This window comes from Erythrolamprus reginae, chromosome 1 (genome assembly GCF_031021105.1).
Source record: "Erythrolamprus reginae isolate rEryReg1 chromosome 1, rEryReg1.hap1, whole genome shotgun sequence".
Classification (NCBI taxonomy): domain Eukaryota; kingdom Metazoa; phylum Chordata; class Lepidosauria; order Squamata; family Dipsadidae; genus Erythrolamprus; species Erythrolamprus reginae.
This window is the reverse complement of record NC_091950.1, coordinates 335387747-335676104: the sequence shown is the minus strand read 5'-3', so window position 1 is coordinate 335676104 and position 288358 is coordinate 335387747. Positions and strand designations below refer to the sequence as shown.

General features: G+C 39.8%; 2 protein-coding genes across 4 annotated transcripts; one reads left to right on the top strand and one right to left on the bottom strand.

The window, feature by feature from the left end:
- Positions 1-25788: 25788 nt before the first annotated feature.
- On the bottom strand, positions 25789-31136 carry MAP10 (microtubule associated protein 10). The gene has a single exon (XM_070733967.1). It carries the CDS (start codon positions 31031-31033, stop codon positions 28535-28537), a length of 2499 nt encoding a protein of 832 aa, XP_070590068.1. The 5' UTR covers positions 31034-31136; the 3' UTR covers positions 25789-28534.
- A 90783-nt stretch (positions 31137-121919) lies between these two features.
- Positions 121920-255335, top strand: SIPA1L2 (signal induced proliferation associated 1 like 2). Of its 3 annotated transcripts, XM_070733964.1 has the most exons (22): positions 121920-122281; positions 157566-159220; positions 164734-164867; positions 169948-170136; positions 171882-172056; positions 173138-173241; positions 184924-185081; positions 187628-188204; positions 198880-199154; positions 208915-209172; positions 210543-210626; positions 212587-212684; positions 213794-213897; positions 215611-215996; positions 217683-217907; positions 227310-227427; positions 229934-230153; positions 233283-233414; positions 237457-237510; positions 238386-238503; positions 248492-248573; positions 254116-255335. In XM_070733964.1, exons 2-22 carry the CDS (start codon positions 157765-157767, stop codon positions 254260-254262), a joined length of 5094 nt encoding a protein of 1697 aa, XP_070590065.1. In that variant the 5' UTR covers positions 121920-122281; positions 157566-157764; the 3' UTR covers positions 254263-255335. The 3 variants fall into 3 exon arrangements, 2 of the variants coding, with proteins under 2 accessions (XP_070590065.1, XP_070590066.1); XM_070733965.1 differs by lacking the exon at positions 237457-237510; XR_011557460.1 differs by lacking the exons at positions 237457-237510; positions 254116-255335 and having other exon boundaries at positions 227314-227427.
- Positions 255336-288358: the final 33023 nt, after the last annotated feature.

Here is a 288358-nt window from a genome sequence, read left to right as displayed (position 1 = left end):
CTACGGAGGATTCACAGCAAGACACAATTTTCATAATATTGGTAATAAAATGTTTTATCTAGTGGCCATAAGGAGGAAGATGAGGATGTTTAAAACTGATTTCCAATTCCAGAGTTTTCTAAACTCTGAAAAAACTGAGCTCTGAGCTTCATAGAGAGCTGTACAGACAAAAAGTGGAAGGATGAAAACTGAAGGTTAAGAAGCTGATAGGCACTTACAATGACTAAAGAGGGTTTTACTCATAATGGCCCCTTAATTTATACTGCAATCACTTCATCGGGGTGGGATGAGTGGCAACGATCTGACGAGGGCAAGATAATATTGTGGTCTGTGTCTTAGGTTAGTGGCCACTGGTATTATTCACGAATGAAAATTGTCATGGGTAGATCATTGTGTGAGGTAATGCCATCTATCTCTCCAAGGCCTTAAAATTCAGAGGTTGGTTTTTAGAGCTTCCTTTCAGGATTTGTAAGAGAAGGCATGTTTTTTGCACAAAGAAAGGAAGAAAAAGAGAGGAGCAATGATAAGTAAATGAGGTTTGAGGTTGAAGATTTGTTCTCTGAGTCTTGGGTTGGCTTCCACACTAGGTAACATCTTCATTGGAGTTTAAGGGATGTCAATATCAGTGTTATGTTCCTGAGGGCTTCAGGTGTGGGTGTGTCAAGTGAGGGTCTTGTGATAAGGAGATTACATCAGGTCAGGGTCATTGGGAGGTGACCTGCTGGTAGGGGAGGGGTGTTGCTTGGGTTAGTTGAGGGCTGGTGCTGCTTCTAGTTGGCTGTGTGGTTGATTTGGCTTCTGAGGGGTTTACAGGCTGGTTGTAGGTCAATGTGCTTGTGGAGTGCCTGGCTTCAATGAACTCACGGAGCATGGCGGATGGAGACATGGCTGCTTTTGTGTTATTCAGATTTGAACTGGTGCTGTTTAGTGTCCGTGTGAGTAGAGATTAAGGATTTGGGATCATGGTGTTTGACTGCCAGTGTTCGTGGATCCTGGTTTTTAATTAGTGTGATGCTTGTCCCCAGTAGAATTGGCTGCAATGGTTACAGTTGATCTTGTACATCACATTGTTTCTTTCATCTGTCTATATTTTGTCTTTGGTTCTGGATGCTAATTCCTGGCAGAGCGTGGCTGTCGGTTTGTGGGCTATTTTTATTCCTAGGGGTTGGAGAATTCTGGCTGTCATTTCTGACATCTCTTTTGTTTAGTGAGATTTTTTTGTGTGCTGTTGTGTGAGATTTGTGGATGCTGAAGAGTACTAGGCCTAAAACAGAGCCTTGAGGTGCTCCATTGCATACATCCCTCTACACCAGCGTTTCCACGGCCAGGTGTGCCGCGAAGCTCCTAGGGAAGCTCCAGCTGGGCGGGGTGCTGCTGGTGCCGACCTGGAGCTCCCGCTCACAGCTGTCCCCCGGCTCCTGCTCGATGCCGCGGTTTTCGGCGCTCTCCTGCTGGGCCCCAAAGAAGGAAGGCAGGAAGAAGGAGAGCTTCATTCTTCGCGCCTTTTTCTTGCCTTCCTTCTTTGGGGCCCAGCAGGAGAGCGCCAGAAACCGCGGCATCAGGCAGGAGCCGAGGGACAGCTGCAAGTGGGAGCCCCAGATCGGAGGCACCGGCAGCGCCCCGCCCAGCTGGAGCTTCTCTGGCGTCGGCGGCAAGTGTCCTTTGGGGCCGGCGGGAGGGCACTGGCGGTGGGAGGGCGTGTGTGTGTGTGGTGGCTGCAGCGGCCGCAGGCAGTCGTAGGGAGATGGCGGCGGCGAGAGGGAGCTCCAGGCGGCGGCAAGAGGGAGCTCCAGGCGGCAGCGAGAGGGAGCTCTCTCTCTCTCTCTCTCTCAGCTGACTGCAAGCGGGAGCCCTGACGGTGGTGGTTGGATGTGCTGCTGGATGCCGTACATGGTGGCGCTGTGGGCCTGGCATATACGGCGTCCAGCAGCACGTCCAGCTGCCGCCGTCAGGGCTCCCGCTTGCAGTCAGCTGAGAGAGAGAGAAAGAAAGAGAGACATATAAGAGAGGCAGAGAGAGAGAGAGAAAGAGAGACATAGCAAGAGAGGCAGAGCGAGAAAGAGAGACAGCAAGAGAGGCAGAGAAAGAGAGACAGAGCGAGAAAGAGAGACAGCAAGAGAGGCAGAGAAAGAGAGATAGAGAAAGAGAGAGAGAAAGAGAGACATAGCAAGAGAGGCAGAGAGAGAGAAAAAGAAAGAGAGACATAGCAAGAGAAAAAGAGAGACAGCAAGAGAGGCAGAGAGAGAAAGAGAAAGAAAGAGAGACATAGCAAGAGAGACAGAGAGAGAGAAAGAGAGAGAAAGAAAGAGAGATAGCAAGAGAGGCAAAGAGAAAGAAAGAGACATATATCAAGAGACAGTGAAAGAGAGAGAGAGAGAGCAAGAAAGAGAGAAAAAAGCAAGAAAGAGATAGCAAGAGAGACACAGAGAGAGAGGGAGAGAGAAAGACATAGAGGAAGGGAAGGAGGGAGGGAGAAAGAGAGCAAAAAAGAGAGGAAGAAAGAAAAGAGGGATGGAGAGAGAGAAAGAAGGGAAGGAAGGAAAAGAGAGAAAGAGGGAGAAATAGAGCGAAATGGAGGAAGAGAGAGGGTTTTTTGTCCAAACTTTTCTTTAGCCTGCCCCCCCGCCCCCCCTTTCAATGTTCCCCAGGATTTTGAAAATATGAATAATGTGCCGCGGCTCAAAAAAGGTTGGGAAAGACTGCTCTACAGTACACATTGAGTGCGGCTGGTTAGCCAGTTTTGAATCCATCTGGTGGTGTTGCTGTCCATCCCACATGTTTCTACTTTAGTTAATAGTAGGTTATGGTCCACTTTGTCAAAAGCCTTACTGAAATCCAAGTAAACCACATCAACAGCATTCCAGAAGTCCAAGTAAACCACATCGACCGCATGCAAGTGTAAGGGCATTTCCTAATTAGAAGAAAAAGTGGAAGGTGTTAAGGAAAGAGTTAAGGAAAGATTAACAGTCAGCCGGTAGGGAAAGCAAGTAGGATGCTTGGCTGCATAGCTAGAGGTATAACAAGCAGGAAGAGGGAGATTATGATCCCGCTATATAGAGTGCTGGTGAGACCATATTTGGAATACTGTGTTCAGTTCTGGAGACCTCACCTACAAAAAGATATTGACAAAATTGAATGGGTCCAAAGACGGGCTACAAGAATGGTGGAAGGTCTTAAGCATAAAACGTATCAGGAAAGACTTAATGAACTCAATCTGTATAGTCTGGAGGACAGAAGAAAAAGGGGGGACATGATCGAAACATTTAAATATATTAAAGGGTTAAATAAGGTCCAGGAGGGAAGTGTTTTTAATAGGAAAGTGAACACAAGAACAAGGGGACAAATTTGAAGTTAGTTGGGGGAAAGATCAAAAGCAACATGAGAAAATATTATTTTACTGAAAGAGTAGTAGATCCTTGGAACAAACTTCCAGCAGACGTGGTAGATAAATCCACAGTAACTGAATTTATACATGCCTGGGATAAACATATATCCATCCTAAGATAAAATACAGAAAATAGAATAAGGGCAGACTAGATGAGGTCTTTTTCTGCCGCCAGACTTCTGTTTCTCTGTTTCTAGGAAAGATTAAAAGTTCCTAAAAAGAGTGAAGGATACTGCCCAGAAGGGGCGGGGGAGGAAAAGAATGATACTCAGCAAGTGGAGGCGGAAGAATGGAGGCATGTCATCATTAGTGACAGGAGGATCAGGAGGCAGTCAAGGACTTAGCAACCATCACCACGTTCTGACTCATGAAGCCATTTCACCTCTACCTGAACTACAGTCTCCAAGTAAAACCTCAAAGAATATTCTCGTGACTGTTCAGATCCCCACCATCCAGCAAAATCAGAAGTCATCTTGAAGAAGAAAAGACAAATGATGGTGTTGGGTGATTCACTGCTCAGAGGTACTATAACTGCTGCTCGCAGAGCTGACAAGTCGTGTGAAGTCTGCTGTCTTCCGGGTGACCAAATTCAGGATGTAACTGACAGGCTAACAAGACTCTTCAGTCCAACTGATGATTATCCGTTCCTGATGATATATGTGGGGACCAGAGACACTGCAAGAAGAGACCTTGGCTATGAAAGAAAAAGTCGGGAAGGCAATGTGTAGGCTTCGATGGACTCAAAAGGAAACTCAGAATCTTGCAGTGGCTTTATAGCCTAAAGGAGAAAAATGTCCAAGAAGGCAAAACAAGATACAGTGTTCCCTCGCTTTTTGCGGGGGATGCGTTCCGAGACCGCCCGCGAAAGTCAAATTTCCGCGAAGTAGAGATGCAGAAGTAAATACACTATTTTTGGCTATGAACAGTATCACAAGCCTTCCCTTAACACTTTAAATCCCTAAATTGCAATTTTCCATTCCCTTAGCAACCATTCAGATTATTACTCACCATGTTTATTTATTAAAGTTTATTAAAAAAAAATATTTATTAAAGGCAGACGAAAGTTTGGCGATGACATATGACGTCATCGGGTGGGAAAACCCGTGGTATAGGGAAAAAACCCGCAAAGTATTTTTTAATTAATATTTTTGAAAAACCGTGGTATAGACTTTCCGCGAAGTTTGAACCCACGAAAATCGAGGGAACACTGTATTACAAGTTCAAAACCTAAAAATTCCAGAAGACAGATGAATGGGAAAAAACTAACAAGTCCAAATGACATATACACAGAACTTAATAATCTTTTTTAATGAATTATACAAGAAATGGAAAGAGAGGAATATATCCAAAGAAGAATACAAAGCCTGAAGCTCTAACAAAAAAAAAAGCTAAAATCCAGTACAAGGTTAAAGCAGCAGGGTATGCTAAAACCATAAAAATGTGATTTTCAGGTATATCAGAAGCAAAAAAACCAACAATGGAAGCCAATGAGATAGTAGGTCTTCTGCAGAGAAAGAATGTCAAAAAGGCTAAGGAGCGGAAGGTCACTCAACGCCTATTTTGTGCATCTATTTTCACTCAAGAGGTGAATGACTGCTGACAAGGTGTCACTGGTTGGGTGCGGCTGGGAAGTGAATTGAAGCTGAGGAGAATCAAAGAGAAAGTTAAGAAATTTCTAGGTAATATAAAAGAATTACAGTATGCAGAGTCAGATTTATTATACCCAAAGGAACCAAAGGAACTAGCAGTGGTAATTGTGGAAGAACTGTAATCATTGAGAAGTTCTAGAGGACAGGTGAGGTCCCAGAAGATTAGAGTAGAGCAAATATTGGTCCTATTTTGAGAAAGGGAACAAGTAGGACTTTAGAAATTACAGGCTGCTAAGCCTGACATGAGTATGGAGCAAGATCATTATGTAGAATATCAAAACAGCATGGCTGTGAGCACTTAGATAGGAATTCATTAATTATCAAGAGCCAACATAGATTTGTGCTGGAACACTTGTCAGACCAAATTCATATCTCTTCTTATGACAGCTGGTAACCTGGCTGATTGGAGAGAGTATACTTTAACTGTGGCAGGCTTTTGACAAATTCTCTCATAGCATCCTTATTAACAAAATGGTCAAACATGAGTTTGTCAATTCAACTATTACATGGATCTACAGTTAGCCCAAGGATTGTGTTCAAATGATTGCCCTAACTGCATTAAATCTACTTTGAGGGACATCTCAAGTGAAGTGCCACAAGGATCTATCTTGGGCTAGCTGCCATTCAGTGTTTTTATAAACGATATGGATGAGGGAGTTGAGGAAATGCTTACCAAATATACAGTATAAATAATGTAAAGCTAGAGGGGTAACTAACTCTTGGGAGGACAGGGGGAAAAGTCAAAGACTTAGACTAGAACAGTAGTAGGTAACAAATTTGATAGAAATGAAATTTGTTAGAAGGAAATGTAACATCATGCACCCAGAAAAGAAATGTGAAATAGACAATTACAAGATGGGAGAAATTTGCTCCGAAAAGAGCACATATAACAATTGGGATGTACTAGAGAAGCATAAATTTTGCATGTACAAATAGTGCAATGCAGGTGCAATAAAGACCAACAACATCTTGAGGACCATAAAGAGAGTATAGAGTTGTGAAAAGTGATTACTGTGCTCTAGTCTTCCTTGATTTGGAGTACAGTGTTCCCTCAATTTTCGCGGGGGATGTGTTCTGAGACCGCCCACGAAAGTCGAATTTCCGCGAAGTAGAGATACGGAAGTAAATACACTAGTTTTGGCTATAAACAGTATCACAAGCCTTCCCTTAACACTTTAAACCCCTAAATTGCAATTTCCCATTCCCTTAGCAACTATTTAGATTATTACTCACCATGTTTATTAAAGTTTATTAAAAATATATTTATTAAAGGCGGACGAAGGTTTGGCGATGACATATGATATCATCGGGCGGGAAAAACCATGGTACAGGGAAAAAACCGCGAAGTATTTTTTAATCAATATTTTTGAAAAACCGTGGTATAGACTTTTCGCAAAGTTCGAACCCGCGAAAATCGAGGGAACACTGTATTGTGTTCAGTGCAACATTGTGTACATTCCAGTTTAAAAAACTAAAATAAATCAGAACAAGTCCAAGGAAGATGTACCAATCCGTTAAATGACTGAAAGCCAAGAAACCAACAAAGAACAATGAAAAGGTATGTTTACCTTGCAGAAGAGAAGGTTGAGGGGGGACATGATATCTGCCTTCAAAAGTGATGGGCTCCTAGGGGTATGGTCAGGTATGCAGAACCAGTAGAAAAATTTTGGTTTTTTTTAAAAAAAATTCCCTTCTGAGCTCTAGGTATGTTTTTCCTATCGTAGTAAATGAGGTTGAATGTGTATAATTTTAGAAGAGCTGTGCATGTGTGTTTGTACAAACACATACAGTTTATATAGTAGACAATGTTTTGTGTGCCCATGTGTAATATATATGTACACATATGGCATATATACATAGAATTAAATAGTATATTTTGGATGTTCAGTAATAGTAAATAGATAGGGAAATTGTATCTCTTTGAGGCAAGGAGAAGCCAGGCACCCTAACTCTAACCCAAAGCCTTGATGTGAGTAACATCAAGTTGACGTCAAGCAAGTCACATGACTTTTAAGACAACCCGGTCACATGATCATCAAGCAACTCCCACCTGGTCACATGGCTGGCAAGCCACACCCACAAAATAAGCCACACCCATAGTGTCGTAGAAATTTTTTTTGCAGCCCTTGCCTTCAACTATTTGAAGGACTGTCACATTGTAGATAGAGGGTTTGGATTTATTCTCACTTGATTTGCGACTAATGGAATGAAAGTTAAAGGATTTACTGTAGACACAGAAAGATATTAGGAAGAATGTCTTGATAGCAAGAGCTGTCAATTAATAGACCAGGTTAGCGTGTGGAATGGTTTCTTCCCCTTTACTGGAAGCTTTCCAACAGAGTCATCTATGGATGGTCATCTATGGAGGATGGAAGTGAATCCTGCAGTATGAAAGATTGGACGAGCAACCCTTAGGTCTCTTCCTAAGAGGACCCTCTCTTAGCTCTACAAGTGGGCCAGAGAATCTGGTGACAAAATTGCTGTCAATTAGTGATTAATATTCCAGTTATTTATTCCACCCTCCTTTTAAAATCAAAGATTGTGATTCTGCTGTATTGAGCGCTGGTGAGACCACATTTGGAATACTGTGTTCCGTTCTGGAGACCTCACCTACAAAAAGAAATTGATAAAATTGAACGGGTCCAAAGACGGGCTACAAAAATGGTGGAAGGTCTTAAGCATAAAACTTAACAAGAAAGACTTAATGAACTCAATCTGTAGAGTCTAGAGGACAGAAGAGAAAGGGGGGACATGATCGAAACATTTAAATATGTTAAAGGGTTAAATAAGGTTCAGGAGAGAAGTGTTTTTAATAGGAAAGTGAACACAAGAACAAGGGGACACAACCTGAGATTAGTTGAAGGAAAGATCAGAAGCAACGTAAGAAAATATTATTTGACTGAAAGAGTAGTAGATCCTTGGAACAAACTTCCAGCAGACATGGTTGGTAAATCCACAGTAACTGAATTTAAACATGCCTGGGATAAACATATATCCATCCTAAGATAAAATACAGGAAATAGTATAAGGGCAGACTAGATGGACCATGTGATATTTTTCTGCCATCAGTCTTCTATGTTTCTAAATGTTTTTTTTCTTTTGCATGAAAGACATTGTACTTCGTCAACCAGGCTCTTCTCCAGATGAACTAATACTACAACTGCTATCACCCCCCCCCAAGCAAATGGAAGTGTTACTTGTCATAGGGTAGTGGGACTTATGCAGTTGCATACTAACTCTCAGGAGAGGAAACCTTTTGGATGGAATAGGGTGGGGGGGAAGGCTGCTTGAATAATCCTCCCAGCTGTGCAAAATGCATGCAGTGCAAAAGAGATCTTACTTTTCTTCCTGTCAGTTGGAAACACATTTTCTGTAACTCTGGTCTCATGTTTATGTATGCCATGCTGGAAACGTGAGTTCTCTTTCCAATTACTCCCCTCCACCCCCATCACTCCTTTCCCTTCGTTTTGAAAAAGTGAAGCAGACTTTGACATTTCCCAGACTGGCTGGCACTGCTTGTACGTACAGGCCAAGGGCTCCCTCCTCACCTCCTTCCTTTGCAAAGCCTTGATTAATTCAATGTCACTCCTTGGTTTTGATTGCCTTCTTTCTCATCTGGAGTTTGCCAACAGGTTGCAGTAAATGACTCTGTCCACCCTCCATCTCTAGTAATGGGCTGCTGCTACCACAGGGAGTGGGGGACACAGTGGGGGTAGTAGGTTTATGCACTATTTAGTGAATACTTAATAGTTCTTTTATTGTCCTTCCTTCCTTCCTTCCTTCCTTCCTTCCTTCCTTCCTTCCTTCCTTCCTTCCTTCCTTCCTTCCTTCCCTAGTACCTTAGTATGATCCTTAATTACTTTTAAAGTAGGAAATAATTAAGTAGTATGTTTTTACCCATAAATGCTTTAATCATTTTAATCATTATCCAGAACTGAACTTTTATAGCATTTAAAGAAAATTGAGCTACTTGCCTAATCTGTTATTATACTGAACCTTGTGGGTTCATTACAAAACCTTAAAATGTTACTGTGCTCCTCAACAAATAATGCTGTCTATCATTTGCACTTTTTGTGGCTATTCAAATAAAGTGATTTAATCAATTGAAAAAGAGCCCAAGCACCTATTTGAAAACTTATAGCAATAGCACTTAGATTTATAAACCGCTTCACAGTGCTTTACAGCCCTCTCTAAGTGGTTTACAGAGTCAGCATATCGCCCCCAACAATCTGGATCCTTATTTTACCCATCTTGGAAGGATGGAAAGCTGAGTCAACCTTGAGCCTGGTGAGATTTGAACTGGGGAACTAAAGCCAGCAGTCAGCAGAAGCAGCTTGCAGTACTGCACTCTAACCAGTGAGCCACTACGGCTCATATTGGTCGGTAAGCCACTCCCACCCAGTCGCCTAACCCTTAAGCCACCCTCGGTCACATGATTGCCGGCCACTCCCACGTGGTCATATGGCCGGGAAGTCATTCCTACCCAGTCACATGACCATCAAGCCACACCCACAAAATAACCCACGCCTATAGTGTGGCAATAAAAATTCTGGCAGCCAATCACTGTCTATCTCCTACCACTCCTTGGCATTTGATTGCTTCTTCTGCGGCATTCAAGGGCGAGAAAGACGGAGGGGACAAAAGCAGAGCCAGAGCAGCACCAGCAGCCCAGATGTTCTATTCAAGGAGCAGCATGCAGGCTTGCAAGGATTTTCCTTCCTCTCCTGACAGAGGTTATCTACAGGTTGGGGAGGTGAATCAGTGAATCATAAGGAGTCAGCAATGGAGTTGCCTTCTTTAACCTTTCCTGCTTTTCAGGTTTGCCCTTCTTTTCAAAGTGAAACCTCTTTGACAAGACCTCTTGGAAATGTAAAAAAGCAGCTTCTCTTTATTTATTTTTATTTTATTTATTTATTTATTTTGTCCAATACACAATGAGAGTTTTAGTGGGTACATACTGTATATATATATACACATACGCATAGTAAAATACACGATGAAGGTTATAGAGGAGATACTCATAGTAAAATATATCTAAGAAATAATAGAAAAGAAGATTTATTTATTTATTTATTTATTTATTTGTTGGACTTGTATGCCGCCCCTCTCCGAAGACTCGGGGCGGCTCACAACATGTAAAAACAGTCACAACAATCCAATTAATTAAAATTTAACGATCTAAGAAAAGAAACCCCATATGATAACAGACACACACACAAGCATACCATACATAAATTGACGTGCCCAGGGGAGATGTTTAGTTTCCCCATGCCTGACGACAAAGGTGGGTTTTGAGGAGTTTTCGGAAGGCAGGAAGAGTAGGGGCAGTTCTAATCTCTGGGGGGAGCTGGTTCCAGAGAGCCGGTGCCGCCACAGAGAAGGCTCTTCCCCTGGGACCCGCCAACCGGCATTGTTTGGTTGACGGGACCCGGAGAAGGCCCACTCTGTGGGACCTAATCGGTCGCTGGGATTCGTGCGGCAGGAGGCGGTCTCGGAGATATTCTGGTCCGATGCCATGAAGGGCTTTAAAGGTCATAACCAACACTTTGAATTGTGACCGGAAATTGATCGGCAGCCAATGCAGACTGCGGAGTGTTGGTGAAACATGGGCGTACCTAGGTAAGCCCATGACTGCTCTCGCAGCTGCATTCTGCACGATATAGTAATAGAACATTTATTGATTGATTGATTGATTGATTGATTGATTGATTGTTAGAGTTGAAAGGGACCATGAAGGCCATCGAGTTCAACCCCCTGCCCAAGCAGGAACCCTATAGTACACCAGTCAAGTGCCAGTTCAATCTTCTCTTAAAAATGTCCAGAGTGTTGGAGTTCACAACATCCGCTGGTAGGTTGTTCCATTGGTTGATCGCTCTGACCATCAGGAAGTTCCTCCTTATCTCCATGTTGAATCTCTCCTTGGTCAGCTTCCAGCCGTTGTTCCTCGGCCGGCCGTCTGGTGCCCTGAAGAATAAAGTGATCCCCTCCTCTCTGTGACATCCCCTCGTATACTTGTAGACTGCTATCATGTCCGCTCTGGCCCTCCTTTTCTCTAGGCTATCCATGTCCAGTTCCCTCAGTCTCTCTTCGTAAGTCTTGGTTACGAATCCCTTAATCATCTTGGTTAGATTAGATTAGATTTATTGGATTTATATGCCGCCCCTCTCCGCAAACTTGGGGCGGCTCACAACAATAATAAAAACAGTACATAGTACCAAATCCAATGCCCACCAATCTAATTACAATTTTAAGTTAAAAAATTCATAATTGCTCTTTTTTGCACCTTCTCCAGAGTTTCAATATCTCTTTTGAAGTGTGGTGACCAGAACTGAATACAGTACTCCAGGTGTGGTCGGACCAGGGCATAGTAGAGTGGTATTAAGATTTCCCTGGTCTTGGAGTGTATTCCCCTGTTGATGCAGCTTAGGATTGTGTTGGCTTTTTTAGCTGCTGCTGCACATTGTTGGCTCATGTTTATCACATATCAATGAAAGAATAGAAGAATACAGTAGTCCCTCACCTATCGCTGGTGTTACGTTCCAGACCCGGCCGCGATAGGTGAAATCCGCGATGGGGAATTTATCGACTGATAGTACTTATTTAAGTATTTATATTGTAATTGTTTGGTAAGTTTTCATTGTTTTAAGTGTTTATAAACCCTTCCCACACAGTACTTATTTTAGATACAGTATTTAAATACAGTATTTACAATTTTAGATATATTTTTTTTGAAAAACCTGCCGATCGACTTCCTCAGAAACCCGCGAACCAGGGAAGATCCGCGAGTGATTTTTCTCATTAATATTTCTTGAAAACCCGCGATGAAGTGAAGCCGCAGTAGGTGAAGCGCGGTATAGCGAGGGACTACTGTAGATATAGGAATAGAAGAAAGGTATAGGAGATATAGGAGAGCAATAGGACAGGGGACGGGAGGCACTCTAGTGCACTTGTACTTGCCCCTTACTGACCTCTTAGGAATCTGGATAGGTCTATATAGCTGACTGAATTGCAGTTTGCCGGGCATGTTTTTTGAACTTCCACTGTTGCTGTCTCACCTGAAAGTTCCTTTGGAGACCCATTTTGTCAAGGGGCATAAAACCTGATTTGCCAAAGAAACATTTCAGGTCTTACTAAATTATCTCACATGAAGTGTCAACTTGCTGGAAGCCATCAACCATCAGAGATCATTTTCTAAATAATGCCTCCAGCAGATACCATTTTATTTATTTATTTTTTCAAGCATATACAAGGTAGTAGGTATTGGTATAAATATAAGCATTAGCAAGGTGGATACAGGTAAATTTGAACAGTAGGACAGGGACGGTAGGCACAATGATGCGCTTATGCACGCCCCCTACAGAAGTTTTTTGTCCTTAGAACTGACAGTAGCCTTTTGCAATTATAACATAGTATGGTTTATTTTATTTTATTTATTTAATTAATTTATATGCCGCCCAACTCCCGAAGGACTCTGGGCGGCTTACAATTGGAAAACATCTAACAAAACAATTAAAAAACAATTTAAAACCTCTTAATTAGGATAGGTTGCCCTGTGTGCTCCATGAAGATCCCTCTGTGGCCCTCAGAATATAGAGAGGCAAATTGGCTTTGTGGACATTTTCATGAGTGGTAGTGAATTCCTTAAGCCATATAGAAGTTTAAAGCACTCTTTCCCCTTGCCTTTGCAATGTATCTTGCCACTTGCTTTTGAAGCACATCCTTTGATCATATCTAGGGCAATTTTCAAGCCAAAAGAAATTGCACAGAACAATATAAGTTGGAAGGGATCTTGGAGGTCTTCTAGTCTACCCGCCCCCTCCCCCCAGCTCAAGCAGGAAACCATATACTATTTCAGACAAATGGTTGTCCAATATTTTCTTGAAAACTCCCAGTGTTGGAGCACCCACAACATCTGGAGTTTGTTCCACCGATTAATTGTTCTGTCAGGAAATTTATCCTTTAGTTTTAGGTTGATTCTTCTAGGCTGGTGCATCTTCCAGGCTTGTCTAGTCTACCTTGCATGGGCAACTATTTTGAAAGGCTTTTTCTTAAAAACTGGTAATGCCAAAGACAGAATAATTATACTGTATAGAGAAAACTTCTTCTTTCTTCCTGTACTTACAATAAAATGCTTCTGCCACCAGGTTTATTTTGAGATGCAGACATTGTGGAATGTGATTATGTTTTCCCAATATGAATGGCCTTTTTGATTGCCTTTTAAATGTTTCATTGCAGGATGTGTAATAGTATAGCTATTATAGATTTTCAGAAGACAATGCATGCTTCTTCTTTAATAACATAGTCCCAAATCAATAGCTCTGGATTTATCAAAATTGTTAAAAGATGATTGAAAAATAAAGAATATAACCACATTTTGCAGAGTGAAATGCACCCGGTTACCCCTTTTAAGAAAATGAAAAGTACTTCATTTGTTTTAACAATGGGGGCAATTAATTATTGTTTCTCGTTAAAGTAATCTCTTTTCTATTCAGCCATAGAAAAAAGAACAAGAGCATATTAAATAAAAGGGAACTGCTGATTGGCTAAATATCTCCAGATTTGTTCTTTATAATGATAAAGATTAAAAAGCCATCATAAAGGCATTATCATATTAAATTACCTTACTGAAGGCAATTAATTTGAATTCATGCATTACAACGGCTTCAGGTCAAAAACGATTTGATTACTTAATCGTTTGTTTAAAAATGCCATTTTAAATATTACCATTTTTATTCATAATTCATTTTGGATGCTGGCTGGATAAATTTATGGAATCTGTATATGTTAAGGCCTGTCTTTCCTCGTCCTGCCCAACTAACCAAGACAGCCTGGAGCAATTGCAACAGTTGCTGGTTTGAGCTGTTACTCACTGCCACCAATTTCCTTCCCTCCCTTCAGTCACAAGCAAAGCTAAAAGAATAATATCATCTCCTTTCTCATCATCATTTTGAAAAAGATCCACATTGAGACAATGGTGATAATTGATAGATTTTTTCCAACTGCCTTCATCAAAATATGTTCTACATTAAATGCGACAGATAAGGATTGTAAAGCAGTTAGTTAGCTTCCATGTTTCTGGCTTAAGAAACTATTGAATGTGATTTGCTAAAATATTAAGGATCAATATAAGTGTTCTCATTTATCTGTGGCCCTCACTAGTCAACTGCTGAATTCCCTCATGGAAGCAGTTCTGAAAGATAAGATAATCCTTCAAAAAAGCTGCCACCCTGAATGAACAAGTTATGATTTGCTGTAATTGCAGCATTAAAAGTCATACCTGATAAATGTAGAAGGAGAATCTAACAGTGTTCTTTGAATTAACTTTCAAACGTGAGTGGCCAGGGATTAATTTAAGAGCTACCTGACAACAAGTATATTATTTACATGATTATAAATAGTCCTTTGTACAGCTCACAGCTTCTCAATGTCTTTAAGTACAGATTTGACTAGAATACAGCATGGTTTATTTCCAAGGGACCAGCAAACATATGTGCCTACATGGTCTGCATTCAGTGGAAAGAATAGCCATTCACTGTCTTCCAACAGTTTTATTGCAAACCACCCTGGCCTGGATGCCTACTCATTCTTCTCCATTCCTGGAGCCTGCTTATTATTATTATTTTTAAAGGGTGTAGCTGCTGAGTTCAGGGGTCTTGCAGTCTTTACACAAGATCTAGGCAATAAATCACTGCTCCCTAGACAATTAAATCCTTATTCAGCACTTAGCCAAAGACTTTTTCTGATGCTAACTCAGCTACAAATTCACACACATCTTCGCTGCAGACAAAAATTAAGCCTTAAACCCACCAGTTGATTTTCCAAAAATTAAACTAGCTTTTTCCTCTTGCCTAGGGGTGTTTTTAAAATATATATATTTTTATTGGTTTTGCACATAAGTTACATAAAACAAACGTAAAACAGTGCACAGTGCATGTGCCCATCACCCGACTGACAATCCCACCACCACCAATTGCGGGGGGGTCAAATATTTACTAGTTTATGGTTTTTTTTAATTTCCTTAGTTCTACTTTGCATTTGTTATTATTAAAAGAGTGATTGGAGTTTATTTTTTACATTTTCATCACAGATTCTACTCAGCATATAACCTTTCACCTTATTCCATCGTGCCATCAGCTTCTCCAATTTATTTTCATCAAAGTTGTTTAATCTTATTTCCGTGATTTCAAAATGAATGTGATCCACCATGTACCAGTACCAGTTCTGTAATGTCCATTCTATAGACTCTTTCCAACCCAATACCACTACCGCTTGAGCGCTTTCCAGTGCTGCAGTTTTTATTTCTTTAAAATCTCTTAGTTCTCTTTGTTTAATTAATATCGCTATTTCTTTTGTAATTATCCAGTTAATATTTAGCATTTTATTTATTTTGTTCTGCACTTCCTTCCAAAATTTCTGAACTTCAACACACTCCCAGAACATATGCATGAAAATTCCTTTCTTTTGGCAACCATGCCAACAGTTGCCTTTCCCTTTCCCCTTTGCCTAGGGGTGTTGAAGTTGTTGTCACGTGATGTATCACAGCTTTGCAAAACACGGGCTAGGTGTGGCCAGCATGTGATGTATCTGGCCCATGGACCATGAGCTTGGCACCCTTGCTATTGTCCTTCTGAGTTGATGAAACACATTTTTAAATCACCCTGAAAACTACCGGAGACATGGTTACGTAACTCTTCTCTCAAACTGCTGGTTTTCACCTCATTATTTTCAAATGCAATAGATCTCATCTAGCTCATCTGGCTCATCTGTAAATCTTTGTACATCTCTATGAATCTAGATATAATATATACTGCAAACAACTGTAAATCTCATTTGTGAGAGACCAGTGCAGATCATTAATTCTGGGAAAGCAATGAAATCGTTTTAAACCAGATTGTCCTTCTAAACAATAAAGCAGAAGCAGGTCCCAGTTATTGCTCTTGATAATCACCAGGAAGCATGCTATTTAGGAACCCTACCATTGTACTGTAGTAGTGGTACTTGTTTCTTTGCTTCTTTTTCATAACACCAACACCTTTCTGAAGCTTTTCTAACCTAATTAAGTTCCTGCCTTCCCCCACAGTAGACACTTGCCTGAAATAACATTGCAGCATTGCAATAAGACACATGAAGGGCAAGACATTTATTAGGAGTTGCTGTTTTCAACCTTGCCAAAATAAATAAAGCAGCTCAGTCATCACTTTTAAGAAGACAGCAGAATTTGTGCATCAACTTATGCAGGATGGAAGACAACCAAAGAAAGAAAGATAGACAATAATCTATTATGCATTTTAACGGGCACTTTCACATTTCTCCATCTGCAGCTAGAGAGGGAGAGTGTGAGTGAACACATGCCTCCAAGAACAATTGAAAAAAAGGCAATAAAATATTTGGGAAATTATGAATGCACTGTGGGAGAAGCCAGTGTAGGAATAAAGTGGAAGACTCGAGTTAAGTAAGATTAAGAAAAAGTTACGATGCCACGTTTTCTTATGCCACATAAGAAAATAATACATTAAAATTAAATCTGCCAGCAAATAATTTTAACCATTTATACTAAACTATGAACCCAAAGCAACATGAATTCACAAGGAAATGCCTTACTTTGCTAGGAAAACAGGAATCCCTGGGCTCCACTCAAACCAAATTAAAGAGAAAACAGATGACTAACAGCTTGTGTTAAAATGTAAACGCAATAAGGAAAGTCATCCCTGCTGGAGTTCTAGCTGACCCAATGGGGGCACAACACAAATGACCTTTCTTGTATTTTTAAGAAGATAAGCTTCTAGAAATAGGACACACAAGAGTTCAATTGAAAATACTCAGTTTACAAGGCACTTGTTTCAAAGGTCATTTTACTATGAACAATTAAGCAGGCTGGATATCCTCTGATGGCTAAAGGCTGAGAAGGCGCCTGCTAGTCTTTCTTTCAATTTTACAACAAAATACAAAATCATTGTATTGCACTGATTATAATACTAACTTACAGAATGGGACTGTTGTATATTTTTTTCCTGGGCTTTGCAGTTAGATAGATGCTGATGCAAAGAAAATAATGGCTCGGGTCATAAATTGTGCAGGGCTGAAGAGGACATCAATCTTTTTACCTTCCTAGATATCCTCATCCAGAGAGTCAGCCAGGACAAATTAGTAATACCGGTCTATTGAAATACCACATATATCAGTGCTTCTCAAATAGTGGGGTGGCCCCCCTGAGGGGGACATGGAGCAATGCCGGGAGGGGGTGTGTGACCCCTGAGAATATATTCTCTTTTTTTTTACTGCAGGGAGCAGAGGTTTTATTGCACCCAACAATAGCACACAGCACAGAGCAGGAGGTCTGAAGTGCAGATAACAAATCCTTAAGACAGAAAAATATTTGACAGGGATGAAAAGAAAGGAGGAGAGAGATTGTTAGATAGACGAGTCTTTGCACTGACAGAACTTAGCAGAAGCTTGACTTTTTAAACAGGGAACTTTTATTCTGGCATTTTCAGTACCATCCCAGCTCAGCTTAAATAGAACAACAAACAGACTTCTGAAAGCTCCTTTTATAGTGTGGCTGCCAGACAGCCAATCAATCACATTGCTTTAACTTCCCACTATAAAGGCCTCTTGTGCTTAGCCAATCAGGCTACAGCATCAGACTTCCGGGTCGGTTGTAAATTGGACTTTGCGTTTCTGGTGGGATTGTAAGTCAATGACTTAACAGAGATGGAGATAATGAGACAAATGTAAGTATCCCGAAAGCTAAGGCAAAAAAATATGACAAAGTGTATGTAGCGCTTCTCTTCACTGTGACTACAGTGGGAGACAAGGAAAGACCAGTATGTTTACAATGCCTAAAAATGTTGGCAGCGGACAGCATGAAGCCAAATAAATTAAGGTGTCACTTAAACACATTACACCCCAATCACACTGATAAGCCACATTTTGTCAGCGAAAATGTGCCGAATATTGCAAACAATCATCCTGGTGGAGAATTGGGGGAAGCGAAATGTTTACTTCTTACGGGTGGGTGGGTGGGAAAAATTAGAAAGCACTGACCTACACCAACCAAGTAGTCTACTATTAAAGCAAGAGTCCTATCTCGCACAAGAAAATCTGTTCTATTTAGACAAGCACAAACCCATCCGAACATCAGAAAAAGGAAATAGATCATCTATATCAGGGATGTCAAATTCATGATGGCACGTGACATATCACAACTCCCCCCCCCTTTTGCTAAACAGGGCTTGGGCAGTGTGTGAATCATCCAGCCCACACCCCTGATCTATATAATCTATATAATATCTGTTGTGGCATAGTGGTTAGAATGCAGCGTTGCAGGTTAACTCACTGTTCACTGCCAGGAATTCAATTCTGACTAGCTTAATAATAATAATAATAATAATAATAATAATAATAATAATAATAATAATTTATTAGATTTGTATGCCGCCCCTCTCCGAAGACTCGAGCATTGTGAAGTAGTATAGAAGTCTAAATATAAAAATGAATGAATGAATGAATGAATAAACAAACAAACAAACAAACAAACAATAAATAAATAAATAAATAAATAAATGCTATTGCTATTGTTTTCTTCCAACAAACTGGATTTCCATACAATTTCATCAAAAAATGACTGCCCATTCAACCCAATGTAACAAAACCAACAGCAGCTGCAAAAAAGATAACATTGCAGTGCATAAAAAACATCTCAGAAACCATCAGCATTTATCTAACTGCAAAACCCAGAAAAAATATATACAGCAATCCTATACAACCACTTGGCATTAGCATAGCACACAAACCAACTCAAGCCCTCCAAAACATTTTAAGTAAAGCAAAAGACCCAGTAGTCCCAGAATTAAAAACAGGAATTATTTACAACATAAAGTGTAAGAACTGCAACAGTCACTATGTAGGATGGGCAGGAAACTAGCAGAGCATATCCATGAACATCAAAGAGCAGTCAGAAGACATGAAAACTCCCTAATTTTGCAACACAGAGACTTAACCATAGTTTCAACTTGAAAACTGTGACCATTTTAGACCAAGTTAAGTCTGAAAAACATTAGAGAATTCCTGGAAACTTAGCACTCTGATAAATCAGCCATCAATAGGCATATAGTCATAAACAGCACCTACAAACCATTCAACAGAAACAACGAACAAGCCAAAAAAAGGGAACAAATACCAACCCCTTCCCCCACACACACTAGCAATCAACACCTAGATGAGTAAATATTAACATCAAGTTTAACATCAGACTAACAATCAAGGACCTGCCAAATAAGCTAACATAAGCAGGTCAATGAAAGAACCATTAAGATTAGTCTCACTAAAACTGACAGAGCAGGCCACATGAATAAAATGACAACAAACACCATTTCTTACCAGTACTGTTGGTGTTACCTAGTTTCGACAATGAAACCATTTTCAGAAAATAACCAATTTCGGAGCATCAAGGACCTCATTTCAACCCTGAACTACAAATATTCTCCTCTATTGATGCTGAGTAGCATTTGCAAGGCTTAAGGCACTTATTTTGGCCCCGAGAGCCTTTCCCGACGTCCAAAAATATCACTCCACATTTAAAATCATTCCCACTCATGGTTAACAAGGGTGTTGGTGGCTAAACAGCATACCCAAGATATTGCTCACCTATGTCATATGCTAATGTATTTAACTATTGAATAAAGCAATTAGCTGTCTTACATGACATACTAAGTGGTACAGAAATGATTTACAGGATCCTTAAACCACAGGGGTTAGGATCATATGCCATATTGAATCAAGATCAAACAAACCACATTATTATACACTGCTCAAAAAAATAAAATAAAGGGAACACTTAAAAAACAGAATAAAACTCCAAGTAAATCAAACTTCTGTGAAATCAAACTGTCCACTTAGAAAGCAACATTGATTGACAATCAATTTCACATGCTGTCGTGCAAATGGAATAGTTGTGCAAATGAAATATTCGATGAGAATATTTCATTCATTCAGATCTAGGATGTGTTATTTGAGTGTTCCCTTCATTTTTTTGAGCAGTATATATTAGAATGATATGTGACCCTAGTCACACGTGTTTATCTGTTCTGGAAAACTGAGTGATTTGTTATAAATCGTTAAAACCAAGGAAGCTCTTTGAACTGGAAGACAACTATCCAAATATGTTTTATAGAGCCATGAGAATGCTACTATCATTAATAAACATTTACCGCTTTAAGAGAATTGCTTGTGGGTTCCACCTTCCCTTGTCACATTACTTGGTTAATTAAGTTATTAAAGTATTGTTTTCAGCATTTAAGTGCTCTAGTTTCATTTTTCAAAATATCTGCTCCGAATGCCTCCCCTTCAGGTTGTTGGTTATAGTATGGGATTTCAAACCAATTTGCGAACGTAACAGTAACAAACCATCTGTTATTCCAGCAGTTGTTTATATTGGAATGAAATTTCAATTAAGTTTTATTAGCATATCTGCAAACGACGAATCCCTTATGAAACTTTGTTGTCTGCAAACTCCTGTCGATTACAGTTTCTTTCTTTGTGCTTCTTCTATGCCATCAGAAATACTTTAGACAGCTCTTGTGTTTCCTCAGTAAGTCCCATATGGCAGGAAAAATGGAAAAGTTGTACCATGAATGCATATTGCAGTAATACAGCTGGTGTGTAAATAATCTCTTTGGTTTGTCAAGGGAGCACAGAGATTGCTTTTGCAACCTCCCAATTGATTCATTACATTCAGGGACAATATATTTCTGGCTGTTTGCCTGGCTACTTCTGTTTGTTGGTTGTGTTTTATTTTTACCAATAAAGAGAGCATCAACGCAGCTTCGTTTAGATGCTGGAGCTCGGTGTGGAAGGTCAGCACATCAGGGGGGTATCAGGTGAGGAAGAGTAGCACAAATGATTGGAATCGCACATAGAGAGGCAACTCTTAACCTCTTGGCTAAGAAAGATGTATTTCTTTTCTCCAAACGTGAAAAATGTTCTAGTTGTTTAATCTGAAATGTTTCTTGCACTCATTTAAAAGTAAAAATCCTCCAAGGCAGCTGAAGCAATATAGCCACTTATAATTAAAAAAAAATCTAATAATAAAACATTAATTTATTAAACCAGATGTTAAAATATCCAGGCCAGGATTGGTTCATGAGTGTTTGTTATGTAATGTGTATACACATTGCATCCTTTAGCAAGAGAAAGAGGGCATTTCTCTGTATTTTGTGGATACTGAAAGAACCATTACTCAAAATCACAGGACTAGAATCTTCAACATTTGATAGAATATTTGGGGAGTTATGGTTCTAGCATGCTAAGCTTACTGGATGCTTAATCTGCCTGTTTTAGTGTTTATTTTTAAAAGTAGCAATACCCCAACAACAACATCCAACCACAGTACTGAAATGTACTTTGATCAGTGTGATTGCTAAAGGCTGAAGCTAAGGCTGTGAGGTCAAAGGTTGCCATCATGAGGCAAAGGGGAGGGGGCAAATGATGAAGTGCTCATGACAGCATCATCACATGCTTGCAATGGATCTCAGCGGTACAAATACATCATGGTGGCATTTGTGTGATGAAGCTGCCTATGTGCATCACCATCTTGGCATCATCATATTCTGCTGCAGATTGTGCTGCTGACTACCCGATTTATATATATGTCTCTCTGTGTGTGTGTCACATGTTTTTGCTGAATTGAAAATTAAGAAAGACTAGGATAGATCTATTTCGGCATTGTTCTGGCCTCATCAGCTAGCCAAACCCTCACTGGGATTTGAACTTGCAGCCTTTGCCTTGTAAGGCAGAGAATTAACCTCTAGGCTACAGTATCTAATCCCTTCAGCTTTATATCAGGGAAGGGTTATATGTTTTTTCTGTCAAATCACCCTGGCATATTAAAGGAGCATCACAGCTTCCTTTTTGCCTCTCGGCCCAACCAAGGGCCATTTCCAAGGCAGTTAATTTATTCATAGCCAACGAACTATATTTTGTATGTGTCACACACACATATATATATGATTACCTGTAAGAGCAGGTTACAGTTACATAAGCTCATAAACAATAAAGAGTATCAATCTTAAATCTTGAGGTGGTTATAATTATTACAAACTACCATTTTCTCTGAGAAAAATCCAATTTTATAAATGTCAAACAATATAATGCTGCCAATTTGTAAATCAAATATAATATGACCTTCAACAACAAATAAGCATATTCTGAAATTACTTTGGCACATGGAAGTTAAAATAATTATGCCGTATTGCTTACGGCTTGCTATATTATTGTTGCATATTTCATTTCTTGTAAAACTTTGCTTTAATCTTATCTCTGCTTCTTTTATCTTCCAGAGCTGAATGCAGTTTTAAATACAATTTCTATAATTGAATATATTTTTTAAAATTCTGAATTGTGGCCAAAAGCAACTGTAATTGCAGATGATAGCAAGAAGCTTTCTCTACCAGGCTTCATGATACATTAAAAAGAAAGGGGCAATTAGTTGCCAGTACAGTATTTTTTCTCACAAATCCAACCATGGGCTGTACAGATTTCAAGAGCAAACTTTCAGGCACCTGACTGAAGCAACTGAACAACAACAGATATTTTTCAACTAATTCTGATGCCAAACCACAATGGCCAATTGTGCAACAGCAACTTACCTCTAAGCAAGTTGTATCAATAAATACTGTGCCTCTATAATGGTATATAACACCAAACAAAAATAGAAGTTTGATGCCACCTTATTTAGACTACTTTAAAATACAGGAAGGGCACTTCTGCCTCATAATAATTTTTGATTATTTAACCTTCGTCTCTGAGGGGCGGCATACAAAGCTAATAAATTATTATATTATTATTATTATTATTATTATTATTGTTGTTGTTGTTGTTGTTGTTGTTGTTGTTGTTAACCTCTTCCTCATTCACCACTGAGATATAGTGGCATGTGTTGCCATCATTTTTTAGAGGGGCCACACTGTTGAATTTTGGTGGCAAATCATTTGAAGTGACATGAAAGGGAGAAAGTTGACAAATGAAAAACATTCAAAATGCTGCACATTTGCAATAAATTAAACTCCAGAAATATTGGATGGTAGTAAAAAAACCAGAAGGATAAACGGAGGACTGCTTTCATGCCTTTTCCTCAAGATGTCATGAAAATCGTAGCTGGCCACTGACAAAACTGGACCTGGCTTAGAAATTTAATAAATGAATGAATGAATGAATGAATGAATGAATGAATGAATGAATGAATGAATGTGAAATGTTTTCCCTGAGTGTGGATACGTGTGAATTTATTCATCTATTTTCCTGGTCCTATAGCTCTTAATAGTTTGTAAAAGGTTCAGCATGATCATGGGCCCATTCATGATTATGCATTAATTCTTTAAAAAAGGGGAAATCATGAAGTCCTTCCTTCTGAATTAAAAATAGTAAGTTGGTAGCTATATCCTGTTTCCAACATCATAAAGGCACTTTATAATCCTCCTCCTCCTCTAATAAATATGTTTTTAATATTGCATGATTATGAATGTGGTACCATTTCTACTAATATTTTTATTTTTTATTGGATATTATTAGCAAAACATATGTAATTGTGGGTAGGCCATATGAAAATAAGGTTCAGCTACTTGTACATGTAGTCTTTAACGTAGAATCATTTGTTTAGTGACTGATCAAAGTTTAAACGGCACTGAAAAACTAACGTATGTATGTATGTATGTATGTATGTATGTATGTATGTATTTATTTATTAGATTTGTATGCCGCCCCTCTCCATAGACTCGGGGCGGCTTACAACATGTCTCCATACTTACAACCATGGCAGCATCCCCAGCCACATGATCTAAATTCAGGTGGTGGGCATGCATTTATGACGCAACTGTGATGATTCACTTAATTGTGGCAAAAAAAAAAGATCAACATCAGGTGCAACTCACTGAACTACCTTGTTTAGAAATGGAAATTCTGTTCCCAACTTTGGTTGTAAGTTGAGGACTACCTCTAATACATTTGTGGTTGTGTAGCAACAAAATAAATTAGGAATTAAATGTGGAGCGAATGGGGAGCCTTCCAATCTCCTGACTCAAATTGGCCTGCATGCTTCATACACAGTTCAAATACCCTTATATAAGAAATTGCTGTTTGAAATTATTGGAATGCAATTCCGAAAATCAATTGTGTTTAATTCTTTAAAAATGGACCTAGTGGCAAATTATATGTGAAAGGTGGGAAGATCTGTCCATTCGGTTTCTTTGATGTTGCTTGGAGCCAGTCAAGAAGACTATTGGAAAAACTCATCTGGTGGGGGATTGTCTCACTTCCGACTCACTTTTTAGTGCTTGAGTCAGGCTTGGGGTCTGGGAGAAGTAGAGCCCATTGGATGAGTTGTTCCTCAGCATTGAGAACGGTTTATCAATTTTATATTTGGTGTCTTTTTTATTAGGCGGTTTAACTGGATTTATTACAGTACTGGATTTATTACAGCGGCTGTCGTGAGCCGCTCCGAGTCCTTGGAGAGGGGCGGCATACAAATCTAATAAATTATTGTTGTTATTATTATTATTATATTATTATTATTATTATTATCATCATCATCATTGTTGTTCTTTCGTGATGGATGGTGCTCTTTCTGAATGGCTGGAGCAGCAATTTGGATATTGGAGAGGAGTTTTTGTTTTGTTTTGAAATTTACAATAAACCTAGAATACTTCAAAGCTTAGACTACATTTTAAAAGACTAGTTCTTACTCTGAAATGGCAGAAAAATATCTCCCCATTTTCAAAAGTCACTCTGGAGCCACTGAAGAGAGTTCAAAGTCTGCAAACAATTTTGGAGTTTCAGGTTACCTCAGAACTAAAATACTGTATAGTGAAATGTTTTATGTATGCAAAACTTCAAAGTTTCTGAAAAGCAAAACAATTTTTTCCCTCAAAACTATCTGCATCACCAGGATAGAATAGAATAGAATTCTTTATTGCCGAAGTGTGATTGGACACACAAGGAATTTGTCTTGGTGCATATGCTCTCAAGTGTGCATAAAAGAAAATATAGATTTGTCAAGAATCATGAGCTATAACACTTAATGACTGTCAGAGGGGTCAAATAAGCAATGAAGAAACAATCAATATTAATAAAAATATTAGGATACAAGCACAACAATCACCAAAACACCACCACACCTTTTTTGAGACAGCCAGAGCAAAGCAATAGTGATTAATCCAAGGCCAGAGATTTTCATAGCATGATGGATATTTATCCACTCCTTGTGCAACATCTTAAATACTACATCAGACTAGAGGCAGGATCTATCTTCAACTGTGGTTTAGACTATCTTTAAAATGCCATATTTGGGGAATCAAAGCAGTTAATCAGTTTTCTCTGGATTATGCTTCCTCCATTCCCTAACATAGAAACCGGCAATTATAGAAACTCTATAGAATGCCAAAATAACCAAGGGGCACAGCTAAACACATGATGAAAAGCATTTATCTTGCATGGCTGTAATGTAATCTGAAATGCTTTTATATTTGGAATTTTGGATCCTAACTCGAGTCCTGTTTTTGAAAGAGGGATTTCCTGCCTAACCTTTTACAACAATCCTTTAAACTCTCTCAGAATTCTTTATACTAGCATGAGATTTCATAAAGTGGGTTGCAGCATAATTAATAATGATTTTCAGCACACAGTAACAAAATATTTGAATGCTCGATGTTACTTGGTTCATAGCACAATGTATATGCGCAAGGGAGCAGAAACACCAGGAAGTCATTTTAATCTTTTAATAGATTAAAGCAAACCTAGCAACATATAAACATTACTGTTTTGCCTTAGTTTATAAAACCCCTAAGAAATATGAACTTTCTTAAACTTAAAATGTATTCATCATGGAAATTGACTGGAAGAATAAATTATGTAATACCACAAGGTAAAACAAAACTGCTCTATGACCAATTTTATGCAAAAGGCCAAATATAAATAAGAGGCATAATTTAGATTCCTTCTATAGTGAAAATTGATTTTGTATGAATGCTCAAGTCCTTATTTCTATTTAATAAGGTCTGTACAAAATCTTAAATAATAAGCAAAAATGCCATTTCAAAACATTTTAATACAAGGAAGCAACTAGCGGTCCTCTGGCTTGGTTTTTATCATAATCTGGAATTTGGCAGCTAAAGCCAACATTAGTTATTCCAATGCAAGTGAATTCTGACATGTAATTTTTCCCTTGGCACACCATAAATCACTACAGAACAAATGCCAATTCTGCCATCCTGCGATAGACTCCACACGGAAATGTTGGCGGTCAAAATGGGAAGCCAATGTCATATTCCATACTGACTACATCTTAGTAACTTAGATATAAAGTGTAGCATATTCATATTATTTATCCTTTTAATTTAAATAACAAAAGCAATAATTGGGAAAGTATGAGAGATAACAAGGTGTGTTACCGTACAATTCTCGCTCTTACTAGTCAGGCAAATATTTATTAGTCAAAGACCAGTACAATTAAAAATTCTCAGTATCTAATTTAAAATTCTGGAATAAAATAATAAAATCTATATTGAAATCATAATTTGTCAGCCTATCAGCTACATACAAACAAGGGCATAATAATGTAACATTAGTCCTTAAATTGTGAAGTCCTATAGTTATTAGGTACTAAACAGGGTAATATTAAAAGTGGTGTATTAATTGAATAAAAGGGTTATAATGGATTCATCAGGTTCCAGCCAATTTTAGTGCCGCTGTGTAGAATCTAGCTACTTGCGCTGTAACTACAGTCTGTTGGTCTTTAAACAACCACTGAAGATAAATGGTGTCAGAAGAGTTAGGTTATCTGAAAAATAAATTTTGTTCAAATATCTGTATAAAAAGAGCAGCAAAGAGCTTTTCAGATAGTGGTATCCCTTTATATTTGCTGTCCAAGATAGCAAAGGGAAGTCTCTTACCAAAGGTTTGATCAAATCTTTTGTTACCATTTTTAGGACCAGTTTGCCTAGCAGGTTCTTCTAACAGGAAAACAATTTTTTGCATGAATCGTAAACAATACATTCCTTTTATTACCATCTTACTACCTAAGTTGTGAACTAGATACTCTTTCTAAATTGTTTTTTAAATATTGATCCTGAAAATATGCAATATATGTAATATAATATGTAATATAAAAGTTTCTCTCTTTTTTGTGTCAAAATTGTCTCTGGCTAAAAAGCTAGTTCTTTATAAGAACACCAGCTTTTTTTACAGTACTGGCACTGAATAGATCTCCTTTACTTACCAATATAGCTAGTAAACACTTCATTTAGTCCCTTTATACTTGGATATGCGCTTATCTGAATACAGGGCATACCAAATTAATGTATCGAGAGCATTAATATATTAATCCCATGTTTTCTGGTGGTTGACTCAATTAAGTTGGAAACTTTAACCTGCATCTTTAATCACTAGGAGACACAAATGCACATCTACCATTGGTTATCCATTATACTATGTCATTTTTACACCTGCTATAAAAATAGAAAAATCACTGAATATAAGTTACTGAATATATATGATACAGGATTTTTTCACTACTTTTAAAAATATTTTTAAATATTAAATATTACAATTTAACAGGCCTGTGTTCATACATTTTTTAAAAAAATATCTGCAACAACCTATTCCATAGATAGGATTCAATCTCTCCCACCCAACATATTACACAGATTAACAGTAGGCAGAATTACCTCAAAATAGTGCAAACTAAAGACACAACAATTGTGACAAAGTGCTAAGAAAAACAAGAAGCACTAGGTTTGGATTTAAATTTAAAAATTATGAAGCTTAAAATTGTTATGACCACAGATTAGAATAACATTATAGGAAAAATAACTTTGTTAAGATTAACTTATAACTGGGCATTGCAATTGAAGTAACAGTATTTTTCAAATCATATTCTGAAAATGTGCTGCTTGTTTTTGTGGAAACCTTATTTTTAAAGTATGTATTTTACTGAACATTTTTTTCTTCACTGATACCTATAACTCTCTTAAATTCCAAAGTGCAAACAAAAATTGGTTTGCTTAAGTATTATTGTCTTAAGTAGTCTATAAACAATTATAGTTTACTTATTTTCTAGAGACCTTTACTTATTTTTTGTTTTATTATTAGTTTAAAAGAAAAAATAAAAATTAGAAATTGGAGAATTACTTTAGGCACACTACCTTATTTCCTATACTCAATGAGAACAGATTTTTATATGAACAGGAAACATTTCATTATATGAAAACTGCCCTTGAATTTCAGAGGCAGGTAATCACAAAACGTGGCAGATTTGGAGACAGCTAAAATTAAGAAAGAAAACAACAACCAACCAGCTGCATAGTGCAAAGTCTGAGTTGTGCATTAATCTGAAAAATATCTGTGCATCCTAAACAAGCCTACACTTGTAAAAAAAAAAAAATTCCTTTAAAATGTTTTCTTATTAAACATTAAAACATTTCCACTTCGATTTTACTATTACTATTGATTGCTACATTGTGTATCCTGGAAGCTTGTTTATTACTAATTCACTGATATGTTTACACTGATTTGTATTATTCATCTTTCTGAAGCTATCCTCTTTTTCGTTGCCTTGACCCCTAAATTCAATGTCAGACATATTAGAGGGCAAGTAAGAACTAACTTGAGATGTCCTTGCAGAATGGCTGTTTTCTAGAGTTGATTGGTTTTTTACTACATTACACTTTTTATCAGGCTGTATTTGTTTGTCCTCAAAAGTCTGTGTAACTTTTTCCTTTTCATGAATTGCAAGTAGGTCTCTTAAAGTTCTTGCAAGGCAATCATCATCAAATTCGTTCAATCCAATGCCCAATTTGTTTTTGTTAGATTTTAAGTCATGTGTCTTTTTAAGAGTCTGAACAGGAGACATAGCTAAAACCTTCGGAAGAAGAGGTGAAATACATTTAGCAGGAAGACTTCTGGAATTTTTGGAGTTGGAGTCAATGCCTGACTGACTGAGATCTGAGTTTATAGATAAAGGTTCAGGACTATGCTCTGGAGCTTCAAAGCTTGCATCACAACTGTCAACACTGGTAAAATCTTCTGAATAGGCTACATTTTCAGTATTAACTATTACACTATCTGAATTCTGATGCGCATGACTCTTTTCCAAGTTGTTGATGTGCCTATCTTTATATATATGTGGAATGTTACAATCACGTTGCAGACATTTTTCTCTCTCAGCATCTACTGGGTGGTCAAAGGCTTCAGTGTCCTGTAAAAAGACTCTGGGCAGATGGACTTCCAAGCTCTTTTCTTTATGATTAGAGTCAACACTTCCATACAAGTACTTCCCTTTGGCATTGTCTTTATTCTTCACATAATTGGCTCCAATTTTTTTGGTAATACGGGAGCTTATTTTCTTTTTGGTCCCAGAGCTATTTCGGCCAACACTGCTTTGTATTAAAGTCTCCACATTTTCATTAATTTGAGCATTTTGATCAGAGATGCTTTTTTCATCGTATTGCTCAGAAGACTTTGGACGATAGTCAAGGGAGCCCTTGAATATTTTTTCTTTAGTCAAAGAGCTTTTACCTTTTTTTTCAAATGACATGTCGCCAGGTTTTTTCCTACGATGTTCTCTCTTTTCATGACCCTTCAACATACCCGGACTAGATCGCTGAACACGAAGCTTTAATGTATTTGTCAGCCCAGAAGAGGATTTCCTTCTAGTGGGAGAATGTTCTTTAGGATTAACTTTTTCAAGGCTCAACGGTCTTTCAGTGTGTGCTGATTTTGTACAATTTCTGCCAGGACAGATAGGAGACATGCATTTTAAATGATCTGGGCGATTCCTTTTAAACTTAGGGCTACGTGATCTTCCTCTTTCTTTGCGATGTAGGGCGTTCTTCTTATCATCCCAGCAGGCACACAGATTCTTATTACAAGGCAAGATTTTTGTACCTTCCGCATTTTGATATAGCCATGCCAACTGAGGATGCACGGTAGAGGGTCCTGGTGGTAGGGGCTGGCTATTTAGCAAGGAGAGTTCTACCAGTAAAGCGTTCAGTAGAGGCAACTGAGTTAAAGTCTGCCTGAGTTGTTGTTCGGAAGTACTTGGGGTTGGTACATTGGTGAGTAAGGGTGACAGATCCTTCTCGGCACTAACTAAAGGCTCCTCCTTAACAAAAGGTAAAGAAGTTCCTTCTTTGGGAAGTGAATCTTGGGCGGCCATGATTATCACTCTTGTTCCTGCTTTAGAGTAACTTTCCGTTGGATGGCTGTAATACATTGGTGGGGGATAAAAGGCATTGTTGTCCAGCTCTCCTGCAATTTCTTCTTCGCTGGAGCTGTCAGACAAGGGCTCCAGCTCTGTATCAGGGCTGCTCAAGGACCCCTGGCTGCCACCGCCTGGGGCAGGGTCCCGGCCCTCCTCTAATTTTGAGATGAAGCCCAGGCGGAGCTTCCGTCCCGCCGCTCTCCTCGGCCGACAGTCCCCAGCGAGGGCTTCATCGTCCACCGCCTCCCCTTGCTCCAAGTGGTCGAGGCCCGAGGAGCCCAGGCTGTGGAGGCGGTAGCTCAGCGCCAGCTCCCCCACTGGCTCTCCCAGCAGGTCGCGCACCGGGAAGTGGCCCCTTCCAGTCGCCGGGCCGGAGCCGGGCAACAGCTCCTCGGCGGCGGCCGCCAACGATATACTAGACGAGCCGATGAGGCGGGCGGGGCCCTGGTTGGGAGGCAGCGCCAGGAGCAGAGCGTGGAGCGGAGAGCGCCTCAGGATGCCCTTCAGAGCGTCCGCCCGCAGCCTGAAGAGACAGGACTTGCCCCGCCCGAAGGGCACCACCGGCCAGGACGCGGCCCGCGGCGCATGAACCAGGAGGGTCGGGAAATCCAGCAACCGGAGAGCCACGGACGGCAGGCAAGGCCCGCTGTCCGGGAGCAGCGACGGTAGCAGCCTTGGTTGCACGCGCGCCGACTCCACCAGTAGCTCTAACGAGAAGAGGTGCTCCCTGCAGCCGTCGCCCCCCTCCATGCCAGCCCCGGCGGGAAGGCGCCCCAGATGGCCTCTCGAAGGCAGGAAGGCCGCGGCTCTCGCGAGACTTTTGAGGCAACCCGCGCGACAGCCGGCGACGCGGCCTCCCCCGTGTATAATGATCGCTATGGAAGCCGTTGGCTAGCGACGACGGTTTGCCGTCGCTGCGCTTGGGCGCGTGGACGGGAGGAGAGGGGGGTTGGAGGCCGCAAAGGCTTCTGGGAATGCGGGCCTCTCGTGGGGGAGTGGGACCACAGGATTCCGAGATGCTTAGAGCAGTGTTTCCCAACCTTGGCCACTTGAAGATATCTGGACTTCAACTCCCAGAATTCCCCAGCCATTTGCTGGCTGGGGAATTCTGGGAGTTGAAGTCCAAATATCTTCAAGTGGCCAAGGTTGGGAAACACTGGCTTAGAGAACGCTTCGGAAGCATAGCTGCACCAGAGTATCCCCTGTCCCCTGTCCTAAAGTTTCTATTTTACTAATATCATGTAAATAAATATTATTGTATCTTTGTGTTCCACCATTAGGTACTTGACAAAACAAACAAATAAAAATAAATAAAAATAAATAAAGCAAAGGTGCTTTTTCAAGAGGTAGCTGCACTTCTGGGGTTTCTTTGAAGGCATTTCGCTTCTCATCATTGGTCATCACTACGCAAAAAGGGTGTTGAGTGCAGAGAAGAGTGACAAAGATGATTAGGGGACTGGAGGCTAAAACATGAACGGTTGGGTGAACTGGGTATGTCTAGTTTAAACGAAAAGAAGGCTTGGGGAGACATGATAGCAGTGTTCCCATATCTCAGAGGTTGCTACAAAGGGAGTCAACCTATTCTCCAAAACACCTGAGGGTAGAACAAGAAGCAATGGGTGGAAACTAAACAAGGAGAGAAGCAACTTAGAACTAAGGAGAAATTTCCTGATACTGAGAACAATTAATCAGTGGAACAACTTCCCTCCAGCACTGGGAAGTTTTTAAGAAGATGTTAGGTAACCATTTGTCTGAAGTGGTCTAGGGTCTCCTGCCCAAGCAGGGGGTTGGACTAGAAGACCTCCAAGGTCCCTTCCAATTCTGTTGTTATATTATTATTAGCATCCATGAAACGTCATCAGCTCTTCCTGGATGAGAAGGGAACCGTTCTTCAAGAAAAATCCAGAAAGTCCAATTGCGTCTTGATAACTTTTAGACCACCATGACCAAGATGACTGATTTCAGGCTGAAGATTTAGATCGCGCAGTTCTCCAAGGAGACACAAACTATGAGTTGAATACATTGACCCACAGCTAATACTGTTGCTTCCCTGTCTGATGATGGTTTCTGGAGTACTAATTATTCATTAAACATGAATGTGCTGATAAGTTCTAGAGCCCAAGAATACTTTAAAAACTTTTTCTCACTTTGTATTTTAAAAAGTTTCCCCCACTCTTCTTTCCTTTTTTGAAAAAGTTTTTTTATTTTTGTTAACTCCATATTCACACATATATTACTGCATATAACCATACAAACATTTCCATAACATATATTATGTCTTTCTAGTCAATCTACTTACTTCAACATCTTGATCATATTGATGAAATTATCAGTCTATATTCATATTTCTCTTTTTCACTCCCCTCCTACTCTCTCCATCTCTTCCATCTACCTTCTATACCCTCCTTCCTTCCTTCCTTCCTTCCTTCCTTCCTTCCTTCCTTCCTTCCTTCCTTCCTTCCTCTCTCCACCCTGCCTCTACCTCCCTCTACATACTTCCTCTATCTCCCTCTAATCCTTCCCTTGGGTGATTTTTAATCTATTAAACTTTTATGCTAACCAGACTGATAATATATTACTAACTTGTTATATTCTTATAGTACTCCATCTCTTATAATATGTTCCCCCCCTTTTAAAGTATTTGTTACTATTATCTTTTAATTTTGGTATACACTTTTACCCTACTATCACCCTTCTCTTACATTCTAATTTTAAATGTAAGAAAAACATTTTTATTAAATTATAGAATAAAATACAAAAATATGGAAACAAATAATGGGACACAGTGGGGAAGAAAAGGTGGAGGGAGGGGGAGAAAAGAGAGAAATCTTGACTTCCAACTCTCTGTTGCAGTAGAATAAAGCATTAACATCGAACCTCAGCTTTTTACTTTTCCCAAAAAATATAAACTAGCCATTTCTATAACAATAAATCAATCTAATCAGTAAAGCCCAAACCCAAATTTTCATTTCCCCCCACCTCCAGTACAAGTCCAGAAGTGGTCTTCATACAACAACAAAATACTTATAGTCTTTTCTTTAATCAAACATGTCAATTTAGCCATCTCTGCCAGTCCCATCAACTTTTGTATTCATTTGTCCATGGTGGGAATCAAAGTGGTGTGATTCAGCCTGAGGCTCCTCAGGGAACGGCTGGAACTCTGCCGGATCCATGCTCAGAGAGGGAGGACGATGAACAGGAGGGGGAGGACCAGGCAGAAGAGGAAGAGGAGGAGGGAGAGCAGCCTGAGACTCCCGGGGGGGGGGGCTCTCCCCAGTGAGTAGCCTGGATTCATTAGATGAAGACGCCCAGGCTATCATAGATATGAGGCAGAGACGGGCAGCCCAAAGAAGGGGCCAATTAGCAAGGTATTTCCATCCCTGAATTGGTAACAGCTGGGTTTGGGTGTGGTTCTCCTCAGCAGGGTTGAACAGGCAGGCCCGCCCTTACTGTATTGTGGAGAGTTATCTATTGGGAGTCCTGTGACCTTGCTTCGATTCTCTGATCCTGGCTTGTGGCTTCGAAGGCTGAAGACTTGGGGGAGGCGTGGGTTTTATTACCTCCAGTGTTGGTTTTGCCAGCAAGAATCCTGTTTTATTGCCTGGCCGTCGTGAAACCTCTGTGAAGCTTCATAACGTTCCTGTCTGTAAGAACAGTTTTTGTTACCTGTGTTTGCTTTCAAATATATAAACTGCCTTTGCTTTTTACCAGTGTGTCTGGATACTCTTTTTAGTTGGTGTTGGCGTCTGGGGGGACCCAGACAGAACACAAAATGCCCTTCCATTTTTGTGCATACAGTAGTTTTGCTGCCCAGAGTCTAAGAATACTGAACTAGCCACAGTAATAAGAGTAGGGTTAAAAGAAGGGTTTCAAAAAGAAGTATTGGGTTAACACACCAGTTTTAATATTGAAGTGTTTGGGATCAGTTGACATGGAGACCTCTCACATGGGAAAGTGAGGTTTGGTGTATTAAGGAACCTCTCCATTTTGGCTGCCGAATAGAATCTAATGGTTCATGTTCAGTTTGTAATATTTTGTATATTAAAAGGGTTCTCGTGTTTTTATGCTTCAAAACTTACTCCTTTGCAGTGTGCAGAACACTTCACAGTGAGAAGAAATAGAAATCTAGCTAAAAATTAATGTAACCCCGTAAAATAGATTAGGTAGCAAGATACTGATTAGCTTAAAGTCACCCACTTGATTAATGGGTTTTGGTTATTCATTATGGTGCTGTAATCATAATATTCTTCTAAATGATGTCTTCTAAAATGATGCATGTTTAAATTCTTTAATTTGGAGAATTAAAAATTGAACATGTGATTATTACTTTCTGGTTAAGTTACATAGTACAGTGGTACCTCGAGATACGAGTTTAATTCGTTCCGGACCTGGGCTCTTAAGTCGAGCAGCTCTTATCTCGAACGACTTTTCCCCATAGGAGTTAATGTAAATAATTTTAATTGGTTCCAGCCCTCAAAAAACTCACAAAGTTAGTCTAAATTATGCAGAAAGACATGTTTTTAATGAAGAAATGTACATGTACATATAAATGAATAATGAAGTTTCTTTCACTTAACTTGTAAACTTTCTTAAACTTTTAAATTTACATATGTTCAACTTCTCTGCCACCCAATCCTGTAGGACAGAGGTCCCCAACCCTTTTTGCACCAGGAACCGGCTTTAAGCGATCAAGAGAGGAATGGGTGAATGAATGGATGGAGGGTGGGAAGGAAGGAAGGAAAGAGGGAAGGGACAGGAACAGAGGAAGGAAGCAAGGAAACTTATGAAAGGGGAGAGTAAGAGAGGAATGAGTGAAGGGAGGGAGGGAGGGAAGAAGGTGGGAAGGAGAAAGAAAAGAAGAAATAGAGGAAGGGAAGGTAAAAGAGAGAAAGAAAAAGAGCAAGAAAGAAAGAAAGAAAGAAAGAAAGAAAGGGGGAAGGGACAGGAACAGAGGAAGGAAGCAAGGAAACTTATGAAAGGGGAGAGTAAGAGAGGAATGAGTGAAGGGAGGGAGGGAGGGAAGAAGGTGGGAAGAAGAAAGAAAAGAAGAAATAGAGGAAGGGAAGGTAAAAGAGAGAAAGAAAAAGAGCAAGAAAGAAAGCTGCAAGCACCCCCCCCGAGCCCCCCAGGCCGGCTGCAACCTTTTAAAACACGCGCGCCGCTTCGCAGCTGTCTCCTGAAGCCGAACGCGGAAGTTAGCGTTTGGCTTCAGGACACACCTCCTTGGCGCTTGTATCTCGAATTTGGGCTTGTAAGTAGAACAAAAATATCTCTCCCCTCCCAGCTCTTATCTCGAGTTGCTCTTAAGTAGAGCAGCTCTTATGTCGGGGTTCCACTGTATAACGAATATTTAACTTTCCTTAATTGTACTCCTATTTGTGTTTTTTCTAAGTAGGTTTATTTGAATCAATGACTGTTAATTGATAATTACATGTTTTCATTGGTATACCTATACATCAGCGGTGAAATCTACTTACCTTTCCCATTGGATTTGAAGTGCACGCACATGTGCTCAGGTGCGCACTTTTTCACACTCTGTGAATGCACAGAATGTTTTGTGCATGCACAGAAGGTTAAAAAAAGTGGTGGCATGTGGCTATGGTTTGCATCGAGAAAACATTACTGAAGTGAGATATGAAAGCACTTTTCAAATACCTGGAAAGATGTCACATATATTATCAGGATGTAACAAATTCTTATTTCAGAATTTGTTACAAGAAAACATATTTGAATCAAATGTTACAATCATTTTTAAAAACCCCAATGGTAAGATCAGCAGACAGTGGAATCAATCACACAGAGAGCTGATAAGCCATCTTCAAGCAAAGGCTGGGAAGCTATAACTGTATCTCTGATTATTTAATTTAGATTCTTGTTTTGAGTAGGGATTGATCTTAATAACCTACATATCCTCTTAAATTCTAAGATTCTAAATTTTGTATCTTTACTATCTTGCACAGGTATTAAATTTTTGTCATGATGTTTGGTAATAATTACAAATCTATCAATTACTATACAAATTCTAAATATAACATCTTTATGTTTTACTAATTTCATTGTAATATAATTGCTGTGATTTGTCCAGAATAATTGATAGTTGAGTGGCAACTTTAATAATGTATTATTGCAAATGCTATACTTGAAACTACTAAACAAATGATTGCAGAATTTCCTTCTTTTCATAATTTTTTATTTTTTGATGAGCAAAAGTTAAAAGATTGGCAAAATACAAGGCAGTTATAGATAGAAAATGGCAAGGTATGGATTCTCAGTGAGATAAGGCAATTGCAAAATTTTATTCTAAAAGTACTATTAAATTATATCTCTTCTACTGTGAAAGTAACTGATATTCTGAAAACATAGCTTTTCACATTGCAAAGTCAATGTAATTAATCATTGAGGTAGATAAATGCTAGAATGTATCAAATAATAGGAACATAAATTACCATTATTCCAGAGCATATTTTTCCTTCAAACTCACTGAGTTATCCCTAATCTGATTACTTCTGGGATTTCATGCAGGACTTTTTTTTAAAAAGCATTTGGGGTTAGAATGATTTGAAGTGAATAATTCACTTATGTTAAGACAGAGAGATTGCTTTTCTCAGCACCTTAAATTAGTGCACTAGTTACAATATGGCTTATTTTTGTTTAATGGGATTAACTGAACCCATCAAAGTTAGCTGGAATTCAGCAGCAGTAACAATTTTTTAGAACTGCAAAGCTTTGAAGAAATAATTGTATTACTATGTTTTGCTTAATGCAGGGGTTCCCAAACTTTTCTATACCTTGCAGCCCTAGAATAGTTCTTATATATTCTCACACCTCTTAAAAATAAATAATTATATGCATATAATTATACATATACACTATCATTTTGAAACTTCTAAACCCAAAGTTTTGGCATCCCTTGGAATATCATTTCACATGCCCAGTTGGGAATTCCTGGCTTAATGTATGAATAAACCCCTTTTAGTAGCAACTTTATTTATTGATTTATTTATTGATTGATTTTGTCCATTACACAATGAGGGTTATATTGGGCATACATATACTAAATATATAATGAAGGTTATAGAGGATATACAGTACTCATAGAAAAATATATCTAAGAAAGAATAGAAGAAATAGGAATAAAATATATCAATGAAAGAATAGAAGAAGAGATATAGGAATAGAAGAAAGGTATAGGAGATCTAGGAGAGCAATAGGACAGGGGACGGAAGGCACTCTAGTGCACTCATGCATGCCCCTTACTGACCTCTTAGGAATCTGGAAAAGTCAATCGTGGATAATCTAAGGGTAAAGTGTTGGGGGTTTGGGGATGACACAATGGAGTCTGGTAATGAGTTTCACGCTTCAACAACTCGGTTACTGAAATCGTATTTTTTGCAGTCAAGTTTGGAGTGGTTAATATTAAGTTTAAATCTGTTGTGAGCTCTTGTGTTGTTGTGGTTGAAGCTGAAGTGGTCGCCAACGGGCAGGACGTTGCAGCATATAATCTTGTGGGTTGCCATGCAGTGACACACACACACATACATACACACACACACATCAGAAAAACTATTGTGATTTTTTTCATGTTTGTTGTGATATAGGTCTAGAAGCCAAAAGAGAATCCTGTGTGTGGGCTGTAGATGCAGAGATGTCTGTTCCAACTCCTTCAACCGGATACTAGATAAGTTTCCATCAAAGTAAATTGCATTACCTCATCTCAGTGAGACAGTGTTATCACTTCTCATATAACTTAATAGTTACATAGAAGCAGGACTTTAGTTGGGAAAAATGCAAAGCACCTGTTTCACAGTTGAGATGAAGTCCATCTACACCTTAAGAAATGTTAGATACCCCATGGAAATAAGCATATATATTTCCCCTCAATAGAAATTTCCATTTTCTAGGAATGAGGTACTGTAGCCATATTAATATTTATATGTATAATATTTACAATGTGAAAAAATTGAGATAGGTTGCCCTGTAGAATATGAACTATGATGTACTCTTGAGTAGTATGATTTCAGGAATGGCTAGTTAAGGGCAGAGACATTTCATCTTAAATTAATCTTCAAACATGTTTCATGATTTTTTTGAAATTTTAACAAAATGTTTCTACAGTTGTATTACATTATTGAAAATCAGAATTGAAATAACTGAACTATTGAACTATACATTATTGAAAATAAGAATGGAAAAAACTGAACTATTGAAATATGTCATCTATATAGTTTGTCTTTTCAGAAATACTGTATTTTAAAAATAGTTTCAATTAACCAAAGAGCAATATTTTTAAAAAGTCTTGAAAAGGGTTATTTTGCAAAAAGTCCCCATGATTTAGAATATAAGCATCTTTCTAATTGGACTATGAGCTAATTACCAATTCTGTCCCGTGTTAATACCTCTCCTCCAGAATTCTGTTCAAACATTTGCATTGGAGTTGCTTATTTCTAAACATGTATGTCCTTATCTGCGAGACCGCCTTCTGCCGCACAAATCCCAGTGACTGGTTCGGTCCCACAGAGTTGGCCTTCTCCGGGTCCCATCGACTAAACAATGTTGTCTGGCGGGACCCAGGGGAAGAGCCTTCTCTGTGGTGGCTCCGACCCTCTGGAACCAGCTCCCCCCAGAGATTAGGATTGCCCCCACCCTCCCTGCCTTTCGTAAACTCCTTAAAACCCATCTCTGCTGTCAGGCATGGGGGAATTGAAACATCTCCCCCTTGCCCATGTAGTTTTTGTGTATGATTTGATGGTGTGTTGTTTTTTATATATTGGGGTTTCTTTTTTGGACTTTTTAATCTAAAACTGTAATTTAGATTTTTAAATATTAGATTTGTTACTATGTACTGTTTTTTACCATTGTTGTGAGCCACCCCGAGTCTGCGGAGTGGGGCGGCATATAAATCCAATAAATCTAATCTAATCTTAACTATTTCTCCCTAAAATTTGCAGAATGAATAGTTGGGTAGAACACATTTGTTAGTAAAGAAAGTATGGTATATATTTACCTATATCCCAAATTCACATATTTGCTTTCTTCAAACTATGATCTAACATATAGAGAAGGAAGTTCCAACTCTCCAAGTCAGCTTTATTGGAATAGAATATACAGTAAGTAGCAGGGGTGGGTTATATATATTGAAACAATATCAATATGCCTTTCCAGATTTGGTCACTGCCAGGAAGGGATACTAAGTGATAATGTTCTATGCTACCGGTATACCTCTTCTATACCTGCTTCTGTTTCCCCATTCAATCCTGTTTGTTATCCAATCTTTCCTACTTCGTGTCTCTTCCTTTCCTCCCAGTTGAGATTTTTGACACTAACTTTGTATACATGTGTATGTTTTTCCTTTCACATTCCTCTTTGCTGCGAGTTCACTTCTTGTCTGAGTTCTTTTCTTAATTTCTGTCCCTCTACACCAAAGGCGGAAAGTGAAAGTAAAAGGTTTAAAACATCTCCAACAACCGTGTAGGTCAAATGCTGGTTCACAAATGCTTTGGCAAACTGTATCCTGGGAGACTATTACACATGGAGAAAATACAAATACGGAGAGGGGCAGCATACAAATGTAATAAATAAATAAATAAATAAATAAATAAATAAATAAATAAATAAATAAATAAATAAATAAATAAATAAATAAATAAATAAATAAATAAATAAATAAATAAATAAATAAATAAATAAATAAATAAATAAATAAATAAATAAATAAATAAATAAATAAATAAATAAATAAATAAATAAATAAATAAATAAATAAATAAATGTTGACTGTTTTAAAATTTTGATTTTTGAAAATAATATTTGTTTTACAACTTATTAAATGTATTTAATTTAAAAATATATATATTTTCTTTTGTGAAATGCTGTCCTAAAGTGGGTAAGGAGAAATCCCATCCCAGGAAGTTCAGAGACAAAAGAGTTATAAAGAAAAATGTAAATATAACTTGTCAAACCAACCTGAACCTGTCAGTCAAGATAGCTGACAGACCATCAGAGTGCAAGGGGAGGAAAAAAAATCAAACTTCAAAGAAACAATCAAAAAAAGAAACATTTCTTCTAAAGTGATACAGATTTTGTATCTTATCCTATATCACATAGCTTATGCTGTATACTGTATGCATCCCTGCCAGGAAGGGCAGACAGCTGAAAAAAAACCTATAGAAATAGGTTCAGGTCTCCTTTTCATTATCTTTTATCTCCTTATCTTTTGCTCCCATTTATTTAGTAACATAATTTATTATCTGCATGATAAAGCATATGCATTTTCTGTTGACTCTCAAGACTAGGCTTGTTCCTGGCTTTACCACCAAATAATTAGCCTAATCTTGAAATGCTAAATAATTTCTGAACCTCCGCGAGGTATGTTAAGTGAAATAATTAAGGACTTCAAAACACGTTCAGTATGATGGGCTTCAGATTATGCTCAGAATGTTATGCCATTACCCATGGCCTAGACACCATCGCCATGCAACCTTGCAGTTTTCCCCCTTATTTTACATATGGGAAGTTGTGGCCTGCACACCTGAATGAGAGAGCCTGCTGCTTGAACTGTCATGAATGCGTAGATACAGATTTGCACCTTGGCTCCAATTTACATTTACAGTGGTACCTCTACTTATGAACTTAATTCATTCTGTAACCAAGTTCTTAAGTAGAAAAGTTTGCAAGAAGAAGCCATTTTTCCCATAGGAATCTATGTAAAAGCAAATATGCGTGCGATTAGGGAAACCACAAGAACGGTGGAGGCCCTGTTTCCTCCCAGGAGATTCCTAGAGAGGCCCCATGGAGGCTTCTCCCCACCTTGCCAGCCCTGTTTCCTCCCAGGAGATTCCTAGAGAAGCCCCACAGAGGCTTCTCCCCACCTTTTCCGGTCTGTTTCATCCCAGGAGATTCCTAGAGAGGCCTCACGGAGGCTTCTCCCCACCTTGCCAGCCCTGTTTCCTCCCAGGAGATTCCTAGAGAGATCCCACAGAGGCTTCTATCTGCCTTTTACGGTTACAGTTTCGGAGGCTCGGGTTTGTAAGTGGAAAATGGGAAGAGGCAAATTGAGAAGAGGCAAAAACATGTTGAACACCCGGTTCTTATCTAGAAAAGTTTGTAAGTAGAGGATGTCTTAGGAAGAGGTACCATTGTATACTCCAATACCCGGGCAGAAAATTAATTCCATGGAGAGATACCTTCGTTCAGATGCAAAACTTCTTCTACATGAATTTTTTTTAAAAACCAGGCACAGACTTCTCTTATTATCTCACAAATCCTAGGACAGAACACTGCAATAGAGAAAAAAGCATGAAGAGGACGGGTCAGCAGCAAGATGGATAGACCAAATTAACCATGGGGAGTGACTGTTGAAAGATCAAATTAGATACAGACTGTCATGCCGAAAATCTATGTAGCCCTTGAGAGCTGACACTGAATTGATGGCACAATCAGTTGTCCAATAATCCTGCAATGTGTTTGATCTCACATCCACTGTAGAAAAATACATTTCTTTGTGTTTCTAAAGAAATTAGTGGAAGTACTGTTTGTCCCCGAGTATAAGACGCACCTTAGGGGGTTTTTTAGGGGGGGGGGAAAGAAAATAGGAGGGGAAAATCTACCTATCAGGTATTCCTCTGGCTAGTGTCTTTAGTCTGATCAGCTTCAGCACATTATTTTATCCCCTGGTTAGGGCTGAAAAAAATCTTTGGAGGGAGTAGCAATGAAAACAAGCCTGCAAAGACTTAGGGCTAGAAAAAAACCTTCTTCAGAATAGCAATGAAAAAATCCTGCAAGCTGGGAAGATCATTAGCACCTCATTAGGGCTGAAAAAACCTTTTTCAGAGGGAGTAGCAATGAAAACAAGCCTGCAAGCCAGGAAGAGCAAGGAAGATCTTTAGCACCTCATTAGGGCTGGGGGGAAAAGCTTGGAAAAAGCTACATTCAGAATATAAGGTGCACCCAAATTTTCAGCCTCTTTTAGGGAGGAAAAACATGTGTCTTATACTCTGAAAAATACAGTACTGTATACAGTATACTGTTTTCTTGGTCTGTGCAAAGCCTCAAACAGGATGCCTCACTTCAATAATCTGCAAAATGAAGTGAAGCTTGATATTTGCCAAAGGTTTGTAAATACCATATTGACCCAATTTAGTGTTCCTTCCCAGCTTAGAAAAGCAGTGCTTGGCTTTCCTAGTCTGGGAAGTCTAAGAGAATCATTGTTCCTATCCACAAGTGGCTCTCCTGTTAGGCCAATAGTATCATATGTTTAACTTTCCCTTCCTGGTTTAAATACAATATCCACCGTCAGGAGTTTTAGGAAGTTGATAGCTTGTAGCTAATTGTAATTTTCTTCTTTCAAAAGGAAAATATAAATCAAGCTCATCTTAAATTAGGCCAATGCAACAGAAGATTCATAATTGTCCTGGAGCAAAGGGGTGGTGGGGAGAATACAGCTAATTATGTATGAGACAGGACAATAAATTAAGAAACTCATCTACTGCACCTATTCTGCAAATGGAAAAGTACTGCAGACGGCAAATCTAAAAGATTTCATTTCCTTCTAAAGCATTGCCTGATGACTTTGAAGTTCTGTGAATGGTATGTAAATTAGATTAAGTGAACTTAATAGCTGTCTAGATTATGGATGTTTTTTGTTATGGGGAAGATCAAGAGGAGCAGACAGTTGCCAGGTCATGTCAGTAGGAATGTTGTAAAATCTTTTAACTATGAGTAGCGTAATATCTTAATACGAAATATTGTATTTTGTCTCCGTCCAATATGTAACTATAGTAAGCAATAAAAAAGTCAGCATTCTGCCTCATGAATTATGTAAGAATCTGCTTTAATGGTTAATGACATTAGAATTTTGTTTTAATCAATGAATTCTACATTAACAAATATGTAGTGCCTAGTACAACATAATCGGCAAAGTTGTAATTTTTGGAATAGTTTCCACTGAATGTACCTCATTTGTAACTGATCTTAAATAAAATGTGCATGCGTGCATATTCTTCCTTGGTAATCATTGAAATAATTTTACCCCAGTATACAATATGTTAATACCAGAAAAATATGTAGATTATCAGGCTTACCCTGGAATAAATCCAAATGGTACCAATTTTTTCAACGTATTTTGTCCTGAAATGAGCTTTATTCCTGGACTCAGTCTTTTAACCCAGTGTTTCCCAACCTTGGCAACTTGAAGATATTTGGACTTCAACTCCCAGACATCCCCAGCCAGGGAATGCTGGCTGGGGAATTCTGGGAGTTGAAGTCCAGATATCTTCAAGTTGCCAAGGTTGGGAAACACTGTTTTAACCAACAAAAGAATAATTACTGCCTCTAGACAGGGCTGAATTTAAGCCAAGGTGTTCCAGAGCATCCCAGTTTTCTAGCAATCCTTGCACCTCAGAGATTTCATTGTCAAAATTCAGCTACAAACCACCATATTTCCAACTACTTTTTTAAAAGGCGAGGATCAATGTATGAATGCCACATTTTTGTAGTATAAGACTCACCTTACTTTTGGATTAGGAAAATAGGGGGGAAATCTATCTACCAGGTATTCATCTGGCTAGCATCCATATAGTCTGTTCAGCTTCAATACATTATTTTATATCCTGGTTAGGGCTGAAAAATCTTTTTTCAGAGGGAGCAGTAATGAAAACCAGCCTGCAAAGACTTAGGGTAGTAGGAATAAAATAAATGCTGCAAGCCAGGAAGATCATTAGCACCTAGTTTGGGCTGGAAAAAAAACCTTTGGAAAAGACACACCCAAATTTTCAGCCTCTTTTGTGTGTGTGTGTGGGGGGAGGTACATGTTATACAATGAAAAATACAGTAAATGAGTAAGTAAAGAAGCAAGCATAGTCTTGGATAGAATTAATATGTGTAAGAAAGTTTCTAAAAAAGATCTTCCTGCTTTCTCAATACATTTAAGACTGGTCCCCAGCCATCAGAAAATTGCCTACTCCTGATGAGAAGCAATTATAAAGAAAGAAAAATCCATTATCTTTGCTATTAGAAGATAACACTCAGGGAGATATTACTTGGGGAGTGTAAATGGCATGCTCTAGTTTTTAGGAAGATCCCACCTATGACATTTCTTTTTAAACAGGACCTACAATTCCAAGACCACAGATAATAAATGATAAATGCCTTTTTAAGATTGCCATCCACTTTTATTTCCCTAAAACAGGCTACTGAAGCATCTCCTCCACATACAGTTTCTTAAGACAGAAAAACTTCTATGTTGCGTAATTTTTTAAGCAATCCAGTCACTTGTTGGGATATTGTTTCTGAGTATAAAAAACCAAATCAAACTCTTTTTCTTTTTAAAACCAAAGAAGAAATTAAGGCTGTGCACAGCATTCAAAAGAACTCTGTCATAAACTTTAGCTTTAGTCACAAACAAATCTAATAAATAAATAAATAAATAAATAAATAAATAAATAAATAAATAAATAAATAAATAAATAAATAAATAAATAAATAAATAAATAAATAAATAAATCTTTAATTTTAGAAATTTAGTGTCATGTCAACATTGGGGGTAGGATAGCATTCTTCACCACATCTTAAGACTGCAAGTTATTTGAAGAAGAGGCAAGTTGCATGACATGATGACATATAAAGAATAATAAAAATAAGTGATATTACAACATTAAAAGATAGTTGTGAAGCAACCTTAAGACAATAGTAGCTTTAAAAACCTTCAAGCAGAAATCAAACCAATTTACAATTCTGCAATGCCATAACAAGAGCCACAGCTTCATGGCTTTTTGAAATAAGACTACTATTTGGGTGTGTGTGGTGGTGATGGGGTCTATAATTTCTGACACATCAATTCTTGGGTTGTGTATCTTTAAGTATTGACTCCTGGCAACTGCCTGGAGAAGTCCCTGAAATTTTCTTGGCAAGATTTCGGAATGCTGCCATTTGCTGTTTGGATTTTTGCAGCCTTGATCGGGTTGTTCTGTCCTAAAATGAACATTAAAAACAAACAAAACAAAAACAGGACCAGAAGCATTCATAAGAAATCTCCAAAAAAACAAAATCAGGGCAGAATCAATAAAACACATTCTCTGTAGATCAGAGAAGTCTACAGGTGAGCGAAGACTGCATAAAACTAAACTTGACCTTTAAAAGGGAAGCATTTCAACTCAGTTTTTTCATTCCAATTTGGTATGTGGATAAGCTTGCCCTTTACTGATAAAATATTGATTTAGCCCTACTAGACCAACATATTTTTGGTAAAAACACATTTAAATTAATGTATTTTTCTTTATTTGGTAACTAAAATGTTACCAAATAAGCTGCTTTTTAGCAATAATTGAAGGAATATTGGTCAAAATTAGCTCCCTATATGCCCATATTCATTCAAGGCCAGATTCCCAAATACAATCTGTCTGGTCACATAAGCTTTACAATGTATGTTTTGATAGATTCTCAAATGCAATTTAAAAAAAGTAAGGATTGTGATTTTTGTGGGGGGAAACGATAAGAAAAGCTCATAGGAACTGCATGCAATAACAAATAATGAATACAGAGAACAGCACTATTCTGATATTAGGAAGATAGTGAGATAAAACCCCAAAGCTTGGATTCCCATGATGAGGGTCTTAAATTAAAGGTAATTGCAATTCAATATAGCGGATAACCTTATTATTTATATTCCTAATAGTATCACTTTAAATGACAATTTTTATAAAGACCTTGGATTGCTGAGGCTTTTGGGGACAGATGTGCATTAAGGGCCTCATTTAATTTGCTCCTGCTTTAATATGTCAAATATAAAAAATATTTTTTTCCAGGAAACTTCACTTACGTATAGTTGGGAGAAAATGGAGGAAAGCTACAGAAGGGTTGTTGGTATTTATCTTTCATCTTAGTTATGAGCAAATTGGAGAGAGTAAATCCATTAATTAATTTGGAAAAATCAGTAGGATAAATGGGAAAATGATTGGAAAATGGCCTTTCAGTACCTTGGACAGAGCCCAGGGAAATGGACAACCTTGACAAGAACTATCTTTTTTTTTTTTTGGCTCTTTGCTCTCAACTTTGGAGTCATCTCAGGTCCTTGCAGGTGAACAAATGAACTCATGTGGATCTGGGTTTGAGTGTTTGACATATCTTTTGTTTTGGAGGGTTTTTAAAAATTCATTTACAGTGTTTGTTCTCAAAGTGTGGTCTGGGGATCCTTAATCTACAAAGTCAACTATTTTAAAATTTCTCAGTTTTCATTTCTAATGCAGCAAATATCAATAATTATAACCTACATAAAACAAAGGGTTTGGGAATCTTCAATCATATTTAAGAATATAAACCGGTCCTGAGTCCAAAATGTTTGAGAATTGCTCCCTTGGCACATCTTCTGTTCTCGTAAACTCTCTCAGTCCCACTAGGTAAACCAGACCAGAAAATGGCTAAACGTATTCTTATGGAGACAGATCATAGTAGAATCTTGCAAGTCTGATTGTGTGCTTTCTCCTTCTTATATCCCAATTAAAAACAGTGGCACCTGCCTGAGTTGCTTCTGAATGTTACCTTGTTATTCTGGACTTTTAAAAAGTGTCTTGGTCTCTTTTGCATAGGTAATGATTGAGTTTTAGTTCTTCTTGAGATATAAAAGCTAGCTGAGTGACTTTGGGACAGTCAGTCTTTGTCAGTTCAACCCACCGCACAAATGTTTATATATTATTTAAATAAATAAAAATCATTCCTGCATATTTCCATCAAGGTCATATTCCTTGGTGAATTAAGCTCCTTATAAGGCTGCAGGGATAAAACACATTGTGCTCCATTAGTCTAGTCATTTGAAGGGAAAATATTCAGTCTTTATGCCTACATTTTACTCAGTGCTGTCTTTAGCCTTAGTATTCTCAGAAAGTGTGGTTTCCTTTGAAACCAAAAATATGGTCTTCATAAAGACATTTAGAAAAAATGGAACCTTTTCTAGAAAAATAATAATGCATGTATACTCTGTATGAGAGGGATCAGAAAGATACAGTATCTGTAGAAATTGCCGCCATGCTTCAGAGCTGAAGTGAATATTCAAAGTTTGTCACTTATTCACTCATATTTAAAATCATTTTCTGGGTACTAAACTAGAATTCATTCATTCATTCATTCAATTTGTATGTCGCCCAACTTTCTAGGGCAGTGATGGCGAACCTATGGCATGGGAGCCACAGGTGGCATGCAGAGCCATATCTGTTGGCACATGAGCTGTTGCCCTAGGTTAGCTCCAACATACATGTGTGTGCCAGCCAGCTGATTTTTGGTTCACACGGAGGCTCTGGGAGGTCGTTTTTGGCTTCCAGAGAGCTTCTGGGAGGATGGGGGAGGGTGTTTTTACCCTCCCCCAATTCCAGGGAAGCCTTTGGAGCCTGGGGAGGGAGAAACATGAGCGTACTGCGCCCACCAGAAGTTGGGAAACAGACTGTTTCTGGCCTCCAGAGGGCCTCTAGGAGGCAGGGGAAGCTGTTTTTGCCCTCCCCAGGCATTGATTTATGGGTTTGGGCACTCACGCATGTGCAATAGCATGCATGCATGCTCTTTTGGCACCCAAGGAAAAAAAGGTTCGCCATCACTGCCCTGGGTGGCTCACAACCAAAAAATAAAACATACAGTGTAACAAACCTGTAACAAAACAATTTAAAAACAATAGTTATAAACCATGTGTGCCATTTATGGTCATATCCCTATGGTACACCACTATATCAATGGCCCCAGGCCTGCCGGAAAATCCAGGTCTTTATAGCTTTCCAGAAGGTCAGTAGGATGGGGGTAGTCTGGATCTCAGGAGGCAGATGGTTCCAGAGAGCTGGAGCAGCCACAGAGAAGGCCTTTTTCCATGGACCCGCCAGCTGACACTGTTTAGCTGACAGGACCTAGAGAAGACCAACTCTGTGGGCCCTTATCGGCCGCTGGGAGCTATTTGGTAGAATGCGGTCTTGAAGATAATAATAATAATAATAATAATAATAATAATAATAATAATAATTTATTAGATTTGTATGCCGCCCCTTTCCGAAGACTTGAAGTCTGTCCCTAAACCATCTAGGGATTTAAATGTAATGACCAACACCTTGAATTGAACCCGGAGACCAGTCGGGAGCCAGTGCAGTCCACAGAGAATTTGTTTAATGTGTGGGTGTACCTAGGTGCACTCACAAAAGCTCGCGCGGCTGCATTCTGGACCAGATGTAGTCTCTATAAGCTCTTCAGGGGTAGCCCCCCCTTTACATTTGTGTTTTAAGGTAATGGTGGAAGCTGTTTACATACAGTATGAATTCAGTAAATATTGAGCAAGGATGCTGAGGGGCTCATTATAGGCCCTGTTACTATCTATTCACTTATTGCTTTGTTGCTGAGTCCCAAAAAGCCAAAATATTTGATTTTTTCAGTGAAGGAGAATTTGCTGACAAAGAATCTTTAAAAAAAAAAAAATCTTTATTAGTTATTTACATTTAAAACTGAAAAAAGAGCATACACAAACATACAAACAAGAAATATTACATAATAAAGCATAATGCTTTATACAATCATTTACATTGGCATCAGAACTTAACATAAATGCCAACTGTTTGGTCGGACCTTGTTCTTTACAGCTTATTTATTTACACCCATTTCATTCCCTAATTTCATTATAAATTAATCTTCTTAAATGACATTGTTTCTATCTCTCTATACTTCTTTCCTAGGGTTATATTTAACTATGAATTAGTGGTTCAATAAAAGTCGATGGTTACGTTTGGTAACAGTTTCTTTGTTTCTCCATTTCCCCCATTTTCTTTTGAATACTTGTGCAGTGTCAAAGTTTTAAATATATTTTTTGGTTTATCCAGACATACCACCTGTCCCAAGTACTATGGAATTCTCTATTGTCTTTGTCCTGTAACTCCTGTGTTAGTTTGCTCATCTCTACCACCTCGTGAACTTTAGTTATCAGGTTTGACATCTGAATAAAAATAGCTGCCCAATTTTTTAATGCTATAAAAAAGACCCCATTTAAGCTGTTCCGAATTCTAGAATCTCACATTGAATAGGCTGTAATATTTCAAACCTCTCCTAATCGCTTCCATATCAATTTTCATATATAATCAATACCCTTTACAAATAATTAACGCCTATTAATAAAATACCCTTAATTTTTTTTGAATTTTTTTTACAGTAGCGTAGTCAAAGGGGAAAAAATAAATCCAATAATATCACCAAATATTGCCTAATTAATCCAATTACCAACCTAATTACTAATTGCTTTATATTAAAAAATTGGGCAGCTATTTTTATTCAGATGTCAAAAGTGAAGGTGGTAGCATTGTATTCTATAACTTCCTAAAATTGATTTATTGTAAAACAATTTGATGTTGTTGTTATAATTTTTATTGTACTGTGATTGGAGATACTGTGATTTATAAAACCTGATAAAGTTGCCGAACTTTAGTTATCAGGTTTAATGTTGTAGGGGGCATCTCCTGACATAGAATCTTTATCTACACCTTAGATATGCGGTCCCCAAACTATGGCCCATGGGCCACATGCGGCCCGCTGAGGCCATTTATCTGGCCCGCGGGTCTTTTCCAAGGCCGCACTGGAGAAGCAGTGAGAACGTCCCCCTCAATCTCATCTCACCCAAGGTAAAGTAAGGCTTGCCGAAAGCCGAGCTGGGCACAACACACACACACATACACGCACACACCCGCCTCCTCCTCTGAGTTGCTAGCTCCCATTTTCTGAATGGGGATTGAATGGAAGTCTGGGGTCGGAAGGTGGAGGCTTGTTGGGTGAGTCCTCTGCGGGGAGAGAAGAGGGAGGGGGAAAGGGGGAAGAGGGAGAGAGAGAAGTGGAAAAAGAAAGAAAAGGGAAAGAGAAGGGAAAAAGAGTGAGGGAAAGAGAAATGGAGAGGAAGGAAGGAGGGAGGGAAGGGAGGGAAGGAAGGAAGGGGGAGAAAGGGAGAGAGAAAGGGAGGGAGGGAGGGAGGAAGAGAGATAGCAAGAGAGAGAGTGAGAAAGAGACAGAGAGCAAGAGAGAGAGAGAAAGCAAGAGAGAGAGAGCAAGAGAGAGAGAGAAAGCAAGCAAGAGAGAGAGACAGAAAGAAAGCAAGAGAGAGAGAGACAAAGAAAGAGAGTGAGTGAAAGAGAAAGAAACAAGGTATGTGCAGTGTGCATAGGAATCTGTTCATAGGTTTTTTTATAGTCCGGCCCTCCAACAGTCCGAGGGACAGTGAACTGGCCCCCTGTGTAAAAAGTTTGGGGACCCCTGCCTTAGATCATTTAAGTTGTGCAGGATCTCCTGTCATAGAATCTTTATCTACACTTTAGATCATTTAAATTGTGTAGGATTCCCACTTTGGATTAAAATCCAAAGTGGGAATCTGAGAAATAAAAAGGACACATCAGCTCTAGCGAGTCACAGAAAGAAGGAAGGGCACAGCTCCAATGATCCAATGAATTACCATGACACAATGTTCAGTGGGAGAGAAAATAATCAAATGGAGGGAGGAACAAGTGACTGGAATGTCCTGCTTAAAAGGAAGAGCTGGTTTGAAGTGTAAACAAGAGCGTTCCTGCTGGGAGATAAAATTACATTTCAATATTTGTTCACATTGTTAACTGACATACAGGTGCTGCTGTTACTTTAGCTCATGCTTTTTGCATTTGCACTGATGCATCCTTTTCAATTCAGCGTTGTCAGTTTCTCATTTCAGCTGCGGCAGAAAGAATTTCTGTCAAAAACAGTTATTGTTTGGGAAGACACTGAATTAATTACAGCGTGAATTATTTGCTCTGTGGGTGCTATGAGGAAGTCAATGAGGACACTTCCAAATAAGTCTTTAATGAGTTCAGTCATTCAGGATCCTGATTTCCATCTCATAAATAATAAACTGTCCTCAATATGCTAATCAAGGATTGCTTTTAAACTGCTTATTTTAATTTTGCTCACAAAAGGGGAAGTTTTTTTTTTTTTAAAAAAAAAGCTCCAACAGTGATTGGACTTGAAAAAAAGTTTCAGCACCTTTGTGAATGCAAAATAAACCACTTATTCCCCCACCCTTTATTTTTTTAAAATTTTGCTTCACAACTTTAGATTATTTCAAGAATAGACAAAATCCTCGTCAAGTGAAATTGTATCTACTGTGTTGATACCCTGATTATAGTATTCTGTTTTCTTTCCTAAAACCCTTGTTTCCTTTTGATGCATTTTGGGAGGAAAAGGCATGATGATTATAGCTACTTCACTGACCCAGTGTTTCTAAACCTTAGTGTACAGTGATCCCTCTATTATCGCGAGGGTTCCGTTCCAAGACCCCTCGCGATAATTGATTTTTCGCGATGTAGGGTTGTGGAAGTAAAAACACCATCTGCGCATGCGCGCCCTTTTTTTCTATGGCCGTGCATGCGTAGATGGTGGAGTTTGCGTTCCCCGCCACCCACGCAAAGGGGAAACCCGATTCGGCTCCTCGCTGCTGCTGCGCTACCGAGCAGATCAGCTGCTGGGCGGCCGAAGGAACCTTCCCTGGGTCTTCCCCCTCTTGCTGGCGGGCGGGCGAGCGGCGGGCATCAGCGAGGAGCCGGGGTTTCCCCTTTGCGTGGGCGGCCGGGAAGACCCAGGTAAGGTTCCTTCGGCCGCCCAGCAGCTGATGTGCTCGGCGCAGCAGCAGCGAGCAGACGAAGATCGGGGGTTCCCAGCCGCCCACGCAAAGGGGAAACCCCGGCTCCTTGCTGATGCCCCCACTCGCCCGCCCGCCGCCCGCCGCCCGCCAGCAAGAGGGGGAGAGATAGAGAAAGAGAGAGAAGGAAAGAAAGAGATGAGAGAGGGAGGAAGAGAGTGTGAGAGAGGAAGAAGCAAGATAGAGAAAGAGAGAAAGAAAGATGAGAAAGGAAGGAAGAGAGTGACATCATCGGGTGGAAAAATCACGATATAGCGTTTCGCGAAGATCGAGATTGCGAAACTCGAGGGATCACTGTAGTTGTCTAGGGAGTTCTGGGAGTCGAAATCCACACATCTTCAAGCTCTCAAGGTGGAGAAACATTGCACTAGCCTATCATTTCTCATTTAACAAATGACTTGTCTCTGGCCATTACAGCTTTTCTCAATGAAATGGCTCCCCATTTTAATCTCTAATCTTGTTCCATACCGACATTTTGTATTTTAAGTATTTTAAGATGACAATCTCCAGAATTGTCCCTTCTACAATTACTACCTTGGGAAAAGGCTGAATTGCCTTCATTATAATTGGATGACTTGACTGGAGCAGGAGTTCAAACAAGACCGGGGATTTTAGTTTGTTTGTTTGTTTGTTTGTTTTACTTCTATGCCGCCCAATCCCCAAGGACTCAGGGTGGCTTACAACAACAATAAAAAATACAATATAAATAGATACAAAGGGATAAAAAAAGAAGTCGAACATTATCTAAAACTAAAACATTACCTAAAACTAAAACCCCATTAAAAAGTTATTTTAAAAAAAGGCAGTAATACATATTATATTCCATGGCATATACATGTATTTGGACTCTAATATATGGAAAAAAAGTGCAATAATTTGCAAATAGATTTAATAGTTTAAAGAGGGCCTGTTCCGCGAAGGTTGTGAACTAATGTATTAATGTACGAATAAGGATTCAAATAGAGGAGATAATTTTATCTATCTATCTATCTATCTATCTATCTATCTATCTATCTATCTATCTATCTATCTATCTATCTATCTATCTATCTATCTTTCTTTCTTTCTTTCTATCTATCTATCTATCTATCTATCTATCTATCTATCTATCTATCTATCTATCTATCTGATTGATTTATAGTCCACCCTTCTCCGAGCAGACTCAGGGTGGCTCACAAGAAGAAAAATAAATACAATGATAATAAATACTATTAAAACATTAAATATACTAAAAACCCATAATAAAACAGATAACCATACCTCTTTCATACAAGTGGCTGGAGCAAAGCTGTCACTCATGGTCCAGGCCTGCCAGTATAAATGGGTTTTTAATGCCTTTCGGAAGGCAAGGAGAGTGGGGGCAGTGTGGATCTCCGGGGGGGAGTTGGTTCCAGAGGTCCAGGGCCACCACAAAGAAGGCTCTCCCCCGTGGACCTGCCAGTCGGCATTATTTGGCCCAAAGGGCCCTGAGGAGGCCGATGCTGTGCAACCTAATTGGTTGCTAGGATACGTGAGGCAGAAGATGGTCCTGTAAATAATCTGGTCCAATGTCATGTAGGCATTAATAAGTGTATGTGTGGTATTTTTTGATGCACATCTTTAATATATTGATTGGGTTTTGTTTTTTGTCCTTTTTCTTTTTTTGTCTTTTTTTGGATTTCTCTCTCACTCTCTCTTTTCTATTTTGTATTTCAACTTTGTCTTGATATAGATATGTAAGAGGTTCCATAAGAGCACTGTAGAATAACAGCCAAAGTCAGTTCTCTGACGACATGGCAAGAACAAACGTTTCTGTTTAGAAGATAATTTACGTTGATTTATCATGTCTATTTCTTTACTTTCAAAAGAAGGAAGAGAATAGAGGTTTAACTTCACAGGAATCTTGTGCTAACCTGAGAGCTTTGCTTCATATAACCATCTGCTGTAAGGCCCTAATCAACAGAGGGATAACATCAAGATCATGAGCAGTGATAGTACCATTTTATACTTAGGTAGCCATATTAGGAATACCACATCCAGTTTTGGTCACCAGATAGAAACATGATGATGAGACCCTAGAAAGTGTGCAGTGAAAAGCAACAAAGATGGTGAGGAGTTTGGAGGCTAAACTGTATGATGAATGGTTAAGACCTCACCTACAAAAGATATTGACAAAATTGGACGGGTCCAAAGATGGGCTGCAAAAATAGTGGAAGCTCTTAAGCATAAAACTTATCAGGAAAGACTTCATGAACTCAATCTGTATAGTCTGGATGACAGAAGGGAAAGGGGCCCCATGATCAAAACATTTAAATATGTTAAAGGGTTAAATAAGGTTCAGGAGGGAAGTGTTTTTAATTGGAAAGTGAACACAAGGACAAGGGGGCACAATCTGAGGTTAGCTGGGGGAAAGTTCAGAAGGAACGTGAGAAAATATTATTTTACTGAAAGAGTAGTAGATGCTTGGAACAAACTTCCATCAGACGTGGTTGGTAAATCCACTGTAACTGAATTTAAACATGCCTGGGATAAACATATATCCATCCTAAGATAAAATATAGGAAATAGTATAAAGTCAGACTAGATGGACCATGAGGTCTTTTTCTGCTGTCAATCTATGTTTCTATGTTTCTATGTTTCTATGTTTCTATGTTTCTATGTTTCTATGTTTCTATGTTTCTATGTTTCTATGTTTATGTTTCTATGTTTCTATGTTTCTATGTTTCTATGTTTCTATGTTTCTATGTTTCTATGTTTCTATGTTTCTATGTTTCTATGTTTCTATGTTTCTATGTTTCTATGTTTCTATGTTTCTATGTTTCGATGTTTCGATGTTTCTATGTTTCTATGTTTCGATGTTTCGATGTTTCGATGTTTCGATGTTTCGATGTTTCGATGTTTCGATGTTTCGATGTTTCGATGTTTCGATGTTTCGATATTTCATTGTGAAGGGAACTAGGTATATCTAACTTATTGAAGAGCAGGATTAGAAGTGACTTGATAGTTGTCTTCCAGTACTTTTGAGCAGTGGTGAAATCCAATTTTTTTTATTACGGGTTCTGTGGGCTTGGCTTGGTGGGCGTGGTCTGGCCTGGTGGGGATGGCAGGGGAAGGATATTGCAAAATATCCATTCCCACCTGACTCTGGGGCCAGCCAGAGGTGGTATTGGCTGTTTCTCCGAACTACTTAAAATTTCCACTACAGGTTCTCTGAACTATGAACCTGTCAGAACCTGCTGGATTTCACTCCTGCTTGCGGAGCTGCCACAGAGAAGAGGAAGCATGTGACTTATTCTCCAAAGCACCTGAGAGCAGAACAAGAAGTAATAGGTGAAAGCTTGTTAAAGAGAGATCCTGTCTAGAACTAGGAAGAAATTTCCTTGACAGTGAGAACAATTAATCAGTGGAAGAGCTTGCCTCCCGGAATTATGGATCTCCATCGCTGGAGGTTTTCAAGAAAAGCCCCTCTCTGAGAGAGATGGGCAGTTAAGAAGTACAAATATAAATAAATGAAATAAAAAGATTGGACAACCATTTTACAGGATGGTATAACTTGGTCAACTTGACCAAGGTAATCCAATTGATGCGATCTATATCGACTTTTGCAAAGCCTTTGACTCAGTTGTCCACAACAAACTTCTTCTGAAACTCAAATCCTATGGCATCTCTGGACTACTACACAATTGGTTAACAGCATTCTTCTCTAACAGACAACAAGTGGTCAAAATAGGAAGTGCCACTTCTCTTCCTGCTCCTGTTTACAGTGGTGTCCCTCAAGGTAGTGTTTTAGGACCAACACTATTCATACTATACATAAACGATCTTTGCGATTGCATCACTAGCAATTGCGTTCTCTTTGCAGATGATGCCAAACTATTTAATACCACCGACAATACTGCTAACCTTCAAAAAGACCTTGACCACGTAGCAGAATGGTCTAAAACCTGGCCACTTCAAATCTCCACCATTAAATGCTCTGTCTTACATATTGGTAAAAAGAATCAGAATACTAAATATAAACTTGGAGGAATTGAACTTATTGATAACCCTCAATCTGTCAAAGACCTTGGAGTACTCATATCCAATGACCTAAGTCCTAGAGCCCACAGCAACAACATTGCCAAAAAGGCTTTAAGAGTTGCTAACCTAATCCTTCGCAGCTTCTTCTCTAATTTTGAACTGCTAACAAGAGCTTACAAAACATTTGTCAGACCAATCCTAGAATACAGCTCACCTGTATGGAACCCACATTGCATATCTGACATCAACACAATTGAGAGAGTCCAGAAATATTTCACAAGAAGAGTCCTTCACTCCTCTTCTCATAACAAAATACCTTACTCTGCCAGACTTGAAATTCTTGGTTTAGACAACTTACAACTCCGTCGTCTCCGTTCCGACTAAATTATAGTTCATAAATCATATACCAAAATGTCCTACCTGTTAATGACTACTTCACCTTCAACCGCAACAACACACGAAATCAATTTAAACTAAATGTCAACCGCTCCAAACTTGACTGCAAAAAATACGACTTCAGCAACAGAGTAATCAATGCCTGGAATGCACTACTTGATTCTGTGTTTTCTACTCCTAATCCCAAAACCTTTAACCTTAGATTATCTACAATTGACCTCTCCCCCTTTCTAAGAGGTCTGTAAGAGACGTGCATAAGCGCACCACTGTGCCTACCGTCCCTGTCCTATTGTCTTCTTTTGTTATTTTTTATCATTACTTATCTAATGTTTTATTTGTACAAATTACCACCCTATCATTGTTTGACAAAATAAATAAATAAATAAAAATAAAGTATAAGTCTCCTTCCTTGAGCTTCCATGAGCCTTGAGGTTCGGCTAGAAGAATTACAAGGTGCCTTCAAACACTATGATTCTATGAGTTGAAGTTAAGCTATTGTAATGTGCTTTTAATTTAAGGAGAAGGGTAGGAGGCCTTGAAAGATAGTACAGAACGTGCAATGATTTTGAAATGTACTTGTTAGAGAATTAAGTGGGATTGGCTGCAGCAATCACTATGCTGGTGTTTTACATTTTATTTTTCATCAATTGAATATTTTATTTTAATTCTTCAGTTTCCAAGATTTACTACTTTTTTCCTAAGCATGATGAGCTACTGCATATATGGTAAATAGATTTGATGTGCCCAGTTTTGCATAATTATCTGCTTAACATGCATATTAACCTAATGACTATTATGAATTGCTAGGCCACAGTTCATGTCTTATTTGCTTAATATAATTCTATTGTCTGTATCTGTAATCTTTGTTCTTTTTTAAGGGCCTCCATAAGAACAAATTTATAGGTATTCTGTTGTTGAATCTTTCATAGAAAATGATCTTGTCAGCAGCAAAGCACAGAAAACACAAATGAAATTTTCTCTGTCCTCTAGAAAGGCTTTTCTAGAAAGATTTATAATTATTTCAGTAAAAATTCTGTGCAGCTTTCAAGAGGTTTGCACTGCTTGTTATTTTAAAAAGGTGTTTTAGATGGAGAATTTTGACATAAATAAATGGACTAGATTTAGTTATAGTACTTGATTCTAGCTTCTCCTATTGCATTGGCATCCTTCAGTCTCGAAAGACCATGGTATCATGCTCTGGATTCCCCAATACTATATTTCCTATATTTGCCCTATAAACTATTTCCCCCCAATATTTGAGTGACACTGTTGTGTGCCAAATTAATACTTCTCTCTAATTGTCTTTTGCATTTGGCTCCTACCTCAGTTGAATGCCTTACTATTTTTTAGGTCCCTTGATGTCTCCTCCTCCTCCTCTAATCTTGTGTTACTGGTGATTCTAAACTTTTTAATCTCTAGAAAAGTTGTCAAGAACTGGCTTTCCCCCAAGGCTTTAGGTTGGGATGTACTGAGGTCCATTGGATGATGCTATTATTGTTTAGATCACCAGGTTATTATTTCATTTAATTATTATTTCTAGGCTTATGCATTATGCATTTTACCCAAGGCATATTATTAAAACTTCACAAAAAGTCTGTCCTTGGATTATTATTCATTGCAATGTTGGAGGTTTGCTTGAAAATCGCATGTCCTATCTCAGCCAAATAACGAAAAGCTGTGCAATTATTTGGAGTGGAAAAAGGAGCAGATGGTTTTTCAGTCAAAGTGCTGAAATGGAAGAGGCAGATTGCTGGAAAACCAACATCTTATTGGCTTGTGCGCACTTGTAAAATTGCAGCACATGATGGATGATGCTGGGACCCTGTTTGCAAAAGCTGGCACTATACAACCTTGAGTTGCCGGAAAAGAAGGCAGCACTTATGAAAAAGGAAAATTAGAAAGGAAGATAGCTAAAAGATATGAGTAGTAGACAAATTCCTTGTGTGTCCAATCACACTTGGCCAATAAAAAAATTCTATTCTTTTCTAAAAAGATGTTATAACAAATCTGATATAAAACAGCGATATGGTAAATAGCATTTTTCTCAATCTTAGTAAAGCATTGGAGAAGGTATCCGGAAAATATTTTATTTATTTATTTTATTTATTTAATTAGATTTCTATGCCACCCTTCCCTATAATTAGCTAGTTCAATGTGAATTGCACGTTGTGATAATTTAGAAGAATCATGGCTATCTCAAAAGTAATATTCAAAAAATATTCAACCACGATTACTCACATAACTGAAAAGTAATATTAAGTGCCACAAAAGCAGTTCAAAAGTGGAACCAAGAAAAGTTTTGGGCTTCTTTATACTTAATGTGCTCAGGCAGAGTGTTCCATATTTTAGAGTACTGTATTTTCCTATTCTTAGCAGAAGGTGAATACTTTCTTATAATTCTTTTATAATATTTGACATAATGTGGAAAACACATTAGCTGATTGTACCTATTGCACATTCTTAGTCGCCCCGACTCTGCGGAGAGGGGCGGCATACAAATCTAATAAATAATAACAATAACAATAACAACAACAACAACAACAACAACAATAATAATAATTCTAAAAAGGGAAAGTACTGGTAGTTCTGCAATGATCCTACTGAACTTTCCAAAACCCTCGAACTCCCAGGCCTCTGGAAGAGGATCTGAGATTGAGGAAGACATATACCACCCAAAGAGGTGAGAAGGGATTTTATTTTTATTTATCTTGGGCCGGCATCAGGGGTGGGCAGAAGGCAGGACGGGGTGGAATGCAGTTCCATTGGCAGAAATGAAGATGCATGCTCAGCTCCAGCTGATCAGCGGCTGTCACTTCCTGGATTACTGGTCTCGTCTCAGCTCTCCTTTTTTTTGCTGCTGTTGTGTCTGCGCTCCTTGCTTTTTTCCTCTTTCCTCCTTCCTGGCCTCGGACGATCTTCCCTCTCTCCTGCCTAGCTCCTCTCCAGCCTCATGTGGCCACCTCCTGCCTGAGGTGCAAGCAGAAGGCGTGGGTGGAAGCGGTGCTGGCAGCATTTATGCTTCTGGCAGCACTCATTTGCCTAGCTACCCAGCCTGAGGTGGGAGGGGCGACCCAGGAATGAGAGTGCAGGAAATGCAAAACAAATTGTTGCCCCAGCGAGCAACACTGGTAAGGTTGTAAGTCGAGGACTTAACAGTTCACTTGAACGATGATGATTGTTCAAGCCACTCCCACCTGATCACATGGCCAGCAAGCCACTCCTACCCAGTCACATGACCTTTAAGCCACACCTACAAAATAAGCCACACCCACAGTGTGGCATTAAAAATTTTGGCTGCCCATTACTGGCTGGCGTGTGTGTGTGTGTGAAAATTACGGATGCAAGTATGGATCAAATCCTCGCTTTTGTACATGCAAATAACACACATACAAATACAAAGCATCAGGGCTTCAGTCCTTGGTTACATCCATTGTTTTAACCCCCAGAGTCCCACTTCATTGTGGCTGACTTGTTCTCCCTGGAACTTGACTGCCTTACGTTCTTCCTACAATCTCTGTTTACTCAGCTGAAGACAGTCATGTGTTTACTCACAACGGGCAATCGGCAGCTCTCAAAACATACCCCTTGCAATTAGCAACTACTTTTTCACCACACTTGTAGCTGCCCACACAATTGGTTGAAGCACACGGTTTCCTGATCCTTCTCCTTTTCTTTTGTTGTCGCTTCCTCCTCCCTTCTGTTGCACTCCACGGGCAAATGGCTGTTTGCTCTCCCTGTCTGTTCACTCATCTGCAGATATATACAAACTGATACAAGGAACAGAGGCAAACAGAATAGGGGAGACTGGAAATGTCACATTTCATTGTTCCACTTCAAGAAACTCCCTACAGTAAATTCCTTCCCCGTCTAGCGATCAGAAAGGGAAAAGAAAAATTAACAGGGTGGGTGGCTGTGATTTGGAACAGACTATCAAATCAGGCGGTGGACCAGTCCAGTTCGGACCGAGGGGCAGCTAGGCAAGAAGGCGGAGTGAATTAATTTATGGCGTATCATCAGAAGAAGGTTTGAGGTTGTAATGAACAACAGTTGTCCTTTTCAAAATTCAGAGGCTCTTCTGGGCTTGCATCCAAGCTGGAAAAAGCAGTTTATGGATCTTAAGTTGTGCGCTTCTGTTCTAAAAGACTCCTCTCTGCAGTCTATGTGATCAGCGTTGAAAATAATAATTTGCTCTAAAGGAAATATTTTCTGCCCTAAATTGCCTGTTGTCTTCTGTCACCACTTTCTGCAATGTTCTTAACAGCTTCATATTGAACAGGTTTCTTCTCCCCTTGCCTGGTAGCTTTTAAAAATAACTAGCCCACCCAAGTCTGCGGAGAGGGCGGCATACAAATCTAATAAATAATAATAATAATAACTTACTGTTCATGTTCAAGCATTGTTTCCTTGAATATCTCTTTGTTTCTGTGGAGGGTTACCTGATGGCACTGCAGATTCAGGCTAATGCCTGATTATTTCAAATGATATACAGTGGTACCTCTACCTAAGAACGCCTCTACTTATGAACTTTTCTAGATAAGAACTCTAGGAATCTCCTGGGAGGAAACAGGGCTGGAAAAGGGGGGAAGAAGCCTCCGTGGGGCCCCTCTAGGAATCTCCTGGGAGGAAACAGGGCTGGAAAATGGGGGAAGAAGCCTCCGTGGGGCCTCTCTAGGAATCTCCTGGGAGGAAACAGGGCCTCCACCCTCCCTGTGGTTTCCCTAATCACACACATTACTTGCTTTTACATTGATTCCTATGGGAAAAATTGCTTCTTCTTACAAACTTTTCTACTTAAGAGCCTGGTCATGGAACAAATTAAGTTCGTATGTAGAGGTACCACTGTATATGAATTGTGGGCTGACCTGCAACAAGTAGGACTACTGTGGCAATCCTTGAATCTTAAAATCTGGGCAGAGGGCACCCAATTTGATGATGACAACAAGTAATTAAATAGAATAGAATAGAATTTGATTGGCCAAGTGTGATTTGACACACAAGAAATTTGTCTTGGTGCAGATGCTCTCAGCGTACATAAAAGAAAAAGATACATTTGTCAAGAATCATGTGGTACAATACTTAATGATTGTCATAGGGGTCAAATAAGCAATGAAGAAACAATCAATATTAATAAAAATCTTAGGATACAAACAACAAGTTACAGTCATACGGTCCTAAGTGAGAGGAAAAGGATGATGAGAAAAACTAGTAGAATAGAAGTGCAGATTTAGTAAAAAGTCTGACAGTGTTGAGGGAATTATTTGTTTAGTAGAGTGATGGCGTTCAGGAAAAAAAAACTGTTCTTGTGTCTAGTTGCCTTGGTGTGTTAACTTTGTTAACTTTGATGGCTAAAATAGAGAAGGGTGCCATGTGGGAGGAATAGTTTTCCATATAAACAGAGGTACTATAGTTCTTAGCATGATATTCACATCAAGAATGTTTGGGCCTTTGGGAAAAGAACATACAGTCTGAGATTAATAGTGATCTGCTAGAGTAACTAGTTTTTTTTTGTTTTTTTTTAATTAATTCAGTCTTTTACCATGTTTGTTGTCTGCTAGCCATCTTTTTTCCCCCTAAATCTTTTTGGTGAATGAAGTAGTGGATTCTCTAAATAGACCAGAAGGAGAAAAAATTACAAGTTATTCAGTGAAATTCTTGAAACAGTAGAAGTCAAGAAGCTTCCTTCGCTCATTTCAGCAATTTAGGCTTTTGTAGCAAAGTCTTTTGAATGGGCATTTGGTTGGCATCCTTCATTGTATCCCTGTCTTTTGGGGAGCAAATTAATAGGAGATGCAGCTTCTGTTTTGCAAGCTCTTTGAACTGGAGTTGCAAAGGCACAAAACCAGGATCCCATTCTTGCCTTTATTAGGTTATAAATCTATCTGCAAAGAACATGTAACATCCACAAGCTGTTAACCTCAGTCACAACAACAGTGTTAGTGCTGTTGGGCTAATGGAATTAGATTTCATGTGTAGTTAATGAATGCAGTGCCACTGAATTTTTATAGCTCTGCTGAAAAGTCTCTTTGGGTGAGGCAGAGAGTATGGTAGTCTAATTGTGCAGAACTGTATTTCATGCTCCTGTAAGCCATTTCGCCAATGTGAAATATAGTGTCCCTGGGGCCAAGAAACTAGACAAATGTCAACAAGATAAATAAACTGCCTGATTTAGAGCCAGCCATGAAGCAAACAATATAATCTATGTACTTGCTAATTTGCAAGAGTTTAATTGGTTTTCTGTCTTCTTGCAGCAGGTGAACAAGACTCAATAAAGCCGTTCAACAATGGCAGCTACACAAAACAGAATTGCAGGGGTTGTCGTGTAACAAGTGGCAACAGTGGTTCAATCTGTACTGACAGCTGCTTTCCAGAAATTCCTGGAGATGTTGAGTATTGAGTTTGGCATCTTACGTGTGAAAAGCAGGCACTTTGCTCTTGAGCTTCAGTGCTTACCATGGCTCACTTCTTTCTTCCCAAGTGGAACATCACTAACTACCATTTCAGTAGTTTAAGAGGTGGGTTACCCCATATGTTGGTTATGTTAGTTATGACCTATAAACCAGTGTTGGTTATGACCTATAAAGCCCTATGTGGCATTGGACCAGATTACTTGTGGGACCATCTTCTACCTCACATATCCCAGAAGACAGTCAGGTCCCACAGAGTTGGCTTTCTCCAGGCAATGCCTCCTGGCAGGGCCTAGGGGAAGAGCCTTCTCTGTGGTGGCCCCGGCCCTCTGGAATCAACTCCCCCCGGAGATTCATACTGCCCCCACCCTCCCAACCTTTCATAAAGCCTTAAAAATGCACCTCTGCCGACAGGCCTGGGGTCACTGAATTTTAATATCTACCCTGGCCTATGATTGAATTGCTAGTATGGAATGTGAATGATTGGTTTTTAAATGAATTGGGCTTTTAGAATTTGACACGTTAGGTTTTTTAAATTTGTTTTTAGATTTAATGTTTTTTAGTATTTTAAATGTTAAATTTTTTGCATATCTTGCACACAATTCAAAGTATTGGTTTTAACCTTTAAAGCCCTACATGGCTTAGGATCTGATTGCCTTCGGGACCATCTCTTGCCTCACAAATCCCCAGTGACTGGTTAGGGCCCACAGAGTTGACCTTCTCCAGGTCCCGTCAGCCAAACAATGCTGGTTGGCAGGCCCTGGGGGAAGGACCTTCTCTGTGGTTGCCCCCGCCCTCTGGAATCAACTCCCTCCCTGGAGATCCATATGGTTCCTTCTCTCCTGGCCTTTCGGAAGAACATGAAAACACATTTGTGCCAATAGGCCTGGGGCTGTTGAACTGGTCATCTTATTCCAGCCCCTGGAATAATTAATTTAGATTAATTACTACTACTACTACTACTACTACTACTACTACTACTACTACTACTAATAATAATAATTCATTGGATTTGTATGCCGCCCCTCTCTGTAGACTCGGGGCGGCTAACAACAATAATAAAAACAACATGTACAATCCAATAATAAAAACAACTAAAAAACCCTATTATAAAACCAAACATACACACAAACATACCATGCCTAACTTGTAATGGCCTAGGGGGCCACATTTATACCCCCATGCCTGGTGGTATAAATGAGTCTTGAGTTGTTTACGAAAGACAGGGAGGGTGGGGGCAGTTCTGATCTCTGGGGGGAGTTGGCTCCAGAGGGCTGGGGCCGCCACAGAGAAGGCTCTTCCCCTGGGGCCCGCCAAACGACATTGTTTAGTCGACGGGACCCGGAGAAGGCCAACTCTGTGGGACCTTATCGGTCACTGGGATTCGTGCGGTAGCAAGATTAATTCTGATTTATGTGTTAAATATGTAATTTATGCTGTAAGCCACCCTGAGACTCAGAAGAAGGGTGGTATAGAAATCTAATTAATAAATAAAATAATAAATAAATATGTTGGTGCATAATGTCCCATGCATACCGTGTAAATTATGGTTATGTATGCTACTATACGTGGTTGCCTAATGTGTATGTTGATGTCCCAAGATCAGGTATGAAACTCTCATTACTGTTGGCTGGTAGTTTACAGATTCATGGAGGCTGAATAGAGACCAACTTTCTTCTTGCTGCAGAGTTACAAATGAAAACACCTCCAGGAAATCCCTCTGTAACTTTTTCTTGAACCCATTCACTGAAAGAGAGACTACTATCTCTCGAGGCAATTAGTTCCATTGTCAAACTGTTTTTAGGGTTCCTAACTTTCGTTTGTTTTTCAATAACTGCAATCCACCTTTTACTGCCCCTGCATTGTGGGATAACAGAGAATAAATCCTGACTTTCTTCCCGGTGTATCCTTTCAGCTTTTAGAAGAGTGCTACCATAACCCCCCTCTGTCTTCTATTTTCCTTGTTAAATATGCCTAATGTCTCCAGCCTCTCATCCTAAGGTGTTGTTTCCAGGCTCCTTGGTCACCCCTTTGTTCATCCCTGAAATTGTTCCACCTTGTTTGAATTTTCATTAATCTGCCTTGCCCAGAACTGCTCACCGAATTCAAGGTGGGAAGAATTAAGCAGAACATTTATTTCCTGTAATTCCGAAATGATTGTGTTTTGCAGCCTGTAGCATATTGTAGATCCACATTTAATTTATATTTAACTTCTGTTGTAAGATCTTTTTTCACAGGCACAATTTCCCACTTTTATGTCAAGATAAACATTAGAAAACAAATATGGAATTGCTTAAATGTTAAAATAATGCTGTTTTAAAATAACAGAGTAAAAAGAAGCGGATAAGCTGCTAATTTATTTCTTCTTTATTCCCAGTACAATCGATGAAATAGACTAGCAGAAATATTAGGAGAAGCAATTCATTTTGTCAACAAGTTCGCTGTAAAGCAAACGTGGTTTGAAAGGCATATTTGAACTAATGACGTCTTCCATTGTTTCAGCAGGACACTGAAAACAAGGCAGAATTGTTTTAATAAACAAGCAGGCCTGACAAAGATAGTCCCTCTCATTTGCTAAAACAACATAAAGTGCCGAACTGCTATAAACACTTGTCCCTAAGAGAGTTAGACACAAGGGGATAAATTATTTGCATGGAAAAGACTAGCGAAAACAAGAGTTACGGGAATGCAAACATGCCACTTCGGCTCCGAAGGACTGTTTGATTTACTTTCATCTCATTAAAGCTGTAAGAAATACACCCCTCAAATATTCATCATCCTTGTGAAGCTGTTTCTCTTTCCGTCTTCCTTGGCTTTCTTGGAGCAAAACTAAACAGCGCATTTCAAGGAGTTCAAATAGATTATGGAAATAGAACAGAGGCGGGTTTCAGCAGGGTCTGACTGGTTCTGGAGAAATTTTGAGTAGTTCAGAGAACTGGTAAATACCACCTCTGACTACGTCGCCTAAAACACGATGTAAGTATTGCCCACAAGACCATATGCTGAAACGTTCTACCTGTCAATGACTACTTCAGCTTCAACCGCAACAACACAAGAGCACGCAACAGATTCAAACTTAATACGAACCGCTCCAAACTTGACTGTAAAAAATATGACTTCAGCAACCGAGTTGTTGAAGCGTGGAACTCATTACCTGACTCAGTAGTGGCAACCCCTAACCCCCAACATTTTCCCCTTAGACTATCCACGATTGACCTCTCCAGGTTCCTTAGAGGTCAGTAAGGGGCGTGCATAAGTGCACCAGTGTGCCTTCCGTCCCCTGTCCAATTGTCTCTCCTTATCTCATTTATCTTTTCTTCCTTTCAAATATGTTCACCTATACTTTTATATCTTTTCTTCTATTCTTTTATTTATTTATATTATTACATATCTATTCTCTTCAATGTGTATTATGCATTGGACAAAATAAATAAATAAATAAATAAATAAATAAATAAATAAATATTCAACCAACCAACCAATCAACCAACCAACCAACCAACCAACCAACCAATCAATCAATCAATCAATCAATCAATCAATCAATCAATCAATCAATCAATCATCTGCCACCCAAGTCCCAGCTGATCAGGAGGAAATGGGGATTTTCCAGTAACCTCCTCCTGGAGTGGGGATGGGAATGGAGATTTTACAGTAACCTTACCCTGCCATGCCCACCAATCCATACCACACCCACCCAGCCACGCCCACAGAACTGGTAGTAAAAAAAATGTGAATCCCACCACTGAAATAGAAGGTGTTTGTAGGAGGAGATTGGCTGAAAGGGGAAGGACTGCAAAGCCATAATTGCCCTATTTCAATTTTAGACCCCTTCCTAGGAAAGCTGTACTTAAACTATGGTTAAGTGACGCTTTCTGGCTACTAATTTTTTCCCCTGCGGTAAACTAGCATAGCAATAGGCGCTGTGTATTATAGAGTGGAAGAGATTACATTGGATCATATCATATCCATACCCAGCACAATTGGTTGCATCCACAGCACGATTTAAAAGAAAGAGCTAGTTTAGTATAGTGGTTAAAGGGCTGGACTGGAAATCTGGAATTCATCCTTAGGCAGGAAAAGCCAATTCAGTGACTTTGGGACAGCCACTTTTTGTCAGAGCCACACCCACTTCGTAAACTTATTGTTGTGGGGAAAATACATATTACGAAGTACAGTGGTACCTCTACTCACGAATTTAATTTGTCCCATGACCAGGTTCTTAAGTAGAAAAGTTTGCTTCTTCTTACAAACTTTTCTACTTAAGAACCTGGGCTTCCCCAATCGTACACATTATTTGCTTTTACATTGATTCCTATGGGAAAAATTGCTTCTTCTTCTTCTTATAATTTTTCCCATAGGAATCAATGTAAAAGCAAATAATGTGTACGATTGGGGAAACCACAGGGAGCGGGGAGGTCTTGTTTCCTCCCAGAAGATTCCTAGAGAGGCCCCACGGAGGCTTCTCCCTGCCTTTTCCAGCCCTGTTTCCTCCCAGGAGATTCCTAGAGAGGACCCACGGAGGCTTCCCCCTGCCTTTTCTGGCCCTGTTTCCTCCCAGGAGATTCCTAGAAAGGCCCCACGGAAGCTTCTCCCTGCCTTTTCCAGCCCTGTTTCCTCCCAGGAGATTCCTAGAGAGGCCCCACGGAGGCTTCTCCCTGCCTTTTCCGGTTACAGTTTCAGAGGCTCAGGTTCTTAAGTGGAAAATGGTTCTTGAGAAGAGGCAAAAAAATCTTGAACACCTGGTTCTTATGTAGAAAAGTTCGTAAGTAGAGGCGTTCTTAGGTAGAGGTACCACTGAATCTCCAAACCCTCCCAATTTCCCCCCGGGGCATCCACCCAATCCCCTGTGTCCATAGGTATCAGGTGGGTGCCTCGTCTGTTGGATGTCACACATCTGGAATGCAACAGCTGTTGACCTTGAATTGTTGATAAGCAGGTCCACTCTGCATAGCTGTACCAGGCAGGGGATGGCGATGCAAAACCTCCCCACCTTTTGATTGTAGCAAACTTTCAAACAGGCTCCTCCAGTGCACTTCCCCCCCCCCAAATTCCCCCCATCCTCCCATTTCTTATGGAAGCCAATGCAAACAGGACCTGAAGAAGAAATGCAGAGGCTGACAATAAGAGTCTAAATGACAATGTGAGAAGAGAATATAGGGATGGAGCCAAATTCTTTACAGAAAAGGCAGGTTTTGAAGAGCAACTGGAATAAATCAGGAGAGGTGAGATATTCAGATGTTTTAAGATGAAAAGCCACAAAGACAAAAGTACAAAGCAATTTGCAGGAGGAAGAATCATAAAGCAAAAAGAAAAAGAAGAGAGGAAGGATAATGGAGCAGCTCTGAAACAGCAGAGAAAGCCAACAAATGTCTGGATGTGTCCAGATGTGCAACTTAACTTGGAACTTATTTTAGAAGACGGCAGAAAAAGACCTCATGGTCCATCTAGTCTGCCCTTATACTATTTCCTGCATTTTATTTTAGCATGGATATATGTTTATCCCAAGCATATTTAAATTCAGTTATTGTGGATTTACCAACCACGCCCGCTGGAAGTTTGTTCCAAGCATCTACTACTCTTTCAGTAAAATAATATTTTCTCACGCTGCTTCTGATCTTTCCCCTAACTAACCTCAGATTGTGCCCCCTTGTCCTTGTTTTCGCTTTCCTATTAAAAACACTTCCCTCCTGAACCTTAACCCTTTAACATATCTAAATGTTTCTATCATGTCCCCCCTTTTCCTTCTGTCCTCCAGACTATACAGATTGAGTTCATTAAGTCTTTCCTGATAAGTTTTATGCTTAAGACCTTCCACCATTTTTGTAGCCAGTCTTTGGACCTGTTCAATTTGATCAATATCTTTTTGTAGGTGAGGTCTCCAGAACTGAACACAGTACTCCAAATGTGGTCTCACCAGCGCTCTATATAACGGGATCACAATCTCCCTCTTCCTGCTTGTTATACCTCTAGCTATGCAGCCGAAGCATCCAACTCTCAAAGTCACAGCTATAGATAAACATCAGCCTGGCTTCTAAATTATTTTTAAAACACCAAGCAATGTTTACCTTAATGATTCAGAAGAGACTAGGAAAGCCAATCATTACAGTACCCTGGATTTTCATAAGGAATGTAAAGATTGAGTTCAGGTGGTTAATTGGATTTCCATGTCAAAGGGCCCTTCACACCTTCTCTCTAATCTGCCCCCTCTTTCCACCTTTCAAGGGTTTCTTTGTTGTGGCTCTCCTCCATCACATTTCAAGAGACTTCCCTTTCCCAGATGGTCTGTCACAAAAATAACACCAGCGTTTGTGACGAGCTTCATATTAAACAAGAAATATTTTTCAAACAAGCTGTTAACTAAGGGCTGCAGACTTCCTTGTAAACGGTGCTGTAAATATCTCTGTGGATTTCTTATGCTGTGTGGTTCTATTAGAGCCATTGCTTTATCAATTTAAAACCAACTCCTCCCGCCTCACCCAATCCTTTTTTTCCAATAGGCCTCATGTGATGTTGTAAGATGAAGGTAATAATTGCAGGGGCTATTATTTTACTCTTGGCGTCAGAAGATTTCTCTAATAAAAAGCCAAGGTGAGTTGAAAGTGGTTTAATCTATGCTAAGCAAGTGTAGTTTTGACTTCTGAGATCTCCATGTTTCTGTGTTACGCTGTGAAGATAATACAGATAAAGTCTTTGCTCTTCTTCAACTTTGAACTGAGTGTGATCTCCTATCTTCCTAAATGAGCCCAAACATCACAGAGGAGCTTAATGATATCTTTATATGCATAATTCAACATATCTTGCATCTGAGCATTGGTGGTGGATATTCAGATTCATAGGATCATAGCAAGCAGAAGACCCTACACAACTAGAATTACAATCTTAGGTTTAGAAAGCTTAGAACTGCGTCGCCTTAAACACGACCTAAGCATAGCCCATAAAACCATCTGCTACAACATCCTTCCTGTCAACAACTATTTCAGCTTCAAGCACAACAACACACAGGCACACAACAGATACAAATCTAAAGTAAACCGCTCTAAACTCAACTGCAGAAAATACGACTTTAGCAACCGAGTAGTTAATGCATGGAACTCATTACCTGACTCTGTAGTATCATCACCTAGCCCCAAAAACTTTGCCCTTAGACCAGGAGTGGGCTACTGCCTAGGTAGTGTGTGGCAACACTGGAGCTCCAAGAGGGTTTCAGTCAGGGTTGACAATACACTCATTTCAGTTGCTTCAGGTAACATCAGCCAAATAACCACCTTTCATTGGCTCTCCAGCACTGCAAAATTTCGTGGACTGAGATTGGTGAAAATGGAACCACGCTTGTAAATTATTAGCAGGAGTAGCATTTCATATGGAATAATGCAGATGTCAAATGAATGAATAGATGAGACTGGTTTTGGGGGCCATTTCAGACTGGTCTTCTTTCAATGCATCTTTGATAACTTTGTACCCAATTGTTTTCTCCATTATGAAGGTAAATAAGCAAACTGATCTAATATCAACAGCTGCTAATATACTATTTCTATTATTGATATTATTCTTTACTCAAGACCACTTAAAACTGCCAAATGACTAGAAATAATAATACTTTTATAATAACAAAAAAGCCTTATTCCATGATAGTGTTTTCAACTCAATTAATACTACTATATATTAATAATTAACTTAATTAATAATATATTTTCTTTCTTTCATATATCCTCTCCTCTAAGTTCACTTTACCCTTATATATATTACTACATGTCTATTTTTCTTCCTATGTATTTGTGTATTGGACAAATGAATAAATAAAATAAATAAATAAATAAATAAATAAATAATAGGATAAGAAAACACTGCTTAAAAATGGATTATTCGAGGGCTACAGATTTTGTTGCCCTAAGGAAAGCACCATGCTATCATTTCTCTCTTCCTCTCTCTCTTCCTCTCCCCCATTCTTTTCTACCTTCCAAAACTATTTTAGCCATGCAGAGAGGGGCGGCATACAAATCTAAATAATAAATAAATAAATAAATAAATAAATAAATCTATCAGATGTGTTTGGTTGTATTGCTGTTCTGTTCGGGTCGTATGCGACCCGAAGCCAAGTTTGAGTCCCTGTAAAAAATTTTCCCTGCATATCTGAAACTTGAAATTTCATGACTTTTCATCATTTCAGGGGTTCTCTCTATGAGAATTTTTTTTGGGGGGTGGGGGGCTTAGTTTTTGCTGGGCAAAAAAAGTTACAAATCTTCTGTTCGGGTCACATACGACCCGGACCGAAAACTCTTCATTTGAAGTGCTTATGTTTGGTCAATTTGAAAACTTTTTTCACTTGGAAAGTAGTCTGAACATTTCTGCACACAATGATATGAAAATTGAAATGAAAAAAGTAAATCTTATTGGTTTATTTTGCGGATATAATGCACGCCCCCCCGTTTTTGTGATTTTTTTTTCAATTTATGGATAGTTTTGCTTGCAAAATGCATTCTATTTTACTAAAGTTGGTGTGGGATTGGTAGCTTGAACATTTCTGAATATAAGAAAAATATAAAGGAACTGAAAAAAATGATTCTTATTGGTTTTTTAATATCAGAAATAAGGCCTCCCTCCCCCCTCGGCTGCTTGCAACCATTTTCACTTTTTATTTTTTTATCCTCCAAATCCGAAATATTCTTTAAAATCTTAGGCATTCATTTACTCAATTTAACAATGCTGATCATCAAAAAATATTTTTGGGGTGGTGGCTAATTGTTTTCTGGGCAAAAAAAAATCATAACTTCGAGTCTGTTTCTGTTCGTATATGACCGGACCAAAAATAATTTTTTTAGGTACTTGAATTTGATCTTTTTGAAAACTTTTTCAACTGGAAAACTAGTTTGAACATTTATGAACATAATGATATGAAAATTGAACTGGAAAAATTGAGACTTATATTTTTATTTTGATCAAAAAGCCCCTCCCCCCCCATCCTTTTTTAATTTCGTGTCAATTTCTATTTTTTTAAGGCTACAAATCCCTAAGGAATTTCCCCCCAAAAGGTTTGATATACTAAATTGAACATTTCTGAATATAAGAAAAATATAAATGAACTGAAAAAAATGGTTCTTATTGGTTTATTTTTGCCACAAAAAGGCCACCCCCCACCCCCGGCCTTGCTATGTGCCATTATTGTCACTGTTTATACATATTTGTCTAGAAATATTTGGAATATCCTTTTGAAAATCAACCACATTGTAGCCAGAGGACTAATTTTATGAAACAAATCCATTTTACTAAAAAAAAGTATGTAAGTTTGAAATTAACAGCATAATTTTTATATAAATTGAAATAATTGAACACGGGGGGAGGCATACATTTATGTGCAAAATAAACCAATATGCATCAATTTTTCCAGTTCAATTTTCATATCATTATGTTCAGAAATGTTCAAGCTACCAATCCCACACAAACTTTAGTAAAATAGAATGTATTTTGCTAGCAAAACTATCCATAAAGTGAAGACTATTTTAAAAAAACGGGGGGGCATGCATTTCATCAACAAAATAAACCAATATGCATCAATTTTTCAAGTTCAATTTTCATATCATTATGTTCAGAAATGTTCAAGCTACCAATCCCATACCAACTTTAGTAAAATAGAATGCATTTTGCAAGCAAAACTATCCATAAATTGAAAAAAATTTCACAAAAATGGGGGGGGCGTGCATTATATCCGCAAAATAAACCAATAAGATTTACTTTTTTCATTTCAATTTTCATATCATTGTGTGCAGAAATGTTCAGACTACTTTCCAAGTGAAAAAAGCTTTCAAAAAGACCAAACATAAGCACTGCAAATGAAGAGTTTTCGGTCCGGGTCAGGGTGACCCGGGAACAGAAGATTTGTTACTTTTCTTAAACAGAACAGCAGGGTTAAACTTATCATTACAGGATGTAAGCTGTTCCGAATAAAGCACCATGCTATCATTTGCAATTGATTGGTGTTTATTTTGTCAATGCTGATGGTATTTAAGTAATGCTCCAGATATTTTCACATTGTACCCAAGGCACCTATCACTGTTGATACTGTCTTTGCTTCATTTTGCCACAATTGTTCTATTTGCAGGTGTTTGTAATTTATGATTTTCTCCAGTTCTTTTTCTTCGCTTCTTCTGTTTCTTCTTTTTCTCTTCTATTGTCTCCAGATATTGCCACATTTACTATCCAGACATTTTTGTGTGTGTGTCTTTCTTATCTACAAGTGTTAAGTCTGGAGATTTATGTGGCAGGTGGTTGAGTGTTTGGAGAAACTCTGAGGAGCTGAAGAATAATTTAGAGTCAGCATGGTCTGGGTATTGAATTAATAAATAAGAGATCTTGTTAGGATTGTCAATTTAAAAAAAGAAACCATTTGAACTTTATGAGTTCTGGCTATTTTCATCCAAAGATTCATTTCTTCTTATGACCTGTTCCAAGAATATATGTAATTGCTAACTTCGTTTTTGTTTCTGGTCAATGTAATTCTGTTTTCTGTATAAATCAAGAAGAAATATTAGAGATTTTATTGGAAGAGAAGAGAAAGGGGTGTTTATTATTTGATTATATTGCTAATACCAGATGACTGAATTATTGAGTATGGTGGGAGAAATAAAGGCTAGTTAAGTTTAATAACCTTAGATTGTTAAAAACAGTCTTTCATATGCTGTCTTCCCCAAGAGAAGAGAATAATTTGAAGTTTTACAACATCTCAGCCTAATTGCCAGGAATATGCAACTTCTTTCATGGCAAGAATTATATTCAATAAATGACCAGGGATTACTTCTCATATGTTAAGAACTTCCCCCTTCTATCAAATTCAAATTTTTAATTTGATATTGACATTAAAAATTCAGGACAACCAACTGAGCTCTGGGATGTTAGGTTATATATAGTGAAGGGCTACAAAAAATTTTACTACCATACTGTGGGTGTAGCTTATTTTGTGGGTGTGGCTTGCTGGCCATGTGACCAGGTGGGAGTGGATTGATGATCATGTGACCAGGGGGTGGTTTAAAGGTCATGTGACTGGCTTAAAGGTGGCCAACTTGATGTCACTCATGTAAAGGGTTTAGGTTAGGGTGCTAGCTTCTCCTTGCCTCAAAGAGATACAATTTCCCTATCTATTTACAGTGGTCCCTCATTTTTCACGGGGGATGCGTTCCAAGACCACCCATGAAAAACAAATTTCTGTGAAGTAGAGGAAAGATATTTATGTATTTAATGAGTATTTGGACTTTTAAAACCCACCCTTTGCATTAAACAGTCAATCTATAGTGTTTCTCAGATGGAACTACATGTGATAGCCTACCAGTTTCTTTAATAGAGTACAATAGTACTGTAGAAGAATTTTATGAATTTTTAATGGATTTAAATTTTTTAATGGATATAAGCCCCCTTTGAAAACCTGTGAAATAGTAAATCCGTGAAAGATGAACCGTGAAGTAGCGAAAGATTACTGTACAGTGTTCCCTCGATTTTCGCAGGTTTGAACTTCGCGGAAAGTCTATACCACGGTTTTTCAAAAATATTAATTAAAAAATACTTTGCGGGTTTTTTTTCTATACCACGGTTTTTCCCGCCCGATGATGTCATATGTCATCGCCAAACTTTCGTCTGCCTTTAATAAATATTTTTTTAAATAAAGTATAATAAATAAACATGGTGAGTAATAATCTGAATGGTTGCTAAGGGAATGGAAAATTGCAATTTAGGGGTTTAAAGTGTTAAGGGAAGGCTTGTGATACTGTTCATAGCCAAAAATATTGTATTTACTTCCGCATCTCTACTTCACGGAAATTCGACTTTCATGGGCGGTCTCAGAACGCATCCCCCGCAAAAAGCGAGGGAACACTGTACTATTATTGAACATCCAAAATATACTGTTTAATTTTATGTATATATGCCATATGTGTACATACATATTACACACAGGCACATAAAAATATACATTATCTACTATATAAACTGTATACCTGACCGTACCTGTAGGAACCCATCAATGGTTACATACCCTTGATACAGATTTATTTCTTAAAATGTGTTAAAGGTAAAAGAAAAGGTTTCCCTCACACCTATGTACTAATTGTGCTGATTGGATCTCTTCTATGGATGAAAAACGTGCCTTGCCACAACGCGCTACGAGTCTGCAAGTTCCTGGCCAAACACCAGTTGCCAATGCTGCCCCGCCCCCTCTATAGTCCTGATGTCACCCCAGCAGACTTCTTTTTGTTCCCTTGGATTAAGGCAGCCCTGAAAGGAACCCGTTTTTCGTCCTGGACACTTTGAGGAAAGTTAGTAACTGGGGAATGGTTGTGAACAGAGGTAAAAGGAACAAGATATGGATAAAGATCAGTAATGGGGATTGCAAATTGCGTTGCCTTGCATGGTATCCTGCTAATTCTACCCTAGGTAGATAACACTTAAATTCAACAATGTGGAAAGACTTCAAGTTGATTCACACTTGTAAACATTTGTACGAAAGCAACTATTAATTTGTTTAGGACACTCTGAGACAGTAATCTGTTTGCTGTGATAGAAATAGCATTTAAATAGCATTGCTCATGCAAGTTCAAGGCAGCCTAAAGGAATTTGTGAAGGCTTGACCTTTGCTCCCACTCCTTGGTTTGCATCCAAACATTCCCACTCACCTAATGGAAAAAAAAACCATTTTCATCATCTCCCAGGGCTTTCATTTTGTTCCATTTATCAGTTTTGGTCCCTTCGGCAAACTTCTGGGCCTTTTGAAATCTGATTCCAAAGCTATGAAACAGTTTTCTGGAAGGGGGGAAAAAGTGTTACCATCGAGGTGGGACATAGCAACATTTTTTCACTGACAAGTTATGAAAATCCACTTTTCTTCAATGAATGATGTCCACGGAGGCTACTAATTATAATACCCCCTCAGAGAATTATCTGCCACTATGAGGGACTGCAAAAATTACTGTTATTGCAAAACCTGTACAGTTTGAGTCCATCAAGTAGCGTGCAAACAGAACGAAAAATAAAAGTTAGCGTTGGCTGTTAGGTGAACTCCTGGATTTATGTCTGGTAACTGAAATGCATTTGTTGATTGACTGTCAGTTAATAAGAAATTATACTGATGTACAGTTAATAACAAATTATATGCTACTATCATCTCAACATAGAATATATATATATGTCACGTGTTTTTGCTGAATTTTTAAAATTAAGGGAGACTAGGATAGCACTATTTCGGCCTTGTTCTGGCCTCATCAGCTAGCCATACCCTTACTGGGATTTGATCCTGGGGCTAACCTCTAGGCCACAGGATCGGATCCCTTCAGCTTTGTACCAGGGAGGGGTGATCCAACAGAAAGTTTTGGCTGCTTCCACTAACACTAATGTGATTATTATTGTAATAATAACTTCCACTAATATGACTATTATTGTAATAAGGCCTCCGCATCTGTGATTTCATCATAGTTGAGAGGGCCAACCTGGCACGTATTACTGAGATTTGGCTGGGCCTGCAAGGGAGGGTGGCTCTTTTTTCAATCTGCCCAGCAGAGCTTTGGGTGTGGCATAAGCTCTAGGGCAGGGGTGGAGGGGTGGTGATGTCATCCGGGAATCTTTTAAAGCTTTCAGGTGTCTTGCTCCTCAGCTTGCTGGATGGGGGACCCTGTTCATTAAGTTGAGCTCTCAGGATGAGTTGGAATTGTTGCTGCTGCACCAGCCTCCCTGCTACATAGCAACTTCTTTGCCTAAGTTTCTTCAGTTCATTTATTTGTTATTAGATTTGTATTATTTATTAGATTTGTATGCCGCCCCTCTCCGTAGACTCGGGGCGGCTCACAACAGTGATAAAAACAATACATGGCAACAAATCTAATAATTAAAATCTAAAATAACAGTTTTACATTACAAAGTCTAACCCCCCCCCCCAACCAATAGATAAAATACATACACACGCACACAGTCATATCATGCACATTTGTGGGTTTGGGGTAGAGTTCCCCAGACTTATGGTTCTGCAAGTTTTTAATCTTCCCTCCCCAAGGAATGGGGTCCGAGGTGGTTCGGGAGTACATAGCGATACCCACCATAACAATCATACCCTTGGGTACCACTTGTTGGGGATCAGGGGAAAGGGAGGATCTTGCCTTCTCTTTCTGCTCAAGATCCCCAAGGACAATTGGTGGGCCACTGTGTGACACAGGATGCTGGACTTCTTATGTTCTTATGTTCTTATCATGGAGTTATACCAAGTCATCCAGAACCCAGTACAGCAGTGAAGGTCTGCCAAAAAATTAACTACCACACTGTGGGTGTGGTTTATATTTGTGGGTGTGGTTTGCCAGTCATGTGCCCAGGTAGGAGTGGCTTGATTATCATCTGACCGGGGGGGTGGCTTAAAGGTCATGTGACTGGCTTAAAGGTGGCCAACTTGACATCACTCACATCAAGGGTTTGGGATAGGGTTAGGGTGCCTGGTCTCTCCTTGCCTCAAAGAGATACAATTTCCCTTACTATTACTGAACATCCAAAATATACTATTTAATTCTATATATATATGCCATATGTGTACATACATATTACACACAGGCACACAAAATATACATTATTTAATATATAAACTGAATGCGCATGTACACACACCCACCCCCGCACGCATAGCTTTTCTAAAATTATACACATTCAACCTCATTTACTGCGATAGGAAAAACATACTCAGAGCCCAGAAAGGAAAAAATGAAAAAAAAAATCATTTTTTTCTACTGGTTCTACATAACAACAACAACAACAACAACAACAACAACAACATTAATAATAATGGTGGTGCAGTGGTGAGAGTGCAGTACTGCAAGCTACTTCTGCTGATCACCGGCTGCCAGCAGTTTGGCAGATCGAATCTCAGTAGGCTCAAGCTTGACTCAACCTTCCATCCTTCCAAGGTTGGTAAAATGAGGACCTAGATTGTTGGGGGCAATATTCTTGTTCTCTGTAAAATAGGGCTGTAAAGCACCGGGCGAAGCAGTATGTAAGTCTAAATGTTATTGCTATTGCTATCTCCTGACCTTCTGGAAGGCCTTTAAAATCTTGATATGTAAAAGAGATCTGAGGTCAGAAGGGAATGGTAATTTGATTAGGGGGCTTCTTTGATTATTGAGATGCTCTTTCCCCCTAGGCCTTTACAATTTTATGCATGGTATGTCTGTCTGTATGTTTGGTTTTTTATATTAATGGGTTTTTAATCATTTTTAGTATTGGATTATTACTGTACACTGTCTTATTATTGCTGTTAGCCGCCCCGAGTCTCCGGAGAGGGGCGGCATACAAATCCAATAAATAATAATAATAATAATAATAATAATAATAATAATAATAATAATAATAATAATAATTAATAATAATAATAATAATAATAATAATAATAATAATAATAATAATAATATAAATTTCTCAGATTCTTTTTTAAATAATATTTTAAAATACTTTTTGAATGTTTTAAATTTGTTTTTTCCAATGGTTGTTTGTGCCTCATCCACACTCATGCCACATGAGATTGGGTGGGTGGGTGGAGCTATAACTGTGATCGATCAATAGATAATAATAAAAATTAAACCTTAATTCTTCAGATGCTTCCTTCTGCGAAGCAGAATCAAAGGTAGCTCTCGAGTGAAAAGTGCACAAAACTGTCTTAATATTTCCCAGATCAGCAGAATGTGATACCCTTTTGGTATTTTGAATGTTCCTTTGATCTTTGTGGCAAGCGGTTGGGTAAACAGGTATTGTGTATTCCTTTGAGCCGACAGTTTCAGTGACATACCTTAGGGAGGTTTTATAGCTTTCCCCTCCTTCATTAGTCCCTGTTGCATTGATCACAAAGTGCTTTTTTAATGTCTGGAACAAGCAACGTTTATCCAGTCACCCAACAAAACAGACATTTAAATGGCTTTTAACAGGCACTTTATTTAGTCATATAAGTGCTTCTTCTGTAGCGCTAAGGCAGTGCTGTATCACTACTGGCTGATATTTCATAAATAAATATACACCAATGATTTTATACTGTATGCAAAGCTATGCTTGAAGAGAAATAAAAGGCTCTAGTCTTTTTCAAAGAATAAAATAATTCCTGGAGCAAGATATTTATTCAAATACTTACATCTCTTCAATAGAACAAAAGTTCTTCAGATTTGGCCAGTTCACACACCATTTACTTCGGGTTTATTTTATATAAACTCACCCACTACAAAAGGACCACTGAAACCTATATTGCTAAATCTTTTTTTTTATTTTTCATTTTTACACACTGCCTAGAGCAGGGAAGGTGAACCTTTTTCCCCTCAGGTGCCCATTTTTTTTCTTCCATTTTTTTATTCCAGTACTTATTTGACTTTCTCTTTGTAACTGTTGTCCAGGATTTTTTCCTCAGAAACTAGTGGAACGTCTCTGGAAGCTGAGTCATAAGAGCTGGACTTCTTTTTTCTTTTTTTGAGGCCTCAGACTCATGAAATTATTTGGATAAGCAGCAAAATGTTTCAAGCCAAAAAAAGAAAGGAAGGAAAGAAGTCCAGTTGCCATGACTCAACTTCCAGAAAACATCTATCTGATTGACTGAGAATCTTCATCAACATAGTGGACCTTATGTTATCACACATTATTACTTTTTAATATTTTATTGATCAATACTGTGTCTATTTTATCCTTGTAAGCTACCCTGAGTCCGTGAGGAGAAGGGTGGCCTACAAATCCAATAAAATAAATCTACTGAAATAAATAAATTCCACTCAATCTTGTTGTCAGGGTTCCAAATAGCATCCAAACTTAAATCAGAGTCCAAGGCAAATCATTCTTCAAAGTCCCAATTTATTAGCAGAGTCACGTTGGTACATCTGTGAGAAACCCAAATCTAAGGCTACCAGGATTTCTCCATCCTGTTTAAAATTTATTCCCTTGATCCCACACCCTCAGGTTCATCACATTGACCAGTCTCCTTTGTGCAAACATGTCCGTTACTCCCATCAACATCCGGTCATGTGTCCGGTCATCAAAGATGACCTTGAGAATCTGGAAGGAATTTGTTATGACTACATTTCTACTTCCCTCAAGCAGTAACCCCTCCCAAATTCCCAAAGTACAAGTACAGTCTAATGCATAATATGTGGCAGGCCAAAGTCTCCAAATCAAACAATGGCTTTGGCCTGACACTTGTATACTTGTAGAGAATTGCCCCCTTTAAATATTGCATAGGCCTGTAAACATCCAGACAAGTACTGTTAGAGGGTTTTAGTGTCTCTCTGCAACTTCCTGGCAGTCATTAAGGCTTGAAAGTGTAGACTGTTTACTCCAAGGTCCACTCTCAGGAGTGGGAAAACTGAGACTGCTGATTTGTTGAACCAGCCACCAATTCTCTATTTAAAGAGAGAACTTCCCGGCTGGTTCCTTTGCTGGATCTGTGTGCTATTCATTAAAGAGCTGTTAAGTCACCACTGTCTCCAAGTTTCTTCAGTACCAGTACAGTGATACCTCTACCTAAGAACGCCTCTACTTATGAACTTGTCTAGATTAGAACCGGGTGTTCAAGATTTTTTTACCTCTTCTCAAGAACCGTTTTCCACTTACAAACCTGAGCCTCCAAAACTGTAACCGAAAAAGGCAGGGAGAAGCCTCCGTGGAGCCTCTCTAGGAATCTCCTGGGAGGAAACAGGGCCGGAAAAGGTGGGGAGAAGCCTCCGTGGGGCCTCTCTAGGAATCTCCTGGGAGGAAACAGGGCCGGAAAAGGTGAGGAGAAGCCTCTGTGGGGCCTCTCTAGGAATCTCCTGGGAGGAAACAGGGCCTCCACCCTCCCTGTGGTTTCCCCAATCGCACACATTATTTGCTTTTACATTGATTCCTAGAGGAAAAATTGCTTCTTCTTACAAACTTTTCTACTTAAGAACCTGGTCATGGAACGAATTAAGTTCATAAGTAGAGGTATCATTGTACTTGGATACCAGTACCAGTATCCAACAGTCTGGATTTTTTCAGCCCAAACTGGTAGTCCTGAGTTACCAGTGCTGTCATTTCCAGCTACTCTGGGTAGCTTGAATTTGGGGAGAGGGAGTCAGCCGGTATCTTTGATCTTAGTTATAGTCCTTGATGAAGAGATAGTACAGTATGGGAACATCGAAGCATCTTAGGCGGAGCATGGCCTTAGCCACAATGCACCCACTTGACCATATAAATCAAGACACGATTGCGTATAATCACATCCCTCCAATTTCAGTGGAATGTGCTTTTAAGTAACTCGGTTGAGACTAGAGATTCATTTTTCTCTCCTAGTTTCCCATCTGTGAAAACAAAAATAAAACTTAACCCCGCAACCTCTTTATGGGAACAAATGTTGTTATTTATTTGTAGAGAAATACATTTACACAACAAATATATGAATACAAACATAAGTGCCTGCTTATGCTGTTTCCTGTAAATAACCCATCCTGTTAATGCGGGAATGGACAAAGTTGCATCCAGCTCGCTTGGCTGTAATCCGACACACATTTACTGTGCTGAAATCCAGCAGAGTCAATAGGGCTTGAATGCCCAAACTATGTGTAAGCCTGCTGCCATAATCAATAAATTCCAAAAGAGTTAGTGAGAGGCAGAAAGCCTCCCACTGGCATTGCATCTTATTTATTGTCAAAAGGACTTTTATACTTCCACCAGCCCTTCTAATTGACAATACCCAGGCTCTTATAACCTAAACTCTTTGTTTACTTATCTGAAATATTTCTTTGGGGGGCCCAAATGGAGCACAAACCCTGGCTGTTTGTGTGCCAATTTTGAAAGCCAAAGAGTAACTGGGAATAATTCAACATATGTGAGGGAATGTCAGAAGCATTTTGTCCTGAGCCTTCAAGCTGTCCAAGCTGAGTTTTCAATTTAGTTTGCAGCTTATCTCGCTCCTGTTTTTGGCACGGAAAGATGCTAAGCTTATGATCCAACTTGGGGGATGTTGGAAGCAAGCCAAAGTATATATGTGAATGATTTAGTTATGTACATTTCATTGATTTTTTTTGTAAAAATTTTTTTTTAAAAAAAGCTTGCAAAACTTAAAATATTCTGGAACACTGGTACGGAAATAAATGCACAACTAATTTCTTCTTCCCTTGGCATAGAAATGATTATAAACCTAACTGCACCAGAAATACCTTTCAAAAGTAAAGACATTTGCATTGCATAGTTAAAGACAATATTAAATGACAACAGAAAATCAATCAATCAATATACTGTATATATATTCTGGAAGGTAGCCAAGTTCTGTTCCAGATCCTAAGGCCCTTTTCTGCCTAACAGGAGCCATCTGGGCATGCCACATGACTGAAGGATTTATTGCCTCTGCCTATGACCTTCTTATACTACCTCTGCAGCTCCTTTAGGTGATTCTGTCTAGAATGGACAATCCTTGATGAAACCAAAGGATTTTCTGATTTTCTCTCTTCGTGGCCAAGCTGATGATTCAGTTTGTTGTTTCCCAATTCAGAAATGAATCCCCTTTCCCACATAGTCAAAAGAAACTTTTCAAAAGAACCTGTTTTCTCCCTACTGAGTCTACCTTTTTATATGATTCTTTGGTCCCACAAAAAAGTAAGCAGTAAATGTTTATCCATTCACGTCTCAAGAAGTCTATTTAGAAATGGATTTTGGATGGCTAGAGTATTTTGTGCTTCATTCTGCGCCTGTGCCTTTGAACCATGCTGTCACATTTTTCTTGCAAAGAATATTACCTGGCAATATTATATGTAAACATCAGCCCTGCAATGGAAACAGATGGTTAATTTGAAAAGGGATAGATAATCTATACATGGATCATTTACCCAGAAAAGCCCACTGTAAAAGAATAATATTAGATACATTCTGTAGAATTGAATTATCCCACTACCTCTGACACTCTAGGCCAATGATGGCCAACCTATGGCACAGGTGGCACACAGAGCTATATCTACTGGCATGCGAGCTGTTGCCCTAGCTCAGCTCCAACGTGCATGTGTATGCCAGCCAGCTGATTTTTGGCTCGCACAGAGGCTCTGGGAGGGTGTTTTTGGCTTCCAGAGAGCCTCCAGGTGGAACAGGGGAGGGCATTTTTACCCTCCCCGGCTGCAGGGAAGCCTTTGGAGCCTGGGGAGGGTGAAACATGAGCCCACTGGCCCCACCAGAAGGTGGAAAACAGGACGTTTCTGGCCTCAGGCACCTGAGGGAAAAAAGGTTTGCCTTCACTGCTCTAGGCAGTGTGTAAAATACTGGAACAGCAGGTAGCACCCCAACCCACCTCGATGAATCAATGGGACTGCTGAGGTGACATTTCTGCTCATTTCAGTCATCAGAGGAGGTGCACTCACACACAGAGAGCCTAGGATTACTAGAGGTTGAGTTAGAAATAAAAATTCTAAAGGACAATCTTAAATCAAAGCATGCCTTAGTATATTACCGGAAAATCTCTTCTGCTTTTGTGGGGTTGCATCTCTCAAAGAGGTAGCGTTGGCAAAGCATGTTTAAAGAATTGAACTAACTGAAATATCCATGAAGTAGCAGGCAGGTACATTAAACAAGGTATCCTCTAACATGGAAATCAATTCTACAGAGAGATTACCCAAATACTGTATCTAAAACGATAGAAATAATAACTTCCTGGATGCTTCAGAACTATAATTTTTTTTCTCCCTCCCCCCTCCTTCCCTTCCTCTCCCTCCCCCCTGTCTCTCTCTCAAAGGAATTTTTCTGCATCAAGTAGACAATCATAAAAGTTTGTATTAGCCAGATGAAGCCTCAGTTACAATATGTTATTATTTTAACAAAGTCCTTAGTTCTGCTTTATTTTGTATATCCATGTGCTAATTACTTCTTATTTTGTAATGGTAGGTAGGAATGACACGTTTAAGTTCTTGCGGTGTGCTGCACAGGGGATGTTCTTAAAGAAAGGCTGGAAATTAAAACAGATCCAGAATGCAACAATCAGAATTCTGCTGTGTTTATTTTATTTATTTGTTTGTCAAACATGTACAAGGTGGCAGGTATACGTATAAATATAAACATATATAAAGTACGTACAGATAAATGAAGACAGTAAGACAAGGACGGTAGGCACAATGGTGCACTTATGCACACTCCTTGCAGACCTCTTAGGAATAGGGGGAGGTCAACAATCTAAGATTAAAGTTTTGGGGGCTTGGGGATGAAACCAGAGTCAGGTAGTGCATTCCAGGCATTGGTCACTCTACCTATAAAGCCCTTCATGGCATTGGACCAGAATATCTCCGGAACTGCCTTCTGCCGCACGAATCCCAGCGACCTGTTAGGTCCCACAGAGTTGGCCATCTCGGGGTCCCGTCGACTAAACAATGTCATTTGGCGGGACCCAGGAGAAGAGCCTTCTCTGTGGCGGCCCCGACCCTCTGGAACCAGCTCCCCCCAGATATCAGAGTTGCCCCCACCCTCCTTGCCTTTCGCTAACTCCTTAAAACCCACCTTTGTCGTCAGGCATGGGGGAATTGAAATTTTTCCCTTCCCCCTAGGCTTATAGAATTTATACATAGTATGCTTGTTTGTATGATTGGTCTCTTTAATTGGGGTTTTTTAGATTATTTTTAATATTAGATTTATTACATTGTCTTCTTTATTGTTGTTAGCCGCCCCGAGTCTTCAGAGAGGGGCAGCATACAAATCTAATAAATAAATAAATAAATAAATTGCTGAAGTGGTATTGTCTGCAATCGAGTTTGGAGTGGCTTACATTAAGTTTGTATCTATTGTGTGTTCCCAGAAGACCATTTGACACCTGTTCTGACTTACCTATATTGGCTTCCAAGTTACCTGTTATTACACATAAAGTGGCCTCCCCTATGTGGAGAAATGACTTCACCTGCATGATATTTCCCAGGAACCATTATCTTTGTCAAAGGGTTTGCTACACAATACCACCCTAGAAGAAGGTATGCGTGGAATCTATCGTGACTACGGTATTCTCAGTGGCGCATCCAGCACCTTGGAATTTCCTTTCCATATCAATTCAACCTGCCTCTTCTTCGTCATGTTTCAAGACCATCTTGAAAACTTCCTTTTACCATAGCCTTTTAGCCCCTAGCCCCAGAAACTGGTAGGTTTTTGTAGTCTGTGTCTTAGCTTTCATAATATTGCTGTTTGTTGTTTCATAATTGGGTTCAATGATTAGTATTGTTATTGATTATTGTTGTTGATATGGACTTTTCATAAACACCCCCTATATCTCTGCCTGGCCAAAGTGTTTTTGGAAAGGATAAAAAAACCCTCCCACTCTCCCCCATCCATTTTATCTATGCCATGAATTGTTTTAAAAACTTCAGGCCTGGCATTTGCAGTTGACTGTTTTCCAAACTAAAGATTGTATTATAAACTTCTTTCAAATGTGGCAATCAGAAGTGTACACGACATTGTGCAATGCCCTGTTTCTTAATAGGAATTGTATAGGGTTATGAAAGTCCTGCAAACTTAACAATTGGGAATGCAGTGTGATTTCCTGGGATATGTTTGAACATGAATCTAAGGCAAAAATAACAATAGCACATTATAATTGAGCATTATATGTGAACCCTAATTATCTGCTGCCACTCATTCTGCAGCCAAGGAAGTGATTTGTTTCCTCTCCTTGCATCCTGATATTGTTCTTGTTTAATACTGTTGCACAAGGGCAGATAAATCTTGGTGGCCTCTTGAACCATAGAAGACAAAACCACCTTCTATCCTCTACTTCAAGATTCCTCCTTGGGTTCTTGTCTAGGAAGAGCTGGAGAATATCAGAGTTGGGTTTCAGCAGGTTCTGGCCAGTTCTGGAGAACCGGTAGTGAAAATTTTGAGTACGGTAGTTTGGAGAACTGGTAAATACTGCCTCTGACTGGCCCTGCCCCCGTTTATTCAGTCCCAGCTGACCGGGAGGAAATGAGAATTTTGCAGGAACCTTTCCCTGGAGTGAGGTGGGAATGGAGATTTTGCAGTATCCTTCCCCTGCCATGCCCACCAATATATATATATATATATATATATATATATATACATTGCTCAAAAAAAAAAAGAGAGAAAGGGAACACAATATAACTCAAAGTAAATCAAACGTCTGTGCAATCAAACTGTCCACTTAGGAAGCAACACTGACAATCAATTTCACATGCTGTTGTGCACATTCAACTTTGTACAGAACAAAGTATTCAATGAGAATATTTCATTCATTCAGATCTAGGATGTGTTATGTGTGTGTTCCCTTTATTTTTTTGAGCAGTATTGAAACCCACCATTGGAGCATATCTGTTTTGAGTATTTCTGCATCCCTATCTTCTGGATTCATCTATGTTGGTTCCTAATCTGACAATATGCATTGAGAACAAATATCAACCGTTGCTCAGTTTTAATTCCAAAAAGTATGAAACAAAGTGTTTCATACTGTTAAAAAGTGAGAAGGGTGGGGAAAGGAAACCCTAGAATTAAACTACAATGAGTATTCAAAGGGACTGCACCTTAGAGGGCACTCAACAATCTTAAGTGGTTTCTTCCCAATATGCATTAAAGATTCTTATCTAGGCAATTGGTGTCTGTTAGAGTCTCTGCAGTTGAATTCAGACCTAAGAGGCTCAGCCTAAGTATGCTGAGTTAAGTGTCTGGGAATTACCACTATAGATAGTAAGCCTGACTGTTTACTCTTCAGGGCTCCAGTCTGCTCTCTAAGCTTTCTAAACCTAGGATTGTAAGTCTTGTTGCGTAGGGTATTCTGTTGTGGGTGGAGGAGTGGAGAGCTCTTCTAGTAAAGTATCTCTGGACAGTGTTTATGTCTGAAATGCGGTGTGGGTACCAGAAAGATGAGCTGTATTCAAGGATTGGTCTGTTGAAAGTTTTGTATGCTCTGGTTAAACTAAACTAAACTAAACTAAACTAAACTAAAACTATGAGTTTTAGTCCCACCTTAGTTCAACCTTACATTATCTACAATAGACCTCTCCCCCTTTCTAAGAGGTCTGTAAGGAGCCTGCATTAGTGCACCTTCGTGCCTATTGTCTCCATCCTAATGTCTTTTTATATTTTCTGTCTCTACTTTATACTTATATTATGTTAAACATACTACAATACTATATTTGTATGACAAACAAACAAACAAACAAATAAATACATACATACATACATACATACATACATTACTATATTTGTATCACAAACAAATAAATAAATAAATAAATACATACATACATACATACATACATACATACATACATGCATACATACACTACATACATAAATGAAAGCCAGCCAGGAGGCCTTGCCCAGCCACTGTGTTAGTGCAACCCACCTCACAATTACTATTGTGGAGAAAATAGGAGGATGAATGTGTGCTGGATATTTGTTTGTTTGTTTGATTGATTGATTGATTGATTTTTATACTGCCCTTCTCCTTAGACTCAGGGCAGCTTACAGCATGTTAGCAATAGCACTTTTTTAACAGAGCCAGCCTATTGCCCCCACAATCCGGGTTCTCATTTTATCCCCCTTGGAAGGATGGAAGGCTGAGTCAACCTTGAGCTGGTGATGAGATTTGAACCGCTGACCTACAGATCTACAGTCAGCTTCAGTAGCCTGCAGTACAGCATTCTACCTGCTGCGCCACCCCTGCTCATGTTCACTGCCTTGACTTATTTGTAAAGCATAATAAAAGCAGAAGTTTCTGTCAGAGGTCTTGTTAAAAAAACCTCCTGACAACAATGTTCCCTCTATTTTTTTAGGTGTGGGCAGAAAAGTAGAATGTCTGAGCGGCATATTTTGATGCCTGGGCGTGGATCGTTTAGAAACCCGGTCGTTAAGTGAATGTGGCTTCTCTGGCCGCCTCCCCTATTGTCTTTGCTTGTGAGATGGTCGCAAAAGTCACATGACCTCAAGACACAGCAACGGTCATAACGGCAATAGTCAGAAGCAATTAAATGACTGTATAGGAACAATGCAAATAGTTGTCAGAACATGCAACACATACCCACACACCTACCCACATCCAGATTCCCATATCACATTGTCACTGTTCTGCCGGCGTGTTTCAACCACCCGTAATTACAGGGTAATTAGTCCAGGAAGACACTCACCACACGATAAAAGGAAAACCCAAAAGTTTTTATAAACAGAAAAACAGAAACAGCTCCCTTTTTAAATGTCAAAGAGATTTTCTGGTACACACAAGGCACAGGTTAAATGCAATCCAATTGCTCACCCAATAACTGGGAAATTGAGTCCAATTCTAAAGTCCAGAGAGTCCACACACAAAATCTTGAACAGCACAAAAACCACGATCTTGACAAAACAATGAATCAGATAAACTGCCATGAGGCTAAAACACCAGGCTGCACTTTTATCTGTAGCACTAATTACAGCAGCCCCACCCAACCACAGGTGGCCTCATTTTCTCCTGTAATAATCCTTCAGTTGTTGTCTCCTATGCATCATTCTACACATGCGTGGATGTGTCATTAATTCTTGTTCAGAATCCAGGGATGATACAGATGATTGATCTCCTACTAGGCTATCTGCCAAACTCCCCTCTTCCCTGTCACTCACGCTTCCTTGGTCAGAGGAGGCTTCGTCGGCAGATTCCATCGGGAGCAAAACAGGCCTGCAGCATGCGGATGTCTCCCCCACATCCACCTGCACATTCCTTGGGGCAGGAGCTGGGCCAGGGCTAACCACAACAGTCACTATGCGTGATGGGCAGCTAAACAGTACAAATCTGATTCAAGAAAAAAAAATAAAATGCTTCCCATTTTAAGGATATTGATATTCATTCTGCTCTAAGCCAGAATATAAAAGCCGTTCTTGTAAGCAGCAGGGTCAGACCTTTTTAACAACTTTTGCACAATTTCCTTATTTTCACTACATTCCAAAACCCGTCTATGAAATTAGGAACCACTATTATTTTGTATAACTGTGCAGCAAGAAAAAAGGAACAAAAATCTCATCCACTTCAATATGAAGTGTTCAGAAGCATAATGATAGTGATTAGCCCTATAGAAAAATCCCTGAATTAATACACTGATTACTCGCAAATATCATTTAGGTTTTCGGGGATGCAAATTTCATTCAATTGTTGTTCTTTTTATCCCGATCTTAACAAGCTGAGTATCTTTTCTTTTTTATCTCCCGCTTTATGTGAAAGATTTGGCTACATAGTATTTAAAGCAGAATGAGAGTTAATTCAAAGTAAACTTGCAATTTAAATCCTTTGCAATTAGCTAATCATACTATTACAAAGCAAACGATATACTATTTCCTTCTTTTGCAGAGGCATTTACCTAGCTTTCTTTGCTATTCACTACTTTCTTTTTTGCAACTATAGATTCTAATATGGGAATGATAAATAACAGCTTTGTTGGGTTTTTTAAAAAAATGTGCTTTTTGTCTCTATTCAAATGTTGCAAATAGCAAGCAATGAAGAAGCGATGTTGCAGTTATCAGTGGACAACAAGCTGATGACACTGCAGTTCAAATGCATTCATCTTATTTATGAGTGGTCCCTGATTTTCATAACTATGTTTTATTAAACATAATTAATTCTTATTCAAACTCATTCGAACCTTTCTAGAATATTTCAGCAGCTTCACAGGCTATTGGTTACAGTATCTTTTGTGTGATGGCTTAAGGCAAAATTCCACAACCGGTAGTTTAAAAAGTGATAGCTACCTAGGTGTGCCATTCCAGTTTTTAAAACTGTGTTCACTTATTTCAGGCTTTTCCCTATTATTTTTGAAATTGATTGAAAAATTCCTTTCATTGGAAACATGTTGCTAGAGTTTAACTTGGCTTTGGTAGCAGAAAAGAAGACAGTGTTTCAGTTCACATACTTTAATAACACTATTTTGCTTAACTATAATTTCTTGATTAAACCTCAGTGTAAACAGAGTTGTGTGAATTGTCTTTTGAAGGCATAAAAGCTGTTTTAGTGGCAATGTCTTCTGGTCATGTCCAAAAGATCCTGGAAAAGGATTTGAAGAAACAGTGTTTGTGGATGGAGTGGCTTTGTATCAAGTGTAGAGGAGAACAAAGTCTCTTTTCAACCAATTTGCACAGACCTGAGTCAATGATTAGCAAATTGGAGTTAGCTCATGACTTGAATTGGGACATCAAGTAAGGGTTTTTTTAAAGAGAGAAATAAATGTATCATCATAGAAATTCCCTTCCAAGTCAGTAATTCTGAAATAACTTATTAGCTTTGCTGATTATGCCTAGTTTCCCGAAGCACAATGAATCAAACACCATGGGTTATTTGAGATGCATGTGGTTGGAGTTTTCAAAGTCAGAGAAAAGAAAACCTGTAAGCAGGGATGGGCTCCAGCCGGAACGCCCGGAATGGTGTTTCCGCTGTGGAAAGCGGAGCACATAGGCCCGTTCCAGTTCCAGCTGCTCGTGCACGCACATGCGTCAGCAGCTGGAGCAATTCTGGTAAAAAATTACCGGTTTTTTTGCTTCCATGCATGCATGGAAGTAAAGAAGCCGGCAATTTTTACTGCCGGAAAGACCCCCGCGTGCCATTCCAGCTGCTGCCCATCTCCGGCCACACCATGCCCGTGGTGCCCCTGCAGGCAAGGTAAGGACCGGGTGGGCCGTTTGCAGCACGGCACGGCAGGTGGGAGTGGGTGGTGGTGGTGAGCTGCTGCCGCGAGAGGTGCCGGGGGCAGGTAGGGCAAAAGGCAGCAGGGAGCTATCATGGAAGGTGCACAGGTGAGGGGGTGAATGGTGGCGAGCAGGGCGAATGGCAGAGGCAGGTGGCCACTTACCCATTTTAAGCTATTTGTGGGGGGGGTTTCACTTCTGTGCATGCGCAGAAGCAAAAAACCCAGAAATCTCATTCTCGCATGAGATTAGGCTTCTGCGCATGTGCAGAAGCCAAATCCTGAGCAGGGGGCATACACACACTTGGCATGGGGGTGTTTGGGGGGGGGCGTGCACTCTCAGCCGTTCCACTAGGGCTGGGAATGGAAGACCACCCCTGCCTATAAGTTATAAGTGGGTGGCTCCCGGTTTGGTCTGGTTCTATAGAATTGGTAGCAGGAATTTCCCTCCACTCACAGTGATTGTGGGCTGGCCATGCCCCTGAACCCGTAGTGGGTTCCTACAGGTATGGATAATTGCACGCAGATCCATGGCTCTGGCGTGGGAGCACCTGTTCCAGCAAAATTTGCAAAATCTCACGAGGGGACACATGTGCGCACAAGATTTCGGTGAGGTTTTTTGCTTCTGCATGTGCATCCACGGAAGGAAAAATTCTTGCCGAAATCTCACCCGCACGTGCGTCCCCTCACAAGATTTTACACAGGTGCAGGAAGCAAAATTTCGCTTGAACGCGCCCTTGCACATCAGAGTCATGGAACTGTGCGCAATTATCCATACCGGTAGGAACCCACTACTGCCCTGAACCAGCTCTAATGGCAGCATGGTAGGTGCCATCATCTTGTTTTTGGTTTCTGCGCATGCTATGTGCAGCTATGCGGTATGGGAGGAAGCGAACCGGTGGTGAGGTAAGTTAGAACTCTTTCTAGGTGAGCATGCAAACAACTGAAAAGTATCTTTTCCTTCAAGTAGGCCAAATATTTTGACAAGAAGCTGCTTTTAACATTTTTGGAGAAACCAGGGCTACAGCAGAATGGAAAATAAAACCGATTGGAAAGAACCAGGTCACATTATTGTCAAGGGCAGCATTTTTTAAATTCTTCCTTGCATTTTTTAAAAATATAACTTTATTGATTTTCAAAAATATAAGATTAAAAGAAAAAAAGAGGTGAAAAAGAAAAAAATATTAAGAAAAAGAGACAATGGAGATGCAAACAGAAAAGTTAAGAAAAATAAAATAATAATGACTTCAGAATTTCTTTGGTGCAGATGTGAATTTAAAAAATACAGTATTTTTGGGAGTATAAGACACACCTTAATTTTTGGGGAGGAAAATAGGGAAAATATTTGCTTACCAGGTATTCATCTGGCTAGTGTCCTTAGTCTGGTAAGCATTAGCATATTATTTTAGCCCCTAGTTAAGGGATTCAAAAAAAACTTTATTCAGAGAGAGTAACAATGTAAGAGCTTGCAAGCTGGTAAGAGCTGGGAACATCATTAGCACCTGGTTAGGGCTGGAAAGAAACTTACTCAGAGCAAGTTAGAGAAATGAGAAAAACCCTGCAAAGACTTAGGGCTTGGAAAACATTCTTCACAGAGAGAAACAATGAAAGAGCCTGCAAGGTAAGAACTGGGAAGATCGTTAGCAGCTAGTTAGGGATGGAAAAAAAGCTACATTCAGAGTACAGTCATACCTCGTCTTACGAACCTAATTGGTTCCAGGGGGAGGTTCGTAAGACGAAAGGTTCGTAAGACGAAACATTGTTTCCCATAGGAAACAATGTAAACTCAATTAATCCGTGCAACCAAAAAAACAACAACCGCAAAAAAATGCTGCCGCCTGGCTGTCACCTTTTAAAACAGCCTGGGGGCTTCTCAGCGACCTCATGAACACCGAACGCCAAACCCGAACTTCTGGGTTCGGCGTTCGGGAGGCCGCCGAGAAGCCCCCAGGCTGTTTTAAAAGGTGACAGCCGAGCGGCGGGGCTTCCCAGCAGCCTCCGAACGCCGAACGCAGAAGTTTGGGTTTGGCGTTCGGCTTCGGGAGGCTGCTGGAAAGCCGCCCGGCTGTTTAAAAAGGTGACCGCCAGGCTGGGGGGCTTCCCAGCACCCCCCGAACCCTGAACCCCGAAGTTCGGCAAAAGTTCGGGGTTCGGGAGGTTGCTGGGAAGCCCCCTAGCCCAGCTGTCACCTTTTAAAACAGCCGGGCAGCTTTCCAGGAGCCTCCCGAAGTCGAACGCCAAACCCGAACTTCCGCGTTCGGCGTTCAGAGGCTCCTGGGAAGCCACCCGGTTGTTTTGAAAGGTGACAGCCGGGCTGGGGGGCTTCCCAGCAACCTCCCGAACCCCGAACCCGGAAGTTCGGCAAAAGTTCGGGGTTCGGGGGGGTGCTGGGAAGCCCCCCAGCTCGGCGGTTACCTTTTAAAACAGCCGGGTGGCTTCCCAGGAGCCTCCGAATGCCGAACCCGGAAGTTCGGGTTTGGCGTTCGTAACTCGAAAAAAGTTCGTAAGAAGAGGCAAATTTTTTTCTGAACCCCGGGTTCGTATCACGAGTTGTTCGTAAGACGAGGGGTTCGCATCTTGAGGTACCACTGTATAAGGCACACCCAAATTATCAGCCTCTTTTAGGGAGGAAAAGAGTGCGTGTTATACTCTGAAAAATAGGGTACTTCAAACTCTAACTCTATAATTAAGATTAGCCTACATTATTTCTGTAATCCCACATAATTCTAATAATGAAACCCCAAATCAATATTTATTTCAGTCTCTCACAAAACAAGTCTCAAAACAAGCAATTTTAATTTTAATTTTAATTTAAAGCTGTCAGTTTTGTCATCCCTCCTAATTCCATCAGCTTCACTATCCTTCCATTGTAAATATTTGTGATTCTCCCCTTAATTTAAGATGGAATATGGCTGGCTAATTTTAAATGAATGTAAGAACTTTGTCTCCAGAACAGAAGTCAATGGGAAGGTAAGGTTTATTAATTCAAAGCACTAAGTAACTGCCCTTGGTACACTACTCAATTCGAGCATGAACAAACATAGAGATGTTCATATTTGCACTTCCTTTTCTCTAAGGTATGCAGGGAGGTATATTTTATCTACTAATAATGTATTCTATCATCCTCCCATTCTAGGGAGGCCGCAATATGAGGTTAGTGTAAATTAGCATAGGAGAGAATAAATCCTGCTAAGAATATTAAATTGAACAATGTTATTATATTGCCACCAACCTTCATCCATTCATACTCTTCCCTTCCACATAGTGTTCTTACACGCATGATACTTGGGGAAATATAATTTACCAATGGACAGATGGGCCACAAGACCGATTCTGGAGTCATTTGTATTGTAGTACCTGATAAGTCCTGTGAGGGCTTACAGATTGAGGCAGACACCAAAGTCTAACAGGTTTATTCAGCTCATAACAACACTAACAGTAAAAGCAGCAGTTTGACACCTAGCGGGGTTCGCTCTGCAAACTTGAGTGGCAAAAGTCAGCACTTCTGACAGACTTTTATATAGTCACTCCTGAAATGTTGCAACCAATCTGGGCTCAACTGCGTCTACATCAGCTGGAGGGAAAGCCTGGGCACACTACACTACAAATGCATCATCACTGTAGTCTTGCAGGTGGGCAGGTCTTCTCCTGGTTCTTTTGAACTGTCTAGATGTTTTGATAAAAGCTGGACTAGGTGCAATCACCGAAGAAGTCTCTGTTGCTGTCTCTGATGGCTTTTCTGCTTTGTTGACCACTTCCATCACTGGAACATACTCAGTGCAGGGTCAGTCATCCTTGCTTTGGTTATCACCGGTCACCACATCTCCTTGAATAGGCCCATCTGCATTTTCTGTTATGTGTGATTTTCTCCTAGGGCTTCAGCAACCCTTTAATTGGTCAATGTGGCATTGCCATATTCGTCCAGCATCCAGAACCATTGCCATATTCGTCCATCATCCAGAACCATATTCGTCCATCATCCAGAACCTGGGGCTGCTTGAGCAGTAAAAAGTTATTTGCTGTATTTCTGGAGCATATCTGTTGGAAAGCTCATCTGCTCTGGTTTCCTCTAATGCTAATGGTAGGGGAAGTACTGTTTTTGTAAGTATTTTATTTATTTATTTATTTTTATTTATTTATTTATTTTGTCCAATACACAATGAGGGTTTAGTGAATATATATCAATATTCACATAGTAAAATACATGATAGTAAAATATATCTAAGAAATAATAGAAAAGAAGATATAGGAATAGAATATATCAATGAAAGAATAGAAGAAGAGATATATAATCAGACATACATACAAACATACTATATATAAATTGTATAGGCCCGGGGAAGATATCTCAATTCCCCCATGCCTGGCGGCAAAGGTGGGTTTTAAGGAGTTTACGGAAGTCAAGGAGGGTGGGGGCAGTTTTAATCTCCGGGAGGAGCTTGTTCCAGAGAGTTGGGGCCGCCACAGAGAAGGCTCTTCCCCTTGGACCCCCCAAACGACATTGTTTAGTCGACGGGACCCGGAGAAGGCCAATTCTGTGGGACCTAATCGGTCGCTGGGATTCCTGCGGCAGAAGGTGATCCCAGAGATATTCTGGTCCGATGCCATGAAGGGCTTTATAGGTCATAACCAACACTTTGAATTGTGACCAGAAATTGATGGGCAACCAATGCAGACTGCGGAGTATTGGTATGACATGGGCATACCTGGGGAAGCCCATGATTGCTCTCGCAGCTGCATTCTGCACGATCTGAAGTTTCCGAACACTCTTCAAAGGTAGCCCCATGTAGAGAGTGTTACAGTAGTCGAACCTCAAGGTGATGAGGACATGAGTGACTGTGAGCAGTGAGTCCCTGTCCAGATTGGGCTGCAACTGGTGCACCAAGCAAACTTGGGCAAACGCCCCCCTCGCCACAGCTGAAAGATGGTTCTCTAATGTGAGCTGTGGATCGAGGAGGAAATGCTGCAACCAATCAGGGCTCAGCTGGGCCTATGTCAGCTGTAGACTGGAGGGAACCCAGCAGTACTAGTAAAATAAATTATATAAATACGGTAGGCTTGAGGAGGTTGTGAGTTCAATCCTAGGAAGCGGCAGATATTTCTCTCTCTGGGCACAATGAATAATTGTCTGCTGTGAGCATCCAAAAGGGCATCTGGAAGGGTATCTGGCAAGTAAACACTAGAGCTCTGATTACAGGCTCTTTAGGGGGGGGGAAACAGTAGAAGAAATATGTAGCTCAGGGTTGAAAGGTGGAATTTCTGCGCCCTCTGAACTTAGCTGTTTGCTTGCAAGCCCTTCATTACCCAACTAGGTAATACCACCAACATTGATTATGTTGCCTCACTGGGTAATGAAATATATACCTCATGCATATTTCACGTACCACAGCAAGGTTCAACTGTGCTTTATTTGACAATTATTTACTTCTAGGTTAGATACATAAAAATCAAATTTACAAGCCTAATTTTCTTGCTTAATTGTTCCTACACAGACATGACCAAAATAGCAGCCTGAGAAGGAATTGCCCATTGATCTAAGGATAAGCAAAGAAGGTGACCAGCTGCATTCCTCTCCACCAACAGAGGGGGAAACTGATGAGAAAATAATAGGGTTGGTGAGAAAACTGAATGAGAAGAAATAAAGAGCCGTATTTATTAGCCCCTTGCCCCTCTTTTTATACGCTATGCACAACTTTTATGTTTGCATCTGACCAGATATTTTCAATGTGTTCAAATCTGGATATTATTGTAGTTTTTGCATTTTCTTAGAAAAGAGACATTGTGTCTTCTGCTGTCAGAAACATTACTTTCAGAGCTACATTATCTTCACTGATCATAATAGGCAGATTGGCTGTTTGCTAAGTCTCATATCTCATGTCTTCCAAGCTGCTCTGTGCTCAGCTTTGCTACAATCATGCTGGAATAGAATAGAATAGAGTAGAGTAGAATAGAGTAGAATAGAGTAGAGTAGAATAGAATAGAGTAGAGTAGAGTAGAGTAGAGTAGAGTAGAGTAGAATAGAATAGAGTAGAGTAGAGTAGAATAGAGTAGAATAGAGTATAATAGAGTAGAATAGAATAGAATAGAATAGAATAGAGTAGAGTAGAGTAGAATAGAATAGAGTAGAGTAGAATAGAGTAGAATAGAGTAGAATAGAGTAGAATAGAATAGAGTAGAGTAGAATAGAAGAGTAGAGTAGAATAGAATAGAGTAGAATAGAGTAGAATAGAATAGAGTAGAATAGAGTAGAATAGAGTAGAGTAGAATAGAATAGAGTAGAGAAGAGAAGAGTAGAGTAGAATAGAATAGAGTAGAATAGAATAGAGTAGAATAGACTAGAGTAGAATAGAATAGAGTAGAATAGAAGAGTAGAATAGAATAGAGTAGAGTAGAATAGAGTAGAGTAGAATAGAGTAGAATAGAATAGAGTAGAGTAGAATAGAAGAGTAGAATAGAATAGAGTAGAATAGAGTAGAATAGAATAGAGTAGAATAGAGTAGAGTAGAATAGAATAGAGTAGAGTAGAGTAGAGAAGAGAAGAGTAGAATAGAATAGAATAGAGTAGAATAGAATAGAGTAGAGTAGAATAGAAGAGTAGAATAGAATAGAATAGAGTAGAATAGAATAGAGTAGAATAGAATAACAGAGTTGGAAGGGACCTTGGAGGTCTTCTAGTCCAAGCCCCTGCTTAGGCAGGATACCCTATACCACTTCGGACAAATGGTTATCCAATCTATTCTTTAATATCTCAAGTGTTGGAGCATTTACTACTTCTGGAGGCAAGTTACTCCTAATTGCTCTAACTGTCAGGAAATTTCTCATTAGTTCTAAGTTGCTTCTCTCCTTGATTATTTTCCACCCATTGCTTATTGTTCTACCCTCAGGTGCTTTGGAGAATAGTTTGACTCACTCTTCTCCATGGCAGCCCCTGAGATATTGGAACATTGCTATCATGTCTGTCCCAGTCCTTCTTTTCATCAGATTAGACATACCTAGTTCCAGCAACCATGTACCATAATCATGTTTGTTGCTCTTCTCTGTACTCTTTCTAGAGTCTCAACAACTTTACATTGGGGCAACCAAAACTGAATGCAGTATTCCAAGTGTGGCCTTACCAAGGCCTTATAAAGTGGTATCAGCACTTCACATGATCTTGATTCTACAGTAATACCTCATGATATGAACTTAATTGGTGCAAGGAGGAGGTTCGTAAGACGAAAGGTTCGTAAGACGAAACATTGTTTCCCATAGGAAACAATGTAAAGTCAATTAATCCGTGCAACCAAAAACCCCCCCGCAAAAAAACGGCTTTCGGCGACTGCTGGGAAGCCGTGCAGCTGTTTTAAAAGGTGACAGCCGGCCTGGGGGGCTTCCCAGCACCCCCCCGAACCCGGGTTCGGGGCTCGGGGGGGTGCTCGGAAGCCCCCCAGGCCAGCTGCGACCTTTTAAAACAGCCGCGCCGCTTCCCAGCTGTCTCCTGAAGCCGAACGCCAAAGCCGAACTTCCGCGTTCGGCTTCGGGAGACAGCTGGGAAGCGGCGCGGTTGTTTTAAAAGGTGACAGCCGGGCTGGGGGGCTTCCCAGCAACCTCCCGAACTGAACCCGGGGTTCAGAAAAAATTTGCCTCTTCTTACGAACTTTGTTCGAGTTACGAACCAGCGTTCGGGAGGCTTCTGGGAAGCCCCGCCGCCCGGCTGTCCCCTTTTAAAACAGCCGCGCGGCTTCCCAGCAGTCTCCGAATGCTGGTTCGTAACTCGAAAAAAGTTCATAAGAAGAGGCAAAATTTTTCTGAACCCCGGGTTCGTATCACGAGTTGTTCGTAAGACGAGGGGTTCGTATCTTGAGGTACCACTGTATTCCTCTGTTTGTGCAGCCTGGAACTGTGTTGGCTTTTTTGGCAGCTGCAGCACATTGCTGGCTCATATTTAAATGATTGTCCATTAGGACTCCAAGATCCCTCTCACAGTTACTACTATTGAGTACAAAGTTACATATACTGTACCTTTGCATTTTGGGTTTCTTGCCTAAATGTAGACATTTACTTTTTTCATCATTTTCACCAGACAATAGAACTGTGATGGCTAGCCTATGCCACAAGCTTAAGTCTAGTATTAATTGGATTTGTATGTCGCCCCTCTCCGAGGACTCGGAGTGGCTCACAGCACATAATAAAACAGTAGAAAAACAATCCAATTAATAACATAAACAATCATTAAAAAATTCTAATTTTAAAACTTCAATTAACAATTCATACAACAGTCATACTAGGAAACATTCATTGGCCAGGGGGAAGCTCTAATAACCCCAGGCCTGGTGACAAAGATGAGTTTTTAAACTCTTTTGGAAGGCAAGGAGGGTGCGGGCAGTGTGAATCTCCGGGGGGGGAGTTGATTCCAGAGGGTCGGGCCCCCCACAGTGAAGGCTCTTCCCCTAGGCTGATATTGTTGGGTCAACAGGACCCTAAGGAGACCAACTCTGTGGGACCGGCCGCTGGGATTTGTGCAGCAGAAGGCAGTCTTGGAGATAGTCTGGTCCTATGCCATGAAGGACATTATAGGTCACAACCAACACTTTGAATTGTGCCCGGAAACAGATCGGTAGCCAATGCAGTCTGCGGAGTGATGACAAGATATGGGCATGTCTTGGAAGGCCCAAAAGTGACATGTGGAGCTATATCTGAGGGCACATGAGGTATTGCCCTATGCCAGCTGATTTTTGGCCTTCCGGAGTGCGGGGGAAGGTAGTTTTTGCCTTCCCCCTGGCTTCAGGAAAGCCTCTGGAGCTTGTAGATGGTGAAAAATGGACCCAATGGGCCTACCGGAAGTTTGGAAATGGGTTTGTCCATGCATGCAAGTGGGGGAGGTCCTTGCATTGTGGGTGTGGGCACGCACATGCTATTGTGAGCGCACTTGTGCTTTTGGGACCCGAGCAAAAAATGGTTTGCCATCACTGCAATAGAAAGTCTCCCTGTTCATTCTGGCACGACTTCTTTCCTTAGTCATGTTTACAAATCATTCTAGCATCAGTTTTTCCCCATTAAGCTAATCATTAGTCATATTAGTCATGCACTGAATATGTTCACGCACGTTACTCTTTGCTCAGACATGGATTCTGTTAGGTTAGGTCAAGCGCTGCATGTCCAGTTATCTTTGTCTCATTTGTATACTTCAGGTATTCTGGTTGAGTTTGAGGGTTTCCCAGCTTACAATCTGGCCACCCAGAAGAACAAACTTTGCCACCCAGGAAGCAAGAGACGCGATCTTTATACTCCCTTGATCAGGGCAAACTTTCATCTAGAATAGCTCAAAACCTGTGCTGAACAATTGCTCATCAACAGTTCCTTATCAAACTGGAAATAAATTTCCCTATAATAGTGATGGGGAAACTATGGCATAGATGCCACAGGTGGCCATATCTGCTAGCACGCAAGCCCTTGCCTAGCTCAGCTCCAATGTGCATGTGTGTGCCAGCCAGCTGATTTTTGGCTCACACAGAGGCTCTAGGAAGGCATTTTTTTTACTTCCAGAGAGCCTCTGGGAGGATGGGGGAGAGCACTTTTATCCCCCCCAGCTTCAGGGAAGCCTTTGGAGCCTGGGGAGCGCAAAACACGAGCCTATTGGGCCCACCAGAAGTTGGGAAACAGGCCATTTCTGGCCTCCAGAGGGTGGGGGAAGCTGTTTTCACCTTCCCCAGGCATTGAATTATTGTTATTGTTATTGTTGTTGTTGTTATTGTTATTGTTGTTGTTGTTGTTCTTGTTCTTGTTTAGATTTGTATGCCACCTCTCTCCCTAGACTCGGGGTGGCTTATGGGTGTGGGGACTCACTCAATGCCAACAGTGCATGGCCATGTTCTTTTGGCACCTGAGGAAAAAAGGCTTTGCCATCACTGCCCTATAAGGTGCCAATTTCAGTCCTAAGCAGAAGTATTTGGAGGAGGGAGTGTCATGTGAGAATGACCTTTGAAGACAGGAGGAAGAGCTGCGGCCAGGGCAATGGTTGGATAAGCCATTCGGGCATGGCAAACATCTCAAAGAGGACCTCCCTAGTTTCTTGGGTTGTAAAGGTGGATGGAGAAGAAAAGTCCTTTCACACTTGCCAAATTCTGTAATGCATTGTTACAATAAATTTAGAGCTAGTACGTTTGGGGTATATTTCTTGGCTCTACTAACTTGCAAGGCTGAAATCAATCAATGAGCCAGGGTGGCGCAGCAGGTAGAGTGCTGTACTGCAGGCCACTGAAGCTGATTGTAGATCTGTAGGTCAGCGGTTCAAATCTCATCACTGGCTCGAGGTTGACTCAGCCTTCCATCCTTCCGAGGTGGGTAAAATGAGGACCCGGATTGTGGGGGCAATATGCTGGCTCTGTTAAAAAGTGCTATTGCTAACATGTTGTAAGCCACCGTGAGTCTAAGGAGAAAAAAAAACCCGAATAAATAAATAAAATAAATAATCTTGCAAGACTGAATGTATATTTCTTCCCCATCACCATTACAGCCCAAGAAACTAGGGAGAGTCCCTTATGAGACATTTACCATGCCCCCATTTCTTCTGCAGGTTAAGCTGCCACTTATCCAACCATTGCCATGGCTACGGATCTTCCCCCTGTGTCCCAAGGTCATTCCTACAAAGCATTGCATCACCAGACCATACAGGCCTTTTCTCTTTTTATGCCCGCCATTTTGATACTATTTGGAATTTATGATTTCAGGCATCAAACTTTAAGAAAGACCCACTTTAACGAGTTTAGAGAATGGAAATGAGGATAAACAGGGAATTAGAAGCCAACTATTAAAAAGAGGCACTGGAGAGATTAGGAATGTTGAATTTAAGAAGACTATGGAGGAATGTGAGAACTTTTCTTTTTTTTTTAAAATAGAGTTTATTGAATATATATACAAAACTATATACAAAGACAATACAAACAGTATGGACAGGACAGGGTGTTCTTATCATATGTGTCTAATTGTTATTCTCATTAAGGTCGAACAAACCATATTTAACACTAACAAAAAAAACAAAAAAAAACAAACGTAGGACGCCCCTTCCCCCCCCCCCCTCTGCCAACCTGCAGTTATATTTATATTTCATTTTTCCGGTTATATTTTCAGTGGTATCCTATTTCTTAAAATTTGCTTGATCTATTAGTCTAGTATTTCCTTTTCTAGGTGTTGCGTTTCAAATTCTAATTGTTATGTTTCTGGTATATTCCTTCATATTGAATAAATAAATAAAAGAGTAGAATATCGGCGAGCAATCAAATAAGTTGTTTTGTCTTTTTCTTCTCCTCCTTTCTCTTCATTCCTGGTCTCTTTGTAATTTGTTCTAGTTTCTTCTCGTTTCTGTCTCTCTCTCTCTCTCCTCAATCCAGTTATAGAATTTATCCCATGTGGTTATATTTTCTGTTTCTTTATTATCTTTCAGTTTTTGTGTTAGGGAATCATATTCGGCGCAGTCAAATATTTTTTTAATTATTTCTCTGTCTGATGGTACCTCCTCCCTTTTCCAGTTTTGAGCTATTGATATTCTGCTTGCTGTTATAATATGTTGAATTATATGATAATCTGTTTTCCTTATTTTTATGCCTATTATTCCCAATAGGAAGATCTCTGGCTTGAGAGGTAGGTTTGTGCCCGTAATCTCGAATATCCAATGTTTTATTTTAGACCATAATTTTTTTATCTTTGGACAGCTCCACCAAATATGGAAAAAGGTTCCCGACGGATTTGAACACCTCCAGCAATTTGGTCTGGTTTTGGGAAAGATCTGTGCTAGTCTTGATGGCGACATATGCCACCTATAGAACATTTTTATGTTGTTTTCTTTGAATGATACTGACTTCGTAATTTTATAATTTTTATTCCAGATTGTCTCCCATTGATCTATATGGATGTTATAGCCAAAGTTCTTTGCCCAGCTGGTCATTGGGTCTTTAGATATTTCCGTTTCCATTTCATACATTATTAAATAACTATATATTCTTGTAATAAAATGTTTATCACTTCCTAATATAAGTTTATCCAGGGGAGTGTTGTGTGTTTCTATTCCTTTTTCTTTAGAGTCTTTTTGCCATTTTGAAAATATTAGCCTATATGGCCACCAGTTCAAGATTATATTCTGCTCTGCTAACTCTTCTTTCGTTTTTATATTTCCTTCTGTATTTAATAAGTGGTTATAAGTTATCATATTTTTTAATTCAATAGTGTTCGGGTGAGTAAGAGCTTCCAGACTGGAATACCATCTAGGTATTTTTGTATAATGGTCCTTTTTTAATTTAAGCCATGTTGTTATTAAAACATCTCTGATCATGTGGTTTTTAAAGTAAGTTGGAATCTTTTGGTGCTGATTCCATAGCATATTGTGCCAACCAGAGAGTAAGTCATGGCCTTCTAGAGCTAATGTTCTCTCTGCTTTAAGCTCTATCCAGTCTTTTATCCATAGCAAATTACAAGATAAGTGGTAGATCTTAAAGTCCGGTAATCCTAGACCCCCTTGTTTAGTTCTATCTTGTAGCCATTTTAATCTGATCCTGGGCCTTTTGTTGTTCCATATGAATTTAGAAGTGATTTTATTCAATCTGTTGAAGAAGTCGTTGTTTAGTTTTGTTGGGATTGTTTGAAATAGGTAGAAGAATTTCGGCAGTACTGACATTTTGATTGTCGCTATTCTACCTAGTAATGAAATTTGCAACTTGTCCCAGTCTTTTAATTGTTTCTCAGTTGTCTTTAATAATTTTTCGTAGTTATCTTCTTTAATGGTACTACATTTTTTTGTAAGTAAAATCCCCAAGTATTTAACTGTTTTGACTATTTTAATTTTCAAAATTTCTTCCAGATCATTTTCCTGCTCCTTTGTCATATTTTTGGTTATAATTTTGGTTTTTTGCATATTTATTTTTAAACCTGCTACCTCGCCGAAATCCTCCACCTCTTTCATAGTAAATTTCCCCGATTCCAGTGGGTTTTCTAGTATCAGGGCCAGATCATCCGCGTATGCCTGTAATTTAAACTCTTGTCTTTTAGTTTTTAATCCTCTTATTTTAGAGTTGGCTCTAATTTGTCTTAGCATAGTTTCTGTAGTGAGAATATATAGTAATGGGGAAAGTGGGCAGCCTTGCCGAACTCCTTTTTCAATCTGAATTCTATCGGTTAAATCTCCATTTATTGCTATTCTGGAATGTGAGAACTTTTCAGTTACTGGTAGAGGTTTTTGTTCTGTCTGGGTGCCCCCAGACTTCAACACCAACTGAAAAAAGCAGCCAGACACGCTGGTAAAAGCAAAGGCACTTTATAGTTGGAAAAACAAACATAGAGAAAAACCTGTTCTTCCCAACAGACAGGCTATGAGGCTTCACAGCAGAGTCATGACGGCCAGACAATACAGCAGACTTCTTGCTGGCACACACACCACTGTAGAGAATAAGACCCACGTCTTTCCCCCCCAAGGTTTCAGCCTTCAGGGCCACAAGCCAGAGTCAGAAACGCCAAAGATCACAGCCAGGTCCCAGGACTCCCAAAGATAATACTCCACAATACAGGAAGGGTGGGTCTGCCTTTTCAGCCTTTCTGGGGAGAACCACACCCAAACCCAGCTGTTGCCTATTTAGGGCTGGAAATACCTGGCTACTTGTCCCCTTCGTTGTGCTGCTCTTCTCTGCCTGAGATCGATGATGGCTTGTGCATTTTCATCTAAGGACTCCAGGCTGCTTGCTGGGGAGAGCTCCACCCCGGGGGACTCAGGCTGTTCTCCCTCTCCCTCGGCCTGATATTCCTCCTCCCCGTCTGCCTGGGCCTCCTCCTCCTCCTCCTCCTGTTCCTCATCCTCCCCCTCTGAGCATGGAGCCGGCAGAGGTTCAGCTGTTCCCTGAGGAGCCTCAGACGGAATCACAACAGGTTTTATACAGAACAAGACTTGTTCTGTGAAAAACCAGAATGTGGAATTTGGAATACTGGATATAGGTTTTAGGAAGGGAGACTGCTGGAAGAAGTATCCTAACAACAAGAATTGATGGAAAATAGAACCAATTATCCAGAGCGATGCGAGAGCTTCTTTCCTGGATATGTCCAAGAGAAGGCTAGAAAACTGTCCATCAGATATGTATATCAGATATGTCCGTCTTTCAGACTGCTGCACTTAGAAGAATGTTGTAACCAGCGATCTAAATGGCTTCTTCCAACTCTATGATACTATCAAGGAGAGAGAGAGCTGGGGTGGCGCAGCAGGTAGAGTGCTGTACTGCAGGCCACTGAAGCTGACTGTAGATCTGTAGGTCAGCGGTTCAAATCTCATCACCGGCTCAATGTTGACTCAGCCTTCCATCCTTCCGAGGTGGGTAAAATGAGGACCCGGATTGTGGGGGCAATATCCTGGCTTTGTTAAAAAGTGCTGTTGCTAACATGTTGCAAGCTGCTCTGAATCTAAGGAGAAGGGTGGCATAAAAATTGAATGAATGAATGAATAAATAAATAAATAAATAAATAAGGTGCAGTGCAGAAATAGCAGGCTGCCCGCAAGCAGTTGATGACATTTTTTTCAATCCTTATATGAAGAGACTCCAAAATGAAAACAATATATTCTTAAATAAGAGAATCTGCTCTTTCTAATGGTGCTAAATTGAAGAGGATTGAAGCTATCCCACAGGATCAAACAGGACATCAAATATAGGCAAAATTTGGCAAAACCCCATTAAATACCAACTTTGAACTCTTATACTTTTTTCAACAACTTGAAGGAAAGTGCTGCAGATTGGAAGTCCTCATTACAGCTGTGTACTGAGTACACCTGCCAAAAATCAACCTGAAAGGCCAAGCAGTTTTGAAATTGCAGCAGCCTGAAGATTGCTGTAAATTCATTTTTGAGGGTTTTTTTTTGCAAAGTTTGAACCTGAACCATGTACAAAGTAAGAGGACTAGGTCCATGGGGTTTTGCCAGTTTATAAAGCCTTACAAAGTGTGCAGGTTCTCCAAATATCTCCAACATACTACTGAAACTGCCATGTTTACAGCTTCTGGAAGGTGGCACAAAATGTCATTTTTGCTGACTCAGCATTTTGCAGCCTTTACTTGAGGTCTCCTAGAACTCCCAATTTTTAGTCTTTTGAACTAATTTTTTGCACAGCATAGTTTTATATCATAAAGAAACGATGTGCCAAATTTCATCAAAATCTGAGATGATAAGGTGGGGATGATCTTTAAAATTGACCCTATTATCTAGTCCAGTGTTTCCCAACCTTGGCAACTTGAAGATATCTGGACTTCAACTCCCAGAATTCCCCAGGCAGCATTCGCTGGCTGGGGAATTCTGGGAATTGAAGTACAAATGTCTTCAAGTTGCCAAGGTTGGGAAACAGTGATCTAGTCATCCAGGAAATAGAGATTCTTTGTTCATTCCCAGCTCAGATGAAGGGCGTGTTTTGAAAGCATGCACACAACTTTGCATGCAAGTAGGGAACAATTACTGCTTTTGCCTTTCCTACTTCTATCATGGCTGCAGGTCACATAGTCTGGCTTGAAGGTTTGTGTGTGATACCTGTTTTATAAGTTGATGAAACTGCAGAAATAAGTGGAAGGAAAATGAGAATAAAGCCATGATTAATGAGATTAGTGCTGTAGTTGGCATTGCATAGAAGGGATCCAGATCTGCCTCTGAGAAAAATTGGCACTGATACACAATTAAAGAAACAGCAATGATTGTCAAATTACTCCAGTCTCTAAAATAAGAAAAATATTGGCTTTTTAAAGATCTAAAGAGAAGTTTCACTCCAATCTCAGCCTGAGGCAAAGAATATTAAGAATAACACATGAGTGGGCCTGTCCACTCTCAAAACTGTTGGGTGAAGTCTTCTCTAAAGAAGAAACAGGATCTGTGACTTCAGAGATCAGTTCAAAGTGTTTCTGTGCTATTACAAAATAGAGGCTATTTTCAATGTGTTTTGGGGTCTGCTGTTTCTGAAACAGAGTGTTGAACTAATTCACCTTACTCCTCACCACACTTCTTTGCCTGAAGGTGAAAAATTATATCAATTAGGTGTCACTGTACTTGTTAGAACAGTAGGTAAACAATGTGAGCTGAAAACGGGATAGCCCACTCTCCCATTAGCTGTCTCATGTGATGGATGAGTCAGGAATGCTGGACAGCATGACATGCAAAAAGGCAAAACAGAGACTGGGGTAGGTGGTGAGCTGGTGATGAAATGACATCCAGAAATGAAATTGATGGATGAGGGAAAGGAAGGAAGGCAAGATAGCACTATGCCTCCGAGCAAAACAAGCAGGGAAAGGTTGGGGTTTGGGGATTTTTTCTTTTAAAAAAAATACTACAGAGGTATCTAAGTGACCTCACGTTTTAGCAGTAAACTTGTGAGACTCTTAGAAAAATATATGTCGATGGCTGGTTTTGGCACAGCTTTGAGAAAAAGTTTTCAGTGATTTGAACTGTGTGGAGAAAATTAATTGAAGAGTTTGCTGCACTTCACAATTTTAATTTTTTAATTTGCTTGTCAGAAGGAAATTTTGTTTTCTAATGCAAGACTGATAAGTGGTAGGATTCTTGGGGAGTGCTTGAAAATGGGATCATTTGGAGTACCAAAACTGGCAAAAAGCAATTGAGAATATCTAATCTAAAACCACGAAGTGTGTAGGAAGATAAATAAAATCATTCTCAATGGCTACTATTTTTTTTATAATAAAATATATTCATGTATATAAAATACATAAAATATTTATAGTAAAAACTATATTTTTATAAATAAATGGTAATTTTTGGCCTAATTTCAAGAGCTGCTCCCTAAATTGTTCATTACAACAGTCTAGTCTGGAGATTGAATGTTGGAGGTCAGGTCTTTATCGCCAGGTGAGATGAAAAAGCAAAGGTTCATACTTGTAGGAATTGTAGAGATTATAATCCCAAAGTAAAGCATGGACACTAAATTGAGGAAAGATGAGCTGCACTATTAATGTTAAGCGCAAAAATCTATAAGTGATTTTGTTAAGGATTGGTCCATGCAGTAAGTTCACTCCAGGAGTCTAGCTTTCTAAAATAAACTCCAGTGCAATGAATTTTACTTCCCATTGCATTCAGGGCTAGTTTCGAATGTATTGAGCAATACAAAGGAGAAACCAAGATCAATAGCATAACCTTCTTCTCTAGAGTTTGCAAACCTGTGCCTGAAGGTAAATGTTTTGATCTGGGAAGCAAAACACACACAAGTACATACTTGGCACATTTTTTCTTCTTGAGTAGCTTGCTTATATAGATTGTCTTCTTGTATAAAAAAACATTAGAGTGTTGGAGAGGAGCTCTGACATTTGCTGAAAACAAAAAGTGAGATGGGATGTTGGAATTGTCACAGCATTTGTTTTATTGTACTGAGTGTTCAGTGAGTAAAAATAAGTGATTGTTTGAATCTTCATGTCAAATTCTGGCAGTGCCGGAATAGAGCATCTTATTGGATTGGTTGAATGAAATAATATTTATTTAGCTTTTCCTGGTCAGATGCCCTCACAACCACTTTAGTGCTTTCTCCTCTCGTGGTCACAAGGGTGGGGTGAATATTGGCTTTGCACACTTTCCCTGAAGATGACTAAATTTTTATACAATAATACATTTCCTAGATTTGAAGAGGCCACGGGACTTTTGGTTCTTTGATTCTCATCCCTCAGGGAAGTTGTGGGCTTTCTCCAAGCATCTTGTGAGTCTTTTCTTCCTTTTCCCACTTTGGGTTTGTTGAGCTCATAGTATAGAAAGAAAAAAGAGAAAACAAGGGAAACTGTATTCTGGATTGGGGATGGCTGGAGAATACTTGGCAGTCTCCCACTGGACTAATGAAGGACGAGAGAGATTATGTCATTCTCACAGCTATTTGTTTGTAGGTTTTGGGCTAAAAGGAGAGCATTGTCATGACTTCATTGGCTGATTTTATGCAAGCAAAGACAGTCCTGCTATATATTTCTGAGAGGTTTTGAGATTATTTATTGTTGTGGTTCAGTCTGAGGCTGCTCAGGGACCGGCTGTGTCTCTGCTGGCTCCATGCCCGGAGGAGGATGACAGCAAAGAGGAGGGGGCTGAACAGTCGGACGGGGGAAAGGAAAGTCAGGAATGGGACGAAGGAGAACAGCATGAGAGCCCTGGGGGAGGGGCTCTCCCCAGCCAGTAGCTTGGAGTCATTAGGTGATGAAGCACAAGCCGTCATTGACATGCAACAGAGATGTTCAGATCAAAGAAAGGAGAAATTAAAGAAGTATTATCAACACTGAATTAGGAAAAACTGGGCTTGGGTGTGGTCCTCCTTAGCAGGGTTTAAAAGGCAGGCAAGCTCTTGAAGCCTTGTGGAGTGTTATCAGTTGGAGTTACGGTGTCCTGCTTTGTTCTCGACGTATCTGTTCCTGGCTTGTGGCCCAGCAGTTTGGAAGACCCGTGGGAGGTGTAGGTCTGCTATCTACAGCCTCGTCTTGGCAGCAAGAATCCTGTATTGCTGCATGGACTTTTGCCTTCGTGGATATATTTGAAGATACAGCGTTTTCCTGTTTGTAAAGACATTTTCTGTTACCTGTGTTTTTCTTGCATTTTATAAACTGCCTTTGCCTTTTACCGGTGTGTCTGGCTTCTCTTTTTGGGTTGGTCTTGGCTTCCGGAGTGACCCAGAGAGAACATTTTTAAAAATTTTTTATTTTTATTTTTTATTTTTTAAAAATATACTTTATTTATAAATACAAAGAAAGAGAAAAAAGGGGAATAGGGAGGGAAAGGAAAGGATGAACAGAAGAAAAAAAAGGAGAGGTGGGGGCACGGGATACAAAATCAAGAAATTTGGAAAAGTAGTAACATTATATATCCTACATTATACATCATAGCACATATATTTCTTAATATCGTTATAATGTTTCTTAAACAATGTAAATAAACAATATCCTTACTATTACCAACTATACCTTAAATTATAATAGTGAATCTTACATCTCGTTTGCAGTAATTTATCAATTTCTAGTACATGTATATATTTATATATGTTAGGTAATAATAAGTAATTGAAAGTATTTTATAAATGAGGAGAGTAAAGGCAAAGGGATAGAAAGATATTAAAATTTATTGGAAACAGAGAGATTTGGGGTTGGGAAAGGAAAGAAAAAAAGTTTAGAAAGAAAAGAAAGAAAATGTGAAAAACAAGAAATCTGTGGATGGTGCAGACGTTTTTAGGTAATACGACATTGTATAAGGAGGTAAGAAGAGGTGTATATGTATAGTGTAATGAGTATATTTTTGTGTATGAAGAGAAGAGGTATAAGAATTGACATAAATGTTAGTATTAGTATTAATATGCTATATGGTGTATGATCAGTTAGTTTAAAAAACGAATAAAAGAGATATGATATAGAAGGTTTTTTTCGGATTTGATTAGAATTTAGTTGGTTTTGAAATTGAATTTGTAAATGGATTTGCGTTTATTTTGAACGTTCAAAGATAAGATAAATTTAATATGAGATTATTTATATTGCTCTAGTGATTATGCATTTCTTGCTACTGCTGAGGACAGGTTGAAAATGGTGATTGTCCATGATAGAAATTGGTATCGTTCATATATCGTGTATAGTACACACACAAAGACAAAAAAATCCCCTTGAATTTTTCAACTCTTCCTCTGGTTTATTTGACAGCTATTTGTTTCGCGGTTGTCATCCAATCATAAGGAGAAATCACGTAAGGTCTTGAAGTTACTTCCCTGTTCACATAAATGGGACTTTTGGCTTCCACTTCTGCAATTCTTTCACTGAGCAACATTTCAGAGTGTAGAAAATGATTCTCAGAAATTCCTCCTTTGCTTCAGATTTGTGCACATGAAGCTTACCAGCATGACCTTTGAAGCTTGTATCTTTTTCCCTTCTCTATTTTTCACTCTATTTCCAGGCAAGGAGCCAAAGCAAACATACCTGAGCACATACTTGTTTTATATACAAATATTAGAGTTCTTCCTGGAATAATACAAGTTATTTGCAAGTTTGTTCGATTCTATTGTTTTTTAGAAGGGCATATCCAGGTTCATAGATGTAACACAGATATAGCCCAAAGAATGTAAAGACAAAATTAAACCTTCTTAGTATTAAACTTCCTTTCCAGCAAAGTAATCAATGGGATTGATTTGAACTGGAAAGCTTCATACAGTATGCAAGATCAGGCTAAAATAAATGTTTTGTAGTTTGGAGTGTGACTTTTGTAGGACATTCCACTATTTTATTGGCATATCACTTTGTTTAACTCATAATGGCTGCCGATCAGTTTCCGGTCACAATTCAAAGTGTTGGTTATGACCTACAAAGCCCTACATGGCATCGGACCAGAATACCTTTGGGACCGCCTTCTGCTGCACGAATCCCAGTAACCGATCAGGTCCCACAGAGTTGGCTTTCTCCGGGTCCCGTCGACAAAACAATGTCGTCTGGCAGGCCCCAGGAGAAGAGCCTTCTCTGTGGTGGCCCCAGCCCTCTGGAATCAACTCTTCCCGGAGATCAGGACTGCCCCCACCCTCCTTGCCTTTTGCAAATTACTGAAAACCCACCTATGCCGCAAGGCTTGGGGTACATAACTGACCTTTAGCTATTTCATTTTGTGTATGATTTAATTGGATGATATGACTGTTTTATAATGGGTTTGTATTTTGTTGTGAGCCGCTCCGAGTCTTTGGAGAAGGGCAGCATACAAGTCTAATAAATTATTATTTGGAAAAGCATGTCATGTAAACGCAGCAATTTTGTTTTGCTAACTTGGATTTGGCTGTGTTTTGATGAATTCAACTAATGAGCTTTAATGCACACAAATGGGATTGTTCTACAAATCTAATTATTTCATATAATATGCAACAATATATTGGACTACATAAATGGCTACTACTGATAGAATCACAGAATAATAAAGTTGAGTTGACCTTGGAAGTCTTCTAGTCCAATCTTCTGTTCAAGCGGAAGACCCAATACAATTACATCTTTTCTTGAAAACTTCCAGTGATGGAGCATCTATCACTAGTCAACAGATGTTAGCTGAAGAAAGAATATGAAATTTTCTCCAATACTAAGAGCTAAAGCAGGAGAATGATAGTTCTAAATTGATTATTTAACCATTAATGAATGAACCATGTGACTGGATTTACAGAATATTTTATTCATTTATTCATTTATTCATTCATTTCATTTCATTTATTCATCATTTCATTTATTCGATTTTTATGCCGCTCTTCTCCTTAGACTCAGGGCGGCTTACAACATGTTAGCAATAGCACTTTTTAACAGAGACAGCATATTTCCCCCACAATCCGGGTCCTCATTTTACCCACCTCGGAAGGATGGAAGGCTGAGTCAACCTTGAGCCGGTGATGAGATCTGAACCGCTGACCTACAGATCGACAGTCAGCTTCAGTGGCCTGCAGTACAGCACTCTACCTGCTGCACCACCCCGGCTCTCTCTCTCCTTGATAGTATCATAGAGTTGGAAGAAGCCATTTAGATTGCTGGTTACAATATTCCTCTAAGTGCAGCAGTCTGAGTCTAAGTGCACCACCCCGGCTCATTTCATTTATGCAGCCCATATTTTTCTTCTTCAGTCCTGCAAAACTATCCAAAAAGCACTACAGTGATGACAGGACATCATTGTCCATCCTCCTTATCATCCTTGAAGACCATCAGGAAAAAAAAAGAATAGTCCCCAAATGTGAGAATCTTTTCCCCAGCCATAAACCATGGCTTGTAAATTAACAGTTCTTTTCATACAACTTCATTAATCAAAAGTCAACTAACCAACCACATTATGTCAAAATGTGACATAAATTTAAGAATTATTGCTAATATGACTCCAAGCACAACTTGCTCAATTGATGGGATTTTCTCCATGAACCAGACTGCTGGCTTCTTGTTCTAATGACTATAATGATATATGTTGACCATTTTCAATGGCTCAGTTGCCTTGCCATGCTTATAGTAGGGCCAGCCCTGTTACAGTTTAAGATACAAGCTGCTTGCTTACTTAGAGCCCTTGTCTACTCTGCACTTCCATTAGTTAAAATAAATAGTTTTGAGTTGAACCTGAACCCTTGTAAAAGAATTTAACTCTAACCTTGAGAAGGAAAATGGACAAGCAAAATACTTGTTCACTCCTGGGAAAGGAGAAAGTCCAAGAAACTCAGAACAGTTCTACCTTGATCAGTTTGTCCTTAAAAGGGAGAAAGTGAAGGCTTTGGATAAATCTTCAAGACTTTGTTAATATTCCCTGCATCAATTTTTTTTTTTGCAATCCTTGCATTCTCTGTTTCTTGACCTGACCTTGTAACTTTACATTGCTTTCCCCACTACCACCACCACAATACAGAAGTTATTTTCTATTTCAATCTTCTGGAATAGTTTTTTAACTTCATAGTCAGTTTTCCACCTGGGATTTGCTGGTAGTCTCCCTTCAAAGCATAACCTGACTTCTTAAATATTTCTGAAATCAACCAAGGCCAGGTCAATGTTGCTGCTTACCAGGGCTCATCACTCTTGACAAGAAAATTGGGTTTATCCAACATATCAGCTGAAATATGTATTTGGAGGAGGAATGCATTATTTGTAGAGTAACCTTTGAAGATTGTGTGTCGGTTGCTGGTAGGTCACAGGAGAGGAGGAATTGATTAGCACATGGGGAAGAACGAGATCAAGTCTTCTTCTTTTAAGACTTCTTTTCATCCTTCCTTCTTTCCAGGATGCAATTTGGAGCCTCGGTAGATTTGATTGGGAGGGAAAATGTGTGTTTATGGCTTCTCATATTCCAAGCTAGAAAAGTGTGGTTCATGGCACAATTAGTTAAGAAACAAAAACAATGGATACAGTTTAGTTATATGTGGATTTATTTCTACAATTTCTATTCGACCCCAATTTACTTAACAATAAAATATAAAAAAGAAATCTGTAGCAGAGTTTAGACTACTAAGACCAAGCATACATAGCTAGAAATGGTGGTCCAGTCACCATCAGCTCAGATCAAATGCCTACTTAAAAAGGGACTTTCTAGAACGGGGGTCTCCACCCTTGCAACTTTAAGCTTGGTAGACTTCAACTCCCAGAATTCCCCAGCAAACATGGCCAGCTATGGAATTCTGGGAGTTGAAGTCCACAAAGTTGCTGGACTGAACACCCCTGCTCTAGACCATTCTGCTGAGTCTCATCTAGTTGCTTTTCAGCTGGCTGTTCTAGAAGACTAGTTAAATATTGCAACCATTTATCAACTGGGAGTTGAAGTCTGCCAGGCTTAAAGTTACTAAGGTTGGAGACCCTTGTTCTAGAATGCTAAGAGCAAAGGATGCCCCTATATCTTTGGGGGTAATTGGAGCAACTACAGAGAAGGCCTGCCTTCTGGTATAGTCTTTTCGCTGGTTATAATAATAAAACTAACTAAACCATCTCTTGATGTTCTTACATAGTGAGCAGAATAATCGTAGTTTGGATAAGGCAGTCCCTGTAAGTAATAATAATAACAACAACAATAATTTCCCCAAATGATAGGAGGTATCTCCCAATGGCTTATAGCTGTTTAAAAGCATAAGAGAGAAGACCAACCCTTGTACCCTCCTGTTGTGGTTCAGCCTGGGACCCCTCCGGGAATGGCTGATTTGCTGTCGGTGTCCGGCTCAGAGGCTGAGGACCAGGAGGGGCAGACTGATGAAGAAGCTGAATCCCAGGCTGAAGATGAAGGACAGCCAGAGTTCCACCAGGGGGAGCTCTCCCCAGCAAGCAGCCTGGATTCCCTGGGGGAAGATGCTAGTGACTTCATAGATATGCGACAGAGGAGAGCTAATGAGAGAAGAACGCAATTGGCCAGATATTTCCAGCATTAGGGGTCACAGCTGGGTTTGGGTGTGGTGCTTGGGAAAGGATAAAAGGCGGCCCCACCCTTCCTGGCTTGTGGAGTTTTATCTTGGAGATTCGTGAGACCTGTTTGTGAACTTTGGTGGCTACAATCCTGGTTTGTGCCTTGGACTCTTGAAACCTTGGGGGGGTGTGCCAGCAAGAAGCTTTTGGAATTGACTGGACATCAGGACCCTGTTGTAAAGTATTGTAACCTGTCTGCTGTGAAGACAGGTTTTCCTTTGTGCTTATTTTTTCCTGCTATAAATTACTTTTGGATTTTACCAGAGTGTCTGGCTGTTTTTCAGTGGGTGTGGAGGTCTGGGAAAACCCAGACAGAACACCTCCTTGCATACTGGACCAACCATGGGCTTGATTTCTGTTTCCCTATGAATACAAATGCAAATCATCATCTTAGAATATAACCCTTGTAAAACAGTTCTACCAAACCAGGGTGACATTCAGCAGGTTCTGACAGGTTCTGGAAAACCTGTAGCAGAAATTTTGAGTACTGTAGTTTGAAAAAGTGGATGACCTCTTGATGGCCCCAGAGAAAGGTGGGAATGGAGATTTTGCAGTATCCTTCCCCTGCCACTCCCACCAAGCCACGTCTACAGAACTGGTAGGGAAAAAATTTGCATTTCATCCCTGTACCAAAGCCTGAACCTTGCTACAAGTCTAACAAGAAACTGTGGCTCGTGATATTAAATGATATACAAAGAATATTGATTGTTTCTTCATTGCTTATTTGACCCCTATGACAATTTTTTTCTTTTATGTACGCTGAGAGCATAGGCACCAAACACAAATTCTTTGCGTGTCCAATCACACTTGGCCAATAAAAAATTCTATTCTATTCCACTCCACTCCACTCCACTCTACTCTATTCTATGAATGAGTAAAGCGGCTTCTAAATGTATATCACACACTTCCTGATTTGACATTTGTTTGTTTTTTTGGATTTTCTTTGGCATTACACATTTATTTTTGCTTGATTGATATAAATGTATGCCTAACCCCTCCAACAGATATGCTAAATAATCATTCATAGTATTTTTTTGATAACTTTATTTCGGAAAGAATAATAAAAATGTGAAGACTTTGTCTCAGAAGGACCCAAGGCAGGAAAAGGAGAGGCAAATCTGAAAGAGATGGCGGTCAGTGGATGTTCTCAGAAGTAAGCATAAGTGATGGTTATTAAGAACGAGTCAATATGTATTTTAAAATGATATTTGCAACTGAACCCTACTCTGCCAATAAAATTGACTTCTTTATTTAGCAAGTACAGATCTGGTAGTTGAAAGGCTTTGATTTCAAGTGGAGAAAGCAAAGAGAATGACATTGAAAGATCACTGGCCACAGGCCTTTTAAAATCCTGCTTGTTCTCATACTGTATTGTTGCTCCCCTGATAATGATAAGTATTTGGAACTTGTCAAGCTGTAGCAAATGTGCAACTTGTGAACATTGTTTTGGCACAGCGAATGCTTGATTAAATTAGTTAATACATCACAGTCCCAACACTAGTTGTGACTATTTGGATAGTCAGATACCTTTTTCATCACTTCCACTGAACTCTCCACCCCTCTACACGCTCAGAGTAAACATGTTTAAAATCAACAATTTGTTAAAAATCCAAGTCAAAGACTGGTTTCTTGTTTTAGAAAGGGGTAAAAATAAGTATGGAAAAATAGTAAACAGAGAGATGGAGTCAAGATGGGGAAAAATCTAGTGGAATGCTTCATCTGAAAGCATTTTGACAGTTTGCAGTAATTATGTGGCCCGAGAAAACTATCTGACTTTATAACATTCATTTTGAGTTGTGCAATAAAATAAATGTCTATTCTGTCAGATTCTTAGAGACTGCCGAACTGATTTATGTGTTAGCCTGACAGTAAAGGGTACAGATGCTTTAAAACTATACAAAGAAATATATGAATGCAGCTCTGAGATTGCCATTCATCTTACGAAGAAGTTTTTAAACTCAAAGTATCTGAAGTATCACATGCATGCATAAAGTATTGCCTAAAACCATGAGAAAAAAAATGAACAGATTAGTCTGGGGCCAAGTACAGTAATGTTTGTAGTAGCCACAAAGTTTTAAAATTAATGGAGTAAGCTATCTGGAGTCACTGTGCATGAGTTGGGTGGCTATATAAACGTGTTTAATAAATAAACAAATAAGATTGCATTTAGCAGTTCAGTGAAGGCATCCCATTCAAATGAATTCACATTGTAATAGCTAATATTTCAGTTGTAATTGAAATGTGATAGGCAGATGTTCCTACTTTTGTAAGGACTGCAGATTTCTTTTTTCTTTTTGTAATTAAAATTTATTTAGTTTCACATTTAAAAAAGACACAAAAGGGGGGGAATATGGTTCTAAAGAGATATAAGTAAGTATATATATAAGTAATTACATCGTAATTACATACAAGTAAGTAATTACATACAAGTAAGTAATTACATACAAGTAAGATATATATAAGTAATTACATCGTTGTACAGATGATTCTGTGATTTAGAAAAAAAATTGTGAGTGGTACAATTATATTTACCAATTGACATATATTCATATATACATCAATTATATACCTTGTATATTAATTAACAGTTAGCTAGTAATGTATATTGCAGCATTGTATTAGACCCGAAAATTTCTAATATGCAAAATTAATTTTGTAGAACACTGCAGAAAAAATAATAATAATAGAGGACACCTAGTGGTAAAGAGTTGTACATTTTTTCCCCTTAAGACAATGTGTATTGTGCACATGGTACAATGAAACTGTATTATACTTTGCAAAACTCTGTCAAGATTAGGCTTCGTTATTCAAGTAAATTTGCTACTAGACATGTATGAAATGGATTTTGTTGTCCTGCAGTGCAGACTAGGAATAGTGCTGAAGTTATTTTGTGTGTATTGTATTGCGACAATACATCTGTTAATTATTCCTAGGGAAGAGTGGCAGATTATAAAAAAGAAAAGCCTCTAAACATAGCCAGAATATTTAATTAGCACTTGTGGGATTATAAATACTGAGTGCGAAAGCAAGATAGCTGTTGTAATTTTATATGGTATTTTTTTAAAGGGTAAAGAGAGATAATGTAGATATTAATACATATTAATTAGTACACATAGATTTTTTAAAGAAAATTTATCTGTGAGGTCACTAGGAGTCAAAAACAACTTGATGGCGTAAAAATCAAATCAATAAGTATATTTACATTACTTTCATACAAAATTGATATTTTTATAACTGGTTACATAGATTTTCAGACTGGACTTGGCATTTCATCAAGTCCTTCCCAAGAGTCTTCGGAGAGGGGCGGCATACAAATCTAAATAATAAATAAATTAAATAAATAAAACCTGAAATAGGAAGATATTATGGTTTGATTGTATTAAAAATATCATTGCAGGATGTAAGATTGTAAATTGTTCCAAATGAAGCTGCCTTTGGAAATTGACTGATGGTGATTTTACTAATGTGATGATGTTCAATTATTGCTCCAGATTTCTTGGGGCTGCACCCAAGGAACTTATTACTAATGGCTCTATCATTGCTTTCTTTTGCCATAGTTGTTCTATTTGCAAGTGTTTATTTTTTGTGATTTTTCTTTCTTTTCTATTCTGCTATCCCTAGATACTATAACATCCATTATCCAGATTTTTTTCATCTTTCTTATCAACAATTGTTAAGTCTGTACTGTTAAGCCTTAACAGTTGTTAAGTGTGTGATATTATGTGGCAAGTTCTTGAATTCTAAAGTCCCAGAGCATTTTACTTTCTTCATTTTCTATTACTTTATCTACTTTGTGTCTCACCAGTCCTTGCTGGTAAGCTTTTATGGACTTGACTGTCTTCTTCACTGTCCTCGCATACTCTTCCAATGCACTATTTTCTTCCTCAACTGTCTATGGACTTGCTACATTCCACACCCATCTATTTTCTTTAATAAGTTGAGTCTGTCAGCATTGCTGCATGGAGGAAGGGCAGGATTCTTTGTCATTGCTTTTCTGTCTCCCTGTTCAAGGCTTTTAGTTCTGTTTGAGTCCAGGCCACTTTTCAAATTGTGTATATGATGAGGATGACGATTTGTTGCTCTTCAACTAGTAATATTCATTCAACTACAATAAAGGATGATCTCTGAAATGCTTCAGCATACAACATAAGTTGATCACTTTTGATGAAATACCAGCTTGATGATCATATCACTGGAATTATGCATTATGTGTGTTTATGGAATGCATGAATGGCTCTGTTTGGCAAAAATCTCCCCTCTGAACATAGAGAGATACATTTTCATGGATGAATATATAACCACATTCAGAATTAACATGAAAAAATACATTTTACATCAAAGGTCTTCAAACTTGGCAACTTTAAGACTTGTGGACTTCAACTCTATGCTGGTTGAAGAATTCTGGAAGTTGAAGTTTTAGATGATACTGATTTAGATGATACTGATGTGAACTTGGCTACTCACAGTTGGCCATTCAATAGGATTTTCATTTGTTTTGTTTTTTTTCAAAAAAACAATGAGAAAGCCTTCACAGAATTGTTTGCCCCAATAGTTGGATTAATATTGTGTAAAATTTAAAGCCAGGCTTCTGGGGAAAATGTCATAGCATAATAAAGCAGGTCAGAGAGAAGTCTGGTTGCGTGGGAAAACTCGAGGTGATAATGAAAACTTGGTTGGTTGCATATTTTAGAACAATCCTGAGTATGTGTCAGTGTCACTGCAGTGTCTGCTCTATTTCAAGATTAGTCATAACAATGAGATTTAGATGACAGTTGGATTCTTGTGCATGTCATTGTGCTACTTGTTTCAAAATACAGTGAAAGCCATTCAGCAATGACTAATCCCTATGTCAGTCTGGCAAAGAACCGAAATTGTGACAGGCAAATCATGTGCAAAAACATGTAATAAATATATAGTTTACTATACAAAAACAATCTTGAGAGAAACTGTCTCTTTTCGCTAAGGATCTATGCAATTTTCCTGTATTTAGATAAATAGGAAATTCCAGGTCTTCAAAAATGGTAAGAAAGTATTTGGGGGATGAATGATATCGAATTGAGAATTCACTTGACAGAGAAATGAATTTTATGATTTACTCAGAACTTCAGGATTATGGCATGAAGATTTATATCTTTCTGGCTTGGAAACTAGCTTTGCTGTAAACCTATTTCTGTGGAATTGTCTTGCCAGCTCTATATTGTTAGATTCAATAAATTCAGATTTCCTTCATTACAAGAACTTCATTTGAAGAACTAATGCTTTAATAAATGTCACTTTATCATATCCTTCTAGTATTGTTTACATCCCATCCTCCATTTTGAACTATTATCAATTAAGTTCAAAGCCTTGAAATTCAAATAAGTGCACATTTTAAAGAAAAAAAATCTAACCAATAGAGAAGCAGGTTTGATTACAGAATAGTGGGAAGACCTTTAACATATTTTTATGCCCAAGGCATGACATACAATGTCTAGTACATCGTGTGTAAATTTTCTTCTTTGGGAGCAATGTGGGCTGTAAAATAAAATCTGGTTGGAAGTTATGCTGATACTGTGAATAAATGAACACAATATGTTTGTTGGGAATGTGATATATAAGGAAATCAGATAGGTGAGAGAATGTTGTTACTATTTACTCAGAGTGATAATCCCAAATGTTTCTCTTACTTTAAATCATTTTGGGCTGGTTTGCTCAGTTTTATAGTGGAATATCTGTTCTAGCAGAGCTTTCTAAATCATAAGATATTACAATCAACCCAACCAACAACCTCCAGATATATTGAATTCTATTTTCAACTGGTTTATGTTGGCTGAGGGATAGAAACATAGAAACATAGAAGACTGAGGGCAGAAAAAGACCTCATGGTCCATGTAGTCTGCCCTTATACTATTTCCTGTATTTTATCTTACAATGGATATATGTTTATCCCAGGCATGTTTAAATTCAGTTACTGTGGATTTACCAACCACGTCTGCTGGAAGTTTATTCCAAGGATCTACTACTATTTCAGTAAAATAATATTTTCTCATGTTGCTTTTGATCTTTTCCCCAACTAACTTCAGATTGTGTCCCCTTGTTCTTGTGTTCACTTTCCTATTAAAAACACTTCCCTCCTGAACCTTATTTAACCCTTTAACATGGAGGAGAGTTGTAGTTCAGTAACATGAAGGACCGTGTTCTCGAAGTCTGATCTAAGCATCTTATTGTGAGCAGTAGCCCTTGTCTTGAAATCGAACAGCTGTGATCAGTAACTTAGTTTTGGAAACGCTTAGCCTCTCTACAAAAATATGTGCACATTATGTCTGGAGGGCTACAAAGCCTTCTCCGCAATCTCGGAGTCAGCCAGTCTTCCCAGGTTTCTGTTGAAGGCTCAAATGGACAGAAAGTTGGTAGCTGAGCCATCCTGAAAAGGATGAATGTAGCTAGTGATCAGCTCTGAAATGCTTCAGCTCCAAAGACTCAGCTGTGGGACTTGCTGAAGGAGAGACGGAGGTGGTATAACAGAATTCTGAGAGGAATCCCATCCTCGTCTCCAGCGTTAGATAGGTGAGTCTTTGCACTGACAGAACTTAGCAGAGGCTTGGCTTTTGAAACAGGGAATTCTTATTCTGGCATTTTCAGCACCATTCCAGCTCAGCTTAAATAGAACAGTGAACAGACTTCTGAAAGCTCCTTTTATAATGTTTGAACAAAATTATTCTTTTCATTTAAATTAGTTTGCTGATTTAATGAATTAATAGTGTATTCTTTTTCTGTATAAAAATAGACTTCTAAGATGAGAGGGGTAACTGTAACCCCAACTATATGTAAAATGTTTGTATGTATGTCTGTCAATTTTATGAAAATTAATAAAGTTTATTAAAAATATATATATAATGTGGCTGTCAGACAGCCATCCAATCACAAGGCTTTAACTTCCCGCTCAAAAGTCCTCTCCTGTTTAGCCCAGGGATAGGCAAAGTTGGCTCTTCTGTGACATGTGGACTTCAACTCCCAGAATTCCTGAGCTACCATAATTGGCTCAGGAATTCTGGGAGCTGAGGTCCATAAGTCATAGAAGAACCAACTTCACCTACTCCTGGCTTAGCCAATCAGGCTTCAGCATCAGCCTTCCTCACCGGTCGTAAGTGGAGGACTTTACGTTTCTGGTGGGGTTGTAAGTCGAGGACTTATCAACCTCCCTCCGTTCTTTAGTTTAGCACCTCCTCCTCCTCCATCAAAGTAAAAAGAACGAAGAATTTGCCACGCAACGCCAAGGCTCTGTTGGAGGCTTTCTCTTAGCAAAAAGGAGCCCCTTCCGACGAGCTCTGACGCGCATCGCCAACCAGTTAACCCCGAGCGATCACTTTGCTCCACTCAGGGCTTTCCCACAGATAAACTTTCCCCAGTGAGGATATCCCCACTCCCCTCAAAAAGCAGAACTGTCAGGAGACGAACCCCGCCCTCGCTGCCTGGGAAAGAAAGACAAAAACAGAAGACGGCGGCGGCTTCCCACGGCCGGGAAAGAAAAAAAAAAACCCATTGTAAAAAGAAGAAGGGAAAAAAAACCGAGGAGAGAAAGGAAGGAAAAGGAGCGGCGAGAGGCGGGGCGGGGCCTACGGGGGAAAGGGGGCGTTTCTCCGCGAAAGGGCGCGACCCAATGGCGTGCGCCGAGGAGCGACGGGAGCCAATGAGGCGCCGGGAAGGCGCGGCTGGGAAAGAAGGAGCGAAGCTGCCTCTGCTTTCTTCCCCCGCCCCTCCCATCCGGCGGCTGAGGGGGACTGAGCCGCAGCTCGCCTGGTCCGGCTGGGCGGCTCGATCAGGTGGCGCGCGGCGGGAGAACCAGCCGCTGGTCGGTCGGTCGGTCGCCCGCTGGTCCGCCCCCCCTCTCTCCTGGAGAACCCCCCCCTCGCCCTCCCGCCTGCCCGAAGCGCGCTGCCCGGCGCTCGTTCAAACGTGCGTGTGACTCTTTAGAGGAGTCGGAGATCTAAGGCGACGGGGCTCGATGGAGCTCCTGGCCGGGAAGGAGCCCGCTCGGGCGACCTGCTTGTGAAAAAGGAAGGTAAGAAGAGAGTTAAGGGTCGCCGTCTCCGCCCGCCCTGCGTTTGTTTCCCCGCGCGGGTCTTTGCAAGGAGAGCGCGGGGAGTCCGGGATGGACGCTGCTTCCCTATCGCCCAGAATGTCTATTATTACTATTACCATTACTACTATTACTTTATTATTATTATTATTATTATTATTATTATTATTATTATTATTATTATTATTATTATTATCATCATCATCATCATCATTATTATTATCATTATCATCATTATTAATATCATCACTACTACTATTATTACTATTATTATTACAGTATTCATTAAAATTGTAATACACAGCAAACGAGGTTTATATGCTGGATTTCTGGTGAAATATACATTTCAGATTTATATGCTGGTGGTGATGATGATGATGTTTGTTGTTATTATTTGGGAATGATGAAGCGAGAAGACTTTGGAGTGGGGGAGTCTTTTGTAGTTTGGGGACGCGGGTATTTATTGATTGATTTGGACTTAGATGCCACCCCGCTCCCTAAAGGTCTCTGGGCGGCTTACAACCAAATATAATGTAAAAAATAAAATGTCACAGCATCAGTGGGGGTGGATTCCCGCGTGTTTGGGGAAGGGAGAAAAAAGAAAGGGCGCCCCTCTTTCAAGGGGAGGGGAAGTGGGAGGAAATCTGGCGAAGGGGAGCGTGAGAAATTTTATGAGCTTGGAAAGGTTGACCTCCCCCCCGCCCTCCACCCGAGACCTCTCGTGTCCCCTTTGGGCATCGGGAGCTGGGCCGTGAAATTTCTCCCCACTGGAAGCATCCCGGAGGGGGAGACTGGGTGGGCGGTCGGAAGAGGGGAGGGAGGTGTGACTCTGAAGCCGGGATAATAAGTGAGGACGGCAGGAGTTTTTGTGGTTTCGCCTGCATGGGGGGGGGAGTCGGGCCCCTCCCGTGGGACAAAAAGAGCCAGGTTTGTGCATGGGGCAATCTCGCCCTGCAATAATTAATAATAATAATAATAATAACAATAATAATAATAATAATAATAATAATTAATAATTAATAATTAATAATTTATTAGATTTGTATGCCGCCCCTCTCCGAAGATGTTATAGCTATGATACATACTTTGACACACATATATTATATGCACATTAATTTCATCCACATTTTGCTTGCACTGGCATGGCAGCGGTGTCGACTCCTACCCAGCTGAGTTTTTTTAAAGGAATGCTGTCCTGTGAGGATTTCTTTATTTAATTCAATTTGTATGCCGGCCAACTCCCTAGGGAGGCTCACAACCAACCTCCCCCCCTTTAAAAAAAACATACATTATAATATCAAGACATCTAAAAAAAGCAATTTAAAAACAGTTGAAAACCCACATGGGATTTATGTACTTGTATCTCAGAGGGGTTTTCTCTCTGAGGAGAAATAGCTTTTATGGTGGATGGACTCTTCTTAGATGAAGAAGGAAAAACCTGCCATCTGCTGCAAATTCAAGTCGCTGTAATGTTTTATGTATGAAAAAAAAATCACAAAGAAATGCCCCCCCCCCCCCCCGTTCTTGGATCCTGCCCACCCTCGGAATATCTGCGCACATATTCCCTTTGTTTAATTTTTCTGGATTTCTGTAAGTGGATTGTGCCCCGGTGTGATGCAAAAAAGGATACCCCCGTTTTATGAATTTTTGTTCAACTTTCATTTAGAAGGGCTTTGCGTTGCTGTTGGGAATTTAGTTCACAAAGCTCACAGCACTGCTTTGACCATTACCATAAATCTCTACTCAACATATAAGTAAAGTTATAAAGTGTTGTTTTATCAAAACATATTTGAAGTGTTGTTTCTGAATACAGGTGGTTGTTTCCAAAATATTGCTTGAAACATCTATATTGTGACAGAGACTCTTTAAAGTAAATACTTTATCCAGTCTTTTTTTGGGGGGGTGGGGAGTAACTTTTCATTTTAAATGTTAACACTAGATGGCTTTCTTGCATCATTTACAAAGTACAGCACTCTTGAACCATCTTCTGATTTCTTATGCTCCATTATTAGAATATGGTATCACTTTGTAGTAAATGATTTAAACCAAATTTAAATTCTTCCTGACTTGACCGTTTATGTTAAGACTTTGTTTATTGCGTTTGGACTTTTGTTTGGGATTTCTCTAATTTTGTGATAAACAAATAGCTGGGAAGAAAAATCCACATTTGCCTTCAGGTTTTTCACATTATTTTCCATTATCATCATTTCCTCAGCACAAAGAAATTAGCAGTCTTATTTAGCTTTACTAGAAGCTGCTGAATTTTTGTTTAACACAGGTAAAATGATTGCTTGTTAAAATTAAAAAGGAGCATTGAGCAGCTGCTTAAGGATTTTTGTGGCATGAGGGAAAATAGAGTTTGAAGAAAGTATTGTGTCTGGTTGTGGTTAGTAATGATATGAAACTGGGATAAAAACCTCCTTTTATATGAACACTTGCTCAGGAAGTACCATGTTTCCCTGAAAATAAGACCCTGTCTTATATTTTTTTGAACCTTGAAATAAGTGCTTGGTCTTATTTCTATGCACTCAAAAGCCCAATTGGTTTTATTATCAGGGGTTGTCTTATTTTGGAGAAAACAGGGTATTGTGTTTATGATTTTGTTTCTCCTTTGCTTAAGGTCTGCTAAAGAAAAACCTTTTCTCTCTAAACATAAATAATTCCAAGATTCTGCTTCAATGACTAGAATTAAAATATGGAAGTCCTGCATGGGATTTGAGTAGGCTTGTAAACTGAATAGATCTTAACAATGTGCAAGAACTTTCTGTACTATCTATTTTCTAAATTATTATTGTACTTAGAAAAACTGAGTTGTTTCCAGATTATATACTTTGATGAAATCACTGATTGTGGAGCATTGCAGTATTAAAAAAAGCTCAGGTAACAATTTGTATAAATGCAAAATCTTTTGCTACTTTACAAAGTACACTACTTTTTAATTAAATGAAAAATAAATCATGTATAGTATTATGTATGTTGCTGCGTACATTGCCTTTTCATTAAGTCTGGCATTTTAGTAATATAACTTTAATTGAGTAATGTAGCTAACATGTTTGATAAACTTTGAGCAGCATGGAACAGGTTTTCTTGTTTGTAATGCAATTATTTATAAGAATCCCTAGTTAGTTTTTATAGCAACAAAGTTAGACAGCTTTGTAAACAAATTGTTGCTCTGGAAATACAGGCATACCTATTCGGACCCCAGCTGCTTTATAGCACCATTGTTTTTAATATTCCTTTGACACTTCAATGACTCTTTCACAATTTAAATACCCACATGGAAAAACACACATAAAATGAAAAATTAAAGGATACATTTGTGGAATAAAGAGCAAAATGCACTGAACAACATGGAATCCCCAGACACCTATTATTATGTTAACGTTCAAGGGGATATAAATCAGTCAGCATATGTCATGAAAACTATCTGGAAGTTGAAGATGAAATACCTTTGGTAGTATTTCAGACTAAGCAAAAATATTATAATTCTCATACTCCAAAATCTCAAGCTATTTCAGATCCTGGGTTTAGACAAGAGAATGGAGTGCAGCAGTTGGACATGGCTGCTTGAAAGTGTCATAAGCCCTGTTATGCTGGCATCCAGAACATAACATTCACCATTTTTTCTGGATAAAGTATAAGATGCGTATATGTGCCAGTATGGTGGGCAATCCAAAGCTGTAGAAATACCTTCTTATATCACCTTTTTTATTTTGATATCTAATTCAAGGTGACAAACACACCTAATATTCTGGAAGTTTATCAGAGGGAGAGCTAACCTGGAACTAAAGAGAAGTTTCCCGACAGTGAGAACAATTAGTGAATGAAAAACTCTGCCCTTGGAGTTATAAGTGTTCCATTTTCTTGAGTTTTTAAAGAAAAAATTGAACAACCATTTGTCTGGGATGGAATAAGAACACTTTAGTGGGCAGGAGGTTGGACTACAAGACCTCCAACGTCCCTTCCAACTCTATGATTCCTTCCTCCTATTTTCCCCACAGCAACTACCCTATGGGGTGAATTGGGCTGGGAGAGTCATTAGCCAGTCACCTATCCGGCTTTTATATTTATCTTGGCTTTCCCCTCAGCTTTGGACCTGTAATAGTCATCCAAATCAGATCTTCACATAACAGTGTGGATAATCCCTATCACTTTGTACAACTTTATCCATGAAAGGAAGATTAATGTCTTGTAAAGTTTCTCAGAGTGAACTTATTGAGATACTAATGGTGGCCCTACTATAATTAGAAAGGTCAGATAGAGGTAGCAGATGGAACATTTTAAAAATCCCTTCTATAGAATTCAGAAGTTGATGTATGAAATGAAAATTAGAAAGCTATATCTCCGAGACCGCCTTCTGCCACACGAATCCCAGCGACTGATTAGGTCCCACAGAGTGGGCCTTCTCCGGGTCCCGTCAACTAAACAATGTCGGTTGGCGGGCCCCAGGGGAAGAGCCTTCTCTGTGGCGGCCCCGGCCCTCTGGAACCAACTCCCCCCAGAGATTAGAACTGCCCCTACTCTCCTGGCCTTTCGTAAGCTCCTTAAAACCCACCTTTGTCGTCAGGCATGGGGGAACTGAGACATCTCCCCCGGGCATATACAATTTATGCATGGTATGTTTGTATGTATGTTTGTTTAGTAAATGGGTTTTTAAAAATATTTTAAACTATAATTTAGATTTGTCATGAATTGTTTTGTTCTGTTGTGAGCCGCCCCGAGTCTGCGGAGAGGGGCGGCATACAAATCTAAATAATAAGTAAATAAATAAATAAATATAAAAATTCTAAATTATATTTGATTTAAGCTTCTTACCTGAAAGCTGATTTTTATCAGTGTAGCACTGGTAGCTTACGTTAGATTACTTAACATTTTTCATTAGTGAAATAACTGTGCTTCTTTGAAAATTCTATTTTTTTTATAATTTGACATGCATGACACACTTTTCTACTATGGCAAATCCCAAAAGCAGCAAATGTGTTTTCTTTCTCTCTCCCCATTAAAATTTAAAATGGAGACCCAGATTGGTATCATGTTAAAGTCATCAGGCCAAGAAAACTGAGGAGAGTTATCTAGTCCAGACAGTTACCAGAAACTGACATGAGGACACCCACTCACACACCTTATAAATAAAATTGTATTGTTAAAATATTACACTGGAAGAGGTAATACTCTAGATAGCAGGCTGTAAGCTATTTCAATGGAGAACACAACTTCATGCAGTTATTGGGGAGTTCATTCATTAACAGAGAGCAGCACAAGGTAAAGCTTAAACCTGATGCATTTTTTCAGCAGGTACTTTTTGTAGAGATTAATGGTGGGACAAGTTCATAATAGGACAGGTGGCTCTTGAATTACAATGTATGCTGATCAATATCAGCAACTTAAATTGTATTTGAATATTTTACGGGCATCATATGAGCCCTGCTCTTTATACTAATCAGCATCCTAATTGAGTTTTGTATCAAATTCAGTTTCTGAACACTTTTCAAATGTAACCTCATCTACAGTATGGTGCATTAGCCATGATGAGTTACTCCAGTACTATAAAAAATGAGTATGTGTACATATAATTCTACTTTTCTTACTCATTTGATAGTGTATCAGTGTATGTTTATTTTGGCTGCTTTATTATAGTAAATAGTGTGTAAGTTAATGTACTTGGTTTTACAGATTGCTGTCCTAGATAATTTAGATTTAATGAGGAAAACATTTAAAATAATTGTTTATGCTACATTTCAAGAGTAGGTTCTGGATGATATGTCTATGACAGGATCCATCTTTCTTGATATTGCAGAACATATCACTTGATACAGTATATTGATTGATTATGTCTGATGAAGTTAGTATTGAGTTTTTGCAATCATATACAGTGATACCTAGTCTTACAAATGCCTCGTCATACAAATTTTTGAGATACAAACCCGGGGTTTAAGATTTTCTTGCCTCTTCTTACAAACTATTTTCACCTTACAAACCCACCGCCACCGCTGGGATGCCCCGCCTCCAGACTTCCGTTGCCAGCAAAGCACCCATTTTTGCACTGCTGGGATTCCCCTGAGGCTCCCCTCCCGACTTCCGTGTTTTTGTGATGCTGAAGGGGAATCCCAGCAGGGCAAAAACGGGCGCTTCGCTGGCAACGGAAGGCCGGAGGAGGGGTTTCCCAGCGAGGGGAGCCTCAGTGAAATTGCAAAAACACAGAGGTCCGGAGGTGGGGTTTCGAGGACTTCGGTGTTTTTGCGATGCTGCGATTTCACTGATGCTCCCTTCGCTGGGAAACCCCACCTCCGGACTTCCATTGGCAGCGAAGCACTTGTTTTTGCAATGCGGGGATTTCCCTGCTGAGATTCCCCTGCAGCATCCCAAAAACACAAAAGTCCGGAGGTGGGGTTTCCCATGGAGGGGAGCCTCAGGGGAATCCCAGCAGCACAAAAAAGGGGCACTTCGGCTGGCAAAGGGGTGAATTTTGGGCTTGCACGCATTAATCGCTTTTCCATTGATTCCTATGGGAAACATTGTTTTGCCTTACAAACCTTTCACCTTAAGAACCTCGTCCCGAAACCAATTAAGTTTGTAAGACAATGTATCACTGTATATAGTTTCCCCCCCCCTCCATGGTAATCTGTCCATAACTTGGTCCTTCAGGCCTTGTAATAGTGCATTCATCATTAATATTAACTGAGTCAATCCATGTGCAGGTTGATTGTCCTCTTCTCTTTAATTCTATCCTACTTAGCATTAAAATCTTCTCACAGTGTGTTACGGATCTGAAATTGGATAATTTGAGCCTGGTTATTTGTGTCTTGGGTGAGAACTGAGAACTCCAGATTGGTTTGTCTGATGATAGATTTGTTTCTTTTTGCAGCTAAATGTTGAAAATTTAGGATTCTTAAACATGCTTTACTTGTATTAATGACAAAACTTTTTTTTCATTCTAAAACTGAAATTAAAAGCAAATTATTAAAAAACTGGATTTGATTATATTAAAAAGAAAAGCTTTTATTTACACTCTTGTTCTAATATTTGAAAATAATGTAATAAAATTTAACTGTTTGAAACAGGCGTGTAAACTCAAGAAAAGTGGCAAAAGTATGTTATAAAGAGAAGTGGTTGATATCGCTATAGTATTCTAATAGTACTCTGTCATTTTGGTATCAATTTTTTAAGTATGGATGGGAGATAACAATGCTAAACTTGCTTTCTATATTTAAGGGGTGCTATTTAAAAGAACTATGTAGACCACAAGTCCCCAAACTTAGCAACTTTAAGACTTGTAAACAAGTCAAGAAATCTTAAAGTTGCCAGATATAGGCTTTATCTAACTAGTTATCTTAAATAGTTACCAATATGCTGTTAGGTATGATATAACATATATAATCATTCTTAAATATTTGGACGAATACATAAGAACTGCCTTTTTTTAGACTATAAGATGCACTGGTATATAAAATGCACCAAGAGTTCAAAGAGGCAAGTAAGGAAAAAAAAAAGTTTTTTGACCTCCCTGGCCTTTAGGAGAATTTTGCAGGTTTCCCAAACCCTTTTCGTTTTTTGCAATAATGGGTCAGTTTTTCACCCATTTTTGCAAAGGGGGTTTGGAGGCCTGCAGAGTGCTTCTGGATGAAGGCAAAACCGATCCCATTTTTGTGAAAAACTGCCTTGTTTTCACCTGTTTTTTACAAAAACAGATTTTCCCCAGACGTCCCCCAGGAGCACTCTGCAGGCCTCCCAAACCCTCTGTGTACCCCATTTGTTTCCAAAAAATGGCCCATTTTTTTCAAAAATGTGATACAGGGGCAATGGGAGCCCCAAAATAGGTGTATTCAGTGTATAAGACGCACCACTCTTTTAGGGAGGAAAAAGGTACATCTTATACTCTGAAAAATATGGTAATTAAACTGTGCCAGGAATTGAACTTTTAATTGCATAGTATAATGCACAATGTCTTACATAAATAAAAGAAAAAAAATATTACATAAAAAATATTACATAAAAAAAAGAAAAAAATATATATATTCAAATATGTGAATTGAGAGAATTTAAAATAGAACATGTAGAAATGGGCAGTGTTGTATATTTGAAAATAATTAAAAGGATTTTTAAAAATTCTGAGGTATTGTATAATTGTGACAATAAATACACTGGGTAGCTAGATTATATGCTCAATTAAGCTTGAGTACTGAAAATAAATCTTTGGAATTACATTTTTTTTCTGAATCTTTTTTTATCCCATTATGGTTGGTAGACCTTGGTACAATAATAAAAACTAATTCAATGGAGCTGAAATACATTTTTTATTATTTTAAATGTACTAAATCACATTATTTAGAAAATTAATAAGAAAAGACAATTCTCTACCTAAATTAAAGAGGGGAAATGACATAATTTTCTGATAATAGAAATTTTAAATGTGGGGAATGCTTTGTAGAATCATAGACCATGGAGTCCAGCCTCCTGCCCAATCAGGAGTGCATTATTATGGGATCCCTGACAGATGGTCCCGCGACTCCTGTTTAAACACTCCCAGTAAAGTAGAATCTTCAGTATCTCAGTGATGGCGAACCTATGGCACGAGTGGCACACAGAGCCATATCTGAGAGCTCTGTGTCCGCTCCAGCGTGCATGGACGAGCTGTCCAGCTGAGTTTTGGTCTTCTTTTCAGGTGTTTTTGCTCTCTCCAGACTTCTCCTGGGGTCTAGAGCCAGTGAAAAAGCCTCCTGAAGTCTGGAGCCAGTGAAAAATGGCCCAACCGGAAGTTTGGAAACAAACTTCCGGTTGGCCCATTTTCGCCATCCGCAGGCTTTAGAAAGCTTTTCTGAACCCTGGGGATGACAAAAAATTGGCCAACGGGCCAACTGGAAGTCTGGAAGCTTCAGTGAGGCCTGTGCTCATGTATGGGAGGGCAGTGTGTGTGTGGGAGGTTGTGTGCATGCGTGGCAAGCAGCACGGGGAGGGTTGCTCAGAAGGGAGGGCATTGCATTATGGGTGAGGGCATGTGCACCCGTTTGGCATCCAAGCCCAAAAAGCTTTGCCATCACTGGTCTATCTCTTGAGTAGTGTGATCTACTTCAGTGTTTACCAACCTTGACAACTTGAAGATATTTGGACTTCAACTCCCAGAATTCCCCAGCCAGCGAATTCTGGGAGTTGAAGTCCAGATATCTTCAAGTTGCCAAGGTTGGGAAACGCTGATCTACTGTTTGTACTAGTAGAATCTGTGTGCTAACATCCTATGTTCGCTCCAAGTACTGTATACATTTATGTGCATGCATGCACACAATTTGCACAGACAGTAAAAGGCAGACTCTGTACAAAATTCAGATTAATTAATAAATGTAACTACATAAAATGTCAGGCTCACAGTTTGCGAAGAGTCCTGGGCAAGCCTGCTGCTTTGGATTAACTGCAGTAGCAAAGGTCATTTGGTAGCACCGCAGGGTGAATTGAGCTGGAGCTCATGGCAGAAGTTCATTGCAGCAGAATACATCTAGGGAAGAAGAAAAGAAGAGGGGAAATGAACAAAAGAAGGGTCTATCTAAATCTTTTTTAATGTCTGCCCCCCCCCCCCCCCGAGTAATGGGCAGCCAAAAATTTTACTGCCACACGGTGGGTGCGGCTTATTTTGTGGGTGTGGCTTAATGGTCATGTGACTGTTAAGTCCTCGACTTACAACCTCGCCAGTGTCGCTTGCTGGGTGACAATTTGCTTCGCTTTTCCTGGGCTCTCCTTCCTGGGTCGCCCCCCACATCTAAGCCTAGGTAGCTAGGCAAATGGGTGCTGCCAAAAGCATAAATGCTGCCAGCGCCGCTTCCACCCACGCCTTCTGCTTGCACCTCAGGCGGGAGGTGGCCGCGTGAGGCTGGAGGGGAGCCGGGCAGGAGAGACGGAAGCTCGTCCGAGGCCAGGAAGTTGGAAAGAGGAAAAAAGCAAGGAGCGCAGCAGCAGCAGCAGGGAAAAAAAGAAGAGCCGAGCCGAGACTTGTAATCCAGGAAGTGACAGCCGCCGACCAGCTGGAGCTGTGCATGCATCTTCATTTTGACCGGTGGAACTGCGTTCCACCCCATCCTGCCTGCTGCCCACCCCTGCTTCCCCCCTTTCCTTTTCTAATTTTTTTAATTGCATGCCAAATTTCAAAGGGAGGGGGAAAATTCTAAATGCTTTTTAAACATTATTGCAATTATTAGTGATCAATGACTAGTGAGGTAAAATTATAATCTTCTTAGCATGTATGCATTGAACCAGTTTGCTGCAGAAGTTAAGGCACTAGGCTAGGAATTGGAGATTGCAAGTCCAAATTTAGGCACAAAGCCAACTCTAGGGGTGGGTGGGGGTTGGTCCAGCCATTCATTCTCAGCCTTAGGAGGAAGACAGTGGCAAACCATCTCTGAAAAATTTGGGGATGTTTGCCAGAAGTCTAAATGACTTGCAGGCACAACTTTTTAAGTGTGTACAATTATTATACTTTCTGGTTTCTATCCTTGAAGAGATAAGTAAATATGCTAACATGTAATTATTGTGTATATTTCCAATTTACTTGTATACTCATATTGTGGTGCACAAATGTATAGTTGGTTTGGGAAAAACAGAACAAAGCTTTCCCCCTCCTGCGCATGGCATGTTGGAAATTAAAGGGAACGTTGCTGACATCCAACTGAAATCTACTTCTCTGTAATTCAAAATCACTGTTTGTTGTCTTGGAAGAATTCTGACCATTGTAGAGAACTCTCATGTCTCCCTGCAAATCTTCCTTCTTCCGGGCTAAATGGGGCCAAGATAGTTTGTTATCCACCAAAATATCTAGATTCTTTCTTCATATACTCTTGCCCAGTATGATCACTCACATCCAAAAAACATGCTTTTGATTTTTCTGCCCCAAGTGAAAGTTGTTATTGTTAAAATTGATTTTGTCGATTTCAGCCTTTTGTCAAAATTTTCCTTTATGTCGATATTGTCTTTTAAGATTATTGTCCATTCCCTTCATCACTTCTGCATTGTCTAAAGTGTAATCATATATTCTACCTCTTCATTCAAGTTATTAATAAATATGTAGAATAGGAATAGAACAGAACAGAATAGAAGAATAACAGAGTTGGAAGGGTCCTTGAGATCTAGTCCAACCCCTGCTTAGGCAGGGAAACCTATACCATTTCAGACAAATGGTTATCCAATGTCTTCTTGAAAACTTCCTGTGTTGGAGCATTTGCAACTTCTGGAGGCAAGTTCTTCCACTGATTAATTGTTCTGTCAGGCAAGTTCTTCTTAGTTCTAGGTTGCTTCCCTCCTTGATTAGTTTCCATCCATTGCTTCTTATCCTGAGAATCTTATCCTGAGAATAGAAACATAGGTAGAAGACTGATGGCAGAAAAAGACCTCATGGTCCATCTAGTCTGTCCTTATACTATTTCCTGTATTTTATCTTACAATGGATATATGTTTATCCCAGGCATGTTTAAATTCAGTTACTGTGGATTTACCAACCACGTCTGCTGGAAGTTTGTTCCAAGGATCTACTACTCTTTCAGTGAAATAATATTTTCTCACGTTGCTTTTGATCTTCCCCCCCAACTAACTTCAGATTGTGTCACTTGTTCTTGTGTTCACTTTCCTATTAAAAACACTTCCCTCCTGAACCTTATTTAACCCTTTAACATATTTAAATGTTTCGATCATGTCCCCCTTTTTCCTTCTGTCCTCCAGACTATACAGATTGAGTTCATTAAGTCTTTCCTGATACGTTTTATGCTTAAGACCTTTATACAGTATTAAGAAGAACCCACTGATACACTGTTCAATTTTTTCAGCTTGATGTAGAATGGATATAGTTGGGCAACCAGCCTGATCATTCAATGTAGTATGGTCTGGTTTACATCTTCTCCACTAGGCTCTGTTTGAAATCTTATCATGTTTACAGTGGGGGGGGGGGGGGGTATTCTATTGTCACACTAGGGAAATTCATAAATAGCTGGTGCTAGATTAAGAGACCTGTAGCAGCACTAGCATCCAGTGATGCACTGAAGAGGCTATTCCATCAAAAACTTGAAAGAGTGCATTGGAGCGCAAAAGTCAACATGAGCAAAAGCAAGGCAACCCTATCCATGGTCAGCCCATCAAGCTTCTCCAAAGAAGATGAAGGTTATTTGCTGTGACAGTTCCTAGTGGAGCTTCATGGCTGGGCTGACCCAGTGAAATTTGCTGTAGCCAATTTAGGAAGGGAAGGAGTTAATGCAAGAATATTGCACATTTAATCTCCGGGAAGAAGAGAGAAGCTGTACACTTGTGGGGCAAATAAACTCTGGAATCTAACTCTGCAAACCCTACAAATTCAGGGTCTTACTATTTGTGATTTTCTTACCTGGGATGATATTTCCATAATGAGGATCAATTGCATAATCATGGTATTAATGGTATTAAATGTTACGCTTCTAAGAATAAAAACTATATAGATATTAATTGTGTAGGTACTTAAAAATGTAGTATTAGATCTATTAGATCTTGGTTTGTAAGTTGAGTACTTGTGAATGCAGCTTCTTGGATTGTAAACAAAAGGAGGAATTTGCTTAGGTGAATTTTCTGTGGGTGGCAGAGGCACATGTTCTTTTTGTAAATGGCTCTGAACTGTTTTGAGCTCCAATTCTGGATGGGGTTAGGTTTTCAGCTTTCTTAGTGGTTTGAAGGGGAAATTAGATCCCTAAAATGTCATAGAGCTGGGGGTGGGTGAGTGGGATTTAACCGTTACTTCTCTTACACTTCAGGTTCATATACCAGGCTTTCTTCTTGATTAAGATTGTTAGATTGAGAATAATCCGTCAAGTCACTGGCTTGAAGAACATGATGAATAGTGGCATCCTTGGAAAGGTGGAGTAAATAGGAACAAATGAAAAGTACCATATGCACAAATCAAAGTAAGGGGTTTCCATAAGTTTGGTTAGTCTAATGTGAAAATGTGTTGTACCAATCTTGAAATGTTGCTGATGATACTGAATGTATCAGCAGCTCTATAATATAAGTAGTATAGGCATTCATGGGATTTCTCCAGTGGTTACAGCTGCCTTTAAAAATAACATTAACTGTTGGGTGTGTGCATTTTTTGCATTCATTTGATTTGTTGTGAAGGTGGGAACAGCTGAGCAGCTGCAAATTATATATGTTTATCATAAGCTGTAACAGTTGGTAGAATGTTATTCTACCTCTTTACATCTAACAAAAGCAGTTTGATGATTGTTAAAACCGAAGTAATTTACACTTTTAAGTACACATTGTGGACATTTTTGTCTGCAATCCATATTTATGTAAGAGCTGAAAGAAAAGGTATATATAAAAAGAAAAGACCTACACATGCACAAACTTATTTGTATACATACACCCATACATCCACATACATACACACACACACATATTTTCGTTTTATTATTATTAGAACTACTTGGTAAAGATTGATAACCTCCTTAGGCATTATTGAACTATCAGAAATAGAAATACATTATTAATGTTGAATGTTTGTAATATAGAATTATGCCTATGCAAAGTGACACTTTGCGGGCTGTGGATTTATTTTACAATTTTTATAATGCTTGGCACCCAGCATAGATTATTTGTGGTGATTACCATATCCACTTGATCATAATGAATGAAATGTCATAAAATAATTGAAAATATCCTAAAGCAATAAATCATCCCATAATTTAGTAAAACACACACACACACACCCCAATATGAAAATCAAAGGGCAAACCACATAGGGTTAATATAAGTGAGCTTCACTGGTGGCTGATCTGCTTCTGAATCCAATGCAAGGCATTGATTGTCTCCATTTTAAATCCTTTTATGAAATGGGATTAGGCAAGTTTAGGAACTGTCTCATTCCAATGGGTTGGACTGCCCCACTGGCTGTAGCAGAAAGAATATGGAGCAATCAAAGAATTTCAACTAGTGAGATCCATGATCTGCCTCAGCTACGGACCAAAGAAAATGTAGTACACGGTTGGTTGGTTGGTTGGTTAGTTAGTTAGTTAGTTAGTTAGTTAGTTAGTTAGTTAGTTAGTTAGTTTATTCATTCATTCATTCATTCATTCATTCATTCATTCATTCATTCATTCATTCATTTATTTCAATTTTTATGCCGCCCTTCTCCTTAGACTCAAGGCGGCTTACAACATGTTAGCAATAGCACATGTTTGTTTGTTCAAACCTATATTTAATTGATTAACCACTATTAAGAAATTGGCTTAAACAAATCTTAAATTAGTCTTTTCTTGAAAAAAACAGCTGTTGATAAGAAGGCATTAACAGCTTGGCATGTCCATAAAGTCATAAAACAAAGATAAGTAATTAGTCCTGGATATTACAGGAAACTTCGGATGTTGGCCAGATGCCAGGAATCAGCCCACAAAATGGAAGGCAAAACAGATAAGCAGAGCAGAGGTTTTCCAAACAAGATGCACATGAATGAACAAACTAATCAAATGCATTCTTTCCTTCAGAGTTTTTGCTGTCTTCCTCATTCCTTAAGTAGAGGAGACCTCTTCCTGCCTTTTGGCAGCTCTGCGCGCTCTTGTATTAAGGAGAGGCCTCTCCTCTTCTTCCTTATCACTGCTGTGAGGTACTGGAGGTTCCAAAGGCTCTTGCCGAATCTCTGCCTCTGGCACCGGATCTTCTCCAGCCTCCTAACTGTCTGACTCAGGTGCCAGCTGCACATGCCACTTATGCATCACCTTTCGGCCTTTTCTCTGGCGGGTTCTACTACCAGCTGCATGGGCTACTGGAGGGTCACAACAGACCAGGAGAAAAATATTTTCTGCCATGGCTCCTGCTCTCTGAAGCATCTTGCTGCTGGTGGTAGGATGCACTCCTATTATCTTGGCCTTCTGGAAGGGCTTTAAAACCGGCCTCTTGTCAATTGATTTGGGATTCGGATGGAGGGTTCTATGCTGGAGGTGGCTAATACACTTAAGAAAAAAGATCCTACCTATATATTTCCCAGAGCAAGGGTGTCAAACTCGATTGTGTCATGTGACATATCGTGACTTTCTTTGCCTTTGTAGAGCAGGGGTGGATGTGGCACATCTGTCCCGCGGGCCACCAGTTTGAGAAGCCTGTTCCAGAGCCACTATAATAGATAATTTAGAACAGCCATTTTTCCATTTTTGCCTGCTTTTCATATATTTATTCACAAAAACTGGTGCTACTTTGCCTTTCCCCAACTCCCAGGAGCACTTTGCAGGCCTCTCAAACCTTTGCATCTCAAAAAGGGGGCATTTTTCACAAAAATGGGATGTGAGAGCAGGACTTCAGGAGGCCAAAAATTGCTGTATTTGGCGTATAAGACGCACCAACAAAAGGTGTGTCCTGTACTCCGAAAAATACGGTAAATTATTTTATTTTATTTTTAAATAAAGCTTACCAGAGAGGTGTAAAAGGCCCAAGATAATAGATACTCCATGGTCTTCTTTCAAGGAAGGACATATGGAGAAAACCTTTATTCAAAAAAAAAAAAATGCAACTCTTGGCCTAATGTGTATGGGAGAAGCTATACCTCCAATTAAAGTAGGCAGGCAAGGCCCAATCCAGAAACACATTTTTATATAATAACAAACTTGATTTGACTATAAAAATTATTTGGGAACCCATACGGGTATAATATTGTCTGGCTGAAAGACATCTGATAACATCTCGCCTTGACTTGCTTTGCCAAAGCTCAGAAATCATACTATTTGAAATAATAGATTGACTTGAATATCTTATCTGGAAAGAATTTGTTATGGCTAGTACTGTACTCCATCATGCAACTGCCCCCCTAAATTCCCACAGTCCTATTACATTCTGTTATGTGGCAGGCCAAAGTCTCCAACTCAAACGATGGCTTCGGCCTGACACTTTGAGTCAGTGCTATTAGCCTCTTCTCTTAGCTCTGGCCAAAATGTTTCTAAGTTGGATACAGTGAGTGGCTTGAGGATGTTTCTAGCCCTCACCAAAGTTGTCTATCTATAAAGACTTTGAACGTGTTTGACCTTGCTGCTTAAGAATGCTTTATATTAGGTTAGAGAGACTTAATAATCTTATTCTGTTTGCTGATTAAAAAAAAGTTTTAAAATGCTACATGAGTCAAACTATCTAGCTAAGGATCTTCTCCATATTTGCCTCAGCGTTATCTATTTTATCTCCAGGTGCCACTGCTAAAATTAGGGAAGTAGCTACTGTTGTGGTTCAGTCTGGGACCCCTCCGGGAATGGCTGACCTTCTGTCGGTTTCCAGCTCAGAGGGAGAGGCTGAGGAACAGGAGGTGCAGACTGACGAGGAAGAGGAATCCCAGGCTGGAGAAGAAGGACAGCCAGAGTCCCACCAGGGGGAGCTCTCCCCAGCAAGCAGCCTGGATTCCTTAGGGGAAAATGCTCAAGACATCATAGATATGCGACAAAGGAGAGCTAATCAGAGACGGACTCAATTGGCTAGGTATTTCCAGCATTAGGGGTCACAGCTGGGTTTGGGTGTGGTGCTCTTGGGAAAGGATAAAAGGCGGACCCACCCTTCCTGGCTTGTGGAGTTTTATCTTGGAGATTCGTGAGACCTGTCTGTGAACTTTGGTGGCTTACAATCCTGGTTTGTGCCTTGGACTATTGAAACCTTGGGGGGGGGGGGGGGTGCCAGCAAGAAGCTTATGGTATTGACTGGACATCAGGACCCTGCTGTAACGTATTATAGCCTGTCTGTTGTGAAGACAGGTTTTCCTTTGTGCTTATTTTTTCCAGCTATAAAATACTTTTGGCTTTTACCAGAGTGTCTGGCTGTTTTTTCAGTTGGTGTTGAGGTCTGGGAAAACCCAGACAGAACAGCTACTAGCAAAACAACCTCTCCATGGTAGCACCTGGTTATTGAATTACCTCTGTGGAGAAAAATAAATTTGTCAGTTCTCTTTGTTATCACGTAAACTATTTTACCAGACTTCGACCAAGGTTTTTTTTAAATGTTAAGTTTCAAAATGCACTGGTGTCTTTTAGGACTTTGTACTCAAACTGTTTTTCCTTGGTTTTATTCGATGGCGCTGTGTCTGAATGTTATCATTTTTTTTTGTTTAAATTGTAAATTGTTCTGACAGCTTTGGCCTAAAGCTCACTTATAGCACCTTTAAGAATAGAACTAATTCTCAAGAGTGCAGTCACTCTTTTTAGAGCAGTATAAATGGCTCAGTTAATACTTAGATGGGAAAATAGCCAACATACAGAACTGCAATTCTATATACATTTGCTGAGAAACAAACCAGATTTAATTTAGTAGCTAATTTTATATCAGAACTTCCTTGTCAGTTAAAAAAACAATGTAGATGTGTCTTGGTTTATGCTTTTATTGTGACAACTTATGTCACCTTACCTTAGGCAGCTGTGTTTAAACTTTGCCATCCCAAATCAATTCTCCGTACTGAAGGAGCGGGTCCAGCAGTCACATGGGTTGCTCATGTCCAATCCGGTGGAACTGAGCCTAGTATTAAAAAAGCTTGCCGGATCCGCCCCTTCCCCAGAATTCGCTCAGTTCGCATATCCTGCGGTTGTATTGTGAATGCTCGTTCAACATTCTAACACCTTCCCTTCGACCTTTCCTTCAAAAAAGTAGTAAGATTTATTGTCTTTATTCAATTACTTGCACTAATTGCGCCAGCCGTTTAAAAGAAAAAAAAAAAAGAAATAAAGCGGCTCGGCTTTTTTCCTTGGGAGAAGTTGCGGTTTCGTTTTCCCCCGGCGGTTTTGCCGGTTACGATTCCTGCGGCCGCTTGTGGATTCTTCTAATCCCTTGGCCTGGAGGTTCTGGTGCAAGTATTTATCATTGAATTATTGTTTTATTATTGTATACAAATATTTAAGGGCTTATAAAATACCTCCTGCGGAGTGAGACGCCTTCTAGTCTCCTGGACTTAGTCGATCGCTTTTCCCTTAAGAAATTCTACGGAGCGATTTTTTCGGCGCGAAGGCCTTCGCGCCCTTTTTTAAAAAATCTAGGCCTCTCGTGTTGGCCTTCTGCCAGCCACGTAGGCCTCAGTCCACCGCGTGGATCCGGGAGCGGGCCTTGGGGGTCCCAGGCTAAATTCTCCACCGGCTAAGCCTCCAACCAGAGTGCCTTGGTTATACTTAATTGCAAAGTTTAGGGAGGCTGGCCCCGCTGGATTTGGGGGCACGAACTCTGGGTTTGCCCAGATTGTCCTCACGTCTCAGCAGCTTCGAGGCCTCGAAGCAGGATCCATTCCTCTTGGGAAGTCTTTGAAATCTTCTCCTTATAATTTAGTTATTGGCTCAGCCTTGTCTTCTGTTAATTGTCAGACTATGGCTACTTTTCCCAAGAGAGGCACAACTAAAGGTCCCAGAGAGGCCAGGCCTACAGGCGATGAGATTACTAGTATCCCCCAGGCCTCTTCCTCCTCTTCTCCAGGGGCCCGTCCCTCGACCAAGGTCACCAGGGCTGAGAAGAGAAGGGACCTAGCCCTACAAAAAATTCATGACAAATCAGCAAAACGTTTGAAAGTGCAGGCCCAAGTAATCAGTAGTCAAGACCCACCAGAGGCCTCTAGTCTGCCTCCTTCTGGGGTCCCTGTGTTATCTCTGGATGAGCCAAACCTAGACAGACCCCAACCTAACCTATGGGGCATAGGTCCAGAGGAACCAGATATTATTGAAGATTCCCCCCAGCCAGGATCCTCCCAGGCCTTTAGGAATTCTTCTGCCATTTCTGCTGATATTTCCACTTTACCTCCTGAGTTCCAATCTATTTTTGCTGTGTTGTCCAAAGCCATTGATGCCAAACTCTCCTCCATCAATGAGCTTCCTTTACCTCTTCCTCCTTCTCGTTCCTCCCGCCCCTTGGGTTCTTCCCCAGCGGTCAGAGCTCCTATTCAGGATGATTCAGAATCCTCCCAGGATGAATATGAGGATGTAGAGGAGGATGAAGACCCTTTCCAGGGCTTATCAGAGGATGAGGAATCCCAAATAAAGGTCCCTCCTCCAATTACTATTTTCCCTTCTCAACTATTCAAATCTCTCCTCCTCAAAGCTAGAATTTCTACGGGATTAGCAGCCCAGGAGAAACAAGCCTCCACTTCCACTGATCCCCCGGAGGAGAATTTACCTTACTTCACAGAGGAACAGGAGGATAACGAGGTAATTCCTATGCCTAAATTGTTTAAAGATGCCTTACTCAAACAGTGGGATTTTCCAGCCTCTGGCCTTAATCCCTCTACCAAGGACAGAAAGTTGTATAAACTCTCCTCTTCCTATGAAGAGCTTCTATCTTTTCCCAAACCAGATGAACCTGTCAAAATTCTTCACTCGGCAGCGGCTGTGCCAGGCGAGGCGGAGGAAGTCCTCCGTCCAGAGGACAAGCGCATCGAGCAAATGCTCAAAAGAGGATTCTCCGCTGATTCCTGGGCCATTAAAAGTTCTGCAGCAGCCTCCTTCTTCTCCAGAGCCATGCTGCTGTGGCTTCGCCAACTTCAACAGCACATTCCTCCAGATGACTTGAGAGGTCAACAAGACTTCAACAAAGTCTTTGCAGCTGCCCAGTACGTGGCTGATGCCACCTTGCAATCTACTAGATTTTCTGCTAAGTCTATTGCAGCTTCTACAACGGCAAGAAGACTCCTATGGATTCGCCCTTGGCAAGCGGGAGTTCGCCAAAAGTGGCAGTTATCCCAGGGCCCCTTAAAGCGCGACCTTCTCTTCGGTGATCTTCTGGATCCACTCCTCACGGAGACCACGGACAAGAAGAAGGTTTTGGGTCCAACCACGAAAAAGGTTACCAAAACGCAGTCCTTTCGTCGCCCAGGGCGCCAGCAAGACCAAGCGGCTTCCTATCAGAGATCTCCAGGTCAGTATTCCCCCCGCTTTCGTTCCCAAGGTAGGAACTCCAGGGGTAGAGGTTTTCGCTTCCAAAGGGGAGCTTCCTCTAACAGGGCTTCAAAAAAACCTAGATGGTAATCTTTCCTCCATTCCCATAGGGGGTCGCCTAGCTCATTTCGCTTCAAATTGGCGTCTCACCTCCAAGGACCCTTGGGTCATTGACACTGTTCAAACAGGCCTTCTTTTAGAATTTATTTCTCCTCCCCCTAAACGTTTTATTTCCTGCCCTTCTCCCAGGTCATCCTCAGATTGTAACCGTATGGAGGAGGCCATTTCTCATCTATTGTCCATTAGAGCCATTCAACCGGTCCCTTCCGGTCAGAAGGGCCAAGGGTTTTACTCCATCCTATTTATGGTTCCAAAGTCCTCCGGAGGTTGGAGAGCCATTTTGGATTTAAAGAAACTAAACCTATTCATCAAATATAGAAAGTTTAAGATGCACTCCTTGTCTTCTATTTTGGCCGCCATTCACTCGGGAGATTTCATGGTCTCCTTAGACCTCACTGAGGCCTACCTTCACATTCCTATAGCCAAATGCCACAGAAAATTTTTACGTTTTTCCTTTCAAGGCAGGCATTTCCAGTATAGGGCGATGCCATTTGGCCTTTCCTCGGCCCCTCGGGTCTTTACAAAGCTCTTGGGGTCCCTGGCGGCCTATATCCGGGCGTCTCCCATCCACATTTTATGTTATCTTGATGATATTTTAATTCATGGGAACTCCCTAGAGAGAGTGAAATCAGACCTTTCTGTTACCATGTCAGTCCTTCAGGACCATGGGTTTTCCATCAACTTTGCCAAAAGTCACCTCCAACCTTCCACTTCCATTCCTCACCTGGGATCCATTATTGATTCAAAATCTTCCCAGGTTTTTCTCTCTCCCGAGAGAAAACTCAGTATAGTGGAGTTAATTTCTAACGTTTTATCTAATCCTTCAGTATCCATAGTTACTCTATCTTCCCTTTTGGGGAAGATGGTGTCATGCATAGGCATCATTCCTTGGGCTCGCCTTCATGCTAGGGAACTCCAGTGGCTTCTGTTGCCCTTTCAGAGATCGGGGCACAGCAACTCAAATCGACGCATCGTCATCCCACTGAGTGTTCGCAGATCCTTCAAGTGGTGGAAGTCTCCGGCCATGGACAGAGGATCCCCGTTCAGGTGCCCGGATCAATTTGTTATCACCACAGATGCCAGTCTATCGGGATGGGGCGCCCACGCCCAGGGGATGATAGCCCAGGGCACGTGGTCCCCGGAGGAAGCTTCCAGGCCAATCAATTGGCTAGAGTTAAGAGCCGTTTCCCTGGCTCTGAAGCATTTCTCTCCTCGCATTCCCAACCGGCACGTTCTCATTCTCACCGACAACATTGCCACAAAAAGCCATATCTGCAGACAGGGGGGCACGAGATCCAAGGCTCTCATGAGGGAGGCCCTCAAGTTGGGTCTTTGGGCGGAAAAACATCTCCAGTCGCTCCTAGCCGATCACATCTCGGGGAGTCTCAACGTCCAGGCGGATTGGCTATCCCGAGCAACGATAGACCCAGGAGAGTGGAACCTCCATCAAGACCTGTTCCATCAAATCACCCTCAGATTCGGCCTACCAGTTCTGGATCTCTTCGCGACCAATGCGAACGCCCAACTCCCTCGCTTCTATTCCAGATTTCCATCCCCGGGAGCGGAAGCAATCAATGCCCTCCGGAGTCCATGGCCTCCAGGCCTACTCTACGCATTTCCTCCGATTCCAATCCTCCCGGACGTGATTCACAAGGTCCTCACAGAGAGGGCCCGAGTAATCCTTATCGCCCCTCATTGGCCCCGCCGGCCCTGGTTCGCGGATCTCCAACAGCTGTCCGTCCAGGACCCTTGGCGACTCCCCGCTTCGGGGGATATGCTGCGGCAGGGGGCCTCTTTCCATCCAGACCCGGAGTGGTTCCACCTCACCGCTTGGCTGTTATCAGGAGAGATTTAGAACTGCGTGGGCATGACCCCGATTCAGTGGAGGTCATTTTAAAGGCCAGAAGGGGCTCGACCAATCGAATCTACGACCACACGTGGTCCAAGTTTCACCAGTGGTGTCTACAGGAAGGTCTCTCCCCTCTGTGCATCCCCATACACAGAATTATTTCCTTCCTTATGCAAGGCTTCCATAAAGGACTTTCCACCAGCACCCTCCGGCGTCATCTGGCAGCCATTTCATCTGTCCTAGGGGGTCCCCGCAGACAGCCTCTCCGATCCCTCCCTGAGGTTCAGGAATTCCTCAAGGGCATAGCCAACCTCAGACCTTCCAAGGTCCACAGGTATCCATCCTGGGATTTGCCACGGGTTCTCCATTCCCTCACGCAGGCACCATACGAACCCCTAAAATTGGCGTCCCTCAGGTACCTATCCTTTAAGGTAGCCTTCCTGGTGGCTATTACCTCTGCCCGACGCATTTCGGAGCTGGCTGCCCTCTCAATCAGGCAGGACCTTTGTCAATTCCATCAGGACAAGGTAGTCTTGCGACTGGACCCCACCTTCTTACCCAAGGTCAGTTCCATGTTCCACAGATCTCAGGATATTGTCCTACCTTCCTTCTGCCTCCAACGAGACCATCCCTTGGCAATTAGATGGCACACCCTGGATCTCACCAGAGCGCTGAGAATATATATCCAACGCACAGGACCCTTTCGGAGGTCAGAAGCACTTTTTGTAGCCTATCATCCCAGAGTCATGGGGGCCAAAGTGTCTTCAACAGTAATAGGCCGGTGGATCAGAGGGACTATATCTAAGGCCTATGAGTCGGCCTCCCTCTCAGTTCCAAGGAACATCACTGCGCATTCCACCAGGAGCGCAGCCACCTCGGCCGCTTGGGCGACTCAAGCCCCGTTGGAGGAGGTCTGCAAAGCAGCCACTTGGGCCTCGCCAAATTCCTTCATCAGGCACTACAAAATTGATTCTTATGCTTCAGCGGACGCTGCCTTCGGCAGAAGGGTACTCCAATCCGTTATCTCTCACGATAGCAAGCTAATCCCACCCTAGGGACTATCTATTGGGTATGTCCCATGTGACTGCTGGACCCGCTCCTTCAGTACGGAGAATAGGCGTTGATTGCTTACCTGAACGCCTCTTCTCGTACGGTGAGCGGGTACAGCAGTCACTTCCCGCCCTTGTATGTGTCTTCTTTACCTTTCTATACCTTTCTTCCTCTAACAATGAGAGTTGAACACTACAGAGCTTCACAACTGAGCCTAGTCTATGGATTCGCGAATTCTGGGGAAGGGGCGGATCCGGCAAGCTTTTTTAATACTAGGCTCAGTTCCACCGGATTGGACATGAGCAACCCATGTGACTGCTGTACCCGCTCACCGTACGAGAAGAGGCGTTCAGGTAAGCAATCAACGCCTATTCTAAAATGCGGCCACCTATGGAATCTAGAGAATTTTGCCAGTAAATGCCATCATATTTCTAATGTTACTGACCTCCTTTTGAGTGGAAGCCCTCCAGCAACTAAATGGAACTCAGGCTTCAGATACCAGGAAACAATACTATATTTTGTGCTTTCCAATGAGCCCTGAAATATATCTTTCAGGTTCAATTGGATTTAGAGCACTGGCTAATTTTGATGACCTTGTTTAGAATTTGCCTAGTCCAGGAGTAGGCAAAGTTGGCTCTTCTATGACATGTTGACTCAGCCTTCCATCCTTCCGAGGTGGGTAAAATGAGGACCCGGATTGTGGGGGCAATATGCTGGCTCTGTTAAAAAGTGCTATTGCTAACATGTTGTAAGCCGCCCTGAGTCTAAGGAGAAGGATGGCACAAAAAATTGAATGAATAAATAAAATAAAAATAAATGTGGACTTCAACTCCCAGAATTCTTGAGCCAATCCCAGGAATTCTGGGAGTTGAAGTCCACATGTCAAAGAAGAGCCAACTTTGCCTACCCGTGGCCTAGTCCATCAGACCACTTTGACCATCTACTTTGGCCAGAGTATTTCTGAGACTGCCTTCTACCACATACCTCCCAGTGACCGGTAAGAGGCCACAGGGTTGGCCTTCTTCGGGTCCTGTCTGGTAAACAATGTCCGCAGGGGAGAGCCTCTCTGTGGTGGCCCCAACTCTCTGGAATCAGCTACCTCCTGAGATCTGTACTTCCCCCACTTTATTGGCTTTCTGGAAAGCTGGAAAGACCTGGCTTTTGACCTCGGGGAGGGGGATGATTAGCGAGTTGAATGTATGCATGAATGTAGGGATGACTGTAACTATTTTAAATTTAAACATTTTTTATATTGATCTATGCCTATTTTTGTTGTGAGTCGCCCTGAGTCCCCAGGGAGTTGGATGGCATAGAAATTTAAATGAACAAATGAATCTATCTATCTATCTATCTATCTATCTATCTATCTATCTATCTATCTATCTATCTATCTATCTATCTATCTATCTATCTCTATCTATCATCTATCTATCTATCTATCTATCTACTGTATTTTTGGGTGTATAAGATGGACCTTTTTACCTCAAAAATGTGCATTAAAAACTGGGTGCATCTTATACACCGAAGTCACCACTTGTGAGCAACTCCGGCAGCATCCTGGCAAAGCAGAGCAACTCGCCCGTTCATGTCCAGCAGCCTCAGCCGACGCCAGGTGCTGCCCCACCCCTGGCTGCTGCTCCCACATCTCAGGAAATCACCTGGCCCATTTGCCAGGTGATGGCTTGATAGAGGTGATCGAGCCTTGATGGAGGCTTGAGGAGGTGATCGGTAAATTGGCACAGAAGGGTGGGTTGGATGGAGGAATGAAAGAGGGATGACTGACTCAGTGGAGAGGTGGGGGGAGAGAGGAGCAAATTCTCCATCAGCCGGCTTTTACCTGCGTTTTTTCCTGTTACCGTTACTAGCGAGCCTTTCCCTCAGAGCAGTAAAACACATGCACATGGTAAATATTTAGATTACTGAGAAGCTGCTGTCTCTGTAGCTGTGCTAACGAGCCATCCCTTTGGCAGCGGTAAAATATATGCACATTTAAATATTTAGATTACTGAGAAGCGGACGTCTCTGACCATTTGGCTCAGAATATTTTTTTTCTTGTTTTCCTCCTCCAAAATCTAGGTGCATCTTATATTCTGGTGTGTCTTATACATTGAAAAATACAATATCTATCTATCTATCTATCTATCTATCTATCTATCTATCTATCTATCTATCATCATATCTCTCTCTCTCTCCCCCTTCCTCCCCCCCTCCCCCCCATCTATCTATCCATCCATCCATCCATCCATCCATCCATCCATCCATCCATCCATCCATCCATCCATCTATCTATCTATCTATCTATCTATCTATCTATCTATGGCAGGGTTCTTCAAACCTCTGAATTCTGGGAATTGAAGTCCCTCAGGTTTAAAGTTACCCAGGTTGGAGATCCCTGATCTAGGGATCTTGCAGTTGTATTTAACTTCTTCCTTGCATGTCCATTTTTTTTTCTTGGCAATTGATTGGCTACAGATACCTGTTACTGAGATTTGATGGAATTTGTCTTTTTCAACAAAGAGCTGTCACAATTGCTAATTACAGCTAATCACATTTCCTGTGCTGAGAGTTATTTCTGATAGATGGGTGGCCATATATATATATATATATATATATATATATATATATATATATATATATATATGTCACATGTTTAAGCTGAATTTGAAAATTAAGGGAGACTAGGATAGATCTATTATAGATCTATATATATATATATATATATGTTCAATAAACAGATTTTATAAATCAATAAACTTTCCCATCGTCACAACATGCCAAGCCAATCCTGTACGATCAGAAAAGTACTCTGAACTTGCTGACAATTTTGGAAAAAAGGCAAAATATGTGGCAAAGCAGCTGTGTAAATGTGGCTTTAGCAAGCTATTTTTTTCATTCCTCCTCATGGGAACAGCTTTTAGAGGTTGTAGAAATATTTTTTTTAAAAAAAAAACTAAGTTCTATTGGAAAAGTCAAACATATTTTCCCCTGCATTAGTGGGTTCTAAAACCCTTTACCATCGGTCCACGCACTCGCATGTGCGTGACACTTCTGCGCATGCGCAGAAGCATTCCGGGTGGGTGGGCGGAACCTCCTGTCGCCGGCACTACCGGTTCTAAGAACTGATCCAAACCAGGAGCACCCCACTGTTGATATGAGGGAGGATGGATTTTAAATCTAAATGACTTGGATCTTCTGCCTTGTTTTGCTTCCTTTAAGCTTAACTCTTTTCATTTGTATATCGAATGGAAATATAAGCATGGAAAATGAAACCTCTGAGAAAGAATCCTGATTATCTCTATAAATAGGTTTTAGCTGTAACATACCCATATTGAATACTAGCTTGTTTCTCAAAACATCTTCGTAAACAAGGATCTAATTTGAGATGCTTACCGGGACAAGAGGTTTAGGCTTCCAAACTTTCATAGTTGGCTGGAGTCCATCTTCAGGGAACTTCTCTCATTCTGCCTAGAATGTGAGAATGAGACAGATGGAAGTTCCCCAAGAATGGACTCTCAAAAATTTGGAAGACTGAATCTCTTGTCCCCCGTGACTGATTCAAATTTGATCCTGCAACATGATCCTGGGACACATATATTTGCCTTCCTCATAAGCTAGGTTTACTCTTTAGAAAGAAACAAGACGTAGCATTTTTCTTTGTATTGTCAATTAGCAGAATTCTTACTAATCTAGATATCAAGCACTCTCATTGTCTCCTCTTAGCGTGATAGGAAACAAAGCCTTTTTCTGTTTTCATTGCTACACAGCGTGTTTGCAGTTGAATTTCCAGCTTGGAAACAAAAAAATCCCTGTAGTATATGAAATTGTATTTGCAGGATGCTTGCTGTATGAACAGAAGGAAAGGTTCCTTTACAAAGATCATCTCATTATGCTGAATATGTTACTGGCTAAATCCGTTTTAGCCTAGTTTGGAGAAACTAGCTGAAAAACAAATACAGTGGTACTTCTGCCTAAGAACGCCTCTATGTACGAACTTTTCTAGATAAGAACCGGGTGTTGAAGATTTTTTTGCCTCTTCTCAAGAACCATTTTCCACTTACAAACCTGAGCCTCCGAAACTGTAACCGGAAAAGGCAGGAAGAAGCCTCTGTGGGGCCTCTCTAGGAATCTCCTGGGAGGAAACAGGGCTTCTGCCCTCCTTGTGGTTTCACCAATTGCACACATTACAGTATTTGCTTTTACATTGATTCCTATGGAAAAACTTTTTTACTTAAGAACTTGGTCATGGAATGAATTAAGTTCATAAGTAGAGGTACCACTGTATATTGCTTTGAAGAGAAAGCTTGTAAATGTTCAAATATTTCTTAAAAATTCATTCATTGATTTTACGCACACACGCACACACACAATTTATTTGTTTGTTTATTTGTTTTTTTTATTTATTTATTTGGCCTTTGGCAGCATGGTGATTGAAGTCTGGAGATGGCTAAAAGTTCCTTTTAATATGGAAAATTTCTTTCTCTGTGTTTACCTCTACTTTCTGATGTATAGCTTGGTATAACATTCATGTGTGTAGTATAGAGCAGTGATGGAGAAACTATGGCACGGGTGCCACAGGTGTCATGCATAGCCATATCTGCTGGCTTGCAAGCCGTTGCCCTAGCTCAACTCCAATGTACATGTGCACACCAGCCAGCTGATTTTCAAGTTGCTTGGAGGCTCTGGGAGGGCACTTTCGGCTTCCGGAGAGTCGCCAGGGGGATGGGGGAGGGCAAAAAACAGACCTACCAGGCCCACCAGAGGTTGGGAAATGGACTGTTTCAGGCCTCCAGGGGGCTTCCGGGAAGGCCATTTTCGCCATCCCCAGGCATTGAATTATGAGTGTGTGACTTTAAAGTGTGCAATAGGGTTGATATTCCTGGAGGAGTCTGTAATATGGTAAATGATTTAGCTTTACTAAATAAATGGTCAAAGCAATGGAAACTGCAGTTTAATGTTTCCAAATGTAAAATAATGCACTTGGGGAGAAGGAATCCTCAATCTGAGTATTGTATTGGCAGTTCTGTGTTAGCAAAAACTTCAGAAGAGAAGGATTTAGGGGTAGTGATTTCTGAAAGTCTCAAAATGGGTGAACAGTGCAGTCAGGTGATAGGGAAAGCAAGTAGGATGAGGAAGAGGGAAGATTATGATCCCGCTATATAGAGCGCTGGTGAGACCACATTTGGAATACTGTGTTCAGTTCTGGAGACCTCACCTACAAAAAGATATTGACAAAATTGAACGGGTCCAAAGGCGGGCTACAAGAATGGTGGAAGGTCTTAAGCATAAAATGTATCAGGAAAGACTTAATGAACTCAATCTGTATAGTCTGGAGGACAGAAGGAAAAGGGGGGACATGATCGAAACATTTAAATATGTTAAAGGGTTAAATAAGGTTCAGGAGGAAAGTGTTTTTAATAGGAACACAAGAACAAGGGGACACAATCTGAAGTTAGTTGGGGGAAAGATCAAAAGCAACATGAGAAAATATTATTTTACTGAAAGAGTAGTAGATCCTTGGAACAAACTTCTAGCAGACGTGGTTGATAAATCCACAGTAACCGAATTTAAACATGCCTGGGTAAACACATATCCATCCTAAGATAAATTACAGAAAATAGTATAAGGGCAGACTAGATGGGCCATGAGGTCTTTTTCTGCCGTCAGTCTTCTATGTTTCTATGTTACACGATAGCTCCCGCACACGTACTTTCGGCACCCGAGGAAAAAAAGATTTGCCATCACTGGTACAGAGTCATGCTACACAAAGTTCATCTTCATTTTTTCCCTACTAGGCTGTGGATTTATTGGCAGATATACCTCTTTCAAAATCAGCTTTCTATTTGCTTTTTATTAAAGTGGTTTTTCAACCAACTAATTGGGTTCTGTTTTATAATGGATGTCTTTACGTCCATTAGTTTTTAGCTTCAGAAAAAAAATGTGACAAAGATTTACTTTTAGATCTGACTTGGCATCTTTTAGTGATATCCTCATTTGCCCTCTCCACTCTTCACTTTATTTGTACTTTCTTGAGCCATCTGGACTTTCTTTGAAACACAATACTGCAATGTTATGGGACACCAGCTCTGTTCTGATAACTTTCATTATAAACATACTAGGGATGGGAATAATTTAGGTTCTTTTAATCAATCTCTGTTCTATAAAAAGGCAAACTCTTCTCATTAAATATTAATTTGAGCAACCAGTAATACAATAAGGCTCCTTGTTTTTGCACCAAAGCTCCATTTTATTTAGCTGAGTGCTACAGCATTTCAAAAGTAGCAGTCAACATCCCAAATAATTGCAGAAAAGGTTCTCAGATTGAAGTAACAGCAGCTTCTGTTTTTTCTTTTCCAAAACCCACTGTATCCTAGCTATAACCAGAGCTCTCTGAATATGAAAAGCATCTTTAAAACTGAAGATTTAAAGTTGAACATGGGTTGAATGAAATACTTAGAGGAAATGACACCCTTTTAGAACTTGAAAAGAAAGGATGGCAATCTTCAGAAGTAACGCAAGATAAAGTCTAGATTATAGATTCTAGCTTGGGTTAGAATAATAGGATGTATTATTTGGAGAAAATATGTGCTTTGGTTGTGCATGGGCCGTAGGTACAAATAAGAATGACAATTTGCTCTACCTTATTATATGAGTATTATATGAAAGTCTTGATCAACTTCTGCTACTCAATATGACTTGAGACAATGTTTAGGGACCTATCCAGTAGTAATTACTGTATATGAAATATTATAACTTGTAACACAGGAGGAGAGGGGCAGCATACAAATCCAATAAATTATTATTATTATTATAAAGGGTATAGGTTAGCACAGTGTTTCCCAACCTTGGCAACTTGAAGATATCTGAACTTCAACTCCCAGAATTCCCCAGCCAGCATTTGCTGGCTGGGGAATTCTGGGAGTTGAAGTCCAAATACCTTCAAGTTGCCAAGGCTGGGAAACACTGGGTTAGCATATGAAATGGAAGAGAAAAACAAGAGAAAAGTGAAGGATGTAATAAGTCTGAATAAAAGTGGTCAGAAATTGTGAAATGGAGCTGGTATATGAAGATATGGGCTTTATTATGAATGAAAGTTGGCTTATGTTAGAAAATATGGATTGGTCTAAACCAGGTTGCTGCAAGGATTAGATTCTCAGCTAGAAACAGAGATACAGAAACTAATCTGGTCCATTGCATAGACATGTATACGTAATGTAGTAGGAAGCTTTCAGATGTAATACAAAAGAGATGTAGAAATTAAATTTTGATTATCCTATGTATAGCTTGTCTCTTATGCTCTGCATATGTCGGATTTATTCTTGAGCAACTTTTCTAATTATTTCATTTAAACAGTTTATCAAAGCCTGTGAGGATTCTATACTCCAATATTTCACAGAGAGAATCCTAACGGCTGTTCTAGATATAGATTAAAGCAGTGGTTCTCAACCTTGGGATCGGGACCCCTTTGGGGGTCGAACGGCCATTTCACAGGGGTCGCCTAAGACCATGGGAAAAGACAAATGGTGTTAGCAACTAAAGCTTCTATTCTGCCATCTCGGAACATATTTTTACAATCCAACCAATCAGGTGTTTACAGGGGGGTGTTCCTCTGACCTCTTGCCAATCAGCTTAAAGATCTGTTGAAAGAATTGGCGCTAAACTTATAGTCGGGGGTCACCACAAGATGAGGAACTGTATTAAGGGGTCGTGGCATTAGAAAGGTTGAGAACCACTGGATTAAAGTATACATTTGTAATATCAGGCTGAAGCTGGAAGAAGGAATGTATAGAATCTAATGCCAAACCAAGCCATTATGCAAATGCTTTGCAGATATTTCTCAACATTCGTAGTTAAGAAACGGGTGGCAAAAGGCCAGGTAAGGAAAAAGAATGGGGTTGGATTCATAGACATTCTGAATGCCAGTAGCTGATTTTCATTCTAACAGAAATGTTTGCATCTGCAATAAAAAGTATTTATATTTCAAAATTTGGACTCTTTAACTCATGAGAATATGTTTGTATTCCTAGAGAGACCTTTATTGCTATGCCCAGTTAGTGATGGTTGCATGTTATGCTCTAGTGAGTGATGATAATGGAAAAAACAGATATGTGTTTTGGGAACTTTCTGAATAAATATGAAGGAGAAAAATATTCAGCCAAGGGCATAAATGAATGGGTGGGAATGCAATGAAAAAATAATGAAATGACTGGGCCATATGAAAGGTCTAGACAGAACATTTCTGTAGGTTTTGAATAAGTCTATTATGTAGATACATGTAGCGAAATAATGAATATAAATCTAGACGCATGATTGATTTATGCATGAAAGATTGAGAACATGGGTGAGGGATATAACCGTGATGAGTGTTTAATGTAGAACAGACTATTTTATACTAGTGTCAAGGGGATTTTGGAGGAAAAGGACATGGAAAGAAAGTGGGGGAAAACATGGAAATTGTATAGGTAGGAAGGAACAAGTTCCCTATGAGGCTGGTAAAAGATACATTCTTCTAACTGAGTAACTGGAAAACAGACTTAAAGAAAATGTGGAAGCTGTTTGAAAGTTATAAAAATAATGTAATTTACAGAATCATGAAGAGTTAATATTAACGGGGGAAATATGCTTAGTATATTGCATCTCAGCATCTCTTCCCACTATCTAGGGCAGGAGTGGGCAATTAATTTTGCCATAGGGCCGCATGAGAAATTGGGATGGTTTTAATGGGCCGGACTAATATAATTAACTCAGTTCTACCCAATACTGTATATTATTGGGTAGAACTAAGTTAATTACAGGTATATTGTAATTATAAATTATAATTATATATTATATATTATATAATATTATATTAATTATATTAGTTATTATATTATATTATATATTACATGTTATATATTATATATATAATTATATATTATATATTAAATCTTGAACACCCAGTTCTTATCTAGAAAACTTGGACTGACCTCCGCGGGCCGGTCACAGACGGGGTCGGGCCGCATCTGGCCCTTGGGCTGCATTTTGCCCAGGTCTGATCTAGGGGATAGTGGGAGACATCTAGCCTCCAGGATGTCACAGATCTGGTATCTCAGAGGCAATTCCATCCCATTAAAAAGACAACACCGGAAATGCCAGATAATCCTCATGAACAAATAGCGACCTTGCCTTTCTTCTATTCAATTTCAGCCTATTTTATCCTATCCAAACCTGACAACTTCCAGACACTGGGCCAAGATTTTCACTCCCCTCCTAGTGTAGCTCATAGTAACCATGTACAGTTGGTGTCACCAATGTATTAATAGTGCCATGCCCCAAGCTGAGGGAAGACCTTTCCTTCCAGTTAACAATAAGCAGGGAGAAAAGTCCAAAGCATGAGCTGTCCAAAAAAAGAGCAATTGTTTAGCTGATCTTTCTCCCTCCCGTGCCTGAAATGGCTCACTGGAAGAGGAACAGAACCATCCACTATGCAGTGTTTCAATTCTCTGGTCTGAACGGTCCAAGAGATTAGAATGGTCAAATATATTTAAAATTAGTGAGAGGTCGAAAAGAATCAGGAGGGATCACTATTTCCATCCAGGTCTCAACACGGATCTTCCACAACAGGTAATGAGAGTCATTTCCAAGTTTGAATCCAATCTGAAAGAGTTTAGTCTATGTATGGTAGCTGAATACTAATCAGATCTTATCTTCAAGAAGATAAGGTTATAGACAGAGTAATAACTGGTAAAAACAGTTGGATCAAAGACAACTTCTTGAAGAGGGAGCACCCATAGTCTCTTTCAAGACTGCTGTCATTCTACCTATTAAAGAAAGGTGGTTACCAACTCCAAGGTCCAATCCACCATGTTTTCTATCAATCTCTTCATGAGCAGATAAAATGATGGATCAAGTCCATAAGTGGCCAGAAACAGTTGGGACAGCTCTCTATCTACTTCCTCAGTCCATGGACTTCTAAAACAGCATGTGCTATGGGAGGAAGCAGAGTTCAAATGATTGTCTTGTTTATGATCTGATTAAATCATAGTATGTCAGACACTAATGACTGGACCCAGATCAAAACACTCATTAGATTGTATCAGTTCTGCAAAATAAAGTCATATGTTTAACACTGCTCATTCATGTTTAAAGAGGTGTCCAGATCAGTTTTGTATATTTAATGTGCTGTTAACATTTCCTATTGTGAGTGTGGGTATTAGTAAAAATCCTCTCTGCTTTACTAAATATTAGTAAAGCATTATTTTGACCCATGAATTTTATATCCTTTAAAAGAAAATATGGACCATTTCTTAACTATTTGTTTGCAAATGTCAGAACTTTTTTTATGTATTAGGACCTAGGGAAAGCTTCAGTTTGGACAGTCTGTTATTTGGTAATTTAATCAAATCTATCAATGGAGTTTCTTTTTGCGTAAAATTAGCAAGTTTATTCCAATTCTCAGATCGGATTCCTTTGATAATTTATATGGTTTCCATAAATGTGCAGAAAATATTTTAACATTGATTCATAAGTGATTCTTCAATTCAGATGTTCAAATTAAATTAGATCTCACACTGGATTATAAACAGATTTGGCTGGTTTGTACATTTCTACTTTCTCTCCTTAAATTGCATTGGCATTGGCATCCTTCAGTCTCGAAAGACCATGGTATCATGTTCTGGGGTTCCCAGAGCATGAAGCCTGGTAGGTTAGTATGGAGGATAGACTATTACCCAAGCAGCATATCCCCCCTCTCCACGTCTCTGAAATCTATCTATCTATCTATCTATCTATCTATCTATCTATCTATCTATCTATCTATCTATCTATCTATCTTGTCCAATACACAATAATACACAATGAAGGTTATAGAGGATATAGTAGAGAAGAAATACAAGATATAGGAGAGACTGTAGGACAGGGGATGGAAGGCACTCTAGTGCGCTTAGGTACGCCCCTTGCTGACCTCTTAGGAATCTGGAGAGGTCAACCGTGGATAGTCTAAGGGTAAAATGTAGGGGGTTAGGGGATGATACTATAGAGTCCGGTAAGGAGTTCTATGCTTCGACAACCCGATTACTAAAGTCATAGTAATAATCCAAAGGCTAATACGATTGGTTCCAGCTACAGTGCAGGAGTTATCAGAACATGGCTGTACATAGTCACGAACTGCTTCCGGGATTCCGGCTCTGTATTTTGCCTCAAGGTTTACTCCTGAATTCTTTTCCAGTGATGGAAATAGTTACAAGGCAGTGGAGGTTTGCAGTCAGAGTTTCCCTTCTCCTAGTGGTTGACCAGGGCGTCTTTCGTGGTTTGCCATGCTCTTAGCGTACCACATTGCTTGCAGAGACCGCTTTCATAACCGTTGATCTATTCTAGTAGGTTTCATCTGCTCAGTCTGTCGGAATCTGTTTTCACATGCTCGGGATAGACGAGTCCCTATCTCGCCAAAGGTCAATGACCCATCGGTTACTCTCAGCCTGGTTTGGCCAGCGTGTCGAAGCTATTGCCCCGTTTGTGGCTGCTGCACATACTGCAGCTACTAGGAGCCACAGGTGAGAGCTGAGTGACAGGTGCGGACCAAAGGTGAATCAGCTGCCCTAAAAGCTGCCCTATATGACCTGCCGTAAAAGGACACGACATGTCCCTACACCAGACGTGCTACCCCTCCCTGAGCACCCCATACACTCCCTCCTTAAATTATGTAACATAAAAATCTTTTTAAAATGCAACTAAATCTGCTATTATTCAATAACGCATAATTTGATTTAAGTTGGCAATATAATATTGTCTAGTCTGAGATATTTTTAGAAATGTAAGCAAGTAAGTAATCTGTATTCAGGTTTCAGTAACAGATCTTTTAAAAGGTGGAGGTTCTTGTGATCAAAAAATCTAGTGCTAGCTAATAATTTAACATTGCAGTGAAGATTGGTAGGAACAGACTGCCAACATTCGTTCCCTGGGGGGGGGGGTTCTGTGGCAGAATTATTTTATTTTCCTTGTTCTAACTTTAATTCTAGGTATTTGCAATCAAGATAAAGTACAATAATTATATAACATATTATAAACATTGTGAATATACCAAACTGTAAATATTAATCATTCATTTTTAAGTTATTAAATCTAACGGCTCTAGAATCTATCTCGGTGTAGAAGCATGCATTACAACTTTACAATAGGAGAGGAACCTCAACAGAGATCAGGGAATATTTGGATATTCAAAACTGCCTCTCTAGTTTTATGAAGCTGCCTATTTATACCTAGCAATAATTGAACAGGCTGAATTTAATTTAATTATTTACAGTTGTTTACATTTATTTATTTACAATTTTAGGTGGTGGGAATTTTTTTTAACATTCATTTCAAAATATATGTTAATTTATTTTCTTTCTTTTTTTAATGTCGACAGGTACGTGGCGTGAGTCAACTCCAGATTCATTCTTGATCAAAATATATGAAGAATGAGAAATGAATTATACAAGACTATCGTCTGAAACAGTGACAGGATCAAATTTTAGATATATAATTATTTTATTTATAATGAAAATGTTACAGCAACAACAACACCGGTCTTGAAGATAAAACATAATATTCTATTTTCTTTGGATATGAGTGATAAGAAATCTTCCCAAGAAGAAAAGCACAAACCTAGCAGAGGTTCCTCAAAATACAGGGAATCGGTCAGAATAATGCAATCAGATGATTACTTTGCCAGAAAATTTAAGGCTTTGAATGGTAATATGGGTCCTCCCATATCCCTGAATACCAGCAACAAAAGTGAAAATAGTAACTCGGCCAATGGTACACCTGCTGTGCCTAAAATGGGAGTACGAGCCAGAGTTTCTGAATGGCCACCCAAGAAAGACTGTGTCAAGGAACTACCCAATGCTACCTGGGAAGACAGGCCTCAAAGTGAGAGTGGTGGATTTGTAAATGGGGATCAGAGTGAAGGACAGCAAAAGGAACAGCTTGATTTGGAGTTTGCAGGAGCCAAGTATGGACTAGGAGACATTTTTATCCATTCTCCGCACAGGGGGCTTCATCCTATAAGGCAAAGGAGTAATAGCGATGTTACAATCAGTGACATTGACACCGAGGATGCTCTGGACCAGAATGCTGTGAACCCAAATACAGGAGCGTCTCTTCATCGGGAGTATGGAAGTACTTCATCAATTGACAGGCAAGGCTTGTGTGGAGAGAACTTTTTCGCAATGCTGCGCGGCTATACCGTAGAGAACGTTGAGCACAAAATACACGCGCCGTTTGGACTTCCTGAATTTTTCCACTGCGACTCCGCCATTTCTCCAAGTCTCCATGCAGCAACCCAGATTTCAAGAGGAGAGTTTGTCAGGATTTCTGGAATGGATTATATGGATAGCACCTTGCTTATTGGGAGGGATCAGGAAAAATCTTTCAAGTGGAGATTGAAATCGGAGTCGGTAGAAACATCTCTTTTCAAAAAGCTGAGGACTGCTAAAAGTGAACACGATGCACTAAAATTCGCAGCTGAATTGGAGGAGAGTAGACTTGAGAAGAACGCTCACCCTTGGAATTGTCAGAAGTGCTTTGCACACTACGATGTTCAAAGTATTCTGTTCAACATAAATGAAGCAATGGCTACTAAAATTAACGTGGGCAAAAGAAAGAATATAACCACCGGGGCGTCGGCTGCGTCACAAACTTCAATGACAGCAAGCCAGATTGGGAGCTGTGAATCTCCTTTGGGAAGTAAAGAGGATCTAAATTCAAAGGAAAATTTGGATGCCGATGAAGGCGACGGGAAGAGTAATGATTTAGTATTGAATTGTCCTTATTTCAGGAATGAAACTGGTGGGGAAGGAGATAGGAGGATTGCACTCTCTAGAGCAAATTCAGCATCTTTTGCTTCAGGAGATAATTGCTCTTTTGAATCATCCCTAAGTTCCCATTGCACCAATGCAGGTGTTTCTGTCCTAGAAGTCCCAAGGGAAAACCAACCAATCCACAGAGAGAAAGTTAAGCGTTATGTCATAGAACACATTGATCTTGGTGCCTATTATTACAGGAAGTTCTTCTATGGAAAAGGTGAGTAATTTTCTTTAGCATCTTTGACTTTCAAGGTGTTACGGCTTGGATTTTATGTTCTTTTTAAATAAGTTACTGAAAATGCATATTCCTTTGTTGGAGTTGTAGATAGATTCTACAACTGTAAATTCTGTGATATCTCCACTTAGTCTTTTAAGGGCAAAGCATGCTTAATTCCTTCTTAATTGCATCAGACCCCTTGGCAAAATAATTGAAATAGTTTAACCAATTTAGAAAAAAAAAACCCCAAGCTTAAATTATTATGTCTTTTTCTGATCATTTATGTTGGTGTATAATATTTAATTTCTGATCCCAGAAATTAAAAATCTAAAAATCCCAGAACCTCTTCATATTTACTATTGCCAAATTAGTTAGTTCTGTTGATGAGCATTGCTGGAACGTACCTTGTTTTCCCCCAAATAATATATCCTCTGATAATAAGCACAATTGGGCTTTTGCGTGCATGACAATAAGGCCAAGCACTTATTTCAGGGTTTAAAAAAAATAAGACAAGGTCTTATTTTGGGGGAAATGTGGTAGTTTTCAAACCAGTTTTGAAACATCTAATTAATTTTACTTAATTTGCTAATCTAATGGCTACAGTCTTACTTTGCAACATGCAAATAGAGAAATATATACAGTGGTACTTAGGAACTTAATTTGTTCCGTGACCAGGTTCTTAAGTAGAAAAGTTTGTAAGTAGAAGCAATTTTTCTCATAGGAATCAATGTAAAAGCAAATAATGTGTGCAAACTCATTAGGAAATAAATAAAAGCTCAGAATTTGGGTGGGAGAAGGAGGAAGTAGAGGAGGAGGAGAGTCACTGCGGAAGGAAGAAGGTGAGGTGAGGGGAATAAAAAAAATCCAAAACTTTAAGGCTTAAAAAAAAAAAAGGAGGAACTCTGAGTTGGCGAGGATGCGCCTCCCATACACCCGGCACAAGGCTGCCCCCATACACTGCACCAGAGAGAGAAACCCAGGGGGAATGGCAGGAAACTGGCTGGGTCTTCATGCCATTCTCAAATTTCCTAGGGAATTTTTCCGGGCTCGGGTTCTTAAGTAGAAAATGGTTCTTAAGAAGAGGCAAAAAAATCTTGAACTCCTGGTTCTTATCTAGAAAAATCCTTAATTAGAAGTGTTCTTATAGAGGTACCACTGTATATTGTGTCTACTGCATTGGCATAGTCTACTAACAAAGTTTATCAGTTTAAAAATGAGATAAAGGTAATTAAAATTTGTTCTTTATCCATTTGTGGTGATTCTCAGCAGTTACTGCATTGTTTCCAAATAATTTAACAATTTTGTCTAGAATTTTTCCAGATTTCGAGTGCTAGGTTTTAGCCTTTTGATTCTCCCTTCTCCCTTGATAAAAGATAGAGGTTGCTCTTTGACCTCCTTCATGCATCTGGTATTTCAGCTGTTCTCCATGAAGCAAAATGCCTGGTTGAAATAAAGTAGCCTGTCTTGATGCTTTTATTAGTGGCAGTAAAGTAGAATGCTTTCCATTTCGCTGCCTTGAATTGAATTGCTTCTATGATTAGGCTTGAAGTAACTCTGTGAAATGAAGTAGGGCCACTTTGCAAAAGCCAATTTACCATCTTTGATCATTCTCAAGCTGCAATGGTACCCCTTCAACCTGCTGTTCACAATTACTAGCAGAACACAAGGCTCTTGTTGGAGAAGATGAAGCCAAGTAGTTTTACTTTTTCCTTGTTAGGATTTCTGGTACACTGTTTTCCCCAAATTAAGACATCCCCTGATAATAAGCCCAATCAGGGTTTTGAGTGCATGGCAATAAGGCCAAGCACTTATTTCAGGGTTCAAAATAATATAAGACAGGGTCTTATTTTCAGGGAAACAGGGTAGTATTTTACAATATTGGTGAGAACCTATTGTATTACTCATTTTCTTTTTTATTTGAACATATTTAAATGTCCATTTTGTTTATATTAACAGCTTTCTGAGCTTTAGCTTTCAATCTTAATTTTTCCATCCATCCATCCATCCATCCATCCCATCCATCTTCTTTACTACTCATCATAACAAATTAACAGAGTTAAAAGGGACCTTGCAGGTCATCTAGTCCAACCCTTTGCCCAAGCAGGAGACACATCTGCCTCTACCTAGGCTTACCTAAGTGACTGTCACTCCTTCCATAATAGTATGCATAGTTCCTTCTAAGCTGAGCAGTGAGCAATCGCTCACTTAAAAATCATCATCAACTCAGAGTTTTCCAAACCTGCCCAGAAGCCGAGAGGGAAAGAGTGAGAGGGAAGGAGAGAGAGAGGAAGAGAGAGAAACAGATAGAAAAAAGAGAGGAAGGAAAAGAGAAAGAAAAAGAATGGGAGTAAGGAAGAGAGAAAGAAAATCAAAATCTAGTTTGAAACTAGCTCAACAATTTAAGTGGCATTTTGATATTGATAGAGTTGCCCTATTATGAGCTCACTGTTATAGACACACAGTACTGTATTTTATTTTGAAATTCTCTGAGGCAAAACAGGGTGGGTTTTTTGTTTGTTTGTTTGTTTATTTATTTATTTATTTATTATTTATGTGCCGCCCAGTCCCGAAGGGACTGCCGCTCAGACACTATACTTTTCCGCCCACCCTCCAAAAAAATTAGAGGGAACACTGATAGTATGTGTCTTGTTTTATTATAAATCTCAGATCATTGCAAGCTTTTTTTGAACAGTGAAAGCAAATTCTTCTTTTTCTTAACACCGTACTTGTTTGGGGCCATACTTTTGGTATCTCTTTAATTTATATTTATACTACATACCCAGAAATATATAAAACATATGTACCCTACTTTTAAAGTATATTAATTTCCTAAAATATTTTGCCTTATATCATTTATTGAACGTATGATTAGAAACATTATGAAATCAGCATAGGTTTGCCCTCAGACAGAAAGAAAACTTCTCTGACTGCAGAAGTGGTAGATTCTTAAATTTATTTTTTGAAAAATAGTTTTTGTGTTCCAAGCATGTCAAGATTCTTAATACTCTTCTAACTGAAGCATTATTAAATAAATCAGGCATGTGTCACTGCAAAGCTTTCAAGTTGCCATAAGCAGGAGGGGGGAAGAAGAACTGACGGAGCTGCTTGGAAACTGAAACTACATTCGACAAATGCCTTTCTTCAGATTGTGTCCTAGGATACCGGAGTCAGCAGGAAGGGTGTGGGTTTCATCTTAACCAACGTGGTTCATTGGAGAATGTGTTTTATGACATGTCCAGGGAGGAGATGGGAGACAGGGTCATAGAGGCCCATAAGTTACGTGAGGTCAGTTTTGACTCCAAAAATTGGAATGTTGCTCCTAATAAATGGCTGTATTTCTTTTGAAGCTTGGCTTGTGGCTCATGGAATTAATTAGGGCATCTTTTGGAAACTTTGCAGCATGTTAGTTCTTAATATTGCAAATATGCTCCAGTTTCATACTTTTTAGTATTGAAAGTTAGACATTTATTTACACAGCAAAATAGACACTGTGATTATGACAGTGTGCCAAATGGGTAAAATCTGCCATTTTTGTAAAAAATGAATATTGTAACTTCCAAGAGGCCTTTTCAATAGAAAACTCTTAAAATTACTTCCTGGATTAAAGAATATAGACAAATTAATATGAATGAAGAAGGGATCAATGAAGATATTTTTTAAGGATGATTGAACATGCTTGGATTTGAGAGAGTGAAAGAATTGAGAGAAATTGATTCTGTTTCTTTCCTACATATCTGTGTTAAGGAGTTGAATGAGTAACTGAGGGAGAGAGGGAGAGTTCCTAGAGAGAACAATCATGTTTTAGTGCACTCATATCAAACTTTGAATAAGTGAGCTCCCATTTTATATAGTCTAGGAATTTGGAAGTCAAAGCCCTGATGAATCATAATACTGAATGGATTTTTATAAGTTGGCATATTTTTCCTTAGCCTTATATAATGAGAAGAATTATTCTTAGGATAAATTGCATAACAATTAGGTTTGCCAAGCTTTCAAAAGAGGTGCTGTATTTATTTATGTTAGCCACTAAACAGATTTTTATGGTCGCCTATCTTAACTAATATAAATCACCTAATGTAATTTAATGTGATGAGTAAAAGGACAAAAGCAAACAAAGAAAAATCAATAAAAATAATTGAATTCCCTTTAAACATTTTTCTAGCTGAATAAGATTGGTACATATAATGCTGGCTTTTCTAATACCCTATCCACACTGGTCTGTGATGGAAAAACATATCTTCAAGCTATTTGAAAGATCAGCAGTTTGATATCAGGGTCCCAAAACAATAACAAATGGGCTAAAATGTTGATTCTCCCAAGTAAATTTCTTTATTGTTCCATACCTGTAGACAGAATTTTGCCAAACTGAAACATTCTACTATCTACATTAACATCTACTGCATTCTGAAAATAATTATTGAAGGATTGTGTTCATCCTTTTTCTCTCACACAAACTATCCATATTGAGCTGTTTTTTCTATGGAATGTACCTGCTTCCTCCTGGGAATCCAAACTATTACATTCTATCATACATGCCCCAAAGTTACTAAATTTAGAAGTGAGAAGCTACAGGTTCAATGACAAAACTAGCAAACTCCCAATTCTCATTTTATTCATTCATTTCATTTTATTGGATTTGTATGCCGCCCCTCTCCGTAGACTCGGGGCGGCTAACAACAGTGGTAAAAACAACATGCGACAATCCAATACTAAAGTAGCTAAAAACCCTTATTTTAAAACCAATCATACATACAAACGTACCATACATAAATTGTAGAAGCCTAGGGGGAAAGACTATCTTAATTCCCCCATGCCTGACGACAGAGGTGGGTTTTAAGAAGCTTACGAAAGGCAGGAAGGGTGGGGGCTATTCTAATCTCTGGGGGGAGTTAGTTCCAGAGGGTTGGGGCCGCCACAGAGAAGGCTCTTCCTCTGGGTCCCGCCAAACGACATTGTTTAGTTGACGGGACCCGGAGAAGGCCCACTCTGTGTGACCTAATTGGTCGCTGGGATTCCTGCGGCAGAAGGCGGTCCCGGAGATAACCTGGCCCGGTGCCATGAAGGGCTTTATAGGTCATAACCAACACTTCTAAACATTTAGTGCCATGGTTCTTTTTGTTCCCCAGCATGGTTCCCCAATTGTTCCCCAACATGGTAACTTTTAGATTTTTTGAGGTATAGCTTCTATCATGCTCATCCATCTAGCCATTGATTAAATCACGTTAGAAATTTACATTGGGATACTACTAGGTGAGGTTGTGTATCCTACTGTCAGTAATTACCTTGTTTTGCATGATGTTGATAAGCAAATTGTTAATCATGAAGCATATTTGATAAATTAATACAGTGTATTAATGAAGAATAGAGGTAAAAAAAAAATCAATTTTATATATTGTAGATACAATCCCAAAAAGCACATTCTAATAGTATTGGCTTCTTGTGGACAATTAATTCCTATGCTGTTGAAATTAATGGTATTTTCGTTATTATTTTGCCCTATTTATACATTACAGAGCATCAAAACTACTTTGGAATAGATGAACATTTGGGACCTGTAGCAGTCAGCATCCGAAGGGAGAAGTTTGAAGAAGGAAAAGAAAAAGAAGGTTTACAATTCAACCATCGTATAGTGTTCAGAACAAGTGAGGTAGGCTTTCCACCGTTCTTCAGAATCAAGATGTAAAAGAGAAACAGGTTTTTACAGAACTTTTATTATGTATTTACAGTAATACCTTGTCTTAAGAACCTAATTGGTTCCGGAAGGTTTGTAAGGCGAAAAGTTCGTAACACGAAACAATGTTTCCCATTGGAAACAATGTAAAAGCGATTAATGCGTGCAAGGGGGGGGAAAATCCCAAAATGGCGCTCCGCTAGGCACCGCCGCCAGGCTGTCACCTTTTAAAACAGCCGGGGGTCTTCGTGACGTCAAAGCTCCGCCCATGGAATTCCCTATTGGGATTCCCCACCTCCTTTCTGGCCTCCAGATCGGCCGAAAACGCCGCCGCCGATCGCAAAAACGGCGCTCTGCCGAGCGCCGCCACCCAGCTGTAACCTTCTGAAACAGCTGGGTGCTTCTTGGTGGCCTCCCGAACCCGAACTTCCGGGTTCGGGTTCGGGAGAACGCCAAGAAGCCCCCTGGCTGTTTAAGAAGGTGACAGCCAGGCGGCGGTGCTTCTCGGCGGCCTCCCGAACCCGAAAAGTTTGGGTTCGGGTTTGGGAGAACGGCGAGAAGCCCCCCCAGCTGTTTTAAAAGGTGACAGCCGGGTGGCGGCGCCCAGCGGAGCGCCATTTTGCAATCTGCGGTGGGTTTGTAAGGTGAAAAAAGTTAGTAAGAAGAGGCAAAAAATTTTTGAACCCCGAGTTCGTATCTTGAAGTGTTTGTATCACGAGGGGTTCGTATCACGAGGTACCACTGTATTTTATATTCTTTCATGTGGACTGTATGGTCCCACATGTATATAACTGGATGAATTAAATATGTTCTATGAATGATCTATGATAGCTACTTGTCTTTATTTTGCCTTTCTGCACATTAGTTCCTAAGGATAGCTGGAAATACTAATTTGTGTATACACATAATATTCTATTAACATGCCTTCATGCTTATTTCATAGATTAATTGGAATGAAACCCTCATTTGGAAAAGATGCCAGTTCAGGGTTATTAATTAAATAATACGTTTAACTGTCATAATTTCTGAGGATTCTTGCTTGGTATTTTGGTGTAAATGCTATCTATAGCATTCTGAGTAATTTTTTTCTGCTCAGGCTTCTGATCATAAATGTTGACAATGGACTCTTATCTGTCCACACTTTGGAGATACCTGTGATATGGTATCAGGATATGGAGAACTGCTGTCAGTTCTCATAAACAACTCAGTGAAAACAATTTGAGCAAGTGAACTCTAATCAATTATCTTTCAAACAAACTTATCTGATGCACATTTGAATATTTTAGAATGCAGAGACAAATGTACATATATGTATTTCCATGTGTGGGCGCTCTCAACAATATATGTCATGCTTTCATCCATTTTATTTAGCATCACATCAGTTTTCATTGCACAATTTAGTATGCAAGACAACAATGGCCTTGTTCATTCTTATCTTTGTCCTGCATTTGCTCCTTTTAATACTGATCTTCTGTTCTCAGCTTTTAGCGTTATCTTTTATCTTCTCAGTTCAAATAAAATCGAGTGAACAAGTAATAGTTTATATAGCATTGTGTGTGAGATATTTGTATCAATTTCAGGTTTTCATACTTCAGTGGAATGATTGATAGTTACACTTTATAATGCAATCTTATATCTCTTCATGTATATTTATTGATTCTAGTAGCATTTATTTGGATTTCCCCACAGTAGTATGTTTAAATATTTTGGGAATAAATTCATAAATGGAGTGTAGTGGTACCAAAACATATTAGAACCTAGCAGTTCTTAATTCATTTCTTTCTCAGTTTTAGCAACTAAGGGAAAGAGCTATAGGGAATAGTTAACATTTTCCAAAGACAAACAGATGGAGAAAATAGAACCAGCAAATATGCAGAAGCTAAGTATAACTGTAAAGAGGATTATAGAACTATAAACAGACTTGGGAAGAGTGTTTGGAAGAAGAATTGGCTTGGAAAAAAATTAAGAGAGGGAAGTACGTGAAGGATGCCAATTTCTATTTTTAAATACAATGTTGTTGAATATCAATTTATTTGTGAAGTTTAAAAATAGAAGTAGACATGTTATTAAAGTTAAAAGGAAGGATATTTGAAGTACCAGTTTTCTTAAACTGTATGCATTTCTTAAAATAAAAAAATTAGATTTACTTTTGAAATGTGGCTGTTAAATTAATTTTTGTAAAATTAAAAAAAAAGTTTTGTTCACAGACCTAGAAAATTTCAGATTTATCATAGGCCTTCTAGGAAAACATCAGAAAAGTGAAATGAAATGCAAGTGTTTCAGACTAACTGACTTTAAAATGTTTATAAAATCAAGGTTGACAACATTAGACTCTAGGGAATTACAGTATTTTTCATTCTGGAGATGACTCAGCTTAATAGCAGTATCGGTGAACTGGCGAATTTCTAAGAGGAGTGTAGTTGTTTATTCTGTCTTTTCCAGTTGTTCCTTTTTTAGTTATCAGAATGGAGCTTTCTTGTGCCAGCCCAACTTATCTATCATTATTGTAACTACTGTCCCAACAGATCATTCTTAGAAGTCAGACATAATTCTCCCAAAGCTAAATGGTATTCTTTGAATGATCCCTTGGTTGTTAATCCAAAAGTGTCACACCATAACTATAAGCAATTGTAGTGCAATGTAAACAAAAGTTCTAGAATCTCTTTATTAATAGAGTCTCTTTTGTCCTATCTTACTTTGGTAGTTAGATAAATATCAAGTTCCGTTCATATCAGAGAGATGAACTTTCAAGCAGTTTGCTGATAAAATGTATGCAGTTTATTTAAAATGGGAGTGGAAAGTTTCTGGTCCTCCAGATTTGAACTGCAACAAATGAACTTGGTGTCAAGCCGGTGCAGAAGTTGGTGATAAATTAACAGCTTGCCACACTATCAATAAAAGGCCTGATGTTTATGGGAACTTTCGAGGGGTGGTTTTCATGAGGGAAAAGATGCAGCCACAAAGCATCCTTTTGAGTGGTTCAAGGCCTTCCCATGCTCACCTACCTGGGCGGAAGTGGAAGGAGGACTTGCCACACTGGCACAATCTAAGTGGGCAACGTGACTTGTTTGTGGGTGGGGGATAAGGGGTGAGAACTTTCAACTGGGTGTAAGTGCCAGGATGGTTTCGACAATAAATTGGAACTTTGAGGAGTACCTTGACTTGGACTCTGATTTAGTTTAGATGCTACCTGGGACCTTGACACTTGGGGGATGCAAGGAGTGTCCCTGGGAAGGATAGGAGTAGTGATGAGGGGGAGGGAGCCGCGGAAAATGTCTTCAAAGTAATATCTGACGGTTCGGCATTACCCTTCACTCCCTGTCAGTGACTACTTCACCTTTTAACAACAACAACACAAGAGCACGTAAAAGATACAAACTGAATGTAAATCGCTCCAAACTTGAAATTTACTTGATGTAAATCTAATTTGATCCTGACGATTTCAGCAATAGAGTGGTCACTGTTGGGTATTTTGATTATTATTAATATTATTTGTATTAGCAGAGTTCAGCTGGCTTAATTTGCAGCGGATTTAGCATGGCAAGAAATAACACGTGGTTCAGAATCCCATTTGTTAGCAATGAATTATCACTCCTTTATAATGATGAAAAAATACAGTGTTTACTTACAATTATGTTGATTCATGCAATTACAGATTGCAGGCCGATAAGTTTATATTCCAGTCCATATTAATAACTTCCGGATGGTCCCATGTGTGAGGATGGCTTTGGATTTCATTTCACACATGTGCCATCAGCTGAGGACAATGGAGCACACAGGAGGTGGACAAGGAAGGGTCATCAAGGCGAAAAGAGGATCAGAAGGGGAGGAGCATCTACTCTGCAGAAGTTTATATAGTCTGCAGAGTACCTGCCCCTTTTTGTCATCAAAAGGTGACACACTGGTCAGTTAATTGCGACCTGACCATAGAGATGTGTTTACAAGACAGTGCAAGCATGTAGTAGAGTGGTTAAACCCAACAGTCACCGCCTGGAACTCATTACCTGACTCTGTTGTTGCTTCCCCCAACCCCAAAATCTTCAACCTTACATTATCTACAATTGACCTCTCCCCTTTTCTAAGAGGTCTGTAAGGGGCGTGCATAAGTGCACTTATGTGCCTAATGTCCCTGTCGTACTGTCTTATTATCCTTTCTATTATTATGTTCTACTTATGTATGTTATGTTAATATGCACTATAATACTATACTTGTTTGACAAACAAACAAACAAATAAATAAATAAAGGAAAGCCCAAGCAATAACAATAGGGAAGCCACACCTCTATCGGTCAGTCTGACTAAGGCAAAAACAACAAAGCTAATTGGGGTGTGGGGAGGCAAGGGAAGGCAAGGTTGACTACATTGATGAGCAACATATAAAAAGCAAGCATCTCTTCAATGGTGATTTTAACACTCTGACGCTGTTATCAGGGACTAATGAAAGCTTAGTAAATAATTTTTTAAAAGTTCCAGAGATCGTGATGTCTGTTGTTTCATATATCATATCATCTATCTGTCTGTCTGTCTATTGTCTATCCATCTAGAGGGGGGAGAAGGACATATTGTTTGAATCAATGGCTTTCCACCAAGGTGACATGGTGGCATAGTAATTAGAATGTAGTATTGCAGGCAAACTTTGCCCACAGCCAGAAGTTTGATCCTGACTGGTTCAAAGTTGACTCAGTCTTCCATTCTTCTCAGGACCCAGATTGTTGGGGCCAAGATGCCGACTCTGTAAATTGCTAAGACAGGATTGTAAGACCTACAGTGAAGCAATATATAAGTCCTAAGTGCTATTGCTGTTCTTAAAAGGGAATGGATGGAGGACAAAATAGTCAATTGTAACTCTGTGGTCAAAGACTTTGAATGTGGACTGAATTTGTATACATGCACAAAGGACTGGTATTGTTACCATTTCCTTGTCTTGGTCCCCTGCAAATGCCACTGATTTGAACTTCTTTCATATCATGAATTAAGCATCAGTGTGTCTACATTTTTGGTTGCTGAAGACTGCATTCATATTAAACATATTGCAATCCATTTTCTGTTGCTACAGCTTACAACACTGCGAGGAGCCATTTCAGAAGATGCAATTCCGTCTACTGCTAGACACGGCACAGCACGAGGTTTACCTCTTAAGGAAGTATTGGGATATGTAATTCCAGAACTGAATATTCAGTGCCTGAGACAAGCTTCCAACTCACCCAAAGTGTATGAACAGCTGCTTAAGCTGGATGAGCAAGGGGTAGATATTGATTTTTTAAAAACATTACTATGTGTTATCTCCTTTTCATAAATAGAAACTTGAGATTCTGATCTTACCTGTTTGAGGAACCGAAGATTTTCACTGCAGTGACTTCTGTTAGATAAATAACATAGTAGAAAGAGGACTTTTGCATTAATAGTCAAGCAAGCATATTCAAAAAGCATTGTGCTAAGAGCATCAAATTGCATGAAAGGAGAAAATTATTGTCTTGCTAGTCTTTCACCTCTTCCAATTTCCCTTTTCTAATTATAATTAACACATTTTATTCGCAATACTAATCTTCCTACTGAACTGAAATTCTTAATTGGGACTATCTAACAAGTTAACACTGCATGAGCAATGAAATGAATATATACTTTAAATTCAGAGTGAATAAAGGTGAGATTGTCTGGTCTAATGCAGAAGATCTGACTTTCTGCAAGGCTAAAAAGTATATTTATTTATTTGAATAAACTGGGTATATGTGTATATATCATGTACATATTATATTTTTATATATGTGTTTGTTTGTGTATTGGTATGTGTATATACATATATACATATACATGGAAAAAATGAAATCACTGTTTAATTACCTTTGTTCATTGATAGAACATTTATTTAGCCATCTAAATCGTATCACTTTTGTAAAGATGCTAGTGTATAAAACAATTACTATTTTTTCTACTAATGGTAGTTTATACATGCTTGGTAAGATCTGATGACTATCAGAAACTAAGCACAATGAATTTGACAATACAGAAAATTATTTTTCCCTTAAGTGAGAACAAAGTCCCCCATGCCCCCCAAATATTCTTCGAATGGCTAGGGAAATAGAAAATAATTATTACAACAAGGAATGTATCAAATAGTAGGAGTTTAAGTAGTGAATAAATGAAAAAAGTATTCTTAATTGTCATAAATCTTTGGAGACATTAATTCTTTGAAGTTTTCAGTAATACTATCTTTTATATAAAGTGTATTCTGTTTGAATATTACTTTATTTACAAATGGCTACATACAATAAGCACATTGTATGTTCATTTAACCGGATGATTGTAGTTTCTGTGATAATTGCTTATGTTTGCCTTATCTTATATCACATTAATAGATTGCATTCTGGTAAAAGTAAGTTATTTGCTTGGCAGATCTATTCCATTACCACATTTCATTTCCACACCAATTAATTGTCCTAGCCATCTAGAGCTTGCCTTTACTTGATGAACCAATTAGTTGTGTAGAAATTAGTTTTTGGCTAAGACATATTTCCTGGCAAAATTTTCCCCATATACTTTTCTTATGGAATGTGGATCTTTGTTTATAAAATAATCCACAAATCATTATGCTGGGACTAGAGAGAAATATATTTCATTTGGTTTCAATCAAAGCTGCAAAGCTCCAATAACAAATCTTTTCTATGCATGTTCTTAATGAAAATTCTGGGTAATATTTTATTACTGCAAGGAGAGAAAAATAAAAGTTCTGATGGACAACTTATAAATGGAAAAGTCTTTCAAAGTTAATTTGCAACATCGGGCTTGCTTTAGTCATCCCAAAATAGAAGATGATGTGATTATCCAGTAATTCATAGTTTAATACTTAAAAAATCTAATTTGACATTTCATTATTTAAAACTGTTTTAAACACTCAGCACATACCTTTTTTTTTGTTTAATATGATGGAAAAGTGGATTGGATGGAAGATGGAAAAATACTTATCTCTAACTATTTTTTTCCTAATTTCAGCTAAGTTTTCAGCACAAGATTGGAATCTTATATTGCAAAGCAGGCCAGAGCACTGAGGAAGAGATGTATAACAATGAAACAGCAGGTCCTGCATTTGAAGAATTCCTTGACCTTCTAGGTCAAAGAGTACGACTCAAAGGATTTAGCAAATACCGAGCACAATTGGATAATAAAAGTAAGTGGCAATGACAAAATGCAATAAAATGTAAAAAACGGTAATGAAAGTTTTTATTTTTATTTTCTAAATCAGTGCCTGTAAATTCCTGGGTTTCAACACCCACCCACCCCTCTGTAGAAGAAGCTATTTACAATCATCACTTTGGACTTAAATGCTTCCATATCCCTTTGCGGTCTGTCATTATAAGTGCCAATTGTTTTATGATGTGCAATCTTTAAGACATAAAGCAAAAAAGAAAAGAAAAGTGGGAAGTAGGAATATTGCTTCTAATATACAATTGATGGATGTTGTGGTCTCTAGATATTGTTTCAAAGGGTTTGTATTTAATTAACAGCAGGCTATTTATACTGAAGGGGGTCATGATGGGTCAGAGGTTAAAGACACTGAGCTTGTCAGTTGGAAAGCTGACAGCTTGGGTTCAAGACCTGAGCACCGCCCGATGGGGTGAGCTCCTGTTCTTTGCCTCAGTTTCTGCCCACCTACCAGTTTTAAAGCTTGCAAATGCAAGTAGATAAATAGATGCCAATTCGATGGGAAGGTAACAGTGTTCCGTGCATGTTGGCATATAGTTGTGCTGGCCACATGATCACGGAAATGTCTTCAGACAACGCTAGCTTATGGTTATTGAAACGGATGTCCAAGTGCCGCCTCTATGTTGGTTGAGGTAGGCAGGATTCCCTTGGGTACCATTTATTGGGGGTCAAGGGAAAGGGAGGGTTTTGCCTTCTCTTTCTGCCCAAGATCCCCATGGACAATTGGTGGGCCACTGTGTGACACAGAATGCTGGACTCGATGGGCTTTGGCCTGATTCAGCATGGCTCTTCTTATGTTCTTAGCTTCCTTGGCCAAGAAAAAGAGATGAGCACCATAACCTAGAGTCGCACACTACTGGTCAGGAAAACTTCTACCTTTTTTTCTTTTACCTGCCAGCAGGGACCAATTAGTAGTCAGAATACACCAGTTAGTTTATATAAATTGAAAAAGTTTAGAATGGGAAGTAACATTCACTTGAAGAAAATGGACTAAGCTGTACTTTAATGTCAATAATTATGTACTCATTTTTGGAATTTCTTTTCAGCTGATTCAACCGGAACTCATTCTCTTTACACAACCTATAAAGATTATGAAATAATGTTTCATGTTTCAACTATGCTTCCATATATGCCCAGTAATAGACAACAGGTATGTCTGCTTTGGGATCTTGTATAAATATTTGGCTAAGTAGCAGCAACAAGAACAAAAAAACCCTCCTTGTAATCCTCCGCCCCCTGTTCAATTGTGTGCTATGAACAAATTACAAAAATTGGGATTCATTTAACTTAATGTAATTTAAATATTCTAAATGATTGTATCTATTTACATTTTTAAAAGATCAGGCAAAAACAAAAGAATTGAAAAGAGAGAGATTTTTCAATTGTACACTGTTCCCAGTATTCAATGATATAAATATTTATAGAAAACATTTTTTTCTAAAATAAATCTCATAATAATACTATATTTTATAGTATTATACCATGCATTTGGTTCATTTTTAAAATATATTTTGTTATACTTTGCTTTCTACAATATTTGTACTGTTTAGAATTGGAGCATATTATGCAGAAAATGTAATGTCTGAAAATTATTTATTTCTAAGTATTTTTTGAATATCTTAAAACATTAAAAGTAGCTAGAATGACATGGTACAGGTAGCCCTCAATTTACAACCATTAATTTAATGACTATTGAAAGTTACAACTGCACTGACTTAACAGTTGCAATGATTCACTTAACAACTGTGGCAAGAAGGATTGTAAAATGGGGAAAAACTCATTTACCAACTGTCTCACTTAGCAACCTAAATTTTGGGCTCAGTTGTGGTTGTACGTCGAGGATTACCTGTAACCAATTTCATCGTATTGGGAATCTTATACAATTTGGGAAACATTGTAATCCTGTTTTATTGAAGTTAATGTTTTTTGCCATTGACTCTAAAGAATTCAGATTAATAATTTTGTAATATTATATTTGTCTGTACCAGTTGGTATAACTATAGCATGTTGAATACAAAGCTCTGCAAGTGCTTTGGGATTATCTGGAATATTTTATATGCTAGGAGTGATTGGAGGTTTAAAAGTAAATTTCAAAAGTAGTAACGTTATCAAGGATTATCGGTTTAATACTAGTAAGTAAGAGCTATTCACAAATGAGATTACGGCTTAAAATGCAACTTTTTATATCATGATATATGTAGTTCGGAGAAGAAATGTTCATAATTCTACACATTTATAGAAAGAATAATGACTTTTACCCATATCTTCTTCTTTTTTTGTATTTTTTTAAAAAAATTATCCACTTCAAAAAAATACATAACATATATCTTCAATATGCATATATTTCAGGTCTGTAAAAATTTCAAAACCTAACCTTTTGTTGATGAGAAGATTGGGGGAAGTGTTAAAAGTAATTTTAGCTATGATAGATTTACAGTGATACCTTGTATTACAAACTTAATTGGTTCCAGGACAAGGTTCTTAAGGTGAAAAGTTTGTAAGACGAAACAATTTTTCCCATAGGAATCAATGGAAATGCGATTAATGCGCGCAAGCCCAAAATTCACCCCTTTTGCCAGCCAAAGCGCCTGAATTGAATTTTTGCACTGCTGGGATTCCTCTGAGGTTCCCCTCCATAGGAAACCCCACCTCTGGACTTCTGTGTTTTTGCGATGCTGCAGGGGAATCCCAGCAGGGGAATCCCAGCATCGCAAAAACAAGTGCTTCGCTGTCAACGGAAGTCCGGAGGCGGGTCATCCCAACAGCGGCGGTGGGTTTGCAAGGTGAAAATAGTTCGTAAGAAGAGGCAAAAAAATCTTAAACCCCGGGTTTGTATCTCGAAAAGTTTGTATGACGAGGCGTTTGTAAGATGAGGTATCACTGTATTAGGCTATGCAATTATGCCTGGAGAATATTTCTTGCTATTTGAGAACAACAGTATTCAGCAAATGTGTGTAGATATTTTAAGAACAAAAGAGAGCTTTGTAGCTATGTCATCCGGCATCATGTAAGAAAACTGTAATGAGAAATTCCTTTTTGAAACAGTACAGAGAATGGGAAAGAGAGTGGGGGAGGAAGAGAGAGAGAGAACGTGTTTTTGGAGAAAAAAAGAACAGGAAAGATTAGGAAAAGTCACACCTAAATCCACAAACTTCTGAGCATGTTGGGAAAACAAACAAGATATGACTTATTGATTTTCCCTCCATCCCTTTAGCAGCAGGGTAATAGGTTCTAGCTATCTCTATTGTATTCTGAGCATCAAGGTAACTGCACTTGTATGTGATTCTGCTTTACCCCCGAGTGTCTAGGTGTGTGTGTAGATTGGAAAGCATAGAACTGGAATGACCAGGAGGGAGGGAGGCAGACTCCACACACTATAGTAAATTTTGTCCCATTTTGCTCAGTCTTTTTGTTTTATTTTATTGATTTCCTAATTTATTTTTATTTATTCAGTTTACACGCCACCTATCTCACTCTGCAAAGTGATTCTGCAAAGTGGTACCCTGCTAATTGAAAGAGTCCTGAGACCTTTTACATAATTTCATTCCAGCTTTCTATTGGATTAGAAATATTTTTTGGGGGGGGGACACCAAAAAATCTGTCTAATTAGCTTGTAAATCATTGGACTGAGAAAGGTCCAAAACATACACAGAATGTACTATAGAAGGGATAGTCTGAAAGAGGACATGTAAGCTTTCTAATTTCATTTTTTGGTTTCCAAAATTAAAAAGCCAGACACAGGGAAATCTACAGTTTTGCTCAATCAAAAGATATGCTCTATTTTTGATATTAGAGATCAGTGTTAAGGGCCATCTTTTTGCTAAGACTAAGGACTATAAGGTTTATGTTAGAATGATGGTATTAAATAGTATTGAAAGGGGGGGGGGCGTTTGCCCAGGTTCGCCTGGTGCACCAGTTGTGGCCCTATTTGGACCGGGAGTCACTGCTCACAGTCACTCATGCCCTCATCACCTCGAGGCTCGACTACTGTAACGTTCTCTACATGGGGTTACCTTTGAAAAGTGTTTGGAAACTTCAGATCGTGCAGAATGCAGCTGTGAGAGCAATCATGGGCTTCCCTAAATATGCCCATGTCACACCAACACTCCACAGTCTGCATTGGTTGCCGATCAGTTTCCGGTCACAATTCAAAGTGTTGGTTATGACCTATAAAGCCCTTCATGGCACCGGGCCAGTTTATCTCAGGGACTGCCTTCTGCCGCACGAATCCCAGCGACCAGTTAGGTCCCACAGAGTGGGTCTTCTCCGCGTCCCGTCAACTAAACAATGTCGGTTGGCAGGGCCCAGGGGGAGAGCCTTCTCTGTGGCGACCCCGACCCTCTGGAACCAACTCCCCCCAGAGATTAGAATAGCCCCACCCTCCTTGCCTTTCGTAAGCTCCTCAAAACCCACCTCTGCCGTCAGGCATGGGGGAATTAAGATAATCTTTCCCCCTAGGCTTCTACAATTTATGCATGGTATGTTTGTATGTATGATTGGTTTTATAACAAGGGTTTTTAACTGTTGTAATATTGGATTTTTACATACTGTTGTTTTGTCACAGTTGTTAGCCGCCCCGAGTCTACGGAGAAGGGCGGCATACAAATCAAATAGATAGATAGATAGATAGATAGATAGATAGATAGATAGATAGATAGATAGATAGAGTTCAACATTTCATTCACTACAATAAATATCCTGTCAAAGATTCTGGGTACCATTAAGGTAGAAAAAGAATACAATTTTCCCCCCCGGAAAAGGAGACAGACGTATTCATTTTGTTATTTAACTTATATGCTATAGTAAATGTTAACTGCAATAATAGTATTAGTTAGTGCTCATCAATAATTCCTCACCTAGTTGAAGAGGGATATCAAGTGAGATGTTACAGGCACTAGTCCTGAATCCTCCACTCTTTAATATTTCATGGATGAACAGGTGGAAGTAATGCGTATCGGGTTTTCATATAACAAAAATGGGACAGAGAGCTAATGACTTGGAAAAGAAATGAGAAATTTTATATTTTAAGATAATTTTAAATTATCTTGAAGTAGCATAATGAAATTTAACTTATTTAATTTAAATTTAATTGCAGACTTCTTCCTTAGCAAACATTTTAAGGAGGAGCCAAAGAAATTAGAACAGTTTCAGAAAATGGCAATAAAAACAATAATTAGGGGAATAGAAAAATAAGCCCATGAAGAAAGTTTGAAGTTGACTATGTTTATCCTTGGAAAAAGAGATGACTGGGGGAGATATTTAAACATTCTGTAAATAGTTGAAAGAATATCACATAAAACGGACTTGCTTTGTGGTATTCACCTGCATTTCAGTCATAGTTCCCTCTAAGCTGAGTAGTGAGCAATCGCTCACTTAAAAATCATCATCAACTCAGAGTTTTTCAAACCTGCCCAGAAGCCGAGAGGGAAAGAGTGAGAGGGAAGGAGAGAGAGAGGAAGAGAGGAAGAGAGAGAAACAGATAGAAAAAAGAGAGGAAGGAAAAGAGAAAGAAAAAGAATGGGAGTAAGGAAGAGAGAAAGAAAATCAAAATCTAGTTTGAAACTAGCTCAACTATTTAAGTGGCATTTTGATATTGATAGAGTTGCCCTATTATGAGCTCACTGTTATAGACACACAGTACAGTATTTTATTTTGAAATTCTCTGAGGCAAAACAGGGTGGGTTTTTAATTTGTTTGTTTGTTTGTTTATTTATTTATTTGTTTATTTGTTTATTTGTTTATTTATTTATTATTTCTGTGCTGCCCAGTCCCGAAGGGACTGCCGCTCAGACACTATACTTTTCCGCCCACCCACCCACCCCAAAAATTAGAGGGAGCACTGATTTCAGTGCTGGTAGCCCGATACTACTGTGCACCTGAAATGGATTTCTGCTGCTTGCAACATCTCAAGGGCTGACATTCAGGGTTATGTCTTGCTAATAGGGGCAGCAGATCAATTTAATAACAAATAGAATAAATACATTGACTGGATTCTGATTCTGCCCAGCATTATCTGCAAATTGGTTTTTTTTCATTAAATGGTTGAAATTTTAAAATAATTGTATGTATGTACTTCTTGGCTATTATCTCGTGGTTGTCAGGATTTGGATGGGTGAATTGAAGAACTTGTGTTGTGAAAGGGCATTAGCTCTGTATCTCTGGCTGTGGGAGTTGTAAATTACCTAAGAACATGATGTGAAGAGAAGAACCAATGGCCAAAAGGAAGTGGATTCTGACTGAAAGGTGGTGAGGGTAATGATTGAAAAGTGGAAGGGGGCCTGACCAACAAGAGGCCCAATTTTACTGACCGAGAACAGATCATTCCAAGTCTGTACATCAACATACCTCTAGATTTTCTGCATTTGGTGTCTAAAGATAGAATGAGAAGGAAAACATTACCTCCAGAGTTAAATATTTAAAGCTGTGCTCTGACTGCTATGAGTGGGCCATGAAAGGCAGGCAAAGGGCCCAAGGACATGTCTTCTGGAAATAGTTACCGTATTTTTTGGTGTATAAGACACACCTTTTTCCTCCCCAAAAGAGGCTGATAATTAGGATGCGTCTTATACTCTGAATGTAGCTTCCCCCCCCAGCCCTAACTAGCTGCTAACGATTTTCCCAGCTCTTATCTTGCAGACTCTTTCATTGTTTCTCTCTGTGAAGAATGTTTTCCCAGCCCTAAGTCTTTGCAGGGTTTGTTTCATTACTCTAACTTGCTCTGAGTAAGTTTCTTTCCAGCCCTAACCAGGTGCTAACGATGTTCCCAGCTCTTACCGGCTTGCAAGCTCTTTCATTGTTACTCTCTGTGAAGAATGTTTTCCAAGCCCTAAGTCTTTGCAGGGTCCCCCCCCATTTGTATAGCTTTCTCCAAATGTTTCTTTCCAGCCCCAACCAGGTGCTAACGATGTTCCCAGCTCTTACCAGCTTGCAAGCTCTTTCATTGTTACTCTCTGTGAAGAATGTTTTCCAAGCCCTAAGTCTTTGCAGGGTTCCCCCCCCATTTGTCTAGCTTTCTCCAAATGTTTCTTTCCAGCCCCAACCAGGTGCTAACGATGTTCCCAGCTCTTACCAGCTTGCAAGCTCTTTCATTGTTACTCTCTGCCAAGAATGTATTCCAAACCCTGTCTTTGTAGGGTTTTTTTTTCATTCCTTTACTTGCTCCAGATATTTCTTTCCAGCCCTAACCAGGTGCTATTAATGTACCCAAGCTCTTTCATTCTTACTCTCTGCAAATAATGTTTTCCAAGCCCTAAGCCTTTGCAGGTCCCCCCCCCCATCGGTCTAACTTTCTTCAAATGTTTCTTTCCAGCCCTAACCAGGTGCTAACAATGTTCCCAGCTCTTACCCACTTGCAAGCTCTTTCATTGTTACTCTCTGCAAAGAAGAATGTTTTCCAAGCCCTAAGTCTTTGCAGGGTTTTTTCCATTGCTCTGCTTGCTCAGACTGTTGCTTTCCAGGTGCTAAGGATGTTCCAAGCTCTATCATTATAAAATGAAAAACTCTCAGAATAATTTCTTTTAAGCACTTAACCAGAGGATAAAATAATGTGTTAAAGCTGACCAGACTAAGGATACTAGCTAGATGAATATCTAGTAAGCAGATTCTTTTCCCTATTTTACTCTCCCAAAACTAAGGTGTGTCTTATATTCCGGTGCGTCTTATACTCTGAAAAATATAGTAGTTAGCTGTTGTCAAACTTTGATTTTAAATAGTTTTGTTTCCAGTTGCAGGCAGCGGCAACAAAAAGCTCTACTTTATGTTGAATTATGTTTAACCTCGCTGTTGTGTTCTCATTTACTATACATTTGTACTGTTTCAGGTGTAACAAAATGTAATAATCAATGTGTAGCAAAAAGAAAACAAAACACCCACACACACACACACACTCATAGTAAGAACCCCTCAAATGAGGAAAAGTCAATTAAGTTTGAAATCAGCATGACAAATAATCGACAGGTCTCAAATTTCATTTTGGGTCATATTGACCCAAGCAGAACAGCAAGGTTAATATAGCTTGGTTGAATTTGAAAATGCGGGCAATAACCTTTAGCCTTCCTACATTTATGTCTTCCATATTTATATTGTATCTGTCACTGAGATTGTGGCATTTTCTTAGCTACTCATAGCATTGTTCTCCCCCCCTCCTGTTTTTTCTTCCTTCCCTTCATTTTATTTTCAAATGTTCCTTGATTCCTCCCCAGAGAAATTAAATCTTGTTTTAGCAATCAATCCCTTTTACAATGTTAGTAAATATTAATCAGTCTTTATAATTTGTACTGTCTTGTTAAATTTAACAGTAGTATCATAGCATATTCCATAACGTCTCTAGAATTAAAACAATGTGGACATTGTTACTTGACTTGTAAATTCGAGTAATTGTGATATCTGAAGATATAAGTACCTTTAACTATATTTGAATGCTAGAGATATGTCTCCATAAGTTCTGATAAGCACTCAGATAGCTAGCCCTGGTCAACCTTAATATGTAAAAATATAATGAATGAATATTTACAGACCTTGTTGTTATCTAGTTGTCAAATAAATAATCTGGAACATGTCCACAGGTGGATTCTAGACATGGTATAATAATCATTCTTTTCCACTGAGGGTACAATAGCTGATATTATCAAAGAATAATCTGCCTGGTTTTACAGTATAGGAATTTGGGGCTTGAATTTGGTAGGCCTGTTGGGCCATTTTTCACCATCCCCAGGTTTCAGGGTGCTTTCCTGTGGAGATGGCAAAAAACAGCCTAGCAAACCAACTGGAAGTATCTGAACATGGTTCTGCATGCCACAGGACCGCCATCACTGGTACATTGCTCTGCTGTTTTACTTTAATGCCATACAACAAAATCAGCACAGAATCTACTTGATTGGAGTAATCAACTCCCCCCGGAGATTAGAACGGCCCCCACCCTCCTTGTCTTTCGCAAGTTACTCAAGACCCACCTATATCGCCAGGCATGGGGGAATTAAGACATCTCCCCCAGGCTTTCTTATATTTTATGTTTGGTATGTATGTGCTGTATGGTTTTTAAATTGTTGGGTTTTTTTAATATAATTTTATTATTAGATTTGTTCCATTGTTATACTGTTTTTTATTACTGTTGTGAGCCTCCCCGAGTCTTCGGAGAGGGGCGGCATACAAATCTAATAAATTGAATTGAATTGAATTATTATTATTATTTATTTATCTATCTATCTATCTATCTATCTATCTTTCTTTCTTTCTTTCTTTCTTTCTTTCTTTCTTTCTTTCTTTCATTTATTTATTTATTTATTTATTTTTTATTGGATTTGTGTGCCACCCCTCTCCGCAGACTCGAATTGAATTTGTTAGTCCAGAAAAAATAGTCAACCAGTCAGTTAAATAACTTTGTCGCTCTGTCTGGAAGAAGCTATCCAGTTTATAAAATATAGATAGCTTAGTGGCTCAGTGGCTGAGATGTTGAGCTTGTCAATCAAAAGGTCGGCAGTTCAGTGGTTCAAATCCCTAGTGCTGTGTAACGGGGAACGCGAAGCATTCTGTGCATGCGCAGAGGATAAAAGAACCCAAATGGCAGCACCTGGGCAGGTGGGCGGAGCCTTGTGCTCCCTTCACACCCAGTTTTCTGACGACCAACAGGCATGAGCGAACTGGGAACATTTCACCCCTGCCTCAGAAAGTGCAAGGATTTTGCCCTGAGATCTTTTAGCCAAGATGGCTGAGCACATCTCTGACTTTCGAAACAAAAATGGAGCACGAGAAGAGAAATTCCATGAACTATATGTCTGCAATGGAGTACAGTGTTCCCTCGATTTTCGCGGGTTCAAACTTCACGAAAAGTCTATACCACGGTTTTTCAAAAATATTAATTAAAAAATACTTTGTGGGTTTTTCCCCTATACTATGGTTTTTCCCGCCCGATGATGTCATACGTCATCGCCAAACTTTCATCCGCCTTTAATAAATATTTTTTTTAATAAACTTTAATAAATAAACAGTGTGAGTAATAATCTAAATGGTTGCTAAGGGAATGGGAAATTGCAGTTTAGGGGTTTAAAGTGTTAAGGGAGGGCTTATGATAATGTTCATAGCCAAAAATAGTGTATTTACTTCCGCATCTCTACTTCGCGGAAATTTGACTTTCGCGGGTGGTCTTGGAACGCATCCCCCACAAAAATCGAGGGAACACTGTACATTATGATGGATTGATTGATGATGTGCCATCAAATTAGTGTCCAGTCTTAACAAAGGGATAGATTTCTTTTATAGGACAATCTGTCCCCAATCTGATCTTTCAGGTCTTCTAGCAGTGCACATATTGCTGCTTATAATTGAATTCATCCAGTTTGCTTCTGGTTGTTATCTTTCCTTTCTCCATTTTCAGAACTGTAGACTTCTCTAGGGAGCTTAGTTCTTTTACCTAATGTGCCCAAATTATGATAATTTGAGCCTGGTCATTCTCAAGGGAGAATTCTGGGTTGATTAGTGATAGGATCTGTTTGCTTTGTATGGTATCCATGGTAGTCTTCAGTAATCTTCTCTAATCTTCAAAGATGTCAATATTCTTTCCATCCTGCTGCTTCAAAGTCCAATTTTCACAGCCTTAGAACAGCAGAGGGAAAAATCATTGTCTACACAATCCTGATCCTTCAGGTTTACACGCATCCAGCAGCTGTGTATTTTTCCTTTTTATTGCTCCTATATGAAGTACCAGTCTGTAGTGTGTTTTTTGATTGCTGGTTCCTTTATTGTAGATATTGTTTCCTAAAAGACAGAATCTGTACATCATTTTAATATCCACATTATCAATTTTAAAACTGGTTGCTATTCTGGTTATTGGTAGTTTGATTTTTTTTAATATTTCATATTATTCCTATTGTTTTCTATGTCTTCCTTGACTTCACTAACATTTCAATCAGAATATCTTTTTTTTTTGCTTGTTTATATTTGGGTTGAGAGATGGAAGAATTTCTTTTCTCTCAGGAGTTAGGATGAAGCTATTTGGCACGAAAACTTGGCCACTTTTAAAAATAAAAATATGTTTAAACTAAGGACAACATTTTTTTTTTTGCTCCAGAGTGAAAATAATGCATGTGAAAGTTGTATGAGTTTTTCTATTTATTTTCTGACTGATTTATCAGTATAATACTGTATTTCATATACCATTATGAAATCCATAGGTTTTATTCCTTGGCTAATAGAAACCTCTGACTATCAATTGTTCTTCATTTTGGAAAGATAAACTGGTACCAATATAGTTCATTTCCCTAAAAATAATCCAGTATATTCTTAGATTTAACAATTTACACTCCCTTAAAGTGTGTGTGTGTGTGTGTTTGTATATTTATAAAATGCATTACAGTTACAGTAAGTCTGTTATTCTATTGCTTTTCATTCAGAAAACTCTGGTTACAACAGATGAGGTTTTGGTTTGGACTTCTCATAAACTTTGTACATTATTTTTGAAGCAGTCTGGACAATTGCAATAATTTATATCATTTGTATCAACTTAGATGATTTGCATATTTACACAAAGATTTAATATTTATTCACTTAGCATTTTTGAAGAAGGGTAGACAATATGGCAATACCACAATTGCACAAATGGATTCTTCTGACCTAGTTCTGTATTTAATGGTCACTCAGAATTAAATGGACACCGTTTTTCTCCAAATGGTCCATTAAACAGAAGTTTAACAATGATTATTAATGATGTCATGACAAAACTTCCATTAATCTTAATAAAGCTAGGTTATATTCTGTAGCCATCGTTAACAGTTTGTGTCAGTTTCTGAATATTTTCTCACTATCCTCTCATTTCAAAAGCATAATTAAGTTGCCATTTAACTGAAACAGGTTAAATATAGGCTAAGTGGAATCTCTACAGTTCAGTGACCTTATTGGTTATTATGCTAAAGAAATACAAGAAAAATCTTGCAATAATTCTAAATAGTTTTGAAACTCCAGGTACCAGATTACCTAATTTTCTACTTTCTTTCTCTAAAATTTATGATTTTAAAATAATGCAAAAAACACCTTTTGGTTTGATGTTGTGGAGTGCTCATGTGAAAATGCATTTAAAGAGAAAAATAGGCTCATGTCTACAGAATTCCTAGAATTTGATATTTCTAATCGGGGGGGGGGGCAGTTGCTTCTAAATAATTGCAAAATGGTTGGTATTATCAACTTTTTAATTCAGTGTAAAGAAAAGCTTAGTAAAGAAACAACTATAATTTTGTAGTTTGGATGTGAACGATTAAGAAATATAGAGTCCTTGGGTCCTCTCTGGGCCTGGTTGTTTTCTTGTAGACATTTCATTACCAAACTAGGTAACATCATCAGTGCTAAAAAAAACAAACTTGGTGCCTTTTTTTTTTTTTTAGCACTGACATTACCTAGCTTGGTAATGAAACATGTGCAAGAAAACAACCACATTCAGAGAGCAGTAAGGACTCCATAGTTCAGGCATGAACTAGAAATATTATCTTCAAAGATTAAGAAATTGAATTTTGGGAATGAAGAAGAACAAAATAACAAGGGGTCAATAAATGTGGTTTTATATTTCATGTTGCACACTTGAATATAATTAACAATTTCCTTTCCTCCAAAGCTTTTATATTTCAAATACATATAAGAGATAGATTATTAAATATATATGGGACCGATTAGTGTATCATTATTGATTCATCACCTCCATGTGCAATAATAAGAGTTATCGTGATTTATGTGACTTCATTTTGTTATATGACTTCCAATTTATTTAAATTGATACTTTTTCCCCTAGTAGGTACAAGAGTCGAATTTTCATAATTATTTTCTTTCTTTTTTCCCCCTTCCCATCTAGCTTCTAAGGAAAAGGCATATAGGAAATGACATTGTTACTATTGTCTTTCAAGAGCCTGGAGCACTTCCTTTTACTCCAAAAAATATCCGTTCTCATTTTCAGCATGTCTTTGTCATTGTCAAAGTCCATAATCCATGCACTGAAAAAGTGTGTTATAGGTGAGTACAAATATATGCACCAATAGTTTTTGCTTCTTGAAATCCATTAAGCATTGTATAGGTTTTCCTGATTTTTGGCATATTCCTTGGTCATCTACATTACAAAACCTGATTGTTAACAAAACTCAGAAAATCAGTATTTGGTCATGCTAATTAGTTGAGTCAGTAATGAACTTTCCTTATAGAAGCAGTTTCTATTCACAGAAGCAAAAGAAGTGATTCTCTTCTCCTGCAGCCTCCCCACACATTCAATATTAGAACTTCCCTTCCACTCGGACTTTATAGAATAGTTCTTAGGTGTTGTGGTTGGTTCTGGCCCAGCTCCTGCCCCAAGGAATGTGGAGGTGGATGCAGGGGAAACATCAACATGTCATAGGCCTGTTTTATTGCCGACAGAGTCAGGTAGTGCAGTTTCCGGGGACGAAGAAGAAGGTGGGGGTGACTTGGAAGAGGGGGGCTTGGCACACAGCCCAGGAAGCCAATCTCCATTATCTTCGGTCGATTCGGATGTGGAAGTGTTAGATCCATGCAGGCACAGAATTATGCATAGAAGAGACCAATTGAAGAAATATTACAGGAGATAAGAGAGGCCACCTGTGTTTGGGTGGGGCTCCAGCAATTAGAGCTGCTGATATAAATAGCAGCGTGCTGGCTTGGCCGTTGTGGAAGATTATCTGATCGTTGTTTCTTCAGGACTGTGCCTTGCTGTTCCCGGACTTTGTTTGTTGATTTTTCATGACTTTGAAACCAAACCAAAGCATAGCAAAGTGTGTGTGTCTCACTTTGTGGAAGAAGGAGGGCTGTGACCTTTCTTCATAGCTGCTAGCTAAGTACTTAAGGACTGATTAAGGGGATTGTACAGACTACCAGGTTGTTTTGGGACCAGTGCTCTTTGCCATACAAAAAGGGTGCTTTGTTTCTTTTGAATTTTGTGATAAAGAACATTGTTTTTGAACTTTCAAGTGTGTGTGTGTTTCTGAAATTTTTACCCTTGAATTTTCAGGAGACTCTTACCATAGAGCCAGGCAGAACATTGGGGATATCTGAAGGCTGCAGGGGAGAGAAAACTAAAAGCAAATCCTACATATAACTAGAAGTATGCTTGTGTTATATCACAGATTGCTTAGGGCACTGGCAGTAGCACTTATATTATATATTATGTATATCATACATACATACATACATACATACATACATACATACATACATACATATTGTATATTATTATATATTACATACAAATCCAGTTAATAAATAAATAAAAATAAATATTGCTTCATAGCCCTCTCTAAGCAGTTTACAGAGTCAGCGTATTGCCCCCAACAATCTGGGTCCTTATTTTACCAACTTCAGAAGAATGGAAGGCTGAGTCAATTTTGAGATGGTCAGGATCGAATTCCTCGCTCTAGGCAGAGTTAGCCTGCAATACTGCATTCTAACCACTACACCACCACTGCTCCTATTTACATGGCTAGATAATGGCATCTGTAGTCGAGGTAGACATTTCATGTCTTTGCACTGAATTTCTTCCAATCATTAAAGCTTTACCAGAACTTATTCTGTGATGAGTTAGTACAACATAAACTTAATGGTTGAGGACTAATTGGCTAATAAAGCATATGTTATAATTAGACAGCAAAATGCCATAACTAGAAAGAGCTCTACAACCTTCACTGCTGCTGCTTAGTCACCAAATGTCTATTAAAGAATACAGTGTTCCCTCAATTTTCACGGGGGATGCGTTCCGAGACCGCCTGCGAAAGTCGAATTTCCGCGAAGTAGAGATGCGGAAGTAAAAACAGCATTTTTGGCTATGGACAGTATCACAAGCCTTCCCTTAACACTTTAAACCCCTAAATTACAATTTCCCATTCCCTTAATAACCATTTACTCACCATTATTACTGGTACTCACCATTGAATAAGACACTTAGTGATCCTGATATTTATAAACATAATTATTTATTAACAATAATTATTTTTTTTTGTTATTTATTTGCAAAAATTATTAGTTTGGCGATGACGTATGACGTCATCGGGTGGGAAAAACCATGGTATAGGAAAAAAACCATGAAGTATTTTTAATTAATATTTTTTGAAAAACCGTGGTATAGGCTATTCGCGAAGTTTGAACCCACGAAAATCGAGGGAACACTGTATAAAAATTGTTAGGTAAAAATATTTTTTTCATTCATTCATTCATTCATTCATTCATTCATTCATTCATTCATTCATTCATTCATTCATTCAATTTTTATGCCGCCCTTCTCCTTAGACTCAGGGCGGCTTACAACATGGTAGCAATAGCACTTTTTAACAGAGCCAGCCTATTGCCCCCGCAATCCGGGTCCTCATTTTACCCACCTCGGAAGGCTGGAAGGCTGAGTCAACCTTGAGTCGGTGATGAGATTTGAACCGCTGACCTTCAGATCTACAGTCAGCTTCAGTGGCCTGCGGTACAGCACTCTACCTGCTGCGCCACCCCGGCTCTATTTGTACAGAATCATGATGTGAATGGTAATACTTCTCCATTCTCTACTTTTTTAGTGTCGGAGTTTCAAGATCAAAAGATGTTCCACCCTTTGGACCACCTATCCCTAAAGGAGTAACTTTCCCTAAGTCAGCAGTTTTCCGGGACTTCCTTTTGGCCAAAGTTATCAATGCAGAAAACGCAGCCCACAAATCGGAGAAATTTCGAGCCATGGCAACTAGAACACGTCAAGAGTACTTGAAAGATCTAGCAGAAAATTTTGTTACCACCGCTACAATAGAAACTTCGGTCAAGTTTAGCCTCATTTCATTAGGTGCCAAAAAGAGAGAAAGAGTGAAAGCAAGAAAGGATGCTCATTTGTTCAGTGTTGGAGCAGTAATATGGAATGTGATAGCACGAGACTTTGGTCAGTCACTTGACATTGAATGCCTGCTCGGCATCTCCAATGAGTTCATCGTCTTGATTGAAAAGGAATCCAAAAACGTGGTGTTCAACTGCTCCTGCAGAGATGTCATTGGCTGGACATCGGGATTAATGAGCCTAAAAGTCTTCTACGAAAGAGGGGAATGCGTTCTTTTGTCCGCCTTTGATAACTGTGCTGAGGACATCCGAGAAATAGTTCAAAGGCTAGAAGTAAGTATATGTTTCAATGTTTTTATTCTTCAAAAGTTGTTGATATTTTTAAGAAGCTTAAAGATGAAAAAAGTTAAGGGACAGCACTATGTATGTGCTTCAGTAAAAGAACACTGCTAGAGCTCTGCCCCTCAGCAGAAAAGCTATAAAGAGGAATGAGATGTTTATTCACCCTTCAATGTGCTCATTGGATCACTGTGCCTATTGTGTTTGTTGTATTTGTACATATAAGGGAGGGAGGGAGAGGGAGAGAGGTGGGTGGGTAGAGAGAGAGAACAAGCACCATAGTAGCTGGAATACTGTGTTCAGTTCTGGAGACCTCACCTACAAAAGGATATTGACAAAATTGAACGGGTTCAAAGACGGGCTACAAGAATGGTGGAAGGTCTTAAGCATAAAACGTATCAGGAAAGACTTAATGAACTCAATCTGTATAGTCTGGAGGATAGAAGGAAAAGGGGGGACATGATCGAAACATTTAAATATGTTAAAGGGTTAAATAAGGTCCAGGAGGGAAGTGTTTTTAATAGGAAAGTGAACACATGAATAAGGGGACACAATCTGAAGTTAGTTGGAGGAAAGATTAAAAGCAACGTGAGAAAATATTATTTTACTGAAAGAGTAGTAGATCCTTGGAACAAACTTCCAGCAGACGTGGTAGATAAATCCACAGTAACTGAATTTAAACATGCCTGGGATAAACATATATCCATTGTAAGATAAAATACAGGAAATAGTATAAGGGCAGACTAGATGGACCATGAGGTCTTTTTCTGCCGTCAGACTTCTATGTTTCTATGTTAAGATTCAGGATTACAAATACAGAGACTTTTTAAAGATCGTTTAGCACTGGTGGCAGCTGGATGACTTTGGCCCAGGCAAACTCCTTCAGCCCTAGTCTGGGAAATACGTACATATGGATTTGACAAATTCATGGATTAGACCAATTCATGGATGCCAAGTATACCAGTGGTTATTGAAACAGGTGTCCAAGTGCTGCCTCTATGTTGGTTGAGGCAGACAGGATTCCCTTGGGTACCATTTGTTGGGGGTCAAGGGAAAGGGAGGGTCTTGCCTTCTCTTTCTGCTCAAGATCCCCATGGACAATTGGTGGGCTACTGTGTGACACAGAATGCTGGACTTTATGGGCTTTCCTTATGTCCTTATGTACATAGGATTAACATAATAATGCATGCATTTTTATCCTTTATAAATCTTTAGAAATGTATGAAATAATTTCAGATAAATTTGACCAGCTTGCTTCTAACAGATGCTATACAACAGCAATGCATTGCTGCAACTTTCATGCAGATTGCCCTTCTAATGTTGCATTGTAATTTTTAATCAAATGAATTATTTGCATTCTTAATCAGCAGTGATTACTCAGAAGGAACTTTAGCAATTCTGTGGATTTCAGCCACAAATGTGGTAATAATAGGACAAGTCTAGAATACAGTGTTCCCTCGATTTTTGCGGGTTCGAACTTCGCAGAAAGTTTTTCAAAAATATTAATTAAAAAATATTTCGTGGTTTTTCCCCCTATACCACGTCTTTCCCCTCCTGATGACGTCATATGTCATCACCAAACTTTCGTCCGCCTTTAATAAATATTTTTTTTAATAAACTTTAATAAATAAACATGGTGAGTAATAATCTAAATGGTTGCTAAGGGAATGGGAAATCGCAATTTAGGGGTTTAAAGTGTTAAGGGAAGGCTTGTGATACTGTTCATAGCCAAAAATAGTGTATTTACTTCTGCATCTCTACTTCGCGGAAATTCGACTTTCGCGGGCGGTCTCGGAACGCATCCCCCGTGGAAATCGAGGGAACACTGTATATGAATTAAGATTCCAGTTCCTTAATTGCATAGTCTCAATTCAATTGCATCTAACTCTTATCAGACATTCTGGAAAGTGTTTACTGCTAATGAAACAAAAGTTCCTATTGTTTAAAAATAACTTAATGACCTTGCTTAATGACCATTTGTTCAGAGGCCATTTGAATTGATAATAGAGGTGAATAAGAGGTACTTATTTATGACCGATTCTCAAGGTTCTGACAGTCACAATATCCTCAGTTACATGATAGTAATCCAGGTGCTCAGCAATCACTTTACAATTCTGATATTGCAATATTGCAAGGTCCGATTGTCACCGTTTGCCACCTACACTGCTGACATTCTTAAAACTGGTGTGTGGTTCGTTTAACAATGGCAACCAGAAAAATTGGAACTGCATTTACTAACAGCACAGTCACATGACATTGTGTGTTACAACTATGTCATTTAATGTTGGAAATTCTGACCCCAATTGCCATAGTTAATTTAGGACTGCCTTATTTTAAATCAACCTTCCACTGTTTCCTGAAAATTATTTGGAAATTCAAGTAAACCTTATAACGTCATTTTTAGAAATTTTTAAAGAAGTGGCTTACTGGTTTAAAAGCCACAGATGGTTCCTCCAGAGCCCCTGACAACGATGACATTTCAATTAAAGCAACAAGAGCCTCAATTGACTGAATAACCCAAGAACATTTCAGGTTATAAACAGCTACATCCCGATAGGTTCATCCAAAGTAAAAGGTCCAGTTTACCCCAAAATCTATTGAAGAGCTGTTATTAAATTATGATGATCCTCTAATGAGTTAAAAGATCAAAGTGAGACTATGATTCAGTATGTTTCAAATAGTTCTTGCAACATTCAGTTCTATTATGCTAGGACAGTCTCATGTAAAACAAGATAATAAACTAATCCAGAAATATGAAGGGTTTTTTTTTGGTGCGTTGTGTTCCAAGCAAAGATGCACGTGATATACTAGGTAAAACTTCAAAAGTCCTACTTGCCACAGTTGAATCGTAACCCTAATCCACTCAGATAAGACTAGGAGCACCATAATACTATGCTTCCAACTCTCAACCTCACAGATGTTCCGTGGTTAATGGTATCAAAATATTTTGGAAGACAAGAACGGTCATATTTCTGCTACCCAAATCCCATCCCAGATCATACATGAGAAAACTCAGTACAATTTCTGTCTGATGTTTACAACCTAATTTAAATTTGCCACAGATCCAGATACAGTGGAACCCCGACATAAGAGCTGCTCTACTTAAGAGCAACTCGAGATAAGAGCTGGGAGGGGAGAGATATTTTTGTTCTACTTACAAGCCCAAATTCGAGATACAAGCGCCAAGGAGCTGTCTCCTGAAGCCAAACGCTAACTTCCGCGTTCGGCTTCAGGAGACAGCTGCGAAGCGGCGCGCGTGTTTTAAAAGGTTGCAGCCGGCCTGGGGGGCTCGGGGGGGTGCTTGCAGCTTTCTTTCTTGCTCTTTTTCTTTCTCTCTTTTACCTTCCCTTCCTCTATTTCTTCTTTTCTTTCTCCTTCCCACCTTCTTCCCTCCCTCCCTCCCTTCACTCATTCCTCTCTTACTCTCCCCTTTCATAAGTTTCCTTGCTTCCTTCCTCTGTTCCTGTCCCTTCCCCCTTTCTTTCTTTCTTTCTTTCTTTCTTTCTTTCTTTCTTTCTTTCTTTCTTTCTTTCTTTCTTTCTTTCTTTCTTGCTCTTTTTCTTTCTCTCTTTTACCTTCCCTTCCTCTATTTCTTCTTTTCTTTCTCCTTCCCACCTTCTTCCCTCCCTCCCTCCCTTCACTCATTCCTCTCTTACTCTCCCCTTTCATAAGTTTCCTTGCTTCCTTCCTCTGTTCCTGTCCCTTCCCTCTTTCTTTCCTTCCTTCCTTCCCACCCTCCGTCCATTCATTCACCCATTCCTCTCTTGATCGCTTAAAGCCGGTCCCTGGTGCAAAAAGGGTTGGGGACCTCTGTCCTACAGGATTGGGTGGCAGAGAAGTTGAACATATGTAAATTTAAAAGTTTAAGAAAGTTTACAAGTTAAGTGAAAGAAACTTCATTATTCATTTATATGTACATGTACATTTCTTCATTAAAAACATGTCTTTCTGCATAATTTAGACTAACTTTGTGAGTTTTTTGAGGGCTGGAACCAATTAAAATTATTTACATTAATTCCTATGGGGAAAAGTCGTTCGAGATAAGAGCTGCTCGACTTAAGAGCCCAGGTCCGGAACGAATTAAACTCGTATCTCGAGGTACCACTGTACTTCCAGAGCAAGGGCGGGTTCCTATATTTTTATATTACTACTCTGTGGGCGTGGCTTCTTTTATGGGCATGGCTATCTCTGTTCATTTCTGCCGCCTCTTCTGCCCAACTCGGCAGTACAAGAAGCTCCAAACGTGTAACGATACCTGGGATCATCTGCACGCATTCAGAGCTGCTTGGGCTGCTGACGTGGGGGGAATGGAGATAGCTGGGTTATGGTTGTTGGTTTATGGAATTCATTTCCAGAAGGGGTTGTGACAGGTGTCAGCCTTGATAGCTTCCAGGCAGGATTAGACAGATTCATGGATGCCAAGTGTATTGGTGGTTATTGAAATGGATGTCCAAGTGCCGCCTCTATATTGGTTGAGGCAGGCAGGATTCCCTTGAGTACCATTTGTTGGGGGTCAAGGGAAAGAGAGGGTCTTGTCTTCTCTTTCTGCTCAAGATCGCCATGGACAATTGGTGGGCCACTGTGTGACACAGAATGCTGGACTTGATGGGCTTTGGCCTGATTCAGCATGGCTCTTCTTATGTTCTTATGATAGCTCTGGCCGCCCATTTCCTCCCCACCATGGCAGCCCAAGAAGCTCCAAACATGCAACAATGCCTGGGATCATCACCACCCGTTCAGAGTTTCTCAGGCTGCTGAGATGGGGGGAACGGAGAAGCCAGAGCCTCCTAGAAGAATCACTGCCACGGGTCTTGCATCTCCCACTGCGGGAGACTGCGCTGGCAGGTGGGCAATGTCCCCCCGCTTCTCTAGCTGCTCCCAAACTTCCCTCTTAGCCGCCAGCTTCGACTGCCACCATCCAGCTCCTCCCACCCCTTACCTGCCTTTAATGAGCCTTGGGTGGGAGAAGACCCTGTTGTCACTCGTTGTGGGCTCCAGGGCTGCCTGGCCCTGCAGAGATATCATGCAATCCAGCTCCTCCCACCCCTTCCCCTGCCTTTAATGGTACAGCCTGCAGCTAGGAGCAGGCGGCTGAGAGGCACACAGGGGTGGGGGGAGAGCTGTTCTCCGTCTTCACCTCTCAGCAGGGAAGGAAGGGAATTGGTGAAGACGGGCTACAAGAATGGTGGAAGGTCTTAAGCATAAAACTTATCAGGAAAGACTTAATGAACTCAATCTGTAGAGTCTGCAGGACAGAAGGAAAAGGGGGGACATGATCGAAACATTTAAATATGTTAAAGGGCTAAATAAGGTCCAGGAGGGAAGTGTTTTTAATAGGAAAGTGAACACAAGAACAAGGGGACACAATCTGAAGTTAGTTGGGGGAATGATCAAAGGCAACATGAGAAAATATTATTTTACTGAAAGAGTAGTAGATCCTTGGAACAAACTTCCAGCAGACGTGGTTGGTAAATCCACAGTAACTGAATTTAAACATGCCTGGGATAAACATATATCCATCCTAAGATAAAATACAGGAAATAGTATAAGGGCAGACTAGATGGACCATGAGATCTTTTTCTGCCGTCAGTCTTCTATGTTTCTATGTTTCTAACCTGAACTATTTGAGGCACAGAATGGGAACAATGGGAGAGCTGTGCTATGGCAAGGACTCAAGTCAGTTCCTGAGCTGGGGGGCGTGACAGTGACGTCTTCATGACGGCACCAGTGGGCTGCTGCTAATGCCATGACGCACCAGACCACACCGGGAAGAGCCCACCTCTGTTCCAGAGCCCTCTGTAACCCTACCACTTTTTCAATAATCCAATAATCCTTTTCTTCTCTATTTCAAAGTATAACATCACAATTCCAATGGTTCCTCAATGAAGGATTGTTTTGGAAATATGAGCTATTTAGAGGGAAATATATAATAGGACTTTTAGCTGCTGCCATTCCTAAACTGTGTTTATGCAACATGTTTAACCAGGTTGGATTGGGCAGCTCTATTTACAGACTCAAGCAGTGGAAGTAATGTGCCGGTGTCTGGAGGCTGTCAGGGTCTGAATGGGTGCCAACAGGCTCAAACTCAATCCAGACAAGACGGAGTGGCTGTGGGTACTGCCTCCCAAGGACATGTCCATCTGTCCGTCCATCACCCTGGGGGGGAATTATTGACTCCCTCAGAGAGGGTTCGCAACTTGGGCATCCTCCTCGATCCACAGCTAACTTTAGAACACCATCTTTCAGCTGTGGGGAGAGGGGCGTTTGCCCGGGTTCACCTGGTGTACCAGTTGCGGCCCTATTTGGACAGGGAGTCTTTGCTCATGGTCACTCATGCCCTTATCACCTAGAGGTTCGACTACTGCAATGCTCTCTACATGGGGCTACCTTTGAACAGTGTTCAGAAAGAGTGTTCGCCTTCCAAGACATGCCCACATCTCGCCATCACTCTGCGGACTGCATTGGCTACCGATCAGTTTCCAAGCATAATTCAAAGTGTTGGTAATGACCTATAAAGCCCTACATGGCATAGGACCAGATTATCTCCGAGACCGCCGCACGAATCCCAGCGACCAGTGAGGTCCCACAGAGTTGGCCTCCTTAAGGTCCCATCGACCAAACAATGTCGGCTGGCGGGACCTAGGGGAAGAGCCTTCTGTGGGAGCCCCGACCCTTTGGAATCAGCTTCCCCCAGAGGTTCGCATTGCCCCCACCCTCCTTGCCTTCTGGAAGAGTTTAAAATCTCAAATTGCCGCCAGGCTTGGGACTTTTAGATCTTCCCCCTGACCACTGAATGCTTTAAGTATGATTGTTGAATGTTTGGTCTATAAGTTTTTCTTTTAATTGTTTTTAAATAGTAGTATTAATTGGATTTACATGATTGTTCTGTTTTTATATATGCTGTGAGCCGCCCCGAGTCCTCGGAGAGGGGCGGCATACAAATCCAATTAAATAAAAAATAAAATAAAATAAACATTTGTTAATTTAATCTTTGTTTATATTCCTGTTTCATGTCTTAGCGTGTTGTATGAACCCAATTTGTTTGGTTAGGGTTTCAAGTTCCTTACTGTGTTGAGTTCATTCCTTTCCTTTCTGACTGGATAGTGTTTGGCTGGGTGTGGAATTACAGATACAATAAACAGAGACAGAATTTACAGATTTCAGAAGGATAATTTTACAGTTTTTTAAAAAAAGCAATAACATAGAAGTAGCAAAACAAGTTCAACAAAGTTTGCCAATGATTATTTAGTTATTGAAATAGAAAGAGAATTCATCTGGTAAAGGCATTTTCTATAAATTCTTTTTCAAGCCAAATTATTTTAGTTCATGTCCTCTGTTGTTTCCTAATCGTCATACAACTCAAATCAAAGTTGAAATCTGGATGAATTTCTTCCTCCAAAGGATGGCATAGGAGGCTACGGAGATTTCCTTCCAAATTGGCATTTTCACCTCTCTGCAAAACATACTTTGTCCTAACCTCTGGATTGTGTCAGAAAGATTTCTTCTTTCTACCTCAGTTTTTATTATTTCTTCCAAACCTTCCATTGACAGTCCCTATTAATTTGTCAGTTCCCTTTATTTTCTGCCTTAGAAACATGGAAACATAGAAGATTGACGGCAGAAAAAGACCTCATGGTCCATCCAGTCTGCCCTTATACTATTTCCTGTATTTAATCTTAGGATGGATCTATGTTTATCCCAGGCATGTTTAAATTCAGCTACTGTGGATTTACCAACCACGTCTGCTGGAAGTTTGTTCCAAGGATCTACTACTCTTTCAGTAAAATAATATTTTTTCATTTTGCTTTTGATCTTTTCCCCAACTAACTTCAGATTGTGTTCCCTTGTTCTTGTGTTCACTTTCCTATTAAAAACACTTCCCTCTTGAAACTTATTTAACCATTTAACATATTTAAATGTTTCAATCATGTTCCCCCTTTCCCTTCTGTCCTCCAGACTACAGTGATCCCTCGAGTATCGCGAGGGTTACGTTCCAAGACCCCTCGCGATACTCGATTTTTCGCAATATAGTGGTGCGGAAGTAAAAACACCATCTGCGCATGCGCGCCCTTTTTTCCATGGCTGCGCATGCGCAGATGGTGTTTTTACTTCCGCACCTGGGAAGACCCAGGGAAGGTTCCTTCCGCCGCCCAGCAGCTGATCTGCTCGGCAGAGCCGCAGCAGCGAGCAGACGAAGATCGGGGTTTCCCCGCCGCCCACGCAAAGGGGAAACCCCGATCTTCGGCTTCTCGCTGCTGCCGCGCCCGCCACTTGTCCGCCCGCCGCTTGCCCGCCCGCCGCTTGTCCGCCCGCCGCTTGTCCGCCGCCTGCCTGCCCGCCGCTTGTCCGCCCGCCGCTTGTCCGCCACTTGCCTGCCCGCTGCTTGTCTGCCCGCCGCTTGTCCGCCGCCTCGCTTGTCCACCCGCCGCTTGTCCGCCGCCTGCCTGCCTGCAGCAGCAGCGAGCAGACGAAGATCGGGGTTTCCCCGCCACCCACGCAAAGGGGAAACCCCGGCTCCTCGCTGATCCACCCGCCCGCCGCCCGCCACCCGCCAGCAAGAGGGGGAGAGATAGAGAAAGAGAGGGAAGGAAAGAAAGAGATGAGAGAGGGAGGAAGAGAGTATGAGAGAGGAAGAAGCAAGATAGAGAAAGAGAGAGAGAAAGAAAGATGAGAAAGGAAGGAAGAGAGTGACGTCATCGGGTGGAAAAATCGCGATATAGCGTTTCGCGAAGAACGAGACCGCGAAAATCGAGGGATCACTGTATACAGATTGAGTTCATTAAGTCTTTCCTGATACGTTTTATGCTTAAGACCTTCCACCATTCTTGTAGTGCGTCTTTGGACCCGTTCAATTTTGTCAAAATCTTTTTGTAAGTGAGGTCTCCAGAACTGAACACGGTATTCCAAATGTGGTCTCACTAGCGGGATCACAATCTCCCTCTTCCTGCTTGTTATACCTCTAGCTATGCAGCCAAGCATCCTACTTGCTTTTCCTATCACCCGACCACACTGCTCTCCCATTTTGAGACTGTCAGAAATCACTACCCATAAATCCTTCTCTTCTGACATTTTTACTAACACAGAACTGCCAATACAATACTCAGATTGAGGATTCCTTTTCCCCAAGTGCATTATTTTACATTTGGAAACGTTAAACTTGCCCACTTCTAGATTTTCAGTCAGTTCCTAACCAAACAATTTCATTCGCATCTTAAAAGTTCATTATCTAGGCAGACAACTTCTGAGAAAACGTTTCATTGACTCTGAGTTCCCTGCTTGCTGACTTTTCTTTTTCTTCCCGTTTTGCTTATCTGTTTTAATTTAGAAATTTATAAAGTCCTCCCATTAATAGTTTTAGGAAGATTTGAAAAATAGATGATTCAAATACAGTAATACCTCGTCTTACGAACCTAATTGGTTCCTGGGGGAGGTTCGTAAGATGAAAAGTTCGTAAGACGAAACATTGTTTCCCATAGGAAACAATGTAAAATCAATTAATCTGTGCAATGAAAAAAAAAACAACGCAAAAAACCGCCGCCGCCCGTCTGACACCTTTTGAAACAGCCGGGGGGGCTTCTCAGCATCCTCCTGAACCCGAACGCCAAACCTGAACTTCCGGGTTCGGTGTTCGAGAGGCCGCCGAGAAGCCCCCCGTCTGTTTCAAAAGGTGACAGCCGGGCGGCGGGGCTTCTCGGTGGCCTCCCGAACGCCGAACCTGGAAGTTCGGCAAAAGTTTGGGTTCGGGAGGCCGCTGGGAAGCCCCACCGCCTTGCTGTCACCTTTTAAAACAGCCGGGGGGCTCCTCAGCGTCCTCCTGAACCCGAACGCCAAACCCGAACTGCTAGATTTACACTTTTAGGAATAGTAACTCTACCAATAGTGTGTTTCACTTCTCTTTGCCACCGGTTCGGGAATGGGAGCGCATGGGCTTCAGTGTATGCACAGAGCGTTTTTGATGATGTCTAGGCAAGTGGGCGGAGCCTCCCAACTCTACCTGTTCACCTGATCTGGGGTGAACCGGTAGCCACCCACCACTGAAGTCTGAAATAAATCTGAGATATTTATAGCTGTTCATGTATGTACGGACAGTGGTCCCTCTACCTAAGAACGCCTCTACTTACGAACTTTTTTAGATAAGAACTGGGTGTTCAAGATTTTTTTGCCTCTTCTCAAGAACCATTTTCCACTTACAAATCCAAGCCTCCGAAACTCTAACCGGACAAGGCAGGGAGAGGCCTCTGTGGGGCCTCTCTAGGAATCTCCTGGGAGGAAACAGGGCCAGAAAAGGCAGGAAGAAGCCTCCATGGGTCCTCTCTAGGAATCTCCTGGGAGGAAACAGGGCCTCCACCCTCCCTGTGGTTTCCCCAATCGCACACATTATTTGCTTTTACATTGATTCCTATGGGAAAAATTGCTTCTTCTTACAAACTTTTCTATTTAAGAACCTGGTCATGGAACAAATTAAGTTCGTAAGTAGAGGTACCACTGTATGTATGTATGTATGTATGTATGTATGTATTCATGCATGTATGTAACAAACATATTTTTGCTGATAATGAAAAAAAAACCCCATATATATTCACGTTTTATTATGAAAAATGCTACATTGTTACACACTAAGTGATATGTAGAAATGTTCTTGTTCTTATCAAATCTGATGGTTCTTTAGATAGTAACCAGAGGATGTGAAACAGCAGAAATGACCCTGAGAAGAAACGGCTTGGGACAGCTTGGATTCCACGTCAACTTTGAAGGGATTGTGGCAGACGTGGAACCATTTGGCTTTGCGTGGAAAGCAGGCCTGCGTCAGGGCAGTCGCCTCGTAGAGATCTGCAAAGTAGCTGTAGCAACACTCACTCATGAACAAATGATTGACCTACTGCGCACGTCTGTGACAGTTAAAGTGGTGATTATTCAGCCTCATGAGGATGGTTCACCTAGAAGGTAAGACATTAGCTGTTGTTTTGATATGTTGTGAGCCGCCCCAAATCCTCGGAGAGGGGCGGCATACAAACCCAATTAATAAATAAAATAAATAAATTAGCGGGTGTATCCTTGAGCTTACGTATGAATTTGCCCTTCATATACAGCAGCGCTCCCCAAACTATGGCCCACGGGCCACATGCGGCCCACTGAGGCCATTTATCCGGCCCGCCAGTGAGTGACAAGAGCACAGGGAAAAGAGAGAGAGAGAAAGAAAGAAAAGGGAAAGAGAGGGAGGGAAGAAGAAGTGGAGAGGAATGAAGGAGGGAAGGAAGGAAAGAAGGAAGGAAAAATGGAGGGAACAAGGAAGGAAGGAAGGAAGGAAGGAAGGAAGAATGAAATGAATGGAGGGACAGAGGAAGGAAGGACTGGTTTTTTTTGGGGGGGGGGGTAATTTTTTTAAATTTTTCTCTCAACATACATTCAAACAACACATCTAATTTTCCATGAATAAAATGCGGTATTTTGTTAGTAACTAATATCAATCATGAAAAAAATTGCAAAAGGTTTTTTTTCTAATTTTGTCAACCAGTTACATTCATTTTCTTTTAATTAAATTCCCTCATTAATGTTCCTTCAAAAAGTGCAACACCAATTATATTTCTGACTTATTAACCATTATGCCAAAGTGCTTCCTTCTTTCTTTATACATTTTTCATAAGCCAGGAAAACCTTGTATAGCCAATCAGATGTTAACAAAAGAAAATTAAAAACAAAACATAAACATATATGACTTTCAGATCTTCTCCCCCCTCTAAATAGTACATTCCCATTTTGTTTTATACTTTAAAACAAGGTATGTGCAGTGTGCATAGGGATTTGTTCATAGTTTTTTTTAAATAGTCCAGCCCTCCAACAGTCCGAGGGACAGTGAACTGGCCCCCTGTGTAAAAAGTTTGGGGACCCCTGATATACAGGCTTTCCTTGCTGAGTTGATGACATTGAATACAGATGCTCTTTGACTTATGACCACAATTGAGTCCAAAATTTCTGTTATTTACTTGAGTGTTGGTTAACCTTCCATATCTTTCATGCCCTCTGTAGATGTGATTGTTGTTAGTGGTCCACGACCAGGTCAGTTAGACACAGATTCTGAGGAGGATGAAGAGAGTTGTGAGAGCAATCATGGGCTTTCCCAAATATGCCTATGTTACACCAACATTCCGCAGTCTGCATTGGTTGCCGATCAGTTTCCGGTCACAGTTCAAAGTGTTGGTTATGACCTATAAAGCCCTTCATGGCACCGGACCAGATTACCTCAGGGACCGCCTTCTGCTGCACGAATCCCAGCGACCAGTTAGGTCCCATAGAGTGGGTCTTCTCCGGGTCCCGTCAACCAAACAATGTCGCTTGGCGGGACCCAGGGGAAGAGCCTTCTCTGTGGCGGCCCTGGCCCTCTGGAACCAACTCCCCCCAGAGATTAGAATTGCCCCCACCCTCCTTGTCTTTCGTAAGCTGCTTAAGACCCACCTCTGCCGCCAGGCATGGGGGAATTGAGATACAGTTTCCCCCTAGGCCTTTACAATTTTATGCATGGTATGTATGTATGTATGTTTGGTTTTTATATAATGGGGTTTTAGCTGTTTTTAGTATTGGATTATTGTCATATACTGTTTTATTACTGTTGTTAGCTGCCCCGAGTCTGCGGAGAGGGGCGGCATACAAATCCAATAAATGAATGAATGAATGAATGAATGAATGAACCGGGTCTGTCTTGGTGCCCTAGATACCCTAGGCCAGTGTTCTTGACAACTGAGTCAGAGAGTGAGAGTGAGGGAGAATTGGAACCTGAGAAACCTGAGGAATCTCCAAAGACTGTAGAAACCCCAATGATGGTAATGTCTGAGTCAGAGGAGGAGGGAGACATGGGAGATCAGAAGCCCCTATTAGATGCCCAGGTCAGAAGGTCACAAAGCGGACCGGAACATCTTTATGGGAAAAGGTTCAGAAGGTGAGTCTATGAAAGAAAGTCTTGACAGCTATACCTCTAGGAAACAGTTGACCACACCCAGACAGTATATAACTGAGGATTTCTGGGTAAAGGGGCATGGAGTTCCAACATTTATAATGGTGGAAGTCCTAGATTCGCGGTTCCAGAAATGCATCGCTGGCTCTTATTCTTCTAAATTCATCGAGCAGAGATGCAGCTGTCTGAGAAAAACCTGGAGAGCCATGAGTGTGCATGTGTGGCCAAAGAAACATTGTCTCACTGAGGAATGTCAATTAGCTTTGATTCTCCGCTGCAGCCCGGACCTTTATCTCTTAGTCAATTTTAACCAAGAAAGCTGCCAAGATGGACTGAAATGTCTGGCTCTGCTTGTATAAATCCTGCTTTTCATAGAAAAGTGTTTGATTTGAAATTTCGGCGCGTGGATTCTCTCTTTGTTCTGATACAAGTAGGCCTGAGCAGAACAGTGATAAGGTTAAACCTACATGCCTGGTCAAAGGTAATCCACTCCCCTTATTAGTTCAAGGAAATAGTTATTCATTTAGGCTTCCCTTCACCTAAGGTAATCAAGACCCTCCTGTGTATCTAGGGTAAAGGTTGCTTGCTTATTCAGCTCTTCTATTGTTCTAGCTAAGAGCAAAAGGTTAAACTATGCTCACCTGCTTGCTTATTATGGATTGTCTGTATGCTGTATATTAACCTGTTACTAGTTAGCTATCTTTGGACCAAGTCAATCATTGAGATTATACAGTGATCCCTCGATTTTCGCGATCTCGTTCTTCGCGAAACGCTATATCACGATTTTTCCACCCGATGACGTCACTCTCTTCCTTCCTTTCTCATCTTTCTTTCTCTCTCTCTTTTTCTATCTTGCTTCTTCCTCTCTCACACTCTCTTCCTCCCTCTCTCATCTCTTTCCTTCTCTCTCTTTCTCTATCTCTCCCCCTCTTGCTGGCGGGCGACGGGCGGTGGGCGGGCGGGCGAGCGGGGGCATCAGCGAGGAAGACCCAGGGAAGGTTCCTTCGGCTGCCCAGCAGCTGATCTGCTCGGCAGCGGCAGCAGTGAGGAGCCGAATCGGGGTTTCCCCTTTGCGTGGGCGGCGGGGAAACCCCGATCTTCGTCTGCTCGCTGCTGCTGCGCTGCCGAGCAGATCAGCTGCTAGGCGGCCGCAGCAGCAGCGAGCAGACGAAGATCGGGGTTTCCCCGCCGCCCACGCAAAGGGGAAACCCCGATCTTCGTCTGCTCGCTGCTGCTGCGCTGCCGAGCAGATCAGCTGCTGGGCGGCCGAAGGAACCTTCCCTGGGTCTTCCCCGCCGCCCACACAAACTCCACCATCTGCGCATGCGCGGCCATGAAAAAAAGGGCGCGCATACGCAGATGGTGTTTTTACTTCCGCAACCCTACATCGCGAAAAATCGATTATCGCGAGGGGTCTTGGAACGGAACCCTCGCGATAATCGAGGGATCACTGTATACACAAAAATTTTGTTATAAAAATAAACTTGTAAGTCCAAGAGACAGAGAGCTCTGCTCATCCCAGAGAGATATTTCCAACCTGTACAAAACATTGGTCTAGAATAATAATAATTTAATAATAATAATAATTCATTAGATTTCTATGCTACCCCTCTCCGCAGACTGACATGTCTCCTTGTAAGTGATTTCTACACTTGAGACACTTGTTAAGTGAGATTTGCTCCATGTTACCACCTTTCTTGACTCAATTTGGAGTACTATGTTCAGTTTACCTACAAAAAGACATTGACAAAATTGAACGGGTCAAAAGACGGGCTACAAGAATGGTGGAAGGCCTTAAGCATAAAACGTATCAGGAAAGACTTAATGAACTCAATCTGTATAGTCTGGAGGACAGAAGGAAAAGGGGGAACATGATCGAACCATTTAAATATGTTAAAGGGTTAAATAAGGTTCAGGAGGGAAGTGTTTTTAATAGGAAAGTGAACACAAGAACAAGGGGACACAATCTGAGGTTAGTTGGGGGAAAGATCAAGAGCAACGTGAGAAAATATTTTACTGAAAGAGTAGAAGATCCTTGGAACAAACTTCCAGCAGACGTGGTTGGTAAATCCACAGTAACTGAATTTAACCATGCCTGGGATAAACATATATCCATTGTAAGATAAAATACAGGAAATAGTATAAGGGTAGACTGGATGGACCATGTAAATCCCTGCAGTTGATAAAGTTAGCAACCCAGTTGTTAAGTGAATCTGGCTTCCCCCATTGACTAGGCTTATCAAAAGGTTGCAAAAGGTGATCATTTGGTCGTAAGTGTGAACCAGTTTGCAAGCATCTGAATTCTGATCACTTGATCCTGGGGATGCTGCAAAGGTTGTAACTATGAAAAGTGGTAATAAGTCACTTTTTTCAGTTCCATTGTAACTTCTAACAGTCACTAAATGAACTGTTGTAAATCGGGGACTACATGTACTTTCCCTCTGTAAGAGACTTATTTGTTAGATGACAGACTATTTGGTTAGAAAGTAGCAAATCTCCCTTATTCTAAAATCGTTGTTTTAATTAGAGAATCTTTTGGAGAATTAGAAAAGGAATTAAAAAAAGAATATAAAGAAATGTGAAAATGAAGAAAAGAAAGAAATGAAAAAAGGAATAGAAAAAGTAATAACTTCCAACACACACACATACATGAAAAGTACCTAAAACCAAATTAAAACCATAATATTTGAAAATACAAGAGTCAAATAAAATACCTAGCAGCCGTGATATTAGCACCTTATGCTGTCAAGACAAAGCAGGAAGGGATTGACTTAACCACTTTCAAAATAATAATAATAATAATAATAATAATAATAATAATAATAATAATAATTATTATTATTATTATTATTATTATTATTATTATTATTATTATTATTATTAGCACGGAAGGGGTATCCTAACTTTGCTCTATGGAACTGGGGCTGTCACTAAGAACTTTCTCAATTGTCAAGTCCCCTGACATTCTAAGTAGTAAAAATCAGAAGCATACATTTCAAAGTGAATGTACAACATAAGCAGATTATACTCAGAAAAGATAGTCCCAAAGATAACAAGGACATGAGCCATAAAGAGATTTATAGAACTTCACCAGCAATTTTAGCTGTAGTCAGAAGTCTGTTGAGAACCAATACAACACCTGCAAAACAGATGTTACTTGACTAAAATGCTGCTGATCTACTCCTAAATTTTGAATCGGTTGCAGTTTTTGAATAATCATCAGAGACGCCCGAAAGATAAGAATTTGTGCAAGAATAAATTTCACCAGGGCATCCCGCTTCAATTACACCTATATCTGGTGTAATAACTGGAGGGTTTTCATGGCTATATCCTCTATCTACTAGCCAGGCAGGACTATAAATCAATCTCCCATATTATGGATCTATTCCTTCAAAGAGATTGTGTTCCTGTCAAGAGTCAGTGTTGAAATTAGATAAATGATACTGCCATCATTCTGGAAAGTTGATCACCAGCAGAATAGGTCTCTTTGAAGAACTTCACTGCTTCTCTTCTGCAATCTTAGAATTACAGCTACTGCAGCATCTAGTCAAGATTTCTGGCAAAACAATTCCTTTCCACAATCAGCCTATAGTAATACGTGCCAGATCTACCCATTCATCTCTGTCAAAGAAAAGATTGATTCAGACCAAGGCTATCAATGATGTGGCATTCAGAACCTTCTGGGCTGGAAATGGTGTTCTTTAAATTGACAATATGTATACCTGACACGAAGATTCAGATCCCAGTGTTAACATTTCAATTCTAGAATGCTAGTAAATTAGTTGCAAGTTTTGTCCCATCAAATTTTTCAGAGGACTGTCAAGAATATTCAGCCCCACACAGTCAAAATTAATTTACATTGCAATCAGTAGAGAGCTTCATAATGTTCCCATCAGATTCTGTTTTTCCCCCCTCTTTTCTTGGGAATGCCTTCTGGGATTGCTCATTGGATGCCCATCTTATCAATAGAGGGTTTATCTTCTTTCTGTTGCTGGGAGAATGATCTGTTTGAAATCTGAAAGCAGTGAATAATGACTTTAGCAAATTAGTTCCCCCTTACAGTTAAGCATGGTATTTCCTTGAATCTAAGATCTTAGGAGTTTTGTTACATGTACTGTTCAGTATAAATGATAAATCTATTATTTGTGTGTATGGTGTTTTCTTTAAATATCAGAAGCCAGTAGTCGAAGGTGCGGAGGAGGTAAAGGACGGAGGTTGCAAATGCCATTTGATTTTGCTTCGGCTCTTTATTTCTGATTAAGAAGGCTGTAGTCTTATGCTCACTTGTCTGGGAATAAGACTAGACTAAATTGGACTTAAATCAGATTAGGGACATATAGGATTGCATATAGTAACTTATCAAAAATTTAACAAAAATTGAAATGTGGATTAAAAGAGGAGAAAGGAACTGTTCCTATTTTAATTACATGGTGAGTTTATAGTTTAATTATTTGTAAAGATGCTCTAATCATGCATAGGATTACCTGGGAATAAGGTCACCTTAATGTGAACATGGAGAACAGGAGAATTAATGTGTGTGTCAAAAAAAAATCTGTCTACCAACCATAATATAGACCAGTATGATAGATATGGCTCATAGTCTTCGATGAAGAGACTTTCGTCCATCAGTGGATTGATTTGGGATAATAAATAAAATACTTGCATACATACATGGATACATACATACATCATCTACTACTACTATTATTATTACTACTACTACTACCACTACTACTACTACTACTACTACTGATGATGATGATGATGATGGTCCTTGGTCCATTTTTGCCCAAATAGCGGAAGAGCAAAAATATCATCTCCTAATAGTCAGATTATATTGGAAAACTGCAAGAGAACAAAGACCAAACTGAACATAGGTTGGATTGATTGCGTGAAGGTATTTGTCTCAGTGCCACATAATTGAATAATCAAATGCCTAGAATTAATAAGAATAGTAGAAACATCAGAAGCTTTGTGCAAAGCTAGAGCACAGTGAAAGATATAGTTATTTATTAGATTTGTATGCCGCCCCTCTCCGTAGACTTGGTTGCTAGTGCAATGGCGATAGTCAGGAAAAGGTTACCATCTAGAATCCTTGAATCTTTCAAGGAGATTCACTCTCATCATCTCAGTTTGTCGTTGCATTGATTCCTCTATTAACAATGCTGAACAAGTCAGGCTATGTCTGTCAAACATCAAAAACATATGCCAAGCTATCATCTCCTTTTAAATGGAAAAACATAATCAGAAATAGAATTGTTGCTCAGTACTGATTATACATACTGCCAAGATATTGCAATAGAGTTTGGACTAGACATGTCCAACAAAGGAAAAATATTGAAAACTCAGGGTCTCTAGATTTCGTGCATAAAGGACATCAGGATTCTAGATGAAGATGATACTATAAATACATATGTTACCTTCAAGCTGAAAACCGCAAGCACTCTATAGTCAAGAAGAAGTTAAATGTGAATACATCATGCATGAGCAGTATCGGGTTGTGAAAATTAAGCTGTGTACGCAGCTTTGCTTTTGCTATGGGCGAGATTTTGCTTCTGCGCAGGAAGCTAAATCTCGCAAGGGGAAGTGTGTGTGTGCAAGATTTTGGCGGTTTTTTTTATTCTGCGCGTGTGTGGAAGCAAAAACACCAAAATCTTGTACACACACGTTCCTTGATCATGAGAATGACAAAGATCTTAAAGTTCAAACTCAGTGGAGGAAATACCACCATGACAATTAATACCTGGGCAATTTCAGTCATTAAATACACAGCTGAAATAGTGGACTGGACTCAAGTAGAACTAAAATAACCCGAATAGAAAGATTATTTACTTTTTCATGATCTTCATCCATGCAGGCATGTTGACAAACTACTAAACCAAGGAAAATCGGTAGACATGGAATATTGCAAATACATCACTACAAAAAGATATTGACAAAATTGAACGGGTCCAAAGACGGGCTACAAGAATGGTGGAAGGTCTTAAGCATAAAAAGTATCAGGAAAGACTTAATGAACTCAGTCTCTATAGTCTGGAGGACAGAAGGAAAAGGGGGGACATGATCGAAACATTTAAATATGTTAAAGGGTTAAATAAGGTTCAGGAGGGAAATGTTTTTAATAGGAAAGTGAACACAAGAACAAGGGGACACAATCTGAAGTTAGTTGGGGGAAAGATCAAAAGCAACATGAGAAAATATTATTTTACTGAAAGAGTAGTAGATCCTTGGAACAAACTTCCAGCAGACGTGGTTGGTAAATCCACAGTAACTGAATTTAAACATGCCTGGGATAAACATACATCCAACCTAAGATAAAATACAGGAAATAGTATAAGGGCAGACTAGATGGACCATGAGGTCTTTTTCTGCCGTCAGACTTCTATGTTTCTATGTTTCTATTCTGCAATTGAAGAAGAAAAAAGGGCATTGGAAGAATATCTGAAGGATAGTGAAGAATAAACTGAAAGTCACAGAAGCTAGTCTACATGAAGACTTATTGAATACTGAAGAGACTAAACTTGCCTACAAGAAAAGAAGAATAGAAAAAGACATGAAAAGGCAAAGTGTTACATGGCTAGTACATTTAAAAAAAAAAGCAAAGCAGATAACGACAACATTTGGCAATGACTAAGAACAGGAAAACTGAAGAAAGAGATGCAGTTGCTAATTTTGGCTACATAAGACCAAGAACAAGTACATATAAAACCAAAATTGAGAAAACAGCAACAGATAGAAAATGCTGCCCCTACAAAGAAGCTGATGAAACAGTGGATCACCTAATTAGCTGCTGCGAGAAGTTTGCACAGACTGACTCCAAAGGGCATCATGACAAAGTAGCAACAGTGGTGCATTGAAAAATCTACAAGAAATACCATTTGCTTGCAATTAGAACTGGTGGAATGACAGAACGGGTAAAGTAATAAAAAAGGAAGAAGCTAAAGTGCACTGGGACCTTAGCATTCAAACAAACAAGCATCTATCACATAATACCTTAGGCTTAACATCTGTTGATCAGAAAAAAACAAAAGTCTGGATAGTGGACATGGTAATACCGGGAAACAGTAAAATGGCAAAAAAAAGAACTGGAGAAAATCACAAAATGCAAAAACCTACAAATAGAATAATTAGGGCAAAATCAAGCAAATAGTAACAGGCACGTGGGGATAATCTGAAAACCACTGGAACACTATTTGAGCACTATTAGCAATGACAAAATCCCAATCGGACAATTTCAAAAAGCAGCTTTACATGGAACAGCACACATCCTGAGATGTTGAGACAATATCTTTAATAATTCGTATCAAACAACTTCTGTCTGTCCCAGATCCTTGGAAAGAGCTTGATAAAAATACCAAATCCAATCTAAATATTTGATTTGACTATGCAACTATCCATAATAATTATAATAGTACAGACGTACATGGCTGTACACATTTGCTTCAACTTAGGTTTCAACAAGTTAAAATGCTATTATAAATTCCACAGTTTATGTCATCTGCCTTCCAACCTTCCAAGTTTTGAAATACCAGAGTTTATAAAACGTGACTACACTTTTTTGTTTAGCGGACAATTGCCTACCAAACATGCACTTTATGTTTCATGCAGTTATGAATTCACTGCTCTTCACTTTGGGATCTTCTCGTATGAATATGCCGGTGGTAATAAAGTAAACGTACATAGTATGAAATGGGACATCATTGTTATGGTAGAAAATACCTTTGTGATTCATTGCGATGTTCACCTCTGCCGTAGGGGATGCTCAGAACTCTGTCGAATTCCCATGGTGGAGTACAAACTTGACAGCGAAGGCACCCCATGTGAGTATAAAACTCCTTTCAGGAGGAATACGACTTGGCATAGGGTGCCAACATCTGCCGGGCAGCCTCTTTCTCGTGCCTCTCCAATCTTAGGAACAACTGACAGATTGCATTGCCAGCAGCTTCTTCATCAGGCACAAACTGCTATTCCTCGTAGCACCTCTTTTGACAGAAAGCTTCCAGATGGCGCAAGGTAATATACGCTCCTCCAGCTTATATTTTCTAAATGCTGTATCAAATGAGCCTGGGTTCTGTCCTTCCACAAACACACACACACACCAGGAAGCAAACAATAAGTCAATGCTGCTAGTATTGATACTAAAAGAAAGATGCAATTTTAATGCATATCTCTGCCTGGAATATATAAGATGACTAATTAATAGAATAGAATAGGTCTTCTTGAGAAATAAAAATGGATAATAAATATTTGACAGTAAATAAATTGCCTAAATTTGGCAATTTTGGGTTTCAGGGTTTAGTGAGAATGTCTAGAGCAATGTTTCCCAACCTTGGCAACTTGGAGATATCTGGACTCTGGGAGTTAAAGTCCAGATATCTCCCAGAATGAATTCTGGGAGTTGAAGTCCAAATATCTTCAAGTTGCCAAGTTTGGGAAACACTATTCTAGAGAACCGATTTCCTGATGTTTTGCCGACAACTGCGGTTGCCATTTTTTACAAAGTGGTCTGCTATGCATTTTCTCAATGGAAAGCATATTAGCACTTAATATGGAAATATTCAGGGTACACGGGAGACTGAATATGATTTCCCTTGCTCAGGACTCATAAAGAGTCTGAAAATATTATAGAGCAGAAAGGGAGATAAGTATACTATTGAGTCCAATCTGTTATTCAATGAAAGATATATTTTTTGAAGAGCGCAACATTGAAGTAATTTTATTACTTTAATAAATTACTAATAAATGTTATTAACCTTATAATGCATTATATAAGATGTCATTAATTGTGAAATAGTTTGACTATTAACGAACACTGATGTGAAGAGGGCATGCAGAATGTGTATTTTTTTTGCAGTGTCAGTGATTTTCACTGGAACACGAGTCTTTTGGAAAATAAATCAGTCATTGAAAGTCATAAATGAATAAACGAGTCATAAATGAGTCACTGGGACATAAATCAGGCTAAGTGCCTGATTATTACAATTGTTAATATAGTGGTACTTAGGTACTTGCCTGCTTTGAAGTTCATAGAATTTGTTACTTGATGCATTTTGACCCAACAATTTTGTCCCAGAACTTGTTGTTTGTCTGGTACTTGACTCAAACTTGTCCCTGCCTGATTAATATATTATTCTTTATGAGGAAAAAATGTTTGATACTCATTTTTGGAACTCATCGCACATCCTGGAAACAATTAACAATGAGTACCAAGGTCTCACTGTATAGTCAAACCCATTATGTAGTTTAAGTTTTAAAACTATTGTATATGAATGCTTCATATGCTTAAATATAAAATTTGTTCATGAGGAATTTTGTTAAACTAAATAGGATGCCTACCGGATCACTACATATCTCACCACATCTTAAATTACTCCTTATTTCAGAAGTTCTCCAAGCAACCAATCGTCCTCCAGTGATCCAGGACCAAGCGGAAGTAGTCAGTGGAGGCATCAAGTAGGATATGATGGGTACTTGTTATTTTTTTTATATCTTGATTGTGATAAATACATAATGAATAATATATATGTAAAACATTCAAACTCCTTGTAGCCTTTATGAAGGTTTTAAAATAATTTTATAAAGGTTATCAAAAGATGAAATACAAATGGAAAGGGAAAGAAAGAATTTTTTCACTTTTCTCAGTCTCTGAAAATTTAGAATTAATTCCCACTTTGACTCTGCCATACCATCTTAGAAAAAGCAGTTGCCTTTTTAGATATACAGTGTTCCCTCGATTTTTACGGGGGATGCGTTCCGAGACCACCCGCGAAAGTCGAATTTCCGCGAAGTAGAGATGCGGAAGTAAATACACTATTTTTGGCTATGAACAGTATCACAAGCCTTCCCTTAACACTTTAAACCCATACATTGAAATTTTCCCCTCCCTTAGCAACCATTTAGATTATTGCTCACTATGTTTATTTATTAAAGTTTATTAAAAAATATTTATTAAAGGCAGACAAAAGTTTGGCAATGACATATGATGTCATCGGGCGGGAAAAACCGTGGTATAGGGGAAAAAACTGCAAAGTATTTTTTAATTAATATTTTTGAAAAACAATGGTATAGACTTTTCGCAAAGTTCGAACCCGCGAAAATCGAGGGAACACTGTACTATATTTGTGGCCCTGTGTGTTGCAAAGTCCCTTTTTGCCTTTGAATGCGAGCCACTACAAAGCATTGCTACTTAGCTAAAAGGAGGAGTACCGTACTAATCTAATATAAATGAAATGCAGATGTCAGCTGTGTTTAATAGAGATTAGAAAAGAAGAGCCGTGGCGGCGCAGTGGTTAGAATGCATTATTGCAAGCTATCTCTGCTCACATTGCCAGGAGTTTGATCCTGACCGGTTCAAGGTTGACTCTGCCTTCCATCCTTTGAGGTTGGAAATGAAAATCCAGATTGTTGGGGGAAATATGCTGATTCTGTAAACTGCTTAGAGAGCATGTCAATCAACATGTAAGTCTTAAGTGATGTTGCTATTGCTAGTGCTTTCTGAGCTTGGTTGTTTTCTTGCAGACATTTCATTATTCAAACTAGGTAACATTATCAGTGCTAGTGCATCACTCGCTTTGATGATGATACCTAGTTTGGATAATGAAATGCCTACAAACAGGCTAAGAGAGCATGACCCCCTCAGAGATTAGTAAATATTAAGTTCTATTCATATTGGGTGAAATCCTCCCAGTTTGCTCATGCCTACCGATCGCCAGAAAGCCGGTTACGAAGGGAGCGCGAGGCTCTGCCCACCCACCCAGACACCACCATTTGGGTTATTTTACCCTCTGCTCAGGCATAGAATGTTTTGTGCATGTGCAGAGGGTAAAAGAACCCATGGCGGCATCTAGGCGGGTGAATGGAGTATCGCACTCCCTTCGCGACCGGCTCTCCAACAACTGATAGGCACGAGCGAACCGAGAGTATGTCACCCCTGATTCATATAATTATTAAATGAACAATCCTTCAAATTCAGCCAAAACTGTATTCATCACCAATACATCTTTGTGTATGTGTTCAGTCATCTTATGAAACCAGATTTTCTCGCTTTTTTTGAAGTCTTTTTTTTCTATTCTCTTTCAAGTTCTTCTCTAAAATGTTTCTTTTCTTCTTTATTTTCTCTTCTGTAAAAATGTACAGTATTTACAGTGAACATAGACTAAAATGTTTTCAACTTGATGTAAAAACATATACAACTCCGTATGGGCTTCTGACGAAAATTGGGATGTAAATCATCCCGGATATATGTATTTTTCTTTTATGTTTGTGTGTTTTTATATGTCTGTTATGTTTTAAATTTTAAAAATTATAATAATTATAAGAAAATAATATTTAAATTGTTTTGCTATGAGAGCAATAAGTGGTTCATACGGAGTGAATAGTTTTTGTAGTGAGTGAGAAAACCCACTGTTTTTTTCTTTCTGCTTAAAGATGCCAGTCCCCTTTACTTCATGACCATCAAGGTCTCCTGGAGAGCGAAGAAGGCAGAGAACATGAAGAATCTTTGGAAGGGTCCAGGCATCCGAACGGTAGGCAAAATTGTTTCACAATCAAATGACTTATTTGCTGAATTGTTCATTTCTGTGACCTTATGAAGGAAAGGCACCAGATCAGTATAATAAAACTAAACTCTGTATCGTTAGTATTCTGATGGTGACAAATTCCAAACTTTTGTAACTCCCCTATTAGTATTTTTATATAAATCTGTGTATTTTGAAAGTATACTTACTGAGGTTTGGGGGAATAAAAGATGAAAGTACAGATGCTGCCTTGTATATTTGACAGAACCCTAGGAAAACTAAGTAAATTTACATTTATCCAAAATCAGTCCCAAAATTTGGTGAAATTTGGAAAGGTTAAAGTGATAACATGACTCATCACAACTAAAACTTATAAAATGTGGGATGATCCATAATTTGTATGTAATATTTTGAAAAATGTTATTTCCAGTTTACATGTTCATATAATATTTTTCATTAAGTTGCAAAGATTTTTATAAACTTTCTTATTTTGTCTTGTGGATAGCTATCATTTAATTATATTATGTAGCACAAAGAATGGAATCAACTATACATATATCTCAATACATTTTATTTTGAGGATAGCTTTTTCCTCCTACACAACATGCAATGACTTCTTTGCCCTCCCCAGAAAACTTTTGGGAATTAAATTTAGGGTTATTTTATCTGTGCTGCAAAATTCTGGATGACAAAATTCAGAATTCTAGTGATAGCAAGGAGATACTAAAAACTTTTTAGCTTTGGGTCTGTAATTGATAGCCCTGCTTAGAGCAATAGACTTTCATTTTCTTGCTTTTTTCCTGATCACCTCCACACTCTCTTGATGCCGAGGAGCAGCATAAGGGTGTCAGTATTAATTTTGGGGTTTTGCTCCATTCCATAATTTATTGGTATGATGATGCAAATGTGTATGTAATAACTGTTTCTTCTTATTCAGAACTGTCACAACTAATAAAGCATGTATTTCTCAGTTTGATAAGGGCAACATATGATTCCAAAAATTCCAAGGAGAATCCTTGTTTTAAAGCAAAACATGTAATGTTAATATGCTAGTTTTTTTCCCCTTGTACCTTATGCTTTTGTTATTGGATATTAAAACAAATAATTAATTATGGCAGAAACGAAGTGGCATGCACCATCAACCAAGGTTTTGAGTTCCTATAAAGACCGGGCACTACAGAAGGAAAACAATGGGAAAGATTCGCCAAATAAATTTTCTCATGTAAGTTTTTTTTTAAAACTTGGGAATTCTCAAATAGGAATCTTTTTCACATGTATCTGAACAAAGCCTATGTTGGAAAAATCTGAAGAAAAATAAAATGTTTGCAGATTTTGAGGTTGCTCCTTTGATGGAAGGATGATGTTTCTTCATCATCTTCCAATACAGAATAATGAAATAGGAGATATAAAGACCAAATTGCAAAAAAAAAAAAAAAAGTTCAATGAGCTGTTATGTTAATTTATACATTTCTATATATATTCTACAACTTGTTTTGACAAATGTTTAATGAAATAACTGATAAATTAATTTGAGTATAGAGAAGGTCACCCAGTAGTATCTACTGGGTTTGAATATGAAATAAAAGGAAGTATCTTCTAATTAAATAATAATAATAATAATAAGCCTCTTTGATACAGAAACAGCTGTAAGTATTCTTTCTGGCAGTGACCTCAAAAAAGCACATGATAAGGAATGCATCCTTGTTTCTAGGCCACCAAATAGTTTAAACCAGTGGTTCCCAACGTGGGTCGTTTGCTTTTTAATGGGGGCAATTGGATCCTTCTTTAAACCAAATTTCCCAAGAGGGAAAGAGGAGAGAGGGAGAGAGGCTTCCTCCACATGAGTAGGAGTTTACTTTTTGAATAGTAAGAATTATACAGTATATCACTGGGGGGCAGGGGGGCGGGAGGGCACCAGGATTTTAGAGATGGCCAAAAAAATGTTGGGAACCACTGATTTAAACACTAAGTAAAAGAAGGATCGCTCTTCATTCTGAGCAGAACTTTAAACCACATATTCGCCTTGTTACTTTTGATGGGCTATATCTTGGAATAAACAAAATAAATGTTTATTCTAATTATATATGATTTTATTACTTAGGCACCATTGAACATAGAGTGGTGTACCTAAATAGAACTTGTCTGTATGTATAGTACATTCCTGTAAAATTTTAGTAGTGATGACAAAGAGCTAATAACAATGAAAACATATTTCTAGATGAATTTAATAATCTTTGCAAAGATGGCAGAAGGGGAGGGGAACTTTGCATTGGAAGAGGTTACCTGCTTAACGTTGGATTTAGGCCACCGAGACAAAAATGGTTACTATAGTTACAGTTAATGTTTAGTTAATAGCCGCAGAATGGGGAACTTGTAGCCCGCCAGATGTCATTGAACTGCTTCTGGCATTCCTGACTCCTGGCCATGCCAGCTGGCTCCAAATTAGGGTAAAACCCCTCACTCGGTGTCATCTGGAAGAGCCTATAACTATAACAATAATTGGAATACGCAACACTTTGTACAGTAAAGGAGAATATTTGTAGTTGAGGGTTGAAATGAGGGTCCTTGGTTCATTCACAATATATCTCTCTCCCTCTATCTCTCCCTCCCTCTCTTTCCCTCCCTCCCTCCCTCTCTTTCCCTCCCTCCCTGCCCCCTCTCTTCCCCCCCTCTCTCTGCTATTTGCTTGCAGATGTTTCATTACTCAAACAAGGTAACAACATCAGTGCTCAAGGAGGAACAAGAGTCCATTTACTTTGTACAATTTTATAGATTCTTATAGATTGTTTTTGAACACGTGTTAATTGAAATACAAATAAGGCAAATGTGGTTCATTTTTGCTTCAAATTCATTTAGCATTTTGAACTAGTAATGTCTTTCTTGTCTCATTGATTAAACTGCGGGTAATGGAAATAAAACTATATTTCTCTTTAAGATTGGAGACAAAACCTGTTCCAGCCATTCTAGCAGTAACACTCTCTCCAGCAACACATCAAGCAACAGTGATGATAAGCACTTTGGCACTGAAGATCTAATGGACTCTGACTTGCTTGGATTAACGTATATTAAGGGAGCTTCTACTGACAGTGGAATTGATACTGCTCCTTGTATGCCAGCTCCAATGTTGGCTCCATTGCACATTTCCGGAAGTCGGTCTGGGCTTCATGGACGGACAGATCAATGGGGTGAATCATCCGAAACTCCAGGAACAGATGATGACATGAAAGTGTATGCTGTCCACAGTTATGCTTCAGCTATCTCTAGCAGTCATATATGTGATGGCAGCATGGGTGACCTCAGTGAACTGTCGTCACATTCTAGGTGAGTTTTTTTCCTCCCAGTGTTTTTCAGGAAACTAAACTAAAATCCTGAGTAATGTGTACATTTGCTTTTACTTACTTTATACTTTAGTGGGAGTGTTTTAACCTCATATTGTCAATGTTACATTTCAGAAATTAAGAAGAAATTTGTGCTTGTCTGAATTAGTTTTGTATGTCTATCTGAGTCCAAAATTTTACATATTTTTATATTTAATAAAGCTAAATATGTTCCATATACTTCAAGCGTTGGGTAAGGTTTGGCTTGAGTTGCTGTTACTCGGGTGCCTTATAATACAGTGTTCCCTCGATTTTCGCGGGTTCGAACTTCGCGGAAAGTCTATACCACGGTTTTTCAAAAATATGAATTAAAAAATACTTTGCGGGTTTTTCCCCCTATACCACGGTTTTTCCTACCCAATGACGTCATATGTCATCGCCAAACTTTCGTTTGCCTTTAATAAATATTTTTTTTAATAAACTTTAATAAATAAACATGGTGAGTAATAATCTGAATGGTTGCTAAGGGAATGGAAAATTGCAATTTAAGGGTTTAAAGTGTTAAGGGAAGGCTTGTGATACTGTTCATAGCAAAAAATAGTGTATTTACTTCCGCATCTCTACTTCGCGGAAATTCAACTTTCGCGGGCGGTCTCGGAACGCATCCCCAGCGAAAAGCGAGGGAACACTGTATATCCAACCTGTCTTTGTTGAACAATGTAATTTAGATAAAACATTTTGTACATAATAAATTGAGTTCAGCTCCCCCCCCCCCCCGGCGGTATGTTCATTGCACGGGTGGGATTTTCCCTCTGTCATGGGAATCTTCCTGTCTAGTCGTAGGAGAAGAGTTTTGCATAAAACACATTCTAGACATCGATTAATGAAGAGTTATGCCTTATGGCAAGGATTAAATTGGATATCATTCTGCCTCCGACAGCCTATTATGAAATCAATTTATGATTACACTGCATCTTTTTACCTGCAAAAGTCTTTGAATATTCCATGGAAGGGCTGCTGTTTTGTATCAGTAACTACTTTTTCATGGCATTAATGTGAACATTTTTAATTTTATAATCTCAAGTCAATGATCATAAATGTGGTGTGGATTTCCTTTATCCCCAGTCACATATGCACAATTTGTGTAAGTCATGAAAGCAGGTTCATGTTTGGGGTTGTTGGGGTTTTTTTTGAATGCCATTATAACCTCAGTCTGTAAATGAATAGTTGTAAGTTAACTACCTGTTGTAATTAGAGAGAAGACTTTCTCAGACGTAGTATTCTCTGTCTATAATACTTTTCCTGGAGCGCTCATATCAAGGTTTTTCTAGTGCTAGAAAAATACTTAACCATACTTAAATACTTAAAATACTTAATATTGTTTTATTTCTGTAAGGTCAGTGCCAAATTTTGAAGTTTTTTTCTGTTTCCAGTTTTACTATTTTACTCTTTATTTAATTTTAATTTTTGAGAGAGATAGGTTTCTAACCCAATATCCAAAATAAGATTAGTAGTATTCTTATACCTGCTTACTGAAATCAAAGCAACAAGAATTCAGTTTTGGTTGGATATGAACTCTGCGTTGCAGAAATAAATTACATGACACATTGTTGATTTTTAAAGACTTTATAGAGGGTGTGTGTAGTACTACATTACATATTTTATTGTGTGCATTTCCCCCTTTTTCTAGCGGGTCGCATCATTCTGGAAGTCCTTCAACACATGGTCCTAAAAGCACTGGGTCATTAGATACCTCCAAAGTATATATAGTCTCACAGAATTGTGCTCAACCAATCCCTGGATCCATGGCAAAATGTTACCCTCGACAAGGAGCAATAAACAAATACGTTATTGGCTGGAAAAAGTCAGAAGGTAGCCCCACACCTGAGGAATCTGAAATTTCTGAATGCCAAGAGTAAGAATCTTTTTAATCATATGTGGGAGCGAGAAGTTGGAATTTGAGAAGGGAGGAGGTCATGGAAGGAAAAAGAAAAAAGGCAAATTACATAATGTTGGTTCCTTAAGAATTAAAAATAGATAAGGGTTCTGTATATATGTGTGTGTGTGTGTGTGTGTGTGTGTGTGTTTGTAGATTTTCACGGGTACAGGTATGACGGTCTTGGTATATTCGAGTTTCTTCCCGTGTAGGATTTAGAAATTTCTGGCGACGTTTCGATGAGGTCCCACTCGTCATCTTCAGGCTGGTGCTTCTGTCCTTGTTCTAGGACAAGGACAGAAGCACCAGCCTGAAGATGACGAGTGGGACCTCGTCAAAACATCGCCAGAAATTTCTAAATCCCACACAGGAAGAAACCCGAATATACCAAGACCGTCATATATATATGGGTTGGGATGAGAGGCAAATAAGGAGCTGTGATGTTCCTTCAATACACCAGGGTGATTCGACACAAAAATATGTAATCCTTCCCTGGTGCAGAGCTGAAGGGATTGGATACTGTAGCCTACAGGATAGTTCTCTGCCTTCCAAGGCAAAGGTTGCAGGTTCAAGTCCCAGTGGGTATGGCTAGCTGATGAGGCCAAAATAAGGCCGAAATAGATCTATCTTAGTCTCCCTTAATTTTTAAATTCAGCAAAAAAACATGTGACATATATATGTATGTATGTATGTATGTATATGTATATATAAAACCTCTAGCTTTTCCTTTTAAGTACTATGAGACAAGATTTCTATTGAGCAATTTGTCTGATTTATACAGAAAGTTAAGGGAATCTTAAATTTATAATCTATTACTCCATATTTGCCCTGTTCATTACATTTAGACAAACACAGTCAGTGGTGGGGTTCAATTTTTTTTGCTACCGGTTCTGTGGGCGTGGCTTGTGGGGATGGTGTGGCTTGGTGGGCATGGCAGGGGAAAGATACTGCAAAATCTCCATCAGCTGGGACTCAGGAGGCAGAGAATAGATGGGGGCGGGCTTAGTCAGAGGTGGTATTTACTGCTTCTCCGAACTACTGAGAATTTGTGCTACCGGTTCTCCAGAACTGGTCAGAACCTGCTGAATCCCACTTCTAAAACACACACATGCACATACACACACTGAAGAAAATCTGTGCAACAATATATTGACAAAATAGATGTAGTGCTGAGCACCGTTCCTCATAGGCTGCGCGAGTGAGCACGCGCGCGCCCCAAAATACCCCCCCATGTACCCTTTTTCACGGGCGCGCAGTTCCCATCCCTGCCAGCCCGTGGGGGGGGCGGTGTGGCGCCGGCAGTAGAAGGCGCTGCCCCCCGCCCACCCGATCCGCCCCCTCTCCTCCTCTTCCGCTGAAAGAAAAGCGCAGAAGCTGCCTGCTTGAGCCTCGCGTTGCTCCACCCCGCTTCGCCCTGCCTGTCATCCTCCGTTGTGTTTTCGGGGGCGAGCGGCGGGAAAGCCCTGTGCTGGCCAGGAAAGCCGGCTTTGCTTTCCGTGAAAGCAGTGCGCCTTTTAAACACGCTGCTTTCCTGCACCTTTTTCCTGGGGGTGGGTGGGAGTGGCCTCCTCCCCCCCCACCCAGGAAAGAGTTGCAAGAAAGCAGCGTGTTTAAAAGGCGCGCTGCTTTCACGGAAAGCAAAGCCGGCTTTCCTGGCCGGCACAGGACTTTCCTGCCGCTCCCCCCCGAAAACACAACGGAGGTCCAGGATGACAGGCGAAGCGGGGTGGAGCAACGCGAGGCTCAAGCTGGTGGCGGAAGACCTCCATTGTGTTTTTGTCTGGGGGGGGCAGGAGGACCAGCTGGCTTGAGCCTTGTGCCGGTCAGCAAAGCCGGAGACGTGGAGAGAAAGAAGGGAAAGAGAGGGAGGGAAAGAGGAGAGGAAAGAAGGAGGGAGGGAGGGAAGGAAGGGAGAGAAAAGTGAACGAGAGGGAGAGAGAAAGGGAGGAAGAGAGGAAGGAAGGAAGAGATAAATATAAAGGGAGAGAGGGAGAAAGAGAGGGAGGGGAAGGGGGGAAGGAAGGAAAAGAGAGAGAGAAAGAGAAAAAAGTGGAAGGAAGAGAGAAGGAAAGAAAGGAAGGGAGAGAGAGAGAAGATAGGAAGGAAGAGAGAGTGAGAGAGAGCAAGAAAGAAAGAGTGAGAGAGGAGAGAGGAAGGAAGAGAGTGATAGGGAGAGAGAGGAAGAAAGCAAGAGAGAGAGGAGTGGAAGGAAGAGAGAGGGAGAGAAAAATGATAGAAAGAAGGGGGGAAGAGAAATGAGAAAATGATTGAGGCAGAGAATGACAGGAAAGAGAGAGAAACAGAGAGAGAAGTGACTCTTGATTTAAAGCATATGGTAAAAGCACTTAAATAATAACAGAGAAAAAAACCCCCAGCCCTCACCTGTTTTTATTAATAGTTATGTTTTTGGATTTGCTGGTTGTTTTAGTTTTAATAGTAATAGAGTTTGGTTTTGTTTTATTATTAATTTCTTTTAATAAAAAAGAAGGGATTTATTTTATTTATTTATTTATATTTATTTATTTGTTTGTTTGTTTGTTTATTTGTACTTCCATGCCACCCAGTCCCAAGGGGACTGCCGCTCAGACACTATACTTTTCCGCCCACCACGAAAAAAAATTAGACGGAACATTGGTGCTGAGAACAATTCCTCTGACACTACTCATATTTCATGGACTTAAAGCTGAACTAGCATTGAACTAGCATTGAACTAGCATTGAACTAGCTTTACTAGAACTTTGATACATTAACAACTCCATTAATCATGTATTTCCCTTCTGTGTGAAATCTTTTGAAAAATCTTTTGCAAAATCTCTCTCTCGACGATATTTTCTTAGCGCTAACTGTACCCAACTTCTTCAAGCCCTGGTTATAAGCCTTCTTTACTGCTCCTGTGATCTTCTTGCTTCTTGCTTGATCTTTTCTGAATCTATTGCAATTTCTCTGGATTCTTCTTAAAGTGTGCTGCTCAGAACCAGACGCTTCTAAGCATTTAATAATAATAATAATAATAATAATAATAATAATAATAATAATAATAATTTATTGGATTTGTATGCCGCCCCTCTCCGTAGACTTTGTGGTGGGCATTCGTCATTTGGTAATATTACAGAACCAAACTGGAATTGGGTTTATATTTTTTTACAGCTGCATCACACTGCTGACTCCTATTGTTTTCAGTTAACTACTCTTCCAAGTTCAAATCAATAAGACAAAATCATTGAAGATCCAGAATTGATCCTTGTGGAAGCCCACTTGATGCTTCTTTCAAATGAAATGTAGAGCTTTGTAATACTTCAAATTTGAAGTATTTTTGACAAGAGTTTTTTATTATCTTCAAGCTTCAATGCTGCCTCTTTATCCTACTCATAGAAAACATTTTTTTTGCTCTAGGTGCTGATTAGCTCTGTCTTGTTTCTTATCCTCTTTATTAAGTGAAAGTAAAAGTATGTTAGTGTGTAAGATAATGTTCAGATTAGAGTCCTAAATTGGATAAAATGATGTGATCATACTTGGATTCAAACAGCTTTGGTTATGCCTGTGAAATGTAACAGCATATAGTATTGTCCTTATAGTTTCAAAATACAAAGTTTACTAATGGACTTTCTGTGTGGTTTGTTTCATATTTTGTTTGGCAGAATTATGATCAAAAGTATACAAGAGAGGACAGTGGTTAATATTTAAGAAATATACAGTAATACCTTGTATTACAAATTTAATTGGTTCCAGGATGAGGTTCTTAAGGTGAAAAGTTTGTAAGACGAAACAAAGTTTCCCATAGGAATCAATTGAAAAGCAATTAATGCATGCAAGCCCAAAATCCACCCCTTTTGCCGAAGTGCCCATTTTTGCACTGCTGGGATTCCCCTGAGGTTCCCCTCCAGTCTTCTGGGTTTTTGCGATGCTGCAGGGGAATCCCAGCATCACAAAAATGAGCGCTTTGCTGGCAATGGATCATCAGTGAAATCGCAGCATCACAAAAACACCAAAGTCCTCGAAACCCCACCTCTGGACCTCTGTGTTTTTGCGATGCTGCGATTTCAGTGAGGCTCCCCTTGCTGGGAAACCCCACCTCCAGACTTCCTTTGCCAGCAAAGCGCCCGTTTTTGAGCTGGTGGGATTCCCCTGCTGGGATTCCCCTGCAGCATCACAAAAATATGGAAGTCCGGAGGTGGGTTTTCCCATGGAGGGGAGCCTCAGGGGAATTTCAGCAGCGCAAAAACGGGTGTTTCGCTGGCAACAGAAGTCTGGAGGCGGGGCATCCCAGCGGCAGCGGTGGGTTTGTAAGGAGAAAATAGTTTGTAAGAAGAGGCAAAAAAATCTTAAACCCCGGGTTTGTATCTCGAAAAGTTTGTATGACGAGGCGTTTGTAAGACGGGGTATCACTGTATACCTTTACAGGCAGGGGATATATAGGCTGTAGTTTTCTTGTTTGGCAGGTTACTGAGAAATGTATTAATGTGAGACATATACCAATACATTTATTGATATATGTGTGTGATTAAGTGAATAGTCCTACATTATAGAACATTATATACAAATACAGAGTTAATGTTATTTGCTGAATGGGATGAGTGATACGTATGGTAATTAAAAATATCTGTGGAAAAAAAATAGAATCCTTAGCAGTTGCTTCATATTAGTAGGAGTATAGTCACAAATGTTTGTTTCTCCTTTGGGTTTTTTTGAATTTCCATGTGGATAAATGTATAAAAATTCTTGTGGTGATGTTAGAGGTGTATCTCCGGGACTGCCTTCTACTGTACGAATCCCAGTGACCAGTTAGGTCCCACAGAGTGGGCCTTCTCCGGGTCCCGTCGACTAAATAATGTTGTCTGGCGGGACCCAGAGGAAGAGCCTTCTCTGTGGCGGCCCCGACCCTCTGGAATCAACTTCCCCCTGAGATTAGGATCGCCCCCACCCTGCTCGCCTTTTGCAAACTCCTTAAAACCCACCTCTGCCATCAGGCATGGGGAAATTGATTCCCCCAGGTTGTTCCCGCTTCATGTATGGTTTTTGTCTGGGATGTATGACTGTTTTTATATTAAGGGTTTTAAATTGCTTTTTAACTATCGGATTTGTACTGTGTTTTTTGTTGTGATCCGCTCCGAGTCTCCGGAGAGGGGCGGCATACAAATCTAATAAATAAATAAATTGTTGGGAATATATATATCTGTATTTTTAGAATTCAGAGGATATGGTGTTCCTGGCTAAGAACCTGAATTATTTGCGGGGAATGTTAGATTAACTGTATGAAAGAAGGAATATGGAATTGAAATGAATCTATTGAAATTAATGGGAATTGTGGAAAAGATGAGATAAAAATTGCAAGTTTGGGATACAAGGGAAATAGATTATCAGTAAGTAGATTAATACTTTGTGTACTGTACTTTGATTTACTGCAAGATAAGGAAAGGATGATGTACAAGTGCTAATAAAAACACAGTGAGTAATGTGCTACTATTAGTAATAGTTTACTCAAACTTGTCAAGAATGAATGAATGAATGACCAAAGAAAATAAAAAGTGATGTTTATATGGATGGCCTTCTGCCCTTTTTAAAACTGCCAATAAGTTGGGATGTATCAGGTAGAAGTATAAATGTTGAATGTTCAGGAATTCAAATCAGAAACAGAGTAGGTATTAAATTCTTCACTCACTTCATATCTTTTTGGAAGATTCATATTCTGAAAGTTCTGCAAGATCTTGCTTTTGGAACGTATCTCCACATCTTGGATGTGTGGACAGGATAAGATGCCTTCACCAACAAGACTTTTTATTTGATCTTCTACTTATTTTAAGCCAAATGCTCTTTGCAAAATTGTCTGCTCATTCATTTGGATTTCTGAATAGGAATGGATGTTCTTGATCCAGGTGGAGCTCTTCCACCTTCTCTTCTTTCCTTATGAACAAATTATATATATCCTTTAGTGGCAGTCTTGAAGCCCCTGGACTCCACTAGGCCTTGTTAAACAAATATTTGCCGTTAAGAGTTTAGACTCCTCTTCTTTTATTTCCTCTATTCTGAACAAGATCAGATAGACAATGAAAGGCAGAGATGTTATGAGCTTTTGCTTTTTCAGATTTGTTTTACAGGGATTTCAGATATCTGTTTCATGAACATTCACTCTTTCTACAGTGCAGAACTCTTTGTCTGAAGTCCTTTTATTTTCCTTCATTCTTAGCCCCTAATGCAAGATGCAAACTGCATTGTTCTGACAATCCATGTCTCTTAGATGCACCGGAGTATAAGATGCACCTTAGTTTTGGGGAAGGAAAACAAGGAAAAAAGACCTCTGCCTCCCAGCAATTTGCCAAACAGCAAACAGCACAGATGATATAAACTGTTTGCCGTATACTGTATTTCCGTGCATGTATGTCTGGCCCATATAAATAGCAAAGAATTGGAGAAATGTTCATTGTGGCAGTCTATTAATCCCAGAGAGTTTTCTTAAATGTAATCACACTAACTCCTCCCAGTTATTTAAATAGATCTACTCCAAACATGACTAAGTCAAGGTTTAACTCGGCTGCCTTATCTTAATACTAAAACAGAACATTGTTACATTTCCAATTATACATTTACAGATCTTTAAAATTGGTGTAGCTTTCTGGAAGTATTCTCTGCTATTTAAAAGAAGATACCATACTTCATTTTGTTAGGTTATCCAGAATAATAATAAAGCAGTCTTTAAAAAATAAGTCTAATAACTTGAACTTTCTAAAGGAATTTATAGTTATTGACTTACCTCCTTGCAGTAAAAAAACAGCCAGTTTCTCCCTCCAGCAATTTGCCTCCTTGTAGCTTTAGTTTCAATTTCATTTTAGCATGTGGGCTTGCCAGCAATTTCAATCAATCAGCTGAGTGTCGGGAGGCAGATAATCAGTGACTTGTGCTAATGAAGCTCTACTGCTGTTTGCTGCAAAGAGGTAAATTGCTGGCCGGCACAGACCAAAGAGTAGGGGTGGCTGGGTGGGGCTACATTCGGTGTATAAGACACAGCCAAGGTCTTCACCCTCTTTTTTGTGGTGTGTGTGTCTTACACTCAAAAATATGGTAATTGCTTCTTGTTGTGATTCAGCCTGAGGCTGCTCAGGGACCAGCTGTGTCTCTGCTGGCTCCATGCCCGGAGGAGGATGACAGCGCAGAGGAGGGGGCTGAACAGTCGGACGGGGGAGAGGAAAATCAGGAATGGGATGAACGAGAACAGCATGAGAGGCCCGGGGGGGGGGGCCCTCTCCCCAGCCAGTAGCTTGGAGTCATTAGGTGATGACGCACAAGCTGTCATTGACATGAGACAGCGACGTTCAGAGCAACGAAAGGAGCAGTTAAAGAGATATTATCACCATTGAAGTAGAAACAGCTGGGTTTGGGTGTGGTCCTCATCAGCAGGGTTTAAAAGGCAGGCAAGCCCTTGAAGCCATGTGGAGTGTTATCAGCTTGGCGTGGCGTTATCCTGTCTTGTTTCTCGGCGTCTCTGTTCCTGGCTTGTGGCCCAGCAGCTTTGGTAGATCCGTGGGAGGTGTAGGTCTGCTATCTACAGCCTTGGCTTGGCAGCAAGAATTCTGTATTGCTGCATGGACTTTTGGCCTTCGTGAATATATCTGAAGATACAGCATTTTCCTGTTTGTAAGGACATTTTCTGTTACCTGTGTTTTTCTTGACTGCCTTTGCCTTTTCCCAGTGTGTCTGGCTTCTCTTTTTGGGTTGGTATTGGCTTCTGGAGTGACCCAGACAGAACAGCTTCTATTGATATTTACATACCCCATTTGTAGCATGTGGTACTCTTCCTGGAAAAGCTGCTTATAATCATGATCACTATACATAGCAAACAAAGGAAGAGGGCAATAAAAACACAATAACTTTCAGCTTGTTTTTATTTTACTAAACCTTAGTCTTGTACAATTAGGAAATTGATTTTATTTATTTAACAAATTTATGTAGTCAATCAGCTCATACATAGGTGACCTCCAGGCCGCTTAGAAAAGTTTTTAAATCTTTTAATAAAAACCTATTTTAAAAATCCCTATTTCTCCCCTCTCCTCGTGGCAACAATAACACAATCAAATCAGCCACTTGATCAAGTCTATCTCCATTCAAAGTCCCCAAGCCCACCCATTAAACACACACACACACACACAAAATGTTTTAGCATCTTTTGGAAAAGCAACTGTTTGGGGGCCAATCCTACATCAGGGGAATATGGTTACATATCATGTTTATGGAGATTCTCAGTCATCCAGGTCATGGTTTTCCCAAAAGCACCTTTGGGACAACCATGACCAACTGGACTTTCTGGTTTTTCTTTGAAGTTGTTTCCCCTCTCATCCAAGCTTCTTGAATGAGAGGTGAAACATCTTCAAAGAAAAACCGGAAAGTCTATTTGCAGCTTGAAAAAGCACCTTTGGGTTATTTATATCTTGTTTAGATGTATGTTTCTAATTTTAGAAGTCTGCTTATCTCTGATAAGTAGGTAGTCATTGATTTTGTTGGAATTGATAGCTGTTGATATGATTGAAATATTTGGGAATTTTCAGTCTGCATTATTTTAATATGTGATTTAACCGGGTCTTTATGAAAATCAGATACTTTGTGTAATTGTTACACCAAACAGTTTTGTCAGATTTCTGGTATTAATAAAGCCATGTCTCTGTAATTGAACCAATTATAATTTCACACATTATCCCTGGAACTTAACTAATAATGTAAATAACATTCTTGGAGGATAAGTGAGCTTTGTTCTTTATTTTGATCTTGGATTTTAATTAAAACGTATTTGAGAATATATTGAAAAGAATAAAGCACGTTTTATCTTTTAGGTGTTCTCTGAAATATCAGATGGAACCCTAGAGCTAAATTCAATTGGCAATGGCTTCTATTAACACAAAAAGGGGGAAGGGTTATCTCTGTGTTCTTTAATACTAATTTGGCCCCCAAATGTTCTTTTAGGTGTTGGGAAAGACATTGGCGCCAAGGGGTGAGAAGGAACAAGTATCATTTGTCAGCAGATATCTTATTTGCATGATACAATTTTATGCACCATCATTTTAAGGGATTATTTGAAGATTATTTCTTCATTGAACATTTCAAGACTAGAAATGTTTCTTCAGATAACTGTTCTTCAATATCTATTTTGATTGTGATTGTTCATTACTCATTTTAGTTTTCTGTGCTTAGTTTAAATGTTTTACAAATTAAAATTTCTAGATGTACTAGGACTAGAATAGAATTAAACACACACACACACACATTATGTATATGTATGTGTGTGGCTTGAAGAGGAATAACTATAAAGATATTTAGATAGGAATGCATTATTAATTAATTTAAAAAACCTTGTGTCTGTGGGATGTATAATTATGTTGATGGCCTTTCTTCAAGTCAGCTTCAAGCTTCTGTCAGGAGTATAGTTTCTGAAGGCCAGCAAGCTCTCTCAAAAGAAGATTTTCTGAAGTTGATGATGCACAATAACATCTCTGCAGAGGACGGAAGAAGAAAGGTTAGCTATTTTAAAATATATATGCATTTATATATATATATTTACTTCTTAGAGGGTATTATGCACCAAATCAACTGACATTGCTAAGGGTTTAAAAATGTTAGCAATGAGAAAGGAAGAGAGAATAATTGTGAGACGTAGGATTGTACAATGCATTTAGAAGAAATATTTTGCAAGACCTAGTGTATGAATGGGGAATCCCTTCTCAAAGCATTCAAGCCTTGCATTCTCCAGAAAAATTGTTCATAATTGCTTTTAAGGCTTGTCCCCAGTCCCACAGATAACATTGTCTTCAAAGCTATGCATAATTAACTAAAAAAGAAACACATTATATGTACTATTACTTGTTTATTTAAGAGCACATAGTTGTGTAGTAAATTAAGAAAATGCAACATTTGTATTACATTTGGAAAGCAGTACTTAAAATCAGCTTTGCTTTACATTATAGTAAAAATAAAAAACCAGCCCATATCTTGCATTCCAAATGGTCATGCATTCTGGATTACTAAGACCATTTCCCCCTCCCAAGTTGATTAGATTTGTGAAATGAGAATAAAATTCTTAGAGACATGTGACATATAGTTTACCCATTCTTGAGAACTGGTTTCTCTTAGCATTCAGATTTTATGTTGGGAATGTGGAACAGTGTATCAATAGGTGGCAATCAGGAATTTATATTCACACAATGTAGTGTCTTTCACTTACCAGGATAGAGGGAAGACTAACCTTAAAAAAAAAATCTAATTACGTTAGCTTCCCAAGCATCTGAAATCCCCAGGGAAAGTCCGGCTTCTCTGTGTTAAGATTTAGAGATTGACACTTGGTGTGACATGCAGATGGACCTTCTCAGCAGTGGCATCTATCCTAGATAATAGCTTCTACTTTGCAACATGCTAGGGTGATCTATTTTATAGACTCTTTAAAATATTGACTTTCTTATATTGACTTTCCTCGGACATGAACTCCATCCCCAATACATTTATTGTTCGGTTCATTAACTCTACAGAGTTTCACCCTGAAATGTTTTTGCAACTGAGCTTAATACTTTGGGTTGCTTTATAAAGAGAAGTGTTACATAAATACATAAATAATGGTAAATGTCTTCTATTTTCCAGAAGGGAGATTAAGATGCAAATATTTGGGTTTCTTCCCGTGTAAGTTCCAGAGATTTCTGGCAATGTTTCGACAAGGTCCCAATCTTCATTTTCAGGCTGGTGCTTTTGTCCTTGTGCTAGGGCGAACACAGCGAGACCTGAGCTGCCTTCCCTCTATAAATACTGGTGGTGTGAGTGTGGAGTGCTGGCTCAGCAGCTGCAAGCTTCCTGACTCACCAGGATGTTTTAACACAGCTTGCAGCTGCTGAGCCAGAACTCCACACCCACCCACCAGTATTTATAGAGGGAAGGCAGCTCAGGTCTCGCTGTGTTCGCCCTAGCACAAGGACAAAAGCACCAGCCTGAAGATGACGAGTGTGATCTCGTCGAAACGTCGCCAGAAATCTCTGAAACGTACACGGGAAGAAACCTGAATATATATTTTCAGGAAGTAGAGATATTTTTTTTATTCTATATTATTTTAGGGTTAAACTGTATTTCAGGCAGAATTAATTATATTGATTCACTCTTAAAACTTAGTCTTATTTCATGAAAATATAATAGCAATATCAATAGCACTTAGACTTATATACAGTGCTTTCCAGCCCTTTCTGAGCAGTTTACAGAATAAGCCGCCCCGAGTACACGGAGAGGGGCAGCATACAAATCTAATAAATAAGTAAGTAAGTAAGTAAGTAAGTAAGTAAGTAAGTAAGTAAGTAAGTAAGTAAGTAAGTAAGTAAGTAAGTAAGTAAGTAAGCAATACTTCCCCTAACAATCTTGGAAGGATGGAAGGCTGAGTCAACCTTTAGCCTGGTGAGATTCGAACTGCTGAACTTCTGTCAGCCGGCAGTCAGCAGAATTAGCCTGCAGTACTGCACTCTAACCACTATGCCACCATGGTTCAATTCTTCATTTAGCAGTGGCTGCATATTGCATGCAACCATTTAGAATTAATTTTCTACTTTCCAGGAGTGCATGATGGGACAAGCTTATATGTAAGGAGAAAATTACAAGACCTTTGTCATAACGATACACTTTTGCTGATGCTAGTGAAGCAGCATTGAGTAGGATTTATTTATTTATTTATTTACTTACTTACTTACTTACTTACTTACTTACTTACTTACTTACTTACTTACTTATTGGATTTGTATGCCGCCCCTCTCCGTAGACTCGGGGCGGCTAACAACAATGATAAAAACAGCATGTAACAATCCAATAATAAAACAACTAAAAACCCTTATTATAAAACCAAACATACACACAAACATACCATGCATAACTTGTAATGGCCTAGGGGGAAGGAATATCTCTAGAATAAGACTTATTTTTGTGTAAACAAAAAATCTCATCATAGTCATGATAAGTGTTCAAGTCTGTGTTCTAATACATTCTCCTGAAATGTTTAGTTTTCATTCTATGGCAACCTATCTCCAAGGAGGATACTGTACCGTACTCTTTCCGATGAGAGCATATGTAGCAATCGGAGAGGATCTTCCTACGCCAGCTCACGGAGTTCAATGATAGACCAAGCATTGCCAAATGATATTTTGTTCAGCACTACGCCACCTTACCACAGCACTTTACCTCCTAGAACAAATTTAAACAACGGTAGTGGAAATCTGCGACGTAAGTTGTGCATGTTCGTACGTGTGATGCATCTGCTGATTTTATATTCAATTTTCAGTTGGCAATATATCCTCTGAATGAAAGATTTTAAAATAATCGCTTTAGGGAGCAGTTCATTCACCTAGCCAGGATTATCTGGAGGTGGGATGGAGAAGAGTCAAGATGGCAGCGTGAATTGCGCAATCAAGCTTTTGCCCCTTTGATTACAGGGTCACGCCTGTCACTTTCATATTTTTCTTCCCTCACAATTCATTTGCATTAACTGGAAGTAACTGTCTAGAATTTCAGTTGAAGACATCAGACTGGAAACCTGGAGACTGTAAATTCTAATCCTGCTTTACATATGAGAGCTAGCTGGGTGACCTTGGGCTAATCACGTTCTCTCAGCCCAGCTCACCTCGCGATGTGGTTGTTATGGGGAAAATAGGAAAGATTATTAGGTATGTTCGTCACCTTGAGTTATTTTTCAAAATAATAAAGGTGGAAAATAAATAAATGTTAAAAGCTGGGAACTGTAGCTACAAAGGATATGAAACTCCTCCACTGAACTACAGTAGTACCTCCACTTTCAAACGTAATTTGTTCCGTGACTAGGTTAAGTAGAAAGGTTTGTAAGAAGAAGCAATTTTTCCCATAGGAATCAGTGTAAAAGCAAGTAATGTGTGCGATTGGGAAAACCGCCGGGAGGGTGAAGGCCCTGTTTCCTCCCAGGAGATTCTTAGAGAGGCCCCACGGAGGCTTCTCCCCGCCCTGTTTTCCGGCCGTTTCCTCTCTGGAGATTCCCAGAGAGGCCCCACAGAGGCTTCTCCCTGCCTTCTCCGGCCCTGTTTCCTCCCTGGAGATTTCCAGAGAGGCCCCACGGAGGCTTCTCCCTGCCTTTTCCAGCCCTGTTTCCTCCCAGGAGATTTTTAGAGAGGCCCCACGGAGGCTTCTCCCTGCCTTTTCCAGCCCTGTTTCCTCCCAGGAGATTTTTAGAGAGGCCCCACAGAGGCTTCTCCCTGCCTTTTCTGGCCCTGTTTCTTCCCAGGAGATTCTTAGAGAGGCCCCACAGAGGCGTCTCCCCGCCTTTTCCGGCCCTGTTTCCTCTCTGGAGATTCCCAGAGAGGCCCCACGGAAGCTTCTCCCTGCCTTTTCCGGTTACAGTTTCGGAGGCTCGGGTTTGTAAGTGGAAAATGGTTCTGGAGAAGAAGCAAAAAAATCTTGAACACCCGGTTCTTATCTAGAAAAGTTCGTAAGTAGAGGCGTTTGTAGTAGAGGTACCACTGTACTTCATATATTCATTAGAGTACGGTAGAGATTCACAAACTTTGGGAACAGTCTCTAGATTCCTCTACAGGTAGTTGCTAATTTATAATTTTTCACTGTGTTTCTTTGTATATAAAATACTATATATTGCTTCTTCAATCACAGAAACTGCATTTAAATCTATTTTAAATTGGACTTTTTGTCTATATGTGTGCTTTTGAGTCATTGACTCCAGTGGAATCCTTGTGCTTTTCTTGGCAACATTTTTGAAACTAATTTGTCATTGTCTCAGGGTTGGTTCAAGTTGTCCATTTGGCTTCTTGCCTAAGGGAGGAACTAAAACTTATTGCCTCCCCTTTTCCTGCCTGGTGCTTTAACCACTACACCAAATTGAGTCAATCAAGTAAACATTTTCAGTTAAATTATTTTTTTATGCTGTGGCCCTCAACTCAAAATAGTATGTGCACCCAAGCTTTAGATTATTGTAAATGACATAAATTGTTTGTACACGTTCATAGATTTAGGAGCAGGTTTCATTTACTAATAGTACAAACTCCATGGGTATATTCTGCTGGTGTGGGAAGCATTTTTACCATTTCTCCGTCTCAATTGCATTCACTGTTTGTTAACAGGAGCTAGGAATAAAATGAATTGTTCAAAATTTGAACAAACCTGAAGGAAACACTTGTGGTCTGTAGGTATTATTTGAAAGATTATTATCTGTTCTGTCTGGGTCCCCCCAGACGCCAACACCAACCAAAAAGAGTAGTCAGACACATTGGTAAAAAGCAAAGGCAGTTTATATAAGTCAAAGCAAACACAGGTAACAAAAACTGTTCGTACAGACAGGAACACTATGAAGCTTCACAGAGGTTTCACGAAGGCCAGGCAGTAAAACAGGATTCTTGCTGGCAAAAACAATGCTGGAGATAATAAAACCCACGCCTCCCCCAAGTCTTCCAGACTTCTAGGCCACAAGCCAAGATCAGAGACGCCGAGGATCGAAGCAAGGTCACAGGACTCCCAATTGATAACTCTCCACAAGACTGTAAGGGCGGGCCTGCCTTTTCAACCCTGCTGAGGAGAACCACACCCAAACCCAGCTGTTGCCAATTCAGGGATGGAAATATCTTTCTAATTGGCCCCGTCTTTGAGCTGCTCGTCGCTGCCTCATGTCTATTATAGCCTGTGCGTCTTCATCCAATGAATCCAGGCTACTAGCTGGGGAGAGGCCCCCCCCCCCGGGGGGTCTCAGGCTGCTCTCCCTCCTCCTCTTCCTGACATTCCTCTCCCCCGTCTACCTGGTCCTCCCCCTCCTGTTCACTGTCCTCCTCCTCTGGGCATGGATCCAGCAGAGATCCAGCTGGTCCCTGAGGAGCCTCAGGCTGAATCACAACATTATCTAGGATATGAAAGGTGATTTTCTTCAGTCAATTGAAAATGTACAGCAAAAAGAAATGAAAAGATTTGACAAGAAGTAGTGGGTTGGGTGATAAATGTGTGGCATTCATTATATGAACTGTCATGTTTAGTTTTACCAGGGGCATTGAAAACCTCTAACAAATTCAGGTGCAGATAACAATTGCCAGGTCAACTACCTCAGAAACATCTGTTTATAAATATAATTGCCTAAACTTGCAATGAAGCACAGGAGAACACATCCAATTACAAGTGAACTCTGGTGCAGATTCTGAGACTAATCAAGCCTTTTTTTTGCCTGTACTCAGTCTCAGAAAAACAAGTAACTGTTTGAATTCTACAAAATAGCTATCCCACCTCTTAATGCGCCCTGTTTGTAGCAGTTGCCGAATGCTCATATATGTCAATGTTTTTCTTTTCTTTTCTAATGTGTTATCTTAAAGCCCGCTTTTCTTTTTAATGTAGATGAACTGTGGTTCTCAGATGGATCTTTATCTGACAAATCAAGATTCACTGATCCTGGCTTAATGCCCCTTCCAGATACAGCAACAGGATTAGACTGGTGTCATTTAGTTGACGCTGCACAAGCCTTTGAAGGTAATTTGTGATCAATGGAACTGCTGCTAAATTATCATAAATTAAGATGCAACCCTCCTGTTATTACCAGAGGCAGTGGCACTCAAAAAGTTTTGATAATTTGGCAATTCTGTGCAAGTTCTCCTAACCCATCAGTTTTCTGTTTCTAAATCCCAGTTGATAAGTGGATTGTATGGGTTTCATGGTTTCATGGTCTATCACAGGGTGTCAGATTTGATTTCATTGAGGGCTGCATCAGGGTTGTATTTAACTTTGTGTTTAACTTTGTGTTTCATTGAGGGATGCATCAGGGTTGCATTTAACTTCAGGGATCGGGTTGGGCGTGGCCAGCTCAGCATCACTGGTGTTTGGGGCTTGAACACTCTGCCAGTGAAAACAGCCTCCCAAGCTCCACTTTCAGCTGCGATGGCCTCCTGCAACCCTCTGCCATCAAAAACAGAGCTCTGGAGGGCCCACGGGCTATGAGTTTGACACCTCTGTTCTGTCAGATTGCTGTTAAGTGCAGTGGACTTAAGACAAAATATACAGCTACAAGACTAGAAAGTATCCTTCGTGAAAAGCGAATGTTGATAATTTTTTCTTCATATTTACATAGCCACCTATCTCACAATGAAATGACTCTGGGTGGATTACAACAAAGTTAAAAATACTGTATTTTTCGGAGTTAGGATGCATCCTTTTTCTCCCTAAAATTTTGAGTGAATGTTATACTCTGAATGTAGGGGTTTTTTGATGCTTTTTTTTACAGCCCTAACTAGGTGCTAACGATCTTCCCAGCTCTTACCTTGCAGGCTCTTTCATTGTTACTCTCTCCGAAGAATGCTTTTCCAGCCCTAAGTATTTGCAGGCATTTTTGCATTGCTCTACTTGCTCCGAATATGTTTCTTTCCAGCCCTAACCAAGTGCTAACAATGTTCCCAGCTCTTACCTGCTTGCAAGCTCTTTCATTGTTACTCTCTCTGAATAAGGTTTTTTTAAAGCCCTAACCAAGGGATAAAATAATATGCTGAAGCTGACCAGACTAAGGACGCTAGCCAGATGAACATCTGGTAGGCAGATTATTCCCCCCTTTTTCCTCCCCCAAAACTAAGGTGCGTCTTATACTCTGAAAAATACAGTAATTAGCTAGAGAGGCAGAGAAATTGTTGCAGAATGTCAATTACAGTTTGGGTTCTTTGCAACCGGTGCTCATTTATAATGTTCACCAGAATTCTGTGGTTATGTGGTCACCATTTGTGAGCTTCACTCCAGCTTCTGACAGAAATAATGCAGAACCTGGCAGTAAAATCAATGATTGACTCACTTAACAACTGCAGATGATTTGCTTAAGGAATTGACATTTTCAATCTGGCATGGTGAGGTGATTTTTCATTTAACCACATCACTTAGTGATAAAGTTGTTGGTCCCAATTATTAAGTGAGGACTACCTGTAGTTTCCCAACTCTTGGTTTTACACACACATACATACATACGTACATACATGCATGCCTGCATGCATACATACATATCCTCTTAATACAATCTCTTTGAATCTTTTAAAATGTTTGTCTTTTGATTAAAGACCTTAGCGTGTTTCCCTGAAAATAAGACCCTGTCTTATATTTTTTTGAACCCTGAAATAAGTGCTTGGCCTTATTGGCACGCACCCAAAAGCCTGATTGGGCTTATTGCCAGGGGATGTCTTATTTTGGGGGAAACAAGGTAGTTAGAAAGACTTAATAATTGAAAGACATTTAGACATAACTTGCTTGAAAGCATAAGCAATCTGAAATGGACATAAGGAATCTGAAATGTGTTACTTGGAAAGGGTGCAACCAGGCCTTTTTAACTAGAAAATATCAAGGCTCTAGACATTTTGCTACTATAAAATAAAACAGCTTTCTTACTTTTTCTTTTAAGGTGACTAAAAGAAAAAAAGATAAAATGCTTTAAAAACACACCTTCTTCCCTAAAAAAATAAATAAAAATAAAGCATAGGCAAACCCTACTATAAAGAAGGTGTTTTTATCTTGCCCCTGAACCCATCTCAATATCTTGCCTTGTGTCTTGAAATGTTGCCAACTTCATTCAGGACAGCATCTGTATTCTTCCAGATGTCTGGAATAGTTTCAATGGATTCTCTTGACTGAACATTCACAGTTGTGTGAATAGAATGATGTTTGTGCAATGGGTTTCTTGCTGGCTTTTCATGGTAAGATAATGCACTCTCTACAAAGCCTCTCCTGAAATTTGCAAATTCCTGAGTGGTACATGCTACGGTTATAAATAGATTCAGTATGTATACTGGATATGTGTGACCGCACATACAAATACACACTCACACACACACATGTATAGTGGTTTATCTTTCATTATTATTTAAAATGAAAAAGGAGGGAGGCCAAGCTTCAGATTTGGATTAAAGCATTTGCTTTTGCCTAAAATCTTATGTAAAATAGAAAATGAATATAATGAAAAACTGCATATCCTAGTGAAGTTCATAAGCTTAATGAGACCTTGAAATTTGATTTCTCCTTTCTGTTTATTCATTCTAACCAGAATAGCACATTCATTTTCAATTTAGACTTAAAACAGGCAGTGATTTTATAAAAGAAAATACATCTATGATACTATACTTTAAGAAACAGTATAGTATGTCCCTTATATGTTGATAATACGTTTTTCTGGTTGCTTTAGACAGATATCACCTATGTGGCTGTTATATATTAAGATTATTGTTGCTCCCAGTTTGGCCTGGTTCTAAGAACTGGTAGCACCAGTGTTGGGATGCTCCGCCCACCGGCTCGGGACGCATTGGCACGCAGAATGGTAGCAAAGGGTTTTGTAACCCACTACTGTTATTATAGTATAACAAAATGAATTATCATATAATAAAGTTAAAGAATTATGTTTTGTATTCAGTTTCTGGGATGCTCGATGGAACTAACTACAAATATCACACAAATCATCTCTTTTTAATGGTGAATTATAGTCATATAACTGTTTTCCAAAGTAGCTTCAAACAGTACCCCTTCTATTCACAACATACAACCCCATTTCCTCCTTTTTTAGCCTTTTCTTTTTTGTGTTGTCTTTCATAGCAGTTGTTTTACTGTATTAAAAATTAATATTCTACAAACCTAACCTCTTGTGTAATTATAGCTCTTTGTAATAATTATTTAGCTGATGATACTTTCAATGTATTGGTCATTACACTGGAAATTGCTCATTCAGCCAAAGTCTATAGCAATTTCTTCAAAAATTAATACTAAATACATACAACAAATGGAGAATGGAGAATAAATCAAAAGTGAATTCTCGTATCTTACTATAAAAAGAGAGCAAGTTACCAAAATGTCCAAGTGAACTTTGTGTACTATTTTTTCTATTAGTTCTCAACATGCACTAATAAACTATAGGTTGAAAGATTAAAATAATGTATCTAAATATATTTAATAAAATTAAAAACATTAAAATAAGCATGAGAAAAGAATATGCTTGTTTTCTATGTTTCTGTGTTTTATTATTTCAGGACATAGATGTGCATAGCATTTTCTCTTTTCTCTTTTTCTTTCAAAGTGAATAAGTTCACTTTTGAATGTACTCCTGTTTTATTATAAATTTGGTTTGTAAAGCATAATGAAGTGCTGCTTCTTATTTCAAAATTTCAGCTATAATTATAATTCAAAACCAGACTAACTCACAAACCTATTTAGCAAACTTTACTGCTCTTTCTTTAACATTGCCTAACTAATAAATATATCTGAAAAAGGAAAGTGTAACTGTTTTTGTGACATGTTTTATTTTATATATTCTGCAACTACTTTGTTTTAACTACTAGAATTGTCAACATCCAGATCTAAATGCTAAATTGATGATGAAAAATTCTGATTTGGGAGGTGGGGGGTGGTTTGTCAGAAACCCCACAGTAAAATTTGCACAACATGACCCTGTAAATTCCACAAGATTGACTTGTTTCACATAAGGATAGCAAGTGCCATAATCCAAAGATAGTTCAGTGGACTCTGTTTGTTCATAGGAAAATTCTAAATCTTATTTCAGATTATGACTCTGACGACGAACTTGGGCCAATCTGTCATCACACTTCGTATCTAGGTGATGATCTGGGTAGACTGTTGGATATTCTGTTTTTTTAAAAAAAGTATATGCTTTTATATGTTTGCACGGTTGCATGATTATATACAAGGTTTGTGTCTTTATAAGAAGAGAGGAAGGCATGCTGTGGTCAGGGCCAAGGCCTAAAGACAGAATGAAATTCAGTCTACAAAGAAATGATCTATGCTTCTGCCGCGTACAAACGTTGCATGGAAAAAGCTCAGAGTTCTGTTCTTGTTCTATAACAAATGTGTGCGTGCCATACTTTTTTTTTTTCCTTTTAGTACTGGGTATAATTTTGGCTGCCACACTGCATGCCTTTCAGTGGGGAAGCTTATTTCCCAAAGAGTAAAGCATGTATTTTCGTCCTTGGAAAGGAAGTAATTTAAAAATCATTGGGTGTAAGCAGCTTTCCTTTTATGACTAAAATTGATCTGCCTGTGATAAGATCATAATGAAAAAATTAGCTCATTGGAGTTCACGTATATAGGTAATTAGTTCCCTTATTCAAGTAAAATGGTAGATCGGATTTCATATTTTTTTTAAAAAATGAAATACAAAGCTTTTTTCTTATGAAATATCTGCTTTGCCTTAAAGTATTTTGGTTTTAGAATTTCCGTGAGTTTGGGGGAAATGAGATGAATAATAATAGTGAAAATAAATGCAACTCTCAAGCTGTAATTAATGAGCATGCTTTGGTATTTGTCCGGAAATCCAAGGGATGGGGAATGAGGATTTAAATAAATGGTTGCAACATTTTCTTTTTATTGCTATATATGGATTCCGATAACAGCAGCTCTTGATCAGTTTTCTATTCTGAAAGTATTTCGGGGTTACCTTCTTTTAGTTATTTGCTTATGCATTTGCCTTTCTAGATCAAAGAGTGGCCTCTTTTTGTACCCTGAATGACATGCAGCACATGCAGGCTTTGGAGAATAACCAAGGCTTAGGCTCAAGTCCAACAAATGGAAAAGATTTCATTGATGCTAATGGGTATGTAAAGTATGTACAAAGAAGGCTTCTTCCCGCATGATTCTACGATTTAGATTTCTGGGGAATGTCCGAATCCAGTAGTAGCCAGTTCATCTGGACGCCATTTGCAACAGACTATCTCCGTAGGGAGGCACCCTATGTGGAATTCCCTTTCCAGCAGAATATAAGGAATTCCTTCCTTATTGGCCTTTAAGAAGACTTTGGAACATTCCTTTCTCAAATGACTGCTGATAATGCTTAGTTATGCAGTGCAAGTCTGAATTCGTAAGGTTTTAAATAGTAGTTTAATATTGATTTAATTTGCAGTGGATCTGTTGTTTTAATAATAAGGCTGGGTTGTTTTTTTTTCCTGCTCAGATCCTTTGATAGTGGGTGGTCTAGAACTCTCATAAATAGCTCTGGTTTCACCTTTGTTATTTTTCTTTTAATGGAAGAAAGGTTAAGAACAGACGTGGGAGTCATGATCTGCATTTCTCTGGCTTTAACAAAGCAAAACCAAGTATTGACTGCAGGTACCTTCTGCAGTTTATATAATGCTCAAAAAAATAAAGGAAACGCTTAAACAACAGAATATAACTCCAAGTAAATCAAACTTCTGTGAAATCAAACTGTCCATTTAAGAAGCAACACTGATTGACAATCAATTTCATTTTGTTGTCAGCACCTTCAACTTTGTACAGAACAAAGTATTCAATGAAAATATTTCATTCATTCAGATCTAGGATGTGATCTTTGAGTGTTCCCTTTATTATTTTTTTGAGCAGAGTATACAAATCCAATAAATAAATAAATAAATATATTCAATTGCTTGTTTGAGCTATAAGGAGTCCAGATACGTTTCTTTCTTTAAAAGGCCAGGAACCATATGCATGTCACCAAAACCTATTTCGTTAGACTTGTTACTGCACAGGAAATCATTTGAAAGGGCATCACAATGTCACTTGAAATTTTTGACTTTTCTAATTCTTCTCCTTCACTGCCATTTTCATTGTGAGGCATGCGCACAGTATAACAATGTCTTAGTCACTTCCACGTAGTTCCACTCATCCATCCTTTTTTTTTTTAGCAGTACTTGCTTTTCCCAATTACACAGCTTCCTTCCTATTCCCTTGCTTTTTCTCCACTCCATCATTTGTTCTCTTGCATTTGTTCACATAATTTCAACTAGGCTTAGTAAGAAATATTATGAATACCTAACGTGCATGTTTTTTTATTGGATTATGTTTTAGGGAGTTCAGTTTTGTTGCTTTATTATTTCTCCTCTTTGTTTTGCATTGTGATCCATAAAATTGAATTGGGCTATGTCTGTTTCTCTGTTTGTCTAAGTGACTTCTCAATGAGGGAAACCAGAAATGCTGGTCTTGCTTACATTCATCTTTGGTCAGCAGCATGTGTACAGTTCTTGGCAGCTTCTTGAAATCATCCTCTTTCCTTGCAACTTTCATCACTATAATTTCAGCTACTGATTTACATCGTTCCTTAGTTTAATTTGTATGCTTAATTTGTATTCCACCCATTCCCAAAGGAGCCCAACAATTTCAAAGGCAAATTACCTGGTGGGAAAACAGTGTTCCCTCGGTCTTTGCGGGTTCGAACTTCGCAAATAGCCTATACCACGGTTTTTCAAAAAATATTAATTAAAAAATACTTTGCGGGTTTTTTTCTATACCACAGTTTTTCCCACCCGATGACATCATACGTCATCGCCAAACTAATAATTTTTGCAAATAAATAACCAAAAAATAATTATTATTGTTAATAAATAATTATGCTTATAAATATCAGGATCACTAAGTGTCTTATTCAATGGCGAGTACCAGTAATAATGGTGAGTAAATGGTTGTTAAGGGAATGGGAAATGGTAATTTAGGGGTTTAAAGTGTTAAGGGTTGGCTTGTGATACTCTCCATAGCCAAAAATGGTGTATTTACTTCCGCATCTCTGACTTCGCGGAAATTCGACTTTCGCGGGCGGTCTCGGAACACATCCCCTGCAAAAATCGAGGGAACACTGTATCACCCTTCCTTTTGGAAAATATAAATGTATTAGGAGCAAGAAAAATCATATTGGTTGTCTCTTCACTTTATAGTTGTATAATCAGTGATGGGCTACCAAAATGTTTACCACCACACTGTGGGCGTGGCTGATGCATTTTGTTTCAACCTCTTTCAGTGCAAATTGGGTGCTCTGGGGTGGAGCTCCAAATTTTGCTACCGGAACTGCGTTCCTGACCGTTCCCGTAGGAGCCCATCACTGTGTATAATCCACATTGTGAGATTTTGTCCTCCATAGTAAATGTATTTACATTGTTATTCAGATAGCTTCTGAATATATTTATTCTTTCTTGCATTCATTCTAACACACTTTCCTCTTCGGACAGTTTTGTACAGTTTTCTTAGCAATATAGAGATGATTTGCCTTTGATATCATTTTAGTTTTACTTCCTCATTCATTGGCATCCTTTAGTTTCAAAAGTCTATGGTATCGTGCTAAGCATGTAGTGTGGCTAAAAGGGCCAATTTGAGAGTGGCAATCCCTTCCACACATTCTGTCCCCTGCTAGGCCTCCTGGAGTTTGCTGGTTTTGAGGCTGCCTCTGTGCCCCAGCCTGCTGTACAAGTGTCTCTTCAAAATGGAGAAGGCCATGCTGCGTCTTTAGCCTCCAAGCTGAATGATCAGAAGTCAAGGTTTCCCACCTGTTAATGTCCATTCTCAAGGCCTTTAGATCCCTCTTACAGATATCCTTATATCGCAGCTGTGCTCTCCCTCTGGGGCGCTTTCCACTAATTCTCCATACAGGAGATCTTTTGGAAGCCGACCATCGGCCATTCTCACAGCATTGCCCAACATCACTGTTTCAATAGTGTATACATTATTATTATTATTTATTTATTATTTATTAAATTTGTATGCCGCCCCTCTCCGTAGACTCGGGGCGGCTCACAGCAGTAATAGAAAAACAATGTACAATACAAATCTAATAATTAAAACTAAAAACCCATAATTTAAAAAACATGCACACAACATACCATACATAGACAATATAGGCCTGGGGAAGTTGTCTCAGTTCCCCCATGCCTGATGGCAGAGGTGGGTTTTAAGGAGTTTACGAAAGGCAAGGAGGGTGGGGGCAGTTCTAATCTCAGGGGGGAGCTGGTTCCAGAGGGTCGGGGCTGCCACAGAGAAGGCTCTTCCCCTGGGACCTGCCAAACGTCATTGTTTAGTCGACGGGACCTGGAGAAGGGCAACTCTGTGGGACCTAATTGTTCGCTGGGATTCGTGCGGCAGAAGGTGGTCCCGGAGATATTCTGGTCCGATGCCATGAAGGGCTTTATAGGTCATAACCAACACTTTGAATACATGCTAGAAATCCCAGCACATTCCAAGACTGCGCTATTTGGAACTTTGTCATGTCAGGTGATGCCAAAGATACTTCGGAGGCAGCACATATGGAATGTATTCAACTTTCTCTCCTGCCATGCATAAAGGGTCCAAGACTTGTTGCAATACAGGAATGTGCTCAGGATGCAGGCTCTATAGACCCTTCCTAATCTACCTTATAACCCTGGTATTTCTTGTGGTCTCCCAACCAATTATTAACTAGGTTTAAGCCACAAGATCAGCCAAGGCTTAGTAGGCGTTACTATCTAGAAGTGTACATTAATCCATACTTGACTATGTCATTAAGACTAATTGTTTTGGATTTCTAGTAACAGAAAGCCTTTAATTAATAACCAGACAAGTCTGTGGCATATCACAATGGTGTTTTAAAAATTATTTAATTGCTTTTTTTAATGGCTGCCCACTCTGGGTGGCTTACAAAATGCAGAAATAAAAACAGTTAAAAATATAAAACAGCACAGGCAACTCGACCAAAACAGCCCTAACAATAACAGGAAACCGTAACAGTCCCCTGGTTTAAGACTTGAACCAGGTTATAAGAGGTTTCCCATCTTATAAGAATGGAGTTTAGTACATGCTTTTCATTGCATTTAAATCCAAATAATGTTTCTCCATTGACTCTGGAAGGAGAGTCCATCATGGGTTGTTAACCAATCCTATTGGTAGAGACTGAGTTAATTTAAATAATTAACTGGCACCGCCCCCCTTAGCAGCCCCCATGAGCCAGTTTTAAAAACTCAGTCTAAGTGTAGAGACTGTAGTTTCTGTACTGAGTGTTTAATAGAGTTAATATGTTATGTTTCTATATGTATTAAAGTGGTACCTTTTAATGTTTTCTTCCTTTGTTTCACTGCAGGTTGAAGAAGAATTTCCAAAGGGGTCTCTGCCCTCCGCGGGCACCACCCCCATCGATCTCTCCTCGGGGACCACTTCCCTCAGAGGGTACTGCCCCGATCGAGGAGCTGCACAGTCTGTGGTCCCTGACCTCCGAGGTCATACCCGGCTGCGAGCCGAAGGTGGGGGGGTCCGCCCCCCCCACTGGGAGGCTCGAGGAAAGGCAATTCCCCTGTAAGACAATAGAAAAAAGGTGGTTGGAAGCGTGCCAGCGCCTCTCAGCTGTTCAGCGGCTAGATCGATTGCCGCTGCCGTCGTTTTTTTGCTCGTTTCGGCTTTTTCCGAGGAATTGAATGCCGGCGAGAACGTTTAGCGGCTTGGAGCTCCTGTCTTGAAGTCTGCTGGACAGACAACAGGAGTGGGGAGATATCGCCTCAGGCACCGCCATTTTGGGAGAGCCTTCGCCCGCGGGCGAAGTGACAGCTAAAGGCGGGAAAGTTCCTCTCCGCTCTGTTGCTGGGCGCGATGAATGGATCAGGCTGTTCTGCGCATGCGCGAGCCTGTCAAAGCTCCTGGTCTCCATTTTTACTCTGTCAGAGTCAAAGAAAAAGTGCAGTCTGCTGTTCCTCGAGTGTGACAATTGCTTTTCTGTGAGTACTATGGAGAATCACACTACTCCTGAGAAAGTGAGCTCTCCTTCTACTGGGTCCAAGGACAGGTCCAAGGTTCCTAAGTCTAAGGGCAAGGACAAGTCCTCTCAGAGCTCTTCAGCCTCCATTAAGGAGGCAGAAAGGCGCATCAAGGCCTTAGAGCAGAGGTTACTGGCAGCACTCCAGCCACCCGTGTTGGCATCTCCTTCGCACTTGACCCTGGCCAGGGAAGCTCAGCCTATGTCATTGAGACCTGCTGAAGATTTTTCTGAGAAAGAATGGTCTCCAGAGAGGCAGTTTGCACTTTGAGTCAGGTCCTGCCATCCCCAGCACACAGTGGGCCTAGACCAGCTTCTGCAACTCACTCCTTCAGGAGAACACAGAGTCCTTCAGCTACTTTCACGCCCACAGCAGCAGGGCTTCGGGTACAGCCAGATACTTGGCAACAGATGTCCCCTTCGGTGCAGGACTTAATTACAAATGCCTATACTCAGGGGATGGCGGCGGGGGTGCAACAGGTTACACAGCAGCCTCGCCCAGTGCAGTCAAAAAACCTATGGTGTGCACCACCCCCCTCGGGTTTGGGGTCTTGGGCTGAAGAAGCAAACCCTTTAGAGGACATTGAAAAAGACTATGAACTTTCTGACGATGAAACACCGCCAGAACAGCCTGTGGCGGCTGGATTATTTAAAGCTTCAATGTTCAGGGTCTTGCTTCATAAGGCCAAGCAAACTGTAGACTTACCAGGTCCTGGGAAATCAACGGACACCACGGATGGGACCAAACCGTCTACGGTCCTCTTTAAGGAACCCCAGCCCGAGTCAGAGCACATTCCATCCTCTGATATTTTCCAGCAAAGTGTTAAAAGACCCTGGCAACACCCAGCTGCAGCTCAGGGCCCCTCTGCAGTAGAACGAAGATTCTACACATTTGATGAGGAGGTAGAGAAATTACTGGAATTCCCTCCTATAGATCAGCCAGTCATGCAGCTGATTTCCAAGTCATTAGTGCCCTCAGAGACTGGTGACAGCCTGAAGCCTGAGGACAGAAAGGCAGAGGTGTTATTACGTAAAACACATCAGATGGCAAGCTGGGGATTTAGAGCAGCGGCGGCTGCTTCCTTTTTTACTCGAGCATCAATAGTATGGCTACAAGAGATGCAGACCAGACTTGGACCGGATGAGGGTCGATTGCGTCAGGATCTTGGAAAACTGTTGGCGGCAGCGGAATTTTCAGCGGACGCCACTCTGCATGCTGCCAAGTTTTCGGCCAGGAGTATGGCGACAACTCTGTCATCAAGGCGCCTCCTCTGGCTGAGAAGCTGGCCAGCAGACCTGAAGTCTAAATGGAACCTGGCCTCAGCGCCCTTTCAAGGAGAAAAGCTTTTTGGGGAAGCGCTGGATCCAGTCCTCGTTGAGGACAAGGACAAGAGGAAGTCCCTCCCCAGAGCCTACAGGCGCCAGGAGCGTCGCTATAATCCCTACCAACGCAGGCAGTCCTTTCGGTGGGACTCCTCTGCTCCAGCTGGTCAAAATACAAGACCGTATTCCCAGACCCAGTACAATGCTACCACGTTTCGGAGTGATAGAGTGCCCTTCCAGGATCGCCAGAGAGGGTATCAACAAACGAGGCGGCCCTTTCGTGGAAACCAGAGGGGCTTCAAGCGCCCTAAGTGACTCTGTTAATCGGCCCCTGGGAGGCAAACTTCAATTTTTCGAGGCCTCCTGGCGGACTACGTCTTCCGACAGGTGGGCGTTAGCAACTGTCTCCCAGGGCTTGCATTTGGAGTTCCTCCAGCCCCCACCAAACAGTTATGTTCAGTGCCCAGTTCAGCGGGACCCCCAGAAGAGGTCCCAACTTCAAAAGGAGATAACCCATCTCTTGGAGATACGGGCAATAGAGGGAGTGCCCAGACACGAAATAGGTACCGGGTTTTATTCAAGGGTCTTCCTTGTACCGAAAACATCGGGAGGGGTCCGAATGATCCTCAATTTAAAACACCTCAATACCTACATCAGGTATCGACGATTCCGGATGCATTCCCTTCAAACCATCTTGGCTGCCATCCGGAGGCACGATCTCTTAACATCCATAGACTTGAAAGAAGCCTATTTGCATGTGCCAATCCTACCGGCCCATCGGAGATTTCTCCGATTCTTCCTGGACGGGTCCCACTACCAATACCGGGCAATGCCGTTCGGCCTCTCTTCGGCCCCTCGCACATTTACGAAGTTGCTCGACGTACTGACTGCCCATATCAGGTCCCAGGGGATTCGGATTCTAGCATACCTAGACAATCTTATTATCTTATTATCGTCTTCTTCCAACAGCCAAACTGTTACACCTGGGGTCCATGATAGATACCTCCACAGGGACTGTGACCTTATCCCCAGAAAGAATGGCAAACATTCCACAATTAATCTTACACCTTCGACACCACCAACGGGTGTCTCGCGTTCCTTTCAAAGGTACTGGGGACCCTGGTTTCAACTATCGGCATTGTGCCTTGGGCTCGTCATCATCTCAGGGTCCTTCAATGGTTCCTTCTTCCATGGCAGAGGGCCAAGATGAGTCACTCACAAAGGTCAGTGCGGCTCCCTTCAGAAGTCAGGGTATTGTTGAGATGGTGGACTTCCCCAGCCTTGGGCAACGGGTCCCTCTTCTGCAACCGGGACCGCCTAATCCTCACAACGGATGCCAGTCTGTCCGGCTGGAGGGCCCACATGGGACTACATATGGCCCAGGGACTTTGGTCTCCGGAAGATCTGAGCCCAATCAACATCAACTATTTGGAGCTCAGGGCAGTTTTTCTTGCTCTTCAAGCCTTTTCAACGTGGGTTCAGGGCAAGCATGTGTTGGTTTTAACCGACAATGTGGCTACCAGGGCCCACTTGAATCATCAAGGGGGAACGAAATCTCTCCGCCTGATGGTCGAGTCAGCGGCCCTTTTCAACTGGGCCGAGACCCACTTAGCTTCACTGTCGGTGGAACACATTGCCGGGACCAGCAACGTTCAGGCAGACTGGCTGAGCAGGTCTACCCTGGACCCCGCAGAGTGGAGACTCGATCCCGGAGTATTTCATCAGATAATTCAACGCTTCAGGACTCCTCTGGTGGACCTTTTTGCGTCACAAGCCAACACGCAACTAGTAAGATTTTATTCCCGGTTCCCAACACCGAGGGCAGAAAGGGTCAACGCCCTCTTGTCTCCGTGGCCCGGGGGTCTGTTGTATGCATTTCCCCCGACGTGTCTTCTACAACGGGTACTGGACAAAGTAATCTGGGAGAGAGCCGAGGTCATCATAGTGGCTCCATACTGGCCCCGCCGGCCGTGGTTCGCAGACCTGGTAGCCCTCTCAGTGTCCCCTCCTTGGAGGATCCCGGATCGGCTCGTCTCCCTCACTCAGGGGTCCATTTGTCACCCGGATCCTCAATGGTTTCAATTAGCCGCCTGGCGTGTGAGCGGGAGAGACTAACGCAGCAACATCTACTGGACACGGTCATTGCTACAATGCAGGCAGCTCATCGGCCATCGACAGTGCGGATATACCAGGCAACATGGGCAGCCTTCTGCAGATTTTGTTCTAACCGCCACTGTGATCCGAAGCAAACCTCGTTGATTGCAATCCTGGAATTTCTCCAATCGGGAATTGAGCGGGGCTTAGCCCCTAACACCTTAAAAAGGCAAGTGGCTGCCCTTTCAACTATAATCCGTGTGTCAGACTTTCGAGCTTTGGCTCACCATCCATGGGTGAGGGATTTCATTAAGGGAGCTATTAACAAGCACGCTCCTCCGGTACAGAGATTCCTGACATGGGATCTCACCCTGGTCCTACGTGCACTCACGGGGCCTCCCTTTGAGCCCATGAGGTCAATTTCATATAGATTCTTATCAATTAAGACGTTGTTTTTGGTGGCGATTACATCTGCCCGAAGGGTTTCTGAGTTGTCAGCACTGTCTGTCAGACCGGACTTGTGTGTGTTCCATCCGGACAGAGTGGTGTGCGGTTGGATCCTTCGTTTATCCCGAAGGTAAATTCAGATTTTCACAGAAGGCAAGAACTGGTTCTGCCGGACTTCTGCACACATGGTCAACATCCTTCTGAACTTCGTTGGCACAAGATTGATGTCCAAAGGGCTTTGAAGCTCTATATCAGGAGGACAGCACCATTTCGAAAGACTGAAAGGCTCTTTGTCTCCTTTGCTCAGGCCACGATGGGTCTTGGAGTTTCTTCGCAATCCCTTAGTCGCTGGATTAGGGATTGCATTGCAGAGGCTTATACATCGAGATCTCAATCTCCTCCTGCCGGAGTTATGGCACATTCCACTAGAAGTGCGGCTACTTCGGCGGCTTGGTCAACGCAAGCTTCCTTAGAAGACATTTGTCGTGCAGCAACCTGGGCGTCGGCTTCTACTTTTATACGCCACTATAAACTGGACTCCTTGGCTTCGGCAGAGGCTTCTTTTGGCAGGCGTGTCTTGCAGCGAGTGTGTGCCACTCCAACGACCTCGGCCCAGCCTTTTCCCTCCCAGGGGATTTGATCTTTGGTATATCCCATGATGGACTCTCCTTCCAGAGTCAATGGAGAAGAACCGTTGTACATACCTGAACGGTCTTCTCAGTGCTCTGGAAGGAGAGTCCATACCCACCCGGCATGGTGTTTGGCCAGGTCGCCGGAGTGTTGGGACTGTTGAAGTTTTTACATTGTTATGAAGTTAATAAAACTTTCTGGTTTTTACATTGTCTTCGTTTTTAAAACTGGCTCATGGGGGCTGCTAAGGGGGCGGTGCCAGTTAATTATTTAAATTAACTCAGTCTCTACCAATAGGATTGGTTAACAACCCATGATGGACTCTCCTTCCAGAGCACTGAGAAGACCGTTCAGGTATGTACAACGGTTCATCTCAGCAACTTTTTTGTTTGAGATTGGGTCTTTTATTTTACATGTTTTTGAATTAGAATCTGAGTGCTTTTATATGGTTTTGAAAACCATAATATACCGTACATTGTTCAGTTCTTATGTAGGTTTTGTATGGAAATGTTTTACTGGGAAATCTGTATGATATTTTGAACTAACCCCAAAGTCCATTTTAATTTTTTAGGGAGGATAGTCCTACTACTTTGACTGGAAAAGTAAACCAGCTAGAAGTGATCCTTCGACAGTTGCAAACTGATCTTCGAAAGGTAAAAGAAAGAAGTGTTTTCATTAATATCACATAGTCTGAATAAAGATACTGTAGGATTTCTGTCTAGGACCTGCACGCTAGCTGACATATTTTAAGAAAGCTACACTCATGTGTTACTGGCTGCTCTGCCATTAGAAGCAACGTGGAGTCTGGGAACAATGGCACAAATGGATTGAATTAAGGAAAACAAATGGGAAGATGATGAGTAACTCCTACAATTAGTATCAAAAATGTAAATATGCAAAAAGAAAGTTATGATTATATATAGTACTATGATGAAATGTAGATATATGAATGTTCTTTTCATGCACCAATGCAGAACTAGCAAAAGTATAATTATGTTATTGTTTTTAAAGAAAATATATGAAAATCAATAAAGTTTTCTTTTTTAAAAAAAGAAGCAACGTGGAGTCAGCATACTGCAAATAGGGTAATTAGCAGTGCTGAAATGAATTAAAAGAAAAACTGTGTGTGCTGTGACCTCAAACCACATCAGGCCATTGAGCAAACCACATTTTGCCCTTAAAATTATGGGAAATCTGCAGATGACTTCTGCTTTTTAATTTAATTGTTTCCTAAGGTCCAGGAGGGAAGTGTTTTTAATAGGAAAGTGAACACAAGAACAAGGGGACACAATCTGAAGTTAGTTGGGGGAAAGACCAAAAGCAACATGAGAAAATATTATTTTACTGAAAGAGTAGTAGATCCTTGGAACAAACTTCCAGCAGACGTGGTAGATAAATCCACAGTAACTGAATTTAAACATGCCTGGGATAAACATATATCCATCCTAAGATAAAATACAGAAAATAGTATAAGGGCAGACTAGATGGACCATGAGGTCTTTTTCTGCCGTCAGACTTCTATGTTTCTATGTTTCTAAGTGTTCAGATGTATTTATTATAATCTTTTCTTGCAAAAGTAACTTTTTTGAAAGGGAAATATGTATTCCGAGATATAAATTCAAGTAGTATGTCATAGAATCTCTAGCAACGAATCAAATTGCTGTATTGTCCTAGACCAGGGATAGGCAAAATAGGCTCTTCTATGACTTGTGGACTACAACTCCCAGAATTCCTGAGGCAATCATGTTAGCTTCTGGGAGTTGAAGTCCACATATCATAGAAGAGCCAACTTTGCCTACCCCTGTCCTAGACAGATCAGTGTCTGTCTTTATGGAAGTCAACTATATTTGAATAACCATTTAATTGGGCGGCCCCATTGCTTCCATGGAGCAAAAGCCATTTCCAAAAGCCTGATTACAATTAGTAGACTATCATGAAAATAATTTGAATAGGGAAACATCCTGCTTTATTTAATTTATTTTACAAGTGTTCAAATAAAGAAAAAGGATGTGTCGATTTAATTATGCAGTACTTTCAATTTAGATTGTTTTTGATGACCCAGATTGTTGGGGGCAATGCTGACTCTGGAAATTGTTTAGAGAGTGCTGTAAAGCACTATGAAGCTGTATAAGTGCTATTGCTATTGTAATCTAAACGTGGTATATTGACTACACATTTCAGAATAACAACAATATAAAAAATACTGTGACCACCTCAGTGAGTTATGAAAGTATAGATGGTGAGTGAGATTACATACAAATTTTACAGCCCAGTGCTATCTGACTTTTCAACTTTTGGTATCCTGTGCAAGATTAATTAATTAACACACAAATATCTTTTCAAACATTGCAAGGAATAATTGTATAACATCATTGAAAGACCTTACAGTATTGTGTAACTAGAAAACTTGATGTCTCAAATTAAAATTTTCATAAATATACAGCTCACGCGTCATCTGACTGCAGCAGAACTCATTAATTAAACTCCTGTCTTATACAGTTTATAAAAAGTGATTGGGAGGTGGTTGGTGGCATGAACTGATAGTTAAAATTGACCTTTTGGAACAGGGATTTCCAACCTTTGGCCCATGGGCCAGATGCATCACACGCTGGCCACGCCCACCCCCAGTTTAGCAAAGGGGGGAAACGTTGCAATACATCAAGTGATGACAATGTGACTTTGCAAGTTTGATAGCCATGCTTTAGAGAAATGTCTTCCTTTTTAAAGGACAAATGCAAAGAATTAGAAGGAGATTAATTGGCATATCCACCACTTATCCTTCACACCACTGTTCCTATGACAAACTCCTTTTACTCTGAAAAGGATATATCTGTTCCTCATTCCCTCTGTTCTTACTTGCAGTTCTTCCAGATGTTTAGCATTTCATCTATTTTCCCCCCTGACTTCTATGCCGCCCAATCCCGTAGGACTCGGGGCAGCTTACAACAATGAAAACAATACAATAGTACAAAAAAGAATACAATAATAAAAAGAAGTCAAACAACAATAGTAAATAAAACACCATGACCCTAACAACCCATTATAAACCCTAAATCAATCTAACAACATGCATACCAAAATAAACATAATTCGGCCATGTCTGATGATGATGATGATGATAATAATAATAGTAATAATAATAATAATAATAATAATAATAATAATAATAATAATAATATTTTTTTATTGGATTTGTATGCTGCCCCTCTCCGTAGACTCGGGGCGGCTAACAACAAGGATAAAAACAGCATGTGACAAGCCAATAATAAAACAACTAAAAACCCTATTATAAAACCAAACATACACACAGACATACCATGCATAACTTGTAATGGCCTAGGGGGAAGGTATAAATGAGTCTTGAGTAGTTTACAAAAGTAGTTTAACCTCAGCCCCCCTCCCCCCCCCCCGTGCCTATTGACAAAGCCAGGTCTTAACACCTCTTTGAAAAGCCTGTAGAGTGGGAGCAGTGTAAACATCAGGGGGGAGTTGGTTGCATAGAGCCGGGGCAGCAGCAGAAAAGGCCCTCCCCCGCGGTCCCGCCAACCTACATTGTTTAGTCGATGGGACCTGGAGAAGGCCGATTACTGTGCGATCTATTAGACCTCTGGGAGGTATGTGGCATTTTGAACTTAAGACCATCTTCTAATGGAAAAGGTTAAAATTTGCTACAAGTAGAATTTCATGAAATCGTTTTCTGAATCCCTGTTAAACTTAATAAAAGAAATAATACCAAGCAATCTCAGTCATGTTCTGAGAGTAGTGTGCCGAATTAAAGAATGAAGTTCTAATATTAAGTTTTTATATTCTAGACACTAAGGTAATTTCACGCCTACGAGCTACCATGTCAACATATTGCAGTTATTATGGCTAGCTCTGACTATTCTCCTGTGGTGGAACCTCAAAATATGAAATAAGCAATGCAAACATCTGTATATACTATGTTCAGTACAGCCTATTCTTCAGCGTTTACGAACACATCACATTTATTTCTATAGAAATGCAATGTAGCACGAAGCAGTGCAATACCACACAAATTCTTTTTATATAATCTATATTCTTTTAAGTCTTACTGGATGCCACAATATTTCCTTTGTTTTTTGTTCAAATAATGAATCTGATTATTCACCTAGTATTTGGAAAATACTTCATTCATTCGTCTGATATGTGCTGTTCCCCATATTTCAAATAAGGTGTTGGGTTTTTTTTAATAGTAATGTTTTGACAGGACAGAATAGTTTATTGGCCAAGTGTGGATACACAATAATCTGTCCCCAGTGCATAAGCTGTCAGTGAGCATACAAACAACAAAATGATAAATCATAAATAAATCACAAGAAACAACCAACAAAGATATTGTAATAAGATACCAATGGGAGTAGGTAATAGGAAAGATGGAGAAGGATAGTAGTAATACAGTCCTACTACATGGTCAGATATCCTTAGGAATAAGTCACTATGGAGATTCTCATGGCAGTCCCAAAAGTGCTTTTTCAAGAGGCAACTGGACTTTCTGGTTTTTCTTTGGAGACATTTCATTACTCATCCAAGAAGCTTCTTTATCTCTGACTGGATGGTGGGGAATGGAAGGATTTATACTTTCTAAGGAATGCAAATGACCACCTGTCTGCAAAGAATATAAATTCTTCCATTCCTCACCATCCAGTCAGAGCTGAAGAAGCTATCTATCTATCTATTTATCTATCTATCTATCTATCTATCTATCTATCTATCTATCTATCTATCTAACTAATCTATCTATCTTATCTATCTATCTATCATCTATCTTATCTAACTTATCTATCTATCTATCTTATCTATCTATCTTATCTATCTATCATCTATCATCTATCTATCTATCTTATCTAACTTGTCTATCTATCTATCATCTATCTATCTTATCTATCTTATCTATCTATCTATCTAATCTATCTTATCTATCTATCTATCTTATCTATCTATCTATCATCTATCTATCTTATCTAACTTATTTATCTATCTATCTATCATCTATCATCTATCTTATCTATCTATCTATCTATCTATCTATCTATCTATCTAATCTATCTATCATCTATCTATCTTATCTATCTATCTATCTAATCTATCTATCTATCTCTATCTATCTAATCAATCTATCTATCATCTATCTATCATCTATCTATCTATCTATCTATCTATCTATCTATCTATCTATCTATCTATCTATCTATCCGACTTCTATGCCGCCCGGTTTACAACAACAGTATGAATACAATAAATAGATACAAAACAGTAAAAGAATTCGAACATTATCTAAGGCTAAAACATTAACAAACTAAAACCCCTTAAAAAAAGTTATTATAAGAAATGGCGGTCACACTCATATACATACACACCATTCATACAATTGGCCATCAAAGATGTAAATGTACGGCCCCTGGGCCTGCCAGCAAAGCCAGGTCTTCATGGCTTTGCAAAAGACCAGCAGGGTGGGAGCAGTATGGATATCAGGGGGAAGTTGGAGGAGAAATGAAACATCTTCAAAGAAAAACCAGTTGCCTCTTGAAAAAGCACCTTTGGGGCACCTTAAGCATAAGATAGTGTGGTGGGAATTATCTGTTTAGCAGAGTGATGGCATGGCAGGAAAAATAATCTGTCTTTGTGTCTAGTTACAGTATCTTGGCATGCAATGCCCTATATAGAGACATCCTGAGTGGAGACATTGAAACAGTTTATGTCCAGGATGTGAGGGATCTGTAGATATTTTCCTTAACCCTCTTTCTCACTCTTGTAGTATACAGATCCTCAATGGAAGCCAGGCTGGTTGCAATTGGGTTTTTTTCTGGAATAAATAGTAAACAGTAAATAATATTAATAAATAGTAAATAAAAACTATTCCATTGGTCATCTTGCTTAGACTTGTTTTGTGTTTTGTTTGCAAGCATATGTAAGTTGTATATCTTTTTATGAAATGATGTCTTTTGATTGATAGCGTGACCCCATCAATGACACAGAAACTTGGTTATCCATTCCCATTTAGCTTTTTTAGGCTGCAAGGCCGCCTTCTTTAAAATCAAACAAATTGAGATAAATTGAAAATCAAAATTCCACTGCTATCGTTGTGACTAGGGAAATAAATATGTGCATGTTTGTTATCTGTGCTACAAGAAGAATGATTATAAACATGACCTCACTCCTCTTTCTGTGATCTAGGAAAAGCAAGACAAGGCTGTTCTCCAAGCTGAAGTGCAGCATTTGAGGCAAGACAACCTAAGACTTCAAGAAGAATCACAAACAGCAGCTGCTCAGCTAAGAAAATTTACAGAGTGGTTTTTCAGTACAGTAGACAAAAAATGCTAATATCTGAATTTTGAAAAAGTACAGTTGAAAAACTTAATAATTTTAAATTTGCCTAATATTATTTTAATCAGCCTTCAATCTTTTAGACATTCTCTCCTGTAGCATCCACCCAGGCCCCTTCATTTGAACAAAGGTACAAATTATTAGAAATTCTTTTTATCCAGTTGAAGAAGAGAATGAATGACATTCATTTATTTGCTTTTGTGAAAATGAATGTACCTTCCTGGTGTCATTTTAGACATTTTAGAATAAATTTCTGGTTTGAGCTCGCCTAGAAGAGAATGATTTGGGGGTTTACGGCCACTCCTTTAGGTTCTCTAGTGAAGTTGTTTAAGCAATTTACAGTAACTTTGGGTTTCAACATTGTAAGATAAAGAAAGTAGGCGTATACTTTCATGTTTAAAGGTGCTCTATTTTTTGTATGTACAGTAGATATTTCCACAGTCACATTGTCATAGCAATAAGGATGGAAGTAGAATTAAATAGTCACAAAGCTGTGTTTATTAATAAAAATAGCACTGATATGAGTAGTTTGGATGCAGATATATTAGGAATTATTTATTTGCAGGAAAAAAAATGGTGCCTGAATTTAAATTGTGTTCTGATTTTTCTAAAGAAAAATACACCTGCCTTGTATAATGGCTCATTTGATCAATTCACTGTCAGTGACTTTATATAATTCATATTCAGCAAAGATGGTTATAGAGAGCCTAATTATAATAATCCTATGTGATGTGAACCAGCCAATCATTTGTATAATGCCAGATTTGTTTATCTTTGTACAGAAGCTTTGAGCATGTGACTTGTATTTAACATCTTTTATTTAAGCTTATTTAACCTCTTTAATTTTATAAAGCATTTGTTTTATCTGCACTATGGTGAGGAGGGGGTTGCAAGCTACAGTGTGTGTTTAGCTTGCCAACAGGGCACTGCAGAGTTCTAGAAGAGTCTAACAATTGAATGCTGCTAGTACACAACTTGTGTTTGTATGCTTTAACATTTAACTGATTTGTTTGAAATGAATATACATTTCTTTTTTTAAAAAAATAAATGTTTAAAATATCAACCACAAACAATAGTCCTTTGTTTTCACTTATTAATGTTATGGTTGGATTTCATTACAAATTTTTAAATTCAATATCAACTTTATTTGATTAGTCAATCGACCATATCAAAGCGAGGAAAAGGATCACATCGGTCGTCATAAAACTGTGACTGGTTAAAATACAATAAAATTGGCTAAAATAGAGGGAATTTGAATAAATAATAAATTAACCTCACATCCTGGACACAAATTGTTTCAACTCCTACCCTCAAAACGTCGCTACAGAGCACTGCACACCAAGACAATTAGACACAAGAACAGTTTTTTCCCGAACGCCATCACTCTACTAAACAAATAATTCCCTCAACACTGTCAGACTTTCTACTAAATCTGCATTTCTATTCTACTAGTTTTTCTCATCATTCCTTTCACCAAGTTCCTCCCATGTTGACTGTATGACTGTAACTTGTTGCTTATATCCTAAGATTTTTATTAATATTGCTTCTTCATTGCTTATTTGACCCCTATGACAATCATTAAGTGTCGTACCACATGATTCTTGACAAATGTATATTTTATTTTATGTACGCTGAGAGCCTATGCACCATGACAAATTCCTTGTGTGTCCAATCACACTTGGCCAATAAAAATTCTATTCTATTCTATTAACAATTTATAAACCTTTGCAATAACACATTCCTCATTACCACACAATACAATTTCAAATTCATTTTCATAAAGTCAAACTCATAGCTTTTTTAATCGGGTTAAAAGTTTCTCAAGTACATAAACTAGTGACAGCCACTTCCTTTTGACTCCAACTCTTCTTTGCACTTAAGGGTAGGTTCATCTTGATTGAAAGGTATTATTTTACCATAGGCCACCAGTCTGTCTTTGCCATTGTTTCTTTTCTGAAAGAGGCTTCCTGAGGTAATATCCAAAGATAATTTTATAAAGAAGATTTTCACAAATTGATTTTGAAGAGATGCTTTGTTTGAAAAATTTGAAAGAAAACAGTTCTTCAAAGCTTTGCCTGGCATTGCTTTATCAGTTTTTATCCTGGCATTGCTTTACCTGGTTTTTATCCCAGGTTCCATTCAATGTATGAGAGGGTGAGACAAATACATGTAACAGCGGAAGATAGAAGGTATGCCCATGTTACACCAACACTCCGCAGTCTACATTGGTTTCCAATCAATTTCCGGTCACATTTCAAAGTGTTGGTTATGACCTATAAAGCCCTTCATGGCATCGGACCCGATTATCTCTGGGACCGCCTTCTGCCGCATGAATCCCAGCGACCGGTTAGGTCCCACAGAGTTGGCCTTCTCCGGGTCCCATCGACTAAGCAATGTCGTTTGGCGGGACCCAGGAGAAGAGCCTTCTCTGTGGCGGCCCCGACCCTCTGGAACCAGCTCCCCCCAGATATCAGAGTTGCCCCCACCTCTGTCATCAGGCATGGGGGAATTGAAATTTCCCTTCCCCCTAGGCTTATAGAATTTATACATGGTATGTTTGTATGTATGAGTGGTTTTTTAAATTAGGGGTTTTTAGATTGTTGTTAATATTAGATTTGTTTACATTGTCTTTTTATATTGTTGTTAGCTGCCCCGAGTCTTCAGAGAGGGGCGGCATACAAATCTAATTAATAATAATAATAATAATAATAATAATAATAATAATAATAATAATAATTGCATTCTAAATTTAAATAAAGGTTTCAGTTAGTCTGAAAACCAAAGAACTGAAATAATTTATGTATATTCAGGTGTACTTCTGAAACGAAGTTGGATTATTTTATTGTATTTTATAGTATGTTGCTTACCTTGGTGTACCCTCTTTCACCGAACTCTCACACAAAAGCATAAATACAATTCTTCTTCAATTGTATTCTGAAGTCATTATATGGTTTGCTTCAGTTGCCGAAGGCATTTTTTTTAATTGGATAAGCTGTGCATTAAACTCGTGCCAGTTTAGAGGCAACTTGATCTCCCTCCATTTGAAAGTGAGAAGTTTTTTCACTGCAGAACCAAATATGAAAAGAAACATCTGCAATAATAATTGTGTATTCATGCCATAAGGTTGCTCAGATTACAGTATTAATGAAGCACTTCAGTGTTTAACTGATCATGTCTGCAGTAAGTTCTTAGATGGGATACATAGAGACATCAGTACTCGGGAAAATACCTCACTGAAAGCACAATCCAATAATAGGCATCACTTGCTTTTTACAGACGGCATGTAACACTGGGGGGGGGAGAAACAATTGGAATCTATACAAGTATTTGATGTACAGTGATCCCTCGATTATCGCGGGGGTTACGTTCCAAGACCTCCCGCGATAATCGATTTTCTGCGGTATAGTGGTGCGGAAGTAAAAACACCATCTGCGCATGCGCGCCCTCGCCGCTCACCCGCCCATTTGCCGCTCGCCCGCCCGCCCGTTCGCCGCTCGCTCGCCCGCTGCTTGCCCGTTCGCCGCTCGCCTGCCTGCCCGCCGCTCGCCCATTCGCTCGCCTGTTCGCCGCTCGCCCGTTCACTCGCCGCTCGCTCGCCCGCCCGCCGCCCGCCCGTTCACTCGCCGCCCGCCCGCCGCTCGCCTGTTCGCCGCTCGCCCGCCGCTCGCCCGTTCGCCGCTCGCCCGCCGCTCGCCCGTTCGCTCGCCGCTCGCTCGCCTGCCGTTCGCCGCTCGCCCGCCCGCCACTCGCCCGAAAGAGTGAGAGAAAGAAAACAAGAGAGGGAAAGTGAGAAAAAGAGAGAGAGCAAGAGGGGGAGAGATAGAGAAAGAGAGAGAATGACAGGAAAGAAAGAGAAAGAGACAGAAGTGATTCTTGGTGATGACGTATGACGTCATCGGGTGGGAAAAACCGTGGAATAGAAAAAAAACGTGGAGTATTTTTAAATTATTATTTTTTGAAAAACCGTGGTATAGCGTTTCGCAAAACTCGAGACCGCGAAAATCGAGGGATCACTGTATGTTTAGCCAGAATAAAATAGGTGACAGCTCCTATAATTCGAATAGAATAGAATATAATTCTTTATTGGCCAAGTGTGATTGGACACACAAGGAATTGGTCTTGGTGCATATACTCTCAGTGCAGAATAGATAGATAGATAGATAGATAGATAGATAGATAGATAGATAGATAGATAGATAGATAGATAGATAGATAGATAGATAGTAGATAGATAGATAGATAGATAGATAGATAGATAGATAGATAGATAAAAATAAAGCTTTAAGTGGTTAATGGAAGAGTCATGTTTGGAAAAGAACTGAGGTAGAACTTAATCAACATCTTTAAACATTTGAACATTGCCTTGGGAAGTAACAGGTGGCTTAAAATGCAATTTCCATTGTCAGTGGAAAGCATTTATTATACCTATTTAAACTTTCCTCAGGACCCCTACCAGATGCTACCACCGATAGAGAGAGAATGTCAAGAAGGTAAACAGAACTTCAGAAAAAATGACAGACTGAACAGTTTGCTTTTCTTGAGATGAGGGTCTTCAGTTCATCTAATATTTTAATTATTGTAAGTACTAGCTCAAATATGTCATCCAAAAAGCTGCTGTGCTTTTGATCCAAGTTAGTGATTTATAACCTGACTTTTGAACCCAGTGCTCTGTACGTTTGTGTGTGTGTGTGTGTGTGTTTATAGTTGAAAAGGAAAGAGTTCTGTCAGTCCTTTTTTCAGCGCGCCGCCTTCTGCTGCACATCTTTCCTTTGGTGCAATACCTCACATATGGCATCCATTCAAAGTTCAATGGCAGCAGACCAGCAGTTCCTTCTACTTCTGAAGACGCCTTCCTTAGTCGCCCTCCCCTCTCTTTGTGAGTCCCTTTGAACTTAACCCATCAACCTGGCACCAAATCGCATCTGTTTTATAGCACTCTTTAACCCAGAAATCTAATGTGAAAAGGGAATCAAACTGCACATTGTCATTATTTCTATGGAAGCTATGACTGTTTGAAGCGGGTGAAAGCTGCTCTACCATTTAAATACGAAGAGATTCTACAAATTTGTTTTGGTCTTGTTTAATATTTGTTTTATTTGTTGTTGTTTTCTGTTAAAGGCTTGTATTTTAACCTCAGAAATAAAATAAAAATATTTTAAAAAGGGAAGAGATGCTAGGAAAAATAACCACATCTTGCCCTCATGTCTTGGACTTGTTCTTTAGAAATCTAGAGTGGTGGAAGTTGTTTCGCGACAACTTGTTTGCTTCCTAACCATGTTTGGAATACTGTGTTCAGTTCTGGAGACCTCACTTACAAAAAGATATTGATAAAATTGAACACGTCCAAAGACGGGCTACAAAAATGGTGGAAGGTCTTAAGCATAAAAGTCATCAGGAAAGACTTAATGAACTCAATCTGTATAGTCTGGAGGACAGAAGGGAAAGGGGGGACATGATTGAAATATTTAAATATGCTAAAGGGTTAAATAAGGTTCAGGAGCAAAGTGTTTTTAATAGGAAAGCGAATACAAGAAAATGGGGGGCACAATCTGAGGTTAGCTGGGGGAAAGATCAGAAGCAACGTGAGAAAATATTATTTTACTGAAAGAGCAGTAGATGCTTGGAACAAACCTCCAGCAGACATGGTTGATAAATCTACAGTAACTGAATTTAAACATGCCTGGGATAAACATATATGCATCCTAAGATAAAATACAGGAAATAGTATAAGGGCAGACTAGATGGACCATGGGGTCTTTTTCTGCCGTCAATCTTTTATGTTTGTAACTAGGGTTGGTAAATGTGCAGCATTAGAGATATGGGTTTTTTTTTTATCCTTATATTTTTTTTGTCCAACAGGCATAGCTTTAAAATAGAATATTTTCTGTCTTTTTGACGGTCCCCCTGTTTTTTTTTAAAAAAATCTGGATTGTTTTTATAACAGTAGTCATTCAAACTTTGGTGCACTGTCACATTGTAAATCCCCCCCCCTCCTTTATCTGTCAACAGCTTAGATTTGCATTATTTAATTTATTTCCTGATTTCAGCAATTGGCTTCAATCCATCCCCTTCAAATCTATAGTCCTTCTAGAGTGCAGATCACATGTCGTATTTTGATGGTAGTTGAGAAGCCTGTCATCATCCATTTTATATGATTGCTAGCAAGTTTTTGAACATAAAGATGTGTTGCAGAAAAAACTGTGATTAGAAAAATGATATTTCTGTTGCTGCAAAAAGAAATTTTATGTACAGTGATCCCCCGTTTATTGCGTCCCCAACCATTGCGAACAGGGTACTTCGCTATTTTTCAACCCGGAAGTCAAAATACCATCTACGCATGCGTGCCCGTTTTTTCTATGGGCACACATGCGTAGATGGCAACCGGCTTCCCTGGGTCTTCCCCCTCTTGCTGGCGTCAGCGAGGAGTTTCCCCACCGCCCACGCAAACTCCTCGCTGCCGCCCGCCCTTCGCCCGCCCACGCGGTTCATTCTCGCCGCTTTCGAGCTGAGTCCTGAAGCGAATTCGCTCCAGGACTCAGCTCGAAAGCGCGGAGAGCCAGCGTGGACAAGCCGTTCGCTAGCGCTGGCTATCGGCGCTTTTGAGCTGAGTCCGGAAGAGAATTCGCTCCCGGACTCAGCTCGAAAGCGCCGATAGCCAGCGCGGAGGAGCCGTTCGCTAGCGCTGGCTCTCAGCGCTTTTGAGCTGAGTCCGGAAGAGAATTCGCTCCCGGACTCAGCTCGAAAGCGCCGATAGCCAGCGCGGAGGAGCCGTTCGCTAGCGCTGGCTCTCGGCGCTTTTGAGCTGAGTCCGGAAGAGAATTCGCTCCCGGACTCAGCTCGAAAGCGCCGATAGCCAGCGCGGAGGAGCCGTTCGCTAGCGCTGGCTCTCGGCGCTTTTGAGCTGAGTCCGGAAGAGAATTCGCTCCCAGACTCAGCTCGAAAGCGCCGATAGCCAGCGCGGAGGAGCCGTTCGCTAGCGCTGGCTCTCGGCGCTTTTGAGTTGAGTCCGGAAGAGAATTCGCTCCCGGACTCAGCTCGAAAGCGCCGAGAGCCAGCGCGGAGGAGCCGAAGATTGGGGGCGGCGCGGCTATTTTAAAATGTCGCCGCCGGCATGGGGGGCTTGCCAGCACCCCCCGGACCCCCAACCCGGGTTTGGGGGGCTGCTAGGAAGCCCCCCATGCCGGCGGCAAACAGCCGCGCCGCCCCCAATCTTCGGTTCCTCGCTAGCGCTGTGGGAGTAAAAACACCATCTGCACATGCGCAGATGGTGTTTTTACTTCCGCAGCGCTACTTCGCGAAAACCCGCTCGTTGCGGGGGGTCCTGGAACGGAACCCTCGCAACGAGCGGGGGATCACTGTACATGCACAGTACATTTTTGCAATAATTTTTGTTGTAGACGTCAAGCAAGTTAAGCAATATATTGTCCTTCCCCACATTTGTCCTCTTTCCCAGTTGTTCACATTCTCCTTTGTCTCTCCAAATATCTGGTAACCCTGTTCATAACTACTGCTTATTTATTTGTTTGTTTGTTGATTGATTGATTGATTGGTTGATTGGTTGATTGGTTGATTGATTGGATTTGTATGCCGCCCCTCTCCGGAGACTCCGGGTGGCTAACAGCAACAATAAAACAGTGTACAATAGTAATCTAATATTAAAAAACGATTAAAAACCCATTAATATAAAAACTAAACATACATACATACCATGCATAGAATTGTAAAGGCCTAGGGGGAAAGAGGATCTCAATTTCCCCATGCCTGACGGCCGAGGTGGGTTTTAAGTAGCTTACAAAAGGCAAGGAGGGTGGGGGCAATTCTAATCTCTGGGGGCAGTTGGTTCCAGAGGGCCGGGGCCACCACAGAGAAGACTCGTCCCCTGGGTCCCGCCAAGCGACATTGTTTATACATAGTAATCCTTAGGCATCACTAAAAATTGACTTATTGAAATTTCAGGGAATAATTTATTAATTTTATTTATTTATTTATTGGATTTATATTTCTTCTTCCGACAACTGATTTTCAAAATGATCCTGAATTTAGGTAGTTGCTTGAATCTAATCCCATTTTAAAAAGCTTAATACTTATGATGCAGATGTGGAAGTGTACAATCTTTTTTAAAAGAACGACTTAATCCTTTTTTCCAAAGGAACAAATTCCATTTTCTCTGGCTTTACAACATTTTGGCAAGTTTCAATCATTGATCAAGAACTATCTTTCATCTCTCTCAAGGACCACATAGTCTATATTATTTTAAAATCATACACATTGGGTTAAGTGATATAATGGATATGTATTATGTATGTATCTTTATAAGGCTTTGTGTTAAATGTGTATGTGGGTAAAAATTGGGGTACAGTGATCCCTCGATTATCGTGAGGGTTCTGTTCCAAGACCCCTCGCGATAATCGATTTTTCACGATGTAGGGTTGCGGAAGTAAAAACACCATCTGCGCATGCGCGCCCTTTTTTTCCATGGCCGCGCATGCGCAGGTGGTGGAGTTTGCGTGGGCGGCGGGGAAGACCCAGGGAAGGTTCCTTCGGCCGCCCAGCAGCTGATCTGCTCGGTAGCGCAGCAGCAGCGAGCAGACAAAGATCGGGGTTTCCCCTTTGCGTGGGCAGCGGGGAAACCCCGATCTTCGTCTGCTTGCTGCTGCTGCGGCCGCCCAGCAGCTGATCTGCTCGGTAGCGCAGCAGCAGCGAGCAGATGAAGATCGGGGTTTCCCCGCCGCCCACGCAAAGGGGAAACCCCGATTCGGCTCCTCGCTGCTACTGCGCTGCCGAGCAGATCAGCTGCTGGGCAGCCGCAGCAGCAGCGAGCAGACGAAGATCGGGGTTTCCCCGCCGCCCACGCAAAGGGGAAACCCCGATCTTCGTCTGCTCGCTGCTGCTGCGTTACCGAGCAGATCAGCTGCTGGGCGGCCGAAGGAACCTTCCCTGGGTCTTCCTCGCTGATGCCCCCGCTCGCCCGCCCGCCCGCCGCCCTCCGCCCGCCAGCAAGAGGGGGAGAGATAGAGAAAGAGAGAGAAGGAAAGAAAGAGATGAGAGAGGGAGGAAGAGAGTGTGAGAGAGGAAGAAGCAAGATAAAGAAAGAGAGAGAGAAAGAAAGATGAGAAAGGAAGGAAGAGAGTGACGTCATCGGGTGGGGAAAATCGTGATATAGCGTTTCGCGAAGAACGAGATCGCGAAAATCGAGGGATCACTGTATATGCATATAAAAACATTTTTCTGTGACCTCATGGTCCTTTCTGCAAACAAATACAACAAACAAACAACTTCTACTTAATAGAAACATACTGTATTTTTTGGAGTATATGATGCACCTCCCCCCCAAAGAGGCTGAAATTTTGGGTGCATCTTATACTCCGAATGTAGCTTTTTTGAAGCTTTTTTTCCAGCCCTAACGAGGTGCTAACGATTTTCCCAGATCTTCCCAGCTTGCAGGCTTGTTTTCATTGCTTTCCCCTTTGAAAAAGGTTTTTTCAGCCTTAATGAGGTGCTAATGATCTTCCTGGCTTGCAGGATTTTTTCATTCCTACTCTCTCCAAAGAAGGTTTTTTTTCAGCTCTAAGTCTTTGCAGGCTTGTTTCACTGCTACCTCTTCCAAAGAAGGGTCTTTTTTTTCAGCCCTACTCAGGGGATAAAATAATATGCTGAAGCTGATCAGACTAAGGACGCTAGCCAGATGAATATCTGGTAGGTAGATTTTTCCCTCTATTTTCCTCTCCCAAAACCAAGGTGTGGCTTACAATCTTGTGCGTCTTATACTCCGAAAAATACAGTAATTATTTCACCATAATCTTGGCAACATGGAATTGATTGATTGATTTTGTCCAATACACAATGAGGGTTTTGGTGGGTATACACATAGTAAAATACATAATGACGTTTATAGAGGATATACTCATAGTAAAATATATCTAAGAAAGAATGGAAGAGAAGATATAGGAATAAACATATCAATGAAAAATAGAAGAAGAGATATAGGAATAGAAGAAAGCTATAGGAGATATAGGAGAGAAACGAAACCATCACAAAAACAACTTATATGGTAGAAAAAAAGTATTCTTGCTAATGAAATAAAAATTTATCATTCGGTTTAACAGAATACATGGAATCAGCTTCCAAAGCATTTTCCCCCATCCAAAATCTTCATAATGGGTCGCACCATTAGATCAGCATAGGCGAGAATAACATAGGAGACGCTGGATATACATGTAGTCTTTGGCTCATCACTGCAATCAAGCCCCAAAATTTTGTCGTCTTAAGTTCATAACATAGTTGTTAAGCAAATCTGGCTTGCCCATTGACTTTGCCTGTCAGAAAGTCTCAAAAGATGATTGCATCATGGGATACGGCAACCGTCGTAAACACATGACAGTTGCCAAACATCTGACCATGGGGTTGTGCAATGGATGTAAGTGTGAAAAATGGTCATCAGTCCCTTTTTTCAATGCCGTTGTAACTTTCAAGAGTCGCTAAATGAATAGTTGTAAGTCAAAAACAGTACAATCGGGGCCTCCTTGGCTTAGAGCAGGGGTGTCGAACTCAAGGCCCATGGGACGGATCCAGCATGCGAGGTGCTTAAATCTGGCCCATGAGGCTGGCCTCTGGAAATATTAAAGGACCAGCCTGCGGTGCCTCTGCTAGCCAAACCGGTTTTGGCTGGCAAAGTGCTGCAGGAGATATTCGTCCCATCTTCTCCACCCCCTACTGCCCCCCCCCCGCCCAGACCGCAGAGAGCTACAATGCTGTTCCAGCTCTCATAGAAATCCAGTTTGACACCCCTGGTCTTATGCCAACCCTTTGCTCTGGGCAAGATCCTGGCAAATTTTAGAAGAAGAAGAAGAGGAAATATGTTCCATTTCAAGTCTGTCTTTAAGGAGCTTGGCAATGGAAAGATTTCTATTCTGGAAGTGCCCCAAGGGCTAAGGCAACAATCATGAAATAGTGTGAAAACAATGGAGGGAATGGAATTTGCAAACTCTTTGTATATATAAATAGACAGCTTTCATGCCTGCCTCTACTTTCATCCACAAAATATGTGCCAGGAATTCAGCTCTATGTAGTGAGTGTATTAGCTTAATAATATAGGCAATTCATGAATGTTACAGCACCTCCTTAGCCTTTTCCTATTTACAAAATCTTGTAGATTGTTTTCATAGGCCCATATGATTGTTCAGATACTTTCGATAATTTTTTCAAGTAAATGAACGTATAGCATGGTAGAAACAGTTCAAATTAGGCAAAATAGACTCTTGCACTTATCCAGAATGCAAGCACTTCAAGGTTTCTATCGCCAGCTTTTCATTTCAGGGACGGGATGCATTCTACACTCATAGTTTCACCCTCTTTATGACTCCCAATAAATTCATGACTCCAAAACTTCAGAACTGTTTCTTTAGCTTTTGAATACTGTATCGTTTTAAAACATTATAATTACACCCCATCAGCAAATGGAAAAGTGTTTTATTAGCTATTTTTTAAATAAAAAAAGAAACACTTTTTAATTTTTTAATTTTAGTTTTTAATCACTAGTTAACATTTTTTATGTTTTTAAATTATTAGATTTGTCTTGAATTGTTCTATTGTTGTTGTGAGCCGCCCCGAGTCTACGGAGAGGGGCGGCATACAAATCTAATAGATAGATAGGTAGGTAGGTAGGTAGGTAGGTAGGTAGGTAGATAGATAGGTGGGTAGGTAGATAGATAGATAGGTAGGTAGGTAGATAGGTAGATATGTAGGTAGGTAGGTAGGTAGGTAGATAGATAGCAAGATAGATAGATAGATAGATAGATAGATAGATAGATAGATAGATAGATAGATAGATAGATAGATAGATAGATAGATAGATAGATAGATAGATATAGATCAATCTATATATTTTAACATTCTAACCAGTCACTTCAGGGATCTATTTCTTCAGTCAGTATAAACATTTGCGTGAATAAGACATTTTATATTTTAATAACATGGTGTTGTTTTCCTGATGGAAATTTCTCAACATGCTAGAAACAAAAAGTCTTCATCAAAAAAGGTTGGATTAATCTGGCTGTGAAGAGCATGTCTTCTACATTACATTCTACTTGCTAGGAGAATATTACCTTTCTGGAAACGTTTCAAACAAAATAATTTGGTAAGAAGCAGCAAGGGCAATAGCGTGAGAGGCGTAGAAAATAAATCTGAGAATTGCGGAAGGCATAGCCACTTCTGGAAAAAGAAAAAAGGCTAACCCTTGAAAGCCCTTGTCAACAAAAGTCTGGGACCACCAGCTTCAAGGAAATGAGGTCGAGAATCGCAAAACAGTTGGTCAGTTGCTCAGCTTGCCAATATGTTTTCTACCAGAATAGCAGTAAACATGGATAGGACCTCTTGGTATGCTCTCCAAACAGCCCCAACTAAGCAGACAACATATGCTGTGAAGTCACCGACTGTTCAGATAAAGATTTTGAACAGATGTTCTCCTGCCTGGCAATCAACAGCTAATAAGAGCCCAAAGCATTAGAATTTTAGAACAGTGTTTCCCAACGTTGGCAACTTGAAGATATTTGGACTTCAACTCCCAGAATTCCCCAGCCAGCATTCGCTGGCTGGGGAATTCTGGGAGTTGAAGTCCAAATATCTTCAAGTTGCCAACGTTGGGAAACACTGTTTTAGAAGATAGGAGAGACTATGAAACCAATAGGTGGAAGGACATATTGCTGTACTTAAAAAAAAAAAAAAAAGCATTGATCTCTGAACTAGCTTGCTGAAATCAATCATTTGTCCTCAAATGGATAAAAAAATATATAATTGGCTTTAAGTGATCAGACACTGAAAAAATTGCTACCTTGACCTGGCTTTCTATTATGATTGACTCTTATTGATCTAAAAGAAAAGGCCCTGTCTAAGAAAAAATTAGAATAAGGAAGATCTCCATTTAAAAGGCTTTTTAAAAAGTTAATTGTAACCAATTTGAGAAGTCGGGCAGCAATACATTATTATTCAAAAGTGGCTTCATATTCAATCATTTATTTAAAAAAAAGAGTAGATTAAAAAAAAAGCTCTCCTAGAAGTGGAGAATATAGTTATAAATAAGAGGAGAAAAATACACAATTGAGCAATCAGCATTTTTTGAACTGTTTAACAGCTGCTAAAATAACCGCTGTGACTATTGCATATGTCATCAAGTAAAACCCATTAGACGGATTCATTACATAAGAAACAGATGAAAAAGAATGAATGGAATGGAATAGAATAGAATAGAATAGAATAGAATAACAGAGTTGGAAGGGACCTTCAAGGTCTTCTACTCCAACCCCCTGCTTAGGTAGGCAACCCTACACTACTGGTTATCCAACATCTCCTTAAAAACTTCCAGTATTGGAACATTCACAACTTCTGGAGGCAAGCTGTTCCACAGATTAATTGTTCTAATGGTCAGGAAATTTCTCCTTAGTTCTAAGTTCTCTCCTTGATTAGTTTCCACCCATTGTTTCTTCTCCTGCCTTCAGGTGCTTTGGAGAATTTTCTTTTTGGCAACCACTGAGCTATTAGAACACTGCTATCATGTCTCCTCTAGTCCCCTAGTTTCAGTTTTTCATTAAAAGGGGTGGGGGAGGTAATTGTGGGGACCCCAGGGGAACATGAGATATCTCAATGGATTGGGGGAGGCCTTGGATGATCTGCTCCAGCACTAGACCCTCCACTTGCTGTTCTCCATCCTTAGATACTTCATGTGCGTTTGATTAACAAATGCATTGGGGAAAGCAGGGAGTGATCACATTCATTCAATTTGATTCAATCAAACAAATCCTCAGGTTACAAATATAATTAGGTTCTATTACATGTGTAACTGGAGAATTAACTGTATAATGAGAGTGAGTGAGGGTCTAAGGGAAGTCCCGCCTTACCATCGTATTAGTCCTGTGTCACGCCCACCCTGGCCACGCCCACCCAGTCACATGACCACACAACTACACTGACCCAGCCAGTTATTAGGGCAGAGAACCGGTTAAATTATTTGAATCCCCCCATTGAGTCAAAGAATGCACTTTTGAAGTAGAACAGAGATGTAGGTCCTGGGGCCATTTGAAAGGTTTTGTCTATTGTTTATTTCTGTCTTCCAGGAACAGCTATTTGCCCATTCTGATTTATTTAAAAATAAATCCAAAACATAAGCTACAAAATGTCCTGATTAATGCCATCAAATCATCCTCGACTCTTACTGATATATTTTCTCCATGATGATCTGTCCCTCATGTGGTCCTTCAGCTCGTCCAATGACATTTTAACTACCAATATAATTGTGTCCAACCAACTTGCTGCTGGTTGTCCTCTTCTCTTTCCTTGGCTGCCCATAATATTCTCAGGAATCTTCTCTAGTGCCAAAGTTCAAAAGTAACAGCACTCTTCGTGCAGTGCTTGTTCAAAGACCAACTTTTGCTTCAGTAGAGCAACAGACACCTTGTGGCATTTGTCCTAGTCCAGGGGTGGGCTGCTTGGGGGGTTTGCAGGGTTTTGGGCAGGGGTGGGCAGCAGGCACGACGGGGTGGAACACAGTTCCACTGGCAGAAACGAAGATGCGTGCGCAGCTCCAGCTGATCAGCAGCTGTCACTTCCTGGATTACTGGTCTCATCTCAACTCTCCTTTTTCCCCCTACTGCTGCACCTGCGCTCCTTGCTTTTTTCCTCTTTCCTCCTTCCTGGCCTCGGACGAGCTTCCCTCTCTCCTGCCAGGCTCCCCTCCAGCCTCATGCTGCCACCTCCCACCTGAGGTGCAAGCAGAAAGCCTGGGTGGAAGCGGCACAGGCAGCATTTATGCTTCTGGCAGCACCCGTTTGCCTTGCTACTTAGCCTGAGGTGGGGTGTGGATGACCCAGGAAGGAGAGCGTGGGAAATGCGAAGCAAATTGTCACCCCAGCAAGTGACATTGGTAAGGTTGTAAGTCAAAGACTTAACAGTTCACTTGAACAATGATGATTGTTCAAGCCACTCCCACCTGGTCACATGGCCAGCAAGCCACTCCTACCCAGTCACACGACCATTAAGCCACACCCACAAAATAAGCCACACCCACAGTGTAGTAGTAAAAATTTTGGCTGCCCATTACTGGTTTCAGGAGAACCTCTAGCTAAGGTTTTGTGCAGTTCTGAAAACCCCCAAATCCCACTCCTGGCCGGTCCTGACCACCCCATAGTCCTCACACAGCCCATTTTGGATGCAAGTAAGTGCATGGCATGCACAGAGGCACCGGGAGGGCAACAAATGGGCCTACCAGAAGTTTGGGAAGAGCAGAAATGGGCCTGTTTCCAACCTCCAGAGGGCTTCCAGAGCCTGGGGAGGCCATTTTTGCCCTTCCAGAGGCTCAAAGAAAGCCTCCATGGCCCAAATTACTATTATGAACAACACAAAGTGGTGATGATTCAAAGTAAATTGAACTAAGGCACTAGCAGGGGTGGGCTTCAAATATTTTAGCAAGGGGTTCTCTGTCCGGTTGCTGGGTGGGGGTAGCGATAGTGGGCGTGGCCTAGTCAGCATCCTGCACCATGGCAGGGTGGGGGGCAAAAATTTCCTTCTCCACGTTATCTATTATATGATTAGTTTGAACAGAGTGCTATCATTATTTCAGTTTAAGAGCACCTGTTGCACTGCTATCTGCTTTTGATATTGTTGTTGCTTCCTGTTTGTCGATCACAAAATATGACATGCTTGGCTGCTCATTTTATCATGTCTTCCAGATTCCAAATTTGTCATATTATAATCTTACTAGCTCTGATATTTCTCTATTTAGTTATGTTTACCTACACTTTCTGTATCATTCAATGCGGGTTTCTTTACGCTTTCTCCTTTATTGCATCGTAAATCTTCATAAACTGTGTGTATCCATGCTTCATAGTACACTGATGTAATATCAGCCAGGAATTTTCTTCTGTGCATTTTCCTTTCTAAGCCATCTTATGGTTCAATTTTTTTTGACATGAAAAGCAATTTATAATTCCTTGGAATTACGTTTTAATAGTGGCTGCCATTTGCTGGAGAGACGGAGTAACGACACGGACACCAGAGCTGGATTTAAATTGGGTCATTTTTATTAACATAAATTTGCATAATTTATTCAATATTTTGCATAAATTAGCATAATCAACTATGACCCGGAAATGGACCTGCAGGGTCAAACAAATACTTCCGGGGCGGAAATGACGTTATGCCAAAAAACATTCCTGGGCAACTCATGGGCGTATCTCGATGCAAGTCCAGGTGAGGGCCAGGCCGTCACCTGCGACCCTGCCATGCTGTGCATGAGGGGGGTCCCACCGGCTAACCGGAATCCGGGAATTAAAGGTGCAGGACCCAAAGACAGGTTCCCCCCAGCTGCTCAGGCAGAAACTCCCTCCATGAGCTTGCGGAGAACCTGTCAATCATCCCCAAAGATGCCCAAGGGAGAACGCGCGGTTGCTAAACCACCTCAGTTTTCCGCCCCTAACCTGCCTACCCAAATGACCAAAGGTAAGCCAATTAACCTAATAAATGCAAGCACCCCCTAACCGCTCATCCATCACCTCAGTGTGGAATGGGCGAAAAAACAGCTCGGCTAAGAGGCAGAACTGCAAAAAATTCCCATTCGGCCCCCTAAGGGCGACCCCTAAGCACACTGCAAAATAGTGGAGGGCGGGCGGGTGTCTGCTCGAGGCTCTGCAGTCCGGGCGAAAAGGGAGAGCCCCGGGCCTGCTCGCCCTTATATAGGGCAAGCAGGCCCCGCCCGGACCAATCAGGAGCCTGGCCAATTAGGCCTGATCTCCTGAGCGAAGTCTCGCATCGCGAGACTTCGCCCGGGATCCAAAATGGCGGCCGCCATGAGGGACCGTGTCTCCCAGTCCCTCCAGCAAAGCCTGCCGCCGGGTAAGTCCGGCGCTGCCATTTTGCTGCTCCTGTTGTTCATACTACTTGGTAATCGTATTTGCCTCCACATTCTTTTTAACAGAGGCTGCAGAAAAGTAGCAGTCAGTTCTGTGCCAAAACCTATCAGCACCTTGCTGATCCATGAAAAGAAACAATATAAAATCCTTAATTGGATACATTTTGCTAGGCCTGTGCAACTTTTATTATGCTCAGAACAGCCGGATTGTAATAATCTTAGAAAACTGATTGTGAAGTAAAAGGTTGTAATGATAAAATATAGCTCCATTCCTTTTCAGGAAGATGGAGAAAGAGTTTCCAAGAAACAATAGTCAAGATAATAATAATAATAATAATAATAATAATAATAATAATAATAATAATAATAATAATAATAGTAATAATAATAATAATAATAAGAAGAAGAAGAAGAAGAATTTATTAGATTTGTATGAAGCCCCTCTCCGTAGACTCGAGTATTAGAACAACTTGTCAATGTATTTGAACATAAAGAATTTTGACAAAGCATTAAAACAGACTGTCAAACAATATATATGTGAGAAAAAAAATGCTGTCCTTATAAGAACTATGACAGGTTATGCAAGGTTGTGTCGTGTCAGACTAACCATATCTCATGGGAGAATGACTTCATTGATGGAACAAGCAAATATTGTGCTGCAGTTGTAACTTAGCAAAACATTTAACAGAGTCTTAGAACAGAGTGGACAAGGGAAATGAATATGGAGTAGTGTAGCGTAGTACATCCTAGTGAATTACCTCCTTTCCCAGATTCAGCATATAGAAAGGATCCTTTGAAATAGTTTTCGCATGAACCTGGAAATATCTAGCAGCATTCTTCTCATCCTGCTTACAATCTTTTTGAACTGTTGCCTTCTGGCAGAAGATACAGAACAACTAGAACTCGGACCACACATTTCCTGAATAGTTTTTATTCCAGAGCTATACTCGCACTTAACAACGAACTAAAGAGTCACCATCGGTGAACTGTTGGACAATATTACTCGGTTTGTCATGTGGATGGTTGAGTGGTTCAGGGTGGGGAATTTGTAGTGGGTGGGACATTTTATTCTAATTTTTAATTCTATTCTGTAGTCTATTTTTAAATTTACCTATTCTGATTTTATGTATGGTGGGACTAGTCTCTGGGTGTCATATGACTTTTGTTGCCAATGACAATTCGTTGTTTTGACAATGACAATAAATTTATTATTATTATTATTCAGATTCACCATCTTTATAAGACAGTGATGGTGAACCTATGGCACCCGTGCCACCGGTGACATGCAGAGCCATATCTGAGGGCACGCGAGGTGTTGCCCTATGTCAGCGCCAGTGTGAATGCATATGCTGGCCAGCTGGTTTTTGGCCTTTTCGGGCATTTTCACTCTCCCCAGGATTCAGGAAAGCCTCCTGAAGCCAGGGGATGCTGAAAAATGTCCCAATGGGCCAACCAAAAGTTCAGAAATGAAACTGAAGTGGAGCTGCCCTACTACTTACCTTCAAATAAAGTAAGTGTTGTGGTTAGCTCTGGCGCAGCTCCTGCCGCAAGGAATGTGCAGATGGATGTGGGTGAGACATCCACATGCCGCAGGCCTGTTTTGCTCCCGATGGAATCTGCCGATGAAGCCTCCTCTGACCAAGGAAGCATGAGTGACTGGGAAGAGGGGAGTTTGGCAGACAGCCCAGGAGGAGAGCAATCATCTGTATCATCCTTGGATTCTGAACAAGAATTAATGACACATGCACACATGCATAAAGTGATGCATAGGAGATAACAACTGAAGGATTATTACAAGAGAAAATGAGGGCACCTGTGGTTGGGTGGGGCTCCAGTAATTAGGGCTGCTGCTATAAATAGCAGCGTGTGGGTTTGGCCGTTGTGAAAGAGTATCAGATCGCAGTTCTTCAGGAATTGCGTGTTGCTGTTTTCTGGACTTTGTTTGTTGATTTTTCACGCCTTTGAAACCAAAGCAGAGCAACGTGTGTGCGTGTCTCACTTCATTGGAAGAAGAAGGGGTGTGAAGATTCTTCACAGCTGCTAGCTAAGTACTTAATGACTGTTTAAGGGAAATTGTACAGATTACCCGGTTGTTTTGGAAAGAGTGCTCTTTGCAATACAAAAGGAGTGCCTAGTTTATTTTGTGATAAAGAACATTGTTTTGAATTTTCAAACATGTGTGTGTCTGCAATTTGTACCCTTGAATTTTCGGGAGGCTCCTATCAGGGAGCCCGGCAGAACAGTAAGTAGTAGGGCCATTTCTTCTGACACATTTCCTGAAGGCCTCTCTAACCAATAACAGAGCTCAGCTAGAGAGGCCTTCAGAAAAGTTTTGCCGGCCGCAGAAGAAATGGGTCGAAGTGTGTGAGGCCTTGTTGAAACTATCTGAAGGTAAGTAGCAGGGCAGCTCCACTTCTGTTTCATTTTTGACTTTCCAGTTGGCCTGTTGGGCATCCCCAGGATTCAGGAAGCTTTCCTGAAGCCTAGGAAGAGTGAAAAACAGTTCAACAGGCCTATCGGAAGTGTGCGCAGCAGCAGCAGGAGAGAGGGGGAAAAAGAGAGCCGAGCGGAGACTGGTAATCCAGGAAGTGACTGCCACCAGTCAGATGGAGCTGGGCACGAAGCTTCATTTCCACCAGTTGGAACTGCATTCCACCCCATCCTGCCTGCTGCCCACCCCTGCTAATAGCACAGAGAACATGATCACAATTCAAAATAATCTCAACTGTCTAGGTAGGAGCAATAAAAAAGGGCAGTGTTCAACAAATTATGATCCTGAATCATAAAAATCAACTGCATAGATACAGAATGGAGTAAAACTGGGTTGACAAGGAGTACATTTGAGAAAAATCTAGGAACCCTACTGAAACATCAGCTCCACACGAACACATATTATTTATTCATTCATTCATTCATTCATTTATTTATTTATTATTGGATTTGCCCCTCTCCGTAGACTTGGCTAACAACAATGATAAAAACAACATGTAACAATCCAATACTAAAACAACTAAAAGACCCTTATTATAAAACCAAACATACATGCAAACATACCATGCATAAATTGTAAGGCCTAGGGGGGAGGAATATCTCAGTTCCCCCATGCCTGATGGCAGAGGTGGGTTTTAAGGAGCTTACAAAAGGCGAGGAGGGTGGGGGAAATTCTAATCTCTGGAGGGAGCTGGTTCCAGAGGGCCAGGGCCGCCACAGAGAAGGCTCTTCCTCTAAATAAAATTTATTTATTTAGTTAGTTAGTTAGTTAGTCATGCATGCATGAGAAAGCAAGTATAAGTATAAACATAATACATAAACATAAACAGGTATACGTATACACATAAGAAATGAGTATGAACAAATAGGAACAATAGGACAGGGACGGTAGGCATGCTGGTGTGCTTATGCATGCTTCTTACAGACCTCTTAGGAATGGGGTGAGGTGCAAGGTAGACAGTTCAAGGTTAAAGTTATGGGGGTTTGAAGATGTAACAACTGAGTCAGGTAGTGTATTCCAGGCATTGACCACTCTGTTGCTGAAGTTGTATTCTCTGCAATCAAATTTGGGGTGGCTTATTATGAGTTTATATCTATTGTTTGCCCATGCATTATTGCGATTGAAGCTAAAGTGTTCATTGACAGGTAGGATGTTCTAGCAGATAGTTTTGTGTACTAAACTTATGTCAGACCATAGGCAGAGTAGTTCTAGCTGTCCAGGCCCAAAATTTCAAGCCTGGTTGCATAAGATATTCTATTGCAAGAAGAGGAGTGGAATACGCTTCTTGTGAAAGACCTCTGGACTCGTTCAACTGTATTAATGTCTGATATGCAGTGTGGATTCCAGGCAGACGAGCTGTATTCAAGAATTGGTCTGGCTAAGGTTTTGTATGCCCTAGTTTGCAGTGTGTGTAGCAACTTTAAAATATACAGTGTTCCCTCGATTTCCACTGGGGATGCGTTTCGAGACCGCCCACGAAAGTCGAATTTCCGCGAAGTAGAGATGCGGAAGTAAATACACCATTTTTGGCTATGGACAGTATCACAAGCCTTCTCTTAACACTTTAAACCCCTAAATTACCATTCCCCATTCCCTTAACAACCATTTACTCACCATTATTACTGGTACTCACCATTGAATAAGACACTTAGTGATCCTGATATTTATAAACATAATTATTTATTAACAATAATCATTTTTTTGTTATTTATTTGCAAAAATTATTAGTTTGGCGATGACATATGACATCATTGGGTGGGAAAAACCGTGGTATAGGAAAAAAACCACGAAGTATTTTTTAATTAATATTTTTTGAAAAACCGTGGTATAGGCTATTCGCGAAGTTCGAACCCGCGAAAATCGAGGGAACATTGTATTGCATAGTGGGCTGCATTAACAAAACAATACTGTCTGGCTTATGAAAATAACTGTTCTACTATACATAGTTAAGACTTGTACCTGGACCCCCAGGTTCAGTTCTGGGTATAATTTTTACTGTGCCATTTTAACTCTATTATCAGATCGATTTACAAAGCAAAAAGATCAACCTACAATATAAAACTCTGAACTAACCAAAAGGACATCTCCAATCAATAGCAATTAAATTCCTTACTGCTTGTTCCAGTCTTCTACTGTTTTCTGGGTGACTGAGATCATCTGATCTCTTGACCCTAGCTTCAGCAGGATGAAGAATAAAATTTCATTATATAACCCTAAGGTAGCTGCTGTTATCTCCAAGCTTCTGTCTTCATTTTAAGTTTCTAAGTACAATCTGAATGTGGCACTATCTTTGCTATATTTGAGGGTATCTTCTTTGGGTTTTGGTTCTTTTTTAAAAAAAACCCAAAAACCCTGGTTTTTGAGATCTTGGAGGCTTGTGTATACAAAGAGCAATTTTCAGAGACCTTTATCTTAAGGAAGCAATCACCCCTTTCTACAACATTGAACACTGCTGAGGATCTTCAAAGTCGGGGACACTCCAGCCAGACAGGTTATTATAAGCCCTACTCTTATTATTGGAACATACAAAACAGAGGTGGGTTCCTCCCAGTTTGAACTGGATCTCCCAAACCAGTAGCGACCCGCTGGTAACGTCATGGTCAGTGTTGGTCCATGGGCACCATATTTTTTTAAAAAAAATTTTTAGCGAATTTTCCCCTGTTTGGATGACTCTTCCTCTTCCGCTACTTGAAAATGCTCCCTCCCGCCTGCCCTGGGTTAACACTGACCTTTATTTCTTCTCCCAAAGCACAACTGATCAGCTCCTCAGCTGTGTTTCGGGCTGAATCCTGCTACTGAGTATGCACAGAAGCAAAATTGCATGGGCAGGTGTGTGCGAAATGCTGCAGTGTGAACTGGTGGCGAAGGTGAGTGGAACCCACCCCTGATACAAAACAAGTATTTCTTCCACCTTTTCCTTCCTTAACAGAAATGATTAATGGCTTAACCCAAGCATGTTACACATCGGAGTTCCTTGCTAGGAATTCATAGCATCATCCAAGCCTTTTGAGGCTAGTCCAATGCTGACAAAGATGGACTTTGTATTGCCAGAGTGATGAATGGGTGAAACAAGTGCAGAAATGCTCAATTATCACTTTCTCGGAGATAGGAAACAGGAAAACACTGTTGCATCCTGCATGAAAAAACCTGATAGGAAACACTCACAGAATCACTAAAATGCTAATCTAAGATGAAACGCCCCAAGACACATGAGCATCACATAAAATTCAGAGAGCAAACTTTCAAAATTAATTGCTTTTGTAATTTAATAGTTCCTCCGTTGCACTGCTTGTATAGCTATTGTGGAACATAAGTAAGTCAACATACAGCTGGTCATTGACGTATAATCATTCATTCGGCGACTGTTCAAAGTTACAGCAGAACTCAAAAAAGTGACTTACAACCAGTCCTTACAGTTAAAATTGTCACAAGATTCCCACAATCATGTGATCCAAATTCAGTCACTTAGTGACCGGCATGTATTTATGATATTTGTTTGCACTCATGCCCTTATCACCTCGAGGTTCGACTACTGCAATGCTCTCTACATGGGGCTACCTCTGAAGAGTGTTCGGAAACTTCAACTTGTCCAAAATGCAGCCGCGCGAGCAGTCTTGGGCCTTCCAAGAAATGCCCACATCTCAGCATCACTCTGCGGACTGCATTGGCTACCAATCAGTTTCCAGGCACAATTCAAAGTGTTGGTTATGACCTATAAAGCCCTACATGGCCCAGGACCAGATTATCTCCAAGACCGCCTTCTGCCGCACGAATCCCAGCGACCGGTGAGGTCCCACAGAGTTGGCCTCCTTAGGGTCCCGTTGACCAAACAATGTTGGTTGGCGGGACCTAGGGGAAGAGCCTTCTCTGTGGGAGCCCCGGCCCTCTGGAACCAACTCCCCCCAGAGATTCACACTGCCCCCTCCCTCCTTGCCTTCCAAAAGAACTTAAAAACTCACCTTTGCCACCAGGCTTGAGACTCTTAGATCTTCCCCTGACCACTGAATGCCTTAAGTATGATTGCTGAATGTTTGGTTAATGAGCTAATTTTTAGGTTAATCTTCTCTTTCTAATTGTTTTTAATATTGTAGTGCTAATTGGATTATATTACTGTTCTTTTTTATATATGCTGTGAGCTGCCCCGAATCCTCGGAGAGAGGCGGCATACAAATCCAATTAAATAAATAAATAAATAAATAAACATCCCATCTTAATGTGACTGCCATTAACAACCTAGTGACCTTCCGACAGAGTCAATGGGAGAAGCAAACACAATGATTTGCACAACTGTGGCAAGAAGAGATAATAAAATGTGGGAGAACTCCTTAAGAACTCCCTTGCTTAAGGTGGAATCAAAATGCTGATGCCATTTGTAGTCATAAGTCAAAGACTACCTGTGCCCTAATTTCATCAGTCCCTACCCCTCATGCGTGAAGACACAGACCCATCTTCAACAAATCAGCTCTCATTTCACCTGAACTGTGAGGACTTTCAGAAATCAGTCCTTAAACAGTACCCTGACCTATTATTGGATCTTGGCAGGAAAAGGGATTTTTCCATCATCTACGTAACAATTAGCCTGTATTTGGGAGCTGTAAGTAGGATAAACCCAGTAACGTAAAGTGAGTAATACTAAGTTGTCTATGGTGATTCTCAATCATCCAGGTCATAGTTGTTCCAAACAGGCTTTTTCAAGAGGCAAGTGAACTTTCTGGTTTTTCTTTGAAGATGTCTTGCTTTTCATCCAAGAACCTTCTTCAGCTCTCTTCAGCTTCTTAGATGAGAAGTGAAACATCTTCAAAGAAAAACCAGAAAGTTCAGTTGCCTCTTGAAAAAGCACCTTTGGAAGTGATAGTAAGGTTTTCCATATTTCTTTTGTTTTGCAGAAAGTAAAAGACCTTGGAATACTAATATCGAATGACCTAAGTGCTAAAGCCCACTGCAACAATATCGCCAAAAAAGCTTCTAGAGTTGTTAACCTGATCCTACACAGCTTCTGCTCAGGCAATCTCACACTACTCACAAGAGCCTACAAAACTTTTGCCAGACCCATCCTAGACTACTGCTCATATGTCTGGAACCCATATCACATCTCAGACATCAACACCCTTGAAAATGTCCAAAGATATTTCACCAGAAGAGCCCTTCACGCCTCCACTCGAAACAGAATATCCTACGAAAATAGACTAACAATCCTGGGCCTAGAAAGCCTAGAACTACGGCGCCTAAAACACAATTTGAGTATTGCCCACAAGATCATATGCTGCAACGTCCTACCGGTCAATGACTACTTCAGCTTCAACCGCAACAACACAAGAGCACGCAACAGATTCAAACTTAATACGAACCGCTCCAAACTTGACTGTAAAAAATATGATTTCAACAATCGAGTTATCGAAGCGTGGAACTCATTACACGACTCAATTGTGTCAACCCCTAACCCCCATCACTTCTCCCTTAGACTCTCCACGATTGACCTCTCCAGGTTCCTAAGAGGCCAGTAAGGGGCGTACATAAGTGCACTGGTGTGCCTTTCGTCCCCTGTCGAATTGTCTTTCCTTTCTTTCACCTATCATATATATTCTCTTCCTTTCATATATCCTCTCCTCTAAGTTCACTTTTACCCTTATATATATTACCACATGTCTGTTTTCTTCCTATGTATTTGTGTATTGGACAAATGAATAAATAAATAAATAAATAAATAAAATTTATATAGTTGCCCACCTCAACCAAATGACCCTGGGTAGCTTACAGCTCTAAAACTATAAAACAGTTAAAACAATTAATAAAATTAGAATAAAAATTCTATCTTTAAGATGTATGTGCTCCAGTATTCTCAACTCGGAGGGAAGAAATCACATCGCAATCACATCATTTCAACACTACATAAATGGGCAATGTCATCAGAGTTAATTTCTAAAAATTGCAAAAGAAAAGAGTGCTTTGCAGGCCATATGCAGCTTTGTGGTTGTAAATTGCCTATTTGTGGGGCAATTGGCTAAGACTCACAAACGGAGAGGGTTCCATCTCAAATACAGTTCAAATCAACAGATTTTCAGTGCTGTAAATCTAATCAATTAAAACTTAATCCCTAGATTTTATTTCAATAAAGGGGCTGAAAATAGGTTTGGGGCTAATCTGCATTCCAAGCAGATTCCAAGTAAAACTGAGCTCGCGTCCCTCTTTTAAATGCTTTCCAGCCTTTGCCTTTCCCAGAATATGCCTGCAAACTCAAATCAGTTAATGCAAACTGTTCTGCCTATCAATTTTCCTTGAGAAATACATAACAAACACATGCATTTTTTCCAACATAAAAACATTGTCCTTCTAGGAAACTATATTGCTGGAAAGTACAGTGGAGACTTTCTTTCCTGGAGTTTTGGATTCCACATATATATCATGCCAGTCTCTTTGGGAGCAAGCAATGTTATATAAAACGCAGAACACAATTTTTGCTTCCCTATAATTGCATTTTATTTTTATTTTGTTCTTTGCATTTCTCATGTCTCACTTTCAGATTCACTTCAAAGGCTATATATTTTTGTGTGTGTGCAATCACTTATGCATTGTTTTTTCTTTGTTATACTTCACTTATGCATTAAAAAAATGAAAAACCCTCCGGAAGATCTTGTAAATTGCATTGTATACTTACAATGTTGGCTTATTTCTTTAATCATAAATTCTGTGTTCAGGGATTTGTTTTGCAATTCATCTTCATTCTCAGGGTTCAAATCATTTCATGTATTTCTTTAATACTGGCACTCACTTTTCTGTATTCGATTCACAGAAATTATGTTCTATTTAGTTTTATATTTTTCCTGACATACTTAAATGATAAAAATGAAAGTGGGCTCAAGAACACTTTCACTTTCATTTATTTTAACAAACTTTCATTCCTTGCACAAACTTCTTACTACCTATTAGCTTTCTAAGATGTGTGAGTCTGAAGATTTTTTCATCCATTGCCCCAATTTTACTAAACATTCTACTGAAGTACATACATCAGTGTTTCCCTAGTTTAGAACATAAGAACATAAGAAGAGCCATGCTGAATCAGGCCAAAGCCCATAAAGTCCAGCATTCTGTGTCACACAGTGGCCCACCAATTGTCCATGGGGATCTTGAGCAGAAAGAGAAGGCAAGACCCTCCCTTTCCCCTGACCCCCAACAAATGGCACTCAAGGGAATCCTACCTGCCTCAACCAACATAGAGGCGGCACATGGACATCTGTTTCAATAACCACTGATACACTTGGCATCCATGAATCTGTCTAATCCTGCCTTGAAGCTATCAAGACTGACAGCTGTCACGACCTCTTCTGGAAGTGAATCCCATAAATCAATGACCCTCTGGGTGAAGAAATATTTCCCTTGATTTGTCCTCACTTTCTTACCTATAAGCTTTAGGGAGTGCCCCCTTGTCCTAGTATTGTGTGATAGAGAAAATAAGTGTTTGAACTGAAAAAGATTGTTACTGCTTCACCATTTCCATTTCCCAATGGCTCAAAAGTGGTTTCAATTTAATTATCTGTTTTTATGTTTTTGCCAATTAAGAACAAGCATATCACACCTATGTCATGCAAAAGAAAAGAAATAAAAGGAGAAATAAATCCAAGCAGTATAGCACAGGTTAGTCAATTTCATTCACCTTTCCTGGTTTTGAAAGGTGAACTGCAAAAACGTTAAACCAGCATTCCATTTACAAGATCTGCTTAGCATAGGTGAAGTTTAAGAGCCATGAGGAATTTAAGGCAGAAGTTTCAAACAGCCTGCCTCCCTTTTTGAAAATTCCATTGTTTCCAATTCAACCGATTCCTTTTTCCACCACAGCTGAGACAGTAATAAATCTGCTCAGCTGCTGAAAAGAGATTAAAAATGTGAGATCGGAGTGGTACAGAGCTGATCCTGGAGCAATGCAGAATAAGGTGCCATGAGGTACACCTTGAAATAGTCTAGGAATACTTTCAAATCCTCAATTTAAACAATCTGAACCTGTATTGCTGCATCTCTACAATTTGCATGTACTGTGTATGACTTTTTAAGATGCACAGTTATGCTCAGATTTTTAAATCTTTCAGTGGGTACAACAGAGATCCCATAGCATGTAATAGCAGAGATATGTCTTGAGATAACAGATTATTCAACACAATGTGAAAAACTTCCAGTGAATATGAAAACACCAAGCTCTCTTCCAGAGTTATTTTTGAGCTCTACCTTTTTAACACAAATTAATCATCTCAGTGATTTTGCATTTTGTACCATTCAGTCAGCCCCTAATTTGGTTTCTCTTATCCCACAAGAAAAAATACTTTATAAAACATGTGAACAATGTTGGTCTATGAATTATCTTTTTCTTTTAAATACCCAGCTAACTTAAAGGAAGTTGTTTAAACTGGGTAATTGTGGTAGATGCTATTGGATTGCTGCAAGGCATCCCTTAAATAATAGACTGATGGGGAAATGAAGCTCATCTGCAGCAAATAGTTTTCTTAATGAAGCAGGTAAAATCTCCTTTGAATTGTGCTCAGTGTCTAATGTTTTTATGGACTTTTCTTGACAAAAATAATAATGGTGCATAAGCGCACCAATGTGCCTACCGTTCCTGTCCTAATGTTTCCATATACTCGAAATCTTCTCATGTATAAATGTTTATAATTTTACTGTAATCTTATATATGCTTGAAAAAATAAATTAAAATAAATAAAAATATATATATATACCGGTGGCTTGGAGCTGTCTTCTCCTAGAATGTCTTTTGACTACAGTACTGAATGTAGTCTACAGATCTGGTAGACTAACCAAACCTGACACTTAAAACCTCATACAAGATCATCTGGATGCTTTAATTATAGCAAAGTGTTTTTCAAATGATGCTGTGTTAAACTATTCATGAACTGGGAGAGCCATGTTTTACTTTATTTATATATTTTATTTATATATTTTATTTATATATTTTATTTATATATTTTATTTATATATTTTATTTATTTTATTTATTTTATTTATTTTATTTATTTTATTTATTTTATTTATTTTATTTATTTTATTTATTTTATTTATTTTATTTATTTTATTTATTTATTTTATTTATTAGATGTGTATGCCGCCCCTTTCCAAAGACTCGGGGCGGCTCACAACAGAACAATACAAATCCAATAGTTAAAAACAATTTAAAAACCCTTAATATAAAAAAACAATCATACGTCTCATACAAACCATACGTAAACTGGGAACAGCCCAGGGGAATCAATTTCCCCATGCCTGACTGCAGAGGTGGGTTTTAAGGAGTTTGTGAAAGGCAAGGAGGGTGGGGGCAATCCTAATCTCTGGGGGGAGTTGGTTCCAAAGGGTCGGGGACGACACAGAGAAGGCTCTTCCCCTGGGTCCTGCCAGACATTGTTTCGTCAATGGGACCCGGAGAAGGCCAACTCTGTGGGACCTAACTGGTCGCTGGGATTCGTATGGCAGAAGGCGATCTCGGAGATATTCTGGTCCGATGCCATGAAGGGCTTTATAGTTCATAACCAACACTTTGAATTGTGACCGGAAATTGATCGGCAACCAATGCAGACTCCGGACTGTTGGTGTGACATGGGCACATGTTAACAAGGTCAGGCAATGAACAGGCACAGCAACTAAGTCAGGCAATAGGAGCTAAACGCTTCTGAATATATGCAGAGAATCGAAATTGAAACTTAAGCTTAAGGCAGAACGTGGCTCAGTCCAGGCTGTTCTCTGCTCCTATCTGTACTCTCAGCCCTTTCTGCTTGTCTGCTCTGCTGAAATGAAACTTATTCTCCTGCTTGTGTTTACTTGAAGAAATAATCTACTTGTGGTATGTTATATATATATTACTATGTTTATAAAGAAGTTAATGAATCCAGCTGGATCAGTCCTCTGTGGGTACTTCTCGTTTTGATTTTTATGCAACAAACTCTAAAATGCTGGCATATATAAATGTGTTCTGGCATAACTCTTAAATGCTGGGACTTACAGTAGCTTCCAAGAATATTATCAGAGCCCAAGGGCATAAAAATTGAAGGTTTCATTTTGGGATATAATTATCTAAAGAGACTAATGTGTATTTATTTCTTTACTAAGCTTCCTAAGGACTGATGACTTTGTTTCTCCTTTATCTGAGAACATTATATGTGTTGGAGCTATCAAGTCTTTTTCCATGGTTTTTGGCAAACTAAAAATTGCACAGTGAACAATGGGAGTTGACAAAGATACTGTTGCCCCCCTGTTGTTGTAAAGCCTTATTTAGTTTTTTACCTTTCTTTCATACTATGAAGACAACTATTTAAAATAAGGAGCTGAATGTTGTTCCCCATTGTATAAAAAAAGGAGGGCAGAGAAAGGTGGATGAAAAACGATTTCCATTAAATTAGTGGTTTTATATAAATCTATGCAGTGACCCACCTTTGGAATATAGTATGTTATCCTAGCAATATTGTAAGGCTGGAAAAAGAACCCAAACTCATTAAGGATAAATAATCTACTTTAAAGAAAAATCTTATTGGTCTCCTGCCTCCCAAGTTCATGGTCTATGTTTTCTATGTTTATGTTTATTTATATTCAGGGTTCAAAAGATTTTTAAGAGTGGCATTGTAAGGTGATCTGACAATATGGAAACTTTTGATTACCATCTCTGTGTAAATCCCATCAGCTAAGGAGTTACATTTGTTGGATACTAGGTGGTGGGCCTTTTCTGCTATCGCTCCTGCTTTGTGGAATATCCTTAACTCCAAAGTAAGGCTGATTTCTTAACTTCCAAAGATCCTTTAAAACCTGGCTGGGCGATTAGATCTGGGGACTTCAAGGAATTGGGCAATTACTGATGTGGTTCCCCTGATATTAACATCTCCTCATTAACATTTGTCTTTAGCTTTGTCCTTTACATTTTTAAAATAATGGTAATGAGTATTGTTTTATATTTATTTAACTGTTACTTAGCTATATGATGCCCAGTCACTCATTTTTGTGATGGGGGGCTACATGAATTTGACAAATAATTGTGACTATATTTATTATAAATACTTCCTCCCGCAATGCAGAACTGTTACAATATGCAATATGCCACTGTCAATCTTATTTATTTATTTATTTATTATCTATCTATCTATCTATCTATCTATCTATCTATCTCTATCTATCTATCTATCTATCTATCTATCTATCTATCTATCTATCTATCTATCTATCTATCTATCTATCTGATTTTTATGCCGCCCTTCTCCTTAGACCCAGGGCGGCTTACAACACGTTAGCAATAGCAATTTTTAACAGAACCAACATATTGCCCCCACAATCTAGGTCCTCATTTTACCCACCTTGGAAGGATGGAAAGCTGAGTCAACCTTGAGCCGGTGATGAGATTTGAACCACTGACCCACAGATCTACAGTCAGCTTCAGTGGCCTGCAGTACAGCTGCTGTGCCACACCTACTCTGATGGTATATATGCATAATCAGTGGTGGGTTGCTCCCGGTTCGGATCGGTTCTTACAACCAGTAGCGTCAGGAGGCTCCACCCACCTGGGACCCCAGCGCGCATGTGTGCGAGGTGCAAAATTATTTAGAACCTACTACTGTGCATAATGCTCCCCCAAAAGATTTCTCTAAATAACTAAACTCATTGCCCTACAAATAAAGTCTAAGTACTCGATTTGCCCAGAAGGATAATTTAGGTGAGGAGGGGTGACAGGTATGACGATCAGACAAGAATACCTGCAATCAGGTGAACAGCTTAGGAAATCAAGGAACATCCCTAGGCATACAATAAGAAAGAAAAATTGACAGGTACACAATATTTAAATCATATTTAATGATAACACGACACAACGAACTGACAAGGCCTTCCGACAAATAAATAAATTATGAAGGCGCCATCCTGTTAGACACACTCTGTATTCTGCATTCACAGCCAAACATTTCCTTAAGGAATAAGAGCGTTGAAGGTGTAAAATGATATGAATCATCTAATCTTCTACAAGTACCCACTTCTCCTGATTGTCAGCTATATGACTCAAAGGCTGTTGATAGAACAATAAAGCTGTTGTACTATATATACATCACTGTCAGGGGCTTTGATACATTGACACCATTACAGAGAATGGCAAATGAGATGGGATGCATTGCGAATCCCAGAATGATGCACTCCCAACATTTTGTCCCTTCACTTTTAATGTTCAGAAAAAGTAGTGTCTTGGTTATTCAAAACAGGGCCATTCTGGCATAGGAAGTCTGTTTTTTAATTAATGTTTAAATTGATGCAACTCTCTCTCTCTCTCTCTCTCTCTCTCTCTCTCTCTCTCTCTCTCTCTCTCTCTCTGTGTGTGTGTGTGTGTGTGTGTGTGTGTCTGTCTGACATTTTTGGCTTTGCCATATAAATGCATTCATAGTAATTGGCTAGTTTCTTCCCACATTTGCTAAAAAACCTTTTCCATTGCTCACAATTAGAGGGGAAAGAGTTATTACAGCCACTTTCATAAAGCTTAAGGCTGGTAAGGAATTCCAAATATCTTGAGACTGAAAGCTATAGAATGCAGAGTAGAGATTTTGTGACCCTCCAAATATTCCTGAAGTACAATCCCACCTACCATGCTTAGTAATAAGGAATGCTAATAGTAACTTGCCATTCTGTGACATTTGGAGAAACACAGGTTCCTCACTTTGAATTTAAAAGGACAAGTAAGAAGCAGAAAATATTGATTAAAGGGTTATATATCCAGAAGAATTAGATAATGTATGACAAGAATCAGGCTGAACATAAATTGAAGGAAAGTAAAGGTGGACTCAGGTAGTTAAACTATGTAGTTTACAAAGTGGCAATTGCTGCTAAAAATACTTCCTTTGCTGATTTCAAAAATACTTCCTTTGCAGATTTCATCTGCAACGAGTGACATGGCTTGTAGTAGTGATCACAATTTTCAGGCCTGTGTAGTGCTGGGTTCAAAGAGAGCAAAATTGGCTACTTATTTTGGAAGAAATCCCATAGAAGATCTACTGCCTTTATACCTTTTATACCCTATTTTGACTATCTAAGATATATTGTACTCTAATTCTTACTCAGCATAGCCCAACCATTCCACTTTGGTATGGTTGGTACTACCAGTATGGAAGGTAGGTGTTGGTACTACATTTGGTGACCCCTTTCCTAACTTTTATATCTATAGAACTTAGAGGTGGGAAACTATGGCTTTTTTTATGACATGTAGTCTTCAACTCCAAGAATTCTTAGCCAGCATGGTTGGGTCAGGAGTTCTGGGAGTTGAAGTCCACTTCATAAAGAGACCATAGTTGCCCACCCCTAATATAAGTGGTATATAGTGATTGTTTTTGCAACCAATAATATACTGGTAGTTGTTGGTGAAGTTTGAAGACATAGAGAAATACAGTGCTACCTCATCTTACGAACTTAATTGGTTACAGGACAAGGTTTGTAAGGTGAAAAGTTTGTAAGACGAAACAATGTTTCCCACAGGAATCAATGGAAAAGCGATTAATGCGTGCAAGCCCAAAACTCACCCCTTTTGCCAGCCGAAGCATCCATTTTTGCGCTACTGGAATCCCCCTGAGGCTCCCCTCCATGGGAAACCCCACCTCCAGACTTCCATGTTTTTGTGATGCTGCGATTTTGCTGAGGCTCTTCTCACTGGGAAACCCCACCTCCGGACTTCCATTGCCAGCGAAGTGCCTGTTTTTGCACTGCTGGGATTCCCCTGCAGCATCGCAAAAACACGGAGGTCCTAAGGTGGTATTTCCCATGGAGGGGGGCCTCAGGGGAATCCCAGCAGTGCAAAAATGGGTGCTTCGCTGACAACAGAAGTCTGGAGGCAGGGCATCCCAGTGGCGGCGGCTTGGGTTTGTAAGGTGAAAATAGTTTGGAAGAAGAGGCAAAAAAATCTTAAATCCCAGGTTTGTATCTCGAAAAGTTTGTATGACGAGGGGTTTGTAAGACGAGGTATCACTGTATTCCCATTCTGATGGATCAAGTTTGGAAGTGCTATGGATACTATCGCAGAATGAATGCAAGCAGCATGGCCAATCACAAAATGGGATGAAATAAATCTGGCTATCAGAACAGCTCTCCATGACTGTGTAGTTCAGCAATTTCCACAAACAACCCTCTCTTCTTGGTGTTCCCAACAGTTAAGATTTAGTTATCAACTTCCGTATATCAACTGGCCCCTGGCACTTGAGATCCATGGTCTATGTTATCCAAAGCATTGACCTCATGATGGACAGCAATAGGGAAATATGTAATTACATAATCAGTGAAGAAGCTTAATCTCGCTGTCAAAGTAAAGAACAAGTGAACAAAACAGACTTACTATGGCCACATGGTTGATTATATTCAGGAGTTGGTTCTGTAGAACTGGTGTGCCACTGGAGATGAATATAATGCAGTGTATCGCTTCACTGGAATGCACACTGAAGCTGAACTTTTTAATTAAAACCCTCATTCTTTTTAATTCCCTTCCTAAACTTTTTGATTAAAAACACAGCACATTTCTTTATCTTAAAACTGCAGTCTGGTGGCTGAGCTGAATTTTGATAAAAACTATTTGTCACTGAGATCTACAATATTCTTCTGCTTTTGCATGTTATTCAGGGCCCATGTGCTCTGCTACTGCTCTGTAGTAAAAGTTTATACATTTTATCAATTACATGTTTTTCATTTGTACACAATTCCCTTTT

Bases quoted from the DNA above. Each gene is read 5' to 3' on its own strand.
- SIPA1L2 (XM_070733964.1), top strand. From the start codon at position 157,765: ATGAGTGATAAGAAATCTTCCCAAGAAGAAAAGCACAAACCTAGCAGA. The intron at 170,137-171,881 runs GTAGATATTGAT...TCCTAATTTCAG, and splicing joins TTAAGCTGGATGAGCAAGGG to CTAAGTTTTCAGCACAAGAT. The intron at 172,057-173,137 runs GTAAGTGGCAAT...ATTTCTTTTCAG, and splicing joins AGCACAATTGGATAATAAAA to CTGATTCAACCGGAACTCAT.
- MAP10 (XM_070733967.1), bottom strand. From the start codon at position 31,033: ATGGAGGGGGGCGACGGCTGCAGGGAGCACCTCTTCTCGTTAGAGCTA.